Genomic DNA, 288358 nt, shown 5'->3' on the forward strand with positions numbered 1-288358 from the left:
GTGGTTCAGTATTTACTTTAAGATGATTCTATTCATTACTATTTATAATTTCTAAAATATGTATAGTGTAAATTCTAGGCTTCTTGTCAAATATTAAAATATAAAGGTTGTAATAGTACAGTATATAACAGGTTGTAGTGAAGTGACCCAAAGTTTTAAGATACCTGATTTAAATGATACGTGTTCTAATTAACTTTATGGGGACATTTTGTGTGGGTAATAAACCTCATTCCTAATCTGGCAGAACTCTGCATTACATCAAGAATTACCAGAACATTTACGGTAATACATTTTTTTTTTTTTTTAATTAAGTTTGTGTACTGTTGAAGGGGAAAAAAACTACAGAGAAAACAATTATTCAGTGTACAGTTTTGTTAGTATTGATTAACTGGTAAAATATAGGCACAATTTTAGTTATGGGGCCTAGAAGACTTTACCTTTTTAAGACTCTTTAAATATAAATTCTTCACCCACCACATAATCAAAGTTTTTTTTAGAAAATAAACTCTGCTATGTTAAAAAGGATGATTAGTATCTTGGGACTATGTTGATCAGATGCTTTATGGTGTGTCTGCATTAAATAAATATCCAACTTTAGTGATATATTTCTGATCCGATATACCCAGCATCCATTAACATAGGTTAGTCTGATCAGGACTTGTCTCCTTGGCACTCTTGTCTCCATTATTTTATTACTGATTTCTGCTTTAAACATCAAGGCCTCATTGCTCCAAGATCCTCAATTATAGCTATAGCCAATACTGTTGCACATTTTAGATTCTGGGGGGTGGGGGTATATTTACTAAAGTGCAGGTTATAGAAGTGGAGATGTTGCCTATAGCAACCAATCAGATTCTAGCTATTATCTTCTAGAATGGGGGTGGACAGTAACCAGCGCCCTAGATGTTGTGGAACTACACATCCCAGCATACCCTGCAACAGTTTTGCTATTTGGCTATGCTAAAACTCTTGCATGGAATGCTGGTATTTCTAGTTCAACAACAGCTGGAGGGCCGCTAATTGCCCACCCCTGTTCTAGAAGGTGCTAGATAAATGATAAGTAGAATCTGATGTTGCTATGGGCAACTTTCTCCACTTATAAAAACATGCACTTTAGTAAATATATCCCTAGATCTCTGCTCCCAAATGGTCGTGTATGCTGCATTTTGTACAACTTTATCCCCTTCCAATGGTTTCCTCAGAAGTTTGAGTGCTTATGGAACACATACTGGCTATTAGTCAATGTGGTCAGTTAAAATCCAAACACCTCTTTGTGACTATATCAGAGCCGGACTTAGACCTCATAGGGCCGTAGGCAGGATCCACGTTTGGGACCCCCCCTCCCTCAAACAATCCTGTGCATATATTACAGTAGGTATTGCTGGAGCAAGATACCCACATCATATTATATACATCTGTCATAATAAATATATAAATAATATGATGTGGGTATCTTGCTCCAGCGACACCTACTTAATATATGCACCGCCATTACAGTGTTACTAGATCACTATATATATATATATATATATATATATTTTTTTTTTATTATTTTTTTTTGTCATCTTGTAATAAATACACGAGGAATGTGTATGTATTTATATATAAAAATGTGTGCGTATAAATTATACAGGGGGAAAACGGAGAAGAACAGGGATACGGGAGAAGGTGGGGAACATAAAATAAACACCTACGCAATAGTGACTCGGCAAATAACTATATATAATGTGTGTGTGTGTGTGTATGTATGTATATATATATATATATATATATATATATATACATATATACACACTGCTGCTTCATAGGCAGAAGACCATTGTAAATACTGAGGAGGCTGGCTACACTGCGGGGGGGATTTAGGGAGGCTCCAATGGGGGGAGTGGCAGCACTCATTGTGACTGCGGGGGCTGGCTACAGTGCGGGTGAGTCAGGGTGGGGGGGAGGGTTTGGGCAGAGGAGACTGGCTGAACTCATTGTGCACATCATGGGGGGTGGAGTTGATTAGAGGTACTGTGCTACAGTGGTTCCCCGAGTTCCCAGCTGAAGGACTGCAGTGCATGCAACTCCGCCTCCAAGTCCTCCCCCAGCATTGTAGAGGCAGGGGAGAGCCCCGACAGTAGTGTGTGTGACATCTCCTCGGCCGATGCCAGCAGCAACAATTGAAACTCAGGGCAGCAGGTTATACTCTCCAGGGCTAGATATCGGGGATGCCCGGCCTTAGGACCCGGCGGGCGCCTAGGTTGCCTCATGGTAAATCCGGCCCTGGACTATAGTCTGACAAAAGAAACCACGGTACATTGTAGCAAGCGAAAAACATGCTCCTTGGTTTGAGCTGTGTCCTTGCTGTAAACTGTTTTTAATATAACTAAGAGACCTCATCACACCCCTTTGCAGGCTGATTGTAGAAGTGACATCTATTATTGTACATGACCATTTCTCTGCTGTCTGACTAGATGTCACTTTACAGTTTAATGTGCTTTTACTAAAGAGACTTCATGGAGAAGAATGACAAACGGTAAGCTCTAGTCTAAGATTGGAGATTTTTAATTAACATCTGATTTTAGATCCATCACTTGATTTGCTGTGGTGAAATGAAAGCTTCATATTCTCCTCTCTGGCTGATTTACCACCTTTGTCCCTTCAGTCGCACTACTACAGAGTGTACTGTTGCTAAGTTATACAGCCACCACTCCTTGTCAGCAGCTACTACAGAGTGTACTGTTGCTAAGTTATACAGCCAACACTACTTGTCAGCCGCTACTACAGAGTGTACTGTTGCTAAGTTATACAGCCACCACTCCTTGTCAGCAGCTACTACAGAGTGTACTGTTGCTAAGTTATACAGCCACCACTCCTTGTCAGCAGCTACTACAGAGTGTACTGTTGCTAAGTTATACAGCCACCACTCCTTGTCAGCAGCTACTACAGAGTGTACTGTTGCTAAGTTATACAGCCACCACTCCTTGTCAGCAGCTACTACAGAGTGTACTGTTGCTAAGTTATACAGCCACCACTCCTTGTCAGCTGCTACTACAGTGTACTGTTGCTAAGTTATACAGCCACCACTCCTTGTCAGTCGCTACTACAGAGTGTACTGTTGCTAAGTTATACAGCCACCACTCCTTGTCAGCCGCTACTACAGAGTGTACTGTTGCTAAGTTATACAGCCACCACTCCTTATCAGCCGCTACTACAGAGTGTACTGTTGCTAAGTTATACAGCCACCACTCCTTGTCAGTCGCTACTACAGAGTGTACTGTTGCTAAGTTATACAGCCACCACTCCTTGTCAGCCGCTACTACAGAGTACTGTTGCTAAGTTATACAGCCACCACTCCTTGTCAGCCGCTACTACAGAGTGTACTGTTGCTAAGTTATACAGCCACCACTCCTTGTCAGCTGCTACTACAGAGTGTACTGTTGCTAAGTTATACAGTCACCACTCCTTGTCAGTCACACTACTACAGAGTGTACTGTTGCTAAGTTATACAGCCACCACTCCTTGTCAGTCGCTACTACAGAGTGTACTGTTGCTAAGTTATACAGCCACCACTCCTTGTCAGCCGCTACTACAGAGTACTGTTGCTAAGTTATACAGCCACCACTCCTTGTCAGCCGCTACTACAGAGTGTACTGTTGCTAAGTTATACAGCCACCACTCCTTGTCAGCAGCTACTACAGAGTGTACTGTTGCTAAGTTATACAGCCACCACTCCTTGTCAGCAGCTACTACAGAGTGTACTGTTGCTAAGTTATACAGCCACCACTCCTTGTCAGCCGCTACTACAGAGTGTACTGTTGCTAAGTTATACAGCCACCACTCCTTGTCAGCTGCTACTACAGAGTGTACTGTTGCTAAGTTATACAGTCACCACTCCTTGTCAGTCACACTACTACAGAGTGTACTGTTGCTAAGTTATACAGCCACCACTCCTTGTCAGCTGCTACTACAGAGTGTACTGTTGCTAAGTTATACAGCCACCACTCCTTGTCAGTCGCTACTACAGAGTGTACTGTTGCTAAGTTATACAGCCACCACTTCTTGTCAGCCGCTACTACAGAGTACTGTTGCTAAGTTATACAGCCACCACTCCTTGTCAGCCGCTACTACAGAGTGTACTGTTGCTAAGTTATACAGCCACCACTCCTTGTCAGTTGCTACTACAGAGTGTACTGTTGCTAAGTTATACAGTCACCACTCCTTGTCAGTCACACTACTACAGAGTGTACTGTTGCTAAGTTATACAGCCACCACTCCTTGTCAGCTGCTACTACAGAGTGTACTGTTGCTAAGTTATACAGTCACCACTCCTTGTCAGTCACACTACTACAGAGTGTACTGTTGCTAAGTTATACAGCCACCACTCCTTGTCAGCCGCTACTACAGAGTGTACTGTTGCTAAGTTATACAGCCACCACTCCTTGTCAGCCGCTACTACAGAGTGTACTGTTGCTAAGTTATACAGTCACCACTCCTTGTCAGTCGCACTACTACAGAGTGTACTGTTGCTAAGTTATACAGTCACCACTCCTTGTCAGTCGCACTACTACAGAGTGTACTGTTGCTAAGTTATACAGTCACCACTCCTTGTCAGTTGCACTACTACAGAGTGTACTGTTGCTAAGTTATACAGCCAACACTACTTGTCAGCTGCACTACTACAGAGTGTACTGTTGCTAAGTTATACAGCCAACGCTACTTGTCAGCTGCGCACTCCTGCCAGACTGTGAAAAGCTTATGAGTAATTTTTGGTGCAAGTAAATTAGCAGGCTTAATTTGTGTAAGTAGTCTTTATAATGTAATCCTCCATTCCTGTTGAAGTTGCCGGACTCTGAACCCTCTTCCACTGTGTTTTTTTCTATATAGACTGGTGGCCAAAATTGCTCCATATTTGAGGTGAGGTATGACTTGTGACTTATACAGTGGTACATTTCTATTCCCATTTCTCTTTGGTAAACAGTTTCTTATTGTCACTATATTTGTTAGTTTCTTACTTTCAGAGTGGAGCGTACACACGGTCAGATTTGTCAGATGAACGACTGAACGATTTGACCAAAGTTTTGAACGATTTGAACGATTGAACGATTTTTCACTGCATTAAAATGAATGGAATCGTCCAAGTCTGACTGCAAACCCATCAGATGTCAGATATCGTTATCTGACAAACGGGAACGCGCATCGTTGATCGTCCATCGTTCAGGCATGTCAGATATGAACGATTTTCCTTCAGATATGAACGACTGAACGATTTTTAAATCGTTATCGTCCATATCTGAAGAAAAAATCTGATCGTGTGTATGCACCATATGAGGTGTGATTGATGAGGTGTTTGTTACCCTTTTAGTAAATTTGTCCAGGTAAGTGACCCATAACGATAATAAACAAACAAAAGTAACTGCACTTTACTAGTATTTTTCAGGATCATTTATTTACAGCATCAAATTGCACAGATTTTACACGCTTTCCAAAAGTAGACACAATATATATTTTACAGACACAATATACTGTAGATCAGTGTGATCCTGTCCCTCTCCACCTGAGTTTGTTGAACACCTATCAGCTCTTTATTAACATGTACTTACTTCCCTTACCACAATAAAGACCCAAAGTTTAACACTTCTTTGTGTATTTAAAAAAAGTTAGAAAACGTTTTCTTTATCTGTAATTACATCCCTTTTATTTACAAACAGCAGCTCATTACTGCCCTGCTGTAAACGAGTGACACTAACTTCCATTAGACAAGTGACCAGTGCAAATGAAGACGTCGCACTAAAGGGCTCATTGGATGTATGTTTTGAGGAAATATGCTGGCACAGGGCATGGTTTTTCAGCATCTGGTGCCAACCTGTAAATCATGAAGTTGTGCTAAGGAATAGATGTTTGCTGGGAGCAGAATCCATCATTAATAGTCACTTGGGCCCTATTATATTTCATACAATTTCACAAAACTGTTATTTTTTTTCATAGACGATGAAAATGTAGGTTTCATCGTCATTTAAATCTGAGCTACTCTGCTGAGGTGGTCTTATAGTGGACAGAACCCTAATGAATAAAGATGAAGTACTGCCCTAATGAAGCCAAGCCTTCTGTAATGGTTTACAGTATGGTGTCTGCTCTGTGATATAATATGATAATGAGCAGAGCTGTGGTTCATCACTGGACCATTGGAATTGTTAACATTAGCTGAAGCATTGAATTGTGGGTAATTTATGACATTAGAAAAAGATGTGGGGAGCAAGTTGTGGCTATGCTGCACTTCATACACAAAGTACAGGCACAGTTTTGTATGGGCATTTATGGGCCAAACAACCCCATGTTGATGAGAACAGGATGGAAGCAACACTCCCAATCTCAGCAGAACATATTTAAAGAAAAAGCTGATGTGTTAAGAAGGCCCCATTACAATTCTTTCTCTGGTCTTATTATTTTCTCTGCAGCCCATATGTGAATTTGTACTGACTAAATAACAGTGCCATAAATACCAGCATCTATATATGCGGGACCTAGCCTGTAGGGGCAAACCTGTGTACAGCCAGTGAATGAAACGTCGCCAGTGCGTGCCTTTCTTTCCTGCACATTAGTAATGGCTATCCTATGAAAGTTGAACAATCTTGCACTAAGGCAGACTTTGCTCTTACTTGATTCAAAAACAATATAATTAAAGATTCACTTGGATACAGCACAAAGGTTGTCATTTAATAGCTCAGTTACCAAAACCTGTTGCTGCTTTTGGCTCGGTCAGTGTAGATCTGATCATGCGGTCTATTGTCGACAGTTAGATTTCTATCCCCAATTTATTACATAATATTAACCAAAGTTCATCCAGTGCTTTTCCATTTGTTCGGATAATGTGCGCTTCCTTCAACAGACGGGTCACTTTCGTGTTATAAATGATAAATAATTTGTGTGTTTACATCTTCTGAAAAACCGACCAGCAAGCTGGAGTCTCAGGGAGGCAGACTGCTCTCATGTGTAAGGAGTCTATATACAGAAGCACAGACGTATCCCTTCACAGATCACAAGCCCTCTGGTGAAGCTATGAGCATAAAAATATAAAATGCATATTACATGTACATAATAGGTAAAATTACAAGTTGCTAAACTAAAGGTCTTCTATGCTTTAAACTAGCTACAGGAATTCTATTTGGAGTAGTGTAAAGCTGCATACACACAACGATTTTGTTACCAACGATTTTCTGTCAGATTTTTTAAAGTGTAATGAACGATTTTTGTAACTTCCCTTAATGAAAATCGTTCAGTAGGTCAGTCAGAATGAACTACAAACGGGAACGCGCATGAACGATAATCATTCATCGTTATAACTCAGAAACTGAACGATTTTTTCAACGATTGAACGATAATGATGTCGTTATAGTTAAAACGTTCAAAAATTATTACGTGTATGTACCTTTAGAGGTCAGTAGGTTTTGCACACCATACATGCCTACATACGTGTGAATGCTGGTATGCCAATTAGGCATGTTCCAAGTGCACTATATACAGTTTTGAAACAATAAAAGTAGACCCTCATTCAAATCTGTGTTTTTACATCTAAGGCCACTTAGATCACTTATAAATGGAGTCAGCTGAGTGAGCAGTGCAGAGGACTCCTAAATTGCATCCAGTGATCTAAATGCCTGTTAATCTATTTGGCTGGGCCCGTAATTATCCAGCCTACTTCCATAGACAGACATCCTCCAAACATGGCCGATTGGTAAAACTTGACGGTCGAGGTTGAGAACCACTGATGTAAATGATTGTTTGTCATATACTACATTGTATTATGTGTTATTTGTCATGTTATTTAAAATTTACATAAATTTAGAATTATACATTTTACAGTTTCTTTTGAAAAGATCACTCAGGATGTAAAAATTGCCTTTTTTATTCTTTATAAAAGTAGCTTTATTTGACTGAAATCATCGGCTGATGTAGAGTTGGACACGTTTTGTGTAAAATGTGCCTGGAAGCTGCGCTTTGCGGAGCAGTTTTGCATGGGGTAGCACATGATCCAATCTTACTGTAGGAGAAAAGCTTTGAATATGCTCATTTGACAATCTTAATAAATGCTAAAGTTACAGTACAAATTATAGTACTTATACAGAAGTATTCTATACATAATACATTCATGTAGTATGAATGTACATCGTGTTAATTACTACATTTGCCTCTACCATGTAAAATACAATTAAAAATAGAGGCAAATACAATATTAAAGTACTAATTAAGTTCAATTAAATACATATCCATTGTTCCCCTTTACAAAAACCAAATGGAAATCCTCTCTTGTTCCTCAGCATGAAAATATCAAATACATAACTGGAATAAAGCCCCACTAAGAATAGTAATAGTATCAGTGGGATGGATCAAGACACCCTTAAGATGCAGTTGCCCATCCTTATCAATTTAGGGGTCTAACACTCACTAGTTATATATACAGTCGCTTACTCTTCTTTATTGGGCTCTGCACGAGTCACATCCGTGTGACACAATGGGCCTTATGCGGAGGTGCGGAAAGTCTAATAAACCTTTACTGTGCAAAGGCGTGCGCATTTTCTGTATGACATTGCGATTACTTGAGACCACTTCTTCACTCCATGGGAGGTTCAAGTTGTGACCAAGGACCTGTTATGGGAGTGTCATGGGCGGGTTTAAGCATGCAGCTGCGATCTCTTTCTCAGCACCGCAGCCACACTGTTAATATCTAAAAAAAGTTACAAGGAAGACTGCACTAGCCAGGGTCTGTCAAAGGATTCAATGGTGGAGAGTGCAGTTGAGCATTGCTCAGATATGCAAAGTGGGCATTGCAGGGTTAGCTCAGTCTGTCACACGGAAGTACACAAGGGGAATCAATAAACTTCTAGTTACATATTTTTGCATTTGCGAATCCTTGAAATCACAGCCGCACATGAACTGCGTGCAATTCATGCTTACGTCCACCTCTACATCAGCCCATTTGCTGTCTTGGTAATTTTCTACTATTTTAGTTTAAAATGCTGAGAATCAGAAAAAAAATACAACTTATTCTATACGTATTATTGTGATGCATTACTGTGGTGTTAACTAAGGCTGGACTTTTTTATTTTTATTTTTATTTTTTTTTGGTAATCGCCATAAAGAAAGGCAGAAGACTAAATGGCAGTAGAAAGTGGACTACAAAACAGAAAACTACTAAATACAAATGTCTCAAAATGCCAATTCTTCCATTGTTATAGCAGCTCGAATATTTCCTTCTCTGCATTTGTGCAGGCAGCGTGTGAGTATCTTTCCATACCTACAAGCTGCCTAACAGATCTGCGAAATGCTTGCACGTTTCTAAGGCAAGTCAGGGATTAGAAGAAACCCAGACCGACATCTTAAATCGCTTGGCTGGGGGTGGGCGAAGACAAAGGAGAGGGATGCGCCCTTTGGACCCCCCCTTGTTATCACTGACCTGGCAAAACACTCAGTGACCAAGTGCAGCTGCCGTGTCACAGAACTGATCTCTGCCATTGACCTGAACTCATTGCATTTTTCACTGCACTCTGACAGCAAGAGGGAAGAGGCTATGTGCCAGTCATATTATTGGCTCAGAGGGAGTCATTTCCTATCCACCACCTTGGAAGGCTCAAATGCTTTGTTTAAGTGTATGTCTCTATTTTCTATGTTGGTATGTCAGTGTGCACATTTATTATTTGAGTTTGTGTATTATAAGAAGCACTATACTGTACCTGTGCCAGTAATGCATTATGTATAAATAAAGTCACCTCAGGGTTACATGACCAGTACAAAATCAAGAAGCCACAACATCCTGAAAATGTTTCATGGAATGAATATAGTAATGTTGGGATGGACTTTCTTTTCTTTAAGCATCTGACTTTTGAAGTCTCAGATACCTTATATTTAAAACTAGCAATTTTGAATTTACGGTGATAGTCTTTTTTTAACCAGGTCTTATAAGATTGCCTTGTAGACAACTAGTTGTTTTTTCCTCCTAACATGAAAAGATTTTATGACGTGACACGCAAAAGGGCCACGTAAAGTTGTCCATGAGAAAAACAGTCTCCACTTAGGTCAACTTCAGCCACGTTAAGTGTCTGTCCCAGTGCTTTTTTGTTTAGTGTCATGCCATAGCAGACTCTTACTGGGAATTGGACAAGTTTTTCACATAAATGAAATAGGAACGGTAAAAAAAAGGGAAAAACTTAAATTTTCTAGCAGTAAACAGGGCATACATAAATTTTTCTGAAGAAACCGGATAATATGTATCAATGCAGTGATCTGCTGGGGATATATATATATATATATATATATATATATATATATATATACACACACATACACACGCAAATATATTCTTATTCACCTAGCATTTTTGCATGATACTACTTAGGCATGACGGATAGTTAGTTTCTGAATTTAGCGGCTTCTTTGCACCAAACAGTGTCTTTTTCACATCAGAGCCGCACACAAACAGGATTGTAGTCTACTGATGGCTTAGAATTTGAACTTTCCTAGCAATCATGGCAGTGTAAATGCACAAGATGTTGCATGTGCATGACGCGGCTTAGTCATTAACCTCCCCAACCCCACCCCCCTTGCACTTTTAGGATTAGTGTAATTGTCGCACTGCTATAGCACACAAATTCCATAGTGGTGTACTGGGTACTCGTACTTTGTGCTTTTATCGCATTAGCAGTGCGAAATATGCAAATGCAGTAAAAAATACTGAGGGACGGGAAGCATAGCATTACTTGGTCCCATTTTTCACGGTGCGCCAAAAGGGCCTATTTGGTGCAATTTGAGGATAGGTTAGTGTGGACACATCCATGTATGTGTATATATATAAATATATGTGTATGTGTATATATATATATATATATATTGTATATAAATTAGTGTAGAGGCCATCTGGTGTATTAACAGTAGCATTGGATTGGAGAGATGAGTTTGTGCAGTGAGTGTACTACTGTAAGACAGAAACCTCCTGTTCTCTGTGCTGGACATTAGTTACCATTCAGGTTAATATTACAGATAATAGGCATTCCAGACAAAAGGAAACAAACGGCTATTTAAATAGTGAGTTTAGCATCAGGTTTTCAGTAAGGGATAGTTAATGTTACCCCCCTTCATACAGATGAAGGAGTAGATAATGTTAGACTGAGGAAATAGGTAGAACTAAGGGAGAGATTTATCAAAGCTTGGAGATAAAGTACCAACCAATCAACGATGGTGTGACCCAGTGATGGTGTGATGCAATGTGGCGATACATCGCGCACCGTACACATTGCATGATCTGACGTATACCAGCGTGATGTATCGTTACATGCTGCATGTAATAGCACCGAGTCATTCATTGCATCATCCCATCTGCTGTGCAGAACAGCAGATGGGATGATGCGATGGGCGACGGATTGGCCATACACGCTATACGATGCGTACGACATCTCGCACTGGTCAGGACAGCAGCAGGTGTCATGACCAGTGCATGGCACAATACATTGCAGAACTCCCTGGATCACTAGAGCTCCGTTGGCCATGCCTGAATTACGCAGACAGATTAGCACTTTTTCACCGATTCAACATACGTGAGCCTCCATATTCACAGTGTATCACTATCCTGTGGGACCGCAGCTCCACAAGCGGTCACCACATATTGCCCTCCCAGAGCCGACAAAATTAAGACTAGAGAACATCTCTCTGATGGAGCGGCACCACCAGACTCACTTCCACGAATAGCCGGTATATGCTCCTTTTAGTTTGTGTCAGACACGTGTCGAGCCATCTCTGGGGCACGGATTCCAGGAGCTACTGTCCTAACAAGGTAATTCTTTACAGTACAAATCAGCCTGTGCATGGGCTGTCTTATACCTTATATGAACGGACACAATATATACTCTTGACTTTACAAATTTGATCTATTCAACAATGGGCATTATACTTTTGATCTGGATTGAACTGCATGTTATATCTTCATCACTTGTGATGCATAAGAACTGGTCATTAACTTATCTATTGACTATTTTTTAACAACAGTGCTTTAATTCTCTATAAATGTATTCTTTATTGCTTCTCTCCCCTCTTTGTTTTCATTCTGTACTGTACATTTGTTTATGTAATTGTTTTTTTTTTTCTTTTATCTACATTAAGGGGGTAATTGAATTAGCCGCGATAATGCGATAACTTAACATATGTTAAGTTATCGCACAGTTTGCAACTCTTTGTGTGATAATCTTGCATCTTTTGTTTATGCGCACTCCTGTTATTCGCACAATCCAATTGGAGGTGGTGAAAACTTTTCGTCACTTTTTACTATGGAGAATTGTGAAAAAAGCGCTAATAGGATTTCCTGATAAGTACAAATTCGCACGATAAGCCGTTTTTGCTGAAAGTCACTTATTGCGGCTAATTGAATTCCCCCCTTTATGTTTTTTTTTTTAATCTAAGAGACTAATTGAGACCATAATTTGCTCTGGTAGATATATATGCGAAGTCTATACTTGTCTTTTTTTCTATATTTGTGAGATACTGCATCTCCCTTTCTATTAGAAAGCAGCACTGTTCCCAATTAGATCTCTGATTAGTGCCTATCCTGGCCAAAGGTTTAGTCTCTTGTACAATACATAGTATAGTGTGTACCCAGCTTAACTGTTACTTCAAAGTAGGGGTGAGCGGGTTCGGATTTCTGAAATCCGAGCCCCCCCGATCCGAGGCCGATCCAAGTCAGGCTCGACTTTTCCCGCCTGACGGATCTGAAATCGAGGCAAAACGTCATCATCCCGCCTTCCGGGTCGCGCGGGTTTTGGATCCTATATAAGGTACCCGCGTCGGCGCCATTTTCTCACTCGGCTGTGGACAGTGAAGAGGGAGGGTGGGAGTTAGGGCTGGCTGGGCAGTGTAGTGTAGTGAAGTGTAGTGCTGTGTAGTGTTGTGCTGTGCTGTGCTGCTGTTGTCCATAGGGGCTGTGTCCAATCCTTTAAAGTCCATAGGGGCTGGCTGGACTGTGTTGTGCAGTCAGTTGTCCATAGGGGCTGTGTCCACTCCAAAGTCCTGTGCAGTGTCCCAGTCCTAAAGGGGTGCTCCCCCCAAGTGCAAAAAAAAATATTTTTTCTTTGTGAATTGTGTGCACTGTCGCTGCACGTGCATCACCAAAGGAGCAGCGTCAAGCGTGCGCCTGTGTCCCATAAGTAAAAGGCCGGCTGGCTTGTCCGTTAAAGGGTGTTGTAACCCCCAAAGGGCACTCCAAACAAAATAAAAATATATATTTTTTTGTGTTTGTGAATTATGTGCGCAGTAGCCGCACGTGCATCAACAAAGTAGTGCCAAGCGTGCGCCTGTGTCCCATAAATAAAGGGCCGCTGGATTGACCGCTAAAGGGTGCTGTAACCCCCAAAGGGCACTACAAACAAAATAAAACATTTTTTCCTGTGTTTGTGAATTGTGTGCACTGTGGCTGCACGTGCATCAACGAAGGAGCAGCGCCAAGCGTGCGCCTGTGTCCCATAAGTAAAAGGCCGGCTGGCTTGTCCGTTAAAGGGTGCTGTCACCCCCAAAGGGCACTCCAAACAAAATAAAAATATATATTTTTTTGTGTTTGTGAATTGTGTGCACAGTAGCCGCACGTGCATCAACAAAGTAGTGCCAAGCGTGCGCCTGTGTCCCATAAATAAAGGGCCGGCTGGATTGACCGCTAAAGGGTGCTGTAACCCCCAAAGGGAACTCCAAACAAAATTAAAAAAAAAATTCTGTGTTTGTGAATTGTGTGCACTGTGGCTGCACGTGCATCAACAAAGGAGCAGCGCCAAGCATGCGCCTGTGTCCCATAAGTAAAAGGCCAGCTGGCTTGTCCGTTAAAGGGTGCTGTGACCCCCAAAGGGCACTCTAAACAAAATAAAAAAATATTTTCTGTGTTAGTGAATTGTGTGGGCTGTAGCTGCACGTGCATCAACAAAGGAGCAGCGCCAAGCGTGCGCCTGTGTCCCATAAGTAAAGGGCCGGCTGGCTCATTTCTTAAAGGGTGGTGTAACCCACAAAGTGCACTAGTCTCCAACAAAAATACAAAATTATTTTCTGTGTTTGTGTGGGCCTTAGCCGCACGTATATATCAATATAACATAAATGGAGTACCAAACTTTCTCCGATAAAAATAAAATAGGGAAAGATCAAGAACCACTTCCTCCTAGTGCTGAAGCTGCTGCCACTAGTCATGACATAGACGATAAAATGCCATCAACGTCGTCTGCAAAGGCCGATGCCCAATGTCATAGTAGAGGGCACATACAATCCCAAATGAAAAAAGTTCAGGAAAATTACCTTGAAAAAAACATTTAAATCATCTGAAGAGAAACGTAAACTTGCCAATATGCCATTTACGACACGGAGTGGCAAGGAACGTCTAAGGTCTTTCCCTATGTTCATGACTAGTGGTTCAGCTTCACATGACGATGGAAGCCCTCCTCCCGCTAAAAAAATCAAACGAGTTAAGCTGGCAAAAGCACAGCGAAGAACTGTGCGTTCTAAGACGATATCACAAATCCCCAAGGAGAGTCCAAGTGTGGTGGCGGTTGTGATGCCTGACCTTCCCAGCACTGGACATGAAGAGGTGGCTCTTTCCACCATTTGCACGCCCCCTGCAAGTGCTGAAAGGAGCACCCACAGTCCACTTGCTCATATGCAAATTGAAGATGTCACTGTTGAAGTACAACAGGATGAGGATACTGGTGTAGCTGGCACTGAGGAGGAAGTTGGCGAGGAGGATTCTGATGGTGATGTGGTTTGTTTAAATCAGGCTCCGGGGGAGACAGTTGTTGTCCGTGGGATGAAAAAGCCCATCACAGTCATGCCTGGGCAGAAGACCAAACATTCCACCTCTTTGGTCTGGCAATATTTCTATCCAAATCCGGACAACAACTGTCTTGCCATATGTACCATATGTAAAGGTGAAATAAGTAGGGGTAGGGACGTTAACCACCTAGGAACATCCTCCCTTATACGGCACCTGCAGCACGTTCATAAAAAGTTACTGTCAAGTTCAGAAACTTTGGCTAAGACCGTAAGCAGTCCAGGGACACCTAAATCCCTTTTTCCTGTTTTATCCAAGGAATCGGTGGATGAGGAGGATGAGGACGACATCTTGCCTCCGTAGAGCCAGTTTGTGCAGGGACACATTAATTGCCAGCTTGTTTTGTGGGGGCCCAAACGAACCAATCATTTCAGCCACAGTCATGTGGCAGACCCTGGCGCTGAAATGATTGGTTTGTTAAAGTGTGCATGTCCTATTTATACAACATAAGGGTGGGTGGGAGGGCCCAAGGACAATTCCATCTTGCACCTCTTTTTTTTCTTTGCAGTATGTACTGTTTGGGGCCTAGTTTTTCAAACTGCCATCCTGTCTGCCACTGCAGTGTCACTCCTAGATGATGGGCCACGTGTTTGTGCCGCCCACTCGTGTCGCTTAGCATAGTCATCCAGCTACCTCGGTACAATCTTTTGGCCATAAAAACAATATTGTGAGGTGTTCAGAATAGACTGGAAATTAGTGGAAATGAAGGTTATTGAGGTTAATAATTGCATAGGAGCAGAAAAACCCACAAATTCTGTGATTTAAGCTGTTTTTATGCTTTTTAAAAAAAAAATACAGATCCAAAACACAAAACCCAGAACCCAAAACACGGAAGGGTGGTTTTGGCAAAACTAATCCAGATCCAAAACCAAAACACGAAAAGTGGCCGGTGCACACCCCTACTTCAAAGGGTATGTTTGAAAATGACAGAAGTTGATTGGTTGGTACTTTGGGATAGATGTATTAAAGCTTGGAGAGCAAGAAAGTACCAACCAATCAGCTCCTATAATTTTTTAAACAGCCTGTAAAATTACAATTAGGAGATGATTGGTACTGTATCTCTCCAATTTTTGATAAGTCTCCCCCAATGTTTGAAAAATGACAGGAGCTGATTGGGTGGTACTGTCTCTCCAAGCTTTGATACATCTCCTATTTTATCTCTCTCTACTTTCTCCAAGCTTTGATTAATATCCCCCTAAGTCCCTTTAATCCTACTGTATTTTTTGATATCTAAGTAGAAACAGACAAAAAAAAGAAAATAATAATAATAAAGCCTTGTTCAGTTTATTGATATGGGGAATTTTGGTTTGTGGATCATGGAATACAACCATGCAGCACCCATGTTGTTACAGTCTGTTTATTAATGCCTATGGTTATAATGATTTAGGGCCTTGTGCAGAGTTGAGTGCAAACCAGTCTTAGATGCTTCGGCATTGCGTGTGCAGAACTAAATGAGTATTGTTGACTGCATGCAGACTTGTACGCATCAGTGCACGTGCGCCAGCCTATACTTGGTGGAAATGGTACTGCTGGAAATTTTTGGTAGCGTAACATACAGTGTGAAAACAACCAAGCAGGTGTATGTTCTATTCAGCATGAGACCCTTAGTATTTAGTGTTGAGCTTTGCACCTAATTTGTAGTAAATCAAGTGGCAAAGCTACATTATAGGCTATAAAAGAACAGAATACTCCATACTGCAAGAAGAGAGCAAACTTTACACACATGGAGTTTTAATTTGTAACTACTGAGTGAACATATCTCAACGATGCTGATGCAGTGATTTGCTGGGCAGATTTCAATCCTGGATGAAGACATTGCACCATGGTTTGATGTTGATGTGTTGTGACGTTGAGGCAAAGGACCATGTGTTTGGCCAGCATGAGGTGTACTTTAGGTGAATGTTTTCATAGTTTTTAATATAGTTCATACCAGGTCATCCGTACAGTCGTCCTGTACAAGCTCTTCTTCGTCTCCATTAAGAGGCTCATCTGTAATTGTGTCACCTGCTTCTGATGTGCTGTCATCTTGGGAGAATTCACTCCGGCTGCAATCTGATTTCTTTCTTGCTGCTATGGCTGGGTTAAGCAGGCAGAGGTCAGGGAACAGTAGATCATGTACAAAGCAGTTTTATGTACTGTGATATATTTGTCAGAATGTCCTGTGAATTTCATCATTGGACTTTATTATGTTTATGCAGAAATCACTGCTTAAAGTCATAAATAGCTATCCTCATAAAATTAGTCCTTTGTTTTTAACTGTATTTGCAAGAAATTATCTCAGAAATAATAATCTCTGCCCATAAATCTCAGTTTAATCAGTTCTCTCACCAGCTTTGTATCAGACGAATTGTTTATAAAAATAAAAAAAAAGTTGGAGACCAAATTTTTTTTTCAGAATTGCAATATTATTTGCAGGTGTTGCAATGGAAGGGATGTAAATACATACATGTTGTGCATGCAAGGTACATACTGGCTACTGTTGTATGTAGTCCACAAATACTGGACAGCTGTATTGTTTTACTGTAATTTAGATTTGAGCTAGAACATGCTGCTCCCAAATCTAAATCTCTTTGCACATTATAAATCTGCCCAACCTGCAGTGCAAAATGGTTTTATGAAGGTCTAACTTACACAATGGCAAAACCATGGAGTAAAGTTATACCTTAGTAAGATGTTAGCAGTGGCATCATGAGGGAAGGGGGCAGGCCGCACTAGAGTGGGTGACACCAAAATGACGGCTCCTGTGCAGTGACAGGAGCTGGGTGCTGCAGTGTGACATTCTCCTGTCATAGAAAAGGAGCTGACAGCGCAGACTGCCCAGTCTCCGGGGGCAGCCCAGCATTTCTGGTGATGCCCGGCTGTCCCCAGAGTGATGATATTGGGATCCCCTGCTAGACCATGCCCCTTTATCCAGGCCACACCCCTTTGGCCAGGCATGCCCCCAACATGCGGTGGATATCCAGAGTGCGCACCAGGTGTCACCAGACCCCATGATGCCTCTAGGTGTTAGCCCCCCAATCTTTAAATGCAGGACTCTGCTTTAGACAGTAATCAGCCAGTGAAGTTAGAGTGCATTTAGTGCCAGAGATGTTGGAACAATATTGATGGTAGGTGTATGGTATCTATAAGTTTTGATTGCTCCCATTACTGTTATGTCAACCTGAAACTAAACTTGGGTAACCATTGCCTAATATGATATAAACACAATATAAAACAATATTTCTCCTTTCTTCAATTCTCCTACCGCAAGCCTGACACGGAAAAGTTAATACTTCGATCTTCATCATCATGAAACAAAACACTCCTTTCCATGGCTAGTCATTTTCATCCTCAATCAACCAACCTGAGCATGGCTTCTGTTCATCAGTTATCTGTTCCAGCCTTCCTAAAAGGGCATCAATGTTTGTCTTGATCTGTGTGAGCTCTGACTTAATAGTCTGAATCTCATTGCTTCTTACTAAAAACAGAACATATGTGACAATGTCATTATTATTCAATGTTAAATTGTATGTTGTCACTGTAATTTAAAAGGCTGTAATGCAGCCTACCAGACTGCCAATGTCCCCAGGGCTTCTCTGCTCTTAGAGCACTGGAAGAAAAACTGGGAGTGTGGGTGTATATGAGTGGGAGAAACCAATCACAAGCCCCAATCAAGAGACTGTGATGTACAGCATGGAGAAAATGCCCTTCGGTATAATAGAGAACTTTGAGGGAAAGGATTACAGCTTCTAAAGAAAGAAGTTGCCCAAAGCAACCAATACGCTTCTTAGAAGCATTTATCAAGTACATTCTATAAAATCTGATTGGTTGCTATGGACAACTTGTCCACTTCTCTCTTTAGAAGGTTTGATACATCCCTCTAAGAGACAAATTGGCTATTAAATCTTAGAAATGTACTGTATATATCATTACTAAAAAAGGTCAGCCAGACAGATTTGCATTTACTCGTAACCATATAACCTGACCAGTAGAGTGGAAATAATTGATGTTGATACTGAAATAAGAGATGTATTGGAAAAAATTGTAATACTGAAATCTGAAATTTTGAGTTCAGAGATGTATGGGAGATATCATTGATGTTCACAGTGAAATTAAAAATATAAAATAACTACTATTTATTTATAATGTCGCATGTTTTTCAGACTCTCACGATTTAAACTCTCATACAGATGTTTTTCCATTTTGAAGATACAACTCGACCAATGTAATAGTGTGAGAGTTACTTCTAACCTCTCACCCTATTACATTTGGCCCTTAGATGGGAAGTATTTTAATTAGATAAGTGCATGGGGTAAATGGCACATTCTAAATCTGAAATGGCATAAACTTCATATAATTCGTGCCTGAATAAAAAAATTTTAGTTGCTATAAATAAATATTTATATAAGGAAATTCCTGCTAATAAATATGAGATCACAGAATAAATGATACCACTAGAAGCACTATGATTAACAGATACATGCACTGAGTTTTTGCAGAGATATTACTTTTTTATGTCATTTTATTTTCTATCATAGAGTAATAAAAAATGTGATATCACTGCAGATTCTAAGGAAAAACACTGTTAATTAAAATACTGGAAACATTTCAATCATGTTCTATTTCATGTAATGCATATATTGCTATGTGGACCATTCATTCTTCTGAGGCCTAAATCCATACTTACGTCTTAACTTGGCTGCATTTCCTGTGATGGCTGCTGATCTCGCTAGCAGTTTTACCGGAATCGCTGATTTTACTCGCCGTACTAGAGGCACGGTCACACGTGGACGTTTTACTGGGACTGCCCGAGGAGCAGGGGACACTCTTCCTCGATACTCAAACAATCTTTATGGGGAGACACAGATGGATTATCTGAATTTACATTTTTGCTGTTCAGCTCTGTATTTCAGTACAGAATTTGTTAGAAATAAAATAAACTAGCGAGCTGGGGGGACATTAGAACAACAAGGAACTAATTTAATCCTAATTTTCAATGTGCTCATAAATGCACAACAATGCTTATGCAAATCAATTCATTATTTGCTAATGACCAGACCAATTTTTACATTATTTGCGTGAAGCATCTGTTTCACCCGTAATAACTGTATACAAGAAAAAAAAACTAGAGGGGTGGTGGTGGAGGTTGCATAGGGGACATAGGATGGGGAGAGGGAAGATACTGTATGTGTACTTGAGAAACAGAAAAATCAATTTGTAACTCTAATGTCCAAGGTTTCTTGTGGTTGGAAGAGAGCTAGTAGACTAATTAGTGTATCTCTTATACATATCGGATTCTTTAAACTCTACCCAACAGAACCAGACAGATGTAAAACTAGATGTAAACCCTGTATTCATATCCAGTTACAGTGTAATATAATCCAATGACATGTAAAAATAGAGTGTATCAAACCAGTATTTAATAGATGGCGTTTCCCACTTAACTGGCAAAACAGCTTATGCTGCTTTATAAAAGTGTTTTAAAATTTCTTTTTTTTAATATTTAGAAATAAGACACATTGTTCATGTTTATAATATAAAGCTCAGGACCAGCAGACACATCTTTTCCAATATTTTCTTGAATACGACTTTCCTGCTGTCTGAGATTTTTCTGCAGAGATCCCTATCCCTAATTGTTTAACATTGGACTATTTGCACACCTGCAGCCCTCAAAGCAGCAAGTTTGTCCTGGTCCATGGTGCAGATGTGACATAACCTGCTCTGCAAGTCAGAATATGGATTAATGACTACTACTGAGAGGAAAGGAGATCTAGCAGTTACTAGTCCAGTTGACTTCAAAGCTGCCAGACAATGTTCCAAAGTAAGGGGTTTAGGACAGTCAATTGGTTGGTTGTGCAGAAATTGGTAGCTGCCGATGCCACTATTGTGCTGAGTTAAGTGAAGGACATAAAACAGGATTTTGGTACTTACCGATAAATCCCTTTCTTCGATTCCACAGGGGACACTGGAGTCTCAGTACAGTGGGGTATAGATGTGGGTTAACGGGAGCTGGCACTTTAATAAATTTGAATAGTAGCTAGCTCCTCCCCCTCTATACCCCCCTACAGGTCAGTCTAATACACTGTGCCTGAGGAGAGCTGGAAAATAGAATTATAGAGGAGAAGAGAAGCTAGAACATAGATGAACAAACAAGCGTATATGCAAACAAATCCAGCAAACCTTGAGGAAAACAACTGTCCAAACCTGGAAGAACAATAACGAATGCAGGTGGAACAGCGCTGGGTGGGCGTCCAGTGTCCCCTGAGGAATCGGAGAAAGGGATTTATCGGTAAGTACCAAAATCCTGTTTTCTCCTTTATCCACTAGGGGACACTGGAGTCTCAGTACAGTGTGGATGTCCCAGAGCTCCCATCCCGGGCGGGAGAGCGCTGAGAACCCTGCAAAACAGCACGACCATACTGTGAAGCAGATGCCGCAACCGTGTTAAAACGGGAACAATTTTGCAAAAGTATGCCGGCCTGACCAAGTGGCCGCCAGACAAAGCTGAGTTAGGGAAACACCGCAGGCAGCTGCCCACGAAAGACCCACTGAGCGCATAGAATGCGCTCTGATGGAAGTAGGAGGTTGTTTCGATGCAGCCAAATAGGCCTGTCTGATAGTCAGACGAATCCATCTTGAAAGTTTCTTTTGAAGCCGGTCAGCCAGAACGTGCCCTATCATATCGAACAAACAGCGTAACCGACTTCCAGAGGGATGCCATTCTATCAACGTAAATCCGAAGAGCCCAAACCATGACTAGGGGTCTGGATGCCGAAGAATCATCTTTAAACACTAGAACCACAATCGGTTGATTGATGTGGAACGCGGGGGGCATGGCTTACCTTGGATACCAAGAGGATGCGTCTTTAAGGAGCTCTCCCTATATTCATTTTATTCCTAGTGTATACGGGGCTTTCCTGCCTCTTGTTGCACCTTAGCAGATTGATGTGGAACGCAGACACTACCTTAGGTAAAAAAGATATCTACGTACGGAGCTCAGCCCTATCCTGAAAAATTAGGTAAGGTTTATGACAAGAAAATACCCCTAGCTCCAACACACGCCTAGCAGAGGCAAGCGCCAAGAGGAGAACCACTTTCCAAGTAAAAAATGTTAATTACACAGTCTGTAAAGGTTCGAATAGGGAAGACTGGAGGAAGGAGAGGACCAAATTCAAATCCCTTAGGGCCGTAGGAGGTACAAACGGAGGTTGTAACCTGATATCCCCCTGTAGAAATGTCTGGACATCCGGCAATAATGCTAGTCTTTTTTTGACAGAAAATCGACATAGCCGAAATCTGAACTTTCAAAGATCTCAGACGACGGCCCACTGATAAACCAGCCTGTAGAAAAAAAAAAAGAAGCCTTACTATCTTGAATTCTGACGGTGGTGAACTGCTGCGTTCACATCGCGATACATACGCCTTCCATATACGATGATAGTGCTTAAACGTAACTTCTTTTCTAGCCCTCAGCATAGTAGGAATCACCCTTGAAGGGATACCCTTTTCTTCTTAGGATAGCTCTTTCAACAGCCACGCCATCAAACAAATCCGCTTTAAGTCCTGATAGATAAAAAGGACCCTGTTGCAGAAGGTCTTCCTGCAGAGGAAGAGACCAAGGGTCGTCTATCAGCAGCAGATATAGGTTGGAAAACCACGCCCGTCTGGACCAGTCTGGAGCCACCAACAGTACCTTTATCCTTTCTTGTTTTGATTCTTTGAAGCAGACGAGGAAGAAGCGGGAGTTGGGGGAACAGGTAAACAAACTGAAACCACCAAGGAGTTGTAAGAGCATCCACTGGCACCGCCTGTGGATCTCTTGTCCGTGAGCTGTAGAGAGGAAGTTGATGGTTCAACCTTGACGCCGTGAGATCAACCTGAGGGAGACCCCAACACTGAATCAGTTGTTGAAAAACCTCTGGATTGAGCGTCAAGCATAGTAGGTGAAGGGATATATATTCTCCATTCCCCCTGATGAATGTCCTGTCGACTAGTTGGCCTACCAATTTTCTACCGCTAAGATGAAAATTGCTGATATTGCTACCACAAATTCCTCTGCCTCTTGTACGTCGGAGTGAACTCTGATTGCATGACCCTTCAACAGGGGCTGTGCCATCTGAAGAGCAAAGAACATGGCCCTTAACTCCAGAATGTTTATGGGCAGTACCGCCTCCGGTCGAGTCCAGCGGCCCCGAAAGTGTCTCCCCCGAGCCACTGCCCCCATCTTCTCAGACGGTCGTCTGTGGTGAGGAGAATCCATTCTCACATTGCAAACCTCTTGCCTGCCAGTAGGTGTGAGGAATTCAGCCACCAAAGGAGAGATGTTCGAGCCTTGGGTGACAGTTGAACTCGCTGGGGAAGAAAAGGGTGGAACCCTGACCACTGAGAGAGGAGGTTCAGTTGGAATGGATGGGTATGGAACTAACATATAGGATGGACTCGAAGGTCGTAAACATCATCCTCAGAGGACGAATACACAGGTGTACTGACACCCTGCAATGGCACAGTATCAATCGCACCCTGTGTTGGATGGAGGTGAGTTTTTCCTGCGGAAGAAACACCCTCTGCTCCACTGTGTCCAAAATCATCCCTAGGAAGGGCTGACGCTGAGTAGGCTGTTGGAAATTCAGGATCCATCCGTGTTGTAACATAAGACTGTGTGTTATCCGGATGTCCTGCCATAATTGAGTGACTGACGGAGTCTTGAGAAGTAGATCATCCAATTACGGGATGATAGTGACACTCTGAATCTGAAGAAGGGCCATCATTACAGCCCTGACCTTCGTGAACACTCTTGGTGCTGATGAAAGACCGAAGGGTACCTAAAATTGAAAATGAGAGTCCCTCACTGCGTGAGGAGGCCAATTGGGAATCTGGAGATAGACATCCTTTATGTCCAAGGACACGAGAAACACGTCCCTCTTGAGACCTGCAATGACAGACTGCAGGGACTCCATCTTGAACCTGAAGTGCTGCAAATAAGGACTGAGATGTTTCAGGTTCAGAATGGGTCTCACTAAACCGTCTGGCTTGGGAACTTACAAACAAGCTGGAATAGAAGCATTGACCCTGCTTATGGATAGGGGCATACTATTAGTTGAGAAGACAGTAGTTGCTTCTCTATTGCTTCCTGTATAACAAACCATTTGTCCGCTGACGCTTGAAATTGCAAAAGCGAGCTCCCACCCTGGGGTCCCCCAGGAGAGAAGGCAGCGCGTCATGCCGGAGGCTTAACTGTGCTGGTAGGAGGATGCAGTGTCTCTACCCCTGCCTCTGGGACCACGGGAGATAGTGGGAGCTCCTCTGGAATGACCCCTGAATCTCCTTGGGATACGAAAGGACGGTCCAGCAAAGGGTTTCCGAGGAGGAGGAGCAGCAAATGGGAGATAAGTGGATTTACCACCTGTGGCTTGAGAGATCCACTTGTCCAGTTCCGATCCAAACAGAGCTTCCCCTGTGAATGGAAGAGCTTCCACGGCTATTTTAGATTCCGCATCCGCCTGCCATTGTCTCAGCCACAGGGCTCTGTTGGCTGAGATAGCCAAAGCCGAGGATCTAGAGAAAATATTACAAATATCTTTTGAAGCCTCACTGAGAAAAGAAAGCAGACTCTGCAATCTGTTCCGCTAAAGGAACCAGATTCTCTACCAGAACACTAGTTTTAAGGCCCTCGGCAAGCTGCGTATCCCAAGCTTTCACAGCCTTGTTGACCCAACAACTAACTAGTGCGGGTCGAAGGGACACCCTTGTTACGGTGTACCTAGACTTTGATCAGGGTTGTCTGGGTGCCAGACAGATGTGCCTCTGAGCTATTCCCTAGGCACACTAAGATATGGCAGTGGCGAGAACTGCTCCTGGTACAGGGAGCACCGTCTTTTTAAAACACGTGACACTGAAGGTCCACTGAATTAGGTGTTTAGCATAATTTCCTGCACTCTGCAGGAAAGGGATAGTAGGATAAAAGTTTAAGTGAGATCTGAAACTTTTTATCTGGTTGTTTCCACGCTGAGGTAAGGATCTCGTCCAATTCCTCAGACACTGTAAAGGTGGCTGCTAAGCTTTGTTTCTTAACAAAGATAGACAGCCTAAAATTCCCAGGGTCCAATCCCTCAACATGTAACACCTGGTGTATTGCTGCAGTCAGTGCCTCTACACCCTTAGATACAGGCTCCAATTCTTCTGGCGCGTGTTCCTCTGTAGGGTCCTGTACCTCCCCCTCCTCTGTATTTTTCAGGCATGTCGTCCTCTTTCCGGATCATCCTACATAAGGGGATTCGGTATCAGTTTCCTAGCAGGACATTAGAGGACGATGCCACGGGAGGGACCTGGGCTCAGGGGCTGGCTGGCAACTTTTAGCCTGGGGGGCAAATGCATGCAGGCGTCCCTGGCAGAGGGGTAGCGTGTAGCCAGGGTGCCCGAAGAACATGCGTGCTACGGCACCCCCCCCCTCAAGTGTTCCAGGGAGGAGGCGGGTCCATATGGGATTAATGTAAAGTAAAAATAAAGATTAGGAACAGCCCTGTCATGGTGCCCATATGCAGTGCCCCCCTGTGCCCCAGGAGAGGATCCCCTTATGCAGGCCTCCAGTAGTGCCCCAGTAGTACCCCCTATGCAGTGCTCCTTATATAGTGCCCCCAGTAGCAGTCCACACCCCATGCAGTGCCCCCAATAGTGGTAACCCTTATGCAGTGCCCCTTAAATAGTGGCCCCAGTTGTAGTCTCCCCCCTATGCAGTACCCCCAGTATTGCCCTTTTTATAGAGCCCCCAGCAGTGGTCCCTCGATACAGTGCCCCCAGTGGTAGTCTCCTCCCCCCTATGTAGTGCCCCTAGTAGTAGTCCCCTCCTCCCTATGCAGTGCCCCTAGTAGTTGTCCCCTCCCCTTGTAGTGCCCCTAGTAGTAGTAGTCCCCCCTTGTAATAGTAGTCCCCCCCTTGAAGTGCCCCCAGTTATAATCCCCAGTAGTGATCTCCCCCTTGTAGTACCACCAGTAGTGGTCTCCCTCTTGTAGTGCCCCCAGTAGTAGTCCCTCCCTCTTGTAGGGCCCCCAGTCCAGTAGTGGTTCCCCCTTTGTAGTGCCACCAGTAGGCACCCCCCTTGTAGTGCCCCCAGTAGTAGTAGTCCCCCCCTTGTATTGCCCCCATTAGTAGTAGTCCACCCCCTTGCAGTGCCTCCAGTAGTGGTTCCCCCCTTGTGGTGTCCCCAGTAGTGGTCTCCCCCTTGTAGGGCCAGCCTCCCCCCCAGTAGACACACGTAGTAAAAAAAAAACAAAAAAAACCCACTTACCTGAATCCCCGCTCCCGCCGTCGCCATCCGCTCCTCCGTCTGTCCTTCCCAGGCATTATGGGAGAGATGTCATATGATGTCATGACGCCTCTCCCATTGCCCACTGCGGGAGCCGGAAGATGGAGCGGCTGCTGCAGTGGGCGCAGCAGCAGCTAATGAGAGTCTGACAGACTCTCATTGGCTGCTGCTTACAACAAACACACAGCTGCCGGAGCCGACGGATGTGTGTTTGTCACTTGTGTAGTGCTGACCGAACTCCGTCTGGTCAGCGCTACACACGCGGTGCAGTCTGTGTCACAGAGACACAGTCTGCACCGCGGCCCGCATGATGCTGCGGCCCGGGGGGCACATGGCACCCTGCCCCCCGGCCCAGCCCGCCACTGCCTGGGCTGACATAACTCTTGTGAGCCCTTCTACAGCCCTGGCTAAAGAACGCGCCCAATCGGGTTTAGAGAAGGCAGACGTTTGAGATTTGGCAACCTCTCTCTCTCTGTGAGAAGCTTCCAGCTCTGCAGACAGGTCTGAGCATTAGCCCATTAGGCAACAGGAGTCTGTGACTCTGGATCACATTTTTCACACAACAGGGAAGTAGATGACTGACCTTGTGTGAATTTCTTCTGCACATCTGCAGGAGAAAGTTTTATGTGCAGTTTTTCTTTTAGAGGTCATGCTACCAAATCACTGGCCACACACACACACACAGTACAGAGTGAAGGGACAGTGAGACACACAGAGACTGTTAGTAAGAAGACCAGCGCTGATACAATGACCAGCACGCTGTGTAACACCATATAAATGTGCTATTAATGGCTAAGTGAACACCGTTTTAATGACTCTTCAGTATCCTGACCCCACTGTGTACTCACAATCCGGGGACAGGACAGTCTCTCCGCTGTTCTCAGCGTCTTGCAGCAACAAGCAGTGTTAAAATGGCCACCAGTCTCCTTCTGGAAACGCTGGGGCTGCTGGAAGGCAGGAGCAGAACTCAGCGTTAGGCTCCTCCCCCCCCATAATGGCGCCTGTTTACAGCGTTGAGCGGGCTGCTTTAATGATGCCCACCATACAGTATTCCTGGCCACCCTGCTACTCAGGGTGCCAGGTGTCACTAACCTTGCAGCCTCTGAGTGCTGCCGGCGGTGGGTATGCGAGTGGGGGACCGCAACATGCGCCGCACGAAGCGCCTCTAGGTACCCCCCAGAGACAGTGGTCTCTGTAGCTGAAGACCCCAGCGCACACCGCAGGCAACTGCGGTGGGGTCTCTCGGCAGTCCAACAATGCAGACAGGCAGGGGCAGGGAGCTGCCTGTCTGTGTCCTCATATGCTGATCGAGGATCTTTAATTTAAACAGAGAGCTCTGTAGTAGTGCAACCAGCTCCCTTGGCACAACATTTAGACTGACCTGTAGGAGGGCATAGAGGGGGGGAGCTAGCTACTATTCAAGTTTATTAAAGTGCCAGCTCCCGGTTAACCCACATCTATACCCCACTGTACTGAGACTAAAGTGTCCCCTAGTGGATGAAGGAGAAATTACAGATTGCGCAAAGAAGGGCAACTAAATTGGTGATTGGCCTACATCACACAACTTACTAAAAAGAGCGAGACACATTCTACAGAGGATTAGAAGTACCACAACAAGAGATCATGCACTAAAACTCGAGTACAGCAGGCTTAAGGTAAATTTGAGGAACAATTACTGTACAAAAAGGGTAGGGAAAGGGAATTGCTTTCCAACAGAAGTGTGAAAAGCTGAGAATCAAGTAGGGTCTGAGTTTTAGGTATAAAAAGGACAGACAACATGGGATCATATGTGCTCTTTATTTGCCATCAAATTCTGTGATTCTAAAATTAATTACATTTATTATACAAAACAAGAGGACTTGCAATGTACACCTGGACAATATTAATAATTATAGACATTTCCAGGTGCAAAAATTCAAACATTTTCCTGTTCCTAGAAATCAGGTACATACAGTATGCAGCTATACTGTGATGTCACTAAACTTTTATTTTTCTCACATTGGGAGAATATTACTCTCCTCAGTCAGCAGGTGGCGCTCTGATTCTACAAAATGACAGCAGGAGAATTGGTTATGCTACTCAGCAGATCGCTTTTCAGGTAAAGCACCTCCTGTAATCTTTTCCTCCAAAAATAGCAATGTTTATAACAATGTTAATAAATAATTATTTGGCTAATGTGTAAATCAATCCAGGTGTTCTGCATTTGTAAATGGGCTCTTTCTTTGTTTATTTTGTTTAATAAAAAATATATTCCCACAGATACAGACCTTCTCACTTAACCTATTTTACCAGTTCCACGTCGCTCAGCTTGTCTTTTCCCTGCTTTTATACCAATTATAGCAGTCTGTGTCCTCCCCCTCCCCCTTCCCGTATCACTGCAGCAGCCTGTGTCTCTCCCCACTATATCTCTGCAGCAGCAGCCTGTGTTTGTGTTAACCCTACCCCCACCACCACTTACCTGGTTCTTCTCCTTGCTCCTCCTTAAGGCAGTGGCAGGCTCCTCACAAACACTAAAGGGTCCCATCTGCAACGGATCGTCGCGATGTAGCGATCCTGCAACCCGACATCGCAGGAATCGAACATGTTGGATTTCACAGATATGCCGATTGCGATAAAAAAATTATCGTGATTGGCAGATCTTTGAAATTTAACATGTATAATTTTACCGATCCTGCGACGGATCGTGGAACATCGATGGCCGCCGGTCGGCATTTCCAACCGGCGGATCGGCGTTTCCGATCCCATCGCTACATCGCGATGATCCGTCGCAGATGTATGGGGACCTTAACACAAACTTTATTGTGCCGGGTGATACTGGTCCCTCCATGCCTGCTCGTGCAGATTAGTCCAGTGGCGCAGGCACAGAGCCTGGTCACAATCACTGGATCGGACATCCCCAAGATGGGTCGGGTGAGCTCCGGTTGGGGGGCCCCCTGAGAGGATGGTGCCGGGGTTACTCGCCCTCTGTACCTCCCCCCCCTCATAATGTGACCCTGGCCTACCCCCACCACAGCATGCTTCTGACTCATCACAAGTTTCCAACTTTTTGTCACTGACCATCTCAGTGCCCCTCATGTGCCCCCCTAACCCCTCTGTCTATATGAAAATAAGGAGTTGGAGCTAAGCAATTGCTGAAATTGGTTTTATAAATATACAGTATATATATATATATATATATATATATGTGTGTGTATATATATATATATATATATATATAAAAATATATAGCGATTTTTCTCAAGTGGCCGTTGCTGGTCAAAGTGGTTTAGCTCAGCAGATGGAGCACATAGAAAATGCAGCTCTAATTAAGTCAGTGGTGTCTGACAATTACCTGACACACTGAGGATATTCAATGCTGTGATTTGTAGCTACTTTTTTCTCTGCATGCCAAACCTCAAAATTGCCAGGAAAACACTCAACATTTAAAGTAGCGCTTTTTAGCAGTGGGAAATCGAAGCAGAAAAAAAAAATCACTCATGGACATAAACTCAGCTATTTTTTTTATGCTGTTGAAAATAACAGATGAAAAAAAATTGCCAGCATAACATAAAGATAAAATGTTTCAGTTCTGAATGCGCTGTGTAAATATATGCGTCAAACGCTGTGGCTCACATAAATTAAATGACAATAGATCAGACTTTGCTGTAAGTTATACTGTGTACTGCTGTACTCAAAACATACCTGGTTTTAGATTTTTTATTAATCCGTTAACAGTGTTTCACTATATAAAGTCTGGATAGCAATTGCCTAGTCAGAATTCTAATCATGTATGTATAATCATTTTATAGCAAAGCTTGATTTTTTTTTCCCATTTGTGATATTATATTGACTTAGGGCCTGATTCAGAGGCGCACACTATTTGCGTGTACTCTCTTTGAATCAGGGCTTCCCTTTTTTAAAAAATTCCGGCCTCCATGCCACTCGCACAGCTGTGGGTGACAACCCATAGCTTGTGCGAGCGGCCTGGCGATGGTCGCGATTATCACGACCATCGGCATTGCGAGGAGACCCTTGTGGTAAGGTCTCAGCACTCGCAATGCCAAGTGGACTTCCTGCTCTAATAGTGATGTCAGTAGGGCCGCCCACAAACGGCAGGTGTTCCTTTGGGAACGCCTCCGTTTATACAGCCACCCCCCTCCCCGCCTACAAAACGGAGCGAGCTGTCGATCAACATCAACAGCCACCCTGTTTTGCTGCGTTACGGGGCTTAGACACGCTGCGCATGCGCATTGGCCCTCCATCGACCCACGCGGGTCTGAATCAGGCCCTTAGTTTAAAGCATAATATACTCCTATAGTATCTGTTGGTAGAAATGTTATTTTGTGATACTGAATCTTTTAAGGAAATAACTTAGGGCCTGATTCACTACGAATTGCAACTGCAACAGCGTACACAGATCATCCGAAGGTGCGTGCTGCGCATGCACCGCAGATAGCGTGCATGAGTTAGCATTCGCAGATCAAGGGATGGAATGTCGGGTCCTGGCGGGGGAGTGGTAGGAGAAAGCCAGGCGGGACTGTCCGTTTGAACGCCGTTACTTGGGTGTGCATAAATTCGCCACAGTGACAGCATACGCAGCTTGAGTACTTACTGCGTGCGATGAGGCTAGCAATTTCTGAGTAAGGTCAGACCTCTTGTAATTGTGCTTGAGGGGCCGATGCAGGACTGCAAGGTATTATGGATGTGAGAGAGCAGTAGTGGGCGTCTCTATGCTGGCTGTGTGACGGCATAGCGTTTGCATTCATTTGCATATTTTCGCAGCAGACCTCCGTGTGTTATCGCGATCACAGTAGTGATCCGTAGTGAGTCAGGCCCTTAGACCGCAAGGCTCAATAACAGTAAGGCGCACATATAGCCATAGAAGCAATATTAGGGATGGCCATTAGTCGGTTAGCCATCAACGGTAACATTGTTAGTTAACGTCAGTGGTATGAAACCATCAACATTGAACCATCTATAGTCATCCCTGTTTTTTTCACTCACAGAGCAGCAGACTAATCAGAGTTGGGGGTAGGGCTTCACAGATTGCGTCAGGGGGCAGGGCTATACACTAGCACCAACGAGAGAAAAAAACAAAAACCATTGGGGGGCTCTTTGCCATCAATGGGGGAGAACAATTGCATCTACGCCATTGATTTCAAACCAACAATCAGTGGTGAACCATTGATGGTTGTTAATCGTCGAAGGTCAGCCTTAAGCCCCATACACGCTGGACGATGTGTGTATTGAGCAATATCGACAGCAGCGTGCCTGACGGGGGTACCGGCATCGGTAAGTGCATACACACCCGACGCCGGCAACGACAAACGACGGGGGGGGGGTTGCGGGGCCATGCTGCATTGGGAGCTCGCATCGTTCATCGTTTAGGGCATACACACTCTATGATTTGAACGATATATCAATCAAAGACGTCGTTATCGTTCACAAATATCGTCCAGTGTGTATGGGGCTTTAGGCAGTATGACAATAAGACTTGAGCCAATCGTGTGAAGTCGACATCCAGTCCTAACCCACCTTCCCCACTGCTTCCAAGCCAGGCCTGCTGTCCACCAGCCATACATTTTATAGTGCAGATAGGGGTTTCATTTTCTTTGACTGCTCAGACGCTATTATTTTTTCCTAGCAAACATTTTTTTTGCACAGACACATCTGCAAGGACTGGAAGAATTAACTATCCTAAATGTTTTGTTTCATGTTAAAATATGGCATATACTGTATAGATTCTTAAGGGTCTATTTAGTAAGCTGTGGTAGGAGATAAAGTGAATGGTGATAAGGTACCAACCAATCAGCTCCTAACTGGCAGTTTTCAAACACAGCCTGTGACATGGCCATTGGCTGGTACTTTATCACCATTCACTTTATCTCCTAACACAGCTTAGTAAATAGTCCCCTAAGTAAGAGTTCAATACATTGATATGCTTATAACCATACCATGGCTCTAACTGATGCCATCATTATGATTACATTTTACAGGGGTTGAATGGAGACAAATAAAATTACTGAAGGCGTATCTGGAGGCAATGTGATTGTAAACCACTTTTATTCCACCATAATCATGAAGAAGAGTTTAAAAAATGTGTGTTAGAAATGACCTCCATAATGCCCATTGCTCCCACCCTAAATTTATCACACACGCACATCTAGAGTGATATATAGATAAAGTGCTTTTTTCTTGTGGGCAGGTTGGAGTAGCGAGCACATTAATGCCGGCTCTCCTGTCGTGCTGCCTGACAATGTGGAGCTGTGATTGCATTTTGCAGGCTCTGATTTCTCTCCTCCCCCCCTGCAGTTTGAATGCAATTCACACTGAGACGGAGAACAAAAATAGGTCATAGTGCATCCATACAGCTTCACTCACCTCTCATAGAAGTCATCTCTGTAGTAATCAAAGTCAAAATCATAGCCACTGTGAAGAGAATAAAGGGAATTTTAAATTGCAAGCACACTGGGCCAAATAAGCCTATTTAGGTGGGTAAGGGAGCATTAATATATTTTCCTGCAAAAAAAAAAATCTCCCAAAGCCTATTTCATGTACCCATTACCCTTTTCCCCCAGTGTATTTCCCTTGAATCTATCTTCCAGGAAGGTTCATGGTTTTGCCTCTGGTATCTGTAGATCACTAAATTACACATTAAACATGTCATTTACATTTAATATGGTCCCTGTTGGGAGTTCTTCTGGTGTTCCAGTCACATTCTGGTGAGTGCATAGAAGGTAATACAGTGTGTATTACTACAGTATCATGAAGGACTTGGTTAGTATTGTAGCTTTCATTTAATTGTTTTACCCAGTTAACAAAAATCAGTTTTATGTCATATTTTTCTTGTTGAACATTCGGAGATGTCCCCTTACCTCCCTTTTACCCTTTTCTTTTTTGTTTTCTATTCCTCCCTTCTCCCTCTATATTTTGCGAATATATATTTATTTTTTAACAAACCATGGGCTTGTGCATCAACTGTCTCTCCACCACTCCCTGGGCATCTGGGCCCGGGGGGAGGATGCTCATATAGAGACTGTAGATTTAAAACCTAACTCGCATGGTGTTAAACCACTAGCAGATAGTGGAACGACAGCACGATTACAACATTGTCATTGTACAGTCGTTCCTCTTCCCCTGCAATGCCTACACTGAACGATATGCGTTAAGTGTTGGCACCCTCCCTCATTCCTGAACATGGTCAAACTGTCGTTATCGGCAGATTGACCAGCATGTTCAGGCGATGATTGATGGCGAAAACGACCAGCAGGAATGCGCATCGCTGGTCGTTTTCGACAGTTTCATGCCCAATTCATGCACAATTACTGAACGATAACGATATCGTTATCGTTCAATTGCTCATTTATATCTGCAAGTGGATTAAGGATGCTAAACAGTAAATGTAAATTGTGAAAAGCCCATGGGGATTAGTGCTGCTCAGTCCTACCTTTATATACTAGAGCATTACTTCTTTTGTTTTACGGCAATATATGTTTAAAGAAATCCTCATAATTATATCACTCATCTACTGAAGAGTCTAAAAAAACCTTTGTTCAAACAATTCCATGAATGTTCTTTAAACATAACACAGGTCATGTAAACTTAATATGAAGTAAAAGTTTTGTTTGATGAAGTTCTACATTGCAGGTACTAACAGTAAGCTAAATGTGATCTACCATGGCCCTAAATCTAAATGTTGTTGTTTTTTAAAGGCAGGTTTGTAGGTTTGTACTTTAGTTAATGTGCCCAGGGTGCAATGCAGGTATTATCAACTACACAATTTAAAATGTACCTATCAGTTGCATATATTAGTAATAGCCATTTTGTGAACCTATTCAGTTGTATGTAATCTGTCACTTCAGTAAAAACCAATGGCATTACTGAAGGAAGTTGGATGCCCTTTAAAAGGAATTGTATCACTGTTGTACTACTAGCAAAACAAGGGTACTCTGTTGCTGTGTGTTGCATCATTTAAAATGAATTTCTAATTTCTACAAAGAGTAACGTTTCCAGACAATACAAAGTTGGTAAATGCTTCAGTGTTGTCTATGAATCAGTTTAATGCTTCTGTAGTCTTATACAGCTAAGATGCCTGCGAGACAGCAATGCAGCCCAAAGAAATACAATTTCTCTAATGATATCATTTGCCAAAGATTGATTGTGTTTGATTTTATACATCGTGAAATACACATTGGATGATACCTTCTCTTTAACTGTTAGTCCAGCAATTATGACCGAGGTGAACGGAGATATATTTATATTGTGGCTTGTGGGTGACCAAAGGCTGTGAACCACTGGCATAGAACACAGTACTACAGAGCATACTGTACATTTCCATATTTGCACAGTGTTAAAATTCCCATTTGACTGTAAAAGGGTTATCATGCCACAATTATCTTTTAAAACCAATTAGAGAGGCTGCAAGTATAAAAGAAATCACTGGCGGTTTTGCAGTAATTTCAGAAGCAATTAAAATAATTATTGGATTTCTCATATTAAGGATTTTTCAGGGCTGTGATAGAAAAAACCCAATCCCATTAAGTTGTAAAATGTTACCACTTTGAGTGTAAATTATGGATGACTTCAAAAGGGAATTGGTTAAACAGCATCATTACAGTAAGAGAACAGTAGCCCATATCTTGCTGTGTGGAGGGCAGAGATCAAATCATGTCCTACTGAAGAATGGCAAAAAGCATTTAATATGCAGTTAATAGGTGAAACCTATCCCAGAGTGAGGGTCTGAGCGCTCGCAAGCGGGTCGATGTTGCCCAAGTGCGCATGCGCACGACGGAGGCGGCTCCGTCGTGCGCATGCGCGAGAGCCGAATAATGACGGCCAAGCCGTCGTTATGGGTCTCGCACCAAAGGGGGCGTGCTGTCGATGGTGATTGACAGCACGCCCCCTTTGGTGGGCGTGCCGGGGGCGTGGCTGCCCATACGGAGGCGTTCCCATGGGAATGCCTACCGTCTGGGGCCGGCCCCACTGACATCACTAGTGATGTCAGTGGGAGTGCTTTTGGCTCTGATAGAGCCAAAAGCACTCCAGGGCTTGCGGCAGCAAGACCCTACCGCAGGGTCTCGTCGCAAGCCCGATGGTCGTGATGGTCTCGTCGCATAGCTGTAGCTGTGGGTGGTCTGAATCAGAGCCTGAATCCATTGAAAGTTGCTGCTCTTTATCATAATAAAGCTTCAATAAATACAATGACTTCATGCAAGTGATGTAATGAGCCACATCCATAGGGACAGCATATATTGTAAACTGGCAAAATGCAAACATGCAGAACTAGTTAAACAGTGATTTCATCTATGTGCTCGAGGGGGCATATCCAATTAGGTGCGAGTTTACCAAAAATCTCGAATCTGCAGAGTCTTTGCTATTGAATAGGGTGCAGGTTTTTTTTTTTCTTTTTGAGCACCTCCAGAGCAGGTGTAATTAAAACCTTATTCTAAGGAAAAATTGTCTGGACTTGCTTCTGGACCCTCGTGCCGATAGCTAGTTGAACAATTGGGGGTTTGCAATCAGTTAAATTAGTCCCACAAATATTCACCTTCAGGCAGTGCTGTCCTCATCCTTAGTTTCTCCAGCATGCAGAAGTCTTCTCTGTGATGTCTGCAGAGTGTGTGACTGATTTCTGTCACCTCCTGTCATGTGTGTGTGACCCTGCCCTGTGTGCGTGGAGTGTGTGACCTCAGTGTGCTGTGCAGTCACCAACCTTGTGCAGCAACCAGTCCGGGGAGTGTGGAGAAGCAGCAGCCCGGCAAAGCAGAGACAGGAGCAGCTGGAACAGGTGGCTTTTTTTTTTTTCCCCCGTCACCCCCCAATCCGACCCCCCCCACACCTCCCGCAGGATTTTGCCTGCAAACAAGCAAAAACCCTGCATCAAATTTATTTTTTTACTGGATACTGCGGCTATTGGAAACGTGCATACCCACAGTAATCCAGAACTGGCCATGAGGTCCGCGTAATTTTAAGCAGGTAAAACCTTGCGGACAATTGAATATGCACCATGGAATTGTTTGCACTGAGGATCTTTTAGATTCTTCAATAGATTAAATATATTTGAAGATTTTGTTAAACATATATGTGCTGTAAAACAATATAAGTAATATTGCGGTATATAAATGTAGGACTGAACAGCACTAATCCCCATGGGTTTTCACAATTTACACTTACTGTTTAGTATCCTTTAAACAGTGGTTCCCAACTCCAGTCCTCAAGTACCATCAACAGGTCATGTTTCGTGGATTTCCTTAATCACGCACAGGCGAGTACATTTTTTGGGGTCAGTAATTATCCCACCTACTTCCACAGACTGAAATGCTCAAAACATGACCACTTAGGGTTTTTAAGGATTGTAGTTGGAAACCACTGCTTTAACCTCTTTGCTGTGGAGGACGAGTGGGGCTTGTCATCCGTATATATCTTAAAACAGCTAATCATCCGCAGCAAAGTGCCCAAGGCAAATAAACCTTCTCCCCACAGGCACTAATCCCTAGTATAGAGTCCCAAGCAGCAGTGGAGCCATCCTCAGGGCACTGAAGTTAGCGCGCATGTGCTGCCGTTAGTTTAAAGTGAAAAGAAAATACAAAAAAGTTTTGCCAGAGAAGGGGAAAGGGACTTTAAGTACCTAAGTCTCCCCAGCCCTGGCACATAGAGCTATAGAGGCACTGTTGTCTGAAATAGGAGAATCCCATCTTTCAAACCAGGTGCCCCAATAGAAACCCATGGATGGGGGAAGATATCCCCCAACCTGGCTTCCAATAATTAAGGAGCTCCCATTTTAATAAGAGGGGAGTCCTCTTTCAAATAATGGGTCACTTTAGTACTTACTGATGATCACCTATGGTATATATGTTTAATTGTGCCCTTTATTTAGTATTCAGAGATTAGTTTTAGGTTTTATGCCAGGATAATGAAAAATAAGTAACTCTGCCAGATGAAAACCACTGAAGGACACTTGAAAATAAAAAAGGCAACATTTCATTCGCACAAAGGTATGTACAATCACGATTAAAAATGCAAGATGGAAAACCAATTTAAGTGCCAGTGTGGCGAATTCAATTGTTTTGCTGTTGGAGCAATTCAATTGTTGCTTCATCAGGGCGTGATAGGAGGGTGCAAGCAGAAATGTGTGAGAAACCCCCTGGTTAGGGCACGCTTACCGCAGTTAGCGCGCCCTAACCAGAACTTTAGACAGGTTTAGCCATTTTATATGGCTAAACCCGGGGCGAAGAGGGCGATAATTAATCAGCACCCAGAACAATTGAATTGCAACACTGGGCGCTCATTACTTATCATACCTTAAAAAGCAATTGAATTGCCCCCAGTGTGTTAACTCATTTAAAAGTTGACTGATTCAGAATTTGAAATAAGAAAGGCTTGTTTTAGTAAAAGAGTTACTTGATATATGGTTATGATCATGGGATAATATGTTCCAAAAGTGCAATTAAAAGGGCCTACAGAAAGTCTCTTTAGTCACCTATTGCAGAATATGGCTGATAACAGAGAATAATAGTTTATATTCTACTACAAAATAAATCTTATTACAATGCCAAATACTTGATGTTCTGTAATTGTATAGGAAGAATTTGCATTTGTATTTGTTATTAGCCAGGTGGTAACTAGGGCTATGTGAGTGTACCAACTCCCTATGGCCTAAAGCAGGAAAAGTCATATTTGTTATATTTGGTTATCATTGAGGGCAGAGATTGTCAGTTTTCTTTCTTGACCCAGGAGCTAAAATTTCTAGTTATGGCTTTAGCTATTAGTTGATTATTTTACCATAAGGCAGATTGTATTACAGGTTTAGTGGTCCTTATGGTTTGAATTGTTTTGTGCCCCTTCACTGAATTCCTACCTGTACAGTGCAGCAGCGGTGGCACGCTTTAAGCCTTTGGGTCTGTTTGGCCGGGGCTCCCCAGCCATGTTGATATCTGTTGAGAAAGGTAAAACATTGTCAAAATACTTATAGGGGATAGGCATTTCTAGTAAAAGCAGATCAGCTATGATGACCCACCCTTACCCAGTCATATATACTGTATATCTGAGACTATTGAAGATCTAAATTAAAGCTCTCCACCTTTTCATCTCTCCTCACCCCCCATTTGGGATAATCCTATCTTGCCTCCTGGTCACACACCTATATGATTCCATACTTGGCAAACAACAAAGTATCAGGCGGGTAGTCGATGACTGGAAAACAAGTACCCTTAACAACAAACATTCAAGTTCCCGGAGGCAAGACTCTGTATTCCTTCAGTTGAAACATTGTATTAAGTGCACTCTATGAAGAGACATTTCTACACACCTGACATTGCTCAAGGTGCTTTGCTAGCAACCATTTTACAGTATAAGGGGGTTGATATCTACCCTCTACATTACAATATGTCACTCATGGCCAAAGAAGCTACCATCATTAAACATAGAAATAACTGGGATGACCATAAGATTGGTATTCTTGTTCCTCAGTCACATAATGATTCTCTATATCCTTAATATCAACTCATGTGATAGAAACCTTCTACAAGATGTTGTCCCTGGCGCACCCTTGCATAGACTATACAGACCACCCCCCTATTATTGCTGGAAGAACAGTGATCATGTTTGTTCCTTTCCACACATCTTTTGACTTCCCCAGGTTGTGGTGTTCAGGAAAGAAGTATCATTATTCAATAGCAATAATGTTGAAACTCAGATGATTGGAATGAGGTAATCAGGTGAGAGATTTACGTTGGGATAGAGCTGCAGTGATGACACTGACATTTTTTTTTCTGTTTTCCAACATTCTGCACACAATTTACCTATCTGCATCAAAAGGGGTCTATAACTTAAACAATTAGTCCTTTTCCCTTTATTATAAGCCTCTTTCATCAGGAACATTTTTTTGTGCTTTGGTTAGTTTACCCAAGTTCATTTTATATTATTCTTTTGTGACAGGTAGAACCTTCTTAAAAAAAACTTTTTTTATTTCATGTGCTGTTACAGAGAAAAGGAAAAGCAAAAGCAGGAACAAACTTTTCTTTCATGATAATGTAATACTAGAAATGTATGCAAAATTGTAAATAGGGCACCCCTATTCCCACTAGATGTAGGGTTGCCATGGAAGCATGGAAAACACTTGAGTGACATCACTCATTTAGGGGTCTAGTTACTAAGCAGTGTTAGGAGACAGAGTGAAAAGTGATAAGGTGCCAGCCAATCAGCTCCTAACTGCCATCTTACAGGCTGTGTTTGAAAAATGGCAGTTGAGAGCTGATTGGCTGGCACCTTATCACTTTTCACTAGACTCTTCAGTGATTTAGGTGTCAACCAATTGGTAAACGAGGTAGCTGCCTAGGTTCACCTAATGCTAGTGCTGGCCCTGTAGGTCTATATTCTTATTGTTACTTTCATGCTTCATTAATTATTGAATTCAATTTCAAAATGTTCTTGTTTTTATAAATGTGCCATTTTCACTGAAAGTTTATTTACTTTATTTATTGCTTCCACTGTTACCACTAATGTCAGAGATCTGTGCTGAAGTCAGGTTTGCTATAAACAAATTACACTGATATTGTGTATAAGGATGGAAATTCACACAATACTACAGTACCAAGGGCTGGATTTAAGGGCAGGCTGAGTAGGCTGCAGCCCAGGGCTCCCACCTCTAAGGGGCCTCCACCACTAGTGTGATACTCTGCAATGATGAGGTATCACTTTGTAATGTCCCTCTTACAGCTACAGCTATATAAGACACAGCAGCTGTGGCTATCCTAAACTACATCTCCCTGGATGCCTTGGGGGGCAGTTAAGGAGGTATGCGCATGCAGCACAGGATGCAAGCCCCAGGGTGTCTTGCAGATGATGCTAGAGGAGGGGGGCGGAGCATGGAGAAGCCCACAAATGGACAAAAGAGTTTTAAAGAAAAAGAAATTGAGAGAGGGAGTGTGAGAGAAGAGAAAGAAGAGCAAGAAAGAAAGATAGTCTAGAGCTGGGCTGAAAAAAGCTGGTAAGTGTCACAGGGACGTCAGCTAAGGGGACAGTAAGGAATGTACAGTGGAGATGCTGATCAGGAAAGTAAGGAGGAGAATGTCCATTCATACCTAGCAAGCACCTGCAGGAGACCTATAAAAAGAGCCTGCAGAAGTATAGGAAGCTGCATTTGAGCCATCCAGAGACAAGTTGCAAAGAACAAAGTGCCTGGGAATGTGGTGCCGCAGTGAGTTCCCTGGGTTCCAGCATCAAACAGAAATGCCCCAGTGCAAGCTGTGCCCTACTATACTTTCTGGGTTGCTGCATCCTGAATCAGATCTTCTAATTTGGTGAGCTAATTCCATTTATTCTTACACACAAGCACCAATTTTATGTGATAGACATTGTTCCTATTAAATTGTATAACAGCTCTTCAGCCTAGGACCCCACAGTCCTAAATCCGGCCCTGACTGCATTAAAGATAGCTGTCCTTCCCTGAGCCAACCCTGGGATAATGGCTTCTGTACACAGATCCTCCCACGTTTCTCCCAACCTCCTCCTAAATTTTTATCCAAGGATGTAAGTGGATTGGAGACACTCAGGTAACATTAGCAGTCCCTGGAGTGCTAACTAGGAAGAAGGTCATCTTAGTAAAAGTGTTTGTTTATTAGGTGGTAGTGCAGCTTTTTACATTGTAGTTTTTCTTCACCTATCTACAGTATATCCAAGAAACACTAAGGTTTACTTAGAAGTTTTTGATGTCTTTTTATCAATCCTTAACAATATATGGAAAGGCATCTTTTCACTTGCCTCTTATGCTGGCCATACACTAGTACGACCAGCATAAGATCAGATTCATCTTACGATTTCCCTTGAACTCCCCGGAGCTCCCTGGCAGTCCCGATTGTACGATTTTGTGCTTATTTCACACACGATTTACATACGATCTGATGTACGATCACTCGCCTCTATACGACGGATCGTGATACCATTGATCGTGTGCCTCACCAAAAACATGCAATCATAATAGATTTAAATGACGCCGCTCAGACGTTCGGATGCATGATGCATCGCATGCTGAAAAACGGCACGATCAGCATACGAATTCGACGGATCGTATGGGCTGCACATCTGATCATACGGTATGTTTTAGGAGCTGCGGGAACATGCATCGGATCATATCCTATTTAAGAAGTACACAATTAATCGTACGATGCGTCGAAAATCGGGCAATCGGTCCAAAATCGTGCTAGTGTAAGGCCAGCATTACTCAACCAATCTGTCTGTTTATCAAATGCAACAAAAGTTACATATCAGTACATTAGCTTGTCAAAGTGAGAACAGTGTTCCTCCTTTATGCTGTATGTTACACTTTCCAGAACTCTTATGCTGGCCATACACGGTAAGATTTTCTGTCCAACCATCCAACTAGTTGGTTGGTTGGAATGAAAATCTGGTAACGTATGGGAGTAAATGATGATCAGCAATTTGCTCCTAAATGCCATAAAATAGATTAAAATGGTCTTTCAGACAAGTTTGTTAAATGTTTGCTCTAAACAATTTGTTCAAACAACAATTTTTCTCCATTTTCCTGCGTTTGGGAGCAAATTGCTGATTGTCATTTGCTTTCATACCTTACAAGATTTTCATTCCAACCAACCAACTAGTTGGATGGTTGGACACAAAATCTTACCGTGTATGGCCAGCATAACACATGCAGAGATTTCAAAAACTTTATTGGTCTTTACAGTGTGAATAGGAAATTGCTTAACTCTATCGTCTGGTCCCCATGTGTCCAATATCATGTCTCCTGGAAATTACTTCTAGGGGCATTTTGCGAATATTAAGAGCCATTTATTTGCCTAGCTTGACCTATCCATACTGTATATATTCAATGCACTGGCTCAATCCACACATATTAAATAATACAACATGTTATGTATCACTGAAAGCAAATCACAATTCATTGGCATAACAATAAAATGCATAGTTCTTTAAAACTTCCAAAACTAATGAAAATAACAGCTAAAAATGTATAAATCAAACTTTGCATTATTAGGACTGAGGGCCTGATTCAGACCCGCTCGCGAGCGCTGAGCGCTCGCAAGCGGGTCGATGGTGCCCTAGTACACATGCGCACGATGGCGGGAGCTCCGTCGTGCGCATGCGCGAGACCCGGGGAGCGACGGGGAAGCTGTTGCTCCAGGTCTCGAACCAAAGGGGGCGTGCTGTCGATGTTGATTGCCAGCACACCCCCCTTTGGTGGGCGTGCCGGGGGCGTGGCTGCCACTGGTCCGGCCCCACTTACATCACTAGTGATGTCAGTGGGAGTGATTTTGGCTCTGATAGAGCCAAAATCACTCCAGGGCCTGCGGTCACCGAGACCATACCGCAGGGTCTCGTCGCAAGCCCGATGGTCGCGATGGTCTTGACATCGTGACCATCATCATGGACGCTCACATAAGCTGTGGGTGGTAACCCACAGCTATGCGAGCATCCAAGAGGCCGCTCCAAGTTTAGGTAGGAGGGCCCTGATTCAGAGCGAGCGCTCTGGTCAGAGCGTCCGGCTCTTAATCAGGCCCTGAGAGCTTAATTGATGCAACACAACATCCACTATAGGCCCACCTTGAGGACTGTGCACACAAAGGACTTGAAGCAGAACTGCATGCAAGTGGGTTGTAATTGCTCCTTCAGCGCATGCATGGAAATAAATTTTCGCTCAGACTTTTATACATATCTGTGGTGCACCTGCCACTAGCCATGTGCTTACTTTCACCATCATCATAATCACCAGTGCACATTTGTACCAGCCTACAGTATGCTTTGTGCAAATGATACACCTGGAAAAAGGTGTATTTGCTCTTCTGTCCAAGACTGCATAACCTGCAGTTCCGTCAACATCATCTAGCTGAACTTTTCCTATTAGAGAACACCCTGTTACCGCCCAGTTACGTCTAGGGGAGGCCCTTTTATATTCAGATACCTGCTGCGTGGGACGTGACCATAGAGGGCCGTGAATCCCGGACACCACCCATCCAGGATTGGACAGCCTCCGCTCTCTGCAAAGATCTAGCAATTTTCACACTGTCCCGAGGAATCCCGAACAAGTGGTAACCCAAGGGTATGCAATCGGGAAGCCGACTGCCTAAATACGGGCGGACAGCCGCGGGGGGGGGGGGAGAGGGTTAGGTTTAGGGCTCCCGGGGGGACGTAGGGTTAGGCACCCCCCCGGGAGGGTTAGGGTTAGGCTAGGGGGAGGGAGGGTTAGGGTTAGGCACCCCCGGGGGGGCCTTAGGGTTAGGCACCCCCCCAGGGGACTTAGGTTTAGGCAGCGGGGAAGGGGGTGGTTAGGGTTAGGCACTTAGAGGGGGGATTAGGGTTAGGCACTTGGGGGGAAGTTAGGGTTAGGCACCCCTAAGGAGGGTTAGGGTTAGGGGGGTTAGGTTAGGTTAGTAGATACTCACCTATCCACGATCGGGATTTCCAGCACTGTCGGGCTTCCGCTGCTTCGAACTCTGCTCATGTCTGGCTGCCGCTGAGGGGGACGGTATTTCATACCCATTCCAACCCAAGTTATGCCCTTTCAGTCACAACTGAAGATGTAATCGAAATGTGTCTGACACTGCTTGTGCAGTGTGAATACATGCAGGATGCAATCAGCAAACAGGCATACATTCAACTTTGCATCCGACAGAAAATGCTGATTTTAAAGTCAAGCTAATAATGAAAAAAGTATTAGGGAAGCTAGAGACCAGGGTTTAGAATGAAGGGTGTTATAAACAGGGGAACCGTCTTTCAGCCATGAGAATTGGCCTCTAGTAGCATGTGCTCAAAGCCATGAAAGTTCCTGCATATGATTATTCATGAATTAGACACTCTCTCATTGCAGTTGAAACACAGTTTTGATTGATAGTTGCTTTGCACATGACAGTTATTGTGTAAAGATATATATAAATTCTTTGTCTTCTGTTCTCCTGATCGTGTCTCCAGTGCTGACCTTGCTATGGCCTCTCTGATGTATGAGCAGCCGCTTGCTCCAGCCACCATCCTGCAAATCATGGTTTGAAGCTGACAACCGGTTCTACAGCAGTAATCTCAACGTAGCTGTGTGCGCCAGTCTCAGGAGAACCCACCGTATATTATGCCAGGCGCTGCCAGGCCAGGGAGGGCACTCATTTCATATAGTGGATAATCCTACATTGCCTCACAGAGACAGCTTTAAAGCATCTTTAGGAGTCATTCTAAAGATTTACTACTCTGTTCACAAGACCAAGTCATAGTGTCAATGTCATTTTATAATATTTGCTTGGGAGATGCTGGAAAGATAGCGAAGGCATAATCTGCAGGGCTTTCCCAGCTATCTGAGGAATGTGCAGAGAAAGTTTACCAAGAACTGCACACAATAAAAGAAAACAAAAAAAGGCCTATGAGTAATATTAATATATATGTAAAGATTTCAGAATCTTGTCTGAGCTGAAGATTTATGGGAAAACAAGGCTCATTTACGACCAGGCAAAATTGTAAACCAGCAGCTCAAACACTTGTTTGTGGTGTCATGCTTTAGCGAAAATACTTTAGAATGTAGGCTCTCACGAGCAGGGCCCTCTTCCCTCACGTGTTTCTCCTTCCCTTACTTATACTATAATACCCCTTTTACGCCGGAGCTAAAAACCCGGGTTATTGCAGGGTTAACCCGGGCAGCTCCTTGGTGTAAAAAGGGTGAGGGTTGGATCACCGGGTCGTGTGACCCGGCAATCCAACCCAGGTAAATAGCAGGGTTTGACACGGGCGTAGCCTGTGAAACCCTGCTGTGTGTACGGCGCACTCCGGATCTTGATGACCTGCAGTGTGCCGCAAGCCGGCCGATTGGTCCGGCTTCAGTGGCGCTTGGAGATGACATCTCCAAGCGTCCACTTTCACGCCGGAAAAGCCGGGTCTATGCAGACCCGACTTTTGTGTGAGCGGCACAGACTCGGGAATATCCCGAGTCGGCGCCGGCTAAATTCCGGGTCTGATCCAGATAGGAACCCGGGGCCTGATTCAGAGCTGCTCGTAAGCGGCCGCTCGTTCGCTCCGAGCGATGTTCGCGCAACTGCGCATGCGTATGGGTCGTAATGCGCATGCGCCAACCAGTCATTGCGGTCGGAAATCGAGCGCTCGCAAAATAGCGAGTGCCTGCTAATTTGAGTGACAGGATGAGGCGTTTGTGGGTGGTAACAGGGGAAGGTGCTTGAAAACGGGGAGTCGAGATCCGAACGCAGGCGTGCCAAACGGTCAAAACGGGCATTTTAAGGGTGTGCATAATTAACAAAGCAACGTCATCGACCACGTCACTTGGTTGTTTCTTAGCCTGAACTGTTCGCATGATTGCGGTAGGAAAATCCAACCACAAGCACTGCGAGCAGTTCAGACGCCTTTCGATGTACTCGATTAATAAAAGAAATAGCGGAGATGACGTAGGATGCGAACGGCCAGGGGGCGTCTTTACAAAATAGCGAGCGCATGTTTTGTTCGCTCGCTCAGACATAGAGGCGTCAACAGACCGCAAAGAGCGAGCGCTCAATTTAAATATCCGGCCCCTTTTTCTGAACGAGCGAGTGCAAATAGCGTCCGGCTCTGTATCAGGCCCCCTGTTCCAACTCCGGGTCAGACCCGGAATTTTGGTGGAAAAGGGGTATAATTTACTCCTAACTTCCCACAACAGCACCTAACACTTGGTTGATGACTTGCTGCTGCTTATTTAAGTGTTATGATCAGTAATGAAGCAGTGTTTATAAGACATGTCCTTGTCCTGCATTGTTAATAACTGTTTCCTTGTGTACTTATTTGTTTATGTACTTTGTAAGGTGCTGCAGAACCCTTGTGGCGCCATCTAAAGGATAATAATAATAATTGGTTCAGATCTATTCAATAGTGGTAATGACTCTAGTTATGAGTTAAAATATTTTAGAGAAAATATAGAACGGATATATAATGAAATTAGAGTCAAATTAAAAATGAGATATCAAAAGGAGTATAATGTTGAAAATCAAAATAAATATAAATGAGAAATAGGAAAAAAAGAGGTGGTATAAAGAATTATGTGGCCCAGTGCGCATGCGCACGACGGAGCCGGCTCCATCGTGCGCATGCGTGAGACCCGGATAGCAATGGGCAATCCGTTGCTATCCGGGTCTCGTACCAAAGGGGGCGTGCTGTCGATGTTGAGTGACAGCACGCCCCGTTTGGTGGGCGGTCCGGGGGCATGGCTGCCCAGACGGAGGCGTTCCCATGGGAACGCCCACCATCTGGGGCCAGCCCCACTGACATCATAAGTGATGTCAGTGGGAGAGATTTCGGCTCTGTTAGAGCCGAAAGCTCTCTGGGGCTTGCTGCAACGAGACCCTACCACAAGGGTCTCGTCGCAAGCCCGATGGTCGCAATGGTCTTGACCTTCGCGACCATCATCATGCCCCCTCGCTATAGCTGTGGGTGGTCACCCACAGCTATGCGAGCGGCCAGGAGGCCGTTCGAAAAAACCAGAAGGCTGGCCTTGATTCAGTGCGAGCGCTCTGTCAGAGCGTTCGGCTCTGAATCAGGCCCTAATTTCCCATACTATACACTCTCGGTTTTTATTGTATAAAACATGTGAGGAGCAGTGTATAAAAGCCTTGTTTTGTTTTTATATAAAGATATAATAAAACACATACAAGATTCAGTCCACCTCCCTGTGTTCTCTAGCTGCTCTGCTTGTGTGATTTGGTTTGCTGTGATTACCACTTTGAGTATTATTAATTATTGAGCAATGCTGAGTAACTTGACATACTTAAACTGGGTACACATGTTTGTGATCATTCTTTTGATGCGATGGTTTGATCAACTTCACTCCAATCTGAAGTTCCACCCACAGTGCCGATACACGCATACACACCTATACAATCATACTGCCGACCATCGATTCTCGACTGCCAAAATATTGAAACAAAATGATTCTATCACCCACAGAAGCGGCGCTGCTGCTGGTGTAGAATCGCAAGAATGGTCAAAGGTGCGTACACGCTGCACTTTTGATCCGCCCGGTCGAATTAGATGAATATTAAACAGCACATAAGATTCAATTCGACCAGATTTTCTTCCATATATTGTATGAACGAGTCAAAATTGAAAGAACTGGAAGAACGGCTTGATGATTGTACAGGAGTGTACCCAGCTTTAGACACAGTAGCAATATACACAATCGTCACTGTTTTACACACATGCTCAAAGGTCTACACCCACATGAAGCTTGGCTATAGCCTATTTATTCATCCCAGGGTGCAATAATTTTTTTTTAGATGGTGGCAGAACACAATACACAATTTTCTAAATATCACCATAGCCTACTATCACCTACAAAAAGATTCCTTATTCACGTTTCATGAACTGTCTAGGTACCTGATTTCTGTCTAGGTACCTGATTTTTATTCTACGTTACCTGAAAACCTGTAATTTGACTTATAGAGAAAAACCTAATAACTTAAAGATGTTCTGTACACATGTGGAATATACTTAAGAAGTCTACACACCTGCACTTACAGGATAAAGCGGGTGAATCCTTTAGAGCTATCTATCCTCCTTAATTTAATAAAACTAATGGTGTGTACACAAGGTACGACTTTCATGAACGATAACGATACCGTTCATATCGTTATCGATCACTTTTTTGCAGTCACCAACTTGACAACGACCAACGATGCGCGTTCCCGCATTGACGATAAAGATATCTTTCATCGTCCATGCATGCAGGCCAACTTGGATGATATCGTCAGCTGTGCCTGGTCAGATATGTGGCAGGATGGCTCACTGAAAGATATCTTTCAAGCCGTTGGTGGTACACATCATACAGTGTGTATGCACCATGTGATCTGATCTTGATCTAATGGCTCATACACATTAGACGATGTGCTGTATGAACGATATTGGTGAAAGATTTCCCTTGAACTTTCTGTAGTGCAGCACATACGATATTGGGTGTACACACTGATAGATATCTTTAAAGATATATTTCAGTGAAGTCATCCTGCCACATCTCTGAACAGGCAATTCTTGACGATATCATCAGATTGGGCTGCATGTACGGACGACAAAAGACATTATTGGTCGTTCACTGCATACACACACACTGAACGATATATCGTTATCGTCCGTATCATTCATAAGAATCGTCTAGTGTATATGCGGCTTAAGAATAGAATATATTGAGAATCACAAAAAAAAACTAACATGTTCATGTACTGTGTAAATAAACAGATACAATATTGGTTGGAAAAAGTATATGACTCTATAGAAGGAGCAGATTTCTTTTGAGGGTAATATGAGTTGTATGTTCCACTCAATGGGATGACAGGTTAATTAAGAAAAAAAATAATCACATTTAAATCTGGCCACACACAACAAACGTTCATCCAACTACCTGACTAATATCCTCCATACACCTAACCAACTATTTCATCAGAATAGTTTACTTCTCTCCAACTGAACGTTTATGATGACACAGTAGATGAACACTGCCCACCTACATCTGTTGTTAAACAAAAGTGCTTCACACATCATCAGACTCTTCCTGCGCAGCTTTGTCACACATGTCCCCATGCCAACCAGCTTAACACACAGCAGCATGTTACACATACGTGTATGAAGTTGAAGTTTATAAAGATTTCCCTTTTAGGCATGGCTAGAATAGGTTCATTGGTTTGCGTTTTATAGGTAATCGTACTGTAATAGGATTTGTGGGTTCACATACCAGTGTTCTTATAGCAAGGTTTTATTAACCAACAATACATTATTTATACATCAAATGACTTAGTACCAGAAGTAAAGTGCAGGAAATATGAATTAAGATTTCAAAAGACTTGTAAAGTCAGAACATCAGAGTATTCAAGAACAAAAAATTAGCTGGTTGGTGGGGAGGAGGTGGACATTACTACAGTGTATCATACTGAAATCTAGGGTAGTGTCTGAAGCTGCATACACACTGGACGATTTTCCTGAACGATAACGATATCATTCAATGATAAATTGTTCATGTCATTCATGTTTATGCAGTGAACGATCGCCCAACGATAACGATATCTAATGATGCATACACACGGTACAACTTGAACAACCATAGATAAATTTCCCTCCAACTTTCTGTAGTGCAGGGCAAACGATTTTGGTTGTACACACTGATTGATAGATATCTATGATAGATATTTCAGTGAATCTTTTTACAGGCAAATCTTTACAAAATAGTCCAAGTTGGTATGCATGCATGAGAGACCATAGATATCGTTATTGTTCAAGCGGGAACATGCATCGATGGTCATTGGTCGATCGTTCACTGCATAAAAATGAATGATATGAACAATTTATCGTTGAACGATATCGTTGTCATTCAGGAAAATCGTATGTATGCAGCTTAAGGATCTAAATAATGAAGTCAGTGATGACAAGTTCTCTATTAGGAAAACACTGGCAAGACTAGTGCTTGTAGGACAATATCAAGGAATAGACTACTACTCTCCACAATGTCTCTCTTCTTAGTGCCAAACACAACCTGCATGATTTGGAGAGTTTTTAGTGGACAAATTAAATTACAGTGAAGACTGAAAAAACAAATGAATGCATTATACCAAAGCAACACCCTAGGCAGGAACCAGGGAAATGGGTGTATTATGCTTGGGACAGAGGGCCTGATTCAGACCCGATCGCGAGCGCAGGACGCTCGCAAGCGGGTCGATGGTGCCCTACTACGCATGCGCACGACGGAGGGAGACCCGGCTAGCGACTGGGTAGCCGTCGCTCCGGGTCTCACAGCAAAGGGGGCGTGCTGTCGATGTTGATTGACAGCACGCCCCCTTTGGTGGGCGTGCCGGGGGCGTGGCTGCCAGACGGAGGCGTTCCCATGGGAACGCCTACCGTCTGAAGCCGGCCCCACTGACATCAGTAGTGATGTCAGTGGGAGTGATTTTGGCTCTGATAGAGCCAAAATCACTCCAGGGCTTGCGGCAGCGAGACCATACCGCAGGGTCTCCGTCGCAAGCCCGATGGTCGCGATGGTCTTGACCATCGCGACCATCATCATGGACGCTCGCTATAGCTGTGGGTGGTCACCCACAGCTATGCGAGCGTCCAAGAGGCCGCTCCATTTTCATGTAGGAGGGCCCTGATTCAGAGCAAGCGCTCTGGTCAGAGCGTCCGGCTCTGAATCAGGCCCAGATGTCTTAGGGCCTAGATGGCTCTGACAGGACAACATACTGCTTTACACCAGCAAATACTCCTCTGTAATTTGTAGACATATATATATATATATGTATATATATATATATATGTGTGTGTTCGCTCTAGCTCTGGCGGCAGGCAGGGGCCGGAGCTGGAGAGGGCACTTCCGTGCGCGCGCCCAAATGGGTGCCTGTCCATTGAAAAGGGGGTGTCCCCTTTTCATCACTCTTGGGGGCGTGCCCGGCACTTGCAGACACTCCGGGCAGCCCCCAAGCGCTGCAGTCAGGGAGACAGTCTTCACCCGCTGCGACCCACGGGTGAAGACTGCACCTGCAGGCTCTGAGGGCAGGACGCCGTGCCCCGCTAAAACTGCCTAGCGGGAACGCTATATATATAACAATGTAAAAGTCGCACTGCACTTAATATAGCCAATGTAGTTGGTGCAAGGTCCTCATATTAAATATAAATAACATCCATCCAGGAGATCCATTCAGGGGCTCATGTATAGATTTGACCAGCACTCCGTTAATTATAAATATATATTTATAATTAATAAAGTGCTGGTCAAATCTATACAAGAGCCCCTGAATGGATCTCCTGGATGGATGTTTATATATATATATATATATATATATATATATACTGTATATATATATATATATATATATATATATACATACATACATACACATATATCTCTTCTTTAAAGAGGTTAAAAAGTTATGCGTCTGATAGTATAATAATAATAAATAAAGTGGCGACTGGTGCTCAAATCAGATGTGCGTACCAAAAGCAGGAGGCAACAGGTCCCGCAGGAGGGGGAGGAGGAGCAGCCATGAGACAACCTTGTCATATACATGAAATAAATACTACACTATACTACCCCTCTCCCTTATGGGCTTGAATGAGCTCTTTTAAGGTGATCCAGCTGATGACGTCCTGAGGGCCTGATTCAGAGCTGAACGCTCTGACCAGAGCGCTCGCTCTGAATCAGGGCCCTCCTACATTTTTTTGGAGCGTCCTCATGGACGCTCGCATAGCTGTGGGTTACCACCCACAGCTATAGTGAGCGTCCATGATGATGGTCGCGATGGTCTTGACCATCGCGACCATCGGGCTTGCGACGGAGACCCTGCGGTAGGGTCTCGCTGCCGCAAGCCCTGGAGTGATTTTGGCTCTATCAGAGCCAAAATCACTCCCACTGACATCACTAGTGATGTCAGTGGGGCCGGCTTGAGACGGTAGGCGTTCCCATGGGAACGCCTCCGTCTGGCAGGCACGCCCCCGGCACGCCCACCAAAGGGGGCGTGCTGTCAATCAACATCGACAGCACGCCCCCTTTGGTGCGAGACCCGGAGCGATGGAGAGCCCGTCGCTCGCCGGGTCTCGCGCATGCGCACGACGGAGCTCCCTCCGTCGTGCGCATGCGCAGTGGGGGAACATCGACCCGCTTGCGAGCGTACTGCCGCTCACGAGCGGGTCTGAATGACCCCCTGAGTCCATCCCATTTAATGTGAACTCTGCAATTTGGAATTCAGATAAGCTTTAAAGTTTTTTCTTTTGGTATGCACATCTAATGTGAGCACTGGTTGCCACTTTATTTAATATTATTACACTATCAGGAGCCTATCAGGAGCATGTCTTTTTAACCACTTTTCAGAACTGTCTTATCCGTCTGCCAAATGGGATCTCAAGAAGACTGCTGCCGCCTTTCATTTCAAGGATCAGTGACTGTTTTATTTGTGTGTCCACTTAATTGCACTATATGTACACACTTAGAATTGATATAGTGTCTAACAAATAATTTATATTTTGAGGGAATTTATTGATCGTGCGCTGGCCTTACACACACCTTCACAACACTCATGTTGTCCTGAGGAAGGGGTGAAAGACCCGAAACGTTGACTGATATTAATAAACCCCTCTGGTGAGGGTATTTACAAGTCTTTGAGTGCCACATACTATTATGGAGGATTTTGATTAGGGGTGCTGACCCCATCAGGAGGGCACCAGAGCCAATTAGGCAATATACCTTGTTGTTATCGGAGTGCCGGAGGAGTGCATGGTATGTATATATTATATATATATATATATATATAATATATATATATATTAGCGACCCGTCCCGGCTTCGCACAGGAGCAATCTAATATCGCCACAGCCCCCAGCATCTCATAACAGCCTAAGCCATCTCACCACAGCCCCCTGCATCTGACAACAGCCCCCTGCATCTGACAACAGCCTCCTGCTTCTCACTATTTCTCCCTGCATTTCACCACAGCATCCTATATTTCTCCACAACCCCCTGCTTCTCACTCCTGCCCCCTGTATCACAACAACTCCCACTGCTGTTGCCCTGCAGCTGGCTGGGGCCTTGTCACTGGGATGTGCTGGGAATGAGAGATTTGTATTGCAGCTACCGTAAGCATTATCAGCAGCATCTTCCCAGGCATGGGAAACCTGTGCATATTTCCACAACCTCCATGCAGGAACACTTCACGTTAGAGGAGTGGTGGCCAGAGTCCACCTGCAGGTTCAGCGTATGGATGGACATTGGAATCTGATGGTTACTAGCCATCATTGTTTTTGTTCCGAGGGTGGTATTTTTTACCATTTGATGGCGGAGGTCCGATGTTTGCAGCCATTGAATGGAAATAATTTGATGGTGTTCCGATGGTTGTTTGTTTTTATTAAATTCCTGATAGCTAAGACTCCCCTGGCTACTGTGTCTGCATCAGGGCATCTTCGTGGATTTGTTGGAGACTGTCTCTCACTCTCTGTCTGCCTCAGACGTGACCCTGCTCAGTCTCTGACTCCTTTGCCCCTCTAGGCTGCTGCTAAGCAACTGTGCACATTGCTATATCTGATTGGCTCAGTTTCAGATGCTCTCTTGCTGTTCCAGCACCCTGACCAGCTGCTATACAGCAGCTTGGTGCAAGATTTTTTCTGTTACTTGATTCACTAAAATCGTGATTGCTCGGCTCCCCTTTTTCACAGATTAATGTTTCATACACCTAAACCTTCCTCGACCAATGCTGTATAGAATAGTGAAAACCCCATCAAACAACAAAATCCGTTGAGTGGTTCAAGAGATTAGCCCACTAAACAGTCAAATACCTACAGTAATTCGGGACTTTATTATGTATAAACCAGACATTGAGTTATCAGGTTTTTAGTCTCCTAGGCTCCAAGGTAACAGATTTGCTATGCATATATCCAGCAGGGTGCATTCATACATTGGGGAAGCTGATATTTGGAGAAATGGCTCAACATGCTTTGCTCTATTATTTGAGACACTATGAATATAGCTGTTTATGATGGAGGGGAGGAAATTCTTCAAATGTATTCTTATATTCAAAATATTGTTTGGATTCTACTTGTCAGGAATGAAGGTCATGCTGCAAGACAATAATCCAAATTGCACAAGACAATCTACCACTGAATGGATGAAATGAACTCCAAGCACTGACCTTAATCTTACTGAAATGTTTGTAAGCAGTTCATATAGCACAGCCAAAATATATCAGTGAGCTAAAATATTTCTATACAGAGCTCACAAAATACCACCAAACTTATACGAGAGATCGATTAGTAGATACAACACATTTTTTGGATGAAGTCAATGCTGTAGAAGTTGCTCCAGTTACATTATCTAAAGGTTCATATACAGGGGCAGAAGTATGGGAGACAATGGAGGCGCCGGGCGCCCGCACTGAAGGGACACCTCCTCCATCACCCACAATATATTCACCCCATTTAGGGCTGTAAATATTGGGGATAGGGGGCACTAAATGATAACTTGCCTCCGGGCGTCTGGGATGAACTTACGCCGCAGTTCATATACTTTTTACAGCAAATACAGGGAATGTAAGATACATTTATGTGTTGTTTGTTATGACCTAGATAAAGATCAGACCAAGTTATTGTTCAAATTAATGCATGACAATAGATGAGTGGCTTGCATACAGACATTATCTCATCACTGTAGATAAAACATCTTTTGCAATGTAAAAATCTTTTTTTTTTTTCTGTTCCATCTGATAAAATCAGCATAAATAAGACAGAACTAACTGATGTCTAGGGGAAAAAAATTACGTTTCAGTTTTGGTTATGTTAATAAAAGACTTGAATGACTGTGGGCCTGATTCAGCAAGGATTGTAGTTGCTAATACCTGCGCAATCGGCCGATTGTTGCGTTCTGCATATGCATTGCAGTGCACGTGCGCGAACCAGACACTGCGATCGGAACCTTGATTGCAGCGACTACACAGACCCATCACAGAGTGATTGACAGGAAGTGCCGTTTGGGGGAGGTGACGGGGGGGGAGGGGGTGGTCGGCCCAACGCAGGTGTGCCAATGCGTTCACACGGCGTTGCAGGGGCGTGCATAAGTTATCCACTGCAATGCCATACGCAGTGTGAGGTCTCATAGTGTGCGTGGTTGTTAGCAATTCCTGAGCAAGGTCAGGGCTAATGCAAGAGTGCATGAGTCTGCGATGGTACTCTATTGTACCGATGGTTTCGCTATTCTGCTAAACATTATGGATGTGTGTAAGGTAAAGTGGGCGTCCTTATGTAGTGCTGAGTTTGCATTGCAATCGCAGTGGATTAGCATGCTATCGCAGTTGAACTGCGTGCGTACGCAATATTGCAATCCTTAGTGAATCAGGCCCAGTGTGCACATTAAATCAAGACATAATCACTACTCAAATTTCATTTAACAAATAACATAGCTAGAAAGGCTGAGAAAGGTCCATCTTCAAAGACTTTAGAGCCATCGACAATTCTTGTAGTTGTGAAAGCCTTTGAGCAAGAAGTAAACCCATGTTTACATCCACTTATGTCATATTTATAAAGGGACCTTGGCTGTTCACATGTGTGTCAATTTTAAAGCAGGCCCTGGGTTCATCTAGAAAGGAATGGTGCTGATCTGCCTAGCCATCATTGTAATCTTTACAAAAGAAACACGTAGTGATTACAACTAAACAGTGTGCTGATAAACTCAACTACTGGACCACATGCATGTTTAGACCTGGTTTTCTGCACTGTTGTTTATGTGCAGTATTTTTAGGAGTCCTGTTATACTAAATATATAAAAAGCATGTTTTGTAAAATTGCAGTTGTTGAAATGGCTTTACTTTAAATACCTTCTATTGCATAGATCAGGATATGCCCAATCTAAGTGTTTAATTTGGCATGTGATTTAATATAATAGTATATATTTTATTCATTTAATTATGTATTAATTTATTTTTAGCATAGTTCAAGTTAACTGAATTTGAATTTTGATTGCAATGCAAATTCAGATCTAAGGATTTTAGCCCAAATTAAATCATGTAATCATGTCACTACCACTAGATCTAGACATACCTACAGTATTTTCAGATTGTGTGTTATTATAATGGGACAAATCAAGTGATTTACTAGTAAAGGATTCTTATGGGATCAACTGCAAAACTAAAGGCAAATGCGGACATCTTGCATTATTAATTTAAATTAATTCCAGGACACACATGTAAATTATAGTCCCCTCAGGCCAAACAATACACTTCCTTTTGTGTCACATGTACAGTAAAAATTGATTGAAACCTCTTCCCACTTATCCTGGTAATTTGGGGGCATCAGCAGTTGGTGTGAGTATAGTGTGAATAAAGGGAACAGTCCTTTATAAAAAATAAGGACCCAGGGGAGACCTAAACAGTTACATATAAGGTGATTTGTCTCCCTTGATGATTATCTCACATCATAATTACACATCTGAAAATCATAAGTGTATACACAGCTTTTATGTGTTAATAGATTAATCTGACTTTTTCTTTCTTTTTGGCTTGGTGAATTAGTTAACGTAAGACAAATAAAATTACTGGGTCATGTGTTATATACTAAGAACTTTAATTCAATATTTTCAGATTATGGTTTTCAATCAACAAGAATATCTTGCTTTAAAATAAATAAAATGTAAGTGCAGCTCCTTTGGAGCTGTTATTTACTTACCCAATGTCTGCCCCGCCAGTACTCGTCCATTCTCCCCAAGAACAGCACCCCGTGCGTGTCTCTCATTCAGATACTGTACAAAAGCATATCCCTTGTGCACTGAGCAGCCAACAACACGACCATATTTAGAGAAGATGGACTCTACATCGCTCTTTTTCACCACTGCTGTATTTAGGTTACCAATGAAGACTCGGGAATTCAAAGACTTGGGATCATTTTTGTTGGTGATATTGCTGGTAGAGGCCTTCAGGGACATCTTCTCCCCTGATGCTGGAAACACAGAGAAGAAGGGCATAATGAGTGAGTTTATACAGACACTGTAGAAATGGATAAAGATGTTTACTACCTCAGATGGCTGATCTATTGGTTGCACATGCTTTCTTGTTACTGTATTTGTTTTGCTATGTATTTTTATATTAATGAGCATTGCTTATTTTATTTACCCTTGTGTATGATACAGCTGTGTCCTTTTGTACTGGATTTTATAAAGCAGCTTTGTGACATACCCCTGGCAACAAAACAATAGTTAAGAGCCATAGAAGAAATTTAGTTGCAAAAAGTCGCAATTGGCAAAAAGCGATCGCATGACGAAGTTATCGCTGCATTCGCTAGTTTTTATGCAATATTTTTGCGTACTTTCTCAGTGCGTGCTGCCGCTTTTCACCCTATCCAATTGCAGAAAATGCGAAAATGCATACGTGCGAAAACTGCGCATGGCGAACCAAACGAAAAGTACAGCACATTTTTTGGGGAAATCAGTTTGTACCCCGTAAAAAGCCTAACTGACACTGAAAATCAATATAGAAATGTATTAATAGCCATAATACAAGTATTTTGGCTTCTTAAAGCAGGGATGGGGAACCTCAGGCCTAGGGGCCGTATAAGGCCCACGGAATCATTTGGTCTGGCCCTCTGAGCTTTTTTCTGATAGCCTCATCTGGCTAGCAGGGTGCCTCAAATGGCACCCTGCAGCCAGAATCTATGTAGCAGTGCCGCCTGGAGCGTCCTTAGGATGCTTCAGATGGTGACACTGCTGCCCCTACAGCTCCCAGGAGCTTGCTGAAATCACTGGCAGTTGTGGCCCCGCCCCCATGTGACAACACATGGAGGGGGCTTGGCCTGCACCGGGCCCACAAATAAAGTTATATATATCAAAATGGCCCTTGCCAGAAAAAAGGTTCCCCACCCCTGTCTTATAGTGAGTCAAAGGGCTGTTATATGCATATTTGCATAAGTGTGGAAAAATTATATAAAGCAATTTCTTTTGGAAAAAAATATTGTTGTAGTTAAATTGGGGGTACATTAAAATGGGTGCTAGTATATTTTTGTGTCTATAGTGCAGTTTTAAATTTTTTTAAAATACAACAGCAGCAGCCACCTGCAATCCTAAAAACACCTGTGCCATCCGTACAGTCCCGACCCAGTACTTTAAACCCATTTTCCAACACTTTTTTACATTTTCACCCCAAAAATGAGTCATAACAAGTCATTATTAGGGGGAATTAAGCTCATTTTTTGGGGGGGCTAATTAGTCATTAGGGGGGGGGGGTGTCCAAAGGGTTCTGAACCAAGTCCCCACATTTTTAGGCAAAAATAGAGATTTTGCACATTTTATCACCTACTGAGATGGTGAAAACTGTTTGCCGGGTTCTGCCTATGGAGGTTTTGCACATGCGAACACTCCGTCAATTGCACAAAAACTTCACATTGGCAAACGCTTTTCGCCGATCGTGCCCTTAGACTGAAATAGCGATAATTTGCGAGAAGACTATTCAACTAAAAAGTTATCTGAAAGTGAAAACCTACTTTTTTAAGATATAAGAAAGATATACCACAGAAATAAAGGGTAAAAAGCTTAATTTTTGTAATTTAAGTACATGATTCATGTCCTGTAGCTTTCAGAATACTGGTGCTTAAATGTGTCCTCCTTCACCAACAATGGTTGGATCAGATCAGGTGTTAATTATTATCCCAATTATCTGATATATTCTATATTACAGAAATGCAAAACTTGAGAGTGCCATATATTCATCTGTGCTACTTTGATGAGAGATGCAGCAAAACATGTACATGCTGTTGGACTAACTAGAAAGATTGCAAAACAAAAGTGAATGATAGATGCTGTACCCTGGCCCCTGTCATACAATACAAATGCCACTCTCACAATGCTGCAGTCAATGCTTTTATAGCAAAATTGATATGATTGTTATGGTGTAATAGTAGCACAACATTCCTCCTTCACTTTCACATAACTTCCCCAATTTAGGGCCGTATTCAATTAGACACGATAAGTCAGTTTCTGCAGAAAAGTATCGCGAGTGACGTCATTTCGCCATGCAAAAAGTTTCCTCCGTATTCAATTCCAAAGGCTTTTCTCCGGTGCAGAAACTCAATGCAATGGGACCTGTGAAAAAGTTTTGCTTATGAATAGGTGTCGAAAAAAAGTGCAGAATTGGGGTTTTGGGGTGCAAAGCTGTGGGAACCCCCTGCACCCTTGGGACAGTCCCGCAAAGGTATACTGCGTTAAAAAAAAGTTTAAAAAAGTCTTTAGATCACCAGAAAAAAGTACTTTCGTTTTAGGGGCGATAAAGTCTAAAGTTGGGGGAAAAACTTAAAAATTTGCGAAATAGACTCCAGGAGGGTGCCCAAGTATGCCCCAGGTGTTTTTAAGTTTTGCAGGTGCTTGCGGAAGCTGGATTTTTAATGATGTTTAAAACTTCACTTTAGCTACTTAAAAATATGCTATCACCCATTTTCAGGTACCCCAAATTTGCTGGGACTACTTATTTTTCCCTAAAAAAACTGTTAAATGCTATTCTTCACCCCTTCTGAAAAGACGCTAATTAGCAGCTATTGAGAGTATTTACAGTAAGTACCCTAAATACCTTCAGCAGGGCTATTCGGGGGTATCAAGAGTGATCCCCAATGTCAGTGCATCTTTTGGGGAATGTCAGGCTGATTTCCCCAAATATGACAGTACTTTTCGCATGTTTCGCCAGCTCCCGTTTTTGCCAATTTGTAATTGAATACGGTGAAAGTGGACACGCGTGTGATACTTTTTCGCAATGGAAACCGACCATGTAGCCGAAAAATCCAGCATGCAAAAAGTACGGGGCTTTTTGCGTCTAATTGAATATGCCCCTTAGGAGGGACCAGGGCCGTAGCTAGGGTAGTGCGGCTGATGCCATCGCACAGGGCACCACAGGTCAGGGGGCGCTGTTTGGGCCTGTCAAATTTCTGTTTATTATCATTCTTGCTTGTAGCTTCCTCTTATTTCATCCCCAGCATCTCCTGGCCTCTCCTATCTCTTCCCTGGCCCTTCCCCATGAGGCTATGGCCCTTTTTTGGGGGTATTATGTCCCTTTGACAAATGAGGGGGGCGCCAATGCTCTTTCTGGCACAGGGCACCAAAAAGTCTAGTTACGGTTCTGGGTGGGACAGTCCCTATATGAGGGTCTATGCCAGATGAAACAGTTTTATTTCGGAGGTAGGTCCCGTCCACTACTGGTAGGCATAGCATAGTAGATGTTAACAGGAGCAGGTGTGCATGGCATTCAGAGGGTGCTTTTAGATGAGAGTGACTGGGCTTTGATGTGGACCAGCATGTTGGAAGTTCTGGTCATGTCACCTTGACCCAATTCCACCACCTTCAAAGTTGGGAGATAAGCTTTCATGTATGCTGACTGAACCTGTCACACTTTAGAGTATCATAGTTTCCTGGTCCGAAAATCTTTGCGCTATAAAATACCCCACAGAGGGTCTGATTTAGCATGGATTGCAATTGCAACTGCGTACGCAGATCGGCCGATGGTGCATACTGCGCATGCACCGTAGTGTGCGTGTGAAGGTTAGCATTGCGATCACGAACACAGATAGTTGCCATCGCAGAGTGAGTAATGAGACGTCAGCGTTTGGGGATGGTGACGAGGGAGTGGTCGGAGAAACGCAGGCGTGCCTGACCATTTGAACACCGTAACATGGGCATGCATAAATTAGCCACTGCGACAGCATACACAACTTGAATACTCACTGCGTGCGACGAGCATTGCAATTTCTATGACTGCAACAAAAAGGGAGAGTATATCCCTATAGATCACTTTTTTATATAAGTTATTCTTCCCTTATAATCCCTTAATCATTTAGTTCTTAATATTATTTAATAGAAAACAGCGAGAGAAGCAAAGTATTCCTATAACGGGGCACTCACAGATATTTTTTAAACCTTATGCATACTATAACATCTACTGACCCTTTGTTCATTAAAATATAACTTTTATTAGATCCATTAAGATTAGGTCAGCGAAATATGTTTAAAAATTAAGAAAACAAAATTGGTGTAATTAAAATCGTGTTCTCCACACTAATAGATTAATAATCTTTGTGATAAATACGTCACATTATATGTCCACTTATTAAATTGAGTGCATAAGTGTAATTTATTAATGTAATCCACTGTGTTTTTATTTGTTAAATATTGCTTGTACCTTTATTGACTATTGTTCCACACACATATATTATTATACAGAAATGACACAGCAGTACAAATAGGTGCTCAATGTAAATGATATACAAAGGAAACTGGATTTAATATCTCCTACACCTTTGGTTCTTTTTAAACTCTCTTATACATTGTTGCACTTTCTGCTTGTATTGTATCACAATTGTTAATAGTAATTCTGTAAATAAACACCTCTTGTCTATTATTTAATGTGTGTGGGAGAACATAGAGATTGCCTTATTGAATGGCTACTCCAGCCCTCAATTCACGTTAGCAATCTATCAGGATTTGAATTTCTCCACTTAAAAAGGTATATATAGAAGGCACTTGCTCTTATTTAGATGTCAACCTTTTTCTAGGTCTCTACGTTATAGTGTCTTCCCACTTATCTCCTAACGATCTTATATACACAGGGAACATTTATATACTTATATATGTGACCACATATTAATAATCAAGCACATGAATGGATTCTGACGCCAAACAGCGCTCAGTGTATTTTCATTCTGCTAGTAAATCACTTTGTCACTAATCTACAAACTACTGTATTAGAGGGTCACATTCACAAATGTCGTGTGAGTTGGATACTCATTTATATTGCTTACACTCTCTTCTTCATTCTGTAGCAATATGCTGCGAGTGTAACAACTACCAGTGCCTTAGCATTACTATGCAGCCCCACCGTCCTTGCTACCAGCTGCTTATCCGAGCAATATAAACTGGCAGCTTGGAATTTGCCTTATTAAACGGCTACTTCTTCCTATTCAGTGGGCTATCATGTAATGCCACAATCATTGATAAAATGATTATAAAGAGCATAAAGCTAGAGTGAACAATGGAATACCATCCTGCAGTGCTTTATAAAGACAGAGACAGAAATGTATCAATCAGACAGTGCTCACCTAAAGGACAGGTAAACTTACAAATGGTCATAAAATAGCCATCATTAACATTTGAAAACATAATTTTAGATGAAGTGATACATTTGTACACACAGAAAACTTCAGCTCAAGTCAAGGGCAGCCTAGACCTCTATTCAACTACACCAAATGATGACGTCACAAACAGATGACAACACTTCTTTATGACGCGTGGCGAGACTGACACACGACGCAGCTGCCGCCCCAGTGGCCAGGCGGAGCGGAACAGGCGGCGTGGCAGCGGCAGTCACTGCGGAGGGAGGAGCTGCCTCCCGTCCTGAGCGCGTTGTTTCCAGTCAGTTAAACGGAGAATGTAAGAAGGTTTGGACTGGTCTTGGACAGAGCGGCGGCAGCAGCATAGGTCACTAATGACCGCCGGACGTGAGGTAGCATTATTTTTTCCAGCATCCTATACAGAAATATAACAGACTGGCCTGTCTTATTATGTAGGTGTAGTGGAGCAGGGGTCCCAGGCTGGTGCTGCATGTAGTTATCGCTGTCCCATTTGTACCAAACATTGTATATTTCCTTATGTAATTATGTAATGGGTAAAAGTCTATTATGATATGTGGGGCAAGACGGGCACATCAGCCCAAGAGGGGTGGGGGGTTGTGGGGCGGGTACTGATCACTCGGGCTTGTTAGAGGTACCGGCAGGGGACTGCGTCAGCTGCTTAGAGGAAAACTTGATCTCAGCAGCGCTACTGTGTGCGAAGCCGTGAATGCATAGTATGGTGAACTGTTGTGTGAGGGGGATATTCAAATTGTTTGTCCCCCTTTGCTCAACCCCTCCCCCAGGAGCCTGTCTGGCCGAGCGTTGGGAGCCCATCACACCGGGAGACGGGTATGTGACATATGAGTGAGAGCAGCAGCAGATCCAATGGGGACCCCGGAGAGAGAGGACTCGCTTGGAGTGCCACTCTCACAAGTATACAAGATGGTGGGGTGTGGCACAGAGCTGTGTAACACAGCTGTGTGCCACACACCACCATCTTTGTAGCTTGCGAATCCCTCTTGTAGTGTATTTGAATTTTTTGGGGAAGAGATGTGGCCACTGGCCACGCTTCATAGATTTGGCCATGCCCCCTCCAGTGTTCGGGCCCATCTCTGCTCTCGATGGCCCTGAGTGGCCTGCAAATCAGCCGAATAGAGCATACATGAGTCAGCCTGGCATGGCTTCATGAATTCCACTGTGGGATGGCTGATAACGGCCAGGACCTGCCGTTATGTTTGAGTGTTTTAACCAAACTGGTAATGCCTCATGGGTTACTAAGTACTGATCATACCCGTAACACCTACCCTCTGTCATCAGTAGGACACCAGCTGTAAAGATAAGGCTTATTTGCGGCTAAACTGATTAGCTATGGGGCTATGCGCCAGTGATATTGGCACAGAGTGGTAAGGGTTGGCTTACCGCTTCACTGGGCCAATCTTTGCAGTTGAATGCTTGCAAAAGTTGGCTTGCACATTCACAGTGTAATCCAAAATCCAGAGCCCAGATTTGGGCTTTTAGTTCCACTTAGATTAAAAAAATTGTTCATACTTCCATAAAAACATTTACATATTTTAAAAAAAAAATTCTTATTAAAAATGGTAAAACGTATTTTGAAAAATGCAAAAACCAGTGTACTTTAAAAAAGGGGTGTCTTATTAGTCAGATCTTGCTGCCAATTACAACATTCACAACTAGCCAACGTGGACATTTATTAAAGGGTGAGAATCTCCAAAAATTCACCTTTTTTATTATTTCTCTATTCATCAAAGGATTACTTAAGCTGGCCATTCACTGGACCAACTTTCATCCAACCATTCAACTAGTTGGCTGGTTGGAATGAAAATCTGGTAAGGTATGGGAGCAAATGATAATCAGCAATTTGCTCCCAAACACTGGAAAACAGACGAAAATGTCGTTCAGACAAGTTGGTTAAATGTTTGATTTAAACAATTTGTTTAAACAACAGTTTTTGTCTGTTTTCAAGGGTTTGGGAGCAAATGGTTGATTGTCATTTGCGCCCATATCTTACCAGATTTTCATTCCAACCAATTAACTGGTTGGATGTAAGTTGGTCTAGTGTATGGCCAGCTTTAGGATGGTGGAAAAACCTTTCGGCAAAGGATTCCCCACAGGGTAAATGAGAAGCCTATTTAACACATATTACTGATGTCATAATAGATTAAAATACATTTGAATACATATTTTTATTTTTTTATTTTTAAACTTTAGTTTTTTTCCTCGGAATCAGCTCATGCATGCACACATCTGCATAGACTTGCCCTTCTGAAGTGATCATTGAACAACGGTTACCCCTTTGGCTGCCCTGGATATATTTTTCTCCCAAATTGCAGTTATAGCCAATTATATAAAATACTTTTATTTGTCTGTATTTTAACTGGTGGTCTGATTTAAAATGTAGGTGTTTTTACTTGCTGACCCAAAGAGAAATTAGGCATTCCGAGCAAGAGCTGCTTAGAAAATTCAGGAGGTATATTATTGTGGTTGTGATGATTAATGTCATGCAATTAATTGCACTGTATTTTCAAAGTGATTCATCTGAATATTTTAAATAGCAAAAAATACACTTGCTATTAGGCTTGATGTAATATTCCGTCTTGTGTAGAAATGGTAGTATTAAAAACTTGTTTTAATAAAATGCGCACAAAACCCTAGTCTATGCATGGCCAATGGAGAAAGGCCAACCAGCTTCAGAGGTGAGTTCCCAATCATCCAATCAGAGCCATCTAGTTAGAGCAGGTGACCATCACCGTTATCAGCATGTGTATTTGCACCAGTCCGCAGGCATACGCAAAAGATAAGACAGTCTGGCGAATCCTTTTTCACTTTGTGGATCTGCACCTGCTCGCAATAAGATGAATATACCCATAATGTATTCTGCTTCTTATGTCCAAATCAGAATCAACAAGTATGGAAGTATGTGATTCTATATTATTCAGTCTTCTAAAACATTTTACTAATTGTTGTGTAACAACCTGAAGAGTGTGACATGTTTATTTAAATTTACAGTTTAAAGGTATAAATAATGTAAGAATCCATGCATACAGAAAACAGTATTCTAGAAGTGACAGCTCATGGTGCGTACACACTAGGCGATTAGGAAAGACAGTACGATTACGACATCGTAATCGTACCGTCGTTCCTGTTCCCCTGTAGTGCCTACACTGAACGATCAGTCGTTCAGTATAGGCACCCTCCTTCATTCCTGAACATGCATGTTCAGGCGATGGACAATGTCGGGAACGACCAGCGGGAGCGCGCATTGCTGGTCGTTTCCGACAATATAGTGCACGATTTGTGCACGATTACTGAGCGATTGTAATCGTGCAATGCTCAGTAAGATCACCAAGTGTATACGCACCATTAGAGGTCTACATTTGTTACAGTGATATTTGAATATTATCAGTGTTTTGAGAAGATGCATTAATGTGCAAAGATTGTGTAGAATTCTAAACACATTTTATATTATGTTTCAAGAATATCAATATGAAAGGGGTGCATTTTCTCTTATACAGGAAAATAGACACAAAAAGATTCACAATGTTAGGACATACAATAAGGACATGTCTTACAGAATTTGACAAAGCTGTCCCAACCTAGACTAGTTATTCATAGACCTCTGTATGTGTCACCTAAACACCATGTAGGAAGCCTTTTCTTGGGCTAAAACTATATTTGTGACGCCTCAGTTATGTTACTTGTTCCTAGCCCGCAAAATGACTTTCTCCAGTGTATTCAAAGACTGGTGAGCTCAAGAGGCTCCCACCGCAATATAAAATATATGACTAAAGAGTGATTATAATCCAACAAGAAGGGACCATGTGACTGATGTTTCCAATCTTCACATGGCACCCGGGATGAAAATCAAATGGGAAGAGGCCAAAATGAAATAAATGGTGAATATGGGGAGTTTTGGGTGAAGTCTATTTATGTAAAATATCTGAATTTAATGATCTTTTAGGTAAATTAGAGACATGTTAGGTGAATAGAGCATCTTGGGTAAATAAAACAGTCAGCATTTGGGAAAACCATGTTGTCACCACACTCCTGAATGTGAGTAATGTCTTGAGTATGTACAAAACTATTATGTTTCTTTTCTTTTGGCCACATGGGATGTGACTGCAGCCAGCTGGGCTTTGACTGATACCATCGCATCCCATGCTGGTCACCCAGACAATGATGTATTGATTTGTGATTGCCAACATTACTGACAAAATTGTGCCTCAGAATGCTGTGCCACCTCTAAAAGCGCAAGGGGGAGAACTTAATTTTCCATATGAGCACAAATGCTAATCTCTACAAGTGCCGAAATCAGCTTCTGACACACGCTCTGCTGTACTTTGTAGGTGGGAGAGATGTAATGCCCTATGGAGGTGGGGGCAATAGCTTGAGGTTTAATGCACTGGGAGATAATGCCCCATTAATATCCTTTGGCCCTGTTGGATGGGAGTTGTTTAAAATAGTCAAAAACTGACACGGGTCACTGGAGGAATCTGTGTCTGTGTGTGGGGGTGGTGGGTAATACAAAAAACAGAAACTATCACACAGGATTTGGGGGTGGGCTGGGGGCTATACAATTGGGGAGGGTGGGGGATAATGCTAATGAAGATTTCACCCCCTTTGGCTTTTTACCTTTTTTGTTACATTACAACCTGTAATGTATTTATTTTTTTTATTTGAATTTTATGTGATGGATCTGCACAAAAAAGTCTAATTTGGTGAAGTGAAATGAGAAAAATATATATAAAATTCTGAAAATTGGCATGTGCATTTGTAATCACCCCCTTTGCTATGAAGCCCCTCAAAAGTTCTGGTGCAACCAATTACCTTCAGAAGTCACATAATTAGTGAAATGAAGTCCACCTGTGTGAAATCTAAGTGTCACATGATCTGTCAGTATAAGCACACCTTTTCTGAAAGGCCCCAGAGGCTGCAACACCACTAAGCAAGAGGCATCACATCATGAAGACCAAGGAGCTCTCCAAACAAGTCAGGGACAAAGTTGCTGAGAAGTACAATTCTGGGTTGGGTTATAAAAAAAATATCCAAATCTTTGATGATCCCCCGGAGCACCATCAAATCCATCATCATCAAATGGAAAGAACATGTTACCATAACAAACCTGCCAAGAGAGGGCCGCCCACCAAAACTCAGAGACCGGGCAAGGAGGGCATTAATCAGAGAGGCAGCACAGAGACCAAAGGTACCCCTGAAGGAGCTGCAGATTTCCACAGCAGAGACTGGTGTATCACAATAAGCCGTACACTCCATAGAGCTGGGCTTGATGGAAGAGTGGCCAGAAAAAAGCCATTACTTAGTGATAAAAATAAGAAGACTCGATTTGAGTTTGCCAAAAGGCATGTGGGCGACTCCCCAAATGTATGGAGGAAGGTGCTCTGGTCAGATGAGACTAAAATTTTACTTTTCGGCCACCAAAGAAAATATTATGTCTGGCGCAAACCCAACACATCCCACACGAAAAAGGGAAAAAAGGTGATAGTGAAGTGTAAAGTATAGATGTGTAAAGATAAATCACTGGGGTAGATGTACGAAGCCCAGAAACGGTATCAGCGCACGTTATGTGCGCTGATACCGCTTCTCCCCGATGTATGATCGGGGGTCTCGGCGGTAAATGACAGGGGCGCTATACGCCCCTGTCATTATCGGCGCTGCTATCTACAAGATAGCAGCGCTGATAGCCTGGGCTATGTACGAACGGTCAGATCGTCTGACCGTTCTTCCGGCTGTAGCTGTCGTTATCGACAGCTACAGCCTGGCACTAGCCTATCCCCACAGCAGGGACAGCATTGTCCCTGCTGCGGCAGCTGCCGGCTCCAGGCTGCACGCGGGGATCTCGCGATACTTGCGAGATCCCGCGCATGCTCAGTGGAGCCGGCCGGGAAGAGACACAGCGCATCAGCACTAGGCTGATGCGCTGCTGTCTCTAGCGGGTAGCGCCGGAGGGGGGAGTTAACGCTCCCCCTCTCCGGCCGATGAGATGTTTATACATCTTATCGGTAGTGCTTCCTGCTTCGCCTCGGTAAAGAGGCGAAGCGGGAAGCGTTATAGCGGCACGGTACGTGCCGCTATAATAGATCTACCCCATTAAGTGTTAATATAATGAGAAAGAGTTAAAACGACATAAGTAATAGACAAACAAATATAAAAGTGATGAAAAAATATCTATGTGAGGCATGAAGGGAGCCAGCATTGGGAGGATGTGCTGGTCTGTATAGTGCCATTTGGAGATTTCTGGGGTACCTCCTAGGTGAGTCAGCTCTCAGCTTATACATGTGCTTTTATCATGCAGTACATTCATTTGTAATTATATGACCCAGAGTGGGTGCTACTATTAGGTAGCAACAATTATTTTGGGGTGAGCGTATGGGCATGGGGGCCCCCGGAGTTGCTTTGGCTGGGCCTTTTTCAGGGCATCACCACTTAATTCACATAGATAGTTTTTCATCACTTTTATATTTGTTTGTCTATTATTTACGGAATTTTAACTATTTCTCATTATATTAACACTTATTGATTTATCTTTACACATCTATACTTTACACTTCACTATCACCTTTCTTCCATTTTTCATGTGATGCCCTGGGAGTGGTCCTTGGCTGGGTTCTTTTGGGCTGCCCTGCGCCTCGGACGTGAACCCCTTAATGTTAGGGACGCCAGTATAGAGGAGCCTTGACGCTGGCCCAGTGCTTAATCATATATTTGCAAATGTATGCATCCAATACCGCTGAATTTCTATTATCATGTAGGATTTAAGTATTTTTGCTAATATTGCTGCAGTGTGCTGGAGGGAATCTTCTTTTTTCTGTGGTTCAGTATAAAGCCCGCCCTTTACAAGCACCTGAGCAATATCATTAAGCTGATGTGAGCGACCTCCATACTTTCTGTTTATTAAGTTCACACTGAGGGCCTGATTCAGAGCCGGACGCTCTGACAAGAGCGCTTGCTCTGAATCAGGGCCGTCCTACCTATTATTGGAGCGGCCTCCTGGCCGCTCGCATAGCTGTGGGTGACCACCCACAGCTTATGCGAGCAGCCAAAAAGATGGTCGCGATGGTCAAGACCATCGCGACCATCGGGCTTGCGACGAGACCCTGCGGTAGGGTCTCGCTGCCGCAAGCCCGGGAGTGCTTTTGGCTCTATCAGAGCCAAAAGCACTCCCACTGACATCACTAGTGATGTCAGTAGGGCTGGACCCAGATGGTAGGCGTTCCCATGGGAACGCCTCCATCTGGGCAGGCACGCCCACCAAAGGGGGCGTGCTGTCAATCACCATCGACAGCACACCCCCTTTGGTGTGAGACCCATAACGACGGCTTGGCCCTCGTTATTCGGGTCTCGTGCATGCGCACGACGGAGCGGCCTCCGTCGTGCGCATGCACAATTGGGCACCATCGACCCGCTTGCGAGCGCTGAGCGGGTCAGAATCAGGCCCTGAATCCTTTAGTGTTGGTTGAAAGGGAAACTGATCATAAAAACAATGTCCCCAATTCTAATAATTAAGAACAAAAACAAACAAACAAAAAAAACTAACATACAGCTTGTACTTATAGATATGTACAGATCATACTTGGTATAGTTATATTCAGAAGTCCTAGATACATTATAGGTAAATTAATGGGCTTACTAAAAGATACTTACAGTGGATCCTTAGTGGATTACTCTGTAGTTGCTTGCGGTTGCCTATGGATGCTCGAAAATTCTGGTTTATTAATCTCTTAGATGAATGCTCTGTACACATGGACACTCACTGTGCAAGCATTCTGTTATGCAGTGTAGTCACTGCGAGCACCTGTGTCTGCAAGGCCAAAATGATACAAAAGCAGAATCTTGAACATGTCTATTCGGGTTGGGTATGAAATCCTGGTTGTTGGGATGCGGCTGGTCAGAATACCGGCAGCGGCATCCCGAAAGCCAGAATCCCTATACCCATAGGAAATAACAGTAAGTATTTTTCTAACCCCTACCCTAACCCACCCTCCCCGGTGCCTAACCCTAACCTCACCCCCCTAGTGCCTAAACTAACCTCCCCCTCCCCGCACCCTAATCCTAACACTCCCTACCCGGTGCCTAACCCTAACCCTATTCAGATCGTCGACATCCTGCACGCCGGGATGCCGACTACATCCCGTTTATTTAACACCCCCCACTCCACCTTTGCCAATTGTGACTATTTTTCCCTATATAATGTAGTAAAGAAATATTTTATTCCAGTATTCAACCAGATGATAGCCATACAGTATCTTCATAGAGAAACACTACAATGATACGGGCGCCGCATACTTAGAAAATTGGCCTTGTCATGAAGGGGAAGCCCCACCCTGTCACTAAGTGTTTAAGTTTAACAATGTTATTTGTTTTGTGTGCACAAAGTTTAAATTATTTTCTGTTTATTGCAGAAGTTACAGCTGGTATTACTGTACGTATTACCTTCCTAATCCCCTTAGCTTGTCACTTTTTACTATGATGCAAATAATAAGTAGCTGTGTTATGACTGATTAGCTGATATGACCTGTAACTTATGTCAGTCTCCTCTCCAACATGACCCTTTCTATCATGTACAACATGCTCTGCTCTCAAGCTTCACACTTAATTTACTATGGCAGAAACCTGTGTTGAATTAATTGATGTTACAAAAACACGCTTCTCATCATTTAATTAATTTAGCCCAAGTAATTGCTGTATTAAATTAGTGGGGATTTTAGGCATAGAGCTTTTTGTATACGGTGGCACTGGTTGCTAGGTAATGTGTGTCAGACTAAATAAGTAAAGTGAATTCACCAGCTGAGGCCTAGCTGCTGCGCAAGACCATTGTAGAGACACAGCAAACACAGGCCCTCTGTCTATAAAACTTACAGAAAAACTTTTCTTATTGTAATATTGATTGCATGGCTAAACTACATATAAAGATTTAGAATTTTCTTAAAACTTGCTACACACCACTTACTTGAGGTACATTAATAACAATAAAAATGTAAAAAAAATCAAGTGAACTAATTCATTAATAAATATAATATAAGGGCAAAGGTTCCCAAAACACACTATGTAGACAGAAGTGATTGGACACTGACAGCAAATAGATCAACAAGATTTTATTGACGTCAGTACTTTGTAGGTCCACCATGTGCAGTGATTACTGCAGACAGGGCCGCCGTCAGGGGGGGACTGCCGGGACTGGAGTCCCGGGCCCGGCCAATGGCTGAAGGACGGGGGCCCGGCCGCTTTTGCCCTGCTCAGCCTGCAGCCCTTACTAACCCCGCGATCTGAAGAAAGGAGCCCAGTCGCCGGCGCCGCTGCTACCGGCCGCTACCCCGGTCCCCATTAATGGAAGAGGCAGCGGGCCCTCTCGGGCCGCTCCTCCACCAACCAACACTCGCCTGCCCCATATGTTTAATAAAGTTTGTCTATTTTGAAGTCGGCGCACGTGACGTCATTACGTCACGCCGCGCCCTGCCGCTGGAGGGAGAGTGAGGAGCCGTGGTTGGAGAGGAGCTGGACCAGCGTCTGCAGTGCTGGGGAAGAGGCAGAGAAGCCGAAGACTTCAAGGTAATAAGGTAAGTGGCGTGCACAGCGGGTAGAGACTGGATCTAATAAACGGTGAAGTGGAAGAAGTGGGGACAAAATATGATGGCCAGAGACTGACTGACGATGTAATAACGGGGTGGGGGGCGGAGAGTGGGGAAAAAAATGCCGGCTAGACACTGGATCTAATAAGGGGGGGGGGAATTAAATGCTGACCAGGGACTGGATTAAAAACCAGGGGGGCGGGCCCTGCCTACTTTGTCAGTCCCGGGCCCCTACATTTCTGATGGCAGCCCTGACTGCAGACACCCTTCTTGGCAAACTGTCCACAAGTTCCTGGACAACAGCAGGCGGTATGTTTTGCCATTCTGCCTTAATTATAGTGACTAACTGAAGAAGGTCGAGTCGGCCTAGAACGTAACCGTCGCTCCAATTTGCCCCAGAGGCTCTCAGTGGTGTTAAGATCTGGACTCTGAGCTGGCCAGTCCATCCGGGTTACCAAGTTTTCTGTATACCAGTCCATTGTTGCCCTGGAAACATGACAGATGGCATTGTCGCCCTGATAATATTTGTTCTTTCCGTAGAACTGCAAATGTATGGGCCTCCCTACTAAGTTTTCTTATCAAAACTGCCACATTAGTTTGCAATTGTATGCATGGTATGTAATTTGCTTGTGCGAGAGTGTCCAATCACTTTTGTCTACATAGTGTACTTCTTTATGTGACACGCCTGTCATTAAAATATTATGCTAAATCTGGAGTCATGAGACCAGTGCAAATCTTCGCTTTTTTTTTTTCTTTTTCAGCTAAATTGCATATGTCTCCAATTACATACAAAATGTACTTTCATTTCCTATTAAGGGTCGGATTTAACTAGGTGCGAAATTGGACGATTTTAACGCCAGAGAGAAGAGCATCTGCTTGCGCTGACATAACTGGGCAATTTTCGCATGTGCATTCCCGTTTAAAAAAAAATAAAAACAGCTGAAAACGGGTAAGTGCGATAAAAAAAACAGGTTAAAATCGTCAAAAATGTCAGGACAAGCAGGAAATTGCATCTGTACCCCTAAAAATGTCTAACGTACATTGGTAATTAATTTAGAAGTGTAGTATTGGCCGTAATAAAAGTATTTACGGTACTTAAATTGTGTCGGTTGGCGGTAATTTGCGTATACGAAAAAAACTTTAAAAGATTATAGAAACACATTTTTTCCAGGAAATTACTGTTCCACGTAAATTGGGGGTACGTTAAAATGGGTGCAAGTATATTTTTGTGTCGTAAAAGCACAGTTTTAAAAACTGTTAAAAAGGCACCTGCTACAATCACATGCAATGTTTAAAACACTTGACACATCCATATAGCCCCCTAAAATACCAGACCCAATACGTTAAACCCATTTTCATCTATTTTATTTTTTATTGCGCATGCGCAGAAGGATGTGTGCGCTGTGGGGGGTACTGGGATTGGATACCTCTCACAGCACTCTGCGGAAAGGAAGATGGCGTTACCCACCGCATCCAAGCCATGGAGTGCATCACATTCCGGGGCTTGGTGCATATGAGAAATGCGGTAAAACCCGCATTTTCGGGGTTTGACTGCATTTCTCACCTTGCTGCATCCCGCCCGTTATCCTCACACTATTGGGAAACTACTATGAGAAGTCGATGAAAATTGAAGCAGCTTTAAGCTGATTGCTATGACTGATATAGTGGTAAAAGCGCAACGTATTAAAATCCATTGTAGATGCACTGAAAGTGTGCATTCCTTTTCATGCATTTTACTAATTCTCCCCAGAGCATGAGTGTGAATGAGCCCCAATAATTACAGCATTAAGTATTTTTATAACAATTACACATATATTTGTGGATATGTAAATATGGGTTAAATGTTCCCCCTTTTTTGGATGGTCCAAAGAATCTTGTATATAGTGAAACAAAGATTCCTACCCATGTACCCTTATTGACCATCAGTACAATATACTGTACAGTAGCATACATTGATGAAAACAGTAGCAAAGAAAAGCAAAAAATAAAGTAGATTTGATTTAATTTGGCAAAACAATAGGAGTTCATAAAGGTGTTAACATTCCATATATATGAAACTATTCCTGATATGCAGGTAACTTGAGACTAAAGGGGCCTATCCATTACACAACTTTTATAGCGATCTGACCAACACCAGGAAGTTTTGGTCGCATTGTTCACAAAGTCGTGTAATGGATAGCCGGCAGGACCAGCGATGTGCGTGCACGCTGGGTCCTTGCCGACCGTAACTATCTACGGAAAAAGATGGTCAACATGACGACGATCGTCAGGTTCCCGATAATAGGAGGTCGGGATCCTGCACTGAAAGACGTTCAGTAAACGCCGTTCAGTGCGAGCATCGCACCCAGAGACCTGAAGGACGTGAACGCTAGACGTTTAGTTTTTTAGGTCGCCTAATGGATAGGCCCCTTTACACCGTCTTCAAGTTCCACATTATTATATTTATGCTGCTAACTACTGGCACTAAAAATTAGATGAATGGTTTCTTATGGGCACATTCCAACCACTGTTCTCTAAACTTTTAGTGTTACATTCAAAGACATTTACAGTATGTCACAACCCAGTGGCGTAAATTCATCCCAGACGCCCGGAGGCAAGTTATAATTTGGTGCCCCTCCGTCACAGCTGCTGACACTACTGTAGCAATTTGCATGCAGACAGGCTATAGATAGACGAAGGCAGTAGCTGATGGTCTGACATGGACCTCTCTACTAGTGTATGGTGGCTTCTCAGGTGCCGGGAAGAGGTGCCATGTATTGGGCAGCTGTGAGGATACACTCCGAGTACATAGTTACAGCTCTAAGTGGGGTGAATATGTTGTGAACAATGGAGGAGGTGCCCCCTTCAGAACTGGAGCCCGGCGGCAGGCGCCTCCATTGTCTCCCATAGTTCTGCCCTTGTCACAACCTATTTATTTTTTGCTCTTCAAGCATTTAATAATTATTGCAACTTTCTGTACAAAATTACTCCCTGCATTTTCCAGTGTCCATTCAAATAATTTCATAGTCCACACATGTCTGGTTCATAAGTGAACCCTTTATGTGAGCAATTTCTGTATATAATTACAAAACTTTTTCAACTGTCCAAATGGTGAAGTTTATTTTCCTGCTTAAATTGGAATAACCTGTATAAAAATTATGATCTCAGCTTGCTGTGCTTATTTATCAATATTATTTTCACTAAAGAAATGTGGAAAAGACTGCTCTATGCCCTTTAATTTGCATATTTTTAGTATGCAGATCGCATTTCCCATACTTGTACTGGGAAATGTAATCTGCCTGAGATTTACTAAAAATGCATTGTAAAAAAATAAGTGGGAAAGCCCTGTGATAGGGTGGCGTTATCAGAGACTGTTATCAGGGCTTTCCCCCTGGTCCCACAACTTGATAGGGTGGCGTTATCAGAGGGTGTTGTCAGGGCTTTCCCCCTGGTCCCACTAGTTCTGCCCTGCTCTGACAGGCAGAGCAGAGCCAGGAGCCGGCCGATCTCATCAGCTGTGTGGTCTAAATAGACCACAAGCTGATCACTGGAAAAAAAATTGTTTAAAAAAACCCCCACTTACCTGATTCCAGGGACAGGAGATCGATGCTCCGATGAGGTCCTCTGGGGCTCCGGTTAGCTGGTCTCTGAGCTCCTGCACTGTGACTCTGTGCAGGAGCTGAGAGATCAGCTGACCGGAGCCCCAGTGGGAGGACTTCACCGGAGCACCGTTCACCGAGGTAAGTGTGAGTGGGAGGGGGGGGGTGGCTAATGCCAGAGATCGGTGCATGCAGCGGCCAGGAGGTAATAAAACGACTGGTGCAGGATGTGCTGTGTTGGCCTCCTGGTCCATGGACCAGTACACTCTGCACCCATTATAGGTACACCCATGACCTTAGCATTGTCTCTCTAGCCATTTGTCAGACGTGTTCGCATCAGATGCGACCATGCCAGGATGGGCTTTCCCTGACATAGTCGCATCTGATGCGACCAGTCAGAAACACCCACTGGGCAGATGCTGGATCATATTCCAGCAGCCGCCAATCTCCTGGCTCCTCTGCACCCTTGTATTGCCCCCAGTGTGTGCCGATCACTGCTGGTCACAGAAATCAGCATATAAACAACCACATCTCTGTCCATCAGTGCGTCCTGATCATGGTACATATTGATTACCGAAATTTCGGATTCCTCAATAATTCAATATGGAAATCGAACGTTAAAAAATAAACAAAGGTTAAATTAGTATTATCGTATTCTATACATTGTGAGTATCGATTATGTGGCCCTGTTTTCAGAGTAGTAGCCCCTGCCCCACTGGACATTCTGAAGATGACAGATGACAAGTTGTTAGTACTGTGATTTAAAAAAAAATATGTTACCGCCCTAAGCCACGGATAATTACCTCGCCCGGGGCTATCCAATTAACCCAGATGCCGGCACTTTTCAGGATTTTGTTTCACCTGCCTAAGGTAGGCAAAGCCAAATCCATGATAAGAAGCCCTTTTTCCTGCAATCGCGGCAGTGAAAATACATAGGTCTGCGACTTTTCGCAGATCCTGTGTGTTATCGCAAGAAAAACAGGAAGTTTTTGGACGTAAAAAAAAAAATCGGGGTTTAATTGGATACCATGAAAATGTACTAACTTTACCACGAAGATTAATTGACTTTATGAAAAATTTAACTTTTTTAATGTAAACATAACTTTTTGTATAGAAAGGACAGATGCAGGGTGGAATGTAAATCAGTTTGTGGACGGATCTTATGTGTTTTCTCATGACACATGCCCTGGGTGTAAATACACCGGTATACAGAAGGATCGCTTGCATAAAGCATAGGGATGGTCCAAGTGCGCACTGATAATGATGACGGCTATGGAAACAAGCATGTGTATAAATGTGCAGTTGCATTGATGCACATATCTTGGAATATGGATGAATATCCATATTTAGTTCTGTGCATGCAATGCTGGTGTAATTACAGCTAGCTTGCGTTCAACTGTGCATTGACCCATGAATATGTAAGCTGTATTCATATAATGATAATAGAGGGCTAGATATTACTGTAATACAAAATAGGACTCTCTCTTTCCTTTGGTTAAAGGGCAGAAACATCACTGCTTTGATCACATTCTGTGTTGGATCTTCATATTTGACACATACTTGTTTCACAGAACAAATTATCTTGAAGGAGGGCCATTTAGTAATAAACTAGCAGTAATACATTAGTTGGCCTGTTCATTGGCGATACCTGCCCTTACTTGTATATATTTTTACATGAATAGAAGCCCTGCTAGAAGGTTGCACCCGTGTCAGAGTTAAGGCTGTCTTGAGAATCGGCCACTATACAGATAACATCAAACAAATGTTCGAGGGGGTTTGGCAGGAATACATTTTCCTCATTGGCTGGTCTCTCTATCAGTCAGGTTCCCAAACAAACTTCTAAATAAATTAGTAAATAGTATACAGGCTATATTTTATATAGCAGTGATAGGCAACCTGATACACTTCAGAGGCTATGTATGATCGGCCTCTAACCATCAAATGGGCTGTACATTACTTTTAGACTCAGTAGTAAATTAAATTAACCCATATAACCAATGAAAATGATACCTATCTATAAGAACATATCAGCAGACCTTTTAAACAATCTTTAAAAGCTATGATAAACAAATATGACAAGAAAGTAGAAAGGATTTGGGGACTGCACATGAGGACTTTACTGCTATATAGAGTTACATCGCTAAAGTAACCCGCGATATTGCCGGGTCAACCCAGGTCGAGGTGTAGTGTGAGCAACCCGGCATTTAAACCCTGCAATTGACTAGGGTTGAACACTGGACCGACCCAGGTCATATTGTAGTGTGAACAGGCCCTACCCAGGTTATCCAACCCGGGACTCAGCAAATACAGCTGATTGGATGTTCCTGGGTCTCACTTGATGATGTCAGCAGTCAGACACACAGGCAGCAAACTGCAAACAACAGCAGAGGCAGCATTCCAGCAGTCTGAAAGGGGTTAATACCACTACTGTCATTACAGTGATGGCTCATTGGAGTGATGAAGAAGTGAACTGTACACTATGCTGTCAGAAGCTGCATCATGGTCTCACTGGCTGAATCAAACAGCAGTAAAGCACAAACACTCATGAACTCAGGGCTACACAGTGGTAATCCATCAGCCATGATTCCAGCAATGCTGTGAGCAGCTCCCACCCCTCACTTTTGTCATCTTATCTTTGTGAGCCTGAAAAAGTAAATTTTTAATGATATTCATAGGGTGTTACCAGTGGTCGAAGTGGGGTGGTATACGGTGGTATGACATACCGCCACTTCCCGGCCCCACTTCATTGTAGCAGCACAAGAGAATGTACCAGCGCTGGGATCCAGGGGACACATCTCGATCGGCGGAGGCGCTGGCATGTAGCTGGGACAGAGCATCAGGTCCCGGCTGCACTGTAAAGTAAGCAGCACGTCACGCACTGGCCGCCAGCCAATCGCGGGGCTCGCTGGCCGCCAGCCAATGAGAAGCTGCAGCTTGCAGTGGCAGCTTCTCATTGGCTCACAGCAGCGCCGGATTAAACTGCAGTGAGTGCACTACTGCAGCAACCAAGAAGACCAGAGGCTCCCGGCGGCTCCATTCCAGGTTCGCAGGTCAGAGGCAATTAGAGAGAGGGGAGGGTGTGAGAGAGGGTATAGAGAGAGGGGCAGACAGATGGAAGCAGGCAGTTAGTATTGTAGGGGGTGAAAGAGAGGGAATCAGTTAGTGTGAAGGGCAGGGTGTGAGAGAGGGGAGCAGGTAGGGAGAAGTGTGGGGGTGAGATGTAAAATGGGGTGATATGGAAGCAGGGGCCGAAGGGGGATATTCAATCTCCATACCCCCACCTCTAAATTCCCACTTTGAGCACTGGGTGTTATAGGGCTGACCCGGGTTCAATGTCAAGGGGCCAACCTGGGAATAACCCTAATCGAAGGTGCAGTGTGAAAGGGATCTGACCTGGGTCGCAGCTGGGTTGGACCAGTGTCCAAAATTGTGTCCAGAGCAGGGTTTGTGATTTGAAAGGGGTATTATGCAGCTAACAGGTCAATACAGAGTTTCCCAAACTCCGCCATTACAAACGCAATACAGAGTTTCACAAACTCCGCCATATCCATGCTTGAGTCCAAATGGTTAGATCAAATTGACTGAGGTTCTAATTAAGTCACCTGTGCTCAGTCATGGATATCCTTAAAACATGGACTGTAATGGTGGAGTTTGGGAAACTCTGGCTCAATACAATAGTGTTGTTTACAGAGTTGTACCACAATGCACAACATGTTAATATTGGTTGAAGATCCCACTAAGTTCTGGTGCAATTGAGTGAGTTAAGGGTCTGATTCACAACTGCACGCAACTGCGATTACACACTGGCCGCCAGCCAATAGCGGGGCTCGCTGGCCGCCAGCCAATGAGAAGCTAGAGCTTGCAGTGGCAGCTTCTCATTGACTCACAGCAGCGCCGGATTAAACTGCAGTGAGTGCACTACTGCAGCAACCAAGAAGACCTGAGGCTCCCGGCGGCTGCATTCCAGGTTCGCAGGTCAGAGGCAATTAGAGAGAGGGGAGGGTGTGAGAGAGGGAATAGAGAGAGGGGCAGACAGATGGAAGCAGGCAGTTAGTATTGTAGGGGGCGAAAGAGAGGGAATCAGTTAGTGTGAAGGGCAGGGTGTGAGAGAGGGGAGCAGGTAGGGAGAAGTGTGGGGGTGAGATGTAAAATGGGGTGATATGGAAGCAGGGGCCGAAGGGGGATATTCAATCTCCATACCCCCACCTCTAAATTCCCACTTTGAGCTCTGGGTGTTACAGGGCTGACCCGGGTTCAATGTCAAGGGGCCAACCTGGGAATAACCCTGATCGACGGTGCAGTGTGAAAGGGGTCTGACCTGGGTCACAGCTGGGTTGGACCAGTGTCCAAAATTGTGTCCAGAGCAGGGTTTTTGATTTGAAAGGAGTATTATGCAGCTAACAGGTCAATACAGAGTTTCCCAAACTCCGCCATTACAAACGCAATACAGAGTTTCACAAACTCCGCCATATCCATGCTTGAGTCCAAATGGTTAGATTAAATTGACTGAGGTTCTAATTAAGGCCCTGATTCAGAGCCGGTCGCTATTTGCGCTCGCTCGTCTAGAAAATAGGGGTGGCTATTCAAATGAAACGTTCGCTGTTTGCTGTCTGTTCACGCCTCTAGGTCTGAACGAGCGAACAAAACTTGCGGTCGTTTTTTGGGAAACTACGCCCCCTGGCCGCTCGCATCCTACGTCATGTCCGCTATTTATTAGATTAATCGGGTACATCGAACAGGGTATGAACTGCTCGCTATTCTTGTGGTTGGTTTTTGCTACCACAATTTTGCGAGCAGTTCTTGCTAAAAAAAACCCAGTGACGTGGTCAATGACGCTGCTGTTTTAAATATGCACACCCATAAAACGCCCGTTTTGACCTTTAAGCACGCCTGCGTTCTGATTTCCACTCCCCGTTTTCAAGCACCGTCCCCTGTTACCACCCACATACGCCTCATCCTGTCACTCAAATTAGCAGGCATTCGCTATTTTGCGAGCACATGAATTTCGGCCGGACTGACTGGTTCGCGCATGCATATAACGATCCGTACGCATGCGCAGTTTGGCAAACATCGCTCGGAGCGAACGAGCTGCTGCTTACGAGTGGCTCTGAATGAGGGCCTAAGTCACCTGTGCTCAGTCATGGATATCCTTAAAACATGGACTGTAATGGTGGAGTTTGGGAAACTCTGGCTCAATACAATAGTGTTGTTTACAGAGTTGTACCACAATGCACAACATGTTAATATTGGTTGAAGATCCCACTAAGTTCTGGTGCAATTGAGTGAGTTAAGGGCCTGATTCACAACTGCACGCAACTGCGATTACACACTCAATCGGCCAATTGTTGCGTACTGCGCATCCATCGTAGTGTGCGTGCACGAACTAGGCACTGCGATCGGGACTGCGACTGCAGTGACTATGCAGACCCATCGCAGGGTGATTGACAGGAAGTCCGTTTGTGGGTGCTGAAGGGGGAGTGGTCGGGCGAACACAGGCGTGGCAGTGCGTTTCAACGCCATTGCAGTGGCTTGCATAAATGATCCTGTTATTTCACTACTATTATATTTTGTTATCGATCATGTGCCGGGTCGTTAGCTATTGTGCAAAAGTTTTATTTTTTCCTCTCCCAATGCCTTCCCATTTACCTCTCCCATTTCCCCCTATTCGTCATCTGCCTATTGTGCAGAGGTTGTTGTGTTTTTGTTTCTCGATCTCTGCAGAGACCTCTCCACTCTGCCTTGCCATCTTGTCCACTCCCCTCCCCCTCTCTCTCCTGGGACCCCTCCTCAGCTAGTGTGCAATTGCTAGACAGACATTGAGGAGATTATGGGGGAGATGTACGAAGAGGAGGTAAGTGTCAAATGCGCTATAACCAGTGCTATTTGACACTTACAGTGAACATTGGTATGTATGAATGCAGATACGTAGAATAAAAATTACTTTCTCTACAGTATCTTTAAACATCTAATAATTTAGCCATCGCCAAATGAAAACATTGAGATGTTTTGAAAAAATGATAAGCGCACTTTTAGGGCTAATCTTTTCTCACATGTTTGGTTACCTGCTGGTATATGTTCTGTGCAGTGGTGGCATCCTTGGTGTGCTTCTGGGGTCTGACTGTGCACAAGATAATGTTGTGTTTGCAGGATCTGGCAGGTGCGCAGTGGAGCAGGCCAGGAGGCACTGGGCTGATGTGCTGTTGGACTTTCAGGGATTGCTGGAGGTGGGAGCTTTCTCTCCCCCACTCCGGTTGCTAAAATGTTAATACGTCTCAGCGTTATTGCTTCCTGCTTCACCTCAATAAGTATGAGGAGCGCCACTATATTTCTCCAACTACATTATATAGATGATGGAAGGACATGGCTAAACCGAAATGGGTAAACGGACCCAACTTGCGGAATGTTGGTGCAGGCTAGTGATGCTGGTTTAATAATTTGCAGTGTGTTGCTTGGTACACTTAGGGAGCTGTCAGTGCCTGGCGCCCAACAGAGCAATTCATTTGTTGCTCTGTTCGGGAGGCGAACAGAAATGTGCAAAACATCCGTGGTTTGGGCTCCCTAACCAGGACTTTAGATGGGTTTAGCCGCTATATGTGGCTAAACCCTGTCTAATTGGGCGTGCGAGAAGTGTGATAAATAATGGGCATCCAAAAACAATTGAATTGCTACCACAGAATATATATACAGTGATTGCAAAATAAGTGCTATAGCGCGTTTTTACGCGGTACAGAAAAGTTGGGACCCAGTTTTTAAAACTGATCGGGTCCTGCAAGACACTCTGATGCTGTGTGTACCGCAGAAGTCAGTCACCGTGCAGCAGCAGCCCTCCAGCCAATCACTACGCAGCGCCATCCCTCCAGCTAATCGCCTTGCAGCGGTGTCCCCCCAGCCAATCACCACGAGGCACTGCTCCCCCAGCCAATCGCTGTGCAGCAGCACACCCCCCCCCAGCCAGTCACCACGAGACATTTGAGTCCTCACACCTCCTTTTTCCCGCAAGTGCGCTAAGTGCAAATTCTGCAATCCGCAATGGAGTAGAGTAAATAGAGAAGTGGGGAGGCTAGCATAGGTTGTCCAGCAGGCAGCAGCAGGGAGGAGTTTGCGGTTACTGCATGCTGGGCAGACAGCAGAGCATCAGCAGTAGAGGCAGATGAAGCAGGTCCCTCATGAAAGACGACATCACCTGCACAGAAGTCCAAGGGAGATTTGGCTGCAGCAGTGTTGTTGTTGGTGTCAGGACCCTATAGCAGCCTGCGCTCCTTCAGCCAGCTGAGCTATCTACGCAGGAGGTGGGAGGTGGACAGAGCACAGGGCAGAAGGGAGCTGCAGGTGGACAACAGTTACCCTGCCAAAGGCTCCCAGCAGAAGCAAATGGGGCAACCACTGCCCCAAGTGTTATCTACCCGTACCACCTCCCGACCAACAGTACTGCCCCAGCTGCTATCCTAACACCCTCCCTACCCCCAGCCCTGCCCCTAGTTTTGCCTGTCCCTAACCCTCTCCTTGCACCCCAGTACTGCCATAGCTGCTATCTACACTTGCCCCCTCCCTACCCTCAGTGCTGCCCCAGCTCCTATCCTTACCCCAGCACTGCCCCTAAACCCCTCCTTGCCCCCAAGTACTGCCCTAGCTGCTATCTACCCTTACCCCCTCTCTACCCCCAAAAGTGCTTCCCCTTAAGCCCCTCCTTGCTCCTCAGTACTGTGCCAGCTGTGATCTACCCTTGCCTCCTCCCTACCCCCCAGTTCTGCCTGCCTCAGACTGCGCCAGTTGCTATCTATCCTTGCCCCCTCCTTGCCCACCAGCACTGTTACAACTGTTGTCTGCCCTCACCCCCCATAATATGTGATGGGACCCAGAAACAGTGGATTAGGACCCACATTTTTTAAAGTTGAGAGAGAGAGAGAGAAAATATCAAAACAGCAGTGAACTCCATTCAAGTGGGCTTTTTAAGCAAAATAATGTTTTAGCTCAATTGTATAGACAACTGTTGAAATTGCTTCCATAACCTGACCGTGACTTCAGCTTAATACTTAATATACAGCTCGTATATTGGTGTAACAAGGGAGAACTGTGCTTTGTACTGTATATATGGACATTGCAACTGCACATGTTAGTGCTATAAATTACCTTTGTATTAGAAGTTCAACTACATTAGTTGTCCTTTGTTATTTATAATGAACCATTGTGCTGCAAAACCACACACTACTTGTGTTATTTTAATTGATGTGCTCTATTGAACTCAGTATACACGGCTCCTGTTAACCTGAACATGTTACAACCTTGGAGTGACCGTGTTCTGTTTTTGACAGAAATTAAAACTATTACAATGAGTAATTTATCAAAACAGAAAGGAAGGCAAATGATTACATTTTGGGCTCAGTTTGAATGTCAGTCATCAATTAAGCATAAAAAACACTCACTGAACTGATGGCTTGTTAAATGAAAATCATTTCCTGACAAGAGGCAAAGCTTTTAGAAATGTATTATTAAATCACCCAATTATGGGATTTCATCTGATGAATGAGAGCCATTGATCTGTGCAATGTCGTATTGCGCTGTATCTGCAATCTGAGAGGAGGAGTGATACACAATGCAGTACACAGCACATATCTGTGTGAGTATGTGTGCATGCTAATATATAATATGCCTCTTTTCTGAGAAGTATGTAATTGTAGTGAACAGCTGTTATAGATTACAGCTGCAACAATCGTCTTAACAGACTAGAAATGCTATCAAAGTATGATAAAGTACACTTGAATTAGTTTGTTGATGTACTGTATCTGTAACTCCAGGCCTTTTTAGCAAGCACATCGTGTGTCATAATTTGCCATATTAATCAGAGGTGGTTGAGAGAGATTAATATCCCTTTTACACTGCTGCGATAACCTGGGTTATTGCTGTGTCTACCCGGGTCGCAGCTCAGTGTAAAAGGGTCCCTGAAAAATAATCCGGGTTCAGTGACCCGGCAATCCAACCCAGGTAGCTACCAGGGTCGGACCCAGGATGGACCTGGGTAATGGTGCGCAACCCGAGTTATCCGATCTGGGTCATGCCTAAAATTAGCTGATTGGTGGTTGTGGAGCAGACACCTCTCACTTATTATGACCTCACAAGGTTAGCAGGGCAGAGTTAAGTGTGAACGGGGCTGACCTGAGAATAACCCAGATCGATGGTCTGACCTGGGTTGGAACCATGTCTGAAAACCCAGGTCGGACCCGGGTTTTTGGTGGAATAGAGGTATTAGATACACTATCAGAGAAAGTATCTACAGATTTGTCCACATACATCTTACTTCCTTGAGCGTTAAATATCCTTCTAGTCGAGCCATGCCGTGTAGCGCTGAGCTTATTTTCATATAACTTTTTACCTTCAAATGCATCTTATTCACATAGTGATGCAAATAGGACGCACACACAACTTCCGTTGATTAAAATGATGTGCAGCATGCCAATATTCTGTGTGAAACTGCGGGTGCATCTGCATGCGAAATGCTACGTTAGTGTCACAGCCGCTGACACTGTAACGTAGCATTTCACATACACATAAACTTAATCTTGTTTATTTACCTGGAGTGCAGCAGCATATTTTCAGATGTAAGTGGACAATTAGTCGCATCCACCATATCTAAAACATCTCATACTATATTTATCAAGTCTTCCTGGCACACCTGGCCAATCTCCAACTTCCAAGCCTGCAGTCTCTGAACGTTTTAGTTCACTCTACCGCCCAGCACCCTTTTCCCCTGGAAGTCTTATCAGAAGTCACTGGAGATCGCCGTTGCATGACTAAGGGCCAGTGGAGTACACTCAACAGTTCCTCAGCTGTCACATACCTTTCCCCCATTCCACAAGCAGGTCTGCTGTTTCAGGGTCCCTTTGGCTCTCCCCAGGGGCATATCTATAATTGGTGCAGGGTGTGCGGTGCCCAGAGTCTACTGAAGCTGCAGCAGCCGGCCAGCTGCGTCAGTTGGCTGCCTGCCGCCAGGGAGAGAGGAAGGGGCCCCGGTCGAGGAATGCACCTGGCCCCCTCCTCTCTTAAGATGCTCCTTGCTCTCCCACATGCGCAAACCATCAGGCAGGGACCTTAGATATCTGCCCATAAAAACCCTTTTCTCAATCTGTGGCCTTGTTACAGTCTCTGGTTGTAACCAATTCTTGGTGAGATGGATGAGGTCATGCTATTGAGAGCAGGTAGGCTTATCCACTTGGTATCCTAAGCGATGAACTCATGCTCGAACAGACATTGTGACTACCAGACGAGTTAAAATTTATGTTTTTCGCTTGTCATAGTTCATGGCATCAGTAGGGCTTATGTCAAAATATGTCTTTTGAGGTTCTCCTGACAAGAACGGTGCCAAAAGGTCTACTCATTGATCTTTAGGCCAACTTTCGCTCCCAACTATTCTTTCCAAAGTTGTTAAAGAAGCTTCAACGTATGGTGCAGGGACTAGTTGGACATCCGGTGAGACATTTCAAGACGGTGCTGCTAGACCTCTATTAAGGCTTTGTGATATTGTTGCCTGCAGAGTTCATTAATAACCGACTGTTGTTGCTTCATTTTTCCTCAACATCCAATTGCTATTGTGGATCCAATAGATAGACACCAGAAATTAGAAAGTGAATGATCGACAGGGACAAAAGGTTGACAGGGTCAAAAGGTCAACAAGTAAATAGTTGACATGGACTTGTGTTGACATGGTCAAAAGGTCTACAGGTAAATTGTTGACGTGGGCACCGGTCAACGTGCAAAATAGGTTGACACTTTTTTTTTTCATTTTATCTCTATTCTTAACCATAAATTTCCCCTAACCCTCCCCCAAGTGCCTAACCTTAACCATCCCCTTCTGCAGCCTAACTCTAACCTTCCGCCAAGTGCCTAACCCTAAAAAAATAATGAAAAACCATGTGTCGACCAGTTGTATGGAGACTGTGTTGACAATTTATCCATATTGACCATTTACTGGCTGACCTTTTGAACTGTCTGCATTTTATCCATGTCAACCTTTTGACACTATCGACCATTTACCTGGCAACCTTTTGACCCTGTTGACTTAAGTCCCTGTCAATGTATTTACTGTCTACCTTCTGGTGTCTATCTATTGACTGTTTATCTAGTTACTGTCTATCTACCTTCTGGATGGATACCCCTGTAGCAACACCTTAACTATGGCTTCCATGTTATCTCTTGGTGCAAGGAAGGAACCAGAATCAGGCTTCCCAAGCATCTGACGATGACACCACCAAGAAGTTCACAAAATAACCGTCTTTTTTTATGTTTTTAATTTAGGGGGTCTGTCACTTAAATTGCAGCCATAAAATCTATGTGAAAAGTTTTAATTGCAATGCTCGCATTCTCCACAATGAGTCACAAGATAAGGCCAAATGGTGCCGCCTCCTGGGGTAAACCGTACCACTTCTCTTGCACCAGCCTATTAATAGCGCACTAATCCAGTGCCTTGGTGTTTTACAGCACAAAATAAATCCTGTCCTGTCTGGCAATAACTATACATAAGTCTCCCCTTCTGAGGGTGGGAGGACCTAATGTCAAACTCGCATAAAACAGAATTTGAATACAGCAGTTACATAAAGCCAAAGCAGCATCTCAACAAATCTTTCAGCCTGCTCCGTAGGTAGTGAGAGACCACCCAGAGAAACTGACACGCCTTTTTTTCAGCCTCTAACTAGTGGTCTGGCAATCAAGGCTGCTCATTACCTGGATAATTACCACACAGAAGTTAATAACCTGGTTATACAGATGTGTCCTCATACATCTAGTCTCAGTACGTCACGGAGTGCCACTTGCCTGGCGTGAGTGAGCCACCAGGTCCCTTGCTACTCTGCTAAAGTTGGATGTACTTTTGTGCCAAAAATGTGTCCAAGTCACAAAATGATGCGACTAGGACGCACCAGCAGATTGTGCTGATTAATTTGATAAGGACACTTGTATATCTGTGTGCACCTGAGTCAGTATATGAACCACAACGGAACTTGAACTTGGAGACTCTGTCACACAGATATAGAAGGGTTGCATATCACATTAATCAGCACAATCTGTGACTTAGACGCATTTTCGGCAAGTAAAGACTTTAAAAAAGATGTCCGGCACTATCACAGTCTCATGGTACCAGGCGTGCCAGGAGAGGCTGTTTGACGCGACTGCAGCAAAGACGAGTGAGGACACATCTGTACCTCCAATTAACAACTTCCCCAATGCTTTTATCACTATCTATATATATATATATATATATATAATGATAAAATAATATATATAAAATTATTATTATCATTTATTTATATGGCGCCAACAAGTGTTCCACAGCACCTTACAAAGTACATAAACAAATAAGTAACCAGCGACTTACAATACAATACAATACAATACAAATCAGGACACGGACAAGGATAGTAAACATTGCTATATTAGTGACCTTTACACCCACATAAGCAGCCAGGTGTTAGTTGCTCTAGTGGGGAGTAAGAGATAAATGAAAATATAGTAGGGAGAAGCACAAGAGGGTAGAAGGCCCTGCTCGAAAGAGTTCATATTCTTAAAGTACATATATATATATATATATATATATATATATATAAATATATATAGAACAAACAGGAAGTGAAGACATTTGCAGTATAGAGGCCTGGCAGAGCATCACCAGGGATGAAACCCAACGTCTGGTGATGTCTATGCGTTCCAGACTTCAGGCTGTAATTGGCTGCAAAGGATTTGCAACAAAGTATTAAAAAGTGAAAGTTAGATTTAAGATTGTTTAGTTTGTCCCATTACTTTTGGCCCCTTAAAAAGTGGGAGGCACATATAGGAACTGTTGTAATTCCTACACCGTTCACCTGATTTGGATGTAATTACCCTCAAATTAAATCTTAAAGCCATTGTGGTGGTGAATAGAGGCCAAAATATGAAAATTCTATCAATGCCCCAATATTTATGCACCTGACTGTATATATAAATATATATATATATATATATATATATATATATATATATATATATACATATATATGTACATATAAAAATGTGTTATATTTTGAAGTCGTCTTCACTTTAAACCTACATGATTTCAGTAAACACATGTACATGTTAGTTATTCTTCGTTACAGTCCATGATTTCTTCTACTGTATATTAATCAGTTGTCTCTGAATGATCACATTAGAGTGAACAGCCTACAAAGTAATTTCTGTCAAAAGCTTATTTGCATTGTGTAACACAGAAAAGATCTGTAGCAATTACAAATCACTCAATGTATTATTATTATTCAACTCTGCTTTACTGATACTGCTCAGTTTAACATAAAGATACTATATTAGAGATGTCCCAGAAAACGACTTCAGTAACTACAGATATCTGACCTTAAATCAGTGTTTGTATTTTTGTTGTTTGTTCCAAAGCATGGGCCTGATTCAGAGTTGTATGCAGTAAAGATGTTTTCACAATTGGAGCAATTTTTTGCCACTGCGTATGCGTAGGACTCACGCTGCGCATTTGTCAAGGTACCTTACCGTAGTATCATGCTGCAAGTCTTTCTTCACAGTGTGAATGACAAGTAGAGAGCTTTTGGGGGAGGCAATGGGGAGTGTTGGCTGAAAATGCAGACGAGTCTCAATCGTTTCTGCAGCGTGACACATCCTGCATCTGCGATCCCGTAAGAAGCAAACTGCTCTGGTGTCTCACTTACGATGGCCATTCTGCGTGACCATAGACTCACTCAGGTCGATGTTTGCATGATCTGCGTCTGATGCTCCGGTGGGTGTCTCAGTACAAGTCCCGGTGACTGTTTATTAGCATATTTTTGCAAAAGCTCAGCTGAAAAAGAAAAATTGCAGCTGCGGTAGCAATAGCGTGCAATGCTGAATCAGGCCCCATGTTCCATTGCTCTGTATCAAATAGATAAGTTTCTCTTAAAAGTCTCTTAATTTTGCTGTACAACATCAGACCGGCACAGTGCAAGAGGGTGGATGCTGTGTCTGCTTTAAGTCCAGACTTGAAGTGATTAAGAGTAATTTTTATATGCTATTCATTACACGTTTGTCTCCCACTAATGATCATTTTTTTCTCTCTTTTCTTTAATGAGGTCTTAATGAGCTTTTGGATTAAAGGACATTAATGCTCCTTGGTTGTTTCTTACATAGGAATGTGAGACCTAAATCGTAAAAACATATATTCTGGTAAAGTGACTTGCAATGCATTCTTTTAGTATAGTACTGTATACCATCGGTTTTAATGTTTATATCTATCTCCATAAAATAAGCGCTAGTCATAAATATAAATGATGGACGGTTTTAAAAGTTAACCAATATACATTTATTCAATCTGTTAACTATGCACATTGTGCAAATATATCTCATAAAGTGCTCACAATAAGTATAAACAAAAAACCATATAGAGGAAATGCAATTTGCACAAATCTGCTCCTGAGATATTTATACTGGAATTAGGACTCTCTTCACTGTATCCACTATGGAGTGTGTTAAACAGCTACTGATCAGTGGACCAGTGGTTCCAAAGAAGTCCTTAGCATCCAATATGCAAATTATGGGCTGAAGCAAAGTCCGCCAGGTGTCCTCCATTGCTGCAATTTGTTCCAAGGGGAGGTATAAAGTCCAACAAAAGTCCAATAGGTCACAGGAGTCCAGATAAAATAGACTCAACGCGTTTCGCTGGGCTATAACCACACAGCTTCCTCAGGAGTATAACCACCCATCTGTCTCCATTGCTGTCCCTACATATATAGAACATATTTTAGTAAGCTAACTCTAATGGGAGCACAGAAAAAGACAAATCTCAGGTGCTCAACCCCAAATTACTAATTATATATAAATACATTATGCAATAACATTTTGCAATAAATAAAGAGAGGTCTTTAGCATAATCAAGGCCAAGGTTATGGGCCTACCCACCATATCCAGGTAACCTCTGTAGGGTAGGTCCCTAACATACTAGTGTTCAAATCCAGAGCGCAGGACACCCCCAAACCAGCTCAGCCAAACCACCCCAGGGCATCGCTCTAATGAGAAAGGTGAAGTGTAAAGTAAGATAGGTAAGAGCAGCTACAGCTGCATATATAGGATAGAGAAGTTAAAATACAAATATAATAAACAAACAGTAAAAGTGTTAAAATGTGCATTCAAGGGTTTGCGTACCACTACGCAGGACCCATTCTGCACACTCGCAGAATGGGTCCTGCACACTCGCAGATTCCCGATAATCGGGAATCTGCGATCAGCAATGAAGTTGCGTTCACTGCCGAATCAGGCCCTCTATTCGGGATCAATATGCTGCTCCCAGCAAGCAAGCATTGTTAAATTCCACAGATAAATTGGAACAAGTCAACTTCATTTGAATTGTTACTTATTGTCAGGGCTGCCAAGAGAAATCCGGGGCTCCGCTACAGCAACTTCCCAGGCCCCCCCTGGAGGGGGTGTGGCCACAGCATGTTAGGGGCAGGGCTGCACCTCTTTGGAGGCGTCTAACATGTGAGAAACTCCCACCCACAAGAGCATGACATGGCTACCAGCAGCTGGGATATAAGTATTCACTATTAGGATCATACCTCCCAACTTTGGTAATTCAGCGGTCAAGACATCCATGCGCCGAAGGCGCGGACGGACCAAAAAGGGTCGTGGTATGGCACGCCCCGTTACATTACTCCGGGGGCGAGCCCAACATTCCCGGAGATGCTGGGCTTCTCCCAGGCCCTCCCTGCACAGTGAAGAGATGCCATGGGTGGGACAGTACCTGAATAGCGAGACTGTCCCACCAGACAGTTCGGGACAGTTCCATAAAATATGCATTTTTAGCTGGATGTATTTAGATGCTGTAATGAAACACAAAAATGAAAGTGCAACAACTTTATTTTATACATTTCTCATGTAAATAAAAATAAATAAAATGCAAATTTTGTTATAGAAATAGATTAACTTAATTTTAAAATAACATAAGGGTCCACAGTCTCTGGCTGATGTTTTGTAGTGGCTGATCCTACTGTGAGACGATTCTCTGGCAGCCATACGCAGCACGTGACATTTTTGCTGGCTATTGGAGGGGCACACGGGACATGATTTTTTTGCCCACAGGGAATAGCAGCCGGACGCTATTGTCTGCAGTGCATTTCAGCTGTCATTGGTTGCAGAGTGCATGCCCCAGGACCCCATTATTTTGTATTTATGTATATAAATACATTAGGATGGCGGCACTCCAGATTAGAAACAAAGGGCACGATTCTATTCAACGCGAAGTGAATAGCGCGGGAATCAGCTCCCAGAGCTATGCAATTCATGTGCGCTGCTAATCCCGACTAGGATTTCTTCTCGCATCCCTCAGGGGATGCGAGCAGAAATCCGACAAAAGTTCCGGGAAAACAGCATCGCGCCGGAAAGTTAGGTCAGGGAAGGCTCGTTCTCGCGCCTTAAACAGCTGGCCCTGTCACTACATGTGTTGTAACAACACATGTAGTTCCTGATGGAATTGAACTGTAGGATTAGATGATAATAGCTCATATGTACTTTGGACAGAAAGTTGTCTGAGTATTTCATCCTTATATGGCTGTAGATCCTGGATGACAATTCCTCCCCCTTTATCTGCCGGACGTATTACAATGGAATGATCCTGCCGTAAATTCCGTATAGCATCCTGTTGGTCCCTAGTCAGATTAAAGTGTGTAACAGATGAAGCGTTAGTATATTTCTGAACCGCATGGTTCATTAGGCGGGAATATGTTTTGATAGACGGATTAGTCGAAACGGGATAAAATTTTGATTTAGATCTTATAGAATAAAATTTATCCAAACTATCCGCTGTATGTAATTGCGGGTGATCTTGAAAATATTCTTTAAGACGCAAATTTCTGCCCATTTTGTGTAAATCCATTTGCCATTGAAATTCGTCATGTCCATGGGTGGGGATGAATGATAATCCTTTATTTAAGACTTGTTGTTCCGCTTTAGTTAAGGTTCTAGATGAGAGATTGTAAATTAATTTCTCCTCCTGTTGTTGCCTTTTAGAGATCCTTTCGTTTTGGCCACTTCTTCTGGTACATTGTCACTCACTTTTTTTTAAAAAGTGGGAGGCACATATAGAAACCTTTGTAATTCCTACACCGTTCACCTGATTTGGATGTAATTACCCTCAAATTAAATCTGAAAGTCTGCAGTTAAAGCACATCTTGTTTGTTTCATTTCAAAGCCATTGTGGTGGTGAATAGAGGCCAAAATATGAACATTCTGTCAATGTCCCAATATTTATGCACCTGACTGTGTATATATATATATATATAAATATATATATATATATATATATATATATATATATATAGCACTCCAAGAAACAGCGACACTCAGGGATTTGTAATAGCAACACACACAAAATAGCAGTCTTTTCTACATAAACGTTTCAATGCATAGGCATTTTCATCAAGACCTATGCATTGAAATGTTGATGTAGAAAAGACTGCTATTTCGTGTGTGTTGTTATTACAAATCCCTGAGTGCCGCCGTTTCTTGGAGTGCTGTTGGTGCGTGCAGTGATACTGCACGGTTAGCGGAAGGCAACGGGGTGAGCTTACCTTCAATGTAGTGAGTGCCGGATTCACCATACTTTTCTTATATATATATATATATATATATATATACACACCAGTGATTTTCAAGTTTTTTTAAATCGAGGCACACTACACAAGATTTTAAAATTGCCAAGGCACACTATCCAGCGATTTGGCGTGCGTGACCCATGAAAAAACACACTACATTGGCCCCCGCAGGAATAAAACACACTACATTGGCCCCTGCAGGAATAAAGCAATCACATTGGCCCCCAGATACATAAAGCAATCACTTTGGCCCCCACAGAAATAAAGCAATCACATTAGCCCCCACAGAAATAAAACAATCACATTGGCCCCCACAGAAATAAAGCAATCACATTGGCTCCCACAGAAATAAAGCAATTACATTGGCCCCCACAGAAATAAAGCAATCACATTGGCCTCCACAGAAATAAAGCAATTACATTGGCCCCCACAGAAATAAAGCAATCACATTGGCCCCCACAGAAATAAAGCAATCACATTGCTCCACAACTGAAAAAAAAAAGCAGATTGGGTCACCCTCCCGGGCTGGAAGTGCTGGCTCTGTCACTGGCGCGGCACGGGCAGGAAGTGCTGGCCCTGTCACTTGCGCAGGGCGGGCAGGAAGCCATGGCTCTGTCACTGGCACGGGCAGGAAGCACCGACTCGGTTACTAGCACAGATGGGTGGGCTTGCAGGAGGCAACGCGACGTGTGTGACCTGTGATGTCACGCCGCCGCGTCTAGGCAAGTGACGGCCCGGGTGTGCCTGAGCCTCACAGAGGAGCTCAGCGGCAGCCCAGACCAAACAGTACTGTATAAAACCGCTGATATACTGTTGAAAACCGCTGATATACATACACACATTTATATATATATAAAAATATATATATATATATATATTGCAACCATCACCAATAGTATATATTACATATATTGTTATGATATATCTAATATACACTAATGGTGATGCATTATATTTATATAGTATTGATAGATGTACAACTTGCAACAGGATCAGTGTCAAAATCTACTTACACATATTCAGTGTCGACCTAGCAGCCAGTCAGTGGCGCGCTTGGCCCTTCTGGCTTCACAGACAGTGACTCCGACTCACTGCCTGCACCACATACTGTAGTAAGCTGCCCGCGGTGACTTTATGCCTCCCTCCCTCTCTCCGCCCGCCACCCGGAGACTGGAACAGGTACAGATTGAGAAAGCCTTGCGAGATGATGATGTCATCATCTCGTGAGGCTTACTCTCTCTGTACCAGCTCCGCAGCGGTGCGGCTGCATTGCAAACCAGTGACAGTGAGTGACAATGCACCGTCTGTGACAATGGCACACAGACAGTGCTCCTCTACACCCCCCCCCCAAACTTCCACCCGCTGCCGCCCCCCGGTGGTTTTAGTAAATTAATTAAGTTCAATTTAAAAAAATAATATTAAGTTGAAAAAAAAAAGAGGATGTGCTGCAGGCAGCCCGGGCTCCCTTTCAGGCCCGGGCCCGAGTAATCTGTACCCGCTCCCCCCCCCTCTCGGCGCCCCTGCTTATTGTGCGTAATCCCTGATAATAAATAATAGGCTCATAAGAGATCACATTAAGGTAAGAAATATCTGATCATGAAGGGATTAAGGTGTAGGCTACACAGGAGATTTTCAGTTGCTCCATGGGAAGCAAACATAATAGTAAGTGCTTGTTTTTTGAACAATACATACTTTTTTTTTTAAATTCAGCGGTGTATGAGTATACATAAGAGTGTTACATTGAGGCTTGAATCCAGCTACAAGGTGCAAGGTACAAATTCGCAACTTAGCAAACCATTTTGCGTATCAGAGTGATCATATTTCACTGTTAAAACTATATGCCGTATTCAATTAGGTGTGAAAAGCCGTTTTCAGCGATAAAGTATCACGAGTGACATCATTTCACCATGAGAAAAGTTTCCTCCGTATTCAATTCCGGGGACTTTTCGCCAGTGTGGAAACTCAGTGCAATGGAACCGGCGAAAAAGTTTCGCCTACGAGTAGGTGTCGAAAAAAAGTGCAGAATTGGGATTTTGGGGTGCAAACTTCGGAAAACCCCCCCTTCACCCTTGGGACAGTCCCCCAAAGGTGAACTGCATCAAGAAAAGTTTTAAAAATACTTTAGATCACCCCCAAAAAGTACTTTCATTTTGGGGTTGAAAAAGTCCAAAGTTGGGGGACAAATTTAAAAACTAGCAAAATAGTCTAGGGGGGTCCCCAAGTATGCCCCACGTGGTTTTAAGTTTGCAGGTGCTTGCGGCAGGTGGATTTTTTAAGTTTTTTAAAACTTCACGTTAGCAACTTTAAGATATGCTAGCACCCATTTTCGTGTACCCCAAATTTGCTGGGACTACTTATTTTCTGCAAAAAAACCTGCTAAATGCTATTCTTCACCACTTCTGCAAAGATGCTAATTAGCAGCTATTGAGAGCATTTAAGTACCCCAAATTCATTCAGCAGGCCTATTCGGGGGTATCTATAGTGATCCTCACTGGGAGTGCATCTTTTGGGGGGTGTCAGGCTGATTTCCCCAAATCTGACAGCACTTTTCGCCAGGTCCGAATTCGCCGGCTCCCGGTTTCACCGATTTCTAATTGAATACGCTGATAAGCGGGGACGAGCAAGATACTTTTTCGCATGGAAAACCAGCGATGTCCGCGAACAGTCCGGCATGTGACAAGTACAGGACTTTTCGCGCCTAATTGAATATGCCCCTATATTGGCATTTTTGGGGCTGGTCAATTTCCAGTAATTATTTATGCAGTGCCCACACAAATTATACTTTGTTGTTTTACAGAAGACTATGACAAAGAAAATCTATCCAAGATGGTTAGAAAAGTGCTTTTTTTATTGAAATTGCAAAAAAGGTGAACTAAAAACAAATGTGTGAATGGTAACCACCAACAAGAAATTCTTTGTGGTTCTTTCTATGGAATTAATCCTCCTTTGCAAAACAGCAAAAAGCTGGATTCTACACACAGGTTTTTATGTTAAAATCTGCACTTGAAAATAATAATTAATAATGCTTTTTTTACTTATTTGGATGAAATGCATAAAATGTGTTGGAATCGTATGGTGGCTCAGCAAGGCATTTCATTTAGAAAAATACACATATATAAGGAAAACATAGCAAGGCATTCCATTTACAAAAATACCATATCAAATAAGGGGAGGGACCTTTGTGTTTAGTAGGGATGAGCGGCTCGGATCTTCCCACCAAGTTAGGATCTCAGAACAAGGCAAAACGTCATCTCTCACGGATATCTGTGCCAAGATGTCTATGAAAGATGAAGGTTTGGCTTAATCTGAGATTCGAACTTGGTGGGAAGATCGGAACCTAAACCGAACCGTTCATGTCTAGTTTATTGTTGACAGGTGGTGGGAGATCTGGCCATTACAGCCCCCCCCCTATTTCTGGACTTCTTAACAATTTCTGTAATTTAGAGGTCACATTGTTTGAAAGAGGGTATTCTCCTTAAGTTATTTGTAATGTTGGAAAATACAATCATGATACTAAAGTTTTCAGCTAGCGTGTTTTTGTGTATTCATCTTCTGACTATACTGCATACTGATCCTGTCTAGGTGTTTAGAGTGAGAAGAAGGATTAGTCAGTGTATTCTCACTTTAAAAGAAATGCAAGTTTCTTGCAACGGCTATAATGGTACACATAACATATACAGCAGGGCTAAAGGGCTAAATTTACTAACCGGTGGGTTTGGCGTCATTTTGAAACTGCTGCAGATTGACGCCGGATTTCAGGTCTAATGGGTAGTATTTACTAAGCAGCCTTTTTTCTGTCCCGTTGGGTTCTAAGGTGCCTACAGTACACACATGGCGATTTCTTACACGATTTGCCTGATTTCGACGAATCGTGACGACAATCGTGTAAAATATGCCCAAATCGTGAGTTTCTACTCACGATGCCGATGCGCGTCCCCGCTCGTCGTACCTCGCATCTTCAAATCTGCCGTGCTGTAGGGCAGATTTGCCAATCTGGGACACAATGCACTGGATGAACGATATATCTTAAGTCAGCTTGGACATTTTTTACTCCAAATCGTGACCATGACTGCCGGGGAGCTGCCTGGGGAAAGTTCAGGGGAAATCGTGCCTCAGGTCGGATCGTGAGCACATCTCTATGTGTGTAGGCACCTTAAATGACAACTCACCATGGCGTATTCTATATGAGAGCAGTTTCTATTGAAACCACTGTGGATTAGATGCTATTATATTCATGTAATGGTGCTTTTATAGAAACAAAATTCAATTGACCTCATAGTTGAGGATTTATTTGCATCTGCGCATGCATGAAAGGTCCCGAAAACCCCTACGAAGCATGTGTTACACAGAGTGTCTGCACAAAGCTATTGCAAACGGGACAGACGGTATCAGATATGGGTGTTCCTGGTTGGTGACTTGGAGGTGGCCTGAAGTGAACGCAAAAAAAGTCTGTCTAATGGGCGTGTTATGGGGGTGTCCCAGACGTGTTAGTAAGAGCAACTGCATTCTAAGATAGAGTTACAGCCACAAAGGCCATATTCAGCTGAAGAAACTGCACCAACACCTTGGAAAAGCAGAAACTAGCATTTTCATATTATTGCAGCCGTGACTCGGCCAGCAGACGCAACAGCAGAAGCAGCGGCATCCACTTCTGAATAAGGCCCATAATTGTGGTCAGTTTTTTTTCTTTAAATGTCTCTTGTTCTATAGTCTATTTCAGGTGTGTTTTCCATATATAAGTCCTGCGTGTGTTTTTTGTGTCTGGTTTGATTTTGTGTTTGTGTGTTGTTTTTTTAATGTTTTATACTTTTGTTTGTTTATTTCTGTTAAAGTTCAGTCATTTCTGGTAAGAGACATCATAATCTTCCATACCCCAATTGGATTATATTCATTTCAATCAGTCTTGCCTGGTAAAATCAATCAATTTACTGCTATTTTAGCAATCACACCTTTCTGAGTCTAGTCATTTTTTAGGGCTAGTTTGCTGCTGGTTTCATAAATCCGGGGTTTCTATTTTTTTCTACTCTTTCCATGGTCTAAAACATTGTGCTTTGAATTTCAATTCTATTCTATTCTAAAGTGTGCTTTCTTGACTGTTTTGCAGCGGTTCTGGCCTTAGTAAATGTGGATTGCAATACCACCCAAAAAAACGCTAGGATTTAGAACCTGCCGCTTAGTAAATTAACCCCAAGAGTGTCAGTGGTGAAAGTTGCAGCCCCCTGAGGCACCCTACAATTTAGCAATAGTTTGCCTCTAATAATTTTGCTTGAGCACACGCATGAATGTGCAATGTGAAATGAAAATGTGATATTGTTATAATGCCTAACCAATTTCTCTGATTTATAATAGATATGTTTGCAAATGTTTAGTTACTAAGATCTCTGCTTTTCAATGAAATCTTTCTTAAATAGTGAGTACCTGTGGGTTTTCCATTAATGTACAGTGATGTGTCCCAGCATTATACACATGTTGCCATAAATGGAGTACGTGATCAAGCAATTTGCCTACAGTTCAGAGTATTGTCTGCACCCCTGCACACTGTCTGTCTGCACTCCTGCACACTTCGTTAGCTGTAGATGTAAAGAAATGGTTAAAAAAATGTAAAAATAAAAATGCGTGGGAATCCTACCCCAAAAAATCAGTAACCATCCCGGACCTCTGAGCCTGGTTTGGTATTGGAAAAAACGGCATGGAGTTCCCCCTGTTTTCCAATATCCAGCACCTGAAACAGCCATGTTATTGTTTTTGGGGGGGACCCCACGCATTTGTTTTCTCATTTTTATCTCTTTCTATTCTTCTCTGATTCTAACGCAGCCTGCACAGTGCAGTGTTCCTCCTAAACACGTCTGACGCTGCTGGTCTAATGTTTGGGTGGGTTTGCCGTTTTGGGGTTGGTTTTAAAACCAACCATTAGTAAATCTGCGGATCCTATTCTTGCCTATGTTAAAAAATTGTTTGTTGGTCTGATGTTCTAAAGAGTTCTAAAGTCTGTTTTGACTTTAGTAAATGGTCAGTTTGCAAAATCCATCGAAAAAGATCAAAAACACAGAATCGACCTATTTTAATTCTAAACCTCAGTCTTCCGGGTGGAATTCCCTCTATCATTTTTATTCCACCCAAAACTGTAATAAGGAGACGCCTCCGTCATGTGCATGCGCACTTGGGCACCATCGACCCACTTGAGAGCGCTCAGCGCTCGCGAGCGGGTCTGAATCAGGCACAATATCCCAGCAAGCAAGCATTGTTAAATTCCACTGATAAATTGGAACAAACCAACTTGATTTGAATTGTCACTTATTGTGCAAAATCCCTGATAAATATTTCTGCCCATATGAGGGGATTTGGCAGAGTTCAACAACAGAGACCTTGAAGTAATAGAAGAGAGCTTAAGGTTGTGACTGGAGAGAGAAAAGGAATGTTAAAGCAAACATAAGAAATATCTGATCATGAAGGGATTAAGGTGTAGGCTACACAGGCAGTGTCGGACTGGGCAATGAGGGGCCCACTGGGGGAATCAGTGGTAAGGGTGTGGTCATCCACCAGAGGGTGTGGCCAGCCACCACAGACGCTTGGCTAGTGATTAGGCAAATCTTGGTGTAGTTTCTATAGAAGGGAACCAAGCCCCCATGTTGATCAGTGGTCCTTCTCTACCAGGTAACTGGCTAATAAAGTAACAACCTATAATTTGAGGTCTAAAACCTGACACCTAGAGGAGGGGAGGTGGGCCCACAGGCAGTGGGGCCCACCGGGGAATTCCCCTGTACCCCTGTGGGCCAGTCCAACCCTGTACACAGGAGATTTTCATTTGCTCCATGGGAAGCAAACATAATAGTAAGTTCTTGTTTTTTGAACAATATCCCTATATCCGACCCCATAGTACAATTTGGGAGGGGATTGGCAATGCTGGTCTACCCTCCTTTTTACAGCAAAGTAGGGCCTCTTTTTTTTCTTTCTTTCCCAGTGTATGTGTTGCTTCACTGTTACACAGAAATGTGTAGGCTATTGAACTTCTATATAATCTTTTTTTCTCAGAATTTATGAAATAAAATGGTGTCGTGACAAAGTATACTGCAAGTAGCCCCATGGCAAATGGATCGTGCTGTCCCCGGTAACAATCGCGTGGTCCCCGCTGACCACACGATATGCCGGCTCCCCCCTCCACCATCTGAAAGGGATCGTACATCGCATCCCAGATCAAATGAACCTGCAGGAAGATCTGGGGATGCGACTTACGATTCCGCAGGAGCGCGTAGTATGATATCAGGTACGATATCGTGCCCATGCACGGCACGATATAGCACCTATATCGTGCCGATCCGTCGGATCGGTACGTAAATCGTGCCGTGTATGGCCACCTTTAGACTGTAACAGTAGAAAAATAAAACATATTGTATTACATGCATGTTTGCAAACTGTTTTCTTCCATTAGCACTCTGTATGGTTATGTCTGAAACTATAACATTAGAAGAACTTGTATTTTTAAGAGTTGACACATTCTGTGAGCCAAAAGGTTTAGATGAACCTTATGTCTAAATGGTATACGTTCAGGAAACCGGCCGTCGCAATGCCGACAGCTGGCTTCCCAACTACTTAATCCCGGCGAGGGTTAAATGGCGGGCGTTTAAATCTAGACGCCTGTCATTTTACCGAAGCCGGGAGACCGGCGCCCGGCGTCCCGATCGAAGTGATGCCGGGCGCGGACAGCCACTTTGGTTAGGTTAAGGGCTCCCGGGGGGGACTTAGGGTTAGGCACCCCCTTGGGATGTTAAGGTTAGGCTAGGGGGAGGTAGGGTTAGGGTTAGGCGCCCCCGGGGGGAGGTTAGGGTTAGGCACCCCACCGGGCGAATTAGATTTAGACGGCGGGGAAGGTGGGGTTAGGTTTAGGCACTTAGAGGTGGGATTAGGGTTAGGCACAGGGGGGAAGGTTAGGGTTAGGCACCCTAAAGGAGGGTTAGGGTTAGGTGGTAGACTTAGATTACTTTATACTTACCTTTAGGACGATCGGGATTTCCTCCTCTGTCGGGCTGCCGTTGCCGGGATTTGAACCACCGGCCAGGCGGCCGGCGGTAAATCATACTGAATGCGTCTAAACATGGCTTCAAAACAAATATTACAGGCTGCAGTATATCAGGCACATTTACTAATAAGGCTGATTCAGGGTTTCCATAGTAACCATATCTGCATGGTGGAGTGAGGCCTACACGCTTCATCTGTTGCTATGGTGAACATGTTTTTAGTTATGTATGTAACACTATGTATGTAGTGATCCATGTACTTTTTTGAGATGCAGTTAAATGAAGAGACATATTAATTTGGTAATTATACACATCCATAAAGTATTTGACTAACATGATATACGTAACAAAGGGATTACACTAAATTAGGGTTGGTACAATATCTGTAATTACTAGACATTCACTTTATGTACCAATATTTCTATAGAACCCTAGGCACATCTTCATATATCTTGCGATAGATACTGTTTATAATATACACTCACTTATATATATACTTATTACCAATTACTGTCCATTAGTTTTATTCATATATCTGCTTCAATTATATTATGGCTCACTTGTACCTGGGTCTCCTTAAAGCTATTGGAGGAGGCAGCCTAGTTGAGAGGTGTGTGGAGCAGTGAGTCGAGTCATAATGGTCCTGTCCCACCGCTGTATGAGGCATTGGGGAGTAGAGCCACAATGATGTCATTTACTGCAAATCATGTCATTGAGCCTTGGGACCACCCACTTCTCTTTGGACGTGTGCAGATCTGAAAAGCTCTTCGACTCTCCCAAAAGTCTGGGAGAGCTCTCCGGGTTTCTGGCATCCCCCTAACATTCAGGGAGAGTAGGCAAGTATGGCACAACATAGATAACTTTCAAACTGTGATAGGCAGAGCTAACAATGTGAATCAATAGCCTTTCTTTGGCTCAGACACCAAAATCCTTACTAATTCTAAAACTACTGGCACACATACAAGAACCACTTTGCACTGGGAAGGGTAAGTATACAGTGGGGTTGGAGCAGTGAGAGGCGGGAAAAGGTGGAACAGCCCATGGGCCAAGATGACCCAGCATATGCTGGGTCTCTTTAGTAGCATATGATATAATTGCATAAGGAGTGACAGTGATTTGTTAGAGGTTGCTCTAGTGTTTAAACCTCTTAAAGGTTGATTGTTATAAAAAGTGCGTAGTAAAGAATTCTTTAATATATATTTTATAAGCATCCTGTATCATGTATGCGGATTGATGATTTGAATTTATATATAGTCTATCCTTCAAGTATTTACAGTGTAGGCTTGCATCACTAGTGTATTCAACATTTTTCATGGCTTGAGGCTGCATTTTGTGCATTTTACTTTGAGTTAGAGTGTAATGTTATATATTGTGTAGGGAATTTCGTCAGCTAATAATACTTGGGTAGTTGTGTTTATATATATATATAAAGCAGTTGAAAAGTTACAACAATTGAAACCAACACAGTTGCACTCATTTTACGTTGGGATGCAATATTCATTAACTAGTCAGATGCCGACATCAGTTGACCAATCAATGAGTGTCAGCAGGCATATATATATGCTATATGTGCTCTTTTTGACATATTTGAAATGCGTTCTCTCCATGTGTTGTAAGCAATAAACCTCTTATCTGCTGTGGCAAAAAAAACCATGTTCGAGCAATCATGCTCACTGAAGAGGGGTATCCTGGAAGACTTTGCTGAAAGGATCAGCTGGAACCAGTGTACTGTTGCCAGGATACTTGTGAAATATGAGACTGGATCTGCCGATGTTTTGCCAAGATCTTGGTGGCTAAAAAAGACTTTGCCATGTCAAGATCGCATTTTGTGGCACATTAGCCTAATCAATCGTCAATTGACGTCTCGCCAACTAAACAGATGCATGCAGGGAAGGAGGGATCGCGGCACCCAGCAGAGATGTCTGGAGCCGAGCAGGCGCTGGACCCCACCATCCGTGGACCTGGTAATCAGTGCCGGAGCTCCAGCAGCATGTGACAGCTAACAACTGCGCTTCAAATAAACTGTAGTACTCTCACCTTGATATATTGTTAAATCCAGGTCTCACCCATAAGTCCCATACACATAATTCACAACAGTATAGAAATCCAGCAAACCTCAAACACATCACCTGTCTCCCATCACTCTCATAGGGGTCTATTTACTAAGCAGTGTTAGGAGACAGAGTGAAAAGTGATAAGAAAGTGATAAGGTGCCAGCCAATCAACATAATAATGTCCCAATATTGCACATTCACAGTTCTACTCCATGTTCTTTCACTCACATTCACATATTTTGAAGTACATGCTAACAGGATTTTCAACCCATCCTCTCTGCATGTTGCTGTGATCTATCGTTCCCCTGGATCAAACCACCATTTTCTTGAATATTTTTCTGCTTGACTCTCTCGTTTCTTGAAGTCTTAAGGTGGTCATTCACGGCACGATATACGTGCCGATCCGACGGATCGGCACGATATAGGTGCTATATCATGCCGTGTATGGGCACCTTTACATCCCCACCATCATCATGGGTGACTTCAACATCCCTATTGATAGTTCACACTCCCCTTGTTCCTCCAAACTACTCTCTCTAATCTCAGTTCTTGGTATCTCCCAGTGGGCTTACTCTTCTAGCCATTGAGATGGTCATTGCCTTGATTTTGTATTCACTTTAGACTATGGTCATGTTCTGTTTGCTTTAACATTCCTTTTCTCTCTCCAATCACAACCTTAAGCTCTCCTCTATTACTTCAAGGTCTCTGTTGTTGAACTCTGCCAAATACTCTCATATGGGCAGAAATATTAACTTTATTAATTATCAACAATTTTCCACATCTCTGCAACAACTTATTTCAGCAATGTCTGCATTCACGTCTCCTGATATTGCTGTACTACATCTTAGCTAAAAACTAGAACCCTACAAATATCCCTTGATGAAGGTAACAGGACATCTACAAAAACTATTTAGTAAAGTAGAACTTAATTTGCGTAAATGTTATACTCCTTATGACTTCTTTGCATATAAGGCTATCTACAACTCCTATTGATAGGCTGTGGACACTGCCAAACAAACATCTTTCCAATCTCCGATCTCTGAACTATATATATGTGTGACAGTTATTATGTACAGAATGTGTAATTGTGTGTGAATGTATGTATGTGTATATGTGTGTTTTTTGGGTACTGTCCCACCTGTGTCTTGAAGGAAAGGTAGGAAGTGGACGCTCCCAACTGCTGTGCATGTTAGGCTGGTTATTCCAGCTTTGAACGCTTCCGTCTATCAAGAACACATTTCTACTTCTGGATGCAGGAATTTGCATTTAGTCATATCTCAGTGTACACAGGATAGGAGCAGGCAGGCTGATCCAACACGTTTATTTATCATGAAGTTTCACATATAGGGGCCTATTTTATTTTTAGTAAAATAAAGTGAAAAAGGGTGTTTTCACATTATTTAGGTATCACCTAAATTTTCAATTGGAGTAGAATTCATAAATTCATTGCAGCGATGACCTGACTGGAGGTAAGTGAAAGTAAAGGGGTCACGGGAGGGGAAGCGGCCGCGAAGGAGGGTTTGTGGGGGGGGATTTTCGTAGCGGGGCCGGCCTCACATGCACAGCACATTCTCACTGTATTTTTTCAGAAAAATGGGGATTCGCAGGGACAGAGCTTTATTGCAATGCGAATTCAGTCGGAAATATCACCCTACAATCTGCGTTTTAAATGCGGATTGTAGTAAATAGGGCCCCTAGAAGCAATCATGGAGTCTTGCAAAGCTTACTTGTACTTAACTTATTTGTCTATGTTGCCAGCTAGTCATACACAAGTAAAACACTCGCCTCCTTTGTTACTCAAGGCTAGGATGCACCAGGCTGGGGAACTGCAGTCAGCGAAAGATGTAAATAGCAGCTTTTTTTTTTTTTTATTAAATACATTTCATAAAAATTCTAAATATATCATGGCATGCAAAAATCATCCAAAATATGCAAATTGAACTATGTCTACATCAGCTGTATTTGACCTGAACCAGATAGTCGATTCTCAAATATGACCTTGATTACATAAAAATACATTTGCAGAAACTTCCTGTTTGATGACGTTTCTTTTTCACACCTTTTAAATATCTGTAATAGGCATTATCTGTCAAGTTTAAGAGCCCTACCAAGGATTGCATCTTGCCCCAGTGTAACTTACTTACAAATCCTATCAATTTGTCAGGCTTTTCCACAGGGAGCCTGTACTCAAGCTTCTACTTGTCAACCTCTTTATCCAAGTAGGATATTACAGCCTTTGGGGCCTAAGTCTGGTTACATACTAGGACGATGTTGGGCCGATATGTCGTATCCGGCTGAATCGGAACAACATATTGACCGAATTTATCTGTGTGCTCCGACGGTCGCATGTCATATCGTCCGGTCAGCCGTACTGCACGGTCATATCGCATGCAGCATCATTGCACTAATGTGGGACGGAATGAGGGATTGTACCGACGTTCATTACATTGTTCAGTGTGTGCCTGTAGCATGATAATTTGGCCTGTTGGGCCGACATATCGTCCGGGTAATCATCGCTAAGTATATACCCAGCATGAGTTTCAACTGGCAAAGAGGACACCAAACTTCCTAGAGCAATTTTTTTCATGCAGCATGTGGGTGCAATGGTCTGGACCTGTTAGTAAAAATCAAGTTAGTGTGCTATTGATTCTGACCTGGTGTGTGCTGCCAAGTACCACAGTAAGGGGAATCTTAAAGCTTAGTAGAAGGAGCAGGATATACTGCAGCACACTTGCCATTTGCAAGCATTGTCTATAAAAAAATACTTGCCAAACTGGAATCACATGATCTTGCAGCTCTGGGTGGAAAGGCAAAAGTGTAAATGCTGATTTTGCCATAAGGCCTCTCTGCCAGGCCTCCTAACCATTCTGTTTGCTTTGTCAAATAACTGTTATGGGAATAAACACTATTCCCTACTTAGAGCATTGTTGCTTGGTGCCTCTATTGGAAAGGACTGGTGTTAAATAAGCCTGAATTCACAAGCCACAATATTGGGAACCAAGACGAGGTGAAATCAGCAACTGTATTCCTTTACAATATTTTCATGCAAATCCATTGCCTGGACATTGATTAACATTAAGTTACCATTCGTACCTGCCAGGGGGACACTGGCCCTGATTCAGAGCCGGATGCTCTGACAGAGAGCTCGCTCTGAATCAGGGCCAGCCTTCTTGTTTTTTAGAGCGGCCTCCCGGCCGCTCGCATAGCTGTGGGTGACCACCCACAGCTATAGCGAGTGGCCAGGAAGATGGTCGCGATGATCAAGACCATCGCGACCATCGGGCTTGCGACGAGACCCTTGTGGTAGGCTCTCGTTGCCGCAAGCCCCAGAGAGCTCTAACAGAGCCGAAAGCTCTCCCACTGACATCACTTGTGATGTCAGTGGGGCCGGCCCCAGATGGTAGGCGTTCCCTCCGTCTGGGCAGCCACACCCCCGGCCCGCCCACCAAAGGGGGCGTGCTGTCACTCAACATCGACAGCACGCCCCCTTTGGTACGAGACCCGGAGCGACGGTTTGCCCGTCGCTATCCGGGTCTCACGCATGCGCACGATGGAGCCGGCTCCGTCGTGCGCATGCACACTGGGCCACCATCGACCTGCTTGCGAGCGCTCGCGAGCGGGTCTGAATCAGGCCCACTGTTCGTTATTGGAATCCTAAATCTGTCCCTAAAACCTGCATGCAAAAAAAATGGCTTCCTTATATACAGTATACTTGGCATATATAGGCAACCAATCCAAAGTCATGCTAGTTGCTTTTGCTAGGCACAACTGCTTCAGGTAGCTCCTGTGCTTGTCTGCTTCTCTCGCACAGTTATTTGCAAAGTGATTTCCACCACAAAAAGCACACACATGTCTGAACCTGCAATGTGTGCATGCATAATGTAACTCAGTGAAGGCCCAGAACCTTTAGCACCTTTCTTGTCTCTGTGTTCCAGGACTTCCTGCTCCAATTTTGATACTGTACTGCGGCTGTCCACCATGCCACCAGCCTGCAGTGCATTCTAAGCCAAACATCTATGTCTCTTGCATCACACTTATGGCTAGCCACTCTGTGACTAACCTAAAGCATTGTTGTATCTAGGTCACAAACAGTTCCCATACTCTCTGTATGCAAAATTAATAAAACTGGGGTATTTTAGCATTCTAATTGCTATATCTGGACTGGTTATGCTTCTGTGTAACAGCCTGAATAAATGAACATTTCACTTAACCAATTATAGATTGTTCTATAAGATTCTGCTTACTTTAGCCCCCTCTTTATCCTTCGTTGCAGTCTTAGTTAGTGAATTGCCCTTTTTGATTTCACGCCTAGTAATCCTAAATTACAATCATTGCTTAAATTACATTCTTCTACTATTAAGCAAACGTGCCTACTTTTGAAAAAGCATTTCAGGGAGATTATGGAAGTAACACCTATGAGCGCAGCGGTAAAGTAGACGTGTACTCCTACATCTGAGAGGCGCGCCATAAAATTGACTTTCATCCAAATGTAAATGAGCCTGGAAGCAGTCAGTAAGATCTATATGTTGATGACAACACACTGATACTTTTCAGGGGTTGCTCATGCATTGTGTATTACAAGGAGTTCCATATATAGTGTCTTGCAAAAGTATTCACATCCCTTGGCATTTTTACCTTTTTGGTTACCTTACAACCTGTAATTTATTTATTTTATGTGATGGATCTGCACAAAATAGTCTAATTTTTTTAAGTGAAATTTGAAAAATATATATAAAAAAGAATCTTTATAAATAAAATTCTGACAATTGGCATGTGCATATGTAATCACCCCCTTTGCTATGAAGCCCCTCAAAAGTTCTGGTGCAACCAATTACCTTCAGAAGTCACATCATTAGTGAAATGAAGTCCACCTGTGTGAAATCTAAGTGTCAGTATAAACACACCTTTTCTGAAAGGCCCCAGAGGCTGCAACACCACTAAGCAAGAGGCATCACACCATGAAGCCCAAGGAGCTCTCCAAACAAGTCAGGAACAAAGTTGTTGAGAAGTACAATTCTGGGTTGGGTTATAAAAAAACATCCAAATATTTGATGATCCCCCAGACCACCATCAAATCCATCATCATCAAATGGAAAGAACATGGTACCACAACAAACCTGCCAAGAGAGGGTTGCCCACCAAAACTCACAGACCGGGCAAGGAGGGCATTAATCAGAGAGGCAGCACAGACACCAAAGGTAACCCTGAAGGAGCTGCAGAGTTCCACAGCAGAGACTGGTGTATCTGTGCATGTGACCACAATAAGCCGTACACTCCATAGAGCTGGGCTCTATGGAAGAGTTGCCAGAAAAAAAACATTACTTAGTGATAGAAATAAGACACGATTTGAGTTTGCCAAAAGGCATGTGGGTGACTCCCCAAATGTATGGAGGAAGGTGCTCTGGTCAGATGAGACTAAATATGAACTTTTCGTCCACCAAGGAAAACGCTATGTCTGGCGCAAACCCAACACATCCCATCACTCTAAGAACACCATCCCCACAGTGAAACATGGTGGTGGCAGCATCATGCTGTGGGGATGATTTCAGCAGCAGGGACTGGGAAAGTTGAGGGAAAGATGGATGGTGCTAAATACAGGGATATTCTTGAGCAAAACCTTTCAGTCTGCCTGTGATTTGGGACTGGGATAGAGGTTCACCTTCCAGCAGGACAATGACCTGAAGCATACTGCTAAAGCAACACTCGAGTGGTTTAAGGGGAAGCATTTAAATGTGTTGGAATGGCCTAGTCAAAGCCCAGATCTCAATCCAATTGAGAATCTGTGGTCAGACTTGAAGATTGCTGTTCACAAGCGGAAACCATTCAACATGAAGGAGCTGGAGCAGTTTTGCCTTGAGGAATGGGCAAAAATTCCAGGGGCAAGATGTGGCAAGCTCAATAGAGACTTATCCAAAGCGACTTGCAGCTGTAAATGCCGAAAAAAGGTGGCTCGACAAAGTACTGACTTTAGGGTGGGTGAATATGCACGCTGAAGTTTTCTGTTATGTTGTCCTAAATGTTGTTGGATTCGCAATATAAAAAAAACACAACTTCAAAGTTGTAGGCATGTTCTATGAATGACATGATGCACACCTTCAAACAATCCATTTTAATTCCAGGTTGTGAGGCAAAAAAACATGAAAAATGCAAAGGGAGTGAATACTTTTGCAAGACACTGTAAGTGTCCAAGAGAACATCATTGTACCTTATAACCAATGTAGGAAAACTACACTGATTATATAATTTGAATGTATATATCTCTGATTTCTTTTTTTTCCAAATATATAAGAGCTATATAATGGGGGTAAGGTGCAAGCAGAGAGATTTCTCGGGGTAAATTTACTAAAGTGAGACTTTTTAGAAGTGGGGATATTGCCCATAGCAACCAATCAGATTCTACTTAACATTTAACTAGCACATTTTAGAAGATAATAGCTAGAATCTGATTGGTTGCTATGGGCAATATCTCCATTTCTAAAAACTCTCACTAAATTTACCCCCTAGACTCTTCAGGGAGTCATGGAGATTGCTGCTTTTCAGGGAGTCTCCATGACAACCAGGGAGAGTTGGCAAGTATGCCATTAAGCCTTTCTCAAACCCATCTGATTTTCAGTTGCTGCATGCCCCATCTGAGCCCTAAGTGAATCCACTCCCAGGCCTGGTAACCCCTGTGCTGCTCTTTAAGCATCCTATGCACTATATTGCCCTCTGCCTTTGCATGCATTGTCTTCTAAACAAACCTGAGCATTGGTAAGATCACTCTAACAATAACATGTGCACTGCTAACAATCTCTTACATAAACATTGACATTTTGAATATCGCTGTATTTATGTTCTCACAGCTTCTATGCCTTAAATGGTATCAGCCGCTGATTATGCAAACCACCTCTGCACGAATCCTACCATGCTGGATATGGGGCAGTCTGAGTGGTGTGCTGCTGAAACTTGGACTTTGTGTTGTCTTCTGGAGCCATGCTAGACAAGGCATTGTCTGATGGCATACAGTGAGCTCTTGAGCTGATTCCTGCTGTCGTCGAAGTTGCTTGTCATGTTTGTTGATGTCCTGACAATATGAAGAGTACTGGTTGTCTATCCCTTTTGATATGTGAAATTGTCTCTGGTAGTAACTTCGATCTGTGTCTCTTTCATGATGACCCACTGCTTCCTTTTGTTTGTGCCTGGAACACTGGCACCCCTTGTCTTGCTGGTATCTAGGACTAGGGGTGAGACAAGCTGTTCTCATGGGTGAGGTGGGGTGATTTGCACACTGATGGCAGCTAAAGCTATGCTGCTCCATTTCCCGTTTACTCTAGTACAGGGGTGGGGAACCTTTTTTCTGCCAAAGGCCATTTTGATTTTTAGAAAATCATTTGGGGGCCACACAAAATTATTAACTTAAAATTTGCCTCCTATATTTGGTTAAAAACGTTATTAACTCATCCTTAATGCGATGGCTGTAAGTAACTGCTTCTCTTTGGTATGTTGCCAGGCAGAGTCTGGAGGGGCAGTCTCTATGGATGTGTGACAGGCAGATTGATAAGGCAGCCCTGGGGTCCTCTCAGTCCTAACCAGCCTGATGACAGCACTGACTGTACACACCTCCTGCTGTGCCACCACTGCCTGCTTGCCCGCGCTGTTAGGGTGAGACCCTGCACACCCCTGCACTAACCAGTTCAATGGCAGCCATATGACAGCCCTGATTCCCCCCCCCCTTGTGCGCTGCCTGCCTGTCACCGCTGATGGGGAGAGAGCCCTGCATGCCACTCAACGACAGCCCTGACACCCTGATACCCCCCCTGTGCTACCTGCCGCCGCTGATAGCCGATGACAGCCCTGACACACCCTCCCCCCGCTGTGCTACCTGCCGCCGCTGATAGCGCAGCGGGGGAAAGGGGTGTGTCAGGGCTGTCATTGGCTACCAGCAGCCAATGACAATCCTGACATTCCCTCTCTGCCGCTGCGCTACCTGCTGCCGATGACAATCCTGACATCCCTGCTCTCCCGCTGCGCTACCTGCCGCCGCTGACAGCCGCTACACTACGCTGATTCTGCTGCTGCCGCTGACAGCCGGCCGGGCCGGATGATTTCACCTTGCGGGCCGTATACGGCCCACGGGCCGGAGGTTCCCCACCCCTGCTCTAGACTGTCTGTGTCTCTATAATAGTTTATGCCTGAAAACCGATGTTTCTACTGTGCATAGGTCTTGATTCACTAATGATCGCAATTGCGAGTACACAGGCAATCGGCTGATTTTTGCATTCTGCACATGCATCGCAATGCGCGTGCGCGAACCAGCCACTGAGATCGGGACTGTGATCACAGTGACTACGCAGACCCATCACAGAGTGATTGACAGGAAGTGCCTTTGTGGGAGGTGCTCAGTGAAATGCAGGCGTGCCAGTTCGTCATTGCATGGGTGTGCATAAATTATCCACTGTGATGCCTTACGCAGCTTGAGTACTCATAGTGTCTGACGAGGTTAGAGATTTGCCTGTGCAAGTGTGGGGCTGCGATGGTACTCAATGTTACCCATGGTTTTGCAGTCTTGCTAAGGATTACGGATGTGTGCAGGGTAAAGTGGATGTCCTTATGTTGTGTTGCGACAGCATGGCGATCACAGTGGATTAACATACTGTTGCAGTGAGTCTGCGTACGTAGTCGCTGTTGCAATTGCAGTTGCGATCCTTACTGAATTAGGCCCATAGTCAACTGGGATAATTTTTAATCACTAGGTCTTATCTGCTTCATACTCTTGGTATAGTTAAAATATTATTTAGTAAATAATAGGGATACCCTCTTCTAGGAAACAATTCTTTCCAATTAACTGCAAAGAGCTGTAGGAAAAAGCTCAAAAAAGTACATTACACGCTGCTCATAACTCTACAGTACAGTATTGAGCCAGTTCTAAGGGCCACTTAGGGGGAGTGGTTAAAAAACAAACCCAAAAATAAGATAAAATCCAAGTTAATATGCTAGTATAAATTAACATATAACAAAGCCCACAGATATATGTTCTTAAAATTTTATGTAGATTATAAAGGTTTTAAAGCTTAATTTACTAAGCGGCGGGTTTGGTGTAATTTAGAACCCATTGGTTTTACTGTAGATATATTTGGCCTTTCTATTCTGTTATTTTGGACTAAATTTACTAAACAGGTTCTTAATCTTGGCGTTTTTGTGGTGATTTTACAACCTGTTGTTTTAGTAAGGCCAAAACTGCGGAGAAAATACACGTTAGTATAGAATAGAATTAAATATCAAGGTACCAAATTTATTAAGTGGCTTTCAAAAACCCTTGTAAAACAGTAGGCAAACCTGCCCAAGAAAATGACTAGTTTCATTATATTCTACTCTAAAGTGTGCTTTCTTGGTGGTTTTGGCCTTAGTAAATTGACAGGTTGCAAAACAGTCACAAAATTCCTAGGATTTAGAACCTGCCGCTTAGTAAATTTAAACCTTACTCTCTCCCTGAAATCTCTGAGGAGTCTGAGGGGTATATTTACTAGAGTGCAGGTTTTTAGAAGTAGAGATATAGCCCATAGCAACCAATCAGATTCTAGCTATTATCTACTAGAAGGTGCTAGATAAATGTTTGGTTGTTATGGGTAACATCTCCACTTTTAAAATCCCGCACTTTAGTAAATATACCCCTCAGTGATGAAAGACCTGCAGCCTTGCAGGTTAGAAAATAATTTGTCTGGATAGTTAAACCATACTTGCCTACTTTTGAAAAAGCATTTCAGGGAGATTGTGATAGCAGCTCTTATAAGCGTGGCGGTAAAGTGGATGTGTACTGCTACATCTGAGAGGCATGTCATAAAATTGATTTGTATCCACATGTAAATGAGCCCCAAAGCAGTTAGTAAGATCTACTTGTTGATGAAAACACACTGATACTTCTCAGAAAATACATGTAACCATAGGGATCATTGTGCCTTATAACCAATGCAGGGAAATTATACTAATGATCCCATTTGAATGTATATATCTCTGTTTTTCTTTTCTATAACAGTGTCATAATGGGGGTAAGATGAAATGAGGGAGATTGGTAGACTCTTCAGGGAGACAGGGAGATTGCTGCTATTTCAGGGAGTCTCCCTGACAATGAGGGAGAGTTGGCAAGTATGAGGTAAACTCATAGACATTGGCCCCATCAAAGACACTACTGCTTTTTGTAAAGAGCTAAAGGAAAGAGCATGTTCCCCTGATTTATATTTATGCATTCTTTTTACTTTTAGCCTTAATATAATATTTTTATTTAATTTTTTTCTAGATATGCTTTGTTTAGTGAGTCTCGCATATACAAAATGTTTGGGACCAGAAGACTTTTGGATATCGTATTGTTCAGTATTTTGGAATATTTGCATATAATAATGAGATATCTTGGGGATGGGACCCAAGTCTAAACACAGAATACATTTATGTTTCATATGCACCCTATACACACAGCTTTAAGGTAATTTTATACAATATTTTTTTATAATTTTGTGCATCAAACAAAGTTTGCCTACATACATGTAATTCATTTGTTTCATATACACTTTATAAACACAGCCTGTAGATATTTTTATACAATATTTGTAATAATTGTGTGTCTTAAACAAAGTTTGTGTAGATTGAACCATCAGAAAGTAATGGTGTCACTATCTTAGACATGCTAAAAAAAAAATCTGTATTTCGGAATATTGCATATTTCCGAATATTTGAATATGGGAGACTCAAATCTGTACTTCATAAAATCATAACAAATTCTATAATGGTAAGGAGCTGGTTAAATATGCCTGGTTGATGTACTTGCTTATTTCCCTTTTACCACAATAGTCTTTTCACTGTAGGTAAGCGGCTTTGATGACAGGTTAGGTCAGGACATAGGAAATGTTTCTAAGAACAGTGTCTGGTAATAGAGAATTCAGTATATACAGTATGATACATAGCATGTGCTTTCCGGGCATGGCCGGGGCAATGAGGGACGAGTGATGTGACAGGCTGGTAATTACCAGAAGCAAGGCAGTGCTACAATAGCTGTAGGAAGTAGGGGTGTGCACCGGCCACTTTTCGTGTTTTGTGTTTTGGTTTTGGATCTGGATCTTTCTTCGTGTTTTGGATCTGGATTGGTTTTGCCAAAACCACCCTTCCGTGTTTTGGGTTCTGGGTTTTGTGTTTTGGATCTGTATTTTTTTTTTAAAAAGCATAAAAACAGCTAAAATCACAGAATTTGTTGGTTTCTCTGCTCCTATGCTATTATTAACCTCAATAACCTTAATTTCCACTCATTTCCAGTCTATTCTGAACACCTCACACCTCACAATAGTGTTTTCATGTCCAAAAGGTTGCACCGAGGTAGCTGGATGACTATGCTAAGCGACACGAGTGGGCGGCACAAACACGTGACCCATCTAGGAGTGACACTGCAGTGGCAGACAGGATGGCAGTTAGAAAAACTAGGCCCCAAACTGTACATAATGCAAAGAAAAAAAAGAAGTGCAAGATGGAATTGTCCTTGGGCCCTCCCACCCACCCTTATGTTGTATAAACAGGACATGCACACTTTAACAAATCAATCATTTCAGCGCCAGGGTCTGCCACACAACTGTGGCTGAAATGATTGGTTCGTTTGGGCCCCCACAAAACAAGCTGGCAATTAATGTGTCCCTGCACAAACTGGCTCTACGGAGGCAAGATGTCATCCTCATCCTCCTCATCCACCGATTCCTCACCCTCTTCAGTGTGTACATCCTCATCCTCACAAAGTATTAACTCGTCCCCACTTGAATCCACCACCACAGGTCCCTCTGTACCTTCTGGAGGCTGGTCTCCCTGGAAGAGCTGATAATTCATTTTGATGAACATCATCTTCTCCACATTCTGTGGAAGCAACCTCCTACGCCTTTCGCTGACAAGGTTCCCGGCTGCACTAAACACTCTTTCGGAGTACACACTGGAGGGGGGGCAACTCAGGTAAAATAGAGCCAGCTTGTACAGGGGCCTCCAAATTGCCTCTTTTTCCTGCCAGTACAGGTATGGACTGTCTGACATGCCTACTTGGATGCTGTCACCGATGTAATCCTCCACCATTCTGTCAATGGTGACAGTATCATATGCAGTGACAGTAGACATGTCAGAAATTGTTGCCAGGTCCTTCAGTCCGGACCAGATGTCCAAACTTGGTCCTGCCTGCCCTGCATCACCGCCAGCGGGTTGCTTAGGATACCTAAGTTTTTTCCTGGCAGCCCCAGTTGCGGGAGAAAATGAAGAAGGAGCCGTTGACGTGTCACGTTCCGCTTCAGCTGACAGTGTGTTCACCAGCAGGTCTTTGCACCTCTGCAGGCTTGTGTCGGCCGGAAAGAGAGACACCACATAGGCTTTAAACCTAGGATCAAGCACGGTGGCCAAAATGTAGTGGTCTGATTTCAACAGATTGACCACCCTGGAATCCTGGCAAAGCGAATGAAGGGCTTCATCCACAAGTCCCACATGCCGAGCGGAATCGCTCCGTCTTAGCTCCTCCTTCACTTTCTCCAGCTGCTTCTGCAAAAGCCTGATGAGGGGAATGACCTGACTCAAGCTGGCTGTGTCTGAACTGACTTCACGTGTGGCAAGTTCGAAGGGCTGGAGAACCTTGCACAACACGGAAATCATTCTCCACTGCGCTTGAGTCAGGTGCATACCCCCTCCTTTGCCTATGTCATAGGTGGATGTATAGGCTTGTATGGCCTTTTGCTGCTCCTCCATCCTCTGAAGCATATAGAGGGTTGAGTTCCACCGCGTCACAACCTCTTGCTTCAGGTGATGGCGGGGCAGGTTCAAGAGTGTTTGCTGGCGCTCCAGTCTTCGGCACGCAGTCGCTGAATGGCGAAAGTGGCCAGAAATTTTTTGGGCCACCCAAAGCGTCTCCTGCACGCCCCTGTCGCTTTTCAGAAAATTCTGCACCACCAAGTTTATTGTGTGAGCAAAACATGGGACGTGCTGGAATTTGCCCAGATGTAATGCCCGCACAATATTGGTGGCGTTGTCAGATATCACAAATCCCCAGGAGAGTCTAAGTGGGGTAAGCCACTGGGCGATGATTTCCCTCAGTTTCTCTAAGAGGTTGTCGGCGGTGTGCCTCTTACTGAAACCGGTGATACACAGCGTAGCCTGCCTTGTAACGAGCTGGCGTTTCTGAGATGCTGCTACTGGTGACGCTGCTGCTGTTGCTGCGTAAGGTGATACATCTACCCAGTGGGCTGTCACAGTCATATAGTCCTTAGTCTGCCCTGTTCCACTTGTCCACATGTCCGTGGTTAAGTGGACATTGTGTACAACGGCATTTTTCAGGACACTGAGGACACTTTTTCTGACGTTTCTGTACAGTCTCGGTATCGCCTGCCTAGTGAAGTGGAATCTAGACGGGATTTGGAACCGGGGACACACTACCTCCATCAATTGTCTAAATCCCACTGCACTAATGGCGGATACCGGACGCACGTCTAACACCAACATAGCAGTCAAGGCCTCAGTTATACGTTTTGCTTCAGGATGACTGCTGTCGTACTTCATCCTCCTCGCTAAGGACTGTTGGAGGGTCAATTGTTTAGTAAAAGTAGTGGTGTTCCTACTTCCTCTCTGGGATGATGAACGACTCCCAGCAGCAGCAACAGCAGCAGCGGCAGCAGTAGGCGTAGCAATGCAGGATCCTCCAGAGGAATCCCGGATAGGAGAGTCAGTCATGCCAGTGACATGGCCAGCAGGACTACTTCCGATCCTGACTAAGGAGGAAATTGACGAGGAGGGAGTTGACGGTGTGGTTTGCAGGCGCTTGGATACAACAGGACAACGGGATTTAGGTGTCCCTGGACTGCTTACGGTCTTAGCCAAAGTTTCTGAACTTGACAGTAACTTTTTATGAACGCGCTGCAGGTGCCGTATAAGGGAGGATGTTCCTAGGTGGTTGACGTCCCTACCCCTACTTATTTCACCTTTACATATGGTACATATGGCAAGACAGTTGTTGTCCGGATTTGGATAGAAATATTGCCAGACCAAAGAGGTGGAATGTTTGGTCTTCTGCCCAGGCATGACCGTGATGGGCTTTTTCATCCCACGGACAACAACTGTCTCCCCCGGAGCCTGATTTTAACAAACCACATCACCATCAGAATCCTCCTCGCCAACTTCCTCCTCAGCGCCAGCTACACCAGTATCCTCATCCTGTTGTACTTCAACAGTGACATCTTCAATTTGCATATCAGCAAGTGGACTGTGGGTGCTCCTTTCAGCACTTGCAGGGGGCGTGCAAATGGTGGAAAGAGCCACCTCTTCCCGTCCAGTGCTGGGAAGGTCAGGCATCGCAACCACCACCACACTTGGACTCTCCTTGGGGATTTGTGATATCTTCTTAGAAAGCACAGTTCTTCGCTGTGCTTTTGCCAGCTTAACTCTTTTGATTTTTTTAGTGGGAGGAGGGCTTCCATCGTCATGTGAAGCTGAACCACTAGTCATGAACATACTAGGGATCGACCTTAGCCGTTCCTTGCCACTCCGTGTCGTAAATGGCATATTGGCAAGTTTACGTTTCTCTTCAGCTGATTTAAATGTCTTTTTCAAGGTCATTTTCCTGAACTTTGCCATTTGGGATTGTATGTGCCCTCTACTATGACATTGGGCATCGGCCTTGGCAGACGACGTTGATGGCATGTTATCGTCTATGTCATGACTAGTGGCAGCAGCTTCAGCACTAGGAGGAAGTGGTTCTTGATCTTTCTCTATTTTATTTTTATCGGAGAAAGTTTGGTCCTCCATTTATGTTATATCGATTTGATATATACGTGCGGCTAAACCCAGAAAATAATTTTTTTTTTGGTTTGGACTGGAGTGTACTTTGGGGGTTACAGCACCCTTTAACGGTCAAGCCAGCCGGCCCTTTACTTATGACACAGGCGCACTCTTGGCACTACTTTGTTGATGCACGTGCGGCTACTGCGCACACAATTCACAAACACAGAAAATAATTTTTTTTTTGGTTTGGACTGGAGTGTACTTTCGGGGGTTACAGCACCCTTAACGGTCAAGCCAGCCGGCCCTTTACTTATGACACAGGCGCACGCTTGGCACTACTTTGTTGATGCACGTGCGGCTACTGCGCACACAATTCACAAACACAGAAAATAATTTTTTTTTTGGTTTGGACTGGAGTGTACTTTGGGGGTTACAGCACCCTTTAACGGTCAAGCCAGCCGGCCCTTTACTTATGACACAGGCGCACGCTTGGCACTACTTTGTTGATGCACGTGCGGCTACTGCGCACACAATTCACAAACACAGAAAATAATTTGTTTTTGGTTTGGACTGGAGTGTACTTTCGGGGGTTACAGCACCCTTAACGGTCAAGCCAGCCGGCCCTTTACTTATGACACAGGCGCACGCTTGGCACTACTTTGTTGATGCACGTGCGGCTACTGCGCACACAATTCACAAACACAGAAAATAATTTTTTTTTTGGTTTGGACTGGAGTGTACTTTGGGGGTTACAGCACCCTTTAACGGTCAAGCCAGCCGGCCCTTTACTTATGACACAGGCGCACGCTTGGCACTACTTTGTTGATGCACGTGCGGCTATTGCGCACACAATTCACAAACACAGAAAATAATTTTTTTTTTGGTTTGGACTGGAGTGTACTTTCGGGGGTTACAGCACCCTTAACGGTCAAGCCAGCCGGCCCTTTACTTATGACACAGGCGCACGCTTGGCACTACTTTGTTGATGCACGTGCGGCTACTGCGCACACAATTCACAAACACAGAAAATAATTTTTTTTTTGGTTTGGACTGGAGTGTACTTTCGGGGGTTACAGCACCCTTAACGGTCAAGCCAGCCGGCCCTTTACTTATGACACAGGCGCACGCTTGGCACTACTTTGTTGATGCACGTGCGGCTACTGCGCACACAATTCACAAACACAGAAAATAATTTGTTTTTGGTTTGGACTGGAGTGTACTTTCGGGGGTTACAGCACCCTTTAACGGTCAAGCCAGCCGGCCCTTTACTTATGACACAGGCGCACGCTTGGCACTACTTTGTTGATGCACGTGCGGCTACTGCGCACACAATTCACAAACACAGAAAATAATTTTTTTTTTGGTTTGGACTGGAGTGTACTTTGGGGGTTACAGCACCCTTTAACGGTCAAGCCAGCCGGCCCTTTACTTATGACACAGGCGCACGCTTGGCACTACTTTGTTGATGCACGTGCGGCTACTGCGCACACAATTCACAAACACAGAAAATAATTTTTTTTTTGGTTTGGACTGGAGTGTACTTTCGGGGGTTACAGCACCCTTAACGGTCAAGCCAGCCGGCCCTTTACTTATGACACAGGCGCACGCTTGGCACTACTTTGTTGATGCACGTGCGGCTACTGCGCACACAATTCACAAACACAGAAAATAATTTTTTTTTTGGTTTGGACTGGAGTGTACTTTCGGGGGTTACAGCACCCTTAACGGTCAAGCCAGCCGGCCCTTTACTTATGACACAGGCGCACGCTTGGCACTACTTTGTTGATGCACGTGCGGCTACTGCGCACACAATTCACAAACACAGAAAATAATTTTTTTTTTGGTTTGGACTGGAGTGTACTTTCGGGGGTTACAGCACCCTTAACGGTCAAGCCAGCCGGCCCTTTACTTATGACACAGGCGCACGCTTGGCACTACTTTGTTGATGCACGTGCGGCTACTGCGCACACAATTCACAAACACAGAAAATAATTTTTTTTTTGGTTTGGACTGGAGTGTACTTTCGGGGGTTACAGCACCCTTAACGGTCAAGCCAGCCGGCCCTTTACTTATGACACAGGCGCACGCTTGGCACTACTTTGTTGATGCACGTGCGGCTACTGCGCACACAATTCACAAACACAGAAAATAATTTTTTTTTTGGTTTGGACTGGAGTGTACTTTCGGGGGTTACAGCACCCTTAACGGTCAAGCCAGCCGGCCCTTTACTTATGACACAGGCGCACGCTTGGCACTACTTTGTTGATGCACGTGCGGCTACTGCGCACACAATTCACAAACACAGAAAATATTTTTTTTTTTGGTTTGGACTGGAGTGTACTTTCGGGGGTTACAGCACCCTTAACGGTCAAGCCAGCCGGCCCTTTACTTATGACACAGGCGCACGCTTGGCACTACTTTGTTGATGCACGTGCGGCTACTGCGCACACAATTCACAAACACAGAAAATAATTTTTTTTTTGGTTTGGACTGGAGTGTACTTTCGGGGGTTACAGCACCCTTAACGGTCAAGCCAGCCGGCCCTTTACTTATGACACAGGCGCACGCTTGGCACTACTTTGTTGATGCACGTGCGGCTACTGCGCACACAATTCACAAACACAGAAAATATATTATTTTTTTAGCACTTGGGGGGAGCACCCCTGATGGACAGAGCACCCCCTGGACAACACTGCAGCACTCCTTTAGGACTGGGACACTGCACAGGACTTTGGAGTGGACACAGCCCCTATGGAGAACTGACTGCACAACACAGTCCAGCCAGCCCCTATGGACTTTGAAGTAGTGGACACAGCCCCTATTAACAACAGCAGCACAGCACAACACAGCCAGCCCCTATGGACTTTGAAGTAGTGGACAACAGCAGCACTACACTACACTACACTACACAGCCCTAACTCCCACCCTCCCTCTTCACTGTCCACAGCCGAGTGAGAAAATGGCGCCGACGTGGGTACCTTATATAGGATCCAAAACCCGCGAGACTCGGAAGGCGGGATGATGACGTTTTGCCTCGATTTCAGATCCGAGTCAGGCGGGAAAAGTCGAGCCTGATTCGGATCGGACTCGGATCGGGGGGGCTCGGGGGGGTTCGGATTTCAGAAATCCGAACCCGCTCACCCCTAGTAGGAAGTCCTACTAAAGATGTGTAGTAAAGCCAGTAATATTTTGTATACTAATCTACTCTTTATTTTCATTACATCAAACATGATTAAGAAACAGAAATAAGTAGCATAACTACCACAATCTAAAGCTGCTCACTAAACCTATATAATTACTCCAGTTAGTGTGTAATGTATTCAGAGCAGCTGGTGCAGGTGTTGCACCAGTGACAATCTGTGTCCTTCTCAGCTGTGAGTTTCATGTCATAATAAAGCTGGTTACACATTGAGACGACGGGCATTTGTTCTGACATCAGAACGAATGCCCTTGAATGGGATTACCCGTCCACACTTGAACGAGTTAATGAACAACGGAACGATCACTGTTCTGTCCTTCATTAACTTACCATAGGTCGCTAACGATGCTGTCAGGTTTGATGTGCAGCACATCAGACTTGACGATGTCGCTTGCGGCTGCACAATGAGCGATGTAGGCGATTTATCATTACGAATGGTCTGACAACGCTCCTGTTTGGTTACAGAGAGGAAGGGTGTGTGTCACAATTTAAAAGCACCTTGATAAAGAGAATATTATTCTCGAAACGCATTGGTTTTGGAGGAGCACAAGAGGGAGGACTCTGCACAGCGGTATTTTTTTGAAGTATGTGCCTTTCCACTTTTTACATAGAACAACCTAGGACTTTTTACTTGCTCTGAAACACATGCCTCATTTTTATCTCAGTGCAGACTTCTACTCTCAGCATTTTTTTTGTTAACTAAGATACGTTTTAACAAAGATATATCTTAGTAATTTTATGTTTAAAAGTATCCATTTTTTAATGAAGATGTTGGAATAAATGTGCTCTTTTGTTTGATTTTAACCATTTTGAGTACGGGATTCTTTGGAATGCGATAGAAAGAAACCCAGATGCACTTACCAACCCCGTGCCACATGTGAGTACGGGCACGCACATCTCATTTCCCACCATAATGGTGTCACATTCCTACAGCAGGGGGAGATAGTGTCACATATACACCCTCAGGAAAAAGAAAAATCTACAAGTTTCTAACAACATATGTTTATGTAAGTCAGGTGTGTACCTAACTGATTTAGAGAAATACTGGTGAAGATAGGGCGTCACCAATAGAAAAGAACCCAAAAGATACCCATATGAGCATTGCCTGACATGACTTATGTGAATAGAAAAAAACAGTACTTTTTTGAGATAAGTATTTATTTTGATATCCCAAGAGCACTCCTTGTGTATAAGAGATATCGCCCATTTTCCACACATTTCCTTGTTTATTGTTAAAAGCAGATACTACTTTATGCTGTTCGCTTTTCCTACCCCTTCTTTCCGCTTTCATAGTAGAAACAGCAGCTAAAAGGAGTCCCTATGCAAAACGAATCATAAGGTGCTCAGGGCCTGATTCAGAGCCGCTCGTAAGCGGCCGCTCGTTCGTTCCGACCGATGTTCGCACAACTGCGCATGCGTACGGATTTTAATACGCATGCGCGAACCAGTCAGTGCAGCCGAAAATCGTGTGCTCGCTAAATAGCGAATGCCTGCTATTTTGAGTGACAGAATGAGGCGTTTGTGGGTGGTAACAGGGGAAGGTGCTTGAAAACGGGGAGTGGAGATCAGAACGCAGGCGTGCCTAAAGGTCAAAACGGGCGTTTTAAGGGTGTGCATAATTACTAAAGCAGCGTCATCGATCACGTCACTTGGTTGTTTTATAGTTAGAACTGCTCGCATGATTGTGGTAGGAAAAACCAACCACAAGTATAGCGAGCAGTTCATTCGCCGTCCGATGTACTCGATTAATCTAATAAATAGCGGACATGACGTATGATGCGTGCGGCCAGGGGGCGTTTTTTTCAAAATTACGTTCGCATGTTTTGTTCGCTCGTTCAGACTTAGAGGCGTCAACAGACCGCAAAGAGCGAACGGTTAATTTAAATAGCCACCCCCTTTTTCTGGACGAGCGAGCACAAATAGCGTCCGGCTCTGAATCAGGCCCTCAATCTCTATAGGACAGGAAGAATTAGAAGGTGGGTGTTTGAATGAAATTTCAGGGTACATTGGAGGAGCAGAATGAGTTAGCAGCACCTGCCAAGTCAATGAAAAGAAAACTAAATAATTTTGTTTGCATATCGTGGTGAAATAATTAATCTGTTTTAAAATAACAGAAATGGGGGAATGTATCAGAGCAGGTACTGTCTCCATTATCTGTCCAGTACAGCCCTTGGTTGTGGTATTCAGGAGAAGTTCTATTCCTTGTCTGAACAGTCCCTAATTATGAACTGATGCTGCTGTTTTCCTTTGATTCTGCTGGTTATGCCTACTGGAGTTTCCTGTAGCTGATGAGACCCCTTCAAATTATTTAAGCTGGAGTGGGTGATATAAAAAGAAAGAGGTGGTTTTCCACAATGGCATTTTACAGCACTTTTAAATGGCCCAGTGGTTACATCAGCTTATACTACATTCTGTTACATAAATTCTTACTTAAGCACCCAGTGCTTAAAGCATACTTGCCGACAATCAGCTCCAGCCTTCCGGGAGGGAGCTGATTGTCGGCTAATAGCAGGGGGCGGGCCGGCCTTTGAGGGCGGAGCCGGGGGTGGGGGCGGCCATTTGGTGGCACACTGGGGGCGGGGACGGGGGCGGGGATGCACGATCGCGTCATTGTGACTCCGCCCCCTCTTCACAATGCTCTTATTTTCAGCATTGCGAAGCAGGGGGCGGGGCCACGATGACGCGATTCTGCACGAATCGCATCACCGGGCCCCCCACTGCGGGGGTTTCCGTTTGTTTCAGGGGGGAGGTTGGGAGGGTCAAAAGCTTCCGGGAGGCTTGCCTGCCTTTCCGGGGGGCCGGGAGCGGCACCCGAAAATCGGGAGGCTCCCGGCCAAATCGGGAGGGTAGGCAAGCCTGGCTTAAAGTGGTCCTATAAAAGTGGTGGAACTCCCCCCTGTCATCGCTTCTTTAATAAAGGGACAGCTTGGTGCACGCCCCAAAAAGGGGTGTGGTCTCAAAAGGAAGGGACGTGGTCACAATAGTATTTCCAATTCAAATTACGCCTCACAGTAGCACAATCTTATTCACAGTAGTAGTGCCCGTAATACACACACTGCCCACAGTAGTAGTGCCACTTATGCAGTGCCCACTGTAGTGGTGCCCTTCATGCAGTGCCCTCAGTAGTGGTGTCCCTTATGCAGTTCCCACAGTGGTAGTGCCCCTTATGCAGTGCCCATCGTGGTAGTGCCCCTTATGCAGAGCCCAAAGTAACGATTCCTCTCCTATGCAGTGCCCCCAGGAGTGGTGCCCCCTATGCAATGCCACCAGTAGTAATGCCCACAATAGTAATGCCCCCTGTAGAAGTAATGTCTCCTGCAGTAATTCCCTCTGTAGTAGTGACCCCAGTGGTAATGCCCTCTTTAGAAGTAATGCCCCCTGTAGTAATGCCTCCAATAGTAATGCCCCATGTAGAGATGCCCCCTGTAGCAATGCTCCCTGTAGAAGTAATGCCCCCTGTAATAGTGCCACGCACACACAGAAGAAAAAATAAACACAATACTTACCTTAAGCCCCGCTCCTGCATCCGCTGCCGCTCGGCTCGCTTGGCTGCTCCTCTGAACTATGGGAGAGACGTCATGAAGCCGGAGCTCAGGAGTGAACTCCAGCCTTCGGCTGGCACTGCAGGGAGGGAGCCAGGTGCCCGCCGGTAACAAAATTTCAGTGGGTGCCCGGCAAATGGAGCCTCCCTGCGGCGCTGGGCTGAGGTGGGCTGAAGGAGGCAGAACTGGTTCCGTCTCCAAATAGAAGTGACGGAACGCATTTCTGCCCCTTTTCGGCCCACTTTAAACCCCTGCAAGCACCCACTGACCAGGGGTGTAGAGAGCTGTAGTGCTGTCAGCATGTGTTTTATTTTTTGGGGGAAGTGGTGGTGCATTTTTTTTTTATAATAATTATTAAAACAAAATATTTTTTAGCAGATTTGCTTTTTCTATTATTCTGCTGGACAGGTGAACTGGTGGTGAGGGGGAGAAGATTTTTTTAGAGAGGTTGTGTTATGTTTGGTACACACTACACAATATGTGGTGCAATCTTGGTACCTGCGACCACTCTGCATGTGCATTGTGTTCTCCCAATCTGTCGTTTACACACATAGTCATTGCATCATCCCATTTGATGTGCTGCATGTCAGATGGGATGATGCGATATACAATGCGGTGCTGTAACATTCACCAAACACGATATATCTCGTCAACATATGGCAAATCGTGCAGTGTGTACGCAGACATGATATATCATTGTATCGTATCAGACCGTCTCTAGATCGTGTCATCTTTCAGATGTGTACCCAGCTTTAGGCTCACAACCTTTTCCTGTGGGCTTGGATTCTCCAGATGGTTAGAGATGCCAAAAGAACTCATTCTTGTCCCTATATAAATATATATATTTATAATAATATATTCCATTTGCATTTTTGTAGGAAAGATTTTTATGCAAGCTTAGATTAATGTAACAGAAGCAGTCAAACATAAAGATGTAACAACTGTAATTAATGCAGTCCAATGGCCCCTTAATGTCATAATTAAGACATAAATTATGCAAAAGCGAGCAGTATTTTAAGAAAGAGGTGGTCTTAAAGTGGGAGTTGATTGGAAAATATAAAAACAGTAGAAAAATGTCCTGAGTGTCAAAAAAACATTAAAATATACAAGCGAATATTACTTTTACAGGGGTGTTTTTATAGACAAAAACATGAGAATAGACCTCCTAATGTGCTTTGTGGACATATTTAAGCAAATAAAGTTGCTGTGTAGGCCAACATGTTTGGTGGATTGTAAAGAAGACATTAAAGGGTATATTTACTAAAGTGCTAGTTTTTAGAAGTGGAGTTGTTGCCCATTGCAACTGAGGAATCTGATATTAAGCTATCCACATATAGACTCCATTTTGTAACAAGATGGTGTATGCCTTTAAGGTTATTCACAACTTTAATAAGTGTTGTTAAGAAAAGTTTTTGCTAACCTTCAAGTTTCAGAGCCTTGGAATGTGCAGATGGCAGAAATGTTCAGACAGATAGTAGCATAGACTATGCATTCTAAACTCCCCTTGTGAGCTAAGGCCCTCATTCAGACCCACTCGCGAGCGGCTGTCCGCTCGCAAGTGGGTCGATGGTCTGCACTGCGCATGCGCACGACGGAGGGAGCTCCGTCGTGCGCATGCGCGAGACGCGACGAGCGAAGGACTTTCCTTCGCTCGTAGTGTCTCATCAAAGGGGGCGTGCTGTCGATGTTGACTGACAGCACGCCCCCTTTGGTGGGCGTGTCGGGGGCGTGCCTGCCAGACGGAGGCGTTCCCAAGGGAACGCCTACCGTCTGAAGCCGGCCCCACTGACATCACTAGTGATGTCAGTGGGAGTGATTTGGCTCTGATAGAGCCAAAATCACTCCTGGCCTTGCGGTTGAAAAACTCAACCGCAGGCTGTTGCTCGCAGTTTCGATGGTCACGATGGTCAAGACCATCGCGACCATCATCCTGCACGCTCGTATATGCTGTGGGTGGTGACCCACAGCTATACGAGCGTCCAGGAGGATGCTCCATATTAATGGAGGTGGGCCCTGATTCAGGGCGAGCGCTCTGGTCAGAGCGTCTGGCTCTGAATCAGGGCCTAAATTCCCTTCCTGAGATAGATAAGGAATAATGAGGAATAAGGAGTGATTTATGTAGTGTTTCAGAGACAGATGAATGTTTGTACTTGCTGCTAATTGTACATGTCACACTTTGAGAACATCCTCCTTGTAATATGCGCCTATAAAATCTATGTACCCTTTTTCTGAAACAAGAGATGCTTGAACACTGACTGTTTTTGGTCTGAGTGTTTTCTATGAATATCAGCTGATAAACAAAGGGATATACCACCTGAGGGTTCTGAAACACTTAAAAGAGCTCTGCCCGGTGATAGACAGTTGGAGATCCTGGTACGGATTCATGACAACCAATCAGATTTTAGCTATTATCTTCTAGAAGGTGCTAGATAAATGATAAGTGGAATATGGTTGCTATGGGCAACAACTCCACTACTGAAAACCTGCACTTTAGAAATATACCCCTAAATCATACTTGCCTACCCTCCTGGAAGTTGTGGAAGGCTCCCGATTTTTTGGGTAACCCCTCCCCCTCTTCCTAGTGAAGTGGGAAGAATTAGGAGATTATTACCGGGGATCGGTGAGTCCGTGCATTGATGGCAGGGCCTAATGACGCAATTCTATGAGAATCGCGTCATTTAGTCCCACCCCTATTTTAAATATCCGGCGTTCGTGGCGATTTGCCGCGAGGGGACGGGGCTTAATGATGCAAGCCAACTTGCCCCACCTCAAACTCTGCCCACCTGCTTCTCCTCCCCAGGCTTCTCACAAAGGGCCTGATTCAGAGTTATGAGCAAATCAAAACAACAAGCAAACCATATTGCAGTGCTAGCGGTACAAATGCATTTATATTTTTGCATGCAGGGAAAATACTGTACTGGCTGCTTTTACATGTTGCTGACAAATACGGGGCAGTGCAACATGGTTTTGCCAAGGTACAAATTGCTCCTTTATTTGCTATTTTTGTTATTTGATCCTAATTTAAAGCAAAAAGTGGTTATTGGCAGATTTGCTCTGGTATTTATAGCAGTGATTTTTTTTTTAAAGGCAATATCCGATATTATATTACCTTTAACAATTATAACTAACTACATAAAGGTAAAAATTGTTGCTTTAAATCTGCAAATAAATAAACTTGCATTTGATGAAAAAAAGAAACATTTCAGATGCAGATTGTCACAACTGATTGCAACATGGATCTATTAGTTAAGTGATTGAAAATTTTAGCATTTTGTTCTTCTAACAAAAATGCACTTTGAGCTCTAGACTCGGGGAAGGCAACCTATGGTACTCCACTTGCTGTGGAACTATACATCTTAGCATGCCCTAACAGAAAAACAATGGTAAGGCATGATGGGATGTGTAGTTCCACAGCAGCTAGTGTTCTACAGGTTGCGTACTACTGCAGGAGCAGGTTGACTGTTGATACAGATGCCTGTAGGAAAAGAGAATATTTAGTGGTCCCTTAGGGAATTTCTTCCTCAATTCCAGAGTCAGTTTAAAGAATAGTCTAAGGCAGGGATCTTCAACCTTTAAGACAGTGAGGGCCAAATTTAAAAAATCCACGAAGCCCTAGGGCCACTGCAGTATTTAGACTCACACAATTATGTCCCATAACTGCCCCCTCCTACAATTTTAATTAGGTTCCAGAACGCCCCCCCTCCTCCCACAATTATAATTATGCCCCATAACTCCCTCCTCCTCCATTAGTTATGTCAGATAGTTGCCCCTATCCTCAAACAATTATGTCCCATAACTGCCCCGCTCTGCAGTGCCCCCAGTAGTGCCCCTTATAAAATGCCCCCAGTAGTGGTCCCCTCTATGCAGTGGCCCCCAGTAGTGGTCCCGTCTATGCTGTGGCGCCAGTAGTGGTCCCCATTATGCAGTGCCCCCAGTAGTAGTCCCCTCTATGCAGTGCCCCTTATATAATGCCCTCAGTAGTAGTCCCCCCTATGCAGTGCCCCTTATATAATGCCCCCAGTAGTGGTCTCCCCTATGCAGTGCCCCCAGTAGTGGTATCCCCTATGCAGTGCCCCAGTAGTGGTCTCCCCTATTCAGTGCCCCCACTAGTAGTCCCCCCTATGCAGTGCCCTTTATACTGTGCCCCCAGTAGTAGTCGCCCCTATGCAGTGCCCTTTATGCTGTGCCCCCAGTAGTAGTCCCCCTCCCTATGCAGTAGTGAGTGGTGGTCCCCCCTATCCAGTGCCCCTTTTACAGTGTCCCCAGTAGTAGTCCCCCCTATGCAGTGCCCCCAGTAGTGGTCCCCCCTATGCAGTGCCCCTTGAACAGTGCCCCTAGTAGTAGTCCCCCTATGTAGTGCCCCCAGTAGTGCCCCCCCTATGCACAGCCCCTTATACAGTGCCCCCAGTAGTGGCGCCCCCTATGCAGTACCCACCCCTATGCAGTGCCCCTTACATATATAGGACAAAGACACAAAAAAACCAACTTACCTGAATCCCCGCTCCTGCCGCTATCTGCTCCTCCATCCTCCCTGCCCGCTCTGCCCATTACCCACTGCGGAAGCCGGAAGGTGGAGCTCATGAGTGAGCTCCAGTCTGATTCAGGTAGTGGGCGCAGCAGCCAATGAGAGTCTGTCTGACTCTCATTGGCTGCTAAAACAAACACACTGTCGCTGGGTAGTACGAGTGTATTTGTGTTTGTTTCTGCGTAGTGCATACCACACTCACTGCGGTCCGCACTACACTAACCATCGGCGGGCCATGGGGAACAGCACCACGGGCCACCCCTGGTTTAAGGCAATAAAACGTTGATGTGATGAAGTATAAGCAGCTGCTTTCAAACCTTGCATTTTCTGTGGTAAATTGCTTCAAATGAAAGGGCATATCATGGTTTGTTCCAACCAAAATAATTATTTTTCTTCAAACTTATGAATACAGAAATATAACCCTGTATTTTGAAAACTAGTCCATAGCTCCATTATGATACAATGTATTGAAAAGCTTGGATGAGTGTGTTGAATTTAATGGATTAGTACCGATATTTAATTGATTAAAACACATGAGAAATCCTACCTGACATCTAAAGTTTGATTCACACTGTCAGATATTTTTGAGATGTCAAACCAGGCGACTTTTCGGCAAATCAAAAGCCCCAATATCTGTGCTACACATTATGTGATTTTTTTAAACTAGAAGTTTTCGGTCACACCACACTGTTTTTGCATGTGTCCGTCCACAAAGAGGATGATGTAGTCTTGGGAAAATGTAGGAAATATGGGCAGATTATCGAGAATAAACAAACACTGCTCGATATTGGAAGATTTGGCCAAGATTTTCTGTCATGGCTAACCATTCGGATAATGGAAGGAATGTATTTGTGGACCTAGTGGATGCTGATATATATATATATATATATATATATATATATATGTATATAATGGTTATACAAACCACCCTTATCCTGCACCTATACACTTGAGTAACTTTATGGTTTATACTGGAGAATTAATAAAGAAAAGGCCATTCTGGATAAACACTTCAAAATACTACTATTGAAGTATAAAAACATTCACATATAAAAACCTAGTAGTTTTTGTGGACAAAAATCTATTTACACCCTTATAAAAACATAGTACAATTTATTACAATAAAAACATTTTGTACAATACCAATACAATTTTAGACGGTGCCGATTAGGTTTACAGGGTTCCACATTTAAACATGGACGATTCACCCTTAGGTATAAAGCATGTATTTGTACCGAATTAGGATCAAAACACAGTTAACCTACGCGTTTCGTATCCTTGGAGACTTCTTCAGGGGTTAATCTTAAAAATGAAACTTAAAAAGTCCATAAGAAGGGTTTCACACAAATGATTGCATACATGGAATATCCACTTGTTTTCAATATACAGTTCTTTAACAACATACTATACATAGAATTACTTACATTGATATTAATAGGAACTGAGATTTACAACAGTTTAGAAGGAGCTAAAGAAACTGTCAAGTTATGAATAGTAATAACTATGGAATTGTCAAGTTAAGGATAGCAATAACTATTATAGCCAGAGATAATACCCCATTTTAATTTTCATACCTCTGTGCCTTCACATAAAGGAATACATATTGTAAGTTCCAATTGGTCTCAAATATACTGGAACGATGGATATTCTTAGGAAACACCTGGTTCTCAGCAAAAGGTAGCAGATTTCGTACCTGAATAACGTATGTAATACTTCTTAATTTCTATTACTTAACATGGTGGTCTAATGCATATAATAGAACAACAGCATTGGATCTCAAAATGAAGAAATGTATCTACATACCTCCGATAGTCAAATTCTGTATGTACTGTATGCGATCAGTACTGGGTAGCTGGATCCCACCTATTAGAACATTGGGGAATTATTATTGTGTATAGTTTGGTATTGGTATTATTTTATACCTCTTTCACATCGCAAACACGGGTCGGACCCGGGTTTTGAACCAGGATCCAACCCAGGTCAGAAACGGGTCAGGGCCTTTCACATCGCCTTAATAACCTGCCTTTTAACTCAACCCAGGTTGCCCATGTTAAAACAGTGTGATGTAATTTTTAAAGGATTTTATTGGCTCACAATTATGATGATGTTTTCAGTAAAGTAAAAGGAGGGGTTGGGGAATGCTTGCAGTGCAGCAACCATGGCCGACAGAGCACATATCATAGATGCAGCCCACATTTTGCTGATGTTGCGATAAGTTATCACATCCTTGACAGTGCCAGTTATCTGTTTACATATTTCTTCCTCACCCCTGATCCGCAGAAACTCCATTACTTCTTCATCACTCCAGTTTGCCATAATTCCTCCAGTGAAAGTACAGTATAGTACACTGTGCTGTCTGTATATAGCTTATTATTAGCTGCCTTTTGCCCAAAGTGTGCAAAGTGTGCAGTGCAGGACAGTAATGTAAATTCAGAGACATGTGCTCTGTGTGCAGGCTGGTCAGCTGACTGGAAAAAGCCAATCAGCACTATTTTCTGAGACCCGGGTCAAATATCCCGGGTCTGTACCATTTAAGAGCCAAATAACCCGGGTCTGACCCATGTTTAACCCTCCTTTTAACCCGGGTTGAAATACCAGGTCGGTCGACCCAGGTTATTCATTTTGGTGCATTTAAAAATCACGTCGACCCGGGTCGACCAGGCAACAACCCGGGAATAACCCGGGTTATTTTGGCGATGTGAAAGGGGTACTGGTTTATATGTAAGAGTAACTTATACCCCTTACCAAAATTATTTACATATTGTATTACTTATATAATCCAGAAATATGGAGAGGATATTCTTGCCATGGATCATTTAATATATGTCAGGAGGAACATAGGGCATTGTCACCCAATATCACCTCTAATATGTGAGAGAGGACCCTTATTATAATACATTTATGACAAAGCATTAAATTAAGCTAGCATGTATTATATCAAACCATAGTAAAGTAGCAATACAAATAACATTACTGTAATTATGCAGTGGGGTATGTTAGCACAGAAAAATAAATAGTAGGTATTAATCAAGTATATTAACAGAGAAAAATATATATAATCGGTATTCATCAGGTATATTTACAGAAAAAAAAAAATATTCACAGGTGAATGTGTCCCTCTGCCTACCTGGGTATGTAAAAGGCTATTTAGATCTAACTCCTACTAATACCTATGATATATCTTTCTCTGTATATATACCTGGTTAATACCTACTATGTATATATATTTTTTTCTGTAAATATACCTGATGCATACCGATTTATATATATTTTTCTCTGTTCTGAATAAGGTTGTAAATTCCATGTATGCAATAATTTGTGTGACACCCTTCTTATGGACTTTTTATGTTTCATTTTTAAGATTAACCCCTGAAGAAGTCTCCAAGGAGACAAACACGTAGGGTAACTGTGTTTTTGATCCTAATTCGGTGACTACACCACTACGAATACATGTTTTTAACCTAAGGGTGAATCGTCCATGTTCAAATGTGGAACCCTGTAAACCTAATCGGCACTGTCTAAAATTGTATTGGTACTGTACAAAATGTTTTTTTATTGTAATAAATTGTAATATGTTTTTATATGGGTGTCAACAGCTTTTTGTCCACAAAAAGAATTAGGTCTTTTATATGTGAATGTTTTTATACTTCGATAGTAGTAGCATTTTTAAGTGTTATCCAGAATGGCCTTTCTTTATTAATTCCCATATGTGTGTGTGTATATATATATATATATATATATATATATATATGTACATACACATACTTATTCTCCTCTCTTTTTGTTGATTATTAGCTGAAGGGTTAAAGCCTCCTCCCTTTTCCTCTCTCCTAATAGCATCTGTTCCTCCTACTAGATGATAAAGTGTACTGCTGTCTCTGAATGATTTAATGGGTCGCTCGCTCTGGTTTGCTGAGCTGTGCAGGCAGATCGTTGTACTTTTCCGGCAGCTCGATTAAATCATGGAGGGGCAAGAGCAGAACCATCCTAACAAGCTGGATACAAAAACCATAATTGCGTTGTGAGATATTTATTCATTTATTTATTTATTGTTTACCATCTGTTGTAGCCCTATTAAAATGTCTTTATGATAAGATTTGACTTATTAGGGTGCCTGTAGAGCACTTGCTAATCACGGGGATTTTCCTAAATGGTTGCATTATTATTATTACCACGTATTCCCAAAGTTTATATTTAATCCATGATGTTAATAAAATTGTGAATGCTACCATATAAAGAAAATAGTATGGCAAAAGAAAAAGTTTATCTTTTTATAGGTTGCATGCAGTCAGCTCATCACCCCACATTGCACTTCTGTCTCTTCCATCTATAGCATGTACAGCAGCACTTGTGTGGTTCACAGAGGAAAACGTTGTGACCACTGATCTTCCACTGCAGCTCTGCAGCAGTGCACCCGCTGCTGCTGCAGTGTTTATCGGCTCTGTCCTGGGAGCCCTGCTAACACCTGCAATAGGGGACAGGAAGGCTCCCGCCTGAAACCCCTCAGCCTGCACTGCAGCAAGCGATAATACACACACCACTGCTGCTGAATAGTGAGCTGGGACCCGAGACACCTGTCTGATCTCCTAGCCAAGGGACAACCGGTACAGAGAGCCACCTGCCGGTAGCCGCTGATTCTGCATCACAACAAACGGCGGCTCACCAGCATATGCTGCTCCAGACTCGGCTGAAAAACTCGGTGAGTCTCTGAGCCACCAGCCTTTGTCATACAGCATACCTGGAGCCCTGGAACAAAATTTATATATCCGGCATAATTGTATATGAGCATCTGTGCCTGATTCGGCATTGCCAAGGCTAACCTTGTAAAAACACAGTGAAACAAACGTCGGTGTTATGCTGTGTGTTTGATACCTCATATACAAATTGTGTATACTACATATATATATGTTTGTACCTATGCACTAACTTTAGGAGAACTATCTCTAGGTCTTGATACTGCAGGACCCCAGGGTTTGGTAGCGCCGAATCAGGGACATATGTTGCCTGATATTTAAATTATCATACACCTCTAGACTCCATATAATCATATTCATATATTCTATTTAAGTGTGATTTTATGGGTATATTGCACCATAAACACCATATTTGTTTTCCCTTTGTATATGTTTTTTGGGGGGGCGCCCAACTCTTTCCTCGGGGCAACTGGTATGAACTTACACCCCTCCAGGTGAATGAGGGCATAAGTGTCAGATTCACGCAAATCTGCATATGCATGGGGCCTGTTTGTTTTCTATACATGTGCAGAACAACCTTATCGCTACATAATCTGTTTTAGGTCTCGCCCTGCATCAGCCCCCCCAATGTGTATAGTTTCACCAAACCAGCAGAAATCTATCCCTGGAAACGTTTTTAAAACTTTGTTAAGTATGTTAAATCTATGACCTTTGTATTAATATGACATGCATTCTCTTTTGACTGACTTCTGTGTGGCTACAATAAACAGATATTGCTGTGTTAGTTTAATCCATCTGTTGTAGGATTGACTATAAAAGTGTGAGTCTATAAAAACCTAGTAATGGATCTGCTTGTGAAAAACTGTTAGAAAATCATTATATTAATTCCCGTGAACCTGTATAGTAGATTTTGAGTTTAATATATTGACATAACCAATTGTAGTTTTTTGCTTTCCTTGAGAAAGAACTTGAGGCACTATTTTTCTGACAATACCAAACATCCCCATCTGCTGGGGTTTCATTTGTAGCTTTAATTTAAACAAAAGCAGCCTTTGCTGAAGGTAATTATGTTCTGGCAGCAGTTTCCTAGCTGTGGTGCTTTGAAGAGGTTTTCTTTGTATTGCAATCTGCTTAGACATCAGGAACGATGCCAGCTAAAGTAGGTGGGCACTGCACTGCACTGGAAATCATAATTTTAATATCTTTGAGGTCACTCATTACTTAAAAAAATCACACTCGAAATAAAATATTGGATTAACATTGCTCTGAGGTTCAGATGTGTGCCCAGGGTAAAAATTGTTTGATTTACAGTACATTCCTTCTCAAAGAGTCCAAATCAGAATATCAATACAGTTGCCTTAAGATATTGTAGCAATTGAATTGCAAATGTGAGAATTTTTCTATTTTGTTTTATTGCAATGCATACATAGATGGGCACAGTTGGGAAAACATGAATATTGCAAAACATAATAATTGTAAGCATTGAACAGATGACAAAATAGCAAAACTGTGTCCCTGGGACTTATTGAACTATTTTAATATATTATGGGAGGAGTGTAGATAGCAGAGTAGCGTTCCACGTGGAGACTGGTTGGAGTGAGGAAGGAAGGAAATGGAGGTAACTATGACTAAAGATGGGAAAAAGATCCAAGCAGTTACTGAGAAGCAATTTTAAAGATCACAAAATGTAGAGAAGAAATAGGGACTATTCAAACATCAAATGAAAAATGGAGGGAGATGGAAATGTGATTTCTAGGGGTACCTGGTCTTAAAGGAAGAGTTGTGGAGGATACTGGACTGTGCTCCATTTTGTAAATCTGCCATTTTCTGGAGAGAATTGTTTGGAACAAGGAAGCAACTGGTTTCCTCCACCTGGCAGATACCGGCTGTAGATAGATTGCATATTAGTTTGTTCTCATGAGGAGTAGCCACCATAATTATATCGGGAGGAGGAAGAACTGGGAGAAAATGGAACAATGATACAAAGTATGGAGGCAATCAAATTTCATATATCTGTTATTAAAGGGGAAGATTTTAGGTCAGACCAACCACATATGGAGGAATGAGCCCTCCAATATACATTCTCTCTAGCATATGTCAGAAACCTCTGGATTCACTTCGTCAGGTTGGGATGTAGAACTTCAAATAAGTTTCATTCCGTTCTCATTAACAAATACGCATATAGACCTAGAATACAGATTTTCTCCCAGTCTTTGTTTATTGATTCTCCCAAACATATACACGAGAATCTGTGTGGACTGGTTGTGAGGTTTCAACTTCTGAATATAATTTGAACAGAAGACCTTTTGTACTTGCATGTCTCAAATTTAATGCATTGCGGGTGGTGAATGGACTTCACATCACATGGCTTAATTGGAGAAACTGAAAAGAGCATTTATGTGGAGTATGAGACTTCTCTTACAGTTCGGTGAGGGAATATATGTCTGAGTGATATCCCCACATATTAGCCTTGGATTAAACTGAAATAATGAGTAACCAAAGGAAAGATAGGGTTATTAAAAAGTGGAATAAGCGGATTTGAGGAAGGGGCTGGCTGATTTAATCCAAACTGCTGAGGAGTGGGATGAGCTAAAGCTGCTTTTGGGCACTGAAGGAAGGAGGTGGAGGAAAGTCTCAAATTTAGACCAGACGGGGGCTATTACATAAGACAAGTTGGGATAATGATCTGCTAAATACTAACGTTTGGAATTGAGATGCCTAAACCTACACTCCGTGATGGTCTCTGCAATACCCGTAACTGAACTGTAAAGGCATTTTTTGGCCCAAATAAATGTAGTGCTATGTAGCAGAGATTTGATGACATTGGGGGATATTCAATTGAATGCAATGTTGAATAGCACAGTAATGAGTGCCCAGAGCTATTCAATTGTCCGCATTCTGCCCAGCACTAGAGTCTGGATATGTAGTTTACCGCACAAATTCCAGGGGTTTAGTGGTGGTAAACGGCATTCTACGACTTAAGTGGCAGGCATTTGCTGTAATCCAGCAACTAGCATTGTGGCATTAGTTTGCTTGGATTTCTGCTTGCACTTGAGGAGGATGTGAGCAGAAATCTGCTAGTCGAGGGTTTACAGCACGTTCGATTGAATTGTGCTGGACACTCATTCCTGGTGCTATTCAACATCGATTCCCCCCATTGTGTGTCTGAAATAAATATAAGGCCCTAACAAGGATGTTCGTATTGACAGAGTTGATCCGGTCAGTTGAAGAGATGCAATGGTGAGACTAGTTCTCTAAATTTAATTTGGGACAGCAGATGGCATCGTTGTCTTGAAAAAGTTGATGGTAGTGTTTGGTAATTGGAATATCCAAATATTTAATCTTAGGTGAATGCCATTAAAAGGGGAAATTTTGTGTTGTGGTAGAACATTGTTTGTCCGGATTGTAGACAATTTTGTTTTATTTTTAAATAATCCTAAAAACTGCATAATTTGTGGCTCTCAAGTGGTGTGTTGTAATATAGGAAAAGAATTATAGGAGCAGGTTGTGAGCATAGAATTGAAAGTGTATAAATAGAATTAGCAACCAAACAGATTGTGATCCCTGAACTTGCAAACTATTTTTGGGAAAATGTGGGAAAATAAAGAGCATGTTTGAGGGGCTGAGACCTAAATCTTTTGACAAATTGCTGTAAAAATGTCCCTCCGCATACAGTTTGGCCATGCTTTGACTTGACTTTTTATGGGTGTTCTATATAGGATTGACCATGTAGTTTGACAATGGATAGGTAGACCTCAAAAGGTTGACAGGGTCAAAAGGTCGACAGGTTCAAATGGTCAACATACATATGGTCGACAAAAATTGGTTGACTTTTTTTAATTTGTATTTTAATCCTAACCCTTCCCCTAGTGCCTAACCCTAACCCTTCTCTTGGTGCCTAATCCTAACCCACCCCCAGGTGCCTAAAACTAACCGTAGCCTAATCAACCATCTAGTGCCTAATAGTCCCCTCTGGCAGCCTAACCCTCTACCTAACCTTAAAAATGTCGGAAAAAAAACATGGTGACCTTTTAACCATGTCGACCTTTTACACTGTAGACCCTTTATCAGTTAACCTTTGCAACTTTCGGCATTTTGTCCCTGTCGACCATATGGTGTCGACCTATTCACTATGGACGTTTCATCCGGTTGCCCCTTTTTATATAATAATACAATGCTTCAATTACTGTTTCCACAGGGTTCCACAGTAAATCATAGTGCTTGTTGTGGTGTTTTAATCCAAACCAGGTAGGCACATAATTTATAATACACTACAGGTTGAGTCTCCCTTATCCAAATATTCCGAATTACGGAATATTCCGAAATACAGATTTTTTTTGCCATGATTGAGATAATGAAACCTTTGATTTTTGATGGTTCAATGTACACAAGCTTTATCTAAGGCACACATTATTATAAATAATGTATAAAATTACCTTCAGGCTGTGTGTATAAGGTGTATATGAAACATAAATGAATTTCATTTCTGTACACACACTTTGTTTGAGCCACAAAATTATTAAAAATATTGTACAAAATTACCTGCAGGCTGTGTGTATAAGGTGTATATAGAACATAAATGCATTCTGTGTTTAGATTTGGGTCCCATTCCCAAGATATTTCATTATGGTATGCAAATATTCCAAAATACAGAATATTCTGATATCCAAAACACCCCTGGTCCCAAGCATTTTGGATATGGGAGACTCAACCTGTATTATCTGTATATGAAAAATGCTTGCATCTCATGTGAATAAAAAGGTTTTGTATATTAAATACTCATGTTCAAGTCAGTTTTATAGCCCAACAAATGAGAATATATTTGGCTTCAATGGTGCATGTTTGCCTTTGCATACACCATGTTGTTATGTAAGAAATGCGACCTCCGTCGCAGGCTGTGATCGCAAATGCAGCAGGGGGTGTCATACACTTCCTGCTGCATTTACATGATTGCAAGGATTGCATTGCAAAGCTGCGTGCTATCCTTGCTGAATCAGGCCCTTAGTCTTTTGACTGTCTATATAAATCAAGTAGATCTTTTAGCCCATTCCCGTGCCCGTGCCCCTCTCCCATTTGTAAGTCTGTCTGCTCATCTTAATTTTCCTCTACTGCAATGCAACATGGTTGTGCCAAAGTACCAAGCTGGTGTGTGGGTACAGGGTCTCTTACCTAGTGTGGAACAGCTTTAACTACTGTATGAATGTAATGAGTTCTTTTGAAAGCCTATCTACAGTATTTGTTTGACTTACTACATTGTAATTGATGAAAACAGATACTATTATACATATAATTATGTACATATGGAAATGTGAAATTCAGTATAAGTAGATAATTTTATTGCCTCCTAAAACAAGTCCATTCACCACAGTCAGGCAAACATATGAGTGATTTGGTGTTCAGAACTGCAACAGTCTCTCATTCGTAGAGGAGCCACAAGGCACATAATGCATTTATCATTTACATTTAAAAACGGATGTAGTAGAGAGATTGTGCTTGAGAATAAATCTCACTATGAGTTTTCTGGCATATTTTAATACCTTAGTTTGTGTTGCAGCAAGGAACCAACATCATTGATACTGCCAACTGGCAGGATGGTGCATATCTGGTGATGAGTGCTGGCTGTGTCCCAGACAAACTACTCACTATACAAGTTGCCTATGCAAATCACTCTCATTATGTAAATTAAAGCACACAGGGCGCCTAATATAGTCCTGTGACAGGGATATTCCCTGCTGTTACCAAACTGTGTTTTTGTCTGCCAAAAACTTATACAAAGCGGCACCTGCTGATACTACCAAATGCACTTGCACCTCCCAAAAATGTAACTCTTTCTTTGCCAACAGATCCATTATTATCATATGGCAGTAATACAAACTTTTTTATTAAGCCAATACAATATTTACTCTTACAACAGATTTAACAGACTATTGACAGACTATGTACTAATAATCGCTGACCAGCCACGATTATTATTTATCCATATCGCTGGAGATATTTTAATGTTTAATGAAATTATCCCAGCCTTGTACAAAGGGGAACTTGCAGGGATAGCAGTTGCAGTAACCGCTGTCCCTGCAAGCTATATCCCTGGAATTTAGGAGAACTCTTTCACAGAAGTGAAAGATTTCCCCGGGGGCATCGGACACTAGGCATGTGCACAGTGTCAGCTTTCGGAGCCAGCCAGGCGCTGCGGGGGAGAGATCGAAAGATGTCTCTCCTGCACCTGGAACCTCCATACGCTTACAGCAGTTTACACCATCTGAAGATGGTGTAAACTACTGGGGATAAACTCTGAAAAGCTTCGCTTTTTGGAGTTTAGTACATAGGGGTCAGATCATAGACCCCTTTGATAATAATGGAGACTGCTATCGGAAGTGCTAATTAGCACTCTGCTGGTGATTTCTGTGAAATCATATTATAAGTAGAGATTTTTTCTCTTGTAAATGGACAAAAAAAACCCTGATACATTATTTTAGTAATATTCTAAATCATGAGAGTAAATTGTTTTAACACATTTAAAAGCAGGAAGATCCAGGACTGTTGCTGGTAGGGATGTGTCATTTTATGCGTTAACAACAACAACAAGTGATTTGGAAAAGTGGAGGTGTTGACCATAGCAACCGATCAGACTCCAGATATCATTTATCTAGTATACAGTAGTCTAGAAAATAAAAATAAAACATCTGTTTGGTTGCTATGGGCTGGCTGGAGAAGTTCTTCCTGTTTTTGAATTGTGCAGCTGACCTGTCAGAAAAGTAGAAAACCTTTTGCAATGTTGGCATCTCATTTCTCTTAAGGAATTAAATCAGTGTACAGCTACTATATTATGTATCAAGCACACAGTAATGAATACAAAAGTATTTGATTTCATCTGGATCCCTGGATTAGACTGCAATGTGATGTACTGTCGCTTGATCGCTGTTCCAATGAAAGGACTACGCTTTCTTTTGCACCACAAAAGAGTAGATTTTTGACACTTCTCAACTGATGGCAGCCTTGCGCTCTCTTTAACATTTTCTTGAACAGCTGTTCAGCTGTAAAAGAGTATTTTCTACAATTACAGGAGTTGTTCACAGGAAGTGTTGACAAATTTAACCTTTCTTTAATCTCTTAATCTGATTTGTTTAGCAGATGTTCCTATAACTGATCAGTACCTGGACAGTTGTTACATTCATCTAAATGTCACTCGGGAGTTGCATGTGTACACAGTAGTTTTGCTAGATATACTTTCTACTCAGTCAGAACACACAATATACATGTGTAATAATATGTATATAAGATAACTGCGCTGGTAAACTCTTAATAGGATAAGTATATAATAAAATATTCAGATATAAATTTGCTCCCGATAAAATGGAATGGGGCTCAATTGGAATAATTAACACAATTTATAATTAACAGTGAAGTACTTACTAATCATAAGTTAAAATAAACAACAATAAAAAAAGCAACAATAACTTTTATCGATAAAATAGAAATGCAAAGCACTATCCCAGTGTTCAAAGTATCGGCAAACTTAATGCAGGTTATTAACGTGATTAGAAATAACTCAATCTACATAATAAGCGAGAAAGTGTGTGAATGTGTGTGTCTCTGTTTGGCCTTTATACACAGCCAGAGTTTTGTACCTGATAGTGTAGTTTGACCAGGATTAGGTTTTTGGCTATGTTTGAAGTTCGTGTGTGCCATGGAGCTCTACATAGTGCCCACCAAGTAGGCCGTGGAGTCTCTGATTTGAAATTTTGGTTTAAGCAAGTTTGATCAGGATGTCTTCCAGTGCCTAAAATTGATCTGAAGGCCAGCAAAGGTGTTTAAGCCCGTGATGTTGGGAAGAACAGGTTACTGATGGTTGCTTGTATGTCCAATAAAGTATCCACCTATCCTGCAGGGTGTAGGCTATTGGTAATATCCAAGATAAACTTATGGTTCTCACAAAATGTGCCAGCTGAAAAAATGGTATTCACACCCATAGGGAACGGTCTCCCATATAGCAGGGACAGCTCTTGTTTCTGTGGCAATAGAAGGAATAGCTATGTGTTGAATTAATGTTTCATAGCAATGTTGGCAGCTAAACGCTGTGTGTGACATCTGTATTCCACAGTGGGCTCATAGCAGGTGTAACAAACCAGAGACAGTGATGTCAGTGATAGGTGGCTAATTTCTTTGTTGCAACCTCTTAATTCCCGGCGGATCAGTCTGTATAATAAGTCAGTGTTTCACAATAGTTTGGAATAGCTTGGAAGTCCTAGTAAGACTTCACTCACTTGCTGTATGTATTTTTACTCTACGTTGTATATTATTTTGTTATGTAGCACCAGGAGTTGTGTTAGTGGAGAAATCCACTTTTACTATCTTTGATATATCCTAATGCCGGCTATCGGGATTAGGTCCGCCGGCTTCCCGACTGCATACCCATCCTAATCACTCATATATGATTTGTCACCATTACCTGTAACAAGTGGTACTCACTCGATCAGGTGCTCTGCTTGAGGCACCCGGAGAGGGGTTTAGTGCAGTGGGTCTTTACGGCACTTCCTGCTGTCTGCCTGCTTTGGATGGCTAGCACACGACTGAAGGCTACAGCCTTCTGCCACCATTACAGTTGTGGCTTGCTGCAGTAGCCCCAACCCCTCGTGGAAGAGATCCGAACTGCAAAAGCACACCCCTGCAGGCTCTTATCAACATCGAGAGCTGACGACATATAGAGTCTTTCTATTTAAGGAGTCCCAGCCCAGCAGTCTGTTTTTTAGTTATTAACAAGTCTCCTAGTGACCTGTGTTGCTGCAAGCCTACTCCAGTACCTTGCCTAGGACTCTTTGACCTCTCCTTCTACAAATTTCAGCTGCAGACCACGCTTCCTGGAAAACCTTTGCTTTTGACTTCTGTCCCCTCCATGTACCTACTTCAGCCACAATCCACAGTTCCTGGAAAACCCTTGCCCGTACATTGCTTGGACTCTCTCACCTCTTGCGAGCGGGTCTGAATCAGGCCCTTTGTCCTCTCTATGTACTGACTTAAGCTTGAGATGTGTCCTCATACACATCTGAAGCTTAATGTCCAGGGCGATTCAGCTGCACCAAGCATTTTACTTGCTCACAATTTGCATCTTATTTGCATAAATAAAACAACTAGAAGCAGCAAAACTACTTTGCTATATTAAACTGATCAATTTGATGTGCAACATGTTATTAGAAAAAATAAAAGATCCCAACGAAATCTCAACTTCAAATTTGATATGGACAATTTTAAAGCTTCAAGGACTAAACAGGTAGAAAAGCAGGCGCTGGCAGTTATCGCGCCTGAACAAAGCAACAATTAAATTGCTCTGTCGGGCGCTTAAGAAAAATACCCACCTTATATAAACAATTGACCTTGAAATGTTGACTTCTTTAAACCTAGTCATGCCAGATATTAATTTAAAGCTGTAACGTTATGTTCTGAACAAATGGTTGTGTTTATATTTATTTATTTATGTATTTATTTAATATCTCAATCCTGGCTTGAGAAAATAAGATTTATGTGTATGCTCACAAATGCCAAATTTGTCGATTTTTAACATTTTGAAACCTATATAACTCAAACTATACAAGATAAACAATCACGTATATTTACAACACTCTTATAGTATTAAATGGGTGCATAGTATAAAAGTAAATGGTAAGGTAATTTGTATTGGATGACTTGACATGAAATTACCCTTTTATGCATTTTATCACAAGACCACTGATTTATCTTATTACAGTGTTTTGTCCCCTGTTGAACACTGGTGCAGAAAATGCTAGTGCTGTATATATAAAGGTTGATAATAATATAGAAAATAAATATGCCCTTGCTAGGTTTTAACCCGTATCAGCTGTGTGGCAATATAAATTCCATATATGTATAGTGCTATTATGGCTGCTTCCAATCAAGGCTACAAAAAGTCTTGTTGGCTGTGGCTCACATGCCAGCCCTTATCTAGATGTTACCCTTTGCACTTGAGAGATGAGTGCATTTATCTGCCAATTAATGCTGTGGAGGGCATATATGCTAGTGTAGAAACTTGCAGAGATTGGGGTCCCTTGACAATGGGCTGCAAACTTAAGTGTTCTGATGAAAATATAAACAAAATCCCTATGCTTTATTTGCTAAATACAGATTTTCAGTATACTATTGTTAGCGCCTATAGCAAGTCTTTCTGTGTTGATAATAATACATTGGCAGTATTGTCTGTGTGAGGAATCTCCCGCAGAAGAAAAACTTTCAAGTGAGCATAGTAATATGTTTTAGAATTTGTTCACATGATGATAAATTTGTATAAAGTCGCTTTAAGAAAATTTATTTATTTAAATATTCCAGGCACTGTTTTGGGTATGTTATATAAAAGTAAACAGAAGCCCACACATTTATGATGGCTTTTCTTCAGGCATTTTCAATGTTAGTCCATCATAATTACTACCCTTCCCATTTCAGATAAGTATATTCCAGTTTATCCAATTAATTTTCCATTTGAATTAACATGGGTTTAATTAAGTAGATAATGTTAAAAACATTGAATGTACTTAAAAAAAAAGGTTACTATAATTGAAAAACAGAACACAACTCTTATCTACCAGCTGAAAGACGTAAGATTTTCAATCGTCACGCTTTGGGCACATTAATACTTTGAGGGTAAAATGTGCTATGAATGATCTTTATCTACCACAGTCATGAGTTTACATAAATCCACAGCTTGGTGGATTGAAAATACACGTGGCCATACAGAGTGCCCATAATATTTATTTGTAAACGTGTTAATAGGAAGCATAAAATGTTTAGTGTAGCCTGAGAAAGTCAAATATAAAGCAAATATTTAGTAGCGTTCTGTTCAATAGTAACCATTTGCATATGTATATTATATGACTCCATTATCTATATGGTTCTTTTGTTCCAAAACCATTCATGCCTTATGGATATACAGAGATTGGCTCAGTCAGGCCATTTGCCCATGCAAAGAAACATCAAAGTCTGGAAAATATCATTGGAATTCTGAAACCTTTCCTTATAATTTAGGATTTATTATTTGTACTGATATGGCTGTTAAAGTGGCTGGGATATATCTTAGACATAGCGGTCACAGAGGTATGGATACAATTTGAGCACTTTAGTTTACTTTAAACACACTGTAGAACAAATGAGGTACATTGTTTTTCCATACCAAGAACCATTTTATCCAAATTATTTTTGCCGTTGTGTTCAAGTGAACCTTCCTTGCCTTCCACCATCTACCGTTTAACCCTGTACATTTATGGATATTGTGTAGTATTCTTTAAAAGTTAACATGATAAATCTACCTGCACAGTATGGCTATAAAAAAAATGTATGTTTTTCCCCATCATCATTTTCCCTCTTGTTCTCTAGCAGTATCATCAGTCTCCCCTCCTCCCTGCAGACACTTAGTCTTTTTTCCCTTATTTGCAGTGATGATGGATGGGAGTTGGGTTCTCTCATCTATCCATTGGGCAGGTTCATTTAGACAGGGGTGCTGTTTTGTACAAGGACTCGTTCTATTTTTCCCCCAGCTCCCTCTGGGTTGGGCACATTTGATTAAAGTTTTTTCTTTTGTGGTGAAATCGATATTTTTATCATTATTATTTTCACTTTCCTTTATAAACACTTATCTTTGCTGTGAAGAAACAAGGTTACCACATATATAAAGTAGCTGTACTGTTTGTCCCAATTCATCTCTCACACAGCCTCGTAAGAGAGGCACATTCTGTTCTTAACCTATGGTACATATACTACCAGGAATGACTTTAGACATATTTAAGCCATACTCAAGCCTCCAAAATTAAACTAAGAATTCTAGCTTAATACACTGAATAAAATATACAGTGAAATCTGTGATCTCTCTCTCTCTCTCTCTCTCTCTCTCTCTCTCTCTCTCTCTCTCTCTCTCTCTCTCTCATACATTGAAACAGTAGATAGTTTTTTTCTGTCTGCCTGGTTGTATTATTTAGAGAAACCTGAGTGCTGCTCTCTCCTTGCTGCTGCTTTAGATATAATTTTCTTTTAAACCTTTGAATACTGAAGGGAATTTCTTGGTAAACATTTATTACACTAGGAGGTACAAATGTTAAACACTTTAGTTGGTTCTGAACAAACATTTGTCATTATAATGAGTAGAAATAAGTGGAAAGTCATACAGTTTCCAGACATTTTTTAACGCATCTGACTTATAAGGCCATTGGCATGTCCAGATGTGCCCTAGGGGTGGTTACATTTTACAAAATTTTTCTCAACTTGAGATGTATTGGATATTTGAGTTGGATACATTGTCACCATAAGAACTGAATGAGAATTATGAAGTAGCCCACTTTCTGTAATCTTTTTTCATTTTTATATCTGGTTTTATTTTCATATAGGTACAACATAGTAAAAAACTGCAACTTTTAACCTTTTTAAGAATCCCTTTTAAAGGCATAGCATTGCGCAATTTCAAAGGCACAAACCAACAAAATGCTATTATCTATGCCAATTTGCTGTTAATTTAATAATACGACCACTTTAATTATCTATGCTGCTAACCTAAAATATGGCTAATATAATTTTATTGAATTAAATATTGGCCATTTCTAACCAACAAAATGGCTGCCTATACTTCCCATACTGACTACAAGTTGTTTCTAACCAATAAATGGCCGCCTCCGCATGGGGACATAAATCCCAATCATATTTGATGTAATGCTGTCTTCTCTTTAATATGTCTGTTCACCATGTAGCCATTTACATGTTATCAAACAGCTAATATGTTGTTTACTAAGATTATGGCCACCTTACTTTTCCTTAACAAGCCGCTAACAAACAACTATATGGCCTCATGCATCTACTATAATCTTTATAGACTATGAGATTTATTCTAACCTATAAAATGGCAGCAACCATAGTCAGGCACATGTTTAAGTCAATCACTCTTTCATGTCAACCAGAAAGTCCAATACCTAACAGAAATCACAATGGACAGTGCTATAAAAACAGGTCATTGTGGAGCCCCTCACTGCTTCCCTGGAGAAGTCCCTAGACAAACGAAATGCATAGGGACTGACTGACATAGCTACCTATCTACAGGACACTATAAAGGACACTATACTGCAAGGACTTCACTGAGATTTACAGATTAGCACTTTGTTTTTAATTCTCTTTATATTGGAACTGTGATGACATCGTCCATGTCCAAGTGAGACACATGCCAGACTGACCATTGAAGGGTGTTTACTAATCCAGGAATCCCTTGACAGATGAGCATCACTAAGTTTTTCTTTTTGGTACAAGCAATATATCATTTACATAATGTTATTCATGCTCTTAAATATTACATTATTAGGTGCATGTCCTTTTCTACCATTTTAGATTTTCCTGACTGATCTACCTAGTCAATATATTGAAGGATAAGTTGCCACCCAAAGCGGAAGTGTACTAAAAAGAAAGAACTCTTTCATACAAATCATCAGACTCGGGGTTCTGATTCAGATATGTACGTAAACCTGATGGTTTACGAACATATACAATGTTTTCGGGTCTGCGCATTTGCAGAATGAGTCCTGCATGTTAGCATGTGGTGCCTCCAAGCCACAGCATGACTGACATGCTGCGGCCGTTTAAGGGCGGGAAGGGGTGGCGCCGGGTTGCGTTCCTGGAAACGGGGGCATGTTTTATTAAAGTAATTTAATGCATGAAAATATAACGGTGTAAGTGATTAAAACTGTTGAGCATTTAGAATAGGCTGTTTAAACAGTTGAACATTAATGACTACTGTCACTTTAAAAGTGGTTAATTTTGGAAAACGAATGTGTTGAACCGTGAATTGTACTAGCAGGAAGTGCTTAATGCTTCTCCAGTGTCAAGGCTGGCAGGTCTACTCACTGTTTGCTGTGCTGGATTCTGAACGGGATTTCTTGGGAAATATTTATTCTGATTAGAAGGCAAGAATGTTAGGTTCTGAACAAACATTTGCCATCCTAATGATATATAGATATACGTTGAGGAACACTGCAATACTGTAGCTTATAGCCCTGTTTCAAAATGACAGACAGTCACAAAACGCTTTTCTCCTATGCTCCCATGTGGAAGAATTATCCTGTGTCCTTGTCATTGAAAAGTTTAAATAGAAATCACCATTCTTAGAGTTCACTCTAGATCCGGTGCCAGGCAGGGCGCCACACCCAGAGAAAGGGCACTCCGATGCGAAAAGGGGTGTGGCCACGAGAAATGGGGACATGTCATTAAGACACTTCACCTTTCTTCACTCTTGGGGGCGTGCCCAGCACTTACAGACATGCCACGCTGGCCCCAAGCTCTCCCTTCTCTGTGAATAGATGCCAGACGCATGCGCCCAGCATCTATTTGCCGGCGGTGATCGTGACACAGCAGTTATTCCCACCTGCGAGACATTGCAGCCTGCGGGTGGGGACGGCACCCACAGGCTGTTTTCGCTGTTGCTGCAAAAAGGGGCAGGGTGCATTCTGCCCTTTTGAAATCGTGCAGGGTGCGGCGTGTCGTAAAACAGCCTAGCTGGAATGCTACCATACATGCTATTGGTGTTGGAATTTAGCTGATGAAGTATTGTAGTAAATACATGACTATGGGGCCTTTTCATCAACACAAAAATAACGTTTTTAAGGACATTTTCCTTAATTAATGTTATTTTAGTATTCATGAAGATACTTAGCACAGAAGATAACACTGATATCTCCTTGCTAAGTCCCCCTGCGTTAATTTCCACACTCCCCATACATTAGTATGGGGATATGGAAATTATGGTATTCATTAAATTCCGAAAATGATGTATTTTCAGAAATTTGATGTAGTTACTATTCGCCACTGTGAGGTGGCGAATAGCAGGTAACACCTGTGTCAGCATGTGCAGGTCCCCCGGCGTCTCCCTCCGGCGCTCTGGTGCATCCTCTGGCTCCTTCTGCTATGCGGTCATGTGTTCTACCAGCAGAACACAATAAAGTTTAGAAAAAAAAGATTTTTTTTTTCTAAACAGTACTGTGTGCTGCTGGGAGACCACATGACCGCATAGCAGACGGAACCAGAGGCTGCTGCGCGGGCAGGTAAGTGATGAACGGGGGTGAGATGAGCGGGTGGGGGGAGGGGGGGCAGGTGAGCGGAGGGGGGGGACACAAACTTACTGCATCTGTAGGCAGTGCTGCGCATGCGCTGGTTTTACAGATGTAACAGCGCATGCGCAGCACTGCCTACAGATGTGATAAGTTAGTGTAGAGAGGGATAACGATCTATTTCCCGAAAAGCTGTCATCGCAAACATGACAGCTTTTCGGAATAGATAGTTATAGGGAGGAGGAATGATGAATTCCTCCGGTAATTAGGTAGAACTCCATGCGAGTTCTAAACCTACTTACCTCCAGGGAAAGTTTAGTTATGATGAATAGGCCCCTATATGCCAATAACAAGTAACAAGTTTCAGCAAAATCCACTCACATTTTAAAGTGACAAAGGAGGTGAATTTTCAGGACATAAAATAGAAAATCATGAGACAACATGACACGGCATATCAAAAGACAGTTCCACATACACCAGAACAAAATGGCATAGCTGAAAAAACAGAAGTCTGACTGAAACGATTAGAAGCATGCTCACTCCAGACTGTCTGAAAAATACTGGGGTGAAACAAATGACAGCTACTCACTTGCAAAATAGATTATTCTTCAGAATAGTGTAGTAATTTTGGTATAGTGAGAAACGTATCTTAAAATCAGAGTATTTTGGTGCAAAGCATTTGTTTATATTCCTGAAGAAAAATATGGCAAATACAAAGTGGGAGATATTCTTGTTGGTTACAATGAGAGTTCCAAAGCATACAGAATCCTAGACCCAAGAACAGATAAAGCGACAATCAGCAACTTTTGTTGAGGGCCTAAGAAATGATATGATAGTCCGAGGAGAAACCAACCAATTGTTTTGGATAAATGAGTTCAGCGTATAGTAAGGCACCATGCATTACAGCACATTCTCAAGAATGAAACATAAAATAAGGCATTGAACAGGGTTCATCCACCTGTATGCTTCTCATACAAAGCAAGTGCTATTTGTATATATGAACCTACATATCTTATCTTTCAGAAAGGGATGCTAACAGTTGGACAAAAGTGTCCGAAGAGGAAATAATATTTGCATTACAATCAAACCTGGACACTCACTCAATTGCCAGACTAACAGCCGAGGGATAATAAGAAACAAATGTCCTCACATGGGCTCTGAGAAAAAAACAACAACTTCCAAAGTCCATATTGTTCGTAGATCCTTAGGGTTCCCTTCGTGATGTGGGGTAAACCAATAGCTGTAGTTATTCTCTTCCGAATTAATCCTCACCCGGGATTTCCAAGGTAAAAAATAAAACTAAATAAAATGGCAGTTGTATGATATATATTTCCTTAAAAACAGAGATGATCGTGTATCTTCACAATGAGTAGTTTAGCATAGAACTGGATAATCTCCGGCCTAGCTACTCAATACAATTGCAGAATAGTATAAGTATTGCGTACCGTACTCACACATAATTAATATGTATTCCACCTATAAAGGTATTTTTTAGGTATACAGGTTGAGTCACCCATATCCAAATATTCCGAAATACGGAATATTCAGAAATTACATAAAGAAATTAAATACAGAATATTTTTTTTAGCTTGGCTGAGATAGTGAAAGCTTTGCTTTTTGATGGTTCAATGTACACAAACTTTGTTTAAGGAACAAAATATTGTATAATATTACCTTCAGGCTGTGTGTATAAGGTGTATATGAAACAAAGGGATTTCATGTATGTACACAAACTTTGTTTGAGACACAAAATTACTGAAAATTTTGTATAAAATCACCTGCAGGCTGTGTGTATAAAGTGTATATAAAACATAAATGCTTACTGTGTTTAGATTTGAGTACCATTCCCAATATATCTCATTATGGCAGGGCTCTACAAATCCCAGGGGCCAGGTCGCCATAGCTACCAGATTTTTCTGCCTGGCTACCAGATTTTGCAGTGAGGGAGGAAGCAAATCATCATCAGCTCTGGCTGAGATTCGTGCCTATATTATTGCGGTGTTCATATCATGCACAGGAGTGCATGTGCTGAGTATCGCCTGTGGTGACAGCTGTGCCTCTGTCCGTCCCGGCCTGCGCTGATGACTCCTCTCCATCCTGGCCTGCTCTGATTTCTGCTGTCTGTCCCAGTCTACGCTGATCCTCCTGTACGTCCTGGCTGTCTACTATCTCCTATCGCTGGCTGCATAGAGCTCTCCGGTTAAGGGTCTATGCATGGCCAGGGATTCCAGAGCGGTTTCAGAGGGATAGTGGTGTGACCAAGTGGGGAGGGGGGTTTTGTTGTACTTTCTGGCACCATTGTTTTATGTGAAACGTGGTCCGTTATTGGTGGGGGGTGGAGCAGGGGAGCTGTGCATAGCAGTGAGGGGGCCTCCATGTTACTGTGACCATTTTGTGGGCTAGTATAGTGTGTATAAAGGTTGCATAACACACAGAGCTGTGCTCCTTACTTCTGTCATTTTTTGGGGGGGGACGGTGGTCTGGCTCCCACACTTTCATCCTGGCTCCTAGATTTTAGAAAAATTTGTCAAGCCCTGCATTATGGTATGCAAATATTCCAAAATATGGAATATTCCGATATCTAAAATACCCCTCGTCCTAGGCATTTTGGATATGGGAGACTCAACCTGTACTCCTGTAGACCCCCAAAATTTTATATCACAGGTTTTTTCTCCGTAGCACATGAACAGATCCTCGAATGATATCCAGTGATGGAAGATGGATATAGGGGAGTAAAGGAAAAACAAATAATCATTTAATATGTTCAACGTAAGAGTGACAACACCTCTAGTGTATATATTTACTAATGAGGTTTGTGTCTATCACCCTATGGGAGTATAGGTAAATGACGTACCGTACTCAAAAAATTGTGGTGTACGCCAAATTCATAAAGGTTTCTTTACTGTATTCCCAGCAATTGTGTCATGTATCCCCAGATCTCACACGAAGGTGCAAACAAAGATGGGTGTACCCAAACTTACAACTTCGGTCGTGGAGTGGTTCTCATAAGGGTTTCTTTCATCCTCTATTCACTTCATGCCCTTTTTTGCTGCCCACATTGTTGAGGGGGAATATATAAGAGGGGAAATAAGTGTGTATATAAGGGTCTTATCATAAACCACATAAGGTGAGGTATAACAATTACTTTATTCCACTCAAATTTTTTAAATCGCAATAGAAATGTAAAAACTTCACAATAACGGATAGTAAAAAGATAAATAGCAGCTAGTCAAGCAAACAGGGACTATGAGGTAGTTGTTAAGAATGGTACATAACCTGGAACGGGGTGTAGTCTGGATCAGCACCCCCACAGGCTAAATGGCTCAAAATGCCATTAATGGCAAGATTCTTGCAGGGTCCACAACCTCACCACCAAAGCGTTTCGACTGGAAGTCTTTCTCAAGGTGTCATGGCCAAGAGATATTCATAATAGTATTGAGAAAATTATGATGACATGTAGTCAAGTACATAACAATCAGTGCTTTGCTTACAATGGCAGCCATAAAGAAAGTGCAAGTGCAGTATTTTGATGCCCAAAACTATGTGGAAATGGGACGTTTGCACTTAAGAGAAGCACCCCGTGTGTGTGTTGGGTGTGTTGCCAGAGTGGCAACCTATTCTGAATTGTTAGTATGGATACAAAATTTTCAGTAGCATCTGCTGCTCAAGGGGTCAGTGTAAGTGCCGTTTCTAACAATGCAGCAGCTCGTGTGGCCAGGGGTGGTGCAATCACATTTATGCACACAACTCAGAATACAGGTGGATAGTTGTATAGGATTTACAATTATAGTAGTTGTCTGGAATTGCAAACGCATCTCGTGCAACCCAGAATCAGGCTGCCAGTATGAAAGTTACAGAATTGTATGAAAAATCTATATATTGTTTGAAGCAGGCTGTGGGAGCATGGAATATTACAGTAAATGAGGTGCTCATAAATGAGAATTTTAAAAAAGATGTCATCTTCTTTCAAATCAAAAATAACAACATTCAAGGATCATTGTTTCAGGATGTAAGATGTAAAATCAGAGATCACTCCCATGGAAATAACTACATGATGGAAGTGATTAACAAAGTTTTTTCCCTGCTAGATAATCATCAGTACGAAAATAAAGTGGGAAAATTGACCTATAGTGCCAGTGTCACTAGACCGAATGTTATAAAACAGTGGGAATCTTTTGTAGAAGATTCCCAGAGCAAAGCCATAGTTTGGAATGCTGTGAAAAGGGATTTACACTATTTAAATGGAACCATGAACCTTTAACTTATACTGGGTACACACTTTGATGAGGGGTCAGCCAGTAAACCGATCCACTGTCAGAGCGGCCGGCTGATAAGCTATACACAATTACCAATCGCCCCCTCGAAGTGTCTGAGACCCTGTTTATGCATAGGTCTGTGAATTTATCATACTGTAGTAGATTCCATTGTTAATGCCCGTTAACATGTTAATTTAACTGAGCGTTAAAAAGGGTCTTGGGTGAAAATGGGACTGGAATTGAGGAGCCCTAGATGTTAAAGTCCGAGGCTACCACCCTTAAATTAATGGAACTAATTGAATTCTCCCCCAAGTATACTAGTGACAATACTGGAGAGATAGGAGATGGTGTACGTCAAATTACAACTGTATAGCTTTTGATAATGAACTTTCTTCCTTATAATTATCCATGTTATGCTCTGAACTTTACATGTTCTTGTCACAGTGAAGGTTTTTTTTTTATCGTTTCTCGATCTTCCCTGCATGTTTGATTCTTGAAAAGCCTATTATACAACACAGGAGTTATTTGAAAGGGGATGCGGTCATAATACAGACTGCAGAGATTCTGACGCTAGGAATGCCGGCACTGGGCTCCCGACACCTATCAGAATCCCGGCACCTGCATCACGACCACCGGCATCTCAAAGGTAAGTAGTGGGGTTAGGGAGTGGGTTAGCGATAGGGTTAGGCGCTAGGGAAAGGTTTAGGCACTAAGAGGGGAGGGTTAGGTTTAGGTTGCGGGGAGGTTAGGTTTAGGCACTAGGGGGGAGGTTAGGTTTAGGCACCAGGAAGGGAGGGTTAGGATACCGACTAACAGGTGTCGGTATTTTAACCCTGACAGGATGCTGGTGTCGGGATTCTGACCGCTGGGTTCCCGAGCGTCGGCACCTCGTACCCAACCCGTTTGAAAGATATACTGGATGTCCTTGAAACCTGCACTTTATATATTGCTTCCTTAATTAATGCACAGAGTGCAGTTCCAGTGTTCAGCATTTCATGCAGTTCCCTACTTGTCTAGTGTATGATGCAACTCATTAGAAATGATACATTTTCAATTTACTTGCATGCTAAACTGTCATGTTTTGGGAGGGGAGCGACCCTTCACACCAATTCCTCACCTCTATTTCATCAGTTAAGCCATGCAATTTAATATCACTAGCACTCTGTACTCTTATTGGATACTACTGGTAATACTCATGCTATGTGACTGATTCACCTTCAGCAAGCTTTGACTAGCTTTAGCTTGGAGACTGATCAGTAAAATTATTTCTTGGAGCAAGTCCCATGAATAGGACCCCTTACCAAAACCATTTAAAAATATTTTACACTTACAGTATATACAGAAGACAAAGAAAACACATACCTAAATGTAATAGAGTGTGTGTTGACAAATGTGCGAGATTCCTGCGAGATCCTGGCAAGATTTGATTTGTCATATGTAATAGAATGTACATGCTAACTCACCTGAATCTCGCATTAACTGTTCTTGCTGCGACACAACGCGCCCTCCAGGTGTTTCTCATGTTAAGCATACAACTCACTAACCACAGTTTTTATGTTAATTTTTAAATAAAGTGTGTTATATGTGATTTTTTTTGCAAATTAAAGAATTAAACATTTGAGAATACACTTTAATGTTTATAATGTAAATGTAATATCCCTCCAAAAAATCATGCAACACATTTAATTCATGTTTTCTGAATGCTCCTCAGCAACTGAGCCCCTTTACGATCTTCTCCTGTCCTCCTGTACCTATCATCTTCCCAAAACCCAAAGTCAGATATGCACAAACAAGGCTTATATAAGGTTAATAAGGTCAAACTTGCTGGACTTCGATCTCCCAATGCATACAATGGTTTCTGTCAGAAAAGCCCCTGTTTTTTTAGCTTTTGCTAACATGCTGTAAGTTGTGGGAGAGTATGGGCACACACTGACAGATATATTGGCCGATCAATTGATCGGCCAATATATCTGGTGCCCGTCGGCCAGTATGTACGACGTCGTTCACAGACATATCGCGTTGGCTGTGCTGCACAACCGATGGACAGATATATTTGCAGATATATTTGTCCATTGGCAAGTGTGTATGGGCAGTCTGCTGACCGCCCAAACACATGCAGCTGCGGGGAGGGGGGGCGGACGCGCACCCGGGCAGCGGGACCCACGTCTGCCTGGAAGATGTTGGTCGTTCAATGTATATGAATGACCATCATCTGCAGATTACTTAATCTGCAGATATATCTTTGCAGTGTGTACCCACCTTAAAATTGGTAGCTTCTTAGTCAGAGCCTATTACATCTGATGAGTTACTATGCAAGCTCGCCAAACTCACATCCTATTACATTTACCACCTAATATCTACATTGTTCTCATGTTTTTATTTCATTTTAAGTACCTCAAACAACAAAATATAAATAATTGCCATAAATTTCAAAATGCATTGCCCATAGTCACAGCTGCTGTAGTTTGAGAGACCGTGGCTCCCAGGTAAAGATATGCTGGGATAGAGGGAAACAATGTTGCATTCTCCATGCACCTGCCCCTCCAGTACCCCCATTAACTAGAGGGGTAATGCTGGGATGTGTCGTTCCAGCTGCTGTGGAACAAGACATCCCAGCATGCCCTGCTACAATTGTGCTGTTAGGGAATGCTAAAGCTGTGGCAGGGCATGCTGGGATGTGTTATTCAACAGCAGCTGGAGGACCACAAGTTCCTAACGCTGAACTAGAGGAGGACAGGACTGATTGTATATCCCTGTATTTTAGTGATATTCTAGTTACATGATATATTAATAAAACCAATAATCATTTTTATTTTTGTGGTACCATCTGAATTACAAACTGCTCCATTACAGATGAAATAATCCAAGTATCGGGCAATCTTTCGGAGATTGAATTGAATTTGGATAACCAAGTGAAAACCTAATGTACATTCACTCTGTTGACTTAATCTTAGTTGTTGATTTTCCCACATTTGCTTAAAAAGCAGATGATAGAAGACATCAGTAAGCAGAACTGGCCAAATGTGTGCGTGCTATTTCTTAATATACCTATTTTGATATGTAATCTCTCTATCCTTACTACTATAATTTTTATCATCACAACAGGTGACATCTAGCTGACTCTTCTAGCTATGGACAAAGTAAAAAAACATTACGGTCAGCGGTAAATGGCTGGTAAGTACAAATGTTTCTACTTTAATGCTTCATAGACATCTGTACTGCCCTAGGTAATGGCCGAAGGAAATATTCTATATATTGTGGCTTACCTGGAATAGATTATCTGATAATAAATGCAGGAAGAGATTATTTGATGTAAAGACACAGGAGACTATTTGAGCCACCTGTGGACAGAAGGAAAAAAAGTGTTTATAAAAATAATGTGTTATGGCAGATCCATCTTCTGTACACAAAGGAGGTAGCATTTTGTGATAGACTGCATCCTCATGATAACTATTTTATCAGTTCACTGGGAATCAGTGATGGCAGCATCACATTGGACAGGTGACTGCTTCAGTTTAAGAATTTATAATACAATTTATCCATTGTTTGGACCTAAAAGTCTAAATGAAGAAGTGATAAGCACTGTTTCACTGATTATAGGGCTTTGCACCTCTTTGTAGAGAATTTCTCCAGAGCTGCCCCTATTATTTCCCCATACAATAGTTTGGGGAGAGTAATTCAGGGTAGAACAGAAACATCATGTTTCTATTTCACTTCTCAATTTCATTTTGCCATCAAGAGTTGTCGATATGAGCTGAAGCGTGCCTTGGTAGGGGGAGAGGAGCAGTGAAATGATAACTTTCCAGACTATGATTTTGCTATGAGGCTGCGTTCTATCTCTGGCCAAAGTATGTGAGCAAGATAGTGTTAGGGGCGGAAAGGAAATCTGCGTTGTGAGGGGAGCGTTTTATGGCACAGTGCTAAAAACGGATTTCATCTTATTAATTAAGATTATATTTTCATCGATAAGGGCCGCATATCCAGCTCTGTTCTTGTTTTCTTAGGAACTCATCCAGTGGTTTTAATGGAACATTATGGAGAGTAAGTGCATTCCTGGATACATTGGAACCCTTTGTAAAGTTGCAAAATGGGTGTAATTTACACTTAATAACATGCACAAAAAAGGCATATAGGCGCCCAAATGCTGAGCAGTACACATCTTGATATATGTACAGTTCTGGGTCAGTGGCATATGTGCTCAGTTACGCCCATGTGTTTAACCATTTGTTTTGCTTATAAAATGCTCATTCACTTTAACATGTTGATAAAACTTAGAAAACATCTCTAATACAGAGGATATAAGCCTCTGCTTATGTTAGAAAAGAAAGTTAGAAATATGCACACGAATGCATAATATATGCTTGAGCATCAAAGAAAACACCTATCATTTGCAGTGAGTCAATCACAAACAGTTTGCTAGTGCTTTCACCCTGACTACCCACAAATAATATGACTTTCTTAGACATATAGGAATCTGTGTGCCAGTTTACATCTATTTGTAATTGCATAAACATGCCCTTGTACTCCGTTTACATTAGAACACCCCTTACCACTCCCATCCTGCTGCTCCAGGCGCATGCCCGTGTAGTTGGCAAAATCACCAAAATCGTGCCTACTTTTATGGGTATGTAGCCTACAGAGCATCTTTAGGTAAGATAGACAAGGATGTTTGCTAGCAGAGGCTTACTGAGATCCAATAAGATCATTGCTGATCCTAGTCATCCATGTCACTCCCTATTTTCTCTATTGCCCTAATAAAAGCCACACCCATGTATTAAAGAACCCATACCAGTAGGGTGTGAACTAGTTTTTTTCCATCTGTGATGGTTAGACTGAATTCATAACATCCTGTTTTATCTTATTCTTTTATATTCATATTTGGAGCTTATGTAAAGATCGCAATGCAATTTCACTTACATGCATTCTTTTTATGTTTTGTAGTGACAATAAATTGAAATTGAATTGAACTGGCAAAGATTACAGTTGTAAAAGTTTTAAATATCATTTAATAGATATAATTTTGCTTGGTGTGGTATAAAAGATCAAAAGTAGAAAGGTCGCCAATTAATAGATCGTCACCAATTTTTCGGCATGCATTAGATCACAGGGACAATGGGTAGTCAAGTACAAAAGGTCGACAGGTTTAAAAGGTTGATAGGTTCAAATGGTCAACACAAAAATGGTTGACACATTTTTTTTTTTGTTATTCCTAATCCTAACCCTCCTCTTAGTGCCTAACTCTATCTCTCCCCCTAGTGCAGGGGTTCCCAACCACGGTCCTACTTCATTGTATCTGCACTAAGGGGTAGATTAACTAAAACCTGTAAAAAATAGAAGTGAAGGTGTTTCCCATAGCAACCAATCAGATTGTAGCTATCAGTTTCTATAACGTACTGGATAAATAATACATAGGGCTCAATTCAATTACCCACGAAGGGGGTGAGATGCAATTGCAATGGCGTAGGAACGCGGCAATGGCATTGCAACTCGCCTTCATCACCCACCGATCTCACACCATACAGCTACATTTATTTGCACCTCGAGTTGATTTGCGGCTAATTGGATTGAGCAGCTAGAATCTGATTGATTGTTATGGGCAACATCTCCAGTTTTTCTTTTTACAAGTCATAGTAAAAACTAGTATGCTGATTTTAGATTGTACCCTAAAGCAGATATAATTATCTGCAAGACGAAAAACCGAATGATTGACATAAGATGAGAGGTGGTTTAAACCTGTAGGATGGGGGTTTGCATGGGTGCTCATCATTGAATTAAGGAGCCTATGGCAGTGAAGGGGCGTGTTTTTGTCTGATTTTATTCAAAGCCTTGGGCTGTGGGCCATAGCCTCTTGTTCCAGGCTTCCCACCTGCTCTGCCCTTTTTGAGCCTGCTGGTTTAGTGGTCTATTGTAGGCTGTTTCGCTGCGGGAAAAAACGGCAAGTCACTAATCCAGGTGCAATTATTTAATTTTTGTGCACTCCCTTCGTTGACTGTTAGCTGTACAACCCTTACAGGGGGCAGCATCATTACCCAAACGAGTGGGTACTCAAGTTAAAGGGTTGTTGTTTATAGGAGTTTTATAATTGTGTTTGTGCAATGCATGTTGTAAATTGTTATTTTGCAGTGTAGATTGGGCTGATTTTGGTTATCCTTTCTGTACCACTAAACTTTCCCTTAAATAAATATATACTTAATTTAAGAAATAGCTCACAGTTTTTTTTCTGCCAAATCTACATCTCAGTGTGTTTATTTATTGTTATATAGTAGTGGTTAAGTGATTTGCATGCATGACACCCTTCATCTGATAAAAGGTTTAGTGCCTTAATTGCCTGTTTTAGTTCAGATGTTTTGTGTGTGGGATGTTAAGATACTCGGCTAAAGGATATAGATATCAAAGTTTTTTTTATTTTAATATTGCATTATGTAGCAAAGGGTTACTGCCGATTAGTGAGATATACATTTGCATGGATAAGCCTATTTAAAAAGGGTCACTGCATTTCCGTATGATGATAAAGGAAGAAAATAATTCTTTAAATAAAACATTTGATGATATTGAAATATCTTTAAAATTTTCTTATTTATTTTTTTTAAATATATTTTTAAGCTTATAGTATTAGTGAAATTGAAAGCCAAAATTTGGATTTTCAGTTCCACTGTGCTAGCTGGCTAAGGCATGTGCATATTAGCAGTGACTGGCATGGCACAGTGATAAGTTAATACTTATGGGGGTATCCATTTAGCGATTTAGATTTAGCCAAGCGATTGCACGATAACGACATCATTATTGTGCAATCGCTTGCAAATCGCGCATGCATCGTGCATGCATCGTGCATGTTTTGGTCGGAAGCGACCAAAGATGCGCGTGCCCGCTGGTCGCTTCCGACATCGCCCGTACATGCAGGTCAACCTGATGATCTAGTCAGGTTCAGCATGTGCGGGGATGAGGGATGTGCCGGGACTGAACGAAGTGAACGTTCAGTCTAGGCACATCACTAGCTATACAAACGACATCATGATTGCAATGTCGCAATCGTGCTGTCGTTTGTATATCTACAAGTGGATACCCCCCTTTACCGATTTGTACCATTATTGTATCGCTCAACTGCCTTGGCAATTTCTTTTTATAAATTGTTATGTCCTTTATTTAAGCATCAATAAACATATTTGTTACCTAGAGTTTTTCTTAAATAAGCCCCAGATGTCCCCACCGTATAGAGATAATATTACATAATTATGTAAAATTATGTCAAAGACAAAGCAAAGATAATATTACTAATGCAAATGGTTTTGTTGTGAACATTGGGCCTGATTCAGAGCCGCTTGTTCGCTCCGAGCGATGTTCGCACATCTGCGCATGCGTATGGGTCGTAATACGCATGCGCCAAACAGTCAGTGCGGTTGGAAAATGTGAGTTCGCAAAATGGCGAGTGCCTGCTAATTTGAGTGACAGGATGAAGCGTTTGTGGGTGGTAACAGGGGAAGGTGCTTGAAAACGGGGAGTGGAGATCCGAACGCAGGCGTGCCAAACGGTCAAAACGGGCGTTTTAAGGGTGTGCATAATTAACAAAGCAGCGCCATCGACCACGTCACTTGGTTGTTTCTTAGCCTGAACTATTCGCGTGATTGCGGTAGGAAAATCCAACCACAAGCACTGCGAGCAGTTCAGACGCCTTTCGATGTACTCGATTAATCTAATAAATAGCGGAGATGACGTATGATGCGAGCGGCCAGGGGGCGTCTTCACAAAATAGCGAGCGCATGTTTCGTTCGCTCGCTCAGACATAGAGGCGCCAACAGACCGCAAAGAGCGAGCGCTCAATTTAAATAGCCAGCCTCTTTTTCTGAACGAGTGAGCGCAAATAGCGTCCGGCTCTGAATCAGGCCCATTATGCAAAATATTGTGCAGTGGAAAACTTTGGAGTTTTTACTGTATATGTACAGTATTGTGTATTGTAATTTGTAATTAACTTCAGTTTGCCTTTTACACATGGATGTATATTTTTTTTATCTCTATATAGTTAAGAAAAGCAAATTTCTCTTTAGCATACTTGAGTATAATTGTGGGTCACAACAGGGCCATTACCTAGAATTGCACCACTTGCCATCACTGTTATTAGGGCAGCACAGACGGTGTAATGGTTAGCGTTACAGCCTCACAGCACTGAGGTCGTGGGTTCAATTCCCACTACGGCCCTAACTGTGTGGAGTTTGTATATTCTCCCTGTGCTTGCGTGGGTTTCCTCCGGGAACTCCGGTTTCCTCCCACACTCCAAAAATATACTGGTAGGTTAATTGGTTCCCTACAAAATTGACCATAGTGTGTATGTGTGTGAGCATGTGGTAGGTAAGCTCCACTGGGGCAGGGACGGATGTGAATGGCCAAAATATTCTCTGTAAAGCGCTGCGGAATATGTGTGCGCTATATAAATAACTGGTAATAAATAAAATAAATAAATTATGCAATCTGACCAAAGAAAATTCATTTATAGCTAATGTGTAATACTACTTTAACCATTCCCACCCCTCATATGTCACAGATAATTCATAGAAGCCAATAATGTATTTAATAAGTTGACAGAAGAACCCCTACAGGCTATAAACTTAAACAGGACATATTCTGCATGTATTAATGCACTACTATATACATATATATATATGTATATATACATATACATATATATATATATATATATATACATACAGTCAGGTGCATAAATATTGGGACATTGACAGAATTTTCATATTTTGGCCTCTATTCACCACCACAATGGCTTTGAAGTGAAACATGGACAGGTGTGGGCTATTCCCTCGTTATTTCATTATCAATTAAGCAGGTAAAAGGTCTGGAGTTGATTCTAGGTGTGACATTTGCATCTGGAATCAGTTGCTGTCGACTCTCAATATGCGATCCAAAGAGCTGTCACTATCAGTGAAGCAAGCCCTCATTAGGCTGAAAAATCAAAACAAACACATCAGAGAGATAGCAAAAACATTAGGTGTGGCCAAATCTACTGTTTGCAACATTCTTAAAAAGAAAGAACGCACTGGAGAGCTCAGCAACACCAAAAGACCCGGAAGACCACGGAAAACAACTGTGGTGGATGACAGAAGAATTATTTCCCTTGTGAAGAAAAACCCCTTCACAACAGTTGGCTAAATCAAGAACACTTTCCAGAAGGTAGGTGTATATGTGTCAAAGTCAACAATCAAGAGAAGACTTCACAAGAGTGAATATAGAGGGTTCACCACAAGATGTAAACCATTGGTGAGCCACAAAAACAGGAAGACCAGATTAGAGTTTGCCAAACAACATCTAAAAAAGCCATTACAGTTCTGGAACAACATCCTATGGACAGATGAGTCAAATATCAGCTTGTACCAGAGTGATGGGAAGAGAAGAGTATGGAGAAGGAAAGGAACTGCTCATGATCCAAAACATACCACCTCATCAGTGAAGCATGGTGGTGGTAGTGTCATGGCGTGGGCATGTATGGCTGCCAATGGAACTGGTTCCCTTGTATTTATTGATGATGTGACTGCAGACAAAAGCAGCAGAATGAATTCTGAAGTGTTTCGGGCAATATTATATGCTCATATTCAGTCAAATGCTTCAGAACTCATTGGACGGCGCTTCACAGTGCAGATGGACAATGACCCGAAGCATACTGCAAAAGCAACCAAAGAGTTTTTTAAGGCTAAAAAGTGGAATGTTATGCAATGGCCAAGTCAATCCCCTGACCTGAATCCGATTGAGCATGCATTTCACTTGATGAAGAAAAAACTGAAGGGAAAATGCCCCAAGAACAAGCAGGAACTGAAGACATTTGCAGTTGAGGCCTGGCAGAGCATCACCAGGGATGAAACCCAGCGTCTGGTGATGTCTATGTGTTCCAGACTTCAGGCTGTAATTACCTGCAAATGATTTGCAAGAAACTATTAAAAACTAAAAGTTAGATTTAGGATTGTTTAGTTTGTCCCATTACTTTTGGCCCCTTAAAAAGTGGGAGGCACATAGAGAAACCATTGTAATCCCTACACCGTTCACCTGATTTGGATGTAATTACCCTCAAATAAAATCTGAAAGTCTGCAATTAAAGCACATCTTGTTTGTTTCATTTCAAAGCCATTGTGGTGGTGAATAGAGGCCAAAATATGAAAATTCTGTCAATGTCCCAATATTTATGCACCTGACTGTATATATATATATATATATATATATATATATATATATATATGTGTGTGTGTATATATGTTTATATATATTTATATATATATATATATATATTTAGAAATTTTTAATGTTTTACATTATTTGTGCTTGAACCTGGCACCACAGCCTTAGTTTACTTTGAGTGCTGCTTCAATCTCTCTCTCTCTCTCTCTCTCTGTATGTGTGTGAGTGTGTGTATATATATATATATATGTATATATATTCTAACAAACTAAACAGATAAAACTGTGAATATGACATTTGCTATAGTTTAGGCACTCTTTCAGTTGAGTTGGGTACAGGGTCCCGTGATTCTGGCACCGGTATTGTGGGCGCCGACATCCCGACCTCTGGGATGGTAACTGCATCCCTTCCAGTTGATTCATTAAGCTGCATTATAAACTAAAGTATTAAACACGTTTGTTCACCACTTTAAAATGGCTGCAAAACAGGGATGTGAGTGGTAGGACTAATGACTACCCGCAATGTCTGTGATTGTGGCTTCTTATTGGTCCACCTTTTCATACACCCCTTCAAAATATCACACAGCGCCGGGGGAGTGAGACCAACCATTGAGCCCAGAGGGGAATATGGCTAGACAGTGCAGCCACTAGGTTAGTTTGTAGAACTATGATGTTCTGATTTCTCCCTAGGTGGTAGTGCACATTTCATGTTTAAGTTATTTATTATTTAGACTTCAAAACTTGAATGATTCCATTAGACCTTAAATTAAGTCAGATGAAGACTTCAGAATTGAATAGGTACTCTGATACTACAAGACACTCAGGATGTTGTGCCTACTCAAGAACCATGAGCCCCTTAAACAGTGGAATTAGGACTTGAAAATAAAGATAATTGACTGCACGGGAAGGATATTAGAAGATATCTAAATGTTCACAGTGTGAAATTTTCACTGCCAGAAAGATCATTAAGGAATAGAAGTTGTGGGGAACTGTTGAAATTGAGCCAAGGTCTGGGAGACCCAAAATAAATTCTGATAGAACTGCTTGTCAGAGATGCAAAAGCAGAACTCACATATCACTGCAAAGGACCTGCAGAAAGGTTTAGCTGACATTTATCTGCATAGAATATGTCAGGAGGAAGCCTTTCCTTTTACCTCATTACAAAAGTTGGACAAGCAAGAAACTTTTTGCAACAAAGTTCTTTATGACTGCAACCACATAAAATACATTTGGAGAAAAAAGTGTTTGAAGAAAACCACACCTCACCAACCACTTAACATGAGTGTTCCTCTGTTATGCTTTTTAACATTTTGTGGTAGCCATTGGTACAGGAATTATTGTCCGAGTGGAAGGAAAAGTGGATTTCCCTAAATATCAACAAATGCTAGAAGCTAATGTTCTAGAGGCACTGAAACATGGAAGTTGAGAAAAGGTCAGCTATTTCAGCGAGACAACTGTCCACAACATACCTCAAAATCAACAATGCAGGGCTCACATAAATACAGATTAAGGCTTTGCAAGGGCATTCACAGTGCTTTAAGTGAATTAGCATTGAACAATTTGTGGAAGAATCTGAAATATGAGGAAGAGTGGGAACAAAACATTTCTAAAGCAAAAACTGAACAGCACTTAGCTGGCTTCAAGATTATTGAAAGCTGCGGTTTTGTCGAAGTAGGGGGTTACAAAGTACTGACTGACAGTACATGTCACATTCCCCATTCATTGTGCATTGATGTTATATATAATGTACAGACAAACCTTTTGCATGCATATATAGTATACACACATACACTAAATGAATGTTCAGTACATAAAATGTCTAACCCTGTCATCTCACACATCATCAACCTTTCAGAGAGAGAACTTTTCAAACAGGAGCCCTCTGGCAGCTGTCTGACAAATTGTGTCTAATACGATGTTAAAATCCAGCCAACTAATATCTTTCATCCTTTGGGGCAAAGGAATAACAAGTTTGAAATATATGGCACAAGTTTTTCCTTATAGATGGGATGCCATGAGGCTGTAGGAACAAATAATTAATCATTCTAGAGAATAAGTCAAAAAGGCAGGGAGGCAACTGGTTTCTCACCAGATGTTCCAGTAAATTCTGACACAATTCTGTACCATAAAACAGCTGGCAATGCATCATGAGGGAAAACAGCTCAGCAATAGAGTGAGAGAAACATTTCCCCACATTCATTGTAAGACCAGAAACATAATATAGGGGTACCCGGTCTAACTAGTGTCCAACACTTACATTAGTAATTTTCAGGAGATCAGACTTGTTATATATATATATATATATATATATATATATACACACATACACGATCACAGAAAAAGCGGCACTCCCAGTCTCACAAAATCCAGTGTTTTACTGTGCAACGTTTCGGGGTCAAGCCCCCGTCATCAGGGTTTGACCCCGAAACTTTGCACATTAAAGCACTTGATTTTGTGAGACTGGGAGTGCCGCTTTTTTTGTGATCGCATATTTGGAGGGGCACATCACCCCAAGGTCAGCCAGCACCTATATGGCTCTAATTTCCACAGAGTGCCGGTAATTAGCTGTGAACAGACAGCCGCATCCATTGCTCTCATGGGCCCAACAGCAATGGGCACACCAATGTAAAATGGCAGGATGAGGCGGCACTCAGACGACATTCACAAAACTTCGTTAAACCCAGTTAGACTGAGTACCGCCTCATCCTGCCATTTCTGTTTAATCCATTCATACAGTGCACTATAATGTATACAAGCACTCTATATATTATATATAATATAATAAGCTAGAAAGTGTGTGTATCTGTCTGTCCGTTATGAACGCCCAGAGTTTTGTACCTAGCTCAACAAAACCCAGGATTAGGGTTTTGCCTTGCTTTGAACTTTGGCAGGGCTACATACTGTCACACAATCCCATAAAACAGGGATACTTACACTTAAATTACACAGGTTCTGGGGCTGATGGGCTGGCTTCATACACACACTGTCTCACTATCATCTCTTCCAAAGTGCTGTGTTATATCACTTTTATATCCAACAGCCACATACATGAAATATGGAGTTAGTCAGCCGTCTTTGTTTGCATGATAAACTTTTACATTAAACAGTCACAAGCCGCCGCACTGCTAATGCTGTGCAAAGTGAATGCCGGGCCAGCGTTCGATGATACTCCGCCTACCTCCTGTCCATCATTCTGGTATCGGCCCGGATTGGCTCCATGTCCTTCTGCTGTGACCGCTGCTCCGATGCCGGTGATAGCATTTCACGAGTTTCCGATTCTGGCATGGTCTCCTGTATCCAGTCGAGTTTCCAGTCCACCTGCTTATCTTGTATACCTGCCATTTGTGTCATCTGGGCGTCACGGTTCGCTTACTATCTACCTGCCGTTTGTCTCATCCAGGCGGCACAGGCCGCACTCCAGCGTCCTCAGGGCCTGATTCAGACTTGGGAACAGAGAGAGATATCTCTCTCAACTGATCATCTTGGTGAAACCATGCTGCATTGCAGGTGGGGCAGATATAAATGTGCAGAGATTTAGATTTGGGAGGGAGGTGTCCAAACTGACATCTAAATTGTAGAGTAATAATAAAGCTGTGCAGTATTTGTGGGCTACATGCAAAATTTATTTTATGTATTTACACCCTTTGCATTGCAATATGGTTTGTCCAGGTACACAGTTAAGTGCTCTGTCTCTCTATTCCCAACTCTGAATCAGGCCCTCAGTACGCAAGCTAGCGTAGTCGCGCTTGTGTCAACCCGGCGGCACAGGCCGCACTCCAGCGTCCTCTGTACACAAACCATTGTACTGCGCTTGTGTCAACGCGGCAGCACAGGCTGCACTTCAGCATCGGTGGCTTGTGTCAACATTATCCAGCGTACGTCCTGCAGTTACAGCAGCCAGCCAAGGCACTTCCAGCCCTCAAGGCTGCTACCGGCCCAGAGGCCACATTTCACCCCCCCATTGCCTTCGACCATCCCCTGTCACCACCCACAAATGGCACCACCTGTCACTTATGCTTGCCGATCATCTAAAGGGTGCGAATGCTTCCCGATCGCATGGACTAGTTTGCGCATGCGCACTGCGTCTTGTACGCATGCACAGATTGCAAACATCGGCAGGCTAGGTGTGAATGTTTCCTAGCGAATGGGTCTGAATCAGGTCCAGATTCCCGACTATCGGGAATCTGCTCATACGCTTGACCCATACTGCGCAAGTGCAGTACGGGTCTGCGATTCAGCACACAGTCTGGTAACAGACTGTCGTTGATTGACAGTCTGCTGCTGCTTCTGGGTGGGGAGGGGACGGCAACGGCCTCTGTTTCCCAAAACAGTGGCGTGTTGCTGCCGTTGGGAAGGGTGGAGTGGCCTCTTTTACTAGTCTGCAATGGCTGGCTTGTGTAACCCCATGGTCAGTCAGCCGGCCAAAGGGATCACAGATGATCTGATGCTGCTTCCTTGGACGCAGTTCAGATCAGTAATGCATGCAGTAACACTTCCTGCTGCATTACCATATTACAGCTATTAGCAGCTGCGATAGCTGCTGAATCACCCCCTCTATTCTGCAGTAATTTCTGAAACCCAAGTGATTTTGGAAGCTATACTGAATTCTGTTCTGTAAGTCAGTATGCACACATTCAAAACAGTATGACAATACGCCTGCCTAAACTGTTATTTAGTCCTCATTTGCCTAGTTATCCAGGTTATAGGCGAGGACAAAGTAAAAAAATGAAGGCTACATGTGTACATCAGGATCCAGTCTTCAACCCGGGCAACCCTGGGTATCCCAGCAAGTAATATAATAGTCTGAGGCCCAAATTTTTCTTCAGTGAAAAGAAGGGTCTGCACTACCGCATTCCTGTAAACCAGGAAATAATGCTGTAAATGAGCTGTAGTCTAACCACCCCTTTAATCCCATGCAAATAGCTTATCCACCAAACAAATTTTCTATAACAGACTCAAAGCCTGATTCAGAGATTGACGCTATTGCAGCCATGGTTGTGATTTTTTACGGAGTCACAGTGTTTGTAATATGCAACTGTTGGCTAGTTTCAGTCTTCTTCTTGTGCGTTGGACTGTGCAAGCCTTGAGACACCCGCCCACTTGCAATGCCTGTAGACAGTGTATCTCAGTCGGTGGCAATGAACACTTCACCATTGGCTCTAAACATGGCCTCTATGGCTGCAGGCCTGTCTTTGGGAACACAGCCGCATTCACTGACACGCCTGTGACACTCATAACACGCCCATGAGACGGCCTTTGTTTGCATTCACTTTAGGTCACTCTCATTCACAATCCAGGAATGCCATAGACTTGCGCCACCAGTTCTAATGTCTGTGATCCCACACGCAACTGCGCATCTCTGCGTACACTTGAGAGAACGCTTGTGCCATTGGGGTTCTCTGGACTTTTCACGCATGTGTAGTAAATAATCACTCCACTGTGCAACATTGGCATTGCGTTCACCTCTGCATCACACCCTCAGTGTAGTGTACAGTAACATTTTCTATGCTTGCATACGTTTTATAGCAGTAACTTTTCTGATATAAGAAAACAGAGCAATGAATAGTCATGAGGGTTTGGAAACCATAAGTATGTGCCGTAGATCGTAGCAGCATAAAAGGAACTTGGGAGGGGAGGGGGAGCTAGGTAGAAACATGGGAAACAAAGGGAGAGGTGGGTCAAGGGCAGAGGGTAGGGAAAAAGGTGGACAGGTAGGGGCTGCCCCTCCCCACACAGTGAAATTATTTATGTACAGGGCAAAGCAAGGTAGACTACATTGGAATCTGGAAATCCCCACCCACCCAGCCCAGAGTGGCATGGAAGGCCATAGGCGCTCTTGAGGCCAGGTTATGCAAGTAACGGGTGGTAAAGTCTGTATATGAGGAGGGCAATCAAGGCTGTTAACACTGCAGAAAGGTAACATGGGGAAAGATGATGCTAACTACTCCTATTTTATTCACATGACAGGTAACAGAAGTGGTGGAACCACTGTGGGCCAACTAACATAGTGGCACCAGTGAATCCGAGGAGACACCCCTGCCTCACTAGAATGAGGCTGAGACTGAGGCTGACACCCCCATATGGGGGGCCAGGCCAAAGCCATAAGAAGGGTGGAGTGAGTTCTCCAAAGTCTATGCGCCGGGGCAGAAGGGGCACCCCGGTTGGTTACATGACCCTCTACCCCCAGGTCGGTTACATGATTCAGTTGCGAGACGGGCTGGTGTCTCGCAGTACTATCTAGGCCACCAAAATAATAATAGCAAATTTATAATCAAATGTAATAAATTGTGACCTTCTGATTCGCCATATACAAGTGTCCGTCTGTTTATTTCATGTATGAAGTTATTGGGGTTGGGGCAGGAGGGGGAAGGTTTATGAGTAGATCAGAGGCATCAGACACCCAGATGTTTAATGAAAACTTAGGCAAAGGTAACAAACAAATTTGTTCTTATTAAGGAAAATTATCTTCTGTGAAACCTGTTAGAATAGAGGGAAAGGAATCTGGGGAAAGCTTCTGCACCAGTAAATATTCATTTAAAAATAAGTGTGAAACCCCAATATAAAGAGTAATAAATTCAATATTTATGCGACGTCTGGGGCGTGCTGCCAAGGACAAGATACAACATGGAAGAAAAATAAAAAAGAAGACAGAAATGTCCCTTGGTTGGCGCACTAACAAAACATGTGAAAAAATTAACTTTTATTAAACAATATTAAAATTGTATATATAATAATCTCTCCAGTGAAATATAAAAAATTAAAAACGTCTCAGTGTGTTAATTATTGAAATGAATAGTGTTATTCGTACACCTGCGCGTGTAATGGCGACACAAAAATGGATATTAATGAATAAAAAATCTCTCACAAATAAGTCATAGAATATATGCAAATCCAAAAATAGCAAATAAAAAAATGCATTTAATTGGGGACCAATTATATGTGGCATGCTATAACATCCCTAAAAGTGGGATAATATTCTGCAATGTCCACTGCATGTCAGAATTGCCATGATATGCATGTGAGAAGTGGCCGCAATATACTCATATACCTATATTGCCACCTATAGCTGAAATGCACATGGAATCTAATACATTTAAACAAAGGTTGACTTATCTGCTGCAAAGTCAACAAATAACTTATAACATCTAAGGGGCTGGAATTATATTCCGTATAGACCGACTAATATACTTGTAATCAGTCAATTGGCTTAATTACTATAGATTTCATATCACAAATGTCATGTAGGAGTAGGAGATTGATATCCTGTATTATCACCTTATCCCCTCATATTATCCTACCATGTTATTGGACATTATTGGCTATTCATTAGGCTGCAGGTAAACATGCACATGTGCTGTCTGCAGTGTATTCAGCAAATCTCTGGGAAGAAAGCCAAATCTTCAGATATACAATGTTGCAGTCACAGCGTCGCACTGCAACATTGTATGGATTTGCATATATTCTATGACTTATTTGTGAGAGATTTTTTATTTATTAATATCCATTTTTGTGTCGCCATTACACGCGCAGGTGTACGAATAACACTATTCATTTCAATAATTAACACACTGAGACGTTTTTAATTTTTTATATTTCACTGGAGAGATTATTATATATACAATTTTAATATTGTTTAATAAAAGTAAAATTTTATCACATGTTTTGTTAGTGCGCCAACCAAGGGACATTTCAGTCTTCTTTTTTATTTTTCTTCTGTGAAACCCCATGCCACATAAACACATTTACAGAAGGTTACTTTTCTGAACAGCTGTGGCTTATTTGCATATTTGTTAAAGCTATCTAAACTTTTGTCATTGTCTCAGTAATGTTATATACTACTGATAATTACATTTTTCAACAATTCCACTTTAAAGTAGGTATGGTTGGCATATTAAGAAACACTTTGATATTGCACTGGTATAGATAGATAGATAGATAGATAGATAGATAGATAGATAGATAGATAGATAGATAGATAGATAGATAGATAGATAGATAGATAGATAGATAGATAGATCGATGTAGAAACCCCACAGAGAGCGAGAGACTGTAGTTAGATCACATACTAAACCAAAACTTGCTCACTTCCACTGTAGGATCCCAGCTAATGATCCTCCTGAGTGGGATCTCTGGAATCCCCCCGAGTCGGGTCTCTCTACCACGCTGCGTGCTAACGCCTCTGAGCTGCATGCCATCCCTCAGTCAGCTCAGCTTTCAGTGTGGTCAGCACTGCAGGGCTGACTTCGGGCAGACAGGACAGCACAAATGGAGATGGGAGCATCTAGTGGCACCTGGCAGTATTAAACTCAGTAGTGACACTGACAGCAGCTCTCTATTCTGCGTCTGTTCAGCTCATAAGAGCCATCCTCTGGACGGAGCTGTAGATAGAGTGTCGGCCGGCCAGTACTGATAAGGGGAGGGTTTCTCAGTACTCAGAAAGCCCCCCTACATGCACTACTGTTGAGAATAGTCTAAGGTCAATATTAAGTACTTCAACCCGTTGGCTTATGATTCTATTACTAAAATAACCTTATTTTAATAACACACCCTTAAAAATTCCTTTGATTTTGTTGAAAAATTATGGAGAAAAGGGCATGTAGGGAGGTGCCAGTGGAGAGAGAGATATTGACCCGGCGAACAGTGTGGGTGCATGATTCAGTGGAGAGAAGACTGCGGATAGAGAGGAGTGCATGCACTTCAGCTTCAGAGACTGGGGTCAAGGAGGATAGGTTTAGCAGTTCTTGTTATGGGGAGAGGGGCAGAAAGAGGTGGACTCTGAAGTGATAAGATGTGATGGTGGATAAATTCTATTTTGGAGATGAAGTGGATGGCAAAATCAAGCACACAGAGTGTAATGGAAGGGGAGAACAAGAGCAGAGGCAGTTAGAGTTTGCAAGGGTTATGGCTTTGAAGTAGGATTGTTTAGTAAGTTAGTGAGAGGAGCTACAGTATAAGATGAGAAAATTAACTTGAAATGGTGGAAGTCTGCGACTTCCTCTAGAGGTGCTCAGCAGAGTGAGAGTATTTTTGGAAAAAGAGTATCAGAGTAGAATGTCATGTTTGGGCAGGTGACGATCAAAGACTGATTGTAACAGCTGTGACAGCAGAATCAAGTATAATAGAGAGGGAATGGTCATAGCAGGAGACAACTTCGTAAAGGTAGTAATAGGGGAGAGAGGGGTGTTTAGAAAGGAGGAGAAACTGGTGAGGTCAATTGCATCAAGATTCTGCCTAGAAAGAGTGGTTTTAGGGGAGGGAGTGAAGTGAATGGATGGGTAATGTTAAAGGAAAGTAGCTGATGGTCAGAGAGAGGAAGGGGGTTGATTCAGAAACAGCACAACAATGACAGAAGACCAAGTCAAAGTGTGACCGTGAGAGAGGGAGGAAGTCCATTGGGAGATGCTAAACAAGGTGGAGAGGGAAAGAAGTTAGCAGGATTAAAGAGATCAGCGATCAGGATGTTAGAGTCCCTTAGGCTGAAGGAAGGGAGGTCAAAAAAGTGAAAGTGGAGAAGCCAGATGAGGTGACGAGACCAAGGGGCAATGAATGGTGGCAATACAAAGGTTGATAGGATGGAAGAGGCGAATTGAGTCGAAAAAATAAAGGACCCTGATGTCTCCTCATTTAGTTAAGTGTTCTAATATGGATTTTCTGATTCTCAATACATTTATTTGTGTGCAGGTAATCCACTGTTATTACATAGCAAATACACAGCAAATGACGTCCTAATGAGTGACAATTTATGCCACCTTGTATAGCATGTACATTTTACTCATTCAAAGCTAAAACTTCTTAAAATTATTTTCTGTCAAATCCATTTTAATATTCTGAGCTGTACATTTTTTTTATATTTTTCAGTGTAGATATCCCTCAATCTATAATTCCATCCATTTAGGCCCTTATTCAATTTGAGGCGATAAGTCCAGACTTTTCGCCTCCTTCGCCTGTTTTCCGGGCCGAAAAGTATCACGCGTGTGCCAGCTATTCCTCATATTCAATTCCAAAGTAGGCGAAATCGGGAATCGGCGAAACTTGGATCCGCGGAAAAAAACTGGAATTTTTGGGAAATAATCCTAGGACCCCCCTAAAGATGTCCAGACATGGGGGATCACTATGGGCACCCCCGTTTTTGCCTGCAGAAGAAAGTTGGGTTTTTAAATAGCCGCAGCAGGTGCATAAATGCGGCTTGGAAGAAGGTGATGCAGAAGAGCATTTAGAAGTTTGTTTTTTTTTGTGAAAAATAACTATGCCCATCAAATTTGGGGTACTTGAAAATGGGTGCAAGCATATTTTTAAGTCCCTTAAATGATTTTTAAAAATTCAGCAAAAATGCACCTGTCGCTACTTCCGCAATGAAGAAAACACCTGCCGCATATGAGGGAATCCCTCTGGACTCCATTCCGCTAATTTAGAAGTGGGATCCCTATATTTATTTTTTTTAAATCCAAAATTGAAATACATTTTTTTGGGTGTCCCTATTTTATAAAAAAACTTTTATTAACACAGATTATTTTTAGGGACCATTCCCAGGGGTTCAGGCTATTTTTTTTAAGCCTGCACCCCTAAACCTCAATTCTGCAAGTTTTTTCGCCAGCAAAAGGCTGGTGAAAACTTATCCCTGTTTTTTTACATTGACTTTTCGCATCGGCAAAAAGTCAATGTAATTGAATACGGGGATAATTGAAATAGGAGAAAATGATGTCATCAGCGATAAATTATCGGCAATTCCGAAATTTCCCCTCAAATTGAATACGACCCTTAGACTGCACCACACACAACCTGCACATATGCACTAATTTAGGAAGATAATTATGTATTCAGATGTTAGCAAAAGTATCACATTAACACAGAATTAATCTATTGTAATTGGTGATATTAGGGAAATTATTTACATATAATCAACAAATCAGCTGATTGTTTTTTCATGTCAATTAACAAATGTTTAATTTAGCACCTACTGGATATAAATACTCTTCGGTTATTGCATATATCTTATTGATTGTCATCATCTGTGCCTTAAAGACCTATTAAGACAAAAAATGTGGTCAATCCTACAAAAATTAAGTTTTTTAAATTCATTTTTGAATGAATGTTTGTCACATTCTTGATTATCAGAGATATGTAACAAGGGGGATCTTATTAGTGCTTGAGCTGCCATTTAGCCATGCATGTGCATGGACTCTATCGGGTCCAGTGTCCTGGCATCTGGGGCATAGCAAATAGCTGCGATATGCGGTGATGAGGAATGTAACTTTTCAGGGATGTTTTGTCAATATTAATAAATAAGCTCTACAGACAGAAGCTTTACATGTTAGGTGTACTTTTATATGTGTAATATGTATTGGTATTGAGGTGTCCCTTTAATTGTTTAGTCCTTAGTACTCTGCACTAACTATTTAGTCCCTGGAGCAGAGTCCAGAAACAGAGACTGTTGTAATAAGAAGTAGAGTGACTGAACAGTGGTTAAATATTAGTGCTTCCAGGCGATAGAAGACTCAGATAATAATACTGTATGAAGAGGGATCTTCCTCTACTCTGCTCTGCATCACAGCAGAGGAAGATGGATGAGCAGGAAATGTCTGAGGGCTAGCTGGGTCCAGCGCTCTATCACCAAATGCAAACACTAATTAATCCCGGGTGTAATCGCTTGTCCGGCTCATTAATCAACTTCCCTAAAGGATTCTACATAAAGCAAAAACACCAAAGGGCATATGAGATATGTGAGTAGCAAAGTGGTCAAGTAAATAACAGTTTAGATGACTGTCCAGCAGCCACAACATGATTAAGGGGGAGATGTACAGAACCTTGGAGAGAGATAAAGTACCAACCTAATAGCTTCTAACTGTCATTTTTCAACACACAGCCTGTAAAATGACAGTTAGAAGCTGATTGGTTGGTACTTTATCTCTCTCGAAGATTTCATACATCTCTACCCCCCCCCACCATCTCGTTTCTCATGTTCACCTATGCAGCTGTATGTTTTTCTCTGCAGCAGGTAAAATAGGGAAAATAATGAAAAGACTAAGGACCTGATTCAGCACGGATCGCTATTATGATCGTGGCTGCGATTACGCATGCAGACCCGCTGCGAATATATGCTAATGACTGCTATCGCAATGCCGTCGCACTGCCAGCATAGAGACGCCCACTACTGCTATCTCACATCTGTAATACCTTGCAGTCCTGCGTATACTGTACATCGGAAACATTGAATAACATCGGCCTCTCACGTAAAATTACAGCAGGTCTGACCTTACTCAGAAATGAATAACCTTGTCGCACGCAGTGAGTACTTAAGATGCGTTTGCAATCGCAGTGGCTAATATATGCACGCCCATGCAACTGCGTTCAAACCCCCCCGTCACCACCCCCAAACGCTGACTACCTGTCACTCTGCGATGGCTTATCGTGCTTGGCGTGATCGCTGTGCGTTTGCAGTGTAACTGTTGCGCACACGCACTGTAATGCATACACATGCGCAGTATGCAACAATAGGCCTACTGCGTAGACTGTTGCAGTTGCGATCTGTGCTGAATCAGACCCTAAGTGCATTATTATTACTGATGATTAATTTTAGTAATTTCTTAACTTCAAGATCAAGGCTGTGAATATGCCTTCTATTGTTTTTTTTCTGTAACCATTGCCTTCCCTGGCAGCCTCTTTGGCTCTCCGGTTTGAGACCAATTAAATATAGTATACGGTTTGTGAAAAACAGTTTTATTAGTTACATTTCCCTGTTTGTGCATATACTTGGACAGCACTGTTACAGTATTTATGCTCTTATTTGCTGTTAGACTCTTTATTTTACTTTAAACGTCTTTCCAATGTTTATTTTACAATCAATCAATAAAATCTTCTGGATCGTAAGCAGAATGTTCAGCATCTTGGTCACAGCTTGGGAACATACTTGTTAACTTTTTTTTTTACACACAAATTAGCAGATCACATGGGCTTTGCAGTCAAAGCTGATAATTTATCTGCTAGTAAAGTGGATATCTGGCAGTAAACTACAATACTATAAAAATAAAGATCTTGAAAATGATACACTCGTGTAATAGCTCATTGTAAAAAGTCAGGCTTATTGTTGATGCAATAAAAAAGGCCAAGTCAATTCTGTGAATGGAGGGTGGAAAGTGGTGAGAAATGGACTTGGCATTTGTAAAAGATATGGGTAATTGAGGTGACCACAGGATGCTGCTACAGTACCTTTATTTTGAGATCATATAAAACTGAAAAGGGCTTTAGTGGTGTGCTGACCTGGTTTATTGTCTTCAAAAATAACTCCTTTCATGTTAGAAACATTTGTAATAATAGCAGATACAAAGAGCAAAATGGTCATGGAGTGTGATATATGTGTATATTTATGGTCAGATGCTCAGCTTGCTATACACCTTTCAGGGGGAAGATGTACCAGGAAGATAGTCATCTGTGCTCTTCCTTTAAAGTTTTGCGTGTATGGTAACCCCTTGAAGACCAATTTTCATAGATCACACATCAAGGTTTCTTTTAAAATGAGGTCAGGTTTCAGGAAATGGCAAGCATAGCCCACTCACAGTAATGTAGACGATGGCAAGCCTTTAAAGGTTTCTTGGTAGTCGTATCCAGTATACACTTAACACTGCACTTTCCCCTTGTGTCAAGTTGTAAAATATCCAAGAAAAAAAAAATGTGGTGGATTTTATTAAAACAGTTCCAAGGCATAGGAGCACTCAAAGACCAAAAAAAGAAAAAAAATAACAAAAACAAGAATAAAAACTTAAAACCATAATTGCCAAAATGGTGGCTTAATAATAAAGTCCTGGATCATAAAAAAATATATACTCCAACACAGAACAGTATAATGTAGCATAAATGGCTGTTCACGCTCCTGGTCAACGCATACCCCACGAGGATACTAAGTGAGACAGTCATCTTGGGCTCTCAGCAAATTGTTGAAGTGTAATATATAGTGGGTATTTACAGAACAAGCAAAACAAAATCAGAAAACATGGAGGCACCCATCCTGGGCTTGTCACAGTGGTTACTGAGGTGGGACTAGAGTCCTGGATAATGTACATGTTTTCATGATGAGGGCACCAAGATAAAAGAAAGGTAAGTTGACATATTACAAAATGAGTGAGGATATATGCTGTATATCTGTGACTAATATACTAGCCGTTGCCTGCGGCTTCAGTAGTTTTTATGGCAACTTAGAGCAAACAGACAGACACAACGTTCTTATTATATCAGTATAGATTAGCTGTTGCCTGAGACTTTGGCCATTCTGAAATTGTTTCTGCCAACATTTTTTTTTATTTTAGGTGTTCTAGTTGAATTGCTATGTATAGGGGCCTTGACGCAGGAATGGCCCCACGTGACCAGCAGCGCTATACAAACTGATCACAATAGCGTCTTCACCCACCACTCAAACCAAAGTCACTGTGTGCCCTGTCCACAGACTGCTATGTATCCTATTCAAGTGAATGTGGGCCCAAAGCACCTCTCCCGCCACCCCTCACTGGCCGCGCCCATGGTGCCATACCTAATTCTTGCATTCATGATGTTAATACATTTGTTTTTGTTATTGCTCAGCTTTAACTTGACACATCAAGATGAAACAAAGTGCAGGTTATTTCTAGGAGTTTCCACTACAAAAATGATGCAGTTTTCATAAGTTGGGTAGTCTTTGCGCCAATTTGGGCCAAACAGACAGACACAACATTCCTATAATATTATAGATAAACACAACCCACGCAGGAAGTTTCAAACTACCCAGTCTTATTAACATTCAATTAAATAGTGGTTATTTAAACAGGATGTTGTTCACATCCCGGTGGTCGGGATGCCGGGACACTCAGAATGCTGGCACCGGAATCCCTACACCAGTAAGAATCCTGGCACGGGCATGCTGACGGTAAATACTGTATTGCAGTTAGGGGGAGGGTTAGGTTTAGGGTTAGTGGTTAGGGGTTAGGCTTAGGAAGGGACTGTTAGGTTTAGGCTGCAGGGAGGGAGGGTTAGGTGGCAGGGGATGGGGGGTGAGGGTTAGGCTGCGGGGAGGAAGGGTTAGGTTTAGGGGTTGCCGGCTTCAGGATTCTCACTGCTGTGATCCCGAGTTCCAGCACCCCATACCCAACCCATCCAACTAATTATGTACAATTTTATTGAGCAGGGATGGACGGTCATTAATATGATTTCTTGAATATTATTTTAAGGATTTAGGCCACTATGTGGCAACTGTCTTCACTTATACAGTGTAGCCTGGCTCCTACCATCCTGTTTGCTATATTCTGAGGTAAATGATGCAAAATGGTGGTGATGTCCAAAATGGACAATTACTTGAATTCCCTAACTACCTGTTGTAACTAGCCCTACCTACTATATTACTTTGATGTTAAATGCACACCTAACCAGTGTCGTAGCAGGTCATGCCCTGCTCCTCTCCATGTGGCTGGGTGCCTCTCATGGCAACCCACAAGCTGGATACAGGTGTTTTCAGGGCACCAGCAGTGGTGCCTCCATGGCCTTGCTAATTGGGCATTGGCGCCAGTTGCACAATACTTATTATGCCCCTGCTTTTAGCCATGAGTGAAGAATTCCAGTGGTTATATAAGCACAGCACTATTTCCTCTACTTTGTCCCCAGGCGATGATGCAGATAGTGCTTTGGTGACATTTCTGGTATCTGCAGGTGGGAAGTCTGGGCTCTGACTGACTGACTCTGGCTCTTGTTTCTCTTCATCTGACATGACATTAATTGCTGTTAAATATTCTTATCTCCTCCACACAGCTCCCTTTGCAGAAAGGTCAGCTTCTTACAGGAGGACATGAGCTGCCTATCTGTCAGCACTTCCATTTCTTCCATAACCCAGCATGCCAAGTTAAAAATACTGTCTGTCTATTTACTGTCCTAGTTTGGAGGGATACAACCCTTTTGGACCAAAATCTTCTGGTACATTTTACCTTCCTTATTGTCACTCTTTACGGTTCTGTATCAAACAAACAAAAAAACACTGGTACTAAACACTACTCACTACTTAAATTCATCTATATTGTTTCTAAATAAAATATAATCAAAAATACATTTTACTTTTGTGACTTGTAGGCCTTTATGTGGTATATAAAATGTACCAGTATATTTATTAATAGCACTGTTATTAAGCAATGCACCTGTTGTTTTGTTTTTGTGTATAAGTGTTTAAAGTGAGTGTTATTTTGCTTACTTACTACCCCAATAAAGTGGTAGATGAAAACAAGCAAATAAACTATAGTACAGTACAAATAAAAAATAGTACACAATATAATGTCATCCTAAATCTGCAAACAGCAGTACTAAACAACATTATATTTTAAGATGTCACACATAATGCTGAATTAGAATCTATGCTAACTAATCTGCTATAAAATGTAATTATTTTGCAATGTTAGCAGATAGCGCTAAATACATATAATAAAGAAAACAAAAAAATAAATGTCTTGAAAATAAGTGTGACCCTCATTGCATCTGCACATCTATAAATGTATGTATTATCCACTGCATCATGACTTCCTATAACCCTCTCCAGATAAATTCATACAATGTAAAAATGGGTTAATCCATGATTGGTTGGTCGTGTCATTAGGCTATCATGACAGGTTGTGCTAATGCAAGTATTATGCCATTGAAATCGATTGGGTGACCTACAGGATAACTTTTGCATACACACGAGGCCTCTGGTGTCATTTTGTGGACAGCTTATAGACCAGAAAAGTACAGTACCAGATGGAGACAGCGTTATACGATTGCTCTTATAAACTGCTTCAGTTGCTTTCTTTTAATACACTTTTGCACTCTGAGAGATGCCCACACATTACTGTAGAACTTGTATTTCTACAGTGAAAATGGGTTGGAATCCCCACAGTGAAACATATGAGGCAGTGACCCCAATCAGAAGAGGTTTGGGTTGTCTCTGCTGGACTGCCATACACTAAATTATTTTCATGGGTGTAGCAAAATGAATCCAGTAAAGAGAATAAGACTGTAAAACATTACATATTTCCTAGTTGCAGTCAGAAGGATTATTTTGTAATGGGATTGCATAGAAAATAGCAAAGCTACTTGAGAGCTAATTGTGAGGTGCATTTTTTAAATTAAAGGTGCTATGTCTATTTATTAATAACTAGCTGGGATACCCGGCATTGCCTGGGTTGAAGACTGGACCCTGAAGTACACTTGCAGCCTTTATTTGTTTACATTGTCCTCACCTATAACCCCAATCCATTGATCCTGAAGAGGACCTCACTTTTAGCTAAAATGCGAAAACAACCGTGGGTGCAAGGGGTGCGGCTGCTATGGTGCCCGAGCCGACTCTGTGGCCCGCCGCTCCACCTGCACCCAGTCATGAGCACAAGGTGTCAGGGTAGTCTAGGGGGGTCTGGGTGTCAGCGGTGTTGATTTGGTGCCGGCCCACCATCTGATTTCAGTTGTCGCACTGGCAGGCAGCCATGAAGAGACAGCACCGTGGTGACAAGGCAATAAGAGCTTGCAGACCGGCAGTCAATTAGCAGTAGCTGCTCCTGATTGGCTGCCGGTCCATGAGCTCTGATTGGCTTGTGACTGGTGCTAGATTCAAATTGCGTCTGCACTGTCTGTCCATATCTGCCGCTGCCTGCCAGTGCACCAGCTGTAGTTAGCCGGCAGCCTGGCACCGAATCCACACCTGCTGGATGCTGATGGCACACAGGGAGGTGAGAGGCTGCTGGAGGGACACAGGGAGATGAGTTGCTGGAGGGGGCACAATGTGTAAGGAGCATTACTGTGTGGCAAAAGTTGTAAGGGGCACTACTATTGTGTAGAACAATGTGTTATATGGGGCACTACTACTATGGCATAATTTGTAAAGGGCATTATTGTGTGGTATAATGTGTAATGGGCATTACTGTTTAGTGTAAAGGACATCACTGTGGCATAATTTATAATTGGCACTACTACTGCATAATGTGTATAAGGAGTAATACTGTGTGGCATAACATGAATGGGCTCTGTGTGGAGGCAAATGTGTCCTTTTACCTTTGTGGGAGGCCTTTTAAGACCTTGCTACGTGGCCCACAAAGTTCCAGTTGCGCCCTTGCATGCAAACACAGAGGGCTAAACTTAACCCTCCCCCCTTGGTGTCTAAACCTAGCCATTCCCCCTTAGTGCCTAACCCCCCCAGTGATGCCTAACGCTAACCTCCCCCCACAAAGCCTAAACCTAACCCCCCCATGGTGCCTAAACCTAACCTCCCCTCCCCCTGCGGCTAACAGCTAAAATACCCTGGAGTATCTTCATTTGGGGAGGCGGCTGGTGAAGATTCCTGCAACAGTATATAGACTGGCGTCAGGATTTTGACGCCTGTCTTTAGTCCCGGGTCGGGCTTCCGATATCGGCATTTCGACAGCCGGCATCCCGTCCGCTGGCATACTAACTACATCCCATATATATATATATATATATATATATATATATATATATATATATATATATATGACTTTTTGATAAAACCCCTGTGAGAGGGAAGAAACGCGTCAAGGGAACATCTTAGTTTCTGCAGTACTTCTGGGATTTATTAAGGCTACCTTACTGGACTGTTCCATTCAGCCACTGCATTCTATCTACAACCAGCCTATTTACCTTGGTTTTGATTGATCAGCTGCTGGTGCTGCTGTCCGGGTCCTCCGTCTGTCATTGTGCTGAGCAGGAGCTGAAAGCGAGAAGGTAGCAGTGTGGAGTCATAAGCGGGCCGCACTGCCGGAGGCTGACCGCGCTCTGCTGGTGTTCATTCTGCTGGCACAGCGCGTGGAATATGAGCGGGCTCAAGTTGCTGGAGACTCACTACGCTGTTCTATTGTTTACTCCAATACCAAAGGAGTTGTATTACACCGGATTACCAACCAAGGGTTAATTGCAAGCCAGGATTTCTGGAAATCTGTGCTATTCCACCTAAGGGAGTGGTGAGTGACATTGTTACTCAGTTCCCTCTGCCGGATATTACCCCCCTGGAGATAGGGAAAGGTTACTAATACACCATTATATATATGGTGTGCATATATACATCTTTTTACTGAATTTAATTATGTATTCATACATTTTGATAAACAGGACATTCTTTTATTGCATATGAGTCATTCTTCAGATACATATTTTTTATTAGTTGGGACTATCTTTTTGGATACTCATTTCAATTCATCATTCAGTGCACTGATTGTAACATTCTTTCAGCTAATTTAACATTGTATCTAATATTCTAGGAACTGCAGTTCTATTTTTTTTTTTTATTATTTTAATTATTATGTTACTAATAAATTGTCAAAACAGCTTTTAAGTAGTACTTTTTATAGTGGTTATAAGCGCAGACATTCATTCCTTGTCCATTTGATTTTCTTAAGGGGTTCTGGCAGTATCCCTTTATGTCAGCTGCTATTAATCCACTCATGATCCCTGGTGAAAGGGCGCAGCACTATATTACAATTTCTGAGTAAGGTCTGACCTTGTGCAAGTGTGTGTGAGGCTATGATGGTACTCAATGTTACTGATGGTTTTGCAGACTTGCAAACTATTACGGATGTGTGTAAGGTAAAGTGGGCATCCTTATGTTTGACTGGGATGGCATAGCGATTGCAATCTTTAGCATATTTTCACAGTGAGACTGCGTGCTTAATCGTAGTTGCAATCGCAATAGTGATCCGTAATGAATCAGGCCCCCAGTTTGAAAATATATAAATCCTTGTTCACCAATTTATTGTGTCCATACATTTTGGGATCCTTGGTGGGGGGTTGTCCTCTTTGATGCATGTAGGTTTCTGCAGCATGACAAACTCTTAATAGATGATGAAATGCTCCTTATGAGCATTGATGTGAATTAGTAAGTGTTGTATCACTTCTATTTATACAGTTGGATTTCCAAGTCTCAAATTAGACAATGGGGATTACACACTGTAAAACACTGAAATGAAGCATTACTACAAGTATATTTTACTCTATTTGTATGAATTACATTATTTGCGTAAACTGCAAAAAATACACAATTACGTCATTTGCACAGTCCCACATATTTTAAGATACTTGTGGCTCTGCATATTATGATACAAATGATGCTTAAATCTGTGGCTTAAATTTCCTCTGACTCTACATGAGACTTCCTTGATCAAACAATATAATAATAATAATATATTTGTACACACATTTTCTGGCAAGTGTTCGCTAAGCGTCAATTTTGACGTTGACTACAGCACTCACAACTATTATGGGAAGTACATTATACTGCAGATAGGCTTTGAGAACACAGGGCCTGTTTTAGAGATGGACGGATTTGCTGCTGTGCACATCCGTCCATCTCCGATGCAAATGCAAAAAGAGGTGTCAGACACCTCCATGCTTCTTTTGCAATCCCAGCACTGCGAGTGATGTTACAGGCTGGGATCACCATTGCGTCTGATGGTTGCTCCTTTGGTCAGGCTGCTGGTCACTTAAGAGGTCAGGAAACTGCGTAGCTCTGATGCAGACCCTGGTCTTGTCCCTCGACCGAAAACTTGGCAACTCCCCCATTTCCGGGAACGGTGACCAGCTACACCCCTGCTCCGCCCTCCCCCAAATACCGCAACATGTAAATCATGCTGCGGCTTCGCGGGGTCAGCAAGCATAATCGCAGGACCCTTTCTGCACATGCGCAGAATGGGTCCTGCACAGGCGCAGACCTGGAAACATCGGAGGTTTACGTTCATCATCGGATGAACGTAAATCTCTGAATCTAGCCCACAATTCTAAGGTTCTGTTAGAAGCAAGGACAAAGTACAACTTTGTGGCTACAGGTTTTAGTGCCTTTGTGAATGAGCCCTGAGGCAGTAGAAAAGTGAATTGATATGTTTGCAGATTTTATTGTTAATAATGGCACATACATTTTAGATAGATGTTTTTGTTAGATGTTGGCATTAAATAAATGTTTTACTCCATAATGGCAACTAGAGCTACCTCTTAGCTGCAAATTATGTGCAAGTGACATTAAAGTAGATGTTCAGTATAGTACTAAATTTGAGTACAACTTCCAAATGGTTAAAGTCAACTCCCATGGAGGTATGCCTATATTATAGATATTCTACAACATGTAACACCAATGTATGCAGTTGTGACTAATACTCCAGCAATCTTTATTTATTTATTTACCAAAGGCGATTGTGGTGGCTCATGCTTACTATTTCATCCTGCTCCACCATGCTTTTGCTAGTATTCAGCAAAAAGTAATCACTGACTACTACTGGCACCACTTGACCAAGCCAGAAATCATGGTATAATTAGTGGTGGGTTTATTCAGTGGCACCTGGAACTCCTAACATTATTTGACAGTACTCCTTTGCTGGTTGCTCTGTTTGAATAATCCCTGACCACATACTGTATGGTCTGATTCTGAGTAGGATGGATTTCTGGTCACAGATGCAAACACTGAGCATACAGCCATGTGCAGAACTGACTTTTATGCATTTTTGCATATGTCTGTCCTATTCTGAGTTGGACGGGACTTGGCTTGAACTGTCTTTCTGTGAAGTAGGGAGTTTTGAGGCGGGAACTGGGTGGTGGCTAAGCAATTGCATGGAATCATCCAGAGCCGTAACTAGACTTTTTGGTGCCCTGTGCCAGAAAGAGCATTGGCGCCCCTCCTATTTTTTAAATAGGGAGATAACACCCGAAAAAGGGCCATGGCCTCATGGGGAAGGGCCAGGGAAGAGATAGGGGAGGCCTGGAGATGCTGGGGATAAAAGAAGAGGAAGCTACAAGTGAGAATGATAATAAACAGAAAATTGACAGGCCCAAACATTTCCCCCTGCCCTGTGGTTCCCTGTGCGATGGCACTGGTCGCACTACCCTAGTTACGACCCTGGAATCATCCATACTTGCGGGAGTGTCATGGTTGTGAATCAAAAGCTTGTTGTGTTGCTAAGCTGTGCATGCAGAGAAGAGATGAACAGGTAGTGTTTCTGTCCCCCAGTCCACATGAAAACAAAAGCTTTCATTTTTGAGCCAGTTTGAACGGGGCGATCCTATCTATAGATTTTCAAGGACTTTGATGCTGGAGTCTAGTGCCATCTACAAACAGTGTTTTTTCAGGAGGTTTAGAGAATGCAGTTTGAGCTCGTTGCTATACTGCAGTCTTGGACAACATTTCTACTAAGTAGATTAGTATATTTCCGTAGCTGCTTCATGAATCTCCAGAGCTGCTACTAGTCCATGTACTTGTGACTACAGATATCCCCAGTGTCCCATTTACTTTTCATTGTTATCTTCATTGCTCCTAATTGTGCCTTCATTGCCCATTCTCCTGCTTTATTGTTCTTATTGAAAGAAATGCAGAATTTGTCATTGATAGGTATCTATTTCTATGTGTCCTTGCCTGATATGGAATACTGATTTTTTATTGTACTTAGTTTTTTACCCTGTGATATAAGTTTTCAAATATGAATCTCCTGTATAAGTTTCCATTGCCTGTTAGATTGCAATGAGAAAGGCCAGGATTTATCTTGCTATATTCTTATGCTGTATTCAATATTTGTTAATTTTATGCCTACACTGTACACCACAGTGGATTATTTGGACAGCAACACTTTATAAATTGCAGCTAATAAACAACCAAAACAAAGGGAAACAGTAAAGCTGGCCATCCACTATACAATTTTGTCAGATATCTGTCCAATCTGGCTGGTTGGAATGAAAACCCCTTCCACACTGCTGATAGACATGAGCTACTTTCATAAAGCTGGATACACACCTGAATGACGGTGCAAAGCGGCGATGCGCTATATCGTACACACTACGATCCATGGTATGATGACTTGATATATCTTTACATGCTCCATGTAACAACACCATGTCATCCATGCAATTGTCCCATCGGACATACAGATTACCCAATGGGACGATGCAATGAACGACGGGTGAAAATGACGGATTGGGGGTACACACTTTATGATGGTTGTGCAGATTGGTATAAAGCACCAAAATTGCACGATGTATCGTAGAGTATGTACCCAGCTTAACAGATGTTAGGGCAGGAGGTTGAGAGGAGAATGCAAGGGCGCAGAATGGATTACAAATGATCTACAATGGCTGCCTGCAAATTCTCAATTCGCCACAGAAATGTATTTATCTAGATAGCACGTGAGAACAGTATTTTCAAATGTATTTTTCCTGCACAATGCAAACAAATAAAATTGAGGTTAGTGTCCATTTTACAAAAACAAATTGGTTTCAAATTTGTAAACTTAATAGATTTATTCTATTTAGAATTAGATGCTATGGGATACATTTTTGTATTGGCAGAAACCATAAGTATTCATTATGTGGTTATATATAACATAATCACTCTTGCATATTACCTATAAGGGCCCTGAAGTTATTAGAAGTTGTCTCTCCATGGTACAGTATCCTATAAGGTATCCAGGTCCAGCAAGCTTGGCCAGTGCCATGTTGTATGCAGTGTGCATATTTTCAGACTACTGATCGCAATCTGCACTGATACAAGTAATTACAGCAATGTAATTACCCTGCCGCTCAGCTAAAGAGCACACTGGAACTAATTGCTGTGCAACTCTGGTAATTGGAATCGTGCAGCTAATTGCAGTTTTCCACTGTCTTGTAATTAACACATTGTCTGCCAGTGTTGAAATACAGGCTGCTTCAACTACCAAGTGGTATAGATACTAATGCAGCATGTGAAACTAACATATATAAATTTACCCACCTAGCTTCATCGCTTCACTGATGGTACTAATGTTTTCTGGAAAATTTGCATTGAAAACTATTTGTTCTTGGTAAAAATAATGTACCTCATTAGAGGCAGTTTTTTCCTAATCAGATATATTATTTGTTTATAGACAGTTTGAGATTTGACCACATTCCCCTTAAGTATCAAGCTCCGGAAAGCAAAACTTTCTGGAGCTTGTACCTGATAGGCAAAGTCATCTATAGATGGTGTTGATTAACAAAAGCCTATGAACTTCTCTTCGCATAATTTAAAGAGAGGGATCCAATAAGATCCCTCACAGGGTCACCCACGGCTCGCACATGGGCTGGCCGACAGCCGCACTTGCGCAATAGGACTCCTGTGTCATAAACCCGGTCAGCAAAGGACAGCTCTTCAGATAAGACTTGTCCTTTGCGGTTTTAATCACAAAACTAAATGCATATGGCAGAGATTCACAAACTTTTTTGAGTCACAGCGCCCTAGTGTATCAGCAATGTTTTCACGGCACTCCTAAGCCAAAAGTTTGTTGTTGAGAAATTCTGAGGAAAATATAGTGAAGTAGTAAAGTGTAGTAAATTGTGCTGACCTGTCATCCTTAGGCTCAGTTATGTGATGGGAACAGGTTTGTGCTTCTGTTTGTCCACATATTTACATTACATTGACCATAAAGAATTTGATTTGGTGCTGGACCACCAACCTGAGGCACCCCTGCAAGTGTCCCTAGGCACCCCAGGATGCCGCAGCAACAGTTTGGGAACCACTGGCATACAGTGTTAATAAATGCTGCTACGTATGAGGTAAGTGACGGGATGTATCGCATCCAAAATGCAATGCTTGATACATCCCACCCAGAAAACCTTTTCCTGACCAGCAAGAACAACACACACATTTCTTCTAATTTTTCCAGACAATATATTTGGTTTTTCGCCAGGACTCCAAGAGGAGCCCTGGATCAATAAATTGCTCATACACTGTGTTCTTTATCGGTGCGATATACAGAACAAATCCATTCACCAATGATAAATAGGCTTCTATGGGCTCCATTTAACAGTGTTACAAAAAATGGGCCCACTCTCGTTAACAGCTGCTGTTATTTAACACTACAGTGCCATGCGGAGAGCGGCAGCGTTAATTTACCCTGCAGGATTTTTTTTGCCCCCCCCAACCTCTGGCGACTGAAAAGGATCAGTGCAGAGAGCACAGGGGGCGGAGAGTAGGAGGGAGGGGGCAGATAGCAGGGCCAGAAGACAGAGCATTGTGAGAAATGTCCCGGATGCTGGCTAACTGTCGGGACATTGCCACTCACCAGCGCAGCTGGATGACAAGATTAACTGGCGAGTTTAAAACTTCTCAATTAGCGATAAGTCTCAGACACTGCTTGTTGTTAAATACAAAGCCCATACAGTTTGTATGGGTGGGAGAAAGCACTCGAGCGCTGTTCACTCCCATTAGTCATGCTGCTGTATCTGCCTTCATAAAAGGTGCTATAGCACCTTTTACCATATCACTCATTGTTAAATGGGGCCTTATATGTGTTAAAGCCCACCTCTGTTTAGACATGAATTCCAGTATTTCCCACACATTTGGGCTTGTTGTTTGCAAGAGAATTGATTGGAACTCTGTCACTGTCAGTGCTCTGGCATTCTATGGGACTTACTGTCCCGTGCCATTGTATTCGCAAGGGGGCAGAGTCAAGTGAATGGTATAATGGATACCAGGTTTTACAGTACCCTTTTTTATTTGTGGTTGATTGTGTCATAAAATATTCCAAACATAAGTGCTGCCAAGTATGCTGGTACTGTATAAGTAAATAATTAAATAAGTAAGGGGTCTTTGTAGTAATAATCTTGGAACTGCAGTGATTATTATGTATCCATATTGCAGGGGATATTTTCATTTTTAATGAAATCATCCCCACTATCTACAAAGGGGAACTCGCAGGCACAATGGTTGCAATAACCGCTGTCTCTGGGAAATATGTATCAAAGCTTGATGTGAGATAAAATTGTGAAATATATATCACCAACCAATCAGCTCCAAACTATCATTTCTTAAACAAAGCCTGCAAAATGTAAGTTAAAAGCTGATTGGTTGGTGATATATATCTCACAAATTTATATCACATCAAGCTTTGATACCTATGCCCCATAATTCCCAGAGACAGCGGTTATTGCAACCATTGTGCCTGCGAGTTCCCCTTTGTAGATAGTGGGGATAATTTCATTAAAAATGAAAATATTCCCTGCAATATGGATACATAATAATCACTGCAGTTCCAAGATTATTAATCCCCGGCAGATTGTAAAAGTATTTCACGTTTGTGAAAAACTTCTTCTGTGGTAGCCAGGGTCGGACTGGCCCATAGGAGTACAGGGGAAACCCCTGGTGGGCCCCACTGCCTGAGGGCCCACCCCCTCCTCTAGGGATCAGGTTACAGACTGTGCACTTGAATTATACATTATGCATGTTACATTATACTGCACAGAACTATGATGTATTTTCTACAATGCATTGCTGTTATTAATCTGGTACATTATCATGCATGATCTAGCAGTATTTTACATATATATATATATTTTTAAAGGGGCCCAGACCATGCACTCTCGAATGGTTAGCCAAGCCTCTGTGGAGGCTGGCCACACCCCAAAGTATGGGCCCCTATCACTGCATTCCCCCGGTAGGCCCTTAATGCCCCAGTCCGACACTGGTGGTAGCTGACACTGCGCATGCACACAGTGTCAGCTTCTGGAGCCGGCTGCAGGAGAAAAAAGATCTGTCTCATGCTCCTGGAGCCTCCACAGGTTTAAAGCAGTTTATACTATCTAAAGATGAGATAAATTAACAGGCCATACTTCGAAAACTCTTTGCTTTTTGGAGTTTTGTATATAGGGGCCAGATCGTAGTCCCCATGTCTGTGAAATTTCTCTGTGAAATTTCCTATATTGTGCCATTAGTACATAGCATCAATACATAAAATTATGCAGAAACTGCAGTTTCTACATAATTTTATGTAACAAACAGCTTGATATATAGGCCCCTAAGTCTTAATAAATATAATATTTGTAAGGACATCATGTTATCCTCTCAGATTTTTGTCTTTAAATATTTTTTCCACAAAAAACATAATATAAAAGTTGCATAAATAGTTGAAGTGGAATATCTAGTGAGCAGTTTCCATGGCAATGTGACCCAGCAGGTTACATCGCAGCAAAGATCCTGGCCTTAGAGTATGTTGGAGATAGTTCTAATAATAAGAAACATTTTATATCCTGTTTGTCTGTCAGGGACAGTTAACACCTTATGTGCTGGTCTAGTCTGTTTGTCTGTCCATATATACTGGAAAGGAATCCACCAACATCTACGTGGAACTGCCTACTAATGCCCAGAAGAAAGGTCAGGAATGAATCTAGAGGAACATTGGTTCTGCAGGGAGCAGAAGAGGTCGATTTGATTACATTCAATATGCTTGAGTATTCTTGTGTGAAACAGCTACTATTGCCCAGAAAATTAAGTATGATTAATTTATTTTTAGTGCAACAGACTAAAGAAAAATGTATCAGACATATTTTGATATAGCTTTGTTACAGTTTTTCCCTAGAGTCATTATGCTGCCATGCAGAGTCGCTACTTAAATAAATATAGACATATTTTACACCAAACATATAATCTTGTTTTAATTATTGTCTGCCGAGCTGTATGGAGATGCTCTAACATGTACAGTATGCAGCTCAGATATCAATGTGTTCCCCTTGTCAGGTGAGGGCAGTGGACATCTTAGTGCTATTTACTTAGCTCATGAGATATAATTGATGGTGACACAAAATGGTGACTGCAGCTAGCTCAGAATTGTTTTTCAATCTCACAATAGTCTAGTGTTGTATATAGCAAATAATTTGGGGGCAAACTAAATGTAGACTATGTTTATATAGCATTACAGGAAAAGCTGCAGAAGTAATGACTCCCTAAGCAGGGCTTGCTATAAAAAACGATTTGTGATTTCCTCTATTTTTGACTGTGAAATGTATAAAGTCCTAGAAACATTAGAAAGGCAATATAATTTTTTTAATGTCTTTATATTGTGTGTGCACATTTCTCTCTCCCCCTCTTCCTATTTCTGTGTCTGTCCCTCACTCCCCCTATCTTCCCACGTGTGTTTCTCTCTGCCCCTTGTATTTGTGCCTGTCTCTGTATTGTGGATGTCTGCTCCATTTACTTTATTGAACTTTATTGATTTTTCACCCCCACCTGACTGCACATATAAACACATATTAACCACTGCATTTAACGTAACACATGGGGTTAAGACACCTTAAGTGGTTTTCCACATTTAGAATCTGTGTTTAGGGCACATTTGCAAACTCTCCCTGATTGTCAGGGAGATTCCCAGAAATAGTAGCAATCTCCCTGACTCCCTGAAGAGTCAAGCACTGTACCTGATTGAACCTTAAACTATTATGTAGCTGTTATACCTTGGGAAAAAAAAGAAATCAGAGATATATACATTCAAATGGTATAATCAGTGCCATTTGCCTGCATTGGTTATAAGGCACAATGCCAGTGACGTGCGATGAGGTCAATGGCTATGGAGACACACATGGAGATGGGTCTGAGTGCTGGGAGCCTGTCTCACCCCCTACTCACTGAAACTCTTCCCTCACTGTACTAAACTTCAGTGTGCATTGATTTTCCTACCTGAATCACTGTGTCTTCTCTTGCTGCTGAGCTCCATTCTCTAAACACTGCAGAGCACTTCCTGGTCACATGACACATCCAAGGTGTCCATCAGTGGTCAAGGCACACCCCCCATACTCAGAGGCATGCCTCTATTAGCACTTTATGTGCAGCTTACTGCCCATGGTGTGTCCCCACCCCCAGCTCTGCAAGCTGTGTCTGACTATACAAAAGTGAGGCTGAGCTGTTCCTACCTCATCTCTCATCTCCATGCAGTTCCAGGGAGCTCCACAAAGATGGGGAGTGTTTACTATAAAAAGGATTACAATACACAAAGAAGATGTTTATAAGTCAGAAATATCTTCTTTGTATTTTTCTAATCATTTTTATATCAAATCTCTGGAGTATGACAGGGGATGCTCTGCCTACCCTGGCTGCACGTCCTTGCACAATGCACCATATGGCTATATGCATGTTCATATAATATTTCTCTTGGCCACTTTTATGGAATCACTTGTAAAACACAATACATGAGCAAGCCCTTAAAAGTATCAGTGTGTTTTCATCAACAAGTAGATTTTACTAACTGCTTTAGGGCTCATTTACATTGGGATGTAAATCAATTTTATGACACGCCTCTCAGATATAGCCGTGCTCATGCTTTCACCATCTCCCTGAAATACTTTTTCAAAAATAGGCAAATATGGTTTGGGGAATAGCTTTGTGCATATATATCCAGGAGTCTCCCAGGAGAGCATGGAGGAGGATATTTTCACTTGACCTACACTTGCTACTTTGATCTCTCTTATTTCCCGAAGGGGAGGTACCAAAAATCGCCACATCAGGAATAAACGCATCCCGGTAATATACATACATTTTTTAAAAGCACAAAATGTCAGAACGATATGTATGGTAAAATTCAGAAGGGCAAACAATACATAGGGCCAAATGTAATAGGTAGTCAGTTTTAGTAACAGTACAAACTCTCACTTTCTCGCATCTTTTAAAAAGTGCGAGTTTGTACTGAAACTTGCAAATTCAATAGCCTGAGAACTTTTCAGCTCGAGGCTACTACATATGCGAGTTTAGGTGAGTTTAGGACTATAAACTGACACCTTTTAATGCGAGCAGCATTGAAAGGTGCGAGTTTTAGAGAAGCCATCACAGATCAGTGAGATCCGTGATGGCTTCTGTGTGTGTTTTAAAATACAAATGACGTGCACCCCCTCCCCAAAATCCTTACCAGCCCCAGGCTTTATAAAGCCTGTCCTGGCTCTAAAAATACAGGGGCCAAAATGCGTAGGGGGCCCCTGTATATTAAGAACTAGCACAGGGCTTTGCAGAGCCAGTGCTGGTTTTGGAAAATCAGGGGACAAAACGAGTAGGGGTCCCCTGAAAATTCCCAAACCAGCACTGAGCTCTTTCTAGCGGGGCGATAATGCCACAGCCAGGGAAAACCTTTCACCGTTTTCCCCGGGCAAAGCATTACCCCTGACCGCTAATCAGGCCAGGCTAGGGATCCCTGGGGAGTTGGAGACCCCCCAATAAAGGGGTACCCCTCTCCAGGGCATCCCAGGTCTAGACTAATAGCCCAGGGCTATCCCTCCTCGGCACCCTAGGGCGGTGGGTGCCAGGTTGATAGTGTTAGTGTTTTGTGTAAATTAAAGGGTTAAATATTCTCTTTAGTTGTAGAACCACACGTACAAGCAAGCCTCCCCCGCATGCTGGTATTTGGAGAACCACAAATGCCAGCATGTGGGGCATTACGAGCCTGCTGGCACTTGTAGTTCCACAACTAAAGAAATACGTAAAAATAACAAACACACCGTGAAAGTAAAATTTTAATAAAACATACCTGCACACTCACACATACTCACCTAGTATCCGAAGTAATCCATAGGGGTACCTGAAATAAAATCCATACTCACCTCTGCGTAGTTCACGTCCGCTTCGTTCCCTGTAGGCATCCAAAGGGTTAAAATAACAAACCGGGAAAAAAACGATACCATGCCGGACACGGCAAAGGTATGTATGTGTACACATTCATTTGCTCCAAATGAATGACCGGGGCACGCGTGTGCCCAGTCATTGAAGGGGCCGCCAGCCGATCAGCGGGCATCTCCGTCGGAGCAGCTCTCTGATTGGCTGAATGCGGTCAGCCTGTGTTCCCCATAGACATCAATGGTGAGAATTCACCATTGAAGTCTATGCTGGGTCCCGCTACATCGTATCCACAAGGTTAATTAAGTTTAATATTGTGGTTACATCATTGATACAATGTTGCAACATTGGAGAGTTATGAAAAATTGCGAGTTTAGCACAAGACTCGCAATATACCAAAACTGACACCCAATTACATTTGGCCCATACAATTTTTGTATGGTTTAAAAAGGTGCAAACTCTGACACGTACACAAACATCACTGAGATCCACATTTCTTTAGAAAATTGTAGAACTTGCAGTTGTGGAGAGGGAGAGAGAAACTGTGACTCAGGGTCCTTTTTGTTTGTTTGTTTGTTTTTTTTTATTCTGAAATAATTCTGTGGGCTATAAGTATGCAATACTGACTAGGAGCCATAGGACAGACATTTGGAAGAGAAGGTTGTCATTTAAATGCCAGAAATTAACACTCACATGTTATAACATCATAGCAATGTATTTTTTATTAAAGTTACTATTTGCAAACCGTGTGCAAATGGAATTGACCAAGACCTGTATTTTGAAGATCTGTATTTTGTATCCATTAGAGTAGGATAATTATTTTCTTCCCTGACAGCCTTACTTGAGATCAAAAGAAGTTTTGCTCTGCAATAAGCCTGTTTTCTGATGCTGATGTCAGTAGACAGCAGGATGCACAGTCTGTGGGAGACACAAACTCTGCATGTCAGGCCCTGCGGGGTGTCTGGGACACAGTAGAGAATTCAGGAGTGCAGTACCATAAAATGGTGGTGAGGGGAATTTATCATGCCAGAAAGAAATGTTATTTTGTGCAAGGTTACTGGGGAAATGGTCTTTTGTAAAAGGACACATTTAAGATCATCTACCAAGTTTGAAATGGTAGCTTAGGACTCTCTGCACCTTGATTTGTGTAAATGTGCTTAGATTTCTGCTATGTCGTACAGATTTGATGAGCAAACTGGCAAAAATTTGGGAGGGAGTAAATGTGTTCTAATGAGTGTAGGAACAGATGCCCCTTATGCATCTGGAACAGTGTAGACACAAGATTTTGGTTTTGCTTGACAGGGTGCATTTTTTAAAGGGTTTTCTTGTCGATCAGAGGGGCACATAGTTTTGTACTAGATTTTGTCTTGTCCTATATAATTATGAGACAAGACACTTCCCATACATAGTTCACCCCATCCTTCAAATCCTCAGCCCGTCCCAGAGCTGGACAGCCTTGATTCATTTATTTTAGGTTGTTCAAGAGTTGATAGTGAAAACTAGCACCCAGTGCTAGATAGTCTGGGGGTGGTTTCCTCAATAACTTAACTTTATTACAGGCGACCAATGTTCCTATAGCAGCAGAAATGAAAGAATATCCAGTTCCATGCAATCATTGAGGCCCCACAAATTCTCTGTAGAGCTTAATGGGGTCATTCAGAGTTTTTAGCTGGTTAACACTATATTTTAATACCAATAGGTCCCTAAGACTCATAAGACAAATCACACAAAAAATTAAACAGGCTCCACAGAAGTTTGCACATAAAACACAATTTGCTATATCTCCCAACTAATGATACAGTGATGCCCACAGTTGTAAAATTTCAGTAGCAAGTTTAGTGTGTTCATGGAGTTTGTGCACTCCCTTTGTAATAGGCTATATTACATAGGTGCAATGTTCTGACAGTTATTTTACATTCTGCACTGTATTTGTAAAGTTGCATTTTGGCCAACTAGTAGTGTGACTGGGAATCTTGGTCATAGTCATTATGCTGTGTGGCGACTACAGCGGAGTGAGACTGGGTGAAGCAAGCAACATTCTGCCACCAAATATGGAATGAATATGAAATAATTCTGGAACAATTGTAATAATTTTGTTCACCTCGAATCCCATTATTTAAAAATGTTAAATCTCCAGAAAATATGTCCTGTCACAGATCTGCCCAAACTCCCAGACCACAACCACATTTGCTGGCGATCACAGCTCATTTCTAGGTATTGTAAAATAATTGTGTACACAACATCCTCATGTTCCTCTCAGGGTGTGTAAATCATATCAGGAGGTATCGTACCATATGATTTACTACCTGGAAAACATTTTAACAGTCATGAAAGTATAGTTTTAATAGGAGTTGTTTTTTATAAAGTATATCATACTATTTGCAAGTGAACACAATGTTTTTTGGACAATATATACTGCAACAATATATACTGCAAAGTTACAGCTAGACCCTGTTAGTTTAAATTTTAAAGCCAAACTTCTATATTATATAGTTAAGTGGAACAGAACATTTGAATTCCTAAATCAGATGCGTACTGTGAAAAAAGAACTTCAGAGACACAGAGCCCAAGTTTGTATTATTGAAATGTACAGGCCTCAGGCTACTGAAGAAATGTAATATAGACGTCCGTGTCTGAGGCACAGAGTGTATTTGTCACCAGTCGTATTTCAGTTTTTCTACTTTAGAACATGGAAGTATCAAGGCTGATATATGGTTCCACAGCACATCATTTGGCATGACTCGTACGCATAGAAATGATTATTAATCTTTCACTGCAAAACATAAACAGAAAGATATGTAAAATGGTTCTAATTCTTATAAATACAATCTGTAAAGTCTGCACTATAGTCACATATTGAAGTTGAGACAACATTACAGCTAATGGGCCACTGACTTTTGCTCTTTTTTGTTTACTTACATGACCACAGACTCGGAGGCCTGCTCTGGACATCTTTGTCCCCCGCAGCTAGCCAGGCAGCTCCAAATGGTCTAAAAGCCACTGTCCACCACTGCAGACGATTGCAGACTGACCGCAGTTGCACATTTGGCCTGGATACTAAGCTGGCACAGAAAGGGAAACGCAGCCAGCATAGCCCCAGCAACTATTACAACCATATACGGCAGCCCCAACAATCAGACACCATTGAGGCGGAGACCGTTACCGGTAATTTGGATTAGCAATTGGTGGGGCGCCGCCAAATACATTGCACCCTACACCAAACTGACTATATAATACATTCAGCCATTCCTTAAGGGGCCCATACATCTGCGACAGATTGGCTCAAGTCTCTGTTCTGCCGACAGCGGGCCAGTAAATCTGGAATATTCAACATTTTTAAAATTCTTGATTGCTGCCGATCCGCGCATTGTATCTCAGATCGACACAGCAGAGAATCAGGACCGTAGATGTCTGGGCCTCTTTAGATGTTAGTTGATAAGTATTATATTGTATACAGACTAAGGGCCTGATTCAGACCCGTTCACTATATGCATGCGCTCGCAACTGGCTGATGTTCTGCGTATGCGCATGCTTCCTTCTGCGCATGCGCGAACTATTCACTGCAATCGCATAACGCTCGCTCGCCCTTCAAAGACAGCCCAGTGTAATGAGTGACAGGAGAGGCCATTTGTGGGTGGTAACAGGGGCAGTCAAGTAAAAACGGGGGGTTGGCGATGCGAACGCAGGTGTGCCTGAGTGTTTCAACGCCGTTTCAGAGGCGTGCATAATTAACAGGCAGCGTTATAGTACACATCACTTGCCTTTTTTTTACACTGAAATGCTCGCTTAGCTTGCGGTAGGGTAAGTCTACCACAAGCACTGCGTTCGCATCCTCGATGTACCAATGTTTTCATACACATCCTGGAGATGATGTGTGCCAGTGGGCGTCTCTACATACGCTAAGGGGTGTCTGCATACGCAGAGCGATCGCTCGCACAGCCAAAATGGGTTTGCTTATGCCTTGGCGAGCGATCACATCCCATGACGTCAATTTGGAAAATTTGCATTCGCTCAGTTCGAGCGGACGCATCTAGCAACCGGGTCTGAATCAGGCCCTAAGATCAGATACTGACAGCTACATTCAGCAATAAAAACAAGGGAATTTGTGTTGTCAGGAGGAAATCTTACTGGAGATACTGTAGATACTAAAATGATGAACTGTAGTTGCAAATCAGACATTCTGCAATATGATCCCAAAACTTAAATTCTAGTATGTTGATGTTCTTTTTTTTTATATATATTTTTTGTCTTATCACAAATGCAGTTTTGCAATTGCTACTATAACTTTCAAACTGTTTCCCAACTTATGACATTTGATTTTCCTTACCTCCCTTGGCCTACAGTGTGCAATAAATCACTTTAAACTAGCACAAACCAAAGGTAATTACAGTGAAAGACTTGTGATGCCTCAATGACAAAATGCTATCCAGTGAGTGAGTAAGTTAAATACAAGCTTCCACTTTGACTACTATATTGTGATTCCTTTAACACTGCTGATGCACCCAAAAAGTATAACATATCATGGTGTATTATTACTATAATTAAGAAACAGGGCTGTGCAGAGTAAATAATTGTTAGGTACTGTTAATGCCAGGCAAAACAAATATATGGATAAAGTTAAATGAATAGAAAACAATGTGTATCCCCCCTACCTTCACACCGCACCCTACGCTTGTGCCTATGCATGCAGATGTTGCCAATATGACAAATATAGATCTGTGTAGCAGGTGTCACAAGACTTTGATCAGATTTCCCCCATCCTTACATGCAGCCATCATTTTGCTGGGAGCCAGGGGCATAACTGTCAAATCCATGTAGTGTGGTACTAGTACATTAGTATTCTACTGCCTTACAAATACAGTATTTGTTCAAGCAACAAAATGCGACTATCATCTTTAAAGAATTAATGAGTATCTCCTTCATTTCCTACCCCCATACCAACCAACACTACTGCTAGCTGTTATGCTTGCACCGCTGCAACACCAAAGTGAAAATGTGTAGGTATATGAAGCAATATGGCATAGCAGAAATGTTGAATATATTTGGTGTGTGGCCTGTTTTCACCCACATACCGCCGTGTTGAGCATTTGAGTTTAAGGGGTCTATTTACTAAGCAGTGTTAGAAGACAGTGAAAAGTGATAAGGTGCCAGCCAATCAGCTCCCAACTGTCATTTTTCAAACACAGCCTGTGAGATGACAGTTAGGAGCAGATTGGCTGGCACCTTATCACTTTTCACTCTGTCTCCTAACACTGCTTAGTAAATAGAACCCTAAGACACTTTTGCCCATTCTACTGGATGTCCATGAGACTACTGAATTACGGGGGTGGCATGCTGGGTGACTGGATTGCCGAACAAGCATGAAATTAGTCCCAGGCATTGGTTATCAGATGAAAGGATTGCAGGGATATGATGCATACTACATTATTAATCCACATCTACCTTAAACGTGATTTACTTTTATACTGTAGCTTATTGTCTCAGCAAAACTCCACCCACCTCCTTTATTCCTGCCTCTCCCATCTCCTGGTTGTGAAATAAGAAAAATAGACATGTAAGGACCATTCTCACAGGCATATTCCATTTGAAATAAGCAGTGTTCTGCATATAATGTGTATGGATCAGACACAGAAGAAATGTAAAAAGTGAAAAATTAAGTAAAAAGGTCTAAGCACCATTATCCTCCAATGTCTATTTCAATTTACACTCATCTGGCCAGACAAATTTTGGGGGCGGAAGAAAAAAAATTGGGGGGAAAAAGTGAAACTTGTAGGGGTAAATTTACTAAGATGGGAGTTCTATTTAAGAAGTAATGTTGCCCATACCAACCAATCAGATTCTACTTCTCATTTATCTAGCACCTTCTAGAAGATAATACCTGGAATCTGATTGGTTACTATGGACAGCATCACTTCTTAATAGAACTCCCATCTTAGTAAATTACCCCTTACTCTCCATAGTAAGAAGCATGCTGAATGCATAGCCAAGTTTAGTAAGTGGCTAATGATTCTACAATAGTGGTGCTTTGTATGTTATATTTGTTGTGCTAAAAACAATATTTTAAAACTTAATTTAGACCCTATATATGTACTTAATGGAGGACCAAGTTCCAACACTGAATCAATGTGCTTTGTTTGTATTTTCTGCACAGTAAGCTTGGGAATGCATCTTTAAAGCAGTACAGAGTAAATGCTGACTCTTAATTTTCCATTGCATCCTTTTAGTAGTGTCCTTGCTCTCTCATTAAGAAGCCTTTTAATGTGATATGCAGTTTCCGCTCCAAAATATTTACTATAGTTAACATGTTATGTAAAATAGATGCAGTTGCCACTCTGGAATATTTAATATTAGATGTCCTGACTGAATGTATTGTTATGTCCTTTATTCCAAACGGATTCACGTTTATTATCACAAACAAGTTACCTGAACATGACATGCCGTGCTCCACAGTTTGTGCCTTGCTAAATTTAGTAATCCACCCATTACTGACTTGTGGATGAAATCACCAGTCGGTGTGAATTTGTATACAAGGGGGTTATACACCTTTTAGATTACTAATTTTATGGCTTGTAAATGATCTTTAGCTTTCACATGTCTGTTTCTTTTTCTATCTAGGCGTGCTTTGTAGTTCATGTCTGGTAGAAATATCTATTTACAGCACTATTATGCTGTACTCTCAGCATACAGTAAATAGAGCACAGACGATGTAATGGTTAGCATTACTGCCTCACAGCACTGAGGTTATGGGTTCAAATCCCACCATGGCCCTACCTGTGTGTAGTTTGTATATTCTCCCTGTGCTTGCGTGGGTTTCCTCCGGGTACTCCGGTTTCCTCCCACACTCCAAAAATATTCTGGTAGGTTAATTGGCTCCCAATACAAATTAACCCTAGTGTGTACGTGTGTGATAGGGAACATAGAGTGTAAGCTCCACTGGGGCAGGGACTGATGTGAATGGTAAAATATTCTCTGTAAAGCGCTGCGGAATATGTGTGCGCTATATAAATAACTGGTAATAAATAATAATAAAATAAATTATGTCTTAAAACTCAAAAGGAAGTTAGAAACAATAGGCAATGTAGGTTCAGGAGAGCATGTAACTTGCTAATACATATGTCTTCGAAAGGTGGAAAATTATTAAACAATCAGACCCAGGCTTAAGCGGGGAACACTCCTTTGCGATCACTCTGCTGATTGAGTAAACGCTTTTGATCTCCGTACACACTGCGCTAGAAATAACGCAGTGTGTTCGGGCTTCTATGGGTTCGGGAAGTCGGGCCGCTGAATATTAAACAGCACATAAGTCACATACTTGCCTACTGTTGAAGCAGCGTTAAAATGGACGTGCTACATCTGAGAGCCGTGCCATAAAGTTAACTTAATCCAAATGTAAATGAGCCCCAAAGCAGCAGTTGTTGCTCAGTAAGATCTACTACTGATGAAAACACACTGATGCTTTTCAGGCCTTGGTAATGTTTTGTGTTTTACTTACATGTGGTTGCACCTATGTGGCCACGAGAAAACTTATTTAAAAAATGCATGTAGCCATTGGGATCAGTGTGTCTTGTAACCAACGCAGGGGCATGGCACGGATGATCCCATTTGAATTTGTATACAGTATATGTTATTAATTTTTTATAACACCTACATAAACGAGCTAAGGTGCAATTAGGGACGATTACTAAACTTTTCAGGGAATCAGGGAGATTGCTACTATTTCAGGAAGTCCCCCGGACATTCAGGGAGACTTGGAAAGTATAACATAAGATGTGACCTCCCAATCCTGACTGTTGAAGGAGCGCTATAAGCAGTTTATCGGCTAATGCTCCTACAATGGTCCTGCATACACACCTATACAATTGTCCCGATATTGGCCAAGGATTGTTTTGGTGTGTACCCATCTTTACTTGTACGTATATTTGTTCTATACAGTTAAACTATATGCAGATTTTATTTGATGGTTTTTATATCCCTGTGACTACATCAGTTAATGTAAAGGTGTTTGTTACAGCTTTTTTTTTTTCTGGTACAAAAAGTAGAAAAATGCAGAGGTCCCTTTCATACACACGTCATATGATTAATCATTACTGGGTAAGAGCAGTTCAGAGGGTGAAGTGAAAATTGCTTCTTATTGAGAACCTATTGTAACACTTATTAAATTAATTAAAAGCAAAGTATCTATTAATATGTCTGCTAGAGGATTGATTTGAATCACTGCTAATATAATGGCTCCAATGCAAACTCACATTTTACATTTTTTTTAAAATGCTATTTATATATTGTAATAAAAAGGCTGAGTGATATATCAGTATCATTGAGCTTTCCAGCTATACACAGATGTCAGTGGCTCACCAACGGTAAAACCTACATGGCACAGTACATCTGTATCTGTGGCTTTTCTTGTGTACTCTGGGGGTCATTCAGATCCGCTCGCGAGCGCAGGACGCTCGCAAGCGGGTCGATGTTGCCCCACTGCGCATGCGCACGACGGAGCTCCGGGACTCGCACCACAGGGGGCGTGCTGTCGATGTTGATTGGCAGCACGCCCCCTTTGGTGGGCGTGCCGGGGGCGTGGCTGCCAAACGGAGGCGTTCCCATGGGAACGCCTACCGTCTGAAGCCGGCCCCACTGACATCACTAGTGATGTCAGTGGGAGTGATTTTGGCTCTGATAGAGCCAAAATCACTACAGGGCTTGCGGCAGCGAGACCCTACCGCAGGGTCTCCGTCGCAAGCCCGATGGTCGCGATGGTCTTGACCATCGCGACCATCATTATGGACGCTCGCATAAGCTGTGGGTGGTCACCCACAGCTATGCGAGCATCCAGGAGGACGCTACATTTTCATGGAGGAGGGCCCTGATTCAGAGCGAGCGCTCTGGTCAGAGCGTTCGGCTCTGAATCAGGCCCTCTGTAACCATCCTTTTTTTGTATTCTTCAGTACCAGTGTTTTGTATGAACCCGTTAATCAACAGGGGAATAAACTCTCCATGCTTCTATGGTGAACAATGGTACGCTTAACAGCTCCTATGGGTCATTGCTGCTTAGAGCAAAGGGGATGGAGGATGGAAAATAATGTTAATTGACTGGAGAGGGGGATGCTTTGTATACTAGACTTTGACTTTGCACTGCATTCTACCCACAATATTTTCAGGGAGAGGAAGTGGGTAGAATCTGATGGTGCATACACACACAACGATTTTTTTAACGATTATCGATAACGATATCGTTAAAAAATCGTTCACTTTCTGAGTTAAAACGATGAACGATTATCGTTCATGCGCGTTCAAGCTTGTAGTTTAGTCAGACTGACCAACTGAACGATTTTCATTAAGGGAATATGCAAAAATCGGTTGTAGTCCAAAAAAATCATTCATTACACTTTAAAAAATCACAGAAAATCGTTCATAAAATAGTTCATAAAATCGTTGGTAACAAAATCGTTGTGTATGTATGCAGCTTTAAAGGTAATAACTTTTTCAGGAGGTTATTCTGGATTTTTGTCAATGAGATTTGGGGTCTGTATTGCATCAGATTGGGTGCTTTGCTCCCCATACTAGTTAGCAGGCTAGCACATCTGCCCTGCATAATATCAACAACATTAGGCCCAGTTTTATGTATTAGCCACCACAATGTAAATCTTTGCATGTTATTTCTTCTTTAGGATATCTGTCTATATGTGTATATCTGTATATAAAACAGGGTAAATACAGCAGTCACATCCAGTAATCTTGCAATTCAGCAGGGTGCTCCACAACAGGTGCTCCATGTAAATATCCATAAATGGATAAAATTGTAGCCAAAGACGCAATGTTTAAATAGTTAATCAATCAGATTTAATGAAAAAGATCAAATATCACCATAGTTGTTGTCGACGTTTCGACCCCAAAGGGTCATTATCAAGACGAATCACCACAGACAACCATCCAGCATACTGACCAAAAGCATACTTGCTATACCGCAGTAGCTCCCTTATAAAGCATATGTGATCAACAATTATCAATTGAGCAGGTCATAATAGCATTCACCTGGATATAATGCGTCACTATAATGATGCGTGAGACACACACATACCTCATAATAAGGAGGCCACAAAATGCCTCCCTAATGGCAATAGGCTTGCTGTATCCACAGCAACCAGCCAAACAATATATATATGTATGTATGTATATGATATAAATACACTGTCATTACCTTCTGTGTGGTTCATTTTTAAGTAGAATACTGCATTGACTTCATATAATTCCGCTCTATACACTATACACTCTATACCTATACTGTTGTGCTTTGTACTTTGGGGTTATACTACCATGTATTTTTATCTTGACAACTTAGTGGAAATGTATCAATCAGCTTCTACTGTAACTGTTATTTAACAGGCTGTGTTTGAAAAATGACAGGAGCTGATTGGTTGGTACTTTATCTCTAATAAATCTCCTTTGTATTGAAAAATGTAAAAAAAAATCTTTTAATATATAACTATTTTTACTACAAAAAAAATGAATGGAAAGTTATAATTTAATTCATCATGCTTTTATTTTACACTAATGTTTCTTTTCATGCTGATTCTATTTCTATCATTTGGAGCAGATTGTCTGTCTGAGTATGGCCTCAAATCTAAACGATTGATTGTGTATGCAAACACTTCAGCAACATGCCCGCGACACTCCCATACAGGGACGGATTAAGAGAGGAGGGGACCCATGTGCAGCCTATGTTCAGGCCCACTCCTCTCTCTTCAGCTCAGCTGAAGTAGACTCTGGCACTGTGACAGAATCTGCTGTGCATACGCAGGTCTCCTGGCCCGTGGCGCCCACGACATCTACCTGGTGTATTAGGGCAGCTATCACTCAGCTACCCCGATGATCCTTTCTTAATCAATTATGGCGATAAGTGATATTTTATTTATATATATGCCTTTTATGTAATCCTTTTTTTTTATTCTAAAATGCTCTCCAGGTGTCAAGAATTTCATACAACTAATACACATTATTATAGATTGGTTAAATATGTTTAACTTTGCATGCAGCATGGTTAATAATTATGCAGTAATATAATTGATAATACATTAATTATAATGATTAGTTCTATAATTTCTTATTAGCAGATGTCATGCAGTGTTTGTAGGTAATCTCAGATTAAGAACTACTGCTATATGGAAGATCAGCAACTGACTGTCAAGGGCAAGTAGATTTTCAGAGATAAGTGACGTACTCATTACACTGGGCAACAAAAAAAATATTTTTTTTCTTGCCAGGGATTTAAGATCGACAAAGAAAATCAATATTCCACCTGGCTGCGCAACAAGAGGTAATAAACAGCTGCCTCACTTATACAAAGGGGGTAAACACCAGCTACACCCAAACATGGCATCAAATTCTGTATAGTAAATGGCGCTAATTATTACCTGGATGAATACTTAAATGAACTTAAAAACACATCTATTTCAAGGTGCGTTCGTTCAAGGTAAACAAATATTTATTCCACTAATTAAAACACACAATCTTTCAAATAGATTAATCTGCAAAGAAAATATACCAGCGGAAAGTATGAAAATCTTTAATCTGAGTAATTATGAATTAACCAAAGAAGAGGAAATGATACTTTCAAAAGAACCCAATATAGAGGAGGTGGATGACAACTGTCCTAAAACAAAATGTAAACCCCGTTCTAAATTTTATCCTAAGCATGTTAAGGGAGGAAGTATCGACTGTTTCAGTTCAATGGTAACAAAAGAACTCAAAAAGATCCCTAACCCCAAGAAAATAAATATTACAATAAAATAATCTGTGGCCATAAAGACACTTCAAGAAAATGAAAATATAATAATTAAAGCGGCTGACAAGGCCGGGGGGGGGGGGGGGATTGTTATCATGAGTAAGGAATATTATATTAAATAAATTAACAGTCAATTAGGGGACCAAGATACATACAAAAAACTAAAAGGAGACCCGACTGAGGTAAGAAAAAAAACAACTAGTTTGAGAAATAAGGGATTCCACAGATGTGGATCATGCCTGATGTGTAAGACTACTACGAGAAAGACTATAGAAAGGAAAATCACAGAATTTGAACTAAAATGGAAAAAGTATAAGATCCAAGGCTTCATTAGTTGTCATTCTTATATTTTAGAATGTATGTGTTGCCTCATTTATATACTGTAGGTAAGACTTCAAGAAGTTTGAAGATCAGAGCGGCCAAACACATATATAACATCAGGAAGGGTTTGATAACCAATCCTTTATCAGAACATTTTATTCATAAACATGGAAAATGTGAGAATCAGATTAGGCGTTTTCTTTGGATACAACAAGTAAAAAATAACTGGAAAAATAAAAGTGTGGAAACCAACCTCGCTCAGAGTGAAATGAGGTAGATCTTCAATTTAGACACACTTAAACCTAAGGGGCATAATGTAGATTTCGAGTTGAAGTGGTTTTTAGATATATATATATATATATATATATATATATATATATATATATATATATATATATATATACACAGTATATACATATAGATAGTCCGGCACTCTCAATTTATAATGTTCAAAATACTGGGGTGTTTTTAGGGAAATTCATATAGAGGTTCCCATAGATAATAGTCTAGCCTCTTCAAGAAAGAAGAAAAAACACTCTCCAGATTTTCAGCAAGATTATTCAGTATTTAATGATTAAACCAACATAATTTGCCAACGTTTCGGTCCAATATGGACCTTTGTCAAGGCACAATAGCTTCTAAACATCAATGATTCACTAAAAGGGAGTACATATAAACAACGTAAGCATTCATAGTCTGACAGGTCCTTTAAAACACATAAGTTCAAAAATGTTATAATCCATGATCAATATGTATGTGATATAGGGAGGGGTGTGCCTCATATAACAGTAACATGATATCCAATAGAAGCCCACACTGCAAGAGACTATTCACAGCGGTAGAAAAAAACAAAATCTTTATGCAGCAACTAGTATTGAGAGTACAGGGGTCGAATGTGCGCCCCAATGTAGATTATAATAATAGCAACCAGGTGGAGGGACAATTTCAGAAAGATAGTCATGTATCACACAGCATATACATAAAGGCCAAGTACATGGGGGTATGTGCAGTACAATCCACAGGTGTATATATTACACCAGTATGCATAAGGAGGCTGTGGGAGCCTGGAAGATGAAAAAAAAGGATGTCTTACCTCAGTGTTGGTCTGTCAGAGGATGTCCTGGTGCTGGAGCATAGTCTGAGCTCAGGGTTTAAAAACCCAGTGCTTAAGGGAAAGTCTCAGAGTCCTGATTGCTACAGCCACAGGTGAGTCCTGTTATAATCAGGAAGTGGGGCAGTATGGCAGTAGCCGGCGGCCATCTTGTGTGTGGCTCAAGATATATATAATAATAGCTGTCAGTGAGCCTTGGCAGGACTTGAAGTGATGGGCAATTATTGGTGCTACTGAAACTCATAAAAAAGGCTAAACTAGTGTTATTAGGGATCTAATGCCATAAATGCATATTATACATGTCCAACCATTAAAAATTTGATACGGGCATACCCACATGTACATATATAAACGCATATGTACACACACATACCCGCACATACATGTGCATATATATACAAGGTCAATTTACAAACCTTAGAGTAAAGGGTTATTTAGTGTGTAGTAGGACCTGGGACTAGAGGACCTGGGAGTACAATGCAAGTATATAGATCAACATCACAAAAAACAATTAACATTAGGTGAACAGTACAGACAAATGCAATGTTAAATATAATATTTGATACCGTGTTATATAGATAAAGTCATTTTTCAAAGAAAAATACCCAATGGGCAATTCTCGTTAAGTCCCCGTGGTGCCACAGTATCAAGTCTGTAGATCCACCGACTTTCACATTTGGCCAATACAGCAACAGATCCAGACTAACAGAAAGATCAATCCGACAACATTGGCCGATCATCCAATCTGACCCCATTCTACCATTTACCAACACCAAAGCACCTATGATGGCATATAAAAGAGTGCCTAACCTGAAACAACTGCTACTTAGGCCATCAATGAACGCGGAAATGACTAACTCTATCATCAAAGTCATGCAGAACCAACCCGGTAGCTATCGATGTGGAGGCTGCGTGACCTGCAGTTCTATGGTTCCAGGCAACACTCTTGCTCACCCCCACACGGGTGTACCCATAAAGATTAGATGGAAGCTCCATTGTAAAATGGACCATATCATTTACATACTCATATGCCCTTGCGGTCTTTACTACGTCGGGCTCACCTCCAGGATCTTCAGGGAACGTATGGCTAACCATAGGGCGTCCATCAGAGCAGCCTACAATAGTGGTCAGTCAGATAAACCTGTTGCCCGACACTTTTTACAGATGGGACATCAGCTAGCAACCCTCAAATGCAAACTTTTCGACTGGATACCGCCTCCAGAACGAGGAGGTGATAGACTGGCTTTACTTAAAAAATGTGAAAGTCGGTGGATCTACAGACTTGATACTGTGGCACCACGGGGACTTAACGAGAATTGCCCATTGGGTATTTTTCTTTGAAAAATGACTTTATCTATATAACACGGTATCAAATATTATATTTAACATTGCATTTGTCTGTACTGTTCACCTAATGTTAATTGTTTTTTGTGATGTTGATCTATATACTTGCATTGTACTCCCAGGTCCTCTAGTCCCAGGTCCTACTACACACTAAATAACCCTTTACTCTAAGGTTTGTAAATTGACCTTGTATATATATGCACATGTATGTGCGGGTATGTGTGTGTACATATGCGTTTATATATGTACATGTGGGTATGCCCGTATCACATTTTTAATGGTTGGACATGTATAATATGCATTTATGGCATTAGATCCCTAATAACACTAGTTTAGCCTTTTTTATGAGTTTCAGTAGCACCAATAATTGCCCATCACTTCAAGTCCTGCCAAGGCTCACTGACAGCTATTATTATATATATCTTGAGCCACACACAAGATGGCCGCCGGCTACTGCCATACTGCCCCACTTCCTGATTATAACAGGACTCACCTGTGGCTGTAGCAATCAGGACTCTGAGACTTTCCCCTAAGCACTGGGTTTTTAAACCCTGAGCTCAGACTATGCTCCAGCACCAGGACATTCTCTGACAGACCAACACTGAGGTAAGACATCCTTTTTTTTCATCTTCCAGGCTCCCACAGCCTCCTTATGCATACTGGTGTAATATATACACCTGTGGATTGTACTGCACATACCCCCATGTACTTGGCCTTTATGTATATGCTGTGTGATACATGACTATCTTTCTGAAATTGTCCCTCCACCTGGTTGCTATTATTATAATCTACATTGGGGCGCACATTCTACCCCTGTACTCTCAATACTAGTTGCTGCATAAAGATTTTGTTTTTTTCTACCGCTGTGAATAGTCTCTTGCAGTGTGGGCTTCTATTGGATATCATGTTACTGTTATATGAGGCACACCCCTCCCTATATCACATACATATTGATCATGGATTATAACATTTTTGAACTTATGTGTTTTAAAGGACCTGTCAGACTATGAATGCTTACGTTGTTTATATGTACTCCCTTTTAGTGAACCATTGATGTTTAGAAGCTATTGTGCCTTGACAAAGGTCCATATTGGACCGAAACGTTGGCAAATTATGTTGGTTTAATCATTAAATACTGAATAATCTTGCTGAAAATCTGGAGAGTGTTTTTTCTTCTTTCTTGAAGAGGCTAGACTGTTATATATATATATATATATATATATATATGTATATATATATATGTATATGGTATTTTTTTATCTTTATTTGTGTTTCTCATTGTTATATCTTCTTATTTTTACATGTCACATGGGTCATCATTTGGAAAATTTTATGGGAAAAACCACTCCTCTAGTATAGGGGAGGGACTCTGCTGGGATACCAGGTACAGCAGTAGATTTTGGTATGGAGGAGGGGTGATTACCATAAAAGCACCGAAAGAATGGATCCAGATCTAAAGAGTCAAGTCATATCAGAAATTGTATATTGGATTTGGCTCCTCTGGACCCTCCGAATGGGATTGGAAATGATGCCCTATCGCAAAATGGTTACCAATGCATATCTCCAAAGATGACCATCGCTTGGAACACAAACCAGAGGTAGAGGATCACCTGCATGCGTCACTTCTGGTTTTGGCATATGGAATGAAAAACCGGAAGTGAGCGATGACATGCGCGTCACTTCCTGTTTTATCGGAAAAAGGGGGAGGAAGTAATTGTATACAGGGGTATTTAAACCCCCTACAGGTAAAGCAGGATATCTGTTCCTGATGAAGGTTTAACTACTGAAATGTGTTGCACAGACTTCCTGTTGCTGGGACCACAGAGGATAAACTGCAAGAGGACTTTCTATATGGTCTGACCAAACTTTTTGCAGTGGTACCGAGCTGGAAGGCCCAGGACCTCATTGGTTTGAATTAAGCTAGCCCACCACAACACCTTTATTTGGTGAGAAAAATAGGGACTATATGGTCTCTCCTTAAAATCTTGCCTTTGATGGTATCCACCATTATATATGCACTTTATTTATGCACAATTCTTTTTTTATATATGTTTTTATATGTTTTATGTTCACCTATTTGTGTGTTTTAATTAGTGGAATAAACATTTGTTTACATTGAACGAATGCACCTTGAAATAGATGTGTTTTTAAGTTAATTTAAGTATTCATCCAGGTAATAATTAGCGCCGTGTACTATACAGAATTTTGACCTATGCAAGGATTTAAGATCGGTTTGAGAGTACTCGCAGGTTCTATTTTCGCATTAGATCTTCGCTATAGCTAAATTGGCTCCAGTTTTCAAATTAATGAAAAATTATAAAATTAAATTATTTTCTCCATTTGAAGTACCTTACTAGTCTAAAAAGAGCTTAAAATGTGTATTCCTGCACAATGGGAATACATTTGCGTCGATTCCTATTGGTCATTCAACAAAACTTAAAGAACAGTGTGATAATATCAAGTTAGACTTAGAAAAAATTCTCAGCATCAGTGGTCTGTTTGTTTCTATTTCAATTGGTAAACTTTCTTCTTGGGCAGCAAAGTGGATATACTAAGTATCCTTGTCACATATGCTTATGGGATAGTCGTGCAAAACAAAAGCACTGGCAGCAAACCATATGGCTTCCAAGAGAAGCTATAACTGTAGGAGAAGTTAAACATCATTCATAAGCCCTTAATTGACAGGAAAAAAATCATACTGTCGCCTCTCCATATCAAACTGGGTTTAATGAAACAATTTGTAAAAGCATTGGACAAGTCAGGCGATTGTTTCGCGTATATTTGTCGAACGACTCCATCTCTTAGTATTGAAAAATTAAAGGCAGGAATTTTTGAAGGCCACAGATACGGAGACTGGTGAATTATCCAAATTTGACCACATCTATGACTGAAACCCAATCTGAAGCATAGCTGAGTTATGTGTCTGTCATGCAGAATTTTTTAGGCAATCACAAGGCAGACAACTATCATGAATTAGTCCACAACATGCTAAAATGTTTCGAGAAAGTAGGTTCAAACATGAGTATTAAGGTACATTTTTTGTACAGCTATTAAAATCACTTCCTGTCCAATATAGGACATTTAAGCGAAGAACAGGGTGAATGGTTCCATCAGGATATTCAGGTAATGGAAGAAAGATATCAAGGAAGGTGGGATCATCACATGATGGCCGATTACTGTTGGACTCTGCAGAGGGCCTGCCCACAACAAGAATACAAAAGGAAATCCTACAAAAAATGGTTCTCATAGCTTCCTGACACTTATGTATGTAATTAGCCTGTGTCTTTTTATAACATTTTACGAATTAAATTTAATCAGAATTAAAAAAATATCTTTTTAACTATTTTTAACATTGTTTAATTTCATTTGTCATAAATATTAAAGACATATGCATATCTCAAAAACTAGAGCCAATTGAAAAACAAGCAAGCCATATTCATATCAGGAGCACAAAATTAATTGAAATCGACTCTTAAATCCCTGGCAACAGATTGACTGTTCCCTAGTGTTATCAATACTGCTTCCAAGCACTGAGAATCTGATCACTGTCATACATAATAACCAAACTGTGTATGAAAGAGTTTTAACATAGATAAGACTGACAAGATAGAACAAAGCCAGGGACATCCAGAATAAATGTAATGATATGGTTAGTGGCACTCTTCTAAATAAGAGACTGGTACATATAGATTATGACTGCCTGCCTTGGAGTGTGAGCTTTCTTGCATTGTACTTATTACCTGTATTTGTTAACAAGCAAGAGGAGTGATATCCAAATACGAACAATTTACAAGAGACTGCAACCCAAAGAGATGATAACAAATGCTGTTGTTTTTAGATGTGTAATGAGACTGGCCTCATAAAGAGATAAACACTGTAAAGAGTAAGCAATGTTCTAATTCTAAGTATTCCATCCATTACACTGTCATTAAATAAAATTATATTAATGGAGAGTGGACACATATACCAATGGATATATAATCCTCTAGAGAGACTCCAAGGTGAGTATTAGTCATCTCCTGAGACAAGAATCCAATTATGTATACTGCGTCTCTTGACAGATATATATCCATGAAGAGAGATTCTTTATCCAATGAAACAGGCTGGTGTTAAGGCCAGAGACAGCCTTTCACCGAAAGGGACTGTACATTATTTCCTTGCTAGTTTTAATATGTCCTGTCTATAGAAGCAAGTGTCTCTTGTTTGATGCATCCCAAAGATTACTGCTATGACAACAACTAGATTTTTATTGAATACTCAACTCCTGGCACTGGCCTAAAAATGGATAATCAATATGATTACCATGCAGTAGGATTTTTATGATTCAGGGTTGGAGTTAGGACCTAGCTGAAACAATAACGGCCTTGCTACACAGCTTGTCCACTGCAAGAAGTCTTCATGGGCTCAACCCCCACTAATGCAGAAGTCACAGATTAGTAAATTATTTTCAAAATATAATATTAGAATAACAACACAATGTAGACTAACATATTGAAAGTGCATTATTTATTTTTCCTTTCAAACAGTTTTATTACTTTGCAAAGGGATGTTTTCAGTTTTGTAGCAGTAGGTGTTGAGGGCTCTTTCAGATTAGTTCTTTTTCTTTATCAAAATATATTAAGGCAATAACTTTTAGAGGAAAACATGCTTTGAACAGTAAAAATAGTCAGATTCTTTATGACAGCGATAAGCAACCTGATACAGTCCAAGGGCAGCAATCCCTGCCCCCTCCCACCTTCAGTAGGGCCTCAGTGATATGTTAAAGCAGAGCTGTAACTAGACTTTTTGGTGCACTGTGCCAGAGACAGCATTGCCCCTCCCCCACAAACAATTTTTAAATAGGGACATAAGATGGTACACCTGAAAAGGGCCATGGCCTCATGGGGAAGGGCCAGGGAAGAGATAGGAGATGCTGGTGATAAATGAAGAGGAAGCTACAGTACAAGTGAGAATAATAATAAATAGGAAGCTTGACATTCCCAAACAGCGCCCCCTGCTCTGCACTACCCTAGTTACGGCCCTGTGTTAAACCAATACATTTAATCAAAGAAAAAGTCCATCTGTAATAACTTGTCATCAGGCATTGTAATGTAAGACAAACAAGTGTTACAAGCTCTAACAAACAAATCTGTCAATTCAGTGTGATAGAGCATACAGCTGGGAAAAGGACCAGCAGGGCATGGAGAAGGAAAGAGCTGAGGGCTGCAGGTGATGGCTCGGGGGGCCACATGCAGTCTTAGTGCCGCCTGTTGCCCATCATTGGTCACATCTAAGGTGTGTCTATTTTAGTGGAAACAACTTTGTTGTTCTAATGTGAGAATAAGGGCTTGTTTGTTGGGGGAAATATAAACTAGGCATTTCATAGCTCTTTATGGAGCCTATTTATCATTGATTATTTTTGGCACATCCCCCCAAATCGCACATTTTCAGGGAAAACCAGCAAATATTAAGGATCCCCCGAATATCTCCATAACTGTTGCGGTTCCTCGATTTCTGACAGCAGCTGCAGAAATGCTCCATAGATATGTGAAGTATTCCAGAGTTTGGCCTAGACAGCTAATGCATCTTCAGATGACATTAGCTGCTGCAGCCCATGGGCTACATTTTGCAAAAACTTTCCAGGGGAGGGTTCCAGAGGCAATGGCACATGGTTGGCCAGTGCATCGTGCATGCGCAAGAGCCCAGAAAGAGGTGTGAAGTGACTGCTGATGCGATCACTCCTAACACATCGCAGAAATGGACTCCTTTTCTGAGCCCCTGTCCCTGCATGTGTATTTTTTTTTATATATTCTGGTGGTATCTGAATTTCTTATTGCCACCAATAGTGATCATTAGAAATTATAATTATCGGGTCTTAAACCTGATGATTGATAAATATACACCTATATGTTGTGGAACTCTCATAAATATTGTAAATACCCTTAGAAAACTATCTTAGGGCAAATAGTTACTAGATATATGTTATAAAAGCTTCAAATCATATATCACAATACCTCAAAACATTTCAAACGTTAAAGGACCCAACAGTTTTTTCAGGAAACTTTCAGAAACACAAATGATCAAAAAAACACTGCTTACTATGCACATCTACAAACACCACAGTACAGGGGATTTAGGTACAGACAAGGGACACTTGTGTGCAAATGATCATTGGAAATGGCTCAGTGTCTGACATATGCACTGTACTGTATTGGCAGAAGAGAGGTTTGCTTTTTAATGAAACGAGAGCAGTTTAGTATAAAAACTGTTGTCAAAATAATATTTAAACTTGAGTATGTACTTTCACTTTAGAATAATATCATAAAAATATAACTGGATGCATATTATTTACACATCAAAGACCGCATCTGTCATGGACAGAGTAGTGCCATCAAGCTGTTCCAGTACAACAGTAAGTATCCACTAGGCATCTGTTTTCCCATTTTTAGAGGCACATGCTAATTACTAATAGTCAGACATAATGCCATAAATATAAAAAGCAAAAGAGATTATACATATACACAAAACAAAAATCTACTGTATTAACATATAGTTAATGCTTTTACTTGAGAATGGAAGATGCAGCACAGAATGATTTCTGTGGCCAAAACCTTCCTTTAGACACACCTTAATTCTATGACACTTTTTTCAAAATAAGTACAAATCCATAAACATGCAAGTGTAACACATTGTCCTGTCTTATTCAATAACATTCCAGTGTATCTTTTTAAGAGCCATGTTTAAAGAATAATCATATGCCTAATGATTTCAGTGCTTTAATGATTAAAAATGCAGGTGCAAATGCAATAATAGAAGTGAAAAGCTTAAAAGAAGTGCACTCCCCTTCTGTAAATGGGAAATAACTTGTTAGAAATGCTCAGGGAAGCATTAGATGTCAGGTAATTGTGCAGGAAGAACGTCATCAGAGAGCATTTTTCTTTCACTAAAGGCTGCCATATTATCTTTTGCACTTTTGGTATCAGTAAAAGTTCAAAATAAAACAGTGTCCCAAGTGGCCATAAGAGGAGATCTACAAATTATGCATTTGTTCACTATAATGTCCCTTTAGTTAGTCGATACCACCTAGAAGTTAGTTAAACTAAATGCAGTGACATATTCGGTGATTACAGTAAATACGGTTGATACAATATTACCACTTTACATGAAAAAGTTGAAAGGAGAAAACTGTAAAACTGTTTGAATATATTTGGTAGTTGGTATATAATCATCAACCATATAATATGAGATTTGTTTTCTAAATAAATATTCTTATTTATTCTTAACCTCCTTCCATTTTTAATACCTTCCCTCTGGAGAGAATTGCCAAGATTGCTTTGCATAGTGCACTGTATGTTTCACAAATAGCATATATATATATATATATATATATATATATATATATATAGTGCAAGCCAAACCCTTTGTGGTTAATGTAAAGAACTTCTGACTTTAGAAGTACTTTATGAACATGACAGAGTTATGAAATGTGTAACACACTGAGAACACCAAATATGAATAGAATAGAATCTCATACTACATTAACATGCACCCAGCACCTACAGACATTGAAGGCAACCATTTAGTTTGTAGGATCAATTTAGTTGGTATTTATGAGAATCCAGCTTATCAATTTACTAACAATCAGTAACTTCACTCAAGCACAAACAGGTTGTCTCCCCAGGGTACAGATGACTGGGTTAATTTTAAGGACTACGATCAGATGCCACATTGACATGACCACGTACCATGCTCCATTTTGTCACAAATAATGACTATAAATCTATTTCAACAAATTTGTTCCTTTTAAAACCTGGCATAGTTTTACAAATTAACAGTACAGTTGTTATCTCTGGTTGAAAGGGTTTTGTTACTTGTATGAACACAGTGGCCCAATTGCTCCTTCTTTTGTATTCCATAATATACAATGAACTACCAATGTTTAGCACATTAAATATTTAGGAAACTGCAGATTTTAGCATTAAAATGATTATTCACACATGCAGTAAACACTATCTATATATTACTAGTTATGAATTATAAATATGCCAAGGTGAACTTTTCAATCTCTCCTTTCCTTCACTGCCATTTATTTTCCTTCTGTTTCCCACCCCCATTCTTAATTGGTGCTCAGACAGAAAAAGAGAGCAACATAAATCCAATTACCTCCTCACTGGGATGGAACTAGCAAGATCTGACAACCAGAGACATTGTTATTGATAAGACAAAACGTACTGCACTCATAGTGCTCAGAAAAATAATAAATAGTATTGTTTTTGTTTTTAAATACAGATTTTACAGTGTAGATTCTTTTTTAAATAAATACATGTTTGCACTTATCCCAGCCATCACTATGACAAAGCATTGCTAAATTCAGACAAGGTTGCTAAAAATGTAATTGGTTTTATTCCATACATGCTTTTGTCCTGTGTTAAAAATGGTAGAACATTTCTAGTGAAATAGTAAGATGCTTTTCTTGTGAACTCTAGTATCAAAATTGCATGGGTTCAAATTAAACACGAAGCACGATTAAGAAAAAAAGAACACTAGCATGATGAATCTCTATTCCTTTGGAAATTCTACTGCCTCCTACCAGTACTAATATTAGTCCTGCATACCACTGTACCACTGTGATGCAAAATATAAACACCTTGAAGCACAATTATCAACCTAGACAGCAAATACCATGGATTATACCTAAACAGAATCTCACAATCTACTCATACTTGCTTTTAACTAAATGTACAATAATACACAAAAATACTACCTGTTTCATTTGTAAAAGCATAATTTATTATATTTCTGTCAAATTTGTTAACAACTTTAAAAAATAAAATACTGTAAAAAGATTTAGTAAAATTTTACTTTTTACTGGTACTGTGTTTGATTTAACCCCTCACTGTGGTTAAAAAAAAAAGTCCGGGGACTCAGTACAGGCCTACATATCATAGAAGAGTTTAATCCATCATTACATATGTCTGACAAGCGTTATAATTCAGTAAATAATATCTTATATAAGCAGGTGTTTCCACATTACAGTTAACCACTTGTTTGAAAATCTGATAGGAAGTGTATATAGTTTCTGTAGTACATGTGGTTTCATCTGTAGAAATATATTTTGATGGCATAATATATATATATATATATGTGTGTGTGTATGTGTATATATAAATATATATATATATATATATATACACACACATAAACAATTATAGAATAAGTCATTTGTGTATAGATGCAATTTATATAATCTTTATATACCAGTTATCTACTCTAAATCATATACTTATTTTTCTGCTAAAAATGATCAACATTTTTTTTTTAAAACAAGAATAAAAATATATAAAAAATAAAAAAAGACAGCAGTAAAGGGAAAAAAAGCCAAAATAACAGTGTGGATGTAAACAAATATTCATAAAAAATATGAAAATAAACCCAAAATGTTCAGGGTTTTTATATTTAGTAAAGAAAATAGACTTGTTTTCAGAGGAACAAAGAAAAATGTCATAGCCTAAAAGTTGTGATAATGATTAGAATACAGACTATAGCAAAATTTGCTGCTGATCTTTTTAGAAAGACTTGAAAAAGGAAAAATAATAAAAAAAGAAGAAAAAAGTACTCACCAAGCAAGAAAATGTCAGAGGTAAAAAGGTCACAAGAGAAGAAAGGAGTTAATAGAAGAAAGGTAAGATGAGAGGTAGAATTGACTGTGGAAAAGGGCAGATGCACAGATACAATGTATCAGCTCCTGAACCAGGCTGGATACAAAGTAACAGCATCAAGGGACTGGAGTCTGCATACTACCCAGTAGATCAAACCATTGTGGAAAACTGGGGGATGACCGGGCAATCAAGGACACTTGAAACTGTTAGTAATGAAACCTGACTGTTAGTTCTTGTATGCATATACTGTAACAAATGGTTACAGTTACTGTTTGTGATTCATTTAGTGAGTAATAAGCAGCTACTAATGTAATTGTCTTCTTTTCTCCTATCACACTCCCTGCTCCTTGTTCTACATATAGGAAGGGTCCAGTTGATGCCTTATTAAATAGCTGGAGCTGTATAATGTTGAGCTTCAGATGAGAAAGAAGGGGGAGAGAGGTGGATCTGCTTGTGTGAGCTGTCTCTGCATGATTAATTAAGACAAAATAACACTATTTGTATGCCAGATAGATATGAGTTCATTTGTGTGTCTATGCACGTGTGTGTTTAATTCAAGAATACAAATGCATGCATACATTCACAGAAAAGAAAATTCGGTAAGCCCTCAGTATAAATATACTTAAGCCAATCAGATCTCTCCAGCTATGCATGTATCTGATTAAAAAAAAATTGAATAGGGTGAAGCTTAACAGTATTTATTTTCAGAACAGTTACAGCAGATGTTCTACCAAAGTATATACAGTTTAAATAGCTAGTGAAAATGGAACATATCATACTATTGAGCCTGCTAATCTAATTCCCCCGTACATCAGGTTCCTGCTTCAGTAAATGTTTATTTAGATTGCTGAGTGTCCAGAGATAGGAATGATGATCAATATGGACTCCGGAGATGTCAGGGGATGAGTTTCTGAGCAGGCAATATATCTTAGGTACCTGGGAAGAGGTGTATTAAGGTTGTGATGATTTAGCACAACAGCTTCCAGAATCAAATGAATATGGAATTTCTTTCCCAATTGATCACTCTCCCAGTGTCTGTTAATAGTTTGATTCTAAAGATCAACATATCCACAAATATATGCAATCTCATTTAAGAAATTCCACCATCCTGTTGTTTTTTTTTACACTTCAACAGGATTAAACTGCTTTGTAATACAGCAATTATGCCTTTAAATACAGGAAGCAGGCTGTATCATACACATTAAAGCCTGTTGTCCCTGGTGCTTTGCAGTTTATCTAATAGGGATACTAGTTAGATATCCTGATGCAGGACTCTACAAATAGCATTCAAGCTATAAACACTTTCTCAGTGAAGGAGATGGTAGGTTGTACCTAGAGCACGTAACGTTATTAATGGAATACAATAAAAAAAAATCCCATAGGCTTTTTTTCCAGGTGAAAGTGATCATTTTTATATTGAAATCTCTGAAGAAAACCATTGTTAATAATGACATGAAGTAATGCTATATTGTGTTGGAATATGCTATAAATAGCAATTGTAGTATATGCTTTATGCATTCTGTACACTGGACCTGACAGCATAGGTCTCCAGACTCTTTCCAAGGAGAATAGAAAACTTTCACATGAAAAACCGGTAACCCCTTAAACTCCACTAGCAAAAATAAAACCAACAGCAATGCTTAGTTATCTTCAATGTGTCTTTTGTTTGTAATTTATTTGTACATTCTGCCTGCTGAACCACAGTGCCACATGTTCCTGTCTACAAGCTATGTTTCATATTTTAGATCTGTACCAAACGTTCTTACACTGTGTAATTTTATACAGACTTTGATTTACTGAGATATAGAGATCCACTTAACCCTGATCTGACCACCTTCCACATCTTTTTCTATTTCTACCTCAAACAATAAAAGTTTCAGATGGTACCTTCTGTGACCGTATGAGTTGCATCGCCTACAGGGGGACAACAACAGTATACTTTTATGACCAGCAGTTAAATTTCTATACTACTTGCTTCCCCCTTTCCTCGAACAAAATGACCCATGTACTCTAGATTGGTTTGTGGTCCTCATTTGTAAATGCACATGTGCTGCGATGCCACTGCGACCCTTGGCACAGTGCCCTGGATGCCACAGCCTGATTGACAGGCAAGTGACACAAATTAGCTGACTGATCAGTCCGAGACTGCTGTGAGTATTTCTTGCATAGGATAGATGTCTGTAGTATGTTCAACAAGATTTACTATTACTGTTAGAATAAAAGACGAAGTTCAATAAACAGGGAGTCTGAATTGTTTTTTTTTACAATACAATAATCTCTCTTAATGGAATGAAGACTTGAGCAGGTGGCCTTATAGTCTCATGGGTGATGTGACAGGAAGAAAAAGGCCGAGACAATATTCTGGGATGTCTGCCTCACACTGATAATTATTTATGAAGTTATTATTACAGCAGTCAGCTCAGTCTGGATGTCTTGCTTTCCAACACACATTCATTCCTGCTTCTTTCTCTTTTGCTCTATCATCTCTTTTTGTCTCCTGAATTCTGGATCACATTGCAGTGTTTAGTGTCTTTTTAAAATTATTTGACAATTTTGGTCCCTAACCCATTTGATTGGTGGATAATACAGTGGTTTAGTCATCTTGTAGTATGTACGTCAGTGTGTAATAATTTCTGTGTTTGGAAATTTTTATGGTATGCTTGTCTCGGCCTAGTTATTATTTTTCATCTGGCGTTCAGTAGTGGGAAGGGATAGAATAATTCATAATGATGCATGAAAAGAGGATTGTATGGATACTGTGGTAGGCAGGGACCTGTCTACTCATTGCAGTCCTCCATCTGGGAGAGGCAGTGTGATAAGGTATCAGGGTTCTGGATTCTGCTGCTGTTGAATGTGTAAACCTGTTTTGCCTGCGGTAATGGTTTTGGCCTGTGATGTTCACACTGTGCACATTACCAGGGGCGGATTGGGAATTGAAAGTGGCCCTGGAAAAATCTGTGAAAGTGGCCCTCGGTGTGCGCGCCTAAGGCGCGTGCCGAAAAAGTGGGTGTGGCCTCGTGAAAAGGGGTGCAGCCTAATGCGAAACACCATGCCCGCAAGCCACTCCCCCTGTTTCAGTCATAGTCATACTGGGGCCATGCCTACCGCTCCAGGAGCTGATGGGTATGCCCACAGTCCCTCTCTCCAGTGACTAAGAACATCAAGCATGTGAATGAGTATTTTCTTACCTATATGATTTCTCTGCAACGGGGAATCTCTGAAGAAATTGATCCTCCCTGGACAGGCAGTGTCTTGAGTTGGTATATGCTATTCATGCACGAGATCCCATGGTCTGGAAGCCGTCTGTATGTGTCCCAATAAAACCAATGTTATTATCATGCAACAGAGGTTCAACCAGATAATAAATGTGGGTTTCCCATATCAAACAATTTTATATTAATAAAATATATTTGCTCCTTTGGTTCCATTTACATCAGAATATGGTTTCATTAGAATTGTTATCTTACTGAAGATTACTGTGCCCCAGTGTTTTCTTCTAATAGTATCAGCGTTCCTACCGTTGTATATATGTGTGTCTCCAGCACCACCGCATTGGTGTGTCTCCAACCTATCCCCTCTCGTGTGTTTATTCAACGCTATCACCCTGCGCCTCTCCAGTGCCACCCCCAATTCACTCCGGCACCATCCACCCACAGTGCCATCCTCCTGTGTCTCCCGAGCGCCATCATCCTGCATCTCCTCAGTGGCATCCTCCTGCCCTAGCACAGAATAGCCCTTCTTTCTCACACACAGATCATCTCCCCTTAGCACAGAATACCCTCCCTCCCCAGACAGATCAAACTGCCTCGTCTCCACAGACAGATCATCATTTCCCCCGCCCTTAGTATAGCAGACCCCCCTCCCCCAAACAGATCATCTCCCCCACCCCTAATGTAGCAGACCCCCATCCCCAGACAGATCACCATCTCCCCTGCCCTTAGTATAGCAGACTCCCACTCCCCCAGACAGATCATCTCCCCCACCCCTAAGTTAGCAGACCCCCATCCCCAGACAGATCATCTCCCCAGCCCTTAGTATAGCAGACTCCCCTCCCCCAGACAGATCATCTCCCCCGCCCTTAGTATAGCAGACCCCCCCTCCCCCGGACAGATCATCATCTCCCCCGCCCCTAATACAGCAGACCCCCCTCCCCCACAGACAGATCATCATCTCCACCCCTAGTATATCAGACCCCCCCTCCTCCACAGACAGATTATCACCCCCTAGACTGCAGCCAAACCCGATTGTCTCCTCTCCACTCTGCCCCCTCCCCAGGCTGTGAAATGAAACTTAAACATGACACTTCACAGCCTGGGGAGGGGAGAGTGGAGAGGATGTGATCAGGCTGACAGACTGCTCTGACCGGCCCCCCATCCCCGCCGCAACTTACCCTCACTGCAGCCACGCTGTCACCCGCGGGCCCGCGCCACTTCACCTCACTGCTCCTTGTTGACGCCGACTATACGCTGGCCTCTCTTCTCGTGAGAGAGGCTCAGACGCGTGGCCAGGCAGTACTGATAGGCAGCCGGGCTCCTTGTGTAAAACACATAGGAGCCGGCTGAGTGACGCGAATCGGGGGGCGGGGCCTCAAATAACAAGTGGCCCCACAACCAATCGGCCCACCGGGATTTTCCCCGCAAAATGTAATGCCCAATCCGCCCCTGCCTACCAGTATATTTGTGGAGTGTGGGAGGAAACCGGAGTACCACCAGGAAACCCATGCAAGCACAAACTCCACACAGTTAGGGCTGTAGTGGGAATTGAACCCACAACCTCAAGGCTGTGAGGTAGTAATGATAACCATTACACCGTCTGTGCAGGTTTAGAAGCTTTAGTAAATCTACCCTCTAATATTAAAATGCTGTCTGCTGTTATTTTGTACCGACAGCACTAGTGGTGGTTTAAGCAATTGGTGACTCCTCACTTACTTTATGCTTGTTAAAATGAAAATCAAAATACATGTGTGGTATAGTCAATAAAAAAGGTTTGGGTTTTCTGGCTGGGTGCTGTGTCATTAGTTGACAAAGTACAAATTAGTGGGACACCAATTTCTTTCTTTGGCATATGTGCAGTAATCAGATATCTGTGAAATCCATGCCCCATTTGTCCAACATACAAATTGTTTCAACAAGGTTGCAATATGGAGACTATATGATTTAAGTCATGTATTGTTCATCTCAAAACTCTTGATCCTTTCCTAAGAACTCCTTTGGGCCTTTTGCCATTTCTCTTGTTGAGGCTAAGTTGGAGGTATCAAGCTATAAGATACATACTGCCAATCAGTATTAGCAACGGGATGCAGTTGAGATGCCTGCGGATGGGATGCTGGGCTTCGAAATACCAATGCCGGAATCCCGCCACCTGGCAAAATGCAGACGTCGATATCCTGAAGGGGATCAGGATACCAGCGTCGGTATCCCGAACCGCCGAACGTCTAGGGCCGAGTAAGTATGAGCTCCTTCCCAGGGAAGGGGGGGTTAGGTTTAGGCACCCTCGGGGGGGAAATTAGGGTTAGGCACCCCCCCGTGAGTGCTAGGGTTAGGGACCGCCAGGGGAGGTTAGGCACCCTCCCGGGAGACTCAGGTTTAAGGTGCGGGGAAAGGGTGTTAGGGTTAGGCACTACAAAGGGAGGGTTAGGGGGGGAGAGGGGTCTTGTCTCTCCGCGTTGGGAACCTGAACTGTCGGGCTTCCGGTGTTTTTTATATGAACCGGCATATTTCATACCCATTCCTTAGCAACATATGGTAAATATAGTGTTTTACTAGATCAGATATCTGAGCAGGACCTGTGTATGACCTGGGGATCCATTTACTACAATCTGCATTTGTAATGCAGATTGTAGTGTGATATTACCGACTGAATTCGCATTGCGAATTCAGGCAATATCACAGGGATTTACTGCAAATCCCTTGCAGGGACAGAGCTTGCGAGAAAGCTCTGTCCCTGCGAATTCCCTCCGGAGCCTTATCACGGTATTTTCACAAAAAATACAGTGACAAGTGCCCGCCGCCGCTGCTACCCGCCCCTGTCACTAAGCCCCACCCCCGCGATCGCAGACCCCCCGAGACCCCCCCGCCACTCCCCTTCCTTAATTACACTTACCTGCAGTTATTGGGCCTCCGGTGATGTCCTCTGTCGCTCCGGTCAGCTGACATCCCATATTGCACTGGGACCCTGTCAGGTGACGACTGGGCCCCAGTGCCGCATGGGAGACCAGCTGACCAGAGGGAGGACATCACCGGAGCCCTGAACTCCGCTCCCTGGACTCAGGTAAGTTTGCTTCCTTTCATTTTTTTTTTTTTTACAGTGAATCAGCGTGTGGTCTGTTTAGACCACACAGCTGATTACTGGGGTCGGCTCCGGGCTCTGCTCTGCACGTTAGAGTGGAGCAGGAGTCCGGTAACCGGGGGAGACCCTGGATAACGCCACCTCCAGGTGGCGTTATTATCACAGGGCTTTCCTCTGTATTTTTTCACAATTTATTTTTAGTAACTTTGGTCAGATCGCATTTCCCATTACAATTATGGGAAATGCAATCTGCTTACTAAAAATAATTGATACTTAGGTGTTGGAGTAGAATTTTACGAATTTTACTCCAATTGCCCTTTAGTAACTGTAGGTGACACTAAAATAATGTGAAAAGGGTGTGAAAACACCCTTTTTCACATTATTTTAGTAAAAATAATGTTAATAAATAGAGCCCCTGGAGAGAGAACCAACAATATATATTTTATTTTTGTGCAGCTCATGTTGCAGAGGTTTGAGATGTCTGCATTCCTGCAGGTTGTGCAGAAGAGGTCTTGGATTTTATTAATGTTGAAGTCAGTTCCATCTAGCTGCTAAATATTTTATGGATTTTGGTAGTGGAGGCAACATATAATCTTCGCACTTTGATCCTACTTCCTGGCTCTTCCCTGCAGGCCTGACATGATGGTTGGAGTGTAAATATAGGCTACAGCACAGGCTGAGAAAGTGTGGAAGTAACAATCATATATCTTTGAATCATCTGAATACACACTGCGCCCTACCCTTTCCGTTCTTCCTCTAATTGTCACCTTGCTTCCTCACTGATTACCGCCTCCAACTCCCACATCAAAGACATGCTTTAGATTGGATCGTGCGGGCTGCCCTGCTGTCTGCCGGGCCACAGCCGCCTAGAATCCAGATCCCTGTGGTTTCTTTCCGTTCTTACCGTTTTCTTTTATATATATTTTAAGGGGGCACAAATGGTATTTTTCACCCTGGGCATAACTTGGTATAGAACCAGTCCTGCTATGCTGAAACTGACTCTTGATGCTTGTGCCTGGCTGAGCTGCAGCTCTTCCTTGTGTTTGATCCAGGTGGAAGTAAGGCTGGCGCCTGTGTATGGTTTAGGTCCAGCGCCCCTGCCTGTATAGGGTAGCCACTGACCTGCAACTGTTGTGAAAGTCTATACATCTCTGCAGTGGTCGTGGATGCCTGCAGTGAATCCTACATGCCAAAGAATTGTGTCGCCTGGTCATCAGAGCCCACTATCAGAGCATGACTTTTAGATTTCCTGTCAGGAGTACAGGTGTGTTAAGTAGTGGCTTTCATGCTAAAAGATACTACTAAGCAGAGCTGTAACTAGACTTTATAGTGCCCTGTGCCAGAGAGAGCATTGGAGCCCCCACCCCCCCATTTTTCAAATAGGGACACAAGGCACGCACCCGATCTCCCCTATCTCTTCCCATGGCCTCCTGGGGAAGGGCCAGGGAAGAGATAGGGGAGGTCAGGAGCTGCTGGGGATAAAAGAAGAGGAAGTTACAAGTGAGTATGATAATAAACAGAAAATTGACAGGCCCAAACAGTGCCCCCCTGCCCTGCGGTGCCATGGCACTGGTCGCACTACTCTAGTTACGGCCATGCTACTAAGTATGGTACTAATCATTTGATTTTGTTCAGTATTTCTGTGAGAAGATTTCACTATTGTGGACAGTGTTGAGAAGTACTATTGACTGACCAACGCTGTAGAGTTTTGGGGAGCACTATAAACAAATGAAGAGCAATTTGTATCATGTTAAGTTAATGTTTTATGTGCTACTTCGGATAGTGCACCTTCTGGTTTTATTTGGTTTCAGCACATTTTGTCCATGTTTATGAAACATTTCACCTTTATATGCCACCCAATATTACAGAAATGTATTTTAGTTTTGCTTCTCCTGTCATTCACACTTACCAGGTTATTAGCCCACAGCTGCCGGACGTTGCTATTATCCTAGCAACAAATTAGAAAAGTACTCTACTCCTCTATTTTCATTCATATGTTTTGTTAATATATTTCAGTTTTCCAATTTTCTTGCTCAAGATCTCATACATATGGGTGTTAATTTTGAGCGCCTTAACATTCCTTCTCATAGTCTATTAACTTTCTTTAATTCTGATATTCTAAAAAAATAACTTGGGTGAATGGACCTGTACACACATGCTTTTAAGGTCTATGGGTATGTTCAGTTAGCACCTGCCAGTGTTCAGGAAGCATAAAAAATGTGTAATTTGTTTGACCTGATACCATAACAACTTTCTTTATTGAGAGCTTAGGAGCTCATTCAGACCCGGACACTAAGCTGCGCTTACACAGCTAAAAGGGGCCGGGTATGCAAATGCCGCGATCGCACTGTCTGTTGTTTGGACGCCCCCTATATCTCTTAGAGAGCGATGGCAGAGCGAACGCACAGCGATATAAAGACGCCCACTTTTCTCTCTTAACACACTTCATCTCCAAGAAGTGTAGGAACAATCGGAACCATTGTGAGCCATCGGAGCTGCACGCAGCGCTTGAGGTAGACCTTACTATCACTGCAGGCTGAAATACAACCAAGTGACATGTACAATGACACATGTTTGCTAATTATGCACACCCATAAACCTCTGTTTTGATGCCCAGACACTCCTGCATTCGCAGCACCACTCCCCCATTCACAAGCACTGTTACCACCCACAAACGGCGCTATCTGTCACTCAAAATAGCGTCCAGTCTGTGTACTTCAAGCGCACGATTCCCAATCGCACTGAGTGACGCATGACTGCATGTGCAAACAGGCGACTATCGCCCAAAGCATGTGTACGCGGCTCAGCGAGCGGGTCTGCATCAGGCTCTTAGTACAGAAGAGCAATCAAGCTAATTTTATTAAACCTAAAGCCAATATTAATGTTGTCACATTACTAATCTAGGCAGTGCAAGAGTATTCAGAATTATTTGCCTAACAAGAATGAGGAAGCAAAGCTGGATGTTGGTTTCATCAAATTAGGATGATATGTTTAGAAGAGAACAGGAACAAGGAAATAATATATTTCTAATAATTGCCTTTTTAAGGTGTTTTATAACATTGACATCGCTTACATTTGCTTTTCTTCTAAACAAAGACTACTCCTGATTGCTTGCTCAACTTTTAAGAAAGCAGGCTTACCGCAGACTATCTAATTTTGGTCTAAAACAGGTATTGGCAACCCCAGGCACTCATTCCAGTGGAGCCCTTTTAAGCAACATGGCTGGCTTCTGTCACTCTGTCCTCTGGTGCCCAGGATGCTAAGACAAATGGGTCTTTCGCTCAGTGCTGAGCCGAAGTTATTTAATGATGTACGCATCACCCACACTCACATAAATGCGCTGCTCACCTCCTTTTCTCAGTAAATTCTTGTGCAGCCAGTGTCACTGTTAACACACTGAGCCAGCAAAGCTTGCATATGTGTGAGTAGCCGTGTGGCGGTAAACTGACTTAATTTGTGATCTGGAAGTGTCGCCCCTGGGTTTGGAGGTTCCCAAGTCATATGCTCCCATAATCTAGCTCTGGTCCAGTGAGGACCAAACTAGCAAAGTGTGCAATGTGCTGCCCATCTCTTATAGGGGTGTGATGGCATTTAAAGCAAACAATAGAGGCTTATGGAGAGGTACTGTATGATGTTAAAAAAGGGCAATGTGAAGGGGTCTGATGGTATTTGGGGCAGTTGTAGGGATCTAATGGCACAAAATTAGCATGTAGAAGAGTCTGAAATATCTATAAAATAATTCTCTAAATTCTGTCCCATCTACCAACATGCATGTGCAGTAGGAGCCGGGCCGTATGCTGCCTCTACAACATCACCCAATGCTACGTAGACAATGTAGACCCTAGCAAGAGAGCAGGAGGACCTGCCGGGAGGTAAGTATGCAGCTGCGGGAGAGAGCTGGTGGTGCAGAGCAAGACAGAGCAGTGGGCAGAGAGGGGAAAGGGAGCAGAGAACCAAGCAGAGGAGGGGGGGGGGGGCAGGATGGCATACTGGTAGCAAAAGGTTGCCTATCCCTGGTCCTGGATGATGTCACAATGGAAATGCATGAGAATACTTCAGAGCACTAGTCTGCATTGTGAGTTGAGAACTCCACAGAGCAGGATGTTCCAGTCCATAAACTGCTCACTATACCTGGTAGTGCACATTTGCCAGTTCAGGTAAGGTACTACCAAGCAGTGGAGCAAAGTGATATGGAAAGACGAGTCATCCATAATCATGTTTATGTTATGAGCTGCCGTCATGACTCTCCTCCATTGCTAGTTATGGTTATTGCTAGGCGACCGGGATGCCGTGTCACCCAAGCTGCACTATCTGGTGGTCCCTGTGGTTGCTAGGCTATCAGGATTCTTTGCCATTGCAGTGCCTTCTGGTCCTGGCTTTGTTACTTCTACGTGCAGCCCAGTAACTGCAATTCATATGTTAATTAAAGTACTGATTGGCTTTCAGTGCTGTTAAAAGGCAGTCCGTTCCACACTTCCATGTTGGTGATAGTTCTTCTTTGAGCCTTGTCAGTCAGTCCCTGTTTGTGATTGCTGTTCCTGATATCCTAGCTGTCTTCCTAAAGGATTTACTCAGCTAAATGTTTCACTACTGTGCATTACCCCTGCTGATATATACTCCTTAGTATACTGCTGTGTTACCTGTGCATTCATTATCTGCTGAGCAATCCACCGGTGCCTTGCTGGAATCACTGTTGTAAATACCACTGCTTTTCTATATTGGGTTGCTGTGCTATGCTAAGGCAATAATAATGACTGTGTTTAACCATAGCTACTGCATTAAGAACTGTGGTGCAGCTCTGCATTCCACCTGTGGTTAAATACTGAGCTGCACTTCAAGAATTGCATTACTCTACATGAGGTCCATATCCTCTGTATGCATATTATACCCTTGCTACTGCCTGTTCCTGTGTACTGGACAAAACTAGTCCAGTACTTCAGTTAATTGTGTCCTTGCCATATTACTGTTGCTGCTTATACACTACTGCTCCAGTTATTACCTAGTGATCTCCTGTCTGTTGCATAAGCCCCTACTATTCAGAGGTATAAAACCTGGCGATTGCCTAAGTACCGGTGTGTGCGTCACACTACAGGAACAGCGGGTGGTTATAGGCACAAGAGGGACTCTAGGGGTCTTATGTAATAGTTCAGGAGCTTCATAACCGTTTATTGACACTCAAACACGTGCATGTGTGATGCCAATTTAAAGAATTCTTCAGTCCTCTACAGATTGTTGCCAACAATAAATCGTACTGGTGTTTCCTTAATGTTGTGTGTTTCTGTTACAAGTCACGGTCATGACTTGACCCTTTCTGACAGCTTTCCCAGGCAGGACGGGGTTGCTCCTGTTGCTCCTGTTGCTAGGTGATTGGCATGCCTCAGGAAGTGATGTCTCATCCACAGGTGCAGCTTGATTAAGTACTGCAGCCTATTTATAATCACTGAACTACTGCACCTGTGCCGACTATAGTGTGTCTGTGGATTTTATCAGCTTAGCTGCATGGGCAGCTTTTGTTCTCTCCATGATATTGCTTCCATTCGGCTTCCCAGCTGACACCAAGTAGCTCCCGGGATGCCATCGTCCTCCAAACGGCTTCCTAGCCACAACTAGCAGCTCCCGTGCTGCCACCAATCTCTAAACGGCTTCCTAGCCGACATTCACCATACGGCTTCCTAGCCGCATCAAGTAGATCCCGTGCTATCACCAATCTCCAAATGGCTTCCTAGCCGCAGCAAGTAGCTCCCATGCTACCACCATTCTTCGGCTTCTTAGCCGCTCCAAGCAGCTCCCGTGCTGCAGCATCAGCACCATCGCCGCAACATCGGCACACTTGCTGCATAATCGGCTCTTAAAGCCATTTTCATACCCTAGACTGTTTATCTACGGCTATTGCCGCAACATCGGCACCATCGCTGCAACATCGGCACAATTGCCGCACCTTAGGCACACTTGCCACACCATCGGTATCATTGCCATATCATCGATGCAATTGCCAACTCATCAGAACCATTACTTGTATCAGCTCTAACTGTACACTTCATCTCTTGAATTTCCTTGTACCTCCGTGTGAGCCTCTACTACCCCAAGCGTAAGTCCAGGCAGCCGCCTAAGTACCGGTGAACGTATCATAGTTCTAAGGGAACAACGGGTGGTTGTTATTGAAGATCTCGCTAGCCGGGTTCTGGGGGTCTCACATGGAGCAGGCAGTGGGATTCATAACATTATAATCGGCCAAAAACACAGGTACGCTTGGAATTAGATACAGAAAGAGTCATATCAGAGTTATAGCTTCTGCACCATGGAGCAGGGACAGAGTCCTGCCCAGGTGCTTGCAGCCCAGATCTAAACACTCACCCAGAAAGTCCAGGAACTCACTATACAAGTTGAGGAAATCCGTTCTCCGGTACATGTTGCTCCTCATCTTGAACCAAAGGTAAATTTACCATATCGGTTTTCTGGGAATCGCCGACAGTTTTTAAACTTTCTGAAAAGTTGCAAGCTTTATTTCCGACTTCATCCGATCTCTTCAGGGACTCACTTGCAGCAAGTGAGACTGGTAATCTCCTTCATGGGGATCCACAGACTTGGGCCTTTGGACTGCCTTCAACCCATGCGGAATTACAGACCGTCGAGGCTTTCTTTACAGCCTTGGACCTTTTGTATGACGACCCGGACCATGCTGCTTTGGCTCCAAATTGCGTACCCTCAAACAGGGTCAGAAGGTAGCGGAGGATTACTAATCAGAGTTCCGCAGATAGGCAACTGACTCTAGTTGGAATGATCCGGCCCTATGTAGCCAATATCGTCTTGGTCTTTCTGAGGCCATCAAGGCCGCCTAAGTACAGGTGAACATATCCTAGTTCTAAGGGAACAACGGGCGGTTGTTATTGGTGAAGATCTCGCTAGCTGGGTTCTAGGGGTCTCACATGGAGCAGGCAGTGGGATTCATAACACTTTCTCATAATGGTTTGGGTGCAATCTATTCTTTAGTAGGTAAGGAAAGTACTAATCACTACTTAATGGTACTGAGTGATCATTTTTATGCCCATTTGCAACATTTATTTTCTTGGTGTCTTCTATATGATATTACCCCACTCCATATAGCATATATGGTAATTTAATGGTTTCATGAGCATGACTCTGATGTCATCCATTTCATAGACTTTTCAGTCACCACATATAAAACCAATTGAGCATTTGTAGATATTCTAACAATGTTTTCCAACACCATTAAACAGATATCCTGTAAGCGCTGTGGCCATTTGACGGTGGAGATAGGGAGCATTGCTCACAATGAAGGTGTGTTGCCTCCGTTTTGTGGGAGTGTCAAAGCCAGCATCTGCTTCTTTCAATGCAGATTCACTATCCAGCTTAGATGCGGTGGACATTCTGAGTAACCTTAGGGTTTTTCAGATGTCCTATTCTGCGACCGATGGGCACGATGTTGATCCAATGGTGTGTCTTGGAAGAAGCCAGTAGATCAGAGAAGCTGGTATTGGGCATCTTTTTACACAAGACGTGACTTTTACATATTTTAGCATAGTCAGAGCGGCAGTGCCTTTAGCGTTCACCTCTGAGTCAGGCCCTCATGAGGATCGCGCCATTACCAGCAGAATGGACCAGGAGGAGAACAAATCAACAGTAGCAAATGACTATGGGTCTGATTCAGAGATATACACTGTACATACAGCTGCTGTGTGATACTATGCTTATGCTGCAGGAGGCATCTTGTGTAAATAGACACCTCCTGCAAGCTTCTGTGATCTGCTGTTGCGACCAAGGATGCGGCATCAGATTATCTGTGTGAATATCGGCCATCTGAGTAATCCTAAGGTGTTTTTATCAGACCATGGCCTCAGCACGCCTTGAAAACAGTGCAGACACACCCCTGTTTTCAAGAATGCTAGCCATCACCACCCCTTCCCCGTTCCCAAACAGCCACAGCATGTCAATCATGATGCAGTGTAGGGGGGACTTCGACCACCGTAGCAGTCAGTGATCGGCACATGCGCAGTACAGATCCTGCGCAAGCGCTGATCATTAAACCTCATAGTTGTGCATAAACCATCGAGTTTACCTACAACATACAACTCAGGCCTTATGAGTGTTTCACATTGTTGCAAATTATTTTAGCCTAGCATTACTTCCTTGCATTAGCAGCAACTTCTTACTACCAGTCTTCTGCCACACTAGTTACCATCTGTTCCTAGCTTCCAAAACAATTCCTACGTTTACAGCTTTATATTAGTGTTCACTATATAATTGCTCATATGCTGTTTATTGTTTTCTTTTCACTGGATTTGATAAGCTAACATTTACTGAATCGGATTATTTAAAAATGCAAAATAGAATAATAACCATATAAGTTAAGCTTTTAATAATGCAGATATTTTAAAATTGTAGTCTCATTAAGGGTGCTATGTATTAACAAATATTTGCCAGATATCCCCCCAAAACACCCATCTTTGGGGAGTACCCGCAAATATTAAGTATTCACCAAGACGGGGTTCCGGTACAGTATGAAATAAAGTGATCGCTATGTGATCACTTCCCGCTCGGATCTCAGGTATAGTACTGCATGTGCGCCTATGTCCGTTGGCGCATGTGCAAGCAGGCAGCTCTGGGGAGAGATCATTCGGTCCCTTAAGTTAAGATTCCAGCATCTGTTAATACTGTACAGAGTAGCTCTTCATCCCATTTGCAATTGTTTCAGCTTTAGCATTGCATATAAAATGTTGTACCCTTCAAATTAAAATGTGCCCTCCTCTGTCGTCAGCACCCTGCCCAAAACAATCCTAGAGTGAACACTTTTTATGGTTGGGCCTTTTGTAGACAGCCCAGTATATTTTTTTTCAAGGTGTACTGGTTCACCATGGTGGTCTATTTGGAATATATTACCACAATACCAGATAAATGTTTTCATTATTATTCTGCCAGGAATTTTTCTTCCTAGTTAGATACACCTTCTATTGCTTACTAACCCTTTTTTGTACATCTTTGTTGTATACATAGAAAGATACAAATATGTTTTATTTGCCCATTTACTGTAAATGTAATTGTAATTTGTATAAAGAAATCCAAGCAGACTAATTATGTATTATTTTTTTATTGCCTTAATACTAAATTCACTAACATAAGCAATTTTCAATGTGTATTAACAATCCCAAATAATATATGATACAACAGTAACTTCCCGTGTCACAAGGTGCTTCCTAATTATCTTCTACAGGGTCATCATTAAGATGAGGGACTTACTGGAGATCGAATGCATTTCTCATTAGTTTTCTTCTTTTTTTCCTGGCAGTAAACAACCATGGCTGTTATTGCTTACTTGGTGGAAGAGTAAATCACTCTTAAGACTATCTTCTGTAATACCACACAGCAATACTCTATGAAAAGGCATACATTTTATTTGTCTGAACTTACCTTGTTCCTTTGTAGTCTAACTGATTTCTAATTTCTATTGGAGTTACATTATTTATATATTCTCTGGACCAAATGTAATAGGATGAGAGTTTAGAAAATGTGAGAGAAAACTCTCACATTTTTAAACAGTCACAGAATATGAAAACATGTTTTTTAGACTCAAAAAACTCTCAAGATTTAAACTCTCATCCAGGTGTTTCCTGTTTTGAAAATACAACTCGATCAATGTAGTAGTGTCAGAGTTTTACTGCTAAACTCTCACATTTTCTAAACTCTCACCCTATTACATTTGGCCCTCTGTCTTGAATGAGAGCTGCAATGGTTATCTTTTTTGAATGGCGTGACACGCTTTCTTTCTTTTTTGCATGCTTGTTGCATACAATAAAATTCCCCTATTATATAATATATATCATCCACCATTTGTCACTGAGCCTTGCATACCAAACAGTACAATATTTGTGTTTTAATCCTTTGATAGTGTTTTCACTTTGCCTTATGATTTGCAACATTCATTTCTAGTGAAATCCACAAATAACTCAAGTGATGTTGACCATAGAAATTGATGAAATCTATTAATTTAAGTTAAAAAGTAGACTTTGGGGAATGGACTTAATAGTCTGCCCCCACCCATCATTTTACTAGTGCTGCTGAATGTGTTCTAGACAAGTAGATTTTATTGCTCCAACTCCTAGACCATGCTCCGTTTGTAGCTTACTACAAAGTGGACATGGAGTAATATTGTAGTTCCACTAGATTAATGTTACCAAATCAGTGTGTAGACACTCCATCTGTGTCACAAGACCAGGCAACATGTGTCACATGAATACTGGGGACAGAACATACAAGTGCACACACTGCTCTGTACAATAACGAGTAGGGCGACCTTTACAATGCCAAACATTGTAAGTCTTTACTGCCACTGGCAGAAACTAGCAAACAGTCATATCTACACCTCTTGTCTCAGTGACACTTGATGCTGCCTGGGAAGTGCTTACAGGACACAGGAGGAGATTGAGATGGGAAAGAGATGGTGATGGCAGTTGTGGCATAAATCTAGTGTACTGCTCCATGTACATAGTGATGGCATATGAGTAACACTTGTGGGCATGTGACTGATAAAGAATTACTAATGACATGTCAGTAGCAAAACCATAAGGATAGGTTTAGCTGAGCAGCCTATCACTACTGGTGGGCCTTTTCTAGTGGTTAGTGTGGGTGCACTGTCACTACTGGTGGTATATACTGCATGAGTGGCATTTCCCTTATTGCTAGTCTTGCTTACTCCCCTCCCCCATCTCATTGTAATCAGCAGAAGCTGCCTGTGCTAGCTATTCGCATCACTATGTGAATAAGACGCATTTCAAGGTAAAAAGTCGCACAAAAAGCGCAGTGCTACAGAGGCACAAGGAGCTCCCATATTATGTGTGTCGCGACTTGTAGTGCATGGAGTATAGATGTATGTGGACACATCTGTATGTTATTGCAATTTTGTTTTGCTTGCGTTTGTTTTTGTTTCTTCCACAACTTCCATACTTTCCAGTGACGTACATAAAGCAATTTTGATAAGTAATCCTCATCAATTGAAAATTATTCTCCATGTCACTACTACACAACAAAAATGACAATTTCTGGTACCCTGTATCACACACGCAAATTCCTGCCACCCCTGGTTTCATTGGCTGCTGATTAGGAAACTCAGCCACTCTTGTTTTCTTTTTGCTTGTATCATTTCCTATTCAATTCCTTTAATCTCTTTCATTTATATTTTCTTTATCAACTTGATTTACCCTCACCTCATTGTTAGCGAATACTACCCAGTGTGTGGTTCACAGGGCAGTGTATGATTTTGGGTTAGTATGTGTACATTTGTCTAATTTCTACAGATATGTGTTACTGGTAAAAGCATAAAAGTACTTTAAAACCATTACAAATTCAGAAATACTACAAAGCTCAGGCACTTGAAACTTGCTGATTTTTTTTTTTAAATCAGTTCTTCCACCCAATATACTATATGTACTATCCCTGCCTCTAGTGTAATTCATTATCTTACCTGTTTATTTTATTACTGAATACCATGCATAGCAAGATTATTTTCACTTGTCATCAGGTGTAAATGCTGTATACATAAAGACCTGTGATTTAGGCGCGTGTGGTATCTTTAAATACATTTTTGAACAGTTCTGCTTTCTTTGTCCATTGCAGTTCTGCTGTGTGCTGGACATTTTATCTTATTGTCAAATTATTAAATCGGCAGATGTTTTGTGAAGGGTGAAATCATCAGTCATTTTTCTAAATTGACATTGTGTCTATTATATATAAATATATTAATTTGTTCATTCCCACCCTCTTCCCTGTTGTCTATACATTATTTATCCTGTTTATTCCTCTTCGAGCCTCAAGTGTAATTTTTCACTCATTGTTTTATCCATCTCTGTATCTTTCTAGCTTACCTCCTCCCCTCTTCCACTTCCTCTCCTTATGCTTGTCTCACACATCCACCTCCATCTCTCCCCTGCCTTTAATCTATCTTCCTGTTTATCTTCTTACAGACAGGGAATGGAGAAATGAAGGTCCTGGGGAGAGAAAAATGCTTGCATTACAGCTTCATTAAATTCTCTTGTTATGTCATGTGATGTGCCTGAGATACAGGTATTTGCATTCCATTCTTCACTGCAACAGAGGCCTAGATCCAATTATACTGTGATGTAAGCACCCTAAACTACTGACAACTAAGGAGTTAAATGCAAGTCTCCATTTACGTACATGTTTATCCTACAGTACATTCACCATCACTCCTTCCTGCCACCCCCAAGCTGCCCTCTGTGCTTCTTAACTTGCTGTCTCAAGCGTTCTATATATTAAAATGTCAGCAGCCATTTGTAGACATTACTGGGGGCAGGCTCGTCTTTGCAGTTTCATGGACTAGTGGGGTGATAGTTACTCAGGCCACAATTGTAATGAAATATAAGATCTGACAATATTCTCTCTCCCTAACATTGCTATTGCTGAGGTTCTGCAGCAGTAAGACTTTGTGCAATGAATAATCCTGTGTCACATATGCAGTGGCAGTTTGTATACATTCTATGTTTGATGCACAAGAGATGTAATGTTTCAGGCAAAAAGCTGCTTTACTTTCTTTTCTATCAATCTTTAGTTATGAAGTATCCCACTGCCTACTAGATATAGTAGTATATTATTTATAGATTGCACTCTGAAATGTTGGACAGATGACGTTACTAAAAGGATAACATAATTAAAAGCAGTGTATAAAACCAAGTATCTCATTTTTATCCTGAGAACACGCAGCATTGAGCTGTAGACCTCAGACCTTCCTGTAGGTTTGAGAAAAGCTCTGAGAGTGTGATCAAGTCAACTAGTACATTATGAATTAGTATTGATGTTACTGTTATAGAGGTATTGTATCAATATAACCACTTTACTTTGTCCCTTAGGATCTTGATTGCACATAGTATATAAATTCTTCTCTGCATACCTATTTTTTCTCATACTAGTTAACAATCCTTACAAAGTGTCCATCATGAAGACAGCTTCAGTAACAAACAAGCCTACTCCAGCCCAAAGGGTTAATTATCTGACACATGTAGCAGAACTGCACCCGTCAATTTCAATCCACTCAAATCATTCCGCATCGGGAGCACCCGGAAAGGTTCCTTCATTAGCGGAAATGTCACAGATCCCTAGGAAAGAATCGCTTTTCCCCACACGTCCATTTCTTCTCTTCTAATCTCCTTCTGCACGTGTGATCCAGATCATAACAAGGAGGTTTAATTAAGGAGGTTAAGCCTACTTTCCTTCTGGAGTGTTTTTATGTTATATTCATTTTCCTGTGGGATTTCTCTTCTTGTCACCTCAAAGCATTTACTGTTAGAGTAATTTGCAGTTACTTTTACTATTAAGATAATCTAACATTTTGTACCACTAGAAATGTAAATTGGTACACAGTACAAATACATAACTTAGTGGTCAATCACCGTACGAACAAAACAAATAGCTTTAATAGTTGCAAATATCTTTGTGGCAGTTATTTTGGTTGCTGTGACTATACTATTCCTTCAATGGGCCAAAAATGACAAGCAATTTCAAAATTATAGTATTGCCATTAAACAGCTCTCTTGGAAGTGCTAAATAATATTTCATTATGTGGAGAGATTAGAAAAATGCAATTTCTATACCTTGATAGAAAACAGTTCTTTAGAGGGTGGCCTAACTAAAATAAATAGTATTTAAAACAAATACGGATTCAATAAAACAAAGGTGGCACTCAGTACAAAGATTTGGCTAACGATCTTTTCTTACCAAGGACTCTAAAGAGAGGAAAGGGTCAACAATTGTGAATGGAAAAAAAAGATGGTTTCACGATCAGCATTATTTACAGTTATTTATATAGTGGATACATATTACACAGTGCTTTACAGAGAACATTTAGTCACAGGGCAGTAACTAGGGTGGTGTCAGTCCATACACAAGGCGGCAGGCAGATTCCGTCCTCAGTCCACTCCAGACATTGTGCCTGGTCATAGAGTATAATTGACCGGATGAGTGCTGACTACATATGGGAGATAACTGCAGTTAGGAGGAGGGGGAGGGGATTTCTACTGTGTGGCATAATGTGTAAGGGGCATTACTAGTGTGTGGCATAATGTGTAAGGGGCATTACTACTGCGTAACGTGTATAAGGGACAATATGTAGTGTAATGTAGATAAGGGGCACTACTTTGTTGCTTAATGTGAATGGAAAGTACTATAGTTTGCCTACACCCCCTTCCCTATGAGACCACATCCCTTTTTGGTACGCCCGCTTGCAGTGTGCTCTGCCCCTGTTTACAATTGAGGGGGGGGGGGGGGTACCAGTGCTCTTTCAGGCACAAGGCACCATAATGTCTAGTTACAGCTCTGTTTAGTTATACACATCAGTCTATGGGCCCGATTAGAAATGTACTTACAAACTAGGGGTGAGCGGGTTCGGATTTCTGAAATCCGAACCCCCCCGAGCCCCCCCGATCCGAGTCCGATCCGAGTCAGGCTCGACTTTTCCCGCCTGACTCGGATCTGACATCGAGGCAAAACGTCATCATCCCGCCTTCCGAGTCTCGCGGGTTTTGGATCCTATATAAGGTACCCGCGTCGGCGCCATTTTCTCACTCGGCTGTGGACAGTGAAGAGGGAGGGTGGGAGTTAGTGCTGTGTAGTGTAGTGTAGTGTAGTGCTGCTGTTGTCCACTACTTCAAAGTCCATAGGGGCTGGCTGTGTTGTGCTGTGCTGCTGTTGTTAATAGGGGCTGTGTCCACTACTTCAAAGTCCATAGGGGCTGGCTGGACTGTGTTGTGCAGTCAGTTCCAAAGTCCTGTGCAGTGTCCCAGTCCTAAAGGGGTGCTGTAGTGTTGTCCAGGGGGTGCTCTGTCCATCAGGGGTGCTCCCCCCAAGTGCTAAAAAAATAATATATTTTCTGTGTTTGTGAATTGTGTGCGCAGTAGCCGCACGTGCATCAACAAAGTAGTGCCAAGCGTGCGCCTGTGTCATAAGTAAAGGGCCGGCTGGCTTGACCGTTAAGGGTGCTGTAACCCCCGAAAGTACACTCCAGTCCAAACCAAAAAAAAAATTATTTTCTGTGTTTGTGAATTGTGTGCGCAGTAGCCGCACGTGCATCAACAAAGTAGTGCCAAGCGTGCGCCTGTGTCATAAGTAAAGGGCCGGCTGGCTTGACCGTTAAGGGTGCTGTAACCCCCGAAAGTACACTCCAGTCCAAACCTAAAAAAAAATTATTTTCTGTGTTTGTGAATTGTGTGCGCAGTAGCCGCACGTGCATCAACAAAGTAGTGCCAAGCGTGCGCCTGTGTCATAAGTATAGGGCCGGCTGGCTTGACCGTTAAAGGGTGCTGTAACCCCCGAAAGTACACTCCAGTCCAAACCAAAAAAAAATTATTTTCTGTGTTTGTGAATTGTGTGCGCAGTAGCCGCACGTGCATCAACAAAGTAGTGCCAAGCGTGCGCCTGTGTCATAAGTAAAGGGCCGGCTGGCTTGACCGTTAAGGGTGCTGTAACCCCCGAAAGTACACTCCAGTCCAAACCTAAAAAAAAATTATTTTCTGTGTTTGTGAATTGTGTGCGCAGTAGCCGCACGTGCATCAACAAAGTAGTGCCAAGAGTGCCCCTGTGTCATAAGTAAAGGGCCGGCTGGCTTGACCGTTAAAGGGTGCTGTAACCCCCGAAAGTACACTCCAGTCCAAACCAAAAAAAAATTATTTTCTGTGTTTGTGAATTGTGTGCGCAGTAGCCGCACGTGCATCAACAAAGTAGTGCCAAGCGTGCGCCTGTGTCATAAGTAAAGGGCCGGCTGGCTTGACCGTTAAAGGGTGCTGTAACCCCTGAAAGTACACTCCAGTCCAAACCAAAAAAAAATTTTTTTCTGTGTTTGTGAATTGTGTGCGCAGTAGCCGCACGTGCATCAACAAAGTAGTGTCAAGCGTTCGCCTGTGTCATAAGTAAAGGGCCGGCTGGCTTGACCGTTAAGGGTGCTGTAACCCCCGAAAGTACACTCCAGTCCAAACCAAAAAAAAAATTATTTTCTGTGTTTGTGAATTGTGTGCGCAGTAGCCGCACGTGCATCAACAAAGTAGTGCCAAGCGTGCGCCTGTGTCATAAGTAAAGGGCCGGCTGGCTTGACCGTTAAGGGTGCTGTAACCCCCGAAAGTACACTCCAGTCCAAACCAAAAAAAAAATTATTTTCTGTGTTTGTGAATTGTGTGCGCAGTAGCCGCACGTGCATCAACAAAGTAGTGCCAAGCGTGCGCCTGTGTCATAAGTAAAGGGCCGGCTGGCTTGACCGTTAAGGGTGCTGTAACCCCCGAAAGTACACTCCAGTCCAAACCTAAAAAAAAATTATTTTCTGTGTTTGTGAATTGTGTGCGCAGTAGCCGCACGTGCATCAACAAAGTAGTGCCAAGCGTGCGCCTGTGTCATAAGTAAAGGGCCGGCTGGCTTGACCGTTAAAGGGTGCTGTAACCCCCGAAAGTACACTCCAGTCCAAACCAAAAAAAAATTATTTTCTGTGTTTGTGAATTGTGTGCGCAGTAGCCGCACGTGCATCAACAAAGTAGTGCCAAGCGTGCGCCTGTGTCATAAGTAAAGGGCCGGCTGGCTTGACCGTTAAGGGTGCTGTAACCCCCGAAAGTACACTCCAGTCCAAACCTAAAAAAAAATTATTTTCTGTGTTTGTGAATTGTGTGCGCAGTAGCCGCACGTGCATCAACAAAGTAGTGCCAAGAGTGCGCCTGTGTCATAAGTAAAGGGCCGGCTGGCTTGACCGTTAAAGGGTGCTGTAACCCCCGAAAGTACACTCCAGTCCAAACCAAAAAAAAATTATTTTCTGTGTTTGTGAATTGTGTGCGCAGTAGCCGCACGTGCATCAACAAAGTAGTGCCAAGCGTGCGCCTGTGTCATAAGTAAAGGGCCGGCTGGCTTGACCGTTAAAGGGTGCTGTAACCCCTGAAAGTACACTCCAGTCCAAACCAAAAAAAAATTATTTTCTGTGTTTGTGAATTGTGTGCGCAGTAGCCGCACGTGCATCAACAAAGTAGTGCCAAGCGTGCGCCTGTGTCATAAGTAAAGGGCCGGCTGGCTTGACCGTTAAGGGTGCTGTAACTCCCGAAAGTACACTCCAGTCCAAACCAAAAAAAAAATTATTTTCTGTGTTTGTGAATTGTGTGCGCAGTAGCCGCACGTGCATCAACAAAGTAGTGCCAAGCGTGCGCCTGTGTCATAAGTAAAGGGCCGGCTGGCTTGACCGTTAAGGGTGCTGTAACCCCCGAAAGTACACTCCAGTCCAAACCAAAAAAAAAATTATTTTCTGTGTTTGTGAATTGTGTGCGCAGTAGCCGCACGTGCATCAACAAAGTAGTGCCAAGCGTGCGCCTGTGTCATAAGTAAAGGGCCGGCTGGCTTGACCGTTAAGGGTGCTGTAACCCCCGAAAGTACACTCCAGTCCAAACCTAAAAAAAAATTATTTTCTGTGTTTGTGAATTGTGTGCGCAGTAGCCGCACGTGCATCAACAAAGTAGTGCCAAGCGTGCGCCTGTGTCATAAGTAAAGGGCCGGCTGGCTTGACCGTTAAAGGGTGCTGTAACCCCCGAAAGTACACTCCAGTCCAAACCAAAAAAAAATTATTTTCTGTGTTTGTGAATTGTGTGCGCAGTAGCCGCACGTGCATCAACAAAGTAGTGCCAAGCGTGCGCCTGTGTCATAAGTAAAGGGCCGGCTGGCTTGACCGTTAAAGGGTGCTGTAACCCCCAAAGTACACTCCAGTCCAAACCAAAAAAAAATTATTTTCTGTGTTTGTGAATTGTGTGCGCAGTAGCCGCACGTGCATCAACAAAGTAGTGCCAAGCGTGCGCCTGTGTCATAAGTAAAGGGCCGGCTGGCTTGACCGTTAAAGGGTGCTGTAACCCACAAAGTACACTCCAGTCCGAACCAAAAAAAAATTTATTTTCTGTGTTTAGCCGCACGTATATATCAAATCGATATAACATAAATGGAGGACCAAACTTTCTCCGATAAAAATAAAATAGAGAAAGATCAAGAACCACTTCCTCCTAGTGCTGAAGCTGCTGCCACTAGTCATGACATAGACGATAACATGCCATCAACGTCGTCTGCCAAGGCCGATGCCCAATGTCATAGTAGAGGGCACATACAATCCCAAATGGCAAAGTTCAGGAAAATGACCTTGAAAAAGACATTTAAATCAGCTGAAGAGAAACGTAAACTTGCCAATATGCCATTTACGACACGGAGTGGCAAGGAACGGCTAAGGTCGATCCCTAGTATGTTCATGACTAGTGGTTCAGCTTCACATGACGATGGAAGCACTCCTCCCACTAAAAAAATCAAAAGAGTTAAGCTGGCAAAAGCACAGCGAAGAACTGTGCTTTCTAAGAAGATATCACAAATCCCCAAAGAGAGTCCAAGTGTGGTGGTGGTTGCGATGCCTGACCTTCCCAGCACTGGACGGGAAGAGGTGGCTCTTTCCACCATTTGCACGCCCCCTGCAAGTGCTGAAAGGAGCACCCACAGTCCACTTGCTGATATGCAAATTGAAGATGTCACTGTTGAAGTACAACAGGATGAGGATACTGGTGTAGCTGGCGCTGAGGAGGAAGTTGGCGAGGAGGATTCTGATGGTGATGTGGTTTGTTTAAATCAGGCTCCGGGGGAGACAGTTGTTGTCCGTGGGATGAAAAAGCCCATCACGGTCATGCCTGGGCAGAAGACCAAACATTCCACCTCTTTGGTCTGGCAATATTTCTATCCAAATCCGGACAACAACTGTCTTGCCATATGTACCATATGTAAAGGTGAAATAAGTAGGGGTAGGGACGTCAACCACCTAGGAACATCCTCCCTTATACGGCACCTGCAGCGCGTTCATAAAAAGTTACTGTTAAGTTCAGAAACTTTGGCTCAGACCGTAAGCAGTCCAGGGACACCTAAATCCCGTTGTCCTGTTGTATCCAAGCGCCTGCAAACCACACCGTCAACTCCCTCCTCGTCAATTTCCTCCTTAGTCAGGATCGGAAGTAGTCCTGCAGGCCATATCACTGGCATGACTGACTCTCCTATCCGGGATTCCTCCGGAGGATCCTGCATTGCTACGCCTACTGCTGCCGCTGCTGCTGTTGCTGCTGGGAGTCGTTCATCATCCCAGAGAGGAAGTAGGAACACCACTACTTTTACTAAACAATTGACCCTCCAACAGTCCTTAGCGAGGAGGATGAAGTACGACAGCAGTCATCCTGAAGCAAAACGTATAACTGAGGCCTTGACTGCTATGTTGGTGTTAGACGTGCGTCCGGTATCCGCCATTAGTGCAGTGGGATTTAGACAATTGATGGAGGTAGTGTGTCCCCGGTTCCAAATCCCGTCTAGATTCCACTTCACTAGGCAGGCGATACCGAGACTGTACAGAAACGTCAGAAAAAGTGTCCTCAGTGTCCTGAAAAATGCCGTTGTACACAATGTCCACTTAACCACGGACATGTGGACAAGTGGAACAGGGCAGACTAAGGACTATATGACTGTGACAGCCCACTGGGTAGATGTATCACCTTACGCAGCAACAGCAGCAGCGTCACCAGTAGCAGCATCTCAGAAACGCCAGCTCGTTACAAGGCAGGCTACGCTGTGTATCACCGGTTTCAGTAAGAGGCACACCGCCGACAACCTCTTAGAGAAACTGAGGGAAATCATCGCCCAGTGGCTTACCCCACTTAGACTCTCCTGGGGATTTGTGATATCTGACAACGCCACCAATATTGTGCGGGCATTACATCTGGGCAAATTCCAGCACGTCCCATGTTTTGCTCACACAATAAACTTGGTGGTGCAGAATTTTCTGAAAAGCGACAGGGGCGTGCAGGAGACGCTTTGGGTGGCCCGAAAAATTTCTGGCCACTTTCGCCATTCAGCGACTGCGTGCCGAAGACTGGAGCGCCAGCAAACACTCTTGAACCTGCCCCGCCATCACCTGAAGCAAGAGGTTGTGACGCGGTGGAACTCAACCCTCTATATGCTTCAGAGGATGGAGGAGCAGCAAAAGGCCATACAAGCCTATACATCCACCTATGACATAGGCAAAGGAGGGGGTATGCACCTGACTCAAGCGCAGTGGAGAATGATTTCCGTGTTGTGCAAGGTTCTTCAGCCCTTCGAACTTGCCACACGTGAAGTCAGTTCAGACACTGCCAGCTTGAGTCAGGTCATTCCCCTCATCAGGCTTTTGCAGAAGCAGCTGGAGAAAGTGAAGGAGGAGCTAAGACGGAGCGATTCCGCTCGGCATGTGGGACTTGTGGATGAAGCCCTTCATTCGCTTTGCCAGGATTCCAGGGTGGTCAATCTGTTGAAATCAGACCACTACATTTTGGCCACCGTGCTCGATCCTAGGTTTAAAGCCTATGTGGTGTCTCTCTTTCCGGCCGACACAAGCCTGCAGAGGTGCAAAGACCTGCTGGTGAACACACTGTCAGCTGAAGCGGAACATGACACGTCAACGGCTCCTTCTTCATTTTCTCCCGCAACTGGGGCTGCCAGGAAAAAACTTAGGTATCCTAAGCAACCCGCTGGCGGTGATGCAGGGCAGGCAGGACCAAGTTTGGACATCTGGTCCGGACTGAAGGACCTGGCAACAATTTCTGACATGTCTACTGTCACTGCATATGATACTGTCACCATTGACAGAATGGTGGAGGATTACATCGGTGACAGCATCCAAGTAGGCATGTCAGACAGTCCATACCTGTACTGGCAGGAAAAAGAGGCAATTTGGAGGCCCCTGTACAAACTGGCTCTATTTTACCTGAGTTGCCCCCCCTCCAGTGTGTACTCCGAAAGAGTGTTTAGTGCAGCCGGGAACCTTGTCAGCGAAAGGCGTAGGAGGTTGCTTCCACAGAATGTGGAGAAGATGATGTTCATCAAAATGAATTATCAGCTCTTCCAGGGAGACCAGCCTCCAGAAGGTACAGAGGGACCTGTGGTGGTGGATTCAAGTGGGGACGAGTTAATACTTTGTGAGGATGAGGATGTACACACTGAAGAGGGTGAGGAATCGGTGGATGAGGAGGATGAGGATGACATCTTGCCTCCGTAGAGCCAGTTTGTGCAGGGACACATTAATTGCCAGCTTGTTTTGTGGGGGCCCAAACGAACCAATCATTTCAGCCACAGTTGTGTGGCAGACCCTGGCGCTGAAATGATTGATTTGTTAAAGTGTGCATGTCCTGTTTATACAACATAAGGGTGGGTGGGAGGGCCCAAGGACAATTCCATCTTGCACCTCTTTTTTTCTTTGCATTATGTACAGTTTGGGGCCTAGTTTTTCTAACTGCCATCCTGCCTGCCACTGCAGTGTCACTCCTAGATGGGTCACGTGTTTGTGCCGCCCACTCGTGTCGCTTAGCATAGTCATCCAGCTACCTCGGTGCAACCTTTTGGACATAAAAACACTATTGTGAGGTGTGAGGTGTTCAGAATAGACTGGAAATGAGTGGAAATTAAGGTTATTGAGGTTAATAATAGCATAGGAGCAGAAAAACCTACAAATTCTGTGATTTTAGCTGTTTTTATGCTTTTTTTCAAAAAAATACAGATCCAAAACACAAAACCCAGAACCCAAAACACGGAAGGGTGGTTTTGGCAAAACCAATCCAGATCCAAAACACGAAGAAAGATCCAGATCCAAAACCAAAACACAAAACACGAAAAGTGGCCGGTGCACACCCCTATTACAAACCTGTTGGTTTATGTACATTTTCTATGGTGGAACCCCTGCACATGCGCAGGACCCATTCTGTGCATGTGCAGAACAAGTCCTCCATGATCGCATGCAGTGATCCCAAGCCTCAGCATGATTGAAAAGCTGCGGCCGTTTGAGGGCAGGGAGAGGGAGGTCTGCATTCTTGAAAACCAGAAGGGCCACCATCAGGGGGGGACTGCCAGGACTGGAGGCCCGGACAGAGAGGGGGGCACGTCTGCAATCCCAGTAGCGAAGGCAGGGGAGATTCAGTACCGAGAACCTCCTCCTCCCCGCCTATCCATCACCGCTGTTGAAGGGGTGTTTTTCTTTTTTTGTGAGACCAAAATTCTTGTCTCCGTCTCACTGAAGTTCCGAACAGGCTGTCAGTGAAGGGAGCTGCTGCACATGCACGGCAGCTCCCCGTCCACGGAAATGGCAGAAGGTGGAGGAGCTGATGCGGCAGCCCACAGCTCCTCCCAGGCAGCTCCCGTGGTTGTTTGAGTGCTTGGCCAGTCACTGCACTGCTGCATTCAGACAGCTGGAGGTAAGGCACCTGCATCACCTTTGTTAAATGGGGCATTTTGCTGTGTGTGGCACATTTTGGGGGGAATCATCTGAAGCAATAACTGGGCAGTTTGTGTATATATCCTCCTGATGAAGTTCTGCTAATACAGCGTAAGAGACGAATCGCATTGGGGATAGGTGTGATACCCATACCTTTATCGGCTTTGCAGACTACATAGGCACTTTTTAAGTAATTACCCTTTTTTTTGTTATATGTGTGGTGTATGTAAATAAATGCTTTAAAATACTACCCTATGAGTGTACATATTCTCTATATATGGGATATCTGGATTAACGGGCGATTACACACCCTGATGGGTGGTGGACGTAAGAGGTGCAGTCTGAATATCGCTTAAGGCGGAGGGACTCCGAATGGTGAACCATGGCCTGATGACAGATCAATTTACTACGTGCCTGCTTGAAAACCTATATGGTAAGCATATTAATTACCTTATTGTTTCACCGCTATCAAGTCTAAAGTTGCGTATCCACGTCAGGTTGAGCATGTTAGGGGATGATTGATGTGCCTACACTGAACGACTGAACGTTCAGTGTAGGCACAGCACAGACTGTGAAATGACTGCATGATTACAGTGTCATAATCGTGCTCTCGTTTTGTCGGGAAGTGGATACGTACCTTAATACACTATAAGTGCGCTTGTTTTTCACTTTTTGTGACCTCGCAACAACGTTCTCCCTGGAGAAATGTATAGCCAGCGGCGTCCCTCCCCGCGGGATGCTGCCACGGAAAAAGGCCTCCTCCCTAGGGGTGTCTAGTCCTAACCTCCCCTCAAAAAACGTAACCTTAACCCCGCTATGCTCCCTCGACCTAACCCTCACCCATAGCGGCTAATGCTAAGGGCGCCCCGGACTTTCCTCATTTGGGTCTGACGTCCTTCGGCATTCTGGCGTCGGTATTAAGATAGGCATCGGTATTTCGATGCCTATCTTAAGTCCCTTGTCGTGATTGCAGTGTAGGTATTGAGACCGGCATCGCGGCCGTCGGTCTCATAACTACATCCCATATATTTATATAGTGAATATATATATATATATATATATATACACAGACACACACACAGTATATATATATCTAAGCAAGTGTTATGAATCTCTGGGAGGATTCACAGTAAAACCATTACCAGGAAAATTAAGCTCAATATAGTATAGTGAGTTGATAGTTTGTGGAGGTACTGTAGGTAAGTCAATTGATTAAGAGTCAATTGATAAAAGATTCTTGAAGAGTTAATTGATAAGGAGTGTGAGAATAGATGGCTCCTGACAAGAATGTGGCCTTCAAGCTGATATATGCTTGACAGGTTGCAACCTTGAGAACTGAAGTGCACTTGGCTAGTTGCAACCTTGAGAGCTGGCATGCACTTGGCTAGTTGCAGCCTTGAGAGCTGGTATACACTTGGTTAGTTACAGCATTGAGAGCTGGTATGCACTTGGCAAGTTGCAGCCTTGAGAGCTGCATGCACTTGGCTAGTTGCAGCCTTGAGAGCTGGTATGCACTGAGGTATATCAGAAACTATTGTAAATGTTATTGCTTGCTTGTATATATAGACAACGAACTGCAACTGAAACTGAGGAGTTGTAAATAACAGTGCACATATACACTGAATTACAGTGCAGATAGCTGGGTGTTATTTAGCTGATTGGCCACACAGACACAGAGAAGCTGCTGAGACTGCTGGAATGAATAAACCAAAAGTTCACACAGAACTGAAGTGCAGCTGACACTGCAGTAATGTAACTTGCAGGGAGTACACCGATGCTGAGGTGTGACAGGCACTGCTCTGATGACTTACAGGTAAATCACACATACACTGGGAAGCGGCAGTCACTGCTTAGGTGTAACTTGCAGGGAGTACACAGACGCTGAACACGAGGAGTTGGAACACACAGAAGGATGAACTTCTCACTAGAACCGGAAGCCACAAACAAACCCTATAGCCGACACCAGAGCAGAGAACCAGCAGAGGTATAAAAGGAAGGAGATCCAATCAGCGCAGGGAGCCAGAGACAGAACAGTCAGGTAATGAGACATTCCAACAGGTGAGTAGCTGCATGTAGCAGCCAGAGTCTAGGTAGCGACTGAGAGCCAATGAGGCAGAGAGCCACAGCAGCACATGTAACAGCAACAGTATATATTTAAGTTTGTTTGTGTACGTGTATAAAGAAACCCCACAAATGTAGTATAAAACTACAGTTCCTGGCGTTAGTGATCAGTGAGAATTTAAAGTAAAAATACACTTTTAATATGTACTCTTTTAATTATACCTGCTGTGAGTAATTAAAGGTCTAGTTAGGACCCAAATGGCACAATGCCTCTAGAAACAATTATAACTAACAATAAATACTGCGCTGGTTCTAATAAATTGGTCTTTATAAGATTTTAATAAATCTGTTTTAGTAAAAAATGTTGCTCTCTATTAATTCAACAGGAGGCTTCAATAATCTCATGAGACAATAATATCAAAATAACATAAAAACATATATAAAATACATATATATAGGAAGGAGCTTGAAATGCTATAAATATGGCTTGTTGTGCTTTCAAGAGTCATATATAACATCCAGTTTTTATAATAAGTAGCAAGTCTGCAGTGTACTTGCAATTCTGTTTCGTTATACTGGCCATACACTAGTACGACCAGCATAAGATGCGATTCAGCATACGATTTCCCCGGCAGCTCCCTGGCAGTCTTGGCTGCACGATTTGGTGCTTTTTTGACACATGATGTACATACGATCTCACATACAATCATGCGCCCCTATACGACAGGTCGTGATATGATCGATCGTGTGCCTCACTAAAAATATACGATCATTTTATAGATTGGACCGTAATTTAAATAGAGGGCTGGGCTTCACTGGGGGGTATAAAAAACGGCAGCCATTTTAGCTCTGGGCACTTCTGTTTGCTCTGTGACTAGTGAGGATTGGTTTTTACCCTGCTGAACGCTCCACATTGCTAGCTACTTTGCATTGCTCTGTATTCCTGGCTTTACAAAGTGCTATATCCTGCTCTATTTCCTGTGCTCTATCCTGCTTTTCATGGTAATGGATCCCTGCCGTTATAGAGCTCTGCTGTCCTATTCTGTGGTCAATCTGAGTGAGGAGAGGGAGAGGGCCCAGCATAGGGGGAGGATGAGGTCCTGCTGGACCAAGGATTTGCTGCTGGAGAGGGAGAGTCGATCCTACATGCCCTTGCTGATGGAGATGAGGGAGAACACTCCGGACGACTACCGCAACAGCTACGGATGGGTGACACCACCTTCCAGGAATTGCTGCGTCTGGTGACCCCCTATATCCGGAAGCAGGATACCAAGTTTTGGATGGCCATCATGGCCAAGGAGAGGTTTGTGACTACGTTGAGGTACCTGGCTACGGGACGCTCCTTTGAAGACCTCAAGTTTGGGACCCGCATCTTGGCTCAAGCTTTGAGACACATTATCCCTGAGACCTGCAAGGCTATTGTGAAGGTGCTGCAGTTCCGTTATTGTAAGGTAAGATAAAACACACACCACACTTTTATTATAGTTAAATAAAACTCAATAAAACTTATTTTTGTTTTTTTTCTGTGTTTTTGCAGCCAATATGGCCTATAAAATGTATAAAACATAAATACTTATTTTAAATATAATCTATATATATATATATATATATATATATAATATTGCTGTATCCGGCACTCTAATGCTGCTGTATGCCTCATACGCTGCTCAGGTGCCTTCCAACATGGTTGGCTAAACCCTCCACATAGCACAGACAGAAGGCGGCACTCCGAGACTTTTCGATAGTGCAATAAAGATGTCAGTTTAATATATATCGACATTTCTGGGATTGCTACCCCGTCATCAGGACAGACACATGTTTACTTATCATTAGAGATGTGCGCTGACCCTCATGTTTTGGTTTTGGTTTTGGACCTGGATCTCCCCTGGTTTTGGATCTGAATCTGGTTTTGGATTTTTTTCCTCGGTGTTTTGTTTTCGTGTTTTGGTTTTCGATCTGGATTCTTTTCTTAAAAAAATAAAAATAACAGCTAAAATCACAAAAAATGTGCCTTTTTTGTTCCTACAGTATTAATAACCTCAATAACATTTATTTCCACTCATTTCCAGTCAATTTTGGTTACCTCACAGCTCACAATATTGATTTTTTTTCATCTAATTAAAGGGCCAAAAAGTTGCATCCAGCTTGCTGGCTCAAAACTGATTAATAGAATTATTAATAGAGTTGAGGACTGTGCAAAGGTGATGGTTGAGATACCCTTGAGGATTGAAGGCATGGGCCTTCATAGAGGACAAGGAAGTTGACGGCCTTGCATTATCATGATGACTGCTGGCGGCAGCTACAACATGTGGTTCTTGGCCTTGCTCTCCTGTCATGTGACAGCCCTCCATATTTTCTGCAGTCTTGAAGCAGTGTCACAAGCACCAATAGTGTAGCCAAGGTGCGGTTACAAAATTCACACACGTGCAGTCATGCGCACACAGAAAAAAAATATAGAAAAGCCACTATTTTTTTTTTCGGGTCCAGAACTTGGGCCCAGAGCACATATTGATAACGACTGGAGTCGGGCAGCACTAGGTTGCGTTGCCGACTTGCTAGATCTTGTTCGGCTAAGCCTAACACGCACAGACACACAGACAAAAATTGATTTTTATTTCTTGTATGCTCCAGATCTTGGGCCTAGAACACAGATTGATCACGACTGGAGTCAGGCAGCACTAGCTTGCGTTGCCGACTTGCTAGATCTTGTGCGGCTAAGCCTAACACGCACAGACACACAGACAAAAATTGATTTTTATTTCTTGTATGCTCCAGATCTTGGGCCTAGAACACAGATTGATCACGACTGGAGTCGGGCAGCACTAGCTTGCGTTGCCGACTTGCTAGATCTTGTGCGGCTAAGCCTAACACGCACAGACACACAGACAAAAATTGATTTTTATTTCTTGTATGCTCCAGATCTTGGGCCTAGAACACAGATTGATCACGACTGGAGTCGGGCAGCACTAGCTTGCGTTGCCGACTTGCTAGTTCTTGTGCGGCTAAGCCTAACACGCACAGACACACAGACAAAAATTGATTTTTATTTCTTGTATGCTCCAGATCTTGGGCCTAGAACACAGATTGATCACGACTGTAGTCGGGCAGCACTAGCTTGCGTTGCCGACTTGCTAGATCTTGCAAGCCTAACACGCACAGACAATTTTTAGAAAAAAAGACAATTGATTTACATTTTTTTTATGCTCCAGAACTTGGGCCCAGAGCACAGATTGATTACGACTGGAGTCGGGCAGCACTAGCGTACAACTTGCGTTGCTGGCTGGATCTTGTGCGGTACTGTGGTTAAGCCTAACGCGCACGCACGCACGCACACACACACAGAAAAATATAAAAGACACTTTGATTTCTTTTTTTGACTAAATATTTTTTTTTTGAGTCCAGAACTTGGGCCCAGATGGACACAGTACCAGCCCAGATGTATCTACAGTTCTGCACCAGCCCAGATGGACACAGCAGACAGCCCAGATGGATCAGCAACAGCCCAGATGGACACAGCAGACAGCAGAGTGACAGCTGTCACAGGCACCAGCCCAGAATGGATCAGCAGTCACCAACCCAGGACACAGCAGACAGCATCAGCACCTCTCCCAGCCCTACACTACCCACCCTCCCTGTTCAGTCTCCACAGCTGGAGTGAAATGGCGTCCATCACATGGTCCCTTATATACTGCATTGATCATAGAGACGAAAGCTCGCGAACCACGAGATTTTGTCTCTATAGTTTTGCCTCGATTTGAGAGATCCGAGTAAGGCGGGAACATCAGAGTCTGCTTGGATCCGACTCGGTTCTGCTAAATTCGGGTGGGTTCGGATCTCTGGAAACCGAACCCGCTCATCTCTACTTATCATGGAGTATGAAACTTCCTCATTACTGTGCAAAACTATGCCAACATGACAGTTTCTTGTATAAAACAACTGTATAAAATGCAAAAAGTTACTTCAAGTTACATAGTATGGTGCGGTGTGAGCTATGATGTCTGTGCTACATATTTCAGGGGTACAAACTAATGCTGCAAGTGCAAACTCAGTGGTCCTGGCCCCATTGAGATGCACTTCCGGCATGTGTTCATTAACCCGCCTGAGTCTGTGTCACAAAAACCATGCTGCATACAGCACTATACTTATAAGGGAGTATGAATCTTCCTCATTACGGGGGGGGAGACCCACTTCACAATTGTCTGAAATCAGCATTTTCCTCATCAGCTTCAAGTAATGCTGAGAAAATACTGGGCTGGGAGGGTGGAGGAGTGGGTTGGTAGGAGGAGGCGGACGGGTGAAGATGTTGGAAGGAGGAGGTGGGTGGGGGAGCAGGTTAGTAGGAGATGGGTGGGTAGTTGGCCGTTGGTGGAAAGTATGTCTGTGTTGAATAGTAGGTGGGTGGCAGCGTGGTGAGTTCATTGGTGGCAGGAACTGCGGCCCGGGTTACAATGGTTGTGAGTAGATCGTTCCGAGCTTTGTATATCCATTCTGACGTCAGTCTTTCAAACTGAACGCTTTGTTCTGGGACCATTGCTCTCAGAGCTGCGCCCACATAGGCAGCAAAGTGGTCGAATTCATCGGGTGGTTCTAATAGGGCTTCTCTGGCCTGTCTTAGCAGTGGGTCCTCCTCCTCCTGTGTATGCTTCATTTTACAGTGCTGCTTTTTGGATACGGGGGTGGGGGTGTTGCAGTCACCACAGTTTCATCTCCGTCCACCGGCAAAAAGGTTCAGGGTGCTGGGGATGTCAGGAGTCTGTTAGTGGGAAAAAAATGAATTTCATATAGTCATTATTTTTTCTGTTCTTTTTACAGTTCCCTACAAGCACGGAAGAGTTGATAGCCATTGGGGATGAATTTGAGAGCCGTTGGCAGTTCCCTAACTTCGGAGGAGCTAACGGCGGAAAGCATATTCGGATTACCCCACCTACAATCAGCGGGTTGTACTACTATAACTACAAGGGGTACTTGAGCGTTGTTCTGATGGTGGTGGTAAATGCCAACTACGAGTTCCTGTTCGTAGATGTGGGGAAGAATGGGTGTGCTTCCGACTGTGGCTTCTTTAAGAACACGGCATTCTACAATCGGCTCACCACGAAGACCCTGCATTTGCTGTCCAGAGAGGCAACAAAACATGGCCTGAACTTTGTATTCATTGCTGACAAGGCTTTTGCCCTTCATGAGAATGTCATGAAGCCATTCCCACAGAGGGCACTCAATCATGAAAAGCGGGTCTTCAATTACCGGCTATCTCGGGCAAGGCGTATTGTAGAGAAAGCCTTCAGGATCTTGAGCAACCGATTCCGGATTTTCCATACCCCAATTAATGTTAAGGTGGAGAAAATTGACAGGGTGGTCACCGCTTGCTGTGTCCTGCACAACTTCCTGTGCAAGAAAGCCACACAGCAAAGGATATTGTACACAGCTGCAGTGGAAAACCTAGACCATCTGGTAGAGGTTGCTCAGTTCCCCTCAGTGGCTGTACCAACCGGGAGTGCTCTGGCCAAAAAGGTCAGAGAGGAATTTATGGCCTACTTTAATGGGGACCATGCGGTGCCGTGGCAGGAAGAAGTATATTTGAAAAAGTGGTGGGGACTCAGTATTTGTAATTTCTGACATTCGAGATTGCTGGGTCTCTACTTACCGAAGATGCCTCTGCTAATTCCCCCACATCCTCTTTCTCCGCTCCGCACTGCTCTGTCTCTGCCATAACCTGCACAGATGGACAGGCAGGATCCTGCTGCACCAAGAGCTGGTCATAATACCGCAGCCTGCATTTATAGATGGTGGCCCCGGCTCCCGATCGCTTGGAATTTTCCACCTTTTTATATTCCTTCATAAAGGCAGTCCGAAGATTTTGTATCTAACTGCGGACCCAATCTATGGACGCAGCATTGTGGTATGGTTTGCTGTAGTCAGCCAGCACCGCATAAACCTGGTTACATTTCTGCTTGTTATTGTACAGTTTGGACTTTGTGCGCCACAGGCATTCATGGTGCCTATAAAGCTCCACGAAGCCAGTAATAACTTCAGGCTCATGATCCAGAGACATTTCTATAAAAAAAGAGAAATATGGACATTTTAATATAATGGACTTATTCTGGCCACAGCATAACTGTGGCCCCTAAATAATGGAGGCCTTACTGGACTCTTATTCTGGCCACCCACAACAGTGTCTGGGGGTGACCAGTGAACTGCATAATTGTGGCTCCCAAATAATGGGGGCCTTACAAGACTCTTGTTTACTTGTTTTTCAAATGTTGACTTGTTAATAAAGTTGAAATGGTTACACGTGTCACTTATTTTAGATGCATATAATGGGCTATGTATAAGGGATGCAGTCAAAAAGCCGGACTGTCAAATCCAGGCAGGGGACTAATGACAGGCGTTGAAATCCAGACACCTGTCATTATACCTACGCCGAGAGCCCCATGCCCGGCATACCGACCGAAGGTAAGCCGGGCACCAGGTACGGACAGCCGCGCGGGGGGGGGGAGGGTTAGCTTAAGGGCTCCTGGGGGGGGGGACTTAAGGTTAGGCAACTCCCCCAGGAGGGTTAGGGTTAGGCTAGGGGAAGGGAGGGTTAAGGTTAGGCACCGCCGGGGGGAGGTTAGGGTCAGGCACCCCTTTTCCCCCCCGAGGGTTATGTTTAGACTGCGGGGAGGGGGAGTTAGGTTTAGGTACTTACGGGGGGAGGTTAGGGTTAGGTACCAGGTGGGGAGGTTAGGGTTAGGCACCCCTAAGGGAGGGTTAGGGGGGGAGGGTTAGGGGTAGTTAGAAACTTACCTTAGTCGGGATCCTGCTGTACTGCTTTCTGGCGTCAGAATAACATCCGCCGGGCTAACATCCAGCGGTATGTGATACTGATCCCGTGCAAACATTGGTGATCAGTGTCTGCAGGGCCCCCCCCAAAAAAACACTATGGATTTAAAAAACCTTGGTGGGCATTGCTGGGCAAACATTGGTGGCCAGTAGTGGACATTGCTGGGCAAACATTGGTGGCCAGTGGGCATTGGTGGGCAGCAAATATACATACTAAAACACTGTACAATCGGCCCATAATCAAGCTCTGTCTGCTGCTCCTCTCCGCTCACGATGCCACTGTAATATGGAGCTTGGGAGTGTACAGAAAAATGTGACTCAAATGATGCCGCTCGGACAGTCGGACACATGATGCATCGAATGCGCAAATACACGGCACAATCTGCATACGATTACGATGGACAATATGGACTGCATGTCTGATTATAAAATACGTTATAAGAGCGGCGGGAGCGCACATCGGATCGTATTCGTATCTAAATACTGCACAATTTGCACACAATGCATCGTAAGAGGCGTCTAAAATCGTGCAATGGGCAGCATTAGACACCATGTAGCAATATGTTGCTATTTTCAAAGTAAATCCGGTAAGTCAATTAAATAGCAGCTGCTAGAAATAAAGTCTGCATCGTACTGGCTTCCCAGTACATATATTGTGATTTCAACTGATCAGATGGGAATGTATCATATACAGGCACACACGGAGGGTGGACTCCTGAGTACTCAGAAACACTCCCTGTTCGCCGATCACTAAGTGTAGTGTGGACCACAGTTTGTGCTGTCCGCACTACACACTAACAAACACACTACCCGGTGGCGGTGTGTTTATTTTAGCAGCCAATGAGGTTAGACAGACCCTCATTGGCTGCTGCGTCCATGGAGGGAGGCGGCTGGAGCTCACTCATAAGCTCCGCCTTCCGGCTCCCCCCGCAGCGGGTGATGGAAGAGACGTCATGACGTCTCTCCCGGACCCATATTGCAGAGCAGAGCGGGCCAGGAAGAGCGATATTGTCAGGTTCTGCAAGTACGGGGATGAGGGAGGGTGCTGGCAATGAACGATATCATTAACGATATCGTTCAGTGTGGATGCTCAATGTCGTTAATGACATTGAGCCTGGCACTGCAGGGCAAACACTAGACGATATTGCTCATGGAGCATACCATCTAGTGGATACGTGCCCTTACTCAGATGGCTGATGCTACAAACATTTCGACCGATGGTCACAATGTTGATCCGATGCTACATCTTCAGACACAGCACTCAATTTTGTGATGCCACCTGGAGGCGTCTTTTTCCCCCTGACGCCTCCTGCAGACATTAACATATTTATTGTATAGTACTAGATTGTAAGCTCCTAGGAGCTGGGTCCTCCTCCCCACTGTCTCACAGCCTTCTTCTCTAGCACTTCTATGACAGCCTTCACCTTCAGAACTGTACTGTGTATGGAGAATTGTGTTGCTAATTGTTACTTGTGTTCTGTTTATATTTTGGTTACTGTATTGTAATGTAATGTTCTGTGTACCCTTTACTGTATGTACGGAGCTGCGGACCACTTGTGGCGCCCTATAAATAAAATGTAATAATAATAATAATAATACTAAACAGCTGCTTCCCTGCAGCTGTGCAATACCATACATACAGTATCTGAGTCAGGCCCTATATTCCCTATCACATGGACACACATACACACTAGTGTTTTTTTTGCCATATCCCAATTAAACTTCCAGTATGTTTTTGGATTGTGGGAGCAAACCGGAGTACTTGGGAGAAACCTTCGCAAACATGAGGAGAAACATACACAGTCCACACAGATAGGGCCTTGGTGGGAATAAAACCCAAGACCTCAGTGCCATGCTGCCCAAAATAATCCCTCCCAATATAAAGAGGGCTTCTTTACTGTAAGTATAATTCAGATTTTTAATTCCTTACCACATGTTGTAGTAATGTACATTAATATTGATGAAAAAATAAAGCGTAGTGCTAAGAATAAGCTACGTATATAATAAAATCAAGTGCTGATAAAAATTATGTCATCACTTTGGTGTATGTGTGTGTACATCAGACCTAACGTGCATAGCATGCACCTGCCGCTGAGTCTTATGAAAAAAGAATAATCTTTCACATACTCTGGGCACCCTGCAATTTTGTCCCCGCAACCCTAAACAAATACTAAATAATTACACTAGCCATTTGTAAAGTTTAAAAGTACAATTCCCATAGACTGGTTTGGTTTGCCATGCAGCAGGAGAAAAAGAGGTTGGGGTAGCATTGAAGAGAGAGGGAAAAAAAACCTAGGCAGCAGAGAGTACAACAGCTCATATGAATTACACTGGTTGAAATTCTCCAAAATAGATTTTTTTTTTTTTGCTGCCTGAATTCTACAAAATACAGAGGTATGTCTGTTGGAAGTTCTTTCAACCAGCCCCCTATGAGTAAGATTAAGATTCAACACTATCATGTACCTAGAATTTGTTGTTTGCGTACTCACATGTCCATGCTTATTGGTCTACATTGGAAAGACAATTAGACCATTTTTAAGATGAATGGTGATTGATCTGGTTACAAGCCTAGGTGAGCTGGAGATAGAGCAGAATTGCCCTACGTAAGGAAGCAAATTGGATCTATAAATTAGATACTGTTTGAGAGAAATTAATGAACCCATACATTTCGGTATCTTCCTATGAGGGGAGCACTTGAAAATTTAATCTCTGGATATAAATTTTTTTTTTTTTTTATGTCCTACCTCAAAAAGTCTGCCCATCATTTGAATTTGTATGATATAATTTGATTATCCTATGTCTTATGTTGACTTTAGATACTGATGATCTATGTCAATATTGTTTGTTAATAATATTAACTATATTCTCTGTTTAAGTGTTTCAGTGGCAGTATTTTATAAGATATGTTTATCAGTATGGAGGCATTAATCTAAATGCTGCTCTGTTAAGTTGTGACCGTGACTTTACCTGTGTCGTCATATCCAGCTCTTGACACATGGCAGTCAGTGAGTAGATGCTCCAGCAGCCTATAGATCTGTATTTTCAATTTGAGTATGTAATGATATTGTATGTATGTTTACTACTTATATTCTTGATATTATTAGCACTTGTTCGGTCCATCACTATGTGAATAGTTAATTTTTTGGGGAAGTGGTGTGTTGTGTGACAGTTGGTGAGAGCCTTTGGGTATTTAAAGGGATTACAGCTGGGGTCTAGTTGTGCCTTGACAAAGATGTATTTGGTAGGACTGTAATGATGTACAGATGCGCCCAGTTACATTGTGGCTGATCGCGCCAAACGTGCGCACTCATCACGCCATTCGATCCCTCGTGCCTACATACGCTATATGGCGCACTTTGCGATCGCACCTGGCATTCCTATGGAGGTGTGGTCACGTACACAGTGCACATATCTGCTAGCGGGCAAGCTTCTCGCGCTATGCGCGACATGATTTGCCACGCCAGCGGCAAGAATATAGCTGGGCATATCTGTAATGCTGTGATGCTTCAATAAACAAAACAATATCTATGAATTGGTGAGTGCACCCTCATTTGTTATTATTTGACCCCCTTCTCAGTCTGCCCACTCTCCACCTTGCCCTACCAACTCTCCAGACTTATCCCGTCTCCCTGCCTGCTCCCTCCCATCCCGTTACTACTACTTGCACTCCTCCGTTACTGTTCCTCTTCTCTCCTGGTATGCACATGCACGTCACACATAATGTGCACACCGCGCATTTGGAGCTGGCCCGTGCACCGTTTATGTAAGGTGTGACTTGCACACATCACAGCCATGATTAGGTCATCACCCAACCATGCGTGATCACCTAATTAATACTAGGGTCCAATTTTATAATAGACTAGCTGATGTACCAGGTTTCACACGGGTAGACCTTAGATATTTACTATTTCCATCTCACCACTCCAATAACATATTAATCCTTCACCTCTATTGTAATGAGACATTCCACACCTTCACCTCTGTAGTAACACATTATCCTCGCTCACCTCTGTAGTAACACATTTCCCTCCCTCACCTGTGTAGAAATTAAACCCTCCCTCAAACCTGTAGTAACACATTACCCTCATACCTGTAGTAACTTATTCCCCTCCCTCACTTCTGTAGTAACACATTACCCCAGCTCACCCCTGTAGTAACACATTCCATTCCCTCATCCTTGTTGTAACATATTTTCCTCTCTCACCTCTGTAGTAACACATTTCCTTCCCTCACTATTCAAATAGGGGAACTACACCAACTGCCAGTGATGTTTGGCAGCACTTGGGGTGATAGTTGGTGTTTGAATACGAACTGTGCTACAGTCACGATGAGACAGTCAGTCAGGACATTGCACAAGGGGAGGGAACATTTTAGCTCTTTTCACACCCTTAGGAGCTGAATTTAGAAAAATCCCTTCTGAGTGGTCACCTACGCCATGAAAGGCATATACTCACCGATTTTCATGTTTCTAGGTCCAGGAGTTTGGGCTGGGCGTTAATGAGTCAGTCAGCGAGTCAGGACATTTGATTTTATATATATATATATATATATATATATGTAATGACTTGATTCTTGATTACTGCCTACATAACTGTCTCTGTAAAATTATTCCTGATATATTTTTCTCTCCTATGTGTGTTGCCAATATATAGTGACCTGCAGCAATCTGCTCTCACATTGTGATGTCAGTTCCATTTCTGGCTCAGACGTGTGGTGAGTGACAGAAGAAAGATATGTGTGAATGGTTAATTTGAAGTCCTCTTCTCTTTGACAGATGCCTGGTGTTACATAGATCTCTGACGCTTGCCCACTTGGAGGGAACTTCTTGCCTCCTAGCAATAGTGGAATTTTTGGTCTGCCAGTAGGTTAGACCTTATGGGATGCCCCTTTCCTGGTTCCTCAAAATTAATGAAAAAAATTAACTTAGGCAAATATTGGGCGAAAGATGCACCCTTTTAGTGTATAAAAGCACATAACACCCAACAGCAGCATGGATGGTGTAGTGGTTAGCATTTATGCCTCACAGCACTGAGGTCATGATTTCAATTTCTGGTTGTGGTCAATCAATGTTGAGTTTGTATGTTTTATCCATGTTTGCATGAGTTTCCTTCAAATGCTCCGGTTTCCTCCCTCACTCCAAAAACATACGGGTAGGTTAATTAGCTTCTGGCAAAAATGTATGAGTGTATATGTGTGGACTGTAAGCTCCACTAGGACAGGGACTGATTTGAATGACTGACATATTCTCAGTAAACCACTTTGTAATGTGTGCGGTACATAAATAACTGTTAATAAATAAATAAATAACATAAATGCTGCAATACCATAGGATTCTGTGAAAAATGCATATTTCACCCTTCTGTTTCTCACCCGCCTCTTTGTTGCAGTCCCTTCGATGCAATATTCCACCCACAGCTATAGCGAGCGGCCAAAATGATGGTCGCAATGGTAAAGACCATCGCGACCATCGGGTTTGCGACAAGACCCTGCGGTAGGGTCTTGTTGCCGCAAGCCCAGGAGTGCTTTTGGCTCTATCAGAGCCAAAAGCACTCCCACTGACATCACTAGTGATGTCAGTGGGGCCGGACCCAGACAGTAGATGTTCCCATGGGAACGTCTCCATCTGGGCAGCCACGCCCCCGGCACGCCCACCAAAGGGGGCGTGCTGTCAATCACCATCGACAGCACGCCCCCTGTGATGCAAAACCCTTAACGATGGCTTGGCCGTCATTATTCGAGTCTCGCGCATGCGCACGACGGAGGCGCCTCTGTCGTGCGCATGCGCACTTGGGCACCATCGACCCGCTTGCAAGCGCTCAATGCTCGCGAGCGGGTCGGAATCAGGCCCTCAGTACACTGCTGATCTAAGTGAAGACAAGAGGGAGATTGAGGATTTTGAGGGAAGGCATTAGGCACAGGCCGCGTCCCCTTTGCAGACAACACTGGCTACACCCTTACATCACTAGTTATCTCACCTCCCCTACCATGCGCGGTGCTGGTCACACCCAATAGGCCTTTCTAAATGCCAGCTCCAGGCCCACTTGGACCTTAATCTGGCACTGAAAATACCGGGGGAAGCCCTGTGATAATGCCACCTGGAAGTGGTGTTATCCAGGGTCTCCCCCGGGTACCGGACTCCTGCTATGCTCAGGCAGGAGTCCGGTAACAGGCAGAGCAGAGCCCGGACCCAGGTCCAAGTGATCAGCTGTGTGGTCTAAACAGACCACAAGCTGATCACTGCTAAAAAAAAAAAAAGCTTGTAAAAAAAGTTACCTGAGTCCAGGGCCGGGGATCGGGGCTCCGGTGATGTCCTCCGTGGCTCCGGTCAGCTGGTCACCCATCCTGCACTGTGATGGTCAGCTGACCGGGTCACTGTGCAGGATGGGAGACCAGCTGACCAGAGCCATGGAGAACATCACCTGAGCCCCGATCACCATAGGTAAGTGAAATGAAGGGGGGGGGGCTTGCAGCGGCAGTGATAAGGCCATGGAGGGGACTCGCAGGGACAGAGCTTTATCGCATTTTTACTAAATCCCTGTGATATTGCCTGAATTTGCAATGCAAATTCAGTCGGCAATATCACACTACAATCTGCATTTTAATGCGGATTGTAGTAAATAGGGCACATTGGCCCTCATTCAGAGCCACTCGCAAACAGCAGTACGCTCGTTGCGTTCCGATGTTGACTAACCACGCATGCGTCGGTGTTACACTGCGCATGTGCGTACGGCAGATTGCGAGCTTTTTTTCTCTCGTTCCTAAAATAGCGTACAGGAAGTGACATGTCAAATGTGATTGACAGAACAGGGCGTTTTTGGGTGTTGACGGGGGTGGAGATGGAAAAACGCAGGCGTGGCGAGGCGTTTTTGGGGCGTACATACATTAGCAGATGCGAACGTCAAATGTGTTCGGACCGTCACATACGTCACTGGAACATCCTCTTTCCCTTCAAAATGCTCGCACAGTTTAGGGTCTGGATTACTCGACCACATTGGCGATGGCCTTCTCCTCCGTCCCGGGACTCCATGATGTTGCAGCGATTAATCGCGGGTGGTCACAAAAGCAATTAGTGTTGTATTGAAAACCGGCTTGGTATGTGTTTGGAAAGCAGTTTATTGGGATAGCACAAAACCGTACGCAGGTGGAAATCATACCTGCTAATGTCAGGATTACACAATCAATTGGCGTACATTTTTTGGGGTTTTTTTTGGCCTCAATTTGTTGTTTATGGCCTATTGTGACAATAATGTCATCATGTTTTAATTAGCTCCCCTTTTTTTTTTTAATGTGCAATTTGCATCGTTATGTGATTTTTTAAACGTTCCTTCAAGAGGCCTTTTTTTTATACAAATGAAATGGTTTTTTGTGTCCTTTTTTGCCTTTAGGGCCAGGATTAAATGTAACCCATTTGTACAATAATGTCACAATACAATGTCAGATTTTTTTCATAAATTTATTGTTTAAACACAAACCAATTGGCATAATATTTATTTTTATTTTTTTCTGCCAAAGATACTTTTTATCAAAAATAAATAATCAATAACTGATAACATAAACGTACAAAAATAACTTAAAAACATTTCACAAGAAAGGAGAGGGAAGTTTTGACCAGAAAGGAATATGAGCCAAGCACAGAAGGAGTGTGGGAAAAGTCGCCATTGCTGTCACCGTTTTTTCGCCCGTTTGGATGGGGGAGGGTGGGCGCCAGACCGGGTCCGGGATGCCATCGGGCTGGCCTGTCCAGAGGCAGATGTTGTGGCCTCTGGACTAGGCACAGGGCTAGGCACATTTGGAGGATTGGCTGATGTTGTGCCAGAGGTGGAGGATCCTGATGTTCCGGCAGGAAGGGAGGTCGGCTCCACCATGTGCTGGCGAACGAGCTGCTCCAGGGCATCGGCGATGCGGATGTTGGCCCTGGTATTTTCCGCCAGGGCCTGACCAATGGTCACGTTGGCCGCAGCATTTTGCTCCAGGGCCTCAGCCACCCGTATCAGACTGGCGTCCATCCTCTGCAGAATCTCCGTATGGAAATCCGATTTGAAATTGAGTTCTGTCAGGAGGCCCACTGCCTGCGAGGGGGCACGCCCTGGACTGGCTTCTGCAGGGTCCTCAGCCGGATGTACTGGTTCCTCCCCTGCAGAGCCAGCAGAAATTCTGCGGCCAAGGCTTCCCTCTGGAGCAGACTCATCCGTCTGTGTCTCTGTTGGAAAAATGAGAAAAGAGTCACATTAGAATCTACATATTGGCACAATAGCATTTCAGAGTTGGTGACATCACAATACTTACCTGGGCCAACATGAGGAGCCGCAAAGTCTGGCATGTCCGTATCCATGTTGGACACGCCAAACACCTCCACAGGCTGCACACACCCCTGTGCCAGCTCTTCTAAATCCGTCAACTCCAATGACACAGGGGTGGGACCCCCACCTGTCCCCCTTGCATGCCTAGCCCTGTCCGCGAGTTTTTGCTTTAGGCGATATTTGAAGTCGCCCCATCTGTGGGGAAAAATGGAAGCCATTATCCTTTGGTTTAAAATGGGGTTTGTTTTTAGGGGGGGCAAGGGTTTACTTACCGCCGTTTGACATCCCGGGCTAGACGGACATAATCACCCACTCTATTGACAGCAACGTCTACCTCTTCCCACATTCTCCACTTCTGGCTTAGACTCATATTCCTGTCTGCCTGTGGCAGGATGTCCACACACTTCTGGATCAAAACCTCCATCTCCTTTCTTGTGAAATGTGGCTGCCTTTTTTTTTTGCCCGCTTTGGCCGGAATACTGGGCCCAGCAGCCTCTTCCATGTCATCCTCCTCACCTATTTGTGTAAATTTACAGAATTCACAAAATCACAACTTGCCTAATCTTATGTTTCAAATTAATCGTTGATAGAAAATGCATGAAAGACTTATCGCCTGACTCTTGTGCATTTTTTCCCTGGTCTGTCGCCATGTCTGAGGTCCAAACAAGAAATACACCAGAATTTGAATGTGTTTTCGTGACGTATTTATACATGCGTCCTTATTTTGCGGCCGCATCATTGATTGTGCGGCCCTATGATCCCTCCTTAATTTGTGCGGGAAACGAAACACTATTTATGGCTTGGTGTGTCTCGAGTCGAGGTGGCGTTTTTGGATTGTTGGAGGTTATCTTGGCTGGAGTTTATTGATTGCGTAGAAAGGAGTTGGAGGTTGGAGATTCGTTTGTTGGTTAGATTTGCGTTTTTTTTTCCGTTATCTTTGTTGGTTTATATTTTTGGGACCTCGTTTGTTGATTTGGTAAGTTTTGTGAAGTCTAACTTTTGTTCAATTGTTGTTTCATTGTGTTTCGTATATTTTGTAATTTTTGGATACCTAATTTATTCTATTTTAGATTTTGTTTATTTTCGACCCCAAAGACCTTTTGATTTTGCATCTTAGATATTTGCTCTTGGTAAGTCCATTTTTTATCTTGTATTAGCGAACTAATTAGCGCATTTTTAGTAGTTACTCTTGTGACTTGTATTAGCGAACTAATTAGCGCATTTTTAGTAGTTACTCTTGTGACTTGTATTAGCGAACTAATTAGCACATTTTTAGTAGTTACTCTTGTGACTTGTATTAGCGAACTAATTAGCGCATTTTAAACAGCTTAATAATCATTCTAACTTTTTGATGGTTTAGCTTTCGCTTTTTGAGCCAACATTTCGACCCGTTTTGATGTACTGTGTTAAATGTCGCTTTGCGGTTTTGCTAAATGGGTGTTTGGCATATTTGAACTTTGGTCTAGCACAAAATGTATCAACAAAAATGCACAGAGTGAAATGTGTCAAGTAATTTTGTTGTTTATTTTCAGTTTGGACGTATCATGACAATACCCCGGCATGTAAGCAGCAATGGATGGTATCATCAAGCTAAGTTGTTTTAATATAGTTTTGGGGTGGGTCAAAAGCCTTACTTTGAAATTTTTGAATTTCAGGTTGATCTGGGGCGGATTGTTCTGGCCATGCTCCCGGAAGCCGACCAACCTCAATCTCATCCCAGGCGTAGGCATCGTAGGCATGCAAGGCCCCAGATATTTCGAACACGTGTCACCCTTTTTGGAATGCACGATGATGAGGTTTTAAGACGCTACCGTCTACCTCCCAAAATCATCATAGACACTCTCTCATTAATAGAAAGTGATCTTGAGCGGCAAATTGACAGTCCAACAGCAATACCACCACTGACGCAATTTATGGCGGTGTTACATTTCTGTGCCTCAGGATCGTTTCAAACAACGGTGGGAATAGTGGCGGGCATCTCCTAATCCTCCTTTTCCAGGATCCTGAGGGCAGTGATGGAGGCACTTTTCAAGCACCTCCATCATTTTATTCAAATGCCTTTGGATATGGGTGCCCTTAGTGTGGCCAAGGCCAATTTTTACCAAATAGCTGGCTTCCCACACATCATAGGGGTTGTGGATGGTACTCACATACCACTTCAGCCTCCAGCACAGCTGGAGGCAATATTTAGAAACAGGAAACACTATCACTCCCTGAATGTAATGGTGGTATGTGATGCCTCCCTCCAGATCCTGTCCCTGAATGCTAAGTTACCAGGAAGTGCACATGACTCCTTCGTCATCCGGCAATCAGGGATATGGCAGAAATTAACCAACCTACAAGCTGGTGATGCGTGGCTTCTGGGTAAGTGGAGACCTTTAGTACATAACAATGTTAAGCTTGATACACAGTGTTCCTGATGTTGTCTCTTATTTTTCACAGGAGACAGTGGATACCCTTGCATGTCCTGGCTGCTCACTCCTTATTTGGCTCCCACACCAGGCCCACAAAGTGAGTATAATTCCGCACTTACAGCCACCAGGCAAGTGGTGGAGCGCTGTATCGGCCTTTTAAAAGGCCGATTCAGATGCCTCCACCGCTCTGGTGGCGAGCTCATGTATTTGCTGGATATGGTGTCGAAAATTGTGGTCCTGTGTGGGATATTTCACAACATCGCCATAAGGAGTGGTGTCCCAATGCAGCCAGAGGATGCCTTACCTGAGGATGGCCCCCCCGAGGTTGGTCGGAGGTCAGTATGTGGGGGGGCCATACGCGATGATGTGGTGGCCAGATTTTTTAGGTAAGTTTGACCCAAACTACAGTGTTTATACCTAATGTGTTTGTGTTTGTTTGCGAACATCTAATTTATTTATTTTTTTTCACCATCTTCTGTTTGTTCACATAATCTTTGCCACTCCAACGCTCTCTACTTCCTGCTACCCTTACCAAACCTGGATCTGGTGATTTTGTCCATATATTCTGGAACCCATATCGCAACGCCATGTTTGTGGAATCATGTTGGCATGGTCCTTCGTCAACCAGTTCTTGATTGTTTTTTTTTATTAAATATTTTATTTGTATGTGTTGTATTTGAGATTATCACTGGTTTTTTTTTTTGGGACTGACCACTTTGATTTCTCATTTATGTTGTGAATAAATGTTTGGAGAGTGAAATGGTCTTCCTTTTTTTGGATGTTAACAGCAAGTGTAACCAGGTTAACACACCTTACATTTGACTAAGGGGTAATCCAGTACTGACACCAGTTGATGTAAACTGAAATATGTTTGCAGGTTCCCAACCCACACCAAAAGGAAGCCTGTCCAAACCTTTGGATTTTGAAGATTGGCCTAAGCAGCTTGCACACCAACTAGGAACCTGTAAAATGGCGAAATATCTAATTGACACTACACCCAAAAAGGGAAATGACATTGTTACTGTTATGTGTTTCTTGTGGCTGTTTAACATACAAATACAAAATACAATCTAACTTTTAAAAAAGGGAAATCCTTGCAGGAACAGTCTACTTATGTCAGGGAAAACTATTTTTGTTTTTGAAAAAAAGAATGAGCCAGAACGTATATTAGAACTACAAAATTTATTTACAAAACGAAAATAAACAAAAAAAACGACTGGCGAAGGATGCCAGACAGCCGGTCAAGGGCCACAAGAATGCCAATGACATGTTGGCGCATCTGGCCAACACAATCGTCCACCTCTTGTCGACGCCTCTGTTCCTCTGTGGGTGAGAAAAGTGTGTGGATTAATAAAACAATAGGGAATCCACATTAAAAAAACAAAAACACAACGAAATCACTCCTAAACCGAAAAAAGAAAAACCAAAACAAAAAGGGGGTGCTGCCAAAAATACAAGGCCTATGTACAAATTCACACAGGTGTGATATGTGTATGTTGAAATCAGCAGGAAGAGGTAAAGGCAAACTGCTAAATCACCAAAAGTAAACCAAACAAGCACGAATAAAGGCACGACACATGATTACATACAAACAGTTTGTGGTTAAAAAAAATGAGAAAGAAAAACATACCGGGAGCCAAAACGGGAGCTCCGGAAGTCCCTCCATGTTCCTCCTCGGAGGAGCCTTCATTCCCCAAAGAACGGGGAGGGGTAATGATGGACTCCGGGGAGGGGGTAATTGGAAGAGGGGTGGGTGGAGGAGAGGGGGAAGTGGGACGGAGGGGAAGGAGGCCCGACAGTTCCGGGAGAGGGTCTGGGAAGGCTGGGGAGGAGTGGGGTATAGGGGAAATATTTGGGGTGGAGTGTTGGCTGGGGGTTGGGGATAGTGGCCGGGAACACCGTCTGGCCGGACGGTGACGGCGTAGTCTTGGCTGTCCTCCTAAAATATGTCAAACAAATTGAGGTTAGTTTCTGGGCAAATCCGGGGCCCAAATAAAAAAAAAAAAACCAGCAACAAAAAACATGCAAAAAGGAGTCGAATGAAAAAAACAGAAATAGAGGGAAAACAAGCACACGCTGATATGAGGACAAATAATTAATAGGACAGACAGGAAAACATGCACACGCAGATATGAGGACAAATAATTAATAGGACAGAAGGAAAACATGCACACGCAGATATGAGGACAAATAATTAATAGGACAGACAGGAAAACATGCACACGCAGTTTGCCCCACAAACACAAACATGAAAACCACAATACATAACACTTACTTTCAAGGATCTGCATGCGAAAGCATGCCAGCAAGCGGGGCGTTCGCCGTTGCAGGTCTGACCACCTGCGCTCAAGCTGCCCGATGTTGCGGCATGAACCCAACGACCGCAGGCGGGACCGTGCCTCCGCATACGCGGAGCGCTTCTGCCGGTTGGTGATGGGTGGAGGCTGGCTGGTGATCCGCCTATCCATCACCTCCGTAAGCACCAGCAGCTCGCGCCTGGTGAATGCGGAGGCTCTCATGATGGCAATGGAGTTTTTCATACAAAACATTTTTGATAAAGTGTGGCAAAAATTTCTGATTGGCTAATGTATTTTGGAAATTAACAGGAGCAATTTTATTGGTTAGTGTATGAGTCATGTGTTCAACAGGGCCAGAAATCTCTGGAGAGTTATGATAGGCTTGATGCAGTGACATGCGTTTGCAAATTTAAATAAAGAAATGAACCCCGGAAAATATGCGGGGATCCACAGCAATAGAACAATTGTTTAATTGTGGTTCACATGTTTTTTGAACAATAAAAGCGAATGTTCCATCCATACGTATTCTGCGGGTAAACACAAACACGGACAAGAGTAAAGTTTCTTGCATTGTGTTGAAAAAAAAAAAAAAATTAAGCTAATTGATACATTGATTGGCATGATACGATTGAGGGAGGTAGGCAGAATAAAGGAGCAGGTAATCGACATCTGACAAGGCCACTTCCGGTTTCACTTGTGCGTGCGTTCCCTTCAAGCCATTTCGGGGATGTACGCTCGCTATTTCGCACGCTCGTTAGTTAGAGGAGGGGTCGCCTGAGTTTAGGGAGGAATTTTAGATGCGAACGAAAATACGAGCGAGCCATTGAATTTAAATAATTTTGTACGTACGCCTAACGTACGTGCGCCCGCTTGCGAGTGGGTCTGAATGAGGGCCATTGTGTCTTAAAGTAAAAAAAAAAAATACAATTGGCTTTCAAAGATAGTTTCCTAAAGCTGGGTAAACACTGATAGATATATCGCCCTTTCCATTGATCGGGCGATACATCTATAGTGCATCACCGGCTGCCTACAGCGGATATGTCTAGGAACAACGTGTCACAGCCGCTGACACTGTAATGTAGAATTCTGCATGCAGATATAACTGCAGTCGAACACAATATAGGCATGCTGCATATCATTTTAATCAGCAGAATCTGCTTGTGCATACTATTCGCAAATAAGATGGATTTTAGGGGAAAAATCTGCACAAAGAAATGCTCGACTGTACCGATTCGCATGACCCTCATGCGTTAGGTGTAATGTGACTTGTAGCGCATGGAGGATACACATCTGTACATAAACCGTTATTTTATATATTACAATATGTACTTTTAACATTGGAATCCTACCAAAAGCAGAATAAAGTGTTCAGCAGAATGATCCTATATCCCCACATAGTCACATGCTGCTGGTTGCATAACTTTACCAATTATGGGTTTAATGACTCTCACCAATCAGAGTCAGTTTTAGATTTAATTCAGTAAAAGTGTACATTTTGACCATAGTCACAGTAGCAGAAACCAAAGACTTAACTTGTTCTTTAAGAATAGTAACTTTACCTAAATGGCACCACTGGTATACTGGCACTCACCCACTGACTACTCCATTCCATTACACGTGTGTGGTGTATGTCATGTTAATCGGTTGGGTTTGCACAGTGGTTTGTCCAGTCACCATGGTGTCATATGATTGGGCATAGTATTTGCTGCTGACCATTGATGTAACGAGAGTTACATGCTGCATGTTCATTAGAAGAGAAAATACATTTGCATAAAATATTTGTAATTCCTTTCGAAAATTTTATGACAAGTGTAGATGCAGAAATATTGCAACTTTGTAATTTATCATATAAATGTATTACATGAATAATTGTATTAGTGTGCATCTAATACTGTACAATATTTCTCTGCCATGTGGCAGGACTGCCATTGACATATGTTATGTAATATGCATGCCAGTTAGTATGGTTGATGTGCAGCTAGTAATTTTTGCGGCGTGGCCGCAGCGCAAGTTCTAGTTTCAGCCTCTACCTTGTGCACTAGTGTACCAAGGACTGTGCAAGGTCTGAGACGCCCACTTTCAATGCTCGTGAACAGTGCAACTCTGCCTGCAGTTGTAAAAACTCCACCATTGGTGCACCATCGCTTTCTACATCGACGGATACAACTGCCTTTTTTTTAATTCACTCCAGGCCACCTCCCAGGAATTCCCATGGTCTGGTGTCACCAGCTCTAATACCTGTAATTCTATACGCAATAGTGTCTGGAGCCATACACTCTGGGTGACACATGCACCGTTGGGGTTGCAGGACTTTATGCATATGCACAGTTGCAAATAATCGCATTGAGTTCACCTCTGAATCAGACTCTCTGTGCCATATAGTATGTTGTAAAATATTCATTAGTTCTTTACCCTCGAAGTCTTCTCTGTTTTAGTTGTCCTTATTTGCATCATGAACACTGCAGCCAGCCTCCTAAACTCATCTGATGAGTAAACAGGGATGAGGACTGTCGGGCAGCCTGTAAAGTGAATTATTTTAGGTTATAGAGGTTTATTTTGTGATGGATAGAGTAGTTTGATTTTCCAGGATGTCTTATATGGCTCTATAGTTTCTCTGATAGCACTGCTGCTCTGCTGCTACCAGGGCTGCCATCAGAAATCGTGGGGCCGGTACTGACAAAATAGGCAGGGCCCCCCTGGGGGATGGCGCAGAGGTGGGCGGAGCTGTGTATAATGTGGGTGGAGTTACACTGGGGGGTGGGACGTCAATTGGTGATTAAACCAGTCTAAAAATTCTCAAAGTTTGGGGTCGGGAAGGAAGGATGGACATGGGGACACACGGCTGGGAAGCCTGGACTGGGAGGGCACAGAAAAGGCTGAACTGGGGGTGCACAGGGCAGGGAAGGCTGGACCTTAATTGGTGGGCACAGGGCAGGGAAAGATGGCTGGACTAGAGGGGCGCAAGGCAGGGAAGACTAGGTGTAATAGGGGGGAGGCTCAGGGCAGGACTGGGAAGGGGGACAAGGCAAAAAAGACTGGCTGGATTAGAGGGCACAGGGCAGGGAACAATGGCTAGTTTAGGGTGAGCACAGGCTGGCTGGACTGGGGGGGCACAAGGCAGAGAAGGCTGTCTGGACAAGGGGAGCACAGGGCAGGCAAAGGCTGGCTGGAGTAGGGGGTTTGGGTAGAGAAGGCTAGCTGCACTAGGTGGAGGGGCATACGGCAGGGACTCTGAGTCCTACCTTGCTTCTCAGCGTCAGCGGGCCCGGCTCCGGGAGACAGCGGTGCAGATATACGGCAGCCTGGGAGAGACAGCACAGCACTGCCGGCGGTATTTCAAATATGGCATTGGCCGCGAGCCAATCACAGCTCGCGTACCAGCAGCCAATCAGGAGCAGCCATTGAGGCCACTCCTGATTGGCCACCGGTCTGCGAGCTGTAATGCTCGCAGATTGTGACATGTTTCAAATACCGCCGGCAGTGCTGCGCTGTCTCTCCCAGGCTGCCAAAGCCTGATTCATATTTTCTGCCCTGCTGTCACCGGGCCCCCGCTCTGCCCGGGCCCGGGACTCCAGGCCCGGCAGACCCCCCCTGATGGCGGCCCTGGCTGCCACAGACACAAGGTTTGTTGTGTTACCTGAGATCATTAATACCCAAGAGGGATCTACTGCTGCTGGACTCAAACTGCATTCTCTGGGTTGCAGCAGTACAGCTTCTGCACAGTGAGCCACAGGCTCAGGTATCAGCCTACTGAACTCTTTTCATTGTCACTTCATCAGTACATACTTGCATAGAATGGTCTAATGACTTACTGCTAGTATTTCCTGCACATTCGGCTTGTTACCATCATTCAAGCTAATTTAAACAGGTTATTGTGAACAGCACTGTCACTGTGATGGTTGATACAAGAGAGAAGCACTTGGCTTGGCTTCAGAGATACACAACTAGCCAAGCAGCTTAATCCTAAAAGAATTGGTCTTGAGGGACAAAGCTGATGTTGATGAGTCAAAGAAGATACACGCATGAGGGATGAAGTTGAAGTCAATAGTCTGTCAAATACAACACTTTTTGTGTGATGATCAATACACAGAGAGTTAATGAGCACTCTATAAACACTTCACTTTATTAGGTCTTTGCCTATAGCATACTCCTTCCTTATAACGTTTTATATGCTGAATGGTACTCATTTGTCCCAAGTATTCAACTTTAGGCTATAGGGGTTTATTGGGTGTAATGACTGATGAGTTATATAATTAATGGAACACTGAAAGCAGCCCATGGAGTATTAAATGTACATGCTAGGTGCAGGATATTGGACAGCGGGTAGTATTGCACAGGTTAGTGAACCGGGTAAGGTTTAATGCTAGCAACAGTCAAAATGATGAGTACTTAGGGCTCGATTCAGACCCGTTTGCTAGGCTACGTTCGCTCGCAGCCGGGTGATTGTTGCAAACTGCACATGCGTATAAGCCGCAGAGCGCATGCGCGAACCAGTCACTGCGATCAGGAGACCATTGCTCTCTGCATATTGCCAGAGCGCTAGTTTGAGTGACAGAACGGGGTGTCTGTGGGTGGTGACTGGGGTAGGTCTGTGTAAACGGGGTGTGCTTGCACTGGCACAGGCATGGCTGGGCGTTTTTACACCAACTTAAGGGTGTGGATAATTAAGACGTAGCGTCAGCATACGCGCAATAGAGAGAAATAAAGGCAGCGATGATCGCAGTGCTTGCGGTAGCCTAGAGTCTACCTTAAGCACTGCATGGTGGTTCGATGTCGCCCGATGGTACCAATGTTTTCATACACTTCCTGGAAATGTCTTACTCCACGCTGATGAGCTTCTAGCTTCACCCAGCGATCGCACGTTCAGACATAGGAGGCGTCCTCATACCTTAGTGTTCGATCGCATCATTTGCATATTTTCTTTCCTTAAGGCAGCAAACGAATACCGCCAAGCGAATGGGTCTGAATGAGTTCCTTAGTCCATTGTCAGGGATGGTGACAAACCAGCAGATTTCAAATATGGTCCAGGATCAGGGCAGACAGAAAGCAAGGGAGATCCAAAACTAGCCGAGGTCAGGACAGGATCTGTATATATTTTCTCTAAAGTTTATAGAGAAATTATAATACGCATAGTTGGAAAAAAGGGGAGGCTATTTAAACTTGAACTACAGTACCCAATGTAAAGATGGTCTGGAATACCAGCCTTCTCCTACTGTTCTATACTGCATATACTCAAGCAGCTTCTCGGTTACCAAGCAACTGGGAACGTTACTCCAGAAGAGAATGGCCGAAGAAGGAAGCTAGCTGCCGTTGCTAAGCAGTGGTTGAGGATGTGAATGCAACATCCTTCTGATGGTTGATCAATCTCCAACACTTTGAAGCATCAGCAGAGAAACAAACTTCCATCTATAATTGTGCAGTGAGGGCCTTTTTAAACACTAGATACAGATGAGATCTCTTAGTACTAATTGACTTGACCTTTTAGCAAGTGTTGTGAAAAAGTATGTGCTGTTGTAAGTGTTGGTGGTGCACTGTCACCTGGTATTTGTAGCTGATATTGTTGCATATTCTCACTTGCACATTGACTGTTTATTGAGCTTGTCTCTGTGGGCCAGCACTCTTTTTCTTGTACTTTTCTGGCTATCTTCCTGTATCTGCTCCCTGTCTCTTAGATGAGTATTTCTCTGACTACTGACCCTTGGCTCTGGGATGAATACCCTATCTGACTCTGAGCCCCTGGCTATTATCTGAACTTGCAGTATTACCTAGTCCTTAGACTCACTCTTTGTACCTAAAGATACAAGACATGTTTCTCACTAGTGCTGGTCTTGCCATTAGAGTCCTCCAATCAGTACCTGCCATAATCACAGAAATATCTGATAGCAAAAATAACTTTGGGCAAAAGATAAGAATTCCCTGCATAACCAACATTATGCTATCAGTAATACTTAAACATCAGAAGTGGTACATGTCTCAGACCTGTGTTTTTGGTAGCATGGGTCTTTGCTACAAACCAATAACCCAACCGTGAACGATATAATATGTTTTCAGACAGCAAGAAGCAAAGGATGATGATTGCTGCCCTATAGAACATGTTTGAACATGTGTGTCCTCATACACTATTGCTGCGCCAGTTCCCATGCTACTCTTTTTCGCTCGAATGTGCATCACAATTGGATGAGACAAAGTGCTTTACGCGACTGCACTGATTCATTTGGTATGCAACACTTGTATATCTGTGTGTGACTGAGCCTGACTCTGTGTATAAGATGCTAGGATGCAGGGGCCGCGGCTTATTTTCACTCCACGCTCCTTTGTGCTTCGTATACATGTGTAGCATATCAAATTAATCAGCGCAGTCTTGTGAAGTGGTTTGTCACAGCCTATTCAAGCGAAAAAGACGCCACAAACATGCTACACCGCACGGTGCAGCTTATGGCGTATTGAGGCTAGGTGTACAGCATAATGACACATCTGTATGAATGACATTGTTTTCATGTCACTTCATATGTTTTAAGCATCTATTCCACTTTTAGAAGCATTACTGAGACATAAATAAATTTTTTTAAATTTTAGCTTATTTACACCGACTTTAGAGACCTGCTTCACCTCATATTTGTGCAGGAGAATTAGGAGCAATGCAATGTTTTTTTTTTCTGAAAAAACAGAGTTTATTATGCATAACATCTAATTACATGGTTTAAATGTAACATTTGTTTTTATTCCATTCACCTGAGGTGGTTAAATCAGTGGGGAGCATGTCATTCACTTTAAATATTCTATTTTTCAGGATTGCAATGTGTAATTTTGAAAATTGTTTATTATAAATGTATTACTTAATGTGTATTTTTTTCTCATGATGTCTCAATAAAAAATAATTAAAAAAAATATATATTCTATTTTTTCTCTCAAGTTCCCTAGCACGTATTCTCATGAGTTTGTTGTTCACAAAGCTGCTTGATGCAATTTTTTGCACTTAAGCTTTCCGAATGTGGAAAAAATTATGTAACAATTGAAATTATGTATGAATATAATGATTATGTGTTTTTCTATGCAAAGGAATTTTCTCCTCAAATGCCTCCTGCTGCATTAGCATATTTTTATATCACTGCTGCGCCCAAATAGGCAGCAGCGATATGAACTGCGTCCATCTCTGAAGCAGGCCCTCTGGTTGCATGTAAAGTGTAGTGAGGGGCAGCTACTACAGCTTTACAGTGCTAAAGTGTAAAGCGGAGCAATCTACAACTGAATAGAAAGTGACAAAAGACTGACCTTCTGCTGAATGTAATGTGTAGAAAGAGATACCCTTCAGCAGAATCTTATATATAATCCTATACAAGCATTTCCCGTGACATGCACAATGAGAAATGTATGATGGCAAACACTTTGCCCCTGGGTGCTCTATGCTCTCAGCTCCACTGCTGCCAATGAGGGAAGTCATGCTGCCACCATCAGTCTGGACCAGCTTTGGCCAGTCTACTCATCCACCTTCCCGAACACTTTGGAAACAAAAAATGTTGAAAAGGGATGGAAAAAGCATTCTGGACAATAAGATGGTATTCACCTTGGTAGCATTTGTACTTCCTATCTGTAATTCTTAATGCATAAGAAATTTTAAAGAAGTTTATCTTTAATACGAGGTTTGCCACATAGCATGTCAGCATGACTATTTTAATATCCTCAGGATACAGTAAAAGGTAAGAGAGAATAAAGGAGGAGTGAGGGGTTAAAATAGGGAGAGAGAGAAAACAAGGCAGAAAAAAGACTGATGGGGCAGGATGGGTTGACAGATTGGGTTATAGGGCAAGAGATACAAGTAAAGAGGGTTAAATACAGAAAAGGGAGAGAGAGACAGATGGCAAGGAAAGAGAAACAGAGAAGACATGTAAGGGGGCAGAGATATGGGAAGTTGGGTGGAGAGAGGGAACAAAAACAACAGCTATCAACCTGGTGAATGACAGGTCCAAAATACTGGTATAAAGAGAGAAGAACGGCAGAGGAATGTTAAGTGTACAAAGGGACTGGCTCCACCAGGCATCAGAGAGGAATGTGCTCCAGCACTATACATGATATTCAGTGGGATGAGTTCCAGTAGGGTGCATGGTGTAGAGAGGGATGAGCTCCAGCAGGATGCATTGTGTAGAGAGGGATGAGCTCCAGTAGGATGCATGGTGTAGAGGGATGAACTCCAGTAGGATGCATGGTGTAGAGAGGGATGAACTCCAGCAGGTTGCATGGTCTACAGATATATGAGCTTCAGCAGGATGCATGGTGTAGAGAGGGATAAACCCCTGCAGGATACATGGTTTAGAGAGGGATGAGCTCGAGAGGGATGGGTTTCTTTAGAATGTAAAGTACATAGAAGCATGATCAGAATATAAATAGTAACAAGGTCTGTCAGAATTCAAATTGTAGAAAGTTTCAATGGGTTACATTTTGTAAATATCAACAAGCTTCGCTAATATTAGTGATAAAATAAAGTATATCTAAATGAGAACCAGGTAGTCATTAATATACTGCTGTGGTGGAATGTAAAATGCAGCAGTACATAGTATGGTGACATTTACAATGTATAGTTATTTGGCGCATTGGTACAAAAGTCTTGAGAAGTATGTACTTCAAAGGGATTTTGTAATGTATTCCATTACCTCTCTCAGTACTGTCAGGATGCGGCCTGGGATCGGCCGCTACTCACCATTGCGCCGGCTTCCCCTGATCTTGCAGACGGTCAGATACCAGGTACAGCAGCAGGTTGTGCATTCTCCCCAGGGTCTGCTAGGACACCCACATGTTGCTCCGTGATTCGGTTCCTGTGGTTACCATCATGGACGCAGCCATGACAGTCTACATCACCTGATTAGCCCTTTACCAATGGTAGCATTGGTTGCTGTCAGCTGACACTATCCTCCAATGGACTGCTACCTTAGTGTATTTAGGCCCTCATTCAGAGCCGGATGTTCTGAGCAGAGCGCTCGCTCTGAATGAGGGCCGTCCTCCATAAAAATGGAGCGTCCTCCTGGACGCTCGTATAGCTGTGGGTCACAACCCACAGCCTATACGAGCGTGCAGGTTGATGGTCGCGATGGTCTTGACCATCGCGACCATCGCCACTGCGAGCCGGAGCCTGCGGTTGAGTTTCTCAACCGCAAGGCCCGGAGTGATTTTGGCTCTATCCGAGCCAAAATCACTCCCACTGACATCACTAGTGATGTCAGTGGGCCGGCTTCTGACGGTAGGTGTTCCCTTGGGAACGCCCCCATCTGGGAGGCACGCCCACCAAAGGTGGCGTGCTGTCAATCAACATCGACAGCACGCCCCCTTTGATCAGACACAACAAGCGAAGGAAAGTCCTTCGCTCGTCGCGTCTCGCGCATGTGCACGACGGAGCTCCCTCCATCGTGCGCATGCTCAGTGCACACCATCGACCCACTTGCGAGCGGACAGCCACTCATGAGTGGGTCTGAATCAGGCCCTTAGTCTGATTCTAGGAACAGGAAGTTGCTGTTTAACTTTGCTTTCCCAGTGACTGTGATGCTGTTACATGGCTCCAGGCTTATGCTCTTTATTTCCAGTGACTCCTTCCAGTGCTAATCAGCGTCAGACTTCTCTAGTGATTTCTTCAGTACTAGTCTGTGTGCTAAACTCCAGTGAAACAACTTCAGCACTAATCAGCGTCTGACTTCTCTAGTGATTTCTTCAGTACTTGTCTTTGCGCTAAACTCCAGTGAAACAACTTCAGCACTATTCAGCATCTGACTTCTCCAGTGATTACTTCAGCACCTGTCTGTGTGCTGAGACTCTAGTTATTAACTTCAGTGCTATCAGTGTCTGGATCACCAGCGTGTGTTCACAGTACAGCATCCGTGTACTGACTCCTAGTGTCATTCTCTTGTACCAGTCCTGCATCTGGATCACCAGCGAGTGTACTCAGGGCCTGATTCAGACCCGCTCGGAAGCAGGTCGATGGCTGGGCAGTGCGCGCGCGCCGCATGCGCGAGCCCCGGAGCGAGCGAGAAATCACTTGCTCCGGGGCTCACAAGAAAACGGGGCGGCTGACGATGTTGATCGACAGCTCGCCCCATTTTGTAGGCAGGGAGGGGGGGTGGCTGGCCAAACGGAGGCATTCCCGAAGGAACACCTGCCGTTTGAGGGCGGCCCTACTGACATCACTCGTGATGGCAGTAGTTGAGCTTCCTGCTCTATTAGAGCAGGAAGTTCACTGGGCCTTACGGGAACGAGACCCTACCACAAGGGTCTCGTCCCAAACCCGATGGTCACGACCATCGCGCCCATCACCTGGGCGCTCGCAAAAGCTGTCGGTGGTCACCCAGAGCTTAGCGAGTGGCCTGGGGGCCGACCAAAAAAAAAAAAAAACACGCTGCCCAGATTCAGAGCGAGCGCTCACAAAGAGCGTCCAGCTCTGAATTAGGGCCTCAGTACAATATCTGTGTACTGACTCCTAGTGCCATTCTCTTTAACCAGTCCTGCATCTAGACCACCAGCATGTGTACTCAGTACAAGCATCCATGTACTGACTTCTAGTGGCATTCTCCTGTACCAGTCCTGCGTCTGGATCACCAGTGTTTGTACTCAGTACAGCATCTGTGTACTGTCTCCTCGCGCAACTCTCTTGTACCAGTTCCATGCCCGGATCTCCAGAGATAAATCCCTAGTGCAGCACATGCTGGAATTTCGTGTTCTCACGTTACAAATTCTCCACAGTGTATGAACTTTCAGTATTCTTGCATTCATTATTCTGTGTATTCATCTACGCTCCATATCATTACACGGAGTACATAGTTTCTCAGTTATCCCACTCTTAGTGTTATCACAGGGTCTTTGTCATTCCCAGGTACCTGACCAGACGACAGCGGCCTGCTCACTTGGTGCATCGAAACCCAAATCCTAATAGGAGGGGTCACTGGTGAAGACCACCAAGTGGGTTAGAATCCGTGCCTTTGGTCAAGTCTAGCCAACACCTGGGTTTGACTATTTAGTAGGACCTTAGTACTGTCACTCAGTTGCTTCCTAGCCACCCTAAAACCCCGGCTCCCAGTCCTCCAACTGAGGAATTCCCTGTGACGGGTCGTGACCAGTACCCTGGTGCTGGTTGCCACTTCGCTCTCAAAGGAGTGCTCTACAAGCCAGATGTAGCTTTTCTATAGAGCTCTGTTGAAGTATGGAACTGACCGTACGCATTAATTCCATGTTGATTGGTCAGCAAAATGCCATAATGTAAAGTATAAAAAATTGACAAGCTCCCCCATAAAGTGCACAGTGAGTCAGACTACAGCACGGTGTAACATGTAACAAGGCACGTTCTAGCCAGATGCAAACCATGCAAAGTGTAATGAGGAACTAGCTCTATTGGGATGTAAAACTAACAGTGGGATAATTCCCAGATGACTGAAAAGCACATAATGTGTAATTCTCAATTGAAGTGTAGAGAAGAATTTTCAGCCAGATATACAGAACAATGAATGGAGGGACATGCTCAGTTATGAAGTAACATTTACAGTGGGATGTGCTCCAGTGGAATGTAAACTCTACAGATGAATGAGCGCCAATGGAATAGAAAGTGTTTAGAGCTAGAAGCTCCAGCTGAATGTAAAGTACTTGGAGTAATTGTCTCCAACGGAAAGTAAAGTGTATAGAGGAATGAGATCTGGCATAATAAGGTGTACATTTAATGAGCTCAGACACCTGTTTTATTGTTGTTGTCAGTAAATGTCCTTTTTAGAATTTCAAGTGTGAGTTATGACATAGCAGGTTGCATCAGGTTCTAAGCTGTATTTAGAGGTGTTAATATTTTTTTTATTTCTGCTTGCTATTAAAAGACCTAATGAGAGTAGACTGCACAATAAGAATTCATCCTTTCAGTTTTGATCATAGTAGTAGATGAACAGGAAAACAAATATAATTTGCATTATTTTTTTAATTTTTTTTTATACAGTGTGTTTGGACAATATCAGCTAGACTGTAACACAAGCTGAAACACTGGATAAAATACAAAGATGTTTACACATAGAGACTGGCTTTCGGACAGCTTGGTATTGGCACAGACAGACAAATAGACTGGCTCACACACCAAGACAGACTAGCAGAATTACAGAAGCAAGAGATAGACTGGCAAACACAGTGCCATATGCAGAGATAGGCAGGATGACATTCTCATACATACTCAGACACACACATATATATGTGTATATATACAGTACTCGTCAAAAGTCTGAGCACACCCCCCGAAATTGAAAAGAAGCTTGTTTATCATACATTCTGCTATAAGTTTCCTGAAAGCTCCAGTTAGTCAAAAATGGCCAAAAAGAACTGTGGGCTAAGTGTGGAAACACGTGCTCAAATAATTGTTTTGAGGGAAGATGGTCATTCTTTGCGGCAAATCCACAAACAGTTGAAGGTATCCGTTGGGTCCGTGCTTCAGACTATTGAACGAAAGTAAACAAACGGTGAAAATGTTACAAGAAAACGAACTGGTCATCCAAAAACAACTGTCATTGTGACTACTAGCAAGCGTAAAAGACATTTGACCGCTCCGGAAATAGGAAGGGAGTTGCGGAAAAGTAGTTCCCAGCCTGTGTCCGTTAGGACGGTGGCCAGGCGCTTGCAGGAATATGGCCTTAGTGGTAGGGTTATGGTAAGAAAACCAAAGCTGCTGGAGTCGAATGGATCGCCAAAAGCTGGAGAAATGAGTGAATAGGATGCCGAGGATATGCAAAGCTAAGGGTCATCACTTTAATGAAAGCAGACTACCTAAAACTACCTAAAACAACTTGCCTAAAAGTCAAAACAAGTATTTTTTTTGTTTCCTTATTGTTCAAACAGTTGTTTATTTTGTAAACAAAGCCAATAAAACAGGTTTTATTATTCATTACTGTGCAGTTAAATTGAAAATTCCTTAAAATATACTGGTGTGCTCAGACTTTTGACAAGTACTGTATAAATAACTGTATATATAAAGAAATATATATATTTATTCAAATTTTCTCCTTTATTGAAGCATTACTACTGTATAAGAAATATCAATTATAGTACAGTCAATAGAAATACAGCATTATACATTTCTGGAACACATAACCAATATACATTAAAATTAATTGATCATTACATTCCAGATACATTTTAAATAAAAAAAATAAACATAATTATGGTGAGAACCCGAATCCATGTTGTCCACTCTTCCCCTATACATGCCTGTGTAACAAATATAAAATACATTTTCATTAGTCAGCAGTGAGGGAAATCTGAGGCTCTTGAAAACATACATGCGTTTCATACCATAGAGTGTTTCTGAAACACTTCCAGATCTGTTCCTTAAGTTAGTGGAAGAGGGTTTCTATGTAACTTTCCCATGTTTTGAAAAATCTTTCGGTAAATCTCTCCTTTATACATACATATTTAAAAAATGTATCTGCTTGGACACTCATTATCCAGAAAGTTCTGAAAATCTGAACGATGGTGTGACCCAGCGATGCAGCGAGGCGAAAAAGCAATATATATTGCTTCGCTGTATACACTACATGATCCGTTGTACGACAATGCATGTTTCAAGCAGCACTTTTGATGTATCACAACTGTTTAAAATGTCATTGTTTCTGAAGATAACCGCTTTTCCAATGTGTGTGTACTAAAATTATTCACTTACCTCAGCCACCCTCTGTCTGCACTACACCCCTTCCATATTGCAGATAGATACAGCTACTTTCCTAAAGCTGGGTACACACAACTGTGGAACCCAGTGACAATGAGGTTTATTTACTAAGTCTTAGATGGAGAAAAAGTGGACGGAGATAAAGTACCAGCCAACTAGCTCCTAACTATTATTTTTCAAACACTGCCTGTGACGTAGTACTTAGGAGCTGATTGGCTGGTACTTTATCACTGTTCACTTTATCTCCATTCAAGGTTTATTAAATAGACCCCAATATATTGCATAACCGTACACAGTACATGATCCGTCGTATGATGTTGAGATATAACGCTGCATGCTTCATCTAACAAAACCACATCATCTGTGGAATTGTCCCATTGGATGTGCAGAACATCCAATAGGATGATGCAATGAACTACGGGTGACAAATACAGAGTGGCACCAGCCACTCGGCCCACTCAAGACAAAACTGGCACTCAGGAAGCATAATATCGCTCGGGATGACTCAGAAGATGATCCCGAGCTCTGCCTACATCATGCACGTCAGGTTGCGCAGCTGCACTGTGCGTCGGTCCCCAACGTCTCTCACTCCCTCCTGCTCCATCTCAGAGCAGAGCCATTTTCTGCGCCTAGAATGCCGTCCTTCTCTCACCTCAGAGAGAGGCTGATTATGGGAGGGGAGTGAGATAGGTTGCTAAACATATAAAGAAGTCTTGCTTACAAAGTGTGGAGAGGGATAGATGGATGTACATACATATGTATATACCTCCTCCAAATAAATAAAAAATCTCATGATATTGTATTTTGTCTGCAACATATGGTAACTGGTCCCAGTTGCTAGCTGTTGTAGAGTCCAGACCCTTCATAATAGCATCCAAAGTCAGTTTGAATTACAGTGAGGAGACACCACCAGCTGCCAGCAAATGCTTTCTTATACTGAATTAAACCAGTAATACAATCTGCAGGACTTTTAAACCCCCCAAAGATCAGACCTTCAATGCAGGTTGTTGCTGTTACACTCTATGGAGATTGGTCACATTTGAATATATCAGCCTACATCAATGCTCTACACATCTAACCAGCATATAAATATTGTTTCTAGTCGGTATCATTTTTTTTATGTTGTACTATGAAAATTTTAAAAATAATCAATGCACTTTCAATGACAATGGCAAAACAAGTACAGTATGGCTGTGAGCAACACTGTGGGCGCATCATATGCTCTTTGTGTTGTGAATCTGTTGTTGCACCCACATCCAGTGTGCAGTCTTGGAGATGTATTCCCTATAGCACCCAATTCTTGACACATTTCCTGGTGGCTACACTTTTTACCTCAGTCTCTATTCTCAGTGGCTACTCAGACTTCAGGATAGGAAACTAATAATTTTAAATCAATAAAAACAAGGTCCTATTATTTCGTAAGAAAAGTATCTCTGTAACTGCAATGTCACTCAGGAGGCGTCTTGAAGATAGATACAGTTGAGAAGGTGTGCAAAGCAAATAAATCAGCATATGTAATTTATCTAGAATAGTCTTTGAAAGTACAGTTAGACACTGATTGGTTACTTTGGGCAACGTTATCTCTCTCCAAGGCTTGATGCATGATGCCCTCAGTACCTTAGCAGTAGTGTTAAAGCAAGGATGGGGAACTTCATAAGGCCCTGGAATCATTTGGTCTGACCCTCTGAGCATTTTTCTGCTAGCCTCATCTGGATAGTAGGGTGCCTATAATGGCACCCTGCAGCCAGAATCTATGCAGCAGTGCCACCTGGAGCGTCCTATGGGAGCTTCAGATGGTCACACCGCTGCCCTTACAGCTCCCTCTCAGGATGCTCCAGGCATTGCTGTAATCACTGGTGATTGTGGCCCCATCCCCGTGTGGCATCACATGGAGGGGGTGTGGCCTGCACTGAGCCCACGAATAATGTTATATATTTCAAAATGGCCCTTGGCAGAAAAAAGGTTTCCCCACTCCTGTGTTAAAGGAAGGTGTGCAATCAGGGAGCCCTATCTCTTTATCTTTCTCTGAAATAAACCATTTCTTGTACCAGTCTCTCCCTCCAAACTACTTAAGCAACTTATGTACAACCGCATATCTCTCTCTCTCTCTCTCTCTCCTCTCATTCTCAATTCCTGCAAACACACTTCTGCCCCCAACATATCACTGAGACTGCATCCCAAAAAGTGATCAATGATTTCTCTGAACTCATCCTTGTGAACTTCTCTACTGCTTTGGACACTGCTATCGCTCTAGTTTCCTGCACACCCTTTACTCCATTGGCCTTATGACAGTTTCTTCCTGGTTCAACTCTTATCTATCAAACACCTCCCTCTTACACATCCTCTCCTTCACTCCCACTGGGTTGGGTACAGGATCCTGGCAGACAGCGGCATCCAGACAGTCAGAATCCCAATAGAATTTTTAAAGTAACCCTTACCCTAATCCTCCCCCTATCCCTAACCCACCATTCCAGAAGCCTAACCCTCCCCTGTAGCCTAACCCTCCCCTACTGCAGCCTAACCCTCCCCAAAGTGCCTAAAACTAACCCTAATACTCACCACCGGGATTCTGACTGCCGGCATCCTGACCGTCGGGATGACAACTTCTTCCCTTCCCACTATATGTTGAGGTTCCACAAGGTTGTTCTTGGCCTTCTTTTTTTGGGGAACTAATTCACTTATTCGGCCTTCTGTACCACATCTACAATGATGACACCCAAATCTAACTATCCTAACCTTTCCTTTCTGTACAGTCTGATATAACAAAATGTCTCACTGCTATATCCACATGGATGTCCCAATGCTACTTAAAACAGAGCTTACTATTTTCTCTCCTCCCAGACTCATTAACTCTCCCCAAATCATCCTCACTGTCAATAAAACCACAATTTCCTCAGTCTCGCAAACCCTTTGTCTTGGAATCACACTTGATTTGCCCCCGCCTTATGACTCACGTCTCACTTCTAGTACTTTTGCCTCCATCTTAAAAATATTGCTAGAATATGCCCTTTTCTTATCCGACTTTACTACAACATCTTGCTATCTTGTACTCTCCCATCTATTCCAACTTTAAGCCGCATCAAGATTGGTCTTCCTTTCTCACTTCTCCGCATCTGCTTAACCATGCTCAATCATTACATTTTGATGTTCTACAACTAAAAATATCACCACAAAGCATGACTTGCGAGTATTACATTTTGCCCATGCTCTTCATTAGTTCAAACATTTCCTATTATCTCATGAGATACTGATGATTTGTCCCTGAAATATATTTATTATAAATAAAGGTTGTTATAATGGCAAAATTATGATCAGAAATGCTTTTTTTTAAAACAAAATGGGCTATCAAAGAACTCTCTAAGTTTTAACATTATTACACACTAAATGACAAGGCATGTTACATACATTTAAAAAACATATTCAAAATTCGACCATATCTCACACAAGACACTGCAAAAACTCTAATCCATGCACTCATTATTTCCCGCATTGACTATTGCAATAGCCTCCTTACTGGTCTTCCCAAAAACAGGCTATCACCATTACAATTCATTATGAATGCAGCGAAACGTTCTTCTTCTGCTGCTCCGCTCTGTCAGTCCCTCCATTGGTTGCCGGTTTTCTACCGTATTCAATATAAAATACTTTCACTTACACAGGCTATTAACCAAACCACACCAACATACATCTCTTCACTCATCTCAAAATATGTCCCAACCCGACCTCTCCGCTCAGCATAATATCTGCATCTCTCATCCCCATGCATTACTTGCTCCCATTCACGGTTACAGGACTTTTTTCGCGCTGCACCCACACTATGGACTGAACTACCTCACACAATAAAACTTTCCTCTAGTCTCCAATCCTTCAAGCGTTCCCTGAAAACTCACCTCTTCAGGTAAGCTTATCAGATTCCAGAACCTCCCACATAACCTTCATAGCTTCCATATCTAATTACATCCCCTTTTACAGTCCACACACAATCTCACACATCATCTTTCTCTCACATCCTCATGACATTTGGTCGAAATTCCTGTGTGACTGGATCATGCAGCCAACCAAGACATTCCAGTAACATCTGACAAAAAGGTCTAAAAACACTGAAGCAGTAAACTTTGTGAAAACCAATACTTGTCATTTTCAAAACTTGTGGCCATGGCTGTACATATCTAAAAGGAAAAATTGCCCAGTAGAGTTTATACCACCTCCCTTTCACTCACATTTGCATAATAACTTTTTATTTGTCTCACAGCTATTAATGATTCACCTTGATCCACCAACAGCTCTTCCTACATGCTGCTCCTCAGTGGCCGATGCTCACAGCCTCCAGGCCACCAGTGCTGAGCTCAGGGCAGGGGTGCAGGAGTGGTTGTCGCTAGATCCAAGTTGGAGAATGGACCTTTGACGTCACAACCACGCGACCACTGCAGCGTGGTCGGTCAGCTACCAGTGTTACCATAAACATGGGCATAAAGGGGGAATATAAACCAGTGGCGTGTGAAGAGAGCCACCATGCCCGAAGCGTGGCAAGTGAAGCAAGCCTGCAAAGGGCCACTTTTGGACCCCGTTCTGAACCTTGCCCTTCCCCCTTTTGCCGTGGGTCACGTGTCTGTGACATCAGAGGTACTTTACAGCACCTCGTTCTAGACCTAACCGTGCAGGAGTCCACACGGGCTGATTCCCATCATATCAGCAGTGCCAGGATCAGCAGCAGCAGGTCACTGCCCCATGTCACTCCCCTTCCTTATGGCCTCGATCATTCTCAGGTCCCATTCCCTCATCCCTCTGCAGGAGGAGGGACCAGGCGGGGATTCCATTGCAATACCAAAGCCAGGGAGATCATGGTGCCTGTGTGGTTGGGGCTACAAGTGAGAGTGCATGGGAGCTTTACATGATTATGCAATGCACATTGGGGAAAGTTAAAGGGGGTAGAATGTGGTATTACATTCTACACTGCAGCAGGTATAACAAATATAGCTGAGAGCACAGCCTGACACGGCTTCTCTACAATTTCGTTTAAACTTGAATATAGCGTGGCACATCCAATCATGAGTGATCGCCGTGTCCCGCCTCTCTTAGACAGCTGAACTCACTAACTCACTGGTGTAACACCCCAGCCTATCACTGACCACTGTTTTACTTACTGGCTGGTGCTATACAGAGATTGGGAAGGCAGTGTCAATTTCCCAGCCAATAAACACCACAGCTCTACTAGTCCTTCCACACACACTGTTGTTATCATAAAAGTGTAAATTAGCAGAAAGGCAAGGCTGCATTACTAGATAACATCACAGGACTGATCACCGGCCAATAACACTGCATAGCTTGTAAACCGTTTACATTCAGGAGCATGGTGCATTCCCGGCCAGAAGCTGGTGTGAGTCCTCCCTGTCATTTCACTAACATGGTAACGCAGCCTTACGTGACACCTGAAAAGTGGAAATCGCACCAATCACTGGCAACTAACCGGTGACAGGCTGACATCTCAATCAATGGACCAAAGGATTTCCCTGAGAGGCGGGACCAGTTAATACAGTGCTGTCACTGGCAGTTCTGAGAGGGGCTGGTGTCTACTGGGAACCAGTCAGTGCTGCAGTGCAGGGGATAGACACCGACAGGCTACCTGTCATGTCCCCCACATGTGCATCGGCCCACCGGGAATCTTCCTGCTGAGGCCTATAGCTAATCCGCCCCTGTGTACAAGGGTTAGTTGTTAATAAATATGGGTAAATATATTAGTGGTTTCTGATTAAAATGAGGATGCAGAAAAATATGGAGTGAAAGACTTGGTTCAGTATTATATATATTCGTAATGGTGATGAGTTTTGAATGTACTTCCTGTTCTCGATGTAAAATACGTTTACACTAGAAAATATTAAGTTTAAGAAAATTTATAACAAACAAGATACTGAAACATGCAGATGATCAGCTGTTGCCAAATTAAATCGCACCCTTTTCTCAAATGGTAAATTATTACGCAAGTTTTAGTTTGACAGCAGCTAAAAAAATTGAAAACCTTTGGGTTCCAACATTGCAAAACCGTACATTTAGATTTAATTTAAAATATTACTAAAACATTTAAAGACAATATCTTATGTTATGAAAAACTGGACTCTTGTCATGAGGTAAAAACACTCAGTTTGGAATGCCCTTTAAGTGTCCTGTACTAGTCTTCCCTAGTGGGTATACGACAGTAGTCCTTAGAGAAACCAGCTTTGTCCTTCCTGTGTCTTTCTAAAAGAGCACTTAGCAAAAGGAAACTTCTGATCTGATCATCATCACACCTCACCTTGACATGCACTAAAGGACCATTCCAGTGTATACTACTTAAAGAAAGTTCTCACATGACCTTCAGAGACTTGAGATACAGGATATAAAAACTGCGGAGAAAACCAGCTTGATATATTCACTTGCCAACTGCACACTGACTTATAACGGTGCAATAGTGGCTTGTTAAATCTGTACTGTATTTTTAAAATGGCAGGCTTAAAATGGTGTGCAATCTAGAGAAGGTGTCATAAAATAAATGTAATGTGCTTCTTCCTTCTCTAAACATCACAGTGACATTATTAAGAAGGCCAGAATCCATCCTGGGACAGTGCAGGAACAACAAAATATTTTGAACAGAAGCCAGTGCTTCAGCAGATAAATGCATAGATATCAGCATAGCAATATTTGCCATCGATCTGATCAGCTTGTCCCTGGTACTGCAGATGCTTCTTAGCTGCCTGGTAGGTAGTTTAAAGTTCGGATATATGAGAGAGAAGATATACGATTATAAATAATTACCAGTGATTATTCAACCAACTAAATTAACTATATAGTCTCATTGTTGGGCAGTTTAATTGCATTTAAAATGTAACTACCTAAAATTATTTATATGTTTAGTACTACCCCAGAAATACTTAGACAATTTCCATGGAATTACAGTAAATATAAATCACAATT

The 288358-nt window shown here is 42.6% G+C and overlaps 1 protein-coding gene across 6 annotated transcripts; it reads right to left on the reverse strand.

Moving 5' to 3' along the window:
• Positions 1 to 5412: 5412 nt before the first annotated feature.
• Positions 5413 to 217362, reverse strand: RALY (RALY heterogeneous nuclear ribonucleoprotein). 6 transcript variants are annotated; one of them, XM_088480647.1, is made up of 10 exons: positions 217233 to 217362; positions 155833 to 155907; positions 130340 to 130399; positions 56250 to 56519; positions 37942 to 38017; positions 32466 to 32513; positions 19491 to 19651; positions 18168 to 18281; positions 16755 to 16900; positions 5413 to 7039 (listed from the first exon to the last, which is right to left on the reverse strand). In XM_088480647.1, exons 4-10 carry the CDS (start codon positions 56503 to 56505, stop codon positions 7013 to 7015), a joined length of 828 nt encoding a protein of 275 aa, XP_088336773.1. In that variant the 5' UTR covers positions 56506 to 56519; positions 130340 to 130399; positions 155833 to 155907; positions 217233 to 217362; the 3' UTR covers positions 5413 to 7012. The 6 variants fall into 6 exon arrangements, with proteins under 6 accessions (XP_088336773.1, XP_088336772.1, XP_088336771.1 ...); XM_088480646.1 differs by lacking the exon at positions 130340 to 130399; XM_088480645.1 differs by lacking the exons at positions 130340 to 130399; positions 155833 to 155907.
• Positions 217363 to 288358: the final 70996 nt, after the last annotated feature.

Source organism: Taudactylus pleione, unplaced genomic scaffold (genome assembly GCF_031769625.1).
Source record: "Taudactylus pleione unplaced genomic scaffold, aTauple2 ptg000256l, whole genome shotgun sequence".
Classification (NCBI taxonomy): Eukaryota; Metazoa; Chordata; class Amphibia; order Anura; family Myobatrachidae; genus Taudactylus; species Taudactylus pleione.

Excerpts from the sequence above, each read along its gene's own strand:
- RALY (XM_088480645.1), bottom strand. The coding sequence starts at position 56,505 with ATGTCCCTGAAGGCCTCTACCAGCAATATCACCAACAAAAATGATCCC. Across the intron at positions 38,018-56,249 it reads ACTGGCGGGGCAGACATTGG|ATATCAACATGGCTGGGGAG; the intron begins GTAAGTAAATAA and ends CTTTCTCAACAG. Across the intron at positions 19,652-32,465 it reads AGAGATGACTTCTATGAGAG|ATTGTTTGAGTATCGAGGAA; the intron begins GTGAGTGAAGCT and ends CTCCCCATAAAG.